This window comes from Lutjanus erythropterus, chromosome 6 (assembly GCF_056507025.1).
Source record: "Lutjanus erythropterus isolate fLutEry1 chromosome 6, fLutEry1.hap2, whole genome shotgun sequence".
NCBI classification, from domain to species: domain Eukaryota; kingdom Metazoa; phylum Chordata; class Actinopteri; order Lutjaniformes; family Lutjanidae; genus Lutjanus; species Lutjanus erythropterus.
Window position 1 is genome coordinate 13153520 of NC_139322.1, and position 288358 is coordinate 13441877.

The 288358-nt window shown below is 39.8% G+C and overlaps 8 protein-coding genes and 1 non-coding gene across 16 annotated transcripts; 5 read left to right on the forward strand and 4 right to left on the reverse strand.

Annotated features, from left to right (window-relative positions):
- Window positions 1–7531: 7531 nt before the first annotated feature.
- LOC146324987 (nuclear receptor coactivator 3-like) lies at window positions 7532–102066 on the reverse strand. The gene is made up of 23 exons (XM_084720686.1): window positions 101947–102066; window positions 49350–49437; window positions 40524–40631; window positions 38017–38177; window positions 36013–36113; window positions 34282–34456; window positions 29898–30080; window positions 27122–27208; window positions 26824–26964; window positions 25322–25469; window positions 23032–23561; window positions 20465–21582; window positions 19859–19991; window positions 19188–19346; window positions 18765–18995; window positions 17960–18065; window positions 17692–17863; window positions 14004–14330; window positions 13242–13340; window positions 10933–11185; window positions 10528–10705; window positions 10197–10401; window positions 7532–8410 (listed from the first exon to the last, which is right to left on the reverse strand). Exons 3-23 carry the CDS (start codon window positions 40610–40612, stop codon window positions 8399–8401), a joined length of 4608 nt encoding a protein of 1535 aa, XP_084576812.1. The 5' UTR covers window positions 40613–40631; window positions 49350–49437; window positions 101947–102066; the 3' UTR covers window positions 7532–8398.
- Window positions 102067–118934: 16868 nt separating this feature from the next.
- LOC146324988 (translocating chain-associated membrane protein 1-like 1) lies at window positions 118935–133247 on the reverse strand. Of its 4 annotated transcripts, none has more exons than XM_084720690.1 (12): window positions 132858–132955; window positions 131693–131729; window positions 130713–130773; window positions 130467–130585; window positions 128594–128710; window positions 128449–128507; window positions 127141–127225; window positions 126228–126298; window positions 124819–124923; window positions 124543–124686; window positions 124213–124373; window positions 118935–124091 (listed from the first exon to the last, which is right to left on the reverse strand). In XM_084720690.1, the coding sequence occupies exons 3-12, from the start codon at window positions 130750–130752 to the stop codon at window positions 124018–124020; spliced, it is 975 nt and encodes a 324-aa protein (XP_084576816.1). In that variant the 5' UTR covers window positions 130753–130773; window positions 131693–131729; window positions 132858–132955; the 3' UTR covers window positions 118935–124017. The 4 variants fall into 4 exon arrangements, with proteins under 4 accessions (XP_084576816.1, XP_084576815.1, XP_084576814.1 ...); XM_084720689.1 differs by having other exon boundaries at window positions 130467–130588; XM_084720688.1 differs by lacking the exon at window positions 131693–131729 and having other exon boundaries at window positions 132858–133247.
- A 3149-nt stretch (window positions 133248–136396) lies between these two features.
- trnak-cuu (transfer RNA lysine (anticodon CUU)) lies at window positions 136397–136469 on the forward strand. Its single transcript has one exon. It is a non-coding gene; the product is annotated as a tRNA-Lys (tRNA).
- Window positions 136470–138044: 1575 nt separating this feature from the next.
- On the forward strand, window positions 138045–160607 carry LOC146324990 (MYND-type zinc finger-containing chromatin reader ZMYND8-like). 5 transcript variants are annotated; one of them, XM_084720692.1, is made up of 21 exons: window positions 138045–138237; window positions 138331–138566; window positions 145510–145580; window positions 146181–146344; window positions 148240–148461; window positions 148940–149053; window positions 149205–149297; window positions 150462–150549; window positions 150635–150690; window positions 150790–150867; window positions 150972–151087; window positions 151622–152097; window positions 153657–153785; window positions 153896–154057; window positions 154441–154947; window positions 156204–156662; window positions 156775–156923; window positions 157569–157649; window positions 157727–157805; window positions 157975–158214; window positions 159389–160607. In XM_084720692.1, exons 2-21 carry the CDS (start codon window positions 138553–138555, stop codon window positions 159565–159567), a joined length of 3477 nt encoding a protein of 1158 aa, XP_084576818.1. In that variant the 5' UTR covers window positions 138045–138237; window positions 138331–138552; the 3' UTR covers window positions 159568–160607. The 5 variants fall into 5 exon arrangements, with proteins under 5 accessions (XP_084576818.1, XP_084576817.1, XP_084576820.1 ...); XM_084720691.1 differs by having other exon boundaries at window positions 138045–138233; XM_084720694.1 differs by having other exon boundaries at window positions 138045–138233; window positions 148318–148461.
- A 942-nt stretch (window positions 160608–161549) lies between these two features.
- On the forward strand, window positions 161550–196128 carry LOC146324991 (uncharacterized). The gene is made up of 17 exons (XM_084720697.1): window positions 161550–161666; window positions 162907–162981; window positions 163080–163145; window positions 163246–164416; window positions 164526–164772; window positions 165613–165888; window positions 167411–167597; window positions 184536–185160; window positions 185607–185766; window positions 185940–186056; window positions 186179–186280; window positions 186457–186649; window positions 186766–187378; window positions 187485–187638; window positions 187754–187843; window positions 187942–188137; window positions 188837–196128. The coding sequence occupies exons 3-17, from the start codon at window positions 163103–163105 to the stop codon at window positions 196117–196119; spliced, it is 11457 nt and encodes a 3818-aa protein (XP_084576823.1). The 5' UTR covers window positions 161550–161666; window positions 162907–162981; window positions 163080–163102; the 3' UTR covers window positions 196120–196128.
- Window positions 196129–198836: 2708 nt separating this feature from the next.
- Window positions 198837–206594, forward strand: LOC146324992 (uncharacterized). Its single transcript, XM_084719979.1, has 7 exons — window positions 198837–199022; window positions 199901–200492; window positions 201410–201554; window positions 201656–201815; window positions 201941–202130; window positions 204403–204544; window positions 206272–206594. The coding sequence occupies exons 2-7, from the start codon at window positions 199909–199911 to the stop codon at window positions 206392–206394; spliced, it is 1344 nt and encodes a 447-aa protein (XP_084576105.1). The 5' UTR covers window positions 198837–199022; window positions 199901–199908; the 3' UTR covers window positions 206395–206594.
- Window positions 206595–207046: 452 nt separating this feature from the next.
- col9a3 (collagen, type IX, alpha 3) lies at window positions 207047–230298 on the reverse strand. The gene is made up of 32 exons (XM_084720698.1): window positions 229995–230298; window positions 228960–229028; window positions 227483–227518; window positions 226361–226432; window positions 226120–226173; window positions 223425–223460; window positions 222954–222977; window positions 222706–222759; window positions 220891–220944; window positions 220650–220691; window positions 220499–220555; window positions 220316–220369; window positions 220104–220157; window positions 219847–219900; window positions 219690–219743; window positions 219508–219561; window positions 219374–219427; window positions 218642–218695; window positions 218480–218533; window positions 218170–218214; window positions 217375–217428; window positions 217175–217228; window positions 215954–216007; window positions 215795–215866; window positions 213746–213781; window positions 213433–213477; window positions 211470–211502; window positions 210687–210833; window positions 210511–210565; window positions 210239–210421; window positions 208937–209014; window positions 207047–208232 (listed from the first exon to the last, which is right to left on the reverse strand). Exons 1-32 carry the CDS (start codon window positions 230058–230060, stop codon window positions 208048–208050), a joined length of 2037 nt encoding a protein of 678 aa, XP_084576824.1. The 5' UTR covers window positions 230061–230298; the 3' UTR covers window positions 207047–208047.
- Window positions 230299–234727: 4429 nt separating this feature from the next.
- ogfr (opioid growth factor receptor) lies at window positions 234728–242679 on the reverse strand. Its single transcript, XM_084720699.1, has 7 exons — window positions 242359–242679; window positions 241719–241784; window positions 239965–240046; window positions 239795–239873; window positions 238646–238712; window positions 236206–236354; window positions 234728–236113 (listed from the first exon to the last, which is right to left on the reverse strand). Exons 1-7 carry the CDS (start codon window positions 242488–242490, stop codon window positions 235015–235017), a joined length of 1674 nt encoding a protein of 557 aa, XP_084576825.1. The 5' UTR covers window positions 242491–242679; the 3' UTR covers window positions 234728–235014.
- An 11554-nt stretch (window positions 242680–254233) lies between these two features.
- kcnk15 (potassium channel, subfamily K, member 15) lies at window positions 254234–256481 on the forward strand. The gene is made up of 2 exons (XM_084720700.1): window positions 254234–254815; window positions 255027–256481. Exons 1-2 carry the CDS (start codon window positions 254515–254517, stop codon window positions 256034–256036), a joined length of 1311 nt encoding a protein of 436 aa, XP_084576826.1. The 5' UTR covers window positions 254234–254514; the 3' UTR covers window positions 256037–256481.
- Window positions 256482–288358: the final 31877 nt, after the last annotated feature.

The window sequence follows — 288358 nt, forward strand, 5'->3', positions numbered from 1 at the left end:
AGAACTAAAACACACTGGTATCGTAGCTTCAGCAGCTAGCATCACACTTGTAAAATTATCTTTTAAATTGACAAAAATCACATGTGTAATTCATGATGAAATTCAAACAGGATACAACAAATATTGGTCTCTTGCTATTGACTAAATACATACTTTTTCCCACTTTTTTCACTGAATGGGGAGGGACTTCGCCTTTCTGCTGTAACAGATGTTGAGGACAACTGTAACACTGAAAAATTTAGTTATATTGATCCACTGTCTCTCAAAAGCACACCTCAAAGTAATCCCATTACTGCTGTAGTATCTAATAATGTTTCTTACTGAGTCAGCCTGCAGTAATCATGTAGATGTCAGGCATTGCATGCATTCAAAGCATTTTTTTTCTAGTGGTAACTAGATTTGAATTATTTTAAAATGAGTAAGATGTAATTTTACATAAGGCAAAACACTGTGTTGCCCTCGATTTTGCAGCCTTGATAAAATCTTTTGTGCTAGTAATACCTCTATTAGCTCATTTTTTTTGGTATTATTTTTTTAATGAATAACCTTGAGATAACATTGATGTAACTACTTTTGGCCGCAGGAGAAAAATACTGTACATCCAAATAGTAGTGATCATACTTCTAAATATTTTTTGTTGTTGTAGACATCTGCCAAGGTGAAGAAGGAGGATGTAAATGTGTTACTTCTGCCAAAAAACAGAGAAACGGTTGAATAATTTTATTCTTAATTAATTTTAAATTTATTTTAAATTTACTGCAGTGAAAAGGTGACATGAAATCACTGTAAAGACTGCCAAATATGATTCCTAAGGACTCATGAGAGTTTTTAAAATTATTTATTGGACACGGTTTTCTGGACCATAGCTGGATGGGGAGGTGGCTATAAACTGAAACCACTGATCAAAACAGCTGATAGAAAGTCAATAAATGAGAAACTGACACTGAGACTCAGTTTGAGGACAATTTCTGCCGGGATCACTGGTTAAAGTTAGACACCAGATGTCTCATTTTTAATTTATGATTTTATGAAAGCATTACCTTGTTTTTATTTTTAATATTTCAACTCCAACACTGCTGTTTATAGAACAGTAAATCCTCCATCAGGGATGTTTCCGCGAGTTGATCCTGGGTCTGGCAGGACACTTTTAATGTTATACAACAAAGTGTTTTGAAAGTTATCTATTTATAGAAAGAGTTTGATTTTTTTGTCCAGTGTGTAACCTTTAAATCTGTCTCATGTAACATGAAGTTTGATAGACAAATCTGTCAGTATTTAGCAACTTTGGTGCAACTGTAGGGGAACTATAGTTATAACATGATAACTCCAACCAGAAACAAGCTAGAGGGATGATATTTGCTCTGCACATGCTCAGTAAGATTTGTTCTCTTTCTGTGGACATTTTTTGTAGATGTTTTCAGCAAAAAATGATTTTGATGTATGAAAATTACCATTTAGATCTGTGGTGTTTTTCTTCTGCTTCTTCTACATGACTAAAAACTTAAACTTGAATCAATTTCATCTCTATCTTATTGGTTAACCATAAACAAAGGTGGATATTTCATGCCACGGTTTGTGGGGACAATAAAAATGTCCCAGCCTGCTGACGCAACGTTTCACAGTAACAGAAACAGAGGGTGTCTCCACAGGAATAGTAAGACCTATCAGTCTCTGGTGCACAGTGCAAGGGGAGACAGCGAGACAGAGAGATGTTGTGCGGCTGCCATTGGAGTGCTGACTGAGATTGCAGCATGGGAATAAATAACAAAATAATATATTTTTATATATCTCTGACTTTCCCTCTGATGGTCTAGATTTGTTGCTGGTTGCTTCATTCATATATTAAATATTTTGGCGGTAAAAAAAAAAAAAGACTTTTGAATGTGGGTAAGTAGGGGACCAAACCAAGGTGAGGTATAATGAGAGAGAGCATGTAGTCTTTCAAAACTTAAAGGGAAAGTTCACCCAGAAACGAAAATTCAGTCATTGTCTACTCACCCTCATGCCAGTTGAAGGTCGGTTTTGGTTTTTTAGTCCACAAAACACTGCTGGAGTTTCACAGGAAAACAGTGTCACAGTGAATTGTGACCAGGATTTCAAACGGAAAAAAAGCAATAAAAACACATAATGCCTCCATACTGCTTGTCCGGTGTAATCCAAGTCTCCTAAAGCAACAACATGCCAAGGTGGAAAAAAAAAAGTTTTTTTCACACCATGTCTTTAGCCTGAATCTTCACTGTAGATCCTTAGTTTGGAGCCACATTCTCGTGCACCCTGTCTGAACTGGTCGTGTGTGGTGTGTTGATGTACAAACGGCATGTCATGACTTTAGGAGGGCTAGAGGAAAAGCCGGAGGATCACCAAAGTCAGCAGTATGCCTCACCTGGGCACCATGAATGTCTGTACAAAAATTTCATGGCAATCCACCCAGTATTTGTTGTCCCTGGTGTGGCTAAAATGGTCACTATTTCCTTGTGTAATACTATGAATTCAACTACTGAGTTTGTACTAACCTTATTTATTATATCTTGCTTTTTTTTAACTGATGCTTACTGCTATTTCACTATCCCCTCTGCTGCTGTAACACTTAATATTTCCCTGCTGTGGGACTGTTAAAGGATTATCTTATCTTAAAAGAATAAAGACTAAATTACTTATTAAACAATGAAGCATATAAACACATAAAATAATCACTACATTAAGACAAAAGTGAAACAGAAAATTGCCTCTTGTCTTCTTGAGCTCTGGATGTGTCAGACCATTTTTCCACCTACAAGACTGCAGGTTGAAGGGTTGAGTGAGTCAGACTACAGTAACCTGGCAGCCAACCTTTAACTGACAGACAGTAATTTTATTACAAATGACACTCAAGCCTAAAAGGAAAAGTCATTTATGGCTTTGAATGGGCTGACAGGGTTCTGCAGGTACAGTAACAACAGCCTGGAGGTGTGAGATCCTTTCATGGCTGCATGGGGTGCAAAATCATTAGGAGAAGGGAAGAAAGTGGGATGATAAATGACAAAGGCTCTCACAGTGGCGGGGGTGTGGGGGAGTGGGGACTGGTTGCAGGAAACAAACAGCAGATAAAAGCAAGGCTGCAGACGGCAGCGTGGACCTCAATGTCACCCCCAACAGCCAGTCTGAGAGGAAGCTCTCATCTTTTTCACTTCACTTCTGAGGATTTGCCACACAGATGTCCTTCACACTCTGAAGTCCCTCCACATGTCGATGCCTCCCGTCCACACACACACACACACACACACACACACACACACACACACACACACACACACACACACACACACACACACACCTCCCACTTCATGTAGACTGGCAGACTACAGCACTTATCGCTCTTGTTTCTGCAGTAAAACACACTTTGACTGGATTGCAACAACAAAGATTAATTTGCTTTAATCAAAATAGAAATACTTTCTTTCTTATCCAAAATTAAATAAATATAAAAAAATATGAAGCTAACTAAAAGGTTAACAAAATGGAAGCTACATTGTTTGTTAACTGTCTAAAAAGTTAACAAAACATTAGCTAAAGTTTGCTAACTTGTTAAAAAGGTTAATGAAATGTTACAGTGTTTGCTGTCTAGCTAAAAAAGTTAACAAAACATCAGATACTTCGTAGAAAAGGTTGTCATGGGCAACTGGACTTGATAGAGTTCTTGAGTTTTCAAGAAGTCTATCAAGTCCAGTTGCCCATGACAACCTTGGCTATGAATACCACGACCTGGATGACTGTGAATCTTACTAGACATCAGCCACATTGTTGCTAGTTAACAAAATGTTGTATAGTTTGCTAATTAGATGAAAAAAAGTCAATATAATATTGGTTACATTGTGGGCCAACGAGCTAAAACATTAGTCAGCAGTTGACCTACTCATGATGAGTTGGTAGAGAAGATTTCATTTCACTTTTTTTAAGGAACTTCATTATTTTTGCTCAATCCATCTAAAAAAAAAACAGTCATCTTAAAATTTAAACCTGCTCAAGTTTAATGAAAATAAATACCTGTATACATACAAAAAAAAGGTGGTTTTAGGGGTTTGTTACTCTTAAATACTCTGTCAAATTTTAAATTGGAGTTTAAAGATTTGGTACAACAATTAAATTTAATCTACTTTTAAAGTAAAAAAAACTAAACTAAACTGAGGTTTAGGCCTTTCAGTAGTTTCAACAGCTTTCCTGCGATTCCTGCGCAAGTTAATTTCTCTACCATCATTCATTTTGCATAGTCACTTTTTTTAATATTTCATGCTTATTATATCTATTTTATGCTTATATATCTTTAGAAGTAAAAGTGTATATAGGGTATACACACTTCTTTTTTGTATTTTCATTTATCTCTCACTCTTTTCCATGTCTACTTTTGACTCTTGAGCTGCTGTAACATGAAATTTCCCAGGGGGAATCAATTAAATTTATCCTATCTTAACTTATCCCTCCATAGTTGACACTGTATTTGTTGCTGCAAGCTAACAGACTAAAGTGTGGCTGCAGGATTGTTGAGTCATGTACAAACTAAAATGTACAAAAAAAACCCCAACAGAGACATTGTAATGTTTAAATATAAATTTGTATTTACATCGATATTAACATCAAGAAACAAGGTAAGAAAAAATGCAATAGTATTTTACATCCTGTAATAATGACTGTATGTTTCCCAGATGTGTTTTCTCTTTTCTTCAGTGCCAACGATGCACCGAGAGGAATTTCTTTCCTTTAAAGCAAAACACAGACATCTTTTTTTTTGAATATTTGTAGATTAAACTTTCATATTCTTCATTGAGGACTGGGGTTAGAAAAAAAAACAACTCCAAGCTATTATTCTGAGACATAATGACATCAATCATGAAACCTCCTTTCCAGCTTTAAGAAAATCTCGACATTCTCTGGTGAAATAACCGTTTGCAGCACCACAATTCAACTGGCCATAAGTTCTACAGAGAGGAAGAAACAATCACAAACGAAAAAACTCAAACCACCTCAGCAGAACCAGACTCATGTCTACTCTATATGTCATACGGATGGGGATATAATATATGCAATTAAACATATTTAGTTCAATGTATATCATAGGTTATGTGCAACAGTAAAAGCACACATGAGTACTTGCACGATCTACGTCAGGAACTGTCTCTAAGCACTGCAGAATGACAAACAAAAATCTTTGGATTGAGCATGTGTTCAAAGGTAGATTTCTCAACAAAAGCTTCACAGGAAATACATGAAAATAAAGGCAAACTTAAATATAAAAAAAAAAAAAGTCACCTGTCAAAGATTGGCAGGTAATTAGGGATTCAAATTACTTCTTCTGTTGCTTCCATGAGGATTAAACATCTGTGAACAAACCTAAAGGACTCATGGACAATTATACAGCTGGGACTGATCTCCAAAGTCTCATATCAAAGCACAGAAATCTCAGGAGTGAAACTAAGAAGTCACACATGGAAGCATGAGGTTCAGTTCGGAAAATATCAACCCCACATACTGGTAAGACATCTGGGCCCCTAGAAGCCTAACACAATCATGTGTCAACTCTTTTTTTTAATAGGCATATTTTGTGTTTTCTTTTTTCTGTCCAAGGAAAAATAATTTATTAAAAAAAATTACACACTAGCACCTCTTTAGCTAAGACAGAAAATGTCCTCAGAGTGCTTTCTGAGAGAAAGAAAGTGGCAGTATGAAAGAAAATCTACACGTACCGCTTACAAAAAGGAGGCCCTTCCTTTCCAACTGATGGTTAAAGTATTGAAAATAAAAGCTGACCTATGACAGATTAAGAAAATTACACTTTTAAATATCAAGCCTTACAATCTGTGCAAAAACAGTATGTGACCTACAAAAGCATATATATATTTATATATAGTACATTTGAAGCGTATTTACAATTCATATTCACAGACAAAAGAAAGGAAAAAAGCTCCAAACAAGACATCATCGTCTAATACTGCAGTGCCGTCGCTTCGAGTAAATGATACTTCAGCTTTGTCCTCAGAGGAAAACCAGGAGGAAGGATTATTGCTAGAAATCTGCACGCCTACACTGAAATCTAACATTCTCATACAGTGTGAGCTCATATAGACATAATCTTATGATTGGCAATCAATTTCACGTCCGTACTCGTAGTAACACTGGAAATTGTTGTGAGGTAACCAAAATATCTGCAACATTTGGGTTTAAAAATTACCTCTGGAATGATAAAATGATCACGATGTGAATCTGTATAAATATAAGTGGAGTTTTGAACATTAATAGAATTCTTTGTTTTTAAAATGACTTAAAAACGGTTTATTTCTGTTGTTGTAATAAATCGGCTCACTGTAGATTAGAGCGTGGGATAAAATCTGTGCTTACTGCCTTTCTACTGGTTCTCACTTTAGAACAAAGATCATCAAGAGCCGCGTTTCCACCACAGGAACTTTCCACAGGGAACAGGAACCTTTAGAGGAACTCAGTGTGTTTCCACTGCAGGGACCAGACTTTAAATTAAGGTAAGTTCCAGGAATATTATTTTATTTTACTTTTATAGCTTTAAAAAGTACAGAACCTTCAGGGGCGTGGCTTGCAGCACTGAACATTTCTGATTGGTCGAGTATTGAAAACATTTTATTTCAGCCACTCTGTTGTTCAAGTTACAGAAGAAAGCATGTGACAGACGGACCAACAGCAAAGTCCAAGCCTTATTGAACACTTAAGCTAAGGGACAAAATCCAGCGGCAACTAACCCTTTGCGAAGCCCCTCTTTCGAACAGCAACTGTCCAATCATGGCCTAGCAACTGTAACTAGGCACTGCAGGCCTTTCAAGACTTGCACTGCTCACTTTTTGTAGTCTTTCACAGTACTGTGTGCAGCTATGACTGATTTAATGAGACACAAAAGACAGAAGTGCTAGTGAGCACAGCTGCTATTTTCTGATCATATTTCAACGTCACTAATTTTTGCTGGGATGTAAGCTAGCTTTAGTCTTCTAGCATTAATATTACATCATGTACACAGCTGTTAAGTACCTTTACATTTATGTTTTAAAATGTGTCAGATGGAAACAAAATCCACAGTCAGCAGCTAGAAACGAAAAGCTGCTTTTGTATTTTGTATTTTTCCGTGTTGTTTTTATCTGTGCCGTTTTATGTGCCGTTTCCTTTATTGCATTAGCTTTTTATTGTTCTTTTTCTGTGAAGCACTTTGCAACCTTGTTAAGAAAAGTGCTATAAAAATACAGTTTATTATTATTAGAGCGTTTCAAAAAATTACTGCCAATTTCAATGTTAAATCTGCCACTATCACTGTAAACAGCATATGTGCAGCGCGAGAACGGAAAGCATGACGGACGTAGCAACAAACTTTGGAGGGCTGCGTCAAGCGAAGGCTCGACTGGAAACAATGCTTTATATGTCGTCATCATTGTTGTATAATTTACCTTTTAGTTCCTCGAAAAGCAGTTCCTGGGAGTAAAAGTTCCAGGTGGAAACACGGCTAAAGTTACCCATTTCCAATCAACAGCCCCCCATCACTCAGAGAGGAAAAGTTGAAGAACACACACACATAAAAAATAAACAGTAAATGTCTGCTGCTATTCATTAATTCTTGGGTAAAGGCCTCTATATTGCCACAATCCTTTTGATGTTGGCCTTTCCTTAAAGTGCAATCAGCCAACAAGTAATTCAGTCGTACTTTAGCCCGGCGGCGTCCTTGAGGACGAAACAATGTGCTACTGCTTAATGACATTCATCTGAGTGTCACAATCTGATGGCTCGTCATCTAGAACCGTGTTTACTTTACGTACGCAGAGATCCTTCAGGAGCAGCAGAGAGGCGGCAGATAAAAAAATCCCACAGAGTTCAGAAACAAGAGAGGAATCCCAAATCTGAACACAGCTTCATGGTACATTCGACAGAAGAGACGCGTTCGTCCATGTTCAAGTCTGTGATCTGCTCAAGTGTGTGTCCAACTTCACGGTTTGGTCCAGCGAGGGGTGTGTGTTCACTGAGGCACACACACACACACACACACACACACACACACACCGCTCATAAGGAGAGGAATATTAAAACTACGAGAGGAATCACAGAGGTGTCTGTCTCAGGATTTATAATGAGTGTAAATGTGTCACAGTGTTTCTGATTCTCATGAACGCTGTGTGTTTTCAGGTGACAGTCCGTCTGTTTTCCCTCCAGGTAGCCAGACTGCCATCATACTGGCCACAAGTCCAAAGGAAGTTCACTCCCCCGTCTGGTAGGAGTGCAGCACTACACACACACACGTGCACGCATTCACACACACACATACGCACACACCGCCTGGTCGTCCAAGCACTCCAGTGCTGCAGCCGTGTCCTGTCTCTGAATGGAGATCACAGTGAGACAAATGCTTCTGTCACGATGCTCAGCAGTATTTCTACAGTGAGGGGAGGAGAGGAGAAGAGAAAAAAAAAACAGTGAGAAAGTTCTTCATCTGTCCTTAAAACAGCGCCAAGAGTCAGGACAGAGGAGGTTCATAATTTATCAAGTCTATCTTAAAACAATACTTACATGCCTGTATTTTAATTGTTGCTCTGTTTTTATTGTGGATTTTTATAAATCATATTGTAGACGTTGCTTTCTAATATGTTGAGATTTTGTACGGCTGTTATCTTGGCCAGGCCTCTCTTGTTAGAGATTTTTCATGTCAATGGTGGCTTCCTAGTAAAATTAAGGTAAAATTATATAAATAAATAAAATAAATCTTTTCTTAAAGCAATTTCAGTTCAAGTGATGAGGAATAAATCCTCAGTCCTCGTCTTGCGCAGAAATTAATTTTAAAGTTCAGCTGAAGTTAATAAGAAACTTAATCAGTCTTAGTTACAGAAATGTCTTCAGTCCCTCTGTTCCCTCTTTGTGTTTCTACAGACAGAAACTAAATGTAGCCTCAAATTTTAACAAGATTTCCAGAAAATCAGCAAAAGAAAATCAAGATTAGTGAGTGTTTCCATCCACTACTGTTAAAAGCTCAGTATGTACTATTTTGCGAGGATATGATTCTTGGCTGCAACTATTATTTTTATTGTCAATTAATCTGTTGATTATTTTCTTAATTAATAAATTAGTTGTTTTGTCTATAAAATGTCAAAAAATGGGGAAAAATGTTGGTCAGTGCCCAAGATGACATCCTTAAATGTCTTGTTTTGTCCACAACTGAAATATATTCAAAGTACTGTCGCAGAGGAGTAAAAAAACAGACAACATTAATATTCAAGAAGCTGGAATATTTTAGGATAAGTTGTTTATAGCTACAGAGGATGTGGGTCCTGTTCCACAGAGGCTGCCATGTTACACCACCATGTTTCCACAGTAGCCCAGAATGGACAAACCAAACACTGGTAGGGCTTTTCACATTTTTTTGCGATTCTTGCAGCCACCATAGGTTCTCCTACATACTTGGAAGGAGAGGGTGAGACAAGGTGTTTGCAATCTGCATGCTTTATGCAAATATGAGGAGTTGGTTCATTGAAATAAACAGCTGGTGGTGCTAATTCAGTCAGGCGCCATTAAAACAACGCAGAGGATGAGAGTGCAACGAAATGCCAGTCAAACCTCAAATGGTGGAAAACGATGTAAAGAAAAACATGACGTGAATATATGTTTGACTTGATCACTGATCTGATGTTTCTGTCTGCTGCTATTTTTAGTCTCTTCAGTGGAGTAGAAGCATCAGGGGGTATTTAAGTCACTTGTTTCATGTATATGTCATGATCTATTCACTGAATTTGTTGCTATTACACTTTGCTGCATTTTATTACTATCAGTACTCCAACTTTTCCTCCTCAACCAAACATAAAAACTTTTTTGCAATATCTTATTATAGTTATATAGTTTTTTATGTATTTGTTTTTATTTTTGGCATTTCCAGTCAGGATATTTATGTGCAAATTGGCAATGCACATAAAAACAGGTGGATGAAATTGCACTCAGTGTTTCCGTGCTGCAGCAGGAGGGTTGTAACACTGCTGAAAAATTGAACTGGAAGTCTGTAACTTTGGATGACAGACGCTCGATTTTTCAAGTTCTCATTTCTTTGTGCCTAAAAATAACTACAGGAGGCTGTAACTCTTTCATATGGGCATTTTAGTAGTGTTTTAAGACAAACTTAAAATAATGTGAACCTGTCCTTTAAGTATTTGGACTCTGTTGCCCTCTGCACCTACCTGATCAGGCCCCATAGGCATGCGTCCCATCACCATTGGGTTCATACCCATCTGCCCTCCCATCTGGCCCATGTGACCTCCTCCTCCGCTGGCTGGCATGCCCCCGTTCATCATCATGCCGCCATACTGGCCTGGATTCCCTTGCTGCCCAAACTGCTGCTGCCCCGGTGGTCCCTGCTGCCCGAACTGCTGCTGTGGGTATGAGCTGGTGAAGGAGAGACACAGGAATAAAGAAAGTTTTTAATTGTCTGGGTTCAAGAAAAGAAAAACTCAGGCCAAACTTTCTCCCTGATGGCATCTGATAGCACAGTGTTGTAGTTTGATTTCATACCTGTTGCGTCCCATCCCTCCCTGTGACCAGCCTTTCATATCTGCGCCCTGGTACATGGGACCGCCCTGTGGGTGCTGTTGCATCATGGGGTTTTGAGGTCCCAGGCGGCCAGGCATCATTGCGTTAGGAGGACTGCCACCGGACGGGCCGAATGAGGGGTCTCCCTGCTGGCCCATCCCTGTGGAGATAAATATTTGATGTAACTAGAAGAAAACTGAGACAAAAGAGCCTTGTCTCTGTTGTGTCTCTGTTGTCACCTAGTCAGCTTCCTGACAAATTTTGCTTTTTGAAATAAATCTGCCAATTTCCATTACATGTCAAATGTGACAGCAGATCCCTGCAGTGCACAAACTCACCACCAGGGAGCAGCAGTATTCTGCCGGGCATCTGGCTCAATAGACTCACCATAGTTCCCACCGTAGCCGAACTGCTGGGGGCCCGGCTGGCCCATGTTTGGCCCTCCCATAGGGTTGTCCATGCCGCCAGGGGCCGTGACATTTGGAGGGGGACTGAAGCCTCCCGCAGCTGCTGCGGCGGCAGCTGCTGCCTGCTGCTGCTGTTGCTGCTGCATCAGCATCATCATGCGCTGCCTCCTCATCTGCATGGTCACCATCTCCCTGCTGCGCTGAGCCATCATCTGAGCATTCAGAAAACCCGGCTGCACAAAGCAAACAGAATCACAGAGCTTAATATATTCGGAGCTTTAATAAAATATGCTATACAATTTGCCATATGTGATGTTTACTAGACACATTGATTTTCTAGAGGAAAACAACACACAACATTTTCAGAGGCCACCCCTAGAAAAATAGAAAAAACAAAACAAAATACCTTGGCTCACAGACACGGATATTAATACAGGAGGAGATTAAGGCATTGCATAATGTAGGACAAACAAATTTAGCAGCTTTCCATACTAGAAAAACCCTTAGTTGGGACTTCATCAGTTATTCAATTCAGAGATATATGCTAAAGGATCACTTTCTAGATTAATGGCTAAGATTTAATTCATTTTCTCCTCTATAATATTCCAAAACCTTTTTCAGCAAGACCAAAGGCATGTAATGTAATGTTTGAAATGGGTGTGTGATTAGTTCTCTTGGCCAAAAATCTGTAATGTTATCTGACTGCAATATAACAACAGTCAACATCATTATGGGCCCCTCGATCAAATTAAAGTCAACAGAGGAGATGTTGGCTGTCAGAATAATCTGATATAGAGATGAGTATGCAGAAAAGAGGTCAAGAAAACTTGGAGCTGAATTGGATTCTTTTACACATACTTAGGGCGTCAACATAAACTACAGCGTCACTGGCTTGAATCTGGCCAGGGATCTCTGTTGCTTGTTTTTCCCCTCTGTCTCACCCTCCAGCTTCTGTCTCTGTCTCTTGACCGTATACCATTAATTGAAAGCAAAGAAAATGCCCCAAAAATAGCATGTAACAAAAAATAAAATAAAAATTTCAACACTAATGTGGCAGTCATCGAAACTTTCCGATTTCTAGGATCTATAATCTCTGGGGAGCTGATGCACGACTGCAGAATAGACTCCTAAAAAGGCCCAGCAGGTGACGCACCCGCCACAGCTGGTTCTATAAGGCAATCAGTCTGTTCTTTGTTTGTCCATCAACAGGGAGGAGAAGACTGAATCGAACAATCAGGTTTGCTGAAAGGATCAGTACCACATTCTGATAAGTTATCTTTTCTAAAAGGTTTATAAGTTGTAAGTATTAGTGATGTTGTACAAATACTTTGGTGAAAAATTAGAGCAACATTTATTCCTGCCAACATTTAGGTTTCAAAATACAGAGGATTTTTTCAGTGGGGTGGTGGAGGGAGTGGTAGATATTTGGATTTTTTTGACAACAGCTAGTCGGTAGTGTGTGTACATTGTGTTTCATAGACAATCTGGCAACTTCAGTGATGCCACACAAATATAAAAAACCTATGGATCCATGTATTAGGATTATTCATAATAAAGTTAGAGGGCCATGCAATTTACACGAGTTTCCTGGGAGAGGTAATATAACAGGCCTTCAAATACATGAGAAACCCAGGAAAAACAGGAGTGTTGAACATGTTGATAAACTAATAAGAACCTCTGAGGAAAATCCCTTTGACTAGTGTTTATCCTTTTTATTTGGTAATAATGTTGGTAATCCACTAATAACTTGTGGATTTCAACATCAAGTCTGGTGTTAAACATGTTAAAAGATGGTAATGCAGGGAGTTTGGTTGAGGTTCTTCCATTAGACGGATTTAGGGTGCAGCTGAGGTAGTCGTCCATTAAAAAGAGTCGGCAGTTGGATCCCTGGCTGCTCCAGTTTGCATGTCGAAGTGTCCCTGGGCAAAATACTGAACCCCAAATTGCTCCCAGAGGCTATGCCATTGGTGTGTGAATGAGCATTAGAAACTCCTCCTGATGAGCTGGTTAGCACCCTGCATAGCAGTCTCAGTGTATGAATGTGTGCGTGAATAGGTGAATGCACGTGGTATAAAGCCAGTCAGAAGACCAGAAAGTGCTATAGCAATGCAGTCCATTTACTATCTGATGAATTAAAGGGCTAAAAAGACAAACACCCTGATGGAAAATAAACTACAAGTATGTGTGGACAACCTTGATTCTGATTATGACATTAACATCTCTGACATTAAATCTCACATTACAGATTCAGTATTTCAGTGATTCATCTCTAGGAGTGTTTGTCTGTACCTGTCCGCCCATGCCAGGCTGCATGCCGGGCCTCATGCCAGGGTTTCCTCCTGGGTTCTCCATCTTCATGCCCATGCCCTGCCGCGTCTGATTCATGAACTGAGAAAGGAAAAAGAACATTCAATATAAAGACGGAGGAGCAAATGTTATTCTGATCCATCCCGCTTCCAAACAATTTATTTAATTTAAGGACACATTTTACATATCTAGCAACAGAGATGCTGCGCTATTTTGGCAGTCAAAACATATGGAAAAATGTTTATTCAGCATTGTTAAAGTCGCCAGTAAATAACTGGCACACAGCTGCTTTCTTTAGCATATATCTATGACAGACAAGTTTTGTGGAGGGCACAGTCGACCTTAGCCAAGCCTGGATAGATCATTTTGTTGCTGACTCACAGCAGTTCATTGCTGAGCTTCTGTGCTGGTGCCCCTCTCTGCTTCTCCATTCTGGTGGTGAGCCAACTGCCATCTACTGTAGGTGACACACTGACTATCAATAAGTACCGAATTCAACCCCACTTCAAATAATCTAAACTACCCGTTCAACCTGTTAATTTCCAGCAACACTGCATCACTGACATGTTTTTTTTTTGCACTTTCTCTCTCATGTGAGAAGGTCTCTCACTGATTTTAATTCGTATATTGGCATTTGCAAGTTCACCTAAATTTGTAATTTTTCCTGTGGGAACACAGTCCATACTAACAGGGTTAGATAAAATTAGTTTTGCATGTAAATTAGTGAGCCTCCTGTGTTCATACCTGCTGTCCCTGCAGCCTCTGCTGCAGCTGGAGTCTCATGGGCTTGTTAGCCGTCATCATCCTCGGTCTCATCATGTTAGCACGCGGGTGTCCCATGCCGCCCATCCCACCCATACCGGGGAAGCTACCACCTTGACCCATCTGAGAGAGCATGGGCCCAAACCCTCCCTGCTGGGCTTGTCCCTGCATGGGGTTCCCTCCGTAGCCGGACTGCATGGGCATGGCAGGGGGTCCGGGGTAGCCCTGTCCATACAGAGGCTTCTGGTCCAGCACCATGGATGGGTCCTGCCCTGGAAAAGGCTCCATCTGCTGCTCAGCTCCCTGCGTCTGGAGAGGATAGGACAAGAGGACAAAAAGAGAAGTTTGTCAAACTTCTCCATCTAATTGATTCATTTCCAATTGGTTGGCTCAGTAATTGTCTTTTTCTAAGCAGCACAGACAGATCCCTCCGGGCTCATCTATCTCCCTTCAGTAAGGGAACAGTCTGAACATGGTGAGTCATGACTGAAATATCTAATGCAAAGATGAACCTAAGGGCCCTATCTTACGCCCGGCGCAAAGCCAATGCGCCGCCAGCGCAAGTGATTTTGCTATCTTACGCCAGCGCAAGTGCCATTTTTGCCATGTGGGTAAGATAGCAAACGCACTTGCGCTGGGTCTGTGCCGCTGTGGGCGGGAGGTCTAAGCATGAAGGCAAAACCAAGGCGTGGCCGGGCACGTTTGCTATCTTGTGCTCAGCGCATTGGAGTAAAACGCGTTTGTGCCTTAGGGTCGTGTCTTGTGCTGATCGAAAGCAAGCGGGAGGCGCAATGGATTTAATTTATTCAAGGCGTGTCCAAATCCACCTTTGCCGTCTTGTGCCAGGGGCAGGAGTGATATTTTGCTCTGCCCCGCCCTTTGCGCCACCAGCGCAAAGCAGGATACACCTATCAGATGTGCCCAAGTGCCTTCATTAATTCACAGGCGAGTTTAGGCCGAACATGCAATAAACCAATCAGAAAGTCAGCTCTCATCACCTTTTAAGAGGCAGGTGAGCCAGCAGCACAAGCGGAGGCAGCATGACGGAGGATTTACCAGGAAGAAACAAAGAGAAAAGATTTTCAAAGCAAGAAGACAGATCTGGTTCGAGAAGAGAATGTGCAAGAACACGCAATATATCACGCTGAAATAGTTTACAGTAACGCCTGCAAAAAACAATACAATAAATATGAACTGCAAATGTCATGCAGATATGTAACTGGTTATGTTTTACACTTAAGCACCTTGAAATTGTGTTGTATTTTATAATTAATTTTTAGCATCATCATCATTATTAACTCTGCTGGCTGAGGAGAGGGAGAGAGAGATGGTGCAGTAGAGAGGGGAGGCGAACAGATCCAGCCGCGAAGCTTCCCGGTTCCGCTGAGCCAGGTGAAGGAGCAGTTAAGCGGAGGTCTGTGGTCCTCCTTCTGCTCTCATCCTCCCTCCTCTGTCCCGCTGCGAAACAAGTTGTTCTGTTCTGAAGTTTGGAGTGCGCAAAATTACGCACAGATCTATCCAACCAGCTCTGTTAGAAGCACACATAACTTTTTTCTCTGTTTGGCTGGAGTCCTGTGGTCAAATATAGTGTCTTGTATATTTTGTATATTATAGATCATAATTGTTCAATCATTGTTTTTCTGGATCATAACAAACATGCAGACACAAACACTACAGCTGTTCCAGTTGTCATGCTGACTCATCCAATAAAGACGATCAGACAGGTGTGATCGCGGCCGTGCTCCCTTCGCAGGTCTATTTAGATTTATTAGGCTTTAAAATTATAATTATTTTCCTCTTTAGTGAGTTTATCTTTAATGACACATGCGCACACGGCTGTTTAACATTGATGAAAAGTGTTCTGTGATTGTGGAGACGTGTGTGCGCCTCAGCCAAGCGCGAGACACGCGAACGCTTTTAATTTCAATATTTTCATTTTATTGCTGATAAAAAAAATATGTTCGAATAACACTTAACTAATCCACACTCACGTGTGAGGAAGAGAATGACCATAAATGACTGTGTTTTGTGATTGTAAAGACGTGTGTGTGTTTCGGCCAAGCCTGCCGGGTGCTATCTTGTGCTGAAAGACCACAGACTTTGCGCTTCGACCAGGTTTTGGCTGGTCTAAAGCGCAAGCGCGTTTTACTCCAATGCGCTGAGCACAAGATAGCAAACGCGCCCGGCCACGCCTTGGTTTTGCCTTCATGTTTAGACCTCCCACCCACAGAGGCACAGACCCAGCGCAAACGCGTTTGCTATCTTACCCACATGGCAAAAATGGTACTTGCGCTGGCGTAAGATAGCAAAATCACTTGCGCTGGCGGCGCAATGGCTCCACAATCACCAAACACCTTAATTTACATGAGTCTTTATTCTCCACAGGAGTGTCGATTAGTGAAGTGTCCTTTGAACATATCTACCGGCAATAAAGTGTAAATATTGACGTTAATAGTGCAGGTATGTGTGTGTCTTGCCCTTGGCTGAGGTGCGCACACTCATCTCTACAATCACCAAACACCTTTCATTTATGTTTAAAAGTCGTGCACGCGCGTGTGTCTTTGAAGTTAATCTCACTAATAAGTACAACAGTACTATTATTATAATTATAAAGCCCAATAAATCTCAGCAGACCTGCAAACGGGATCACAGCTGATTGTCTTTATCAGATGAGTCAGCATGACAGGTGGAGCAGCTGTGTTTATGTCTGCGTGTTTGTTATGATCCAGAAAAACAATGTTTAAACAATTATGATCTATAACATATAAAATATACAGACACTATATTTGACCGCACAAGTCCGGCCCAACCTGAGAGAAAAAGTTATGTGTGCTTCTATCAGAGCTGGTTGGATACATCTGTGCGTAATTTTGCGCACTTCAAACTTAAGAAACCGGGAAGCTTCGTGGCTAGACTGGATCTGTTCGCCTCCCCCTCTCTACTGCACCATCTCTCTCCCCGATCCTCAGCCAGCAGAGTTAATGATGATCATGATGAAAATAATTAATGATAAAATACAACATACTTTCAACGTGCTTCAGGTTAAAATATAAGCAGTTACATATCTGCATGACATTTGCGGTTCATTTATTGTATTGTTTTTTGCAGGCGTTAATGTAAAATAAATTATTTACACGTGAAGCTGTTTTAGAGACGTCCTGCTGTCTCCATATATCGCGTTTTCACTCCTCGAACCAGGAAATCTGTCTCCTCACTTTAAAAATCTTTTCTCTTTGTTTCTTCCTGGTAAATCCGCCGTCATGCTGCCTCCGCTTGCGCTGCTGGCGCACCTCCCTCTCAAAGGTGATGAGAGCTGACTTTCTGATTGGTTTATTGCATGTTCGGCCTAAACTCGCCTGTGAATTAATGAGGGCACTTGGGCACACTGATAGGTGTATTCCGCTTTGCGCTGTAGGCGCAAAGGGCGGGGCAGGGCAAAATATCACTCCCGCCCCTGGCAAAGCTGGATTTGGACACGCCTTGAATAAATTAAATCCATTGCGCCTTGCGCTTTCCACTTGCGCTTTCGATCAGCGTAAGATAGGGCCCTAAGGCTCACTTATGAGTCATGATATGCAGACTGATCGTTTCTCCTTTTACTTCTCTTCTAGAATGATCTGGAGGAGCACAGGGATGCTGTTACTAGATCTTCTTGTTTCTGATGACCTACCTGGCTGACGAGGTCTGGGATGCCCAGGGCTCGGTCGATCTCCTCCAGAGCGATGCCGTCCGTGTTGTTCAGCAGAGAGTCCAGCTGGTCCAGGAGCGCTCGCTCATCGCTCTGACCCTCACTGGTGGTCGGAGGCACCAGGAGATCGTCTAAGGTGTTGCCAAACTGGCGTCTAAAAGACACAGACACACAATGAGGTTCATTATCCTCCTGAGCTCATTATACCTGATTAGGAATTAATAGAGATGATAAGGAAAGTTGCACTGACCTGTTACCATCCATGCCCATGATAGAGTCTGGCCAGGAGGGGGACTGGTTGGGCTGGCCCTGCTGGCTGAAGGGGCTCATACCCATACCCATGTCAGCAGAGCCTCCTAAACCCCAACGACAACACATTTAGACACATGAACTGCTTTTCTTGTTCTGTTGTTCTATTGCCTGATGCTGCCTATTAACTACCTGCTTGATGCTTGTGTGTTAGACCACGAGACATTTCTGTTGTGATTGTATATATGTGGAGGGTGTGTTGAACTGTGTGCTGCTGTCTTGTGATATTTCTTGTTTTTAGCCCCTACCTCTCTTCCTCAAGAGGCTTTGCCTTTTGCCAGGCTGCCATTGTAAATAAGAGTTCATTCGCACTGACTTGACTAGTTAAATAAAGGTTCAATAGAAATAAGGGCAGTCATAAGTTACCGGTTATACAGGTAGGATGTAACGGACAGGGACGTTGTGTTGACATTCAAATTCTAAATCAACATTCAACTGTTGCACAGTTCTTTTTTCCTTTTGCACACCTGTTCATTTATGTACAGTTGCAGATAAATACAATAATATTATGATATTAATTTGTCTTTATTTGTAAAATAGATCCCAGTGATGGCTACATAGGATTGTTTCCAAGTCATGTGATCCAAACATTTCTAACTCTATTCTTAACTTGTGAAGATTGATGTGATAGTTCCCAAAATTCATGCTTTCACAGCATTTCATCTGCTTTTTGGTACATATCTTCACATAGCTGTATTTGAGATAAGTTTTCCGACACCTGGCGACAGTATGACAGGCAGACTTACCCATTTCCATGAGCTGCTGCTGCAGCATAGACCTGGCGCCCGGTACGCTGTTGGAGCGGCTCACCATTGGTCCAGACATCATTCCCTTGCTGTTGTTGTACTCCATGCCTGGGCGCATCATGGAGGGGTGCCCTGCTGAGCCCACCGGGCTGGCACTGGAGCGGGCCATGCCCCAGTCCCCTGATCCCCCCATGGGAGACCTCTGGGGAACCATGCCCCTGTTCATTGGTCCTGGTAATACATAAACATGAGATGTGCATGTGTCAGTATCATAAAAGTGTCAGGAGAACCATCTTAAACCTGTGCCTTTAAAGGTTAAAGGGTATCTGACAACAGGATACAATACATAAAATAATAAAATACAGTCAAGAACCTAAATTGGGTAACTAATGTAAAATGTGCTGAAAAAACTTGAATACACACCCATGTTTCCTGGGTAGCCGTCTGGGCTGCCCATCAAGTTCTCCTGCTTGATGAGCATGGGGCGTCTACCTGCTCCTCCAGGCCCACCTGGAGGCTTCCCCTCCATGGACATCGCCCTCTGGAAGGGCCCCCGAGGCCCCGGACCTATTCCTGGACTCCCTGTACACAAATGATATAAACGCAGTCGTTATACACACCCTGTCTTCCTCAATAATGAGGAATGTACTTTCTGTGTTGCATTAGATTAGGTAACACAGGAGAAAATACTATCTTAGTACCTTCTGGCACTTGGAAAATATTGACATCTTATGAGAAATAATGCAGAAAGTATTCAGAGAGTGAGAAAATATGAATTCATACTTTTTCATAGTAATTATTGCTATTATTGCATTTGCACAGACATCTTTTAAATTTCTAAATTAAAAAAGTGTTAATCCTACAAAATCACAGCTAGAGATAAAATAGCAAGACCTGTATTTGTAGCATGTAGCATGACATTAAGACCAGAAATGAAGCTGTAGAAGTAAAACAAAACTCAAACTGACAGCTGATAATGATGCCAGATGTAGTTTCACTGGCATTTTATATCAATATCATCACATGTGATGTCATAACACCCACCATGCATGCAACTGTCACTTCTTATATGCTTTGGTCCTTGCACCACTCACCCTGCAGACTGTCATCAAGGCAACCCTGGGGTTTGGTTCCTGTGTCGCTAGCCCCTCCACCTCCAGCCTGATCCGGGTAAAAGTCAGAGCTTGAACCCCTCAAATCTCCGAGGATGGACTCCAGGTTGTGCAACTGAGCAATAAATATAAGTCAGATTAGTTATTACATAACTGTCCATGAAGATTCAAAGTCACCCAGATCATAAGTAAAAAGTCAAAGGTAAGCTAAAACAGATCATAAATTTTCCTGTAACTTGTCTAAATATATCCTTTGTGCCTAGCTTAAAGGGATAGTTCAGACATTTTGAAGTTGGTTTGTATGAGGTACTTATTCACAGTCAGTCTATAACCTATATTAGACAGTGATACAGAAGCTAAACAATGTGCTGCTGTTGACAGGGTCAGCAGAAAAAATTTATTTTAGCCCCTTTAAAAAGGCTGATCTAAAAATACATTTATTTATTAATGGTTATATGACAGATGAAGTATTTTAAATTAAAAATGTACAATCTGTTTATAAAGGCAATGCACTAACTATGGATAAATACCTCCATGTACCTCCTTTTATAATAATATTATAGTTGCAGTTATCCAATCATGTCTTACGTCATCAGGTGGCTCTGACTTGATTTTGCTCTCAGGATGTTCAGGTGCGGGGCCGGGCCCAGATCCAGGGCCGCCCCGCGCAGGACCGCCAGCGGCCCCCGGGGTGCCCTTCCCCTCCAGCTCTTCGAGTTTGGGCTTGACATCTGCAGGCTCTTTGGAATCATCCTTGTTGAGGAGGTAGTGGAGGAGGGCGTGGGTCTTCTCCTTCTTGGGGCTGTGCTGCTCCTGCTTGGGCTCTGTCATCCCAGACCCGGCCCCGGCGCCCGACCCTCCTGTCCCAGCCTCGCCGCCCTCCTGACTCCCCAGTGACACCTTTCCTGTTGCTTCAGCTGTGATCTTAGCGACTTCATCTGGGGTGTTGCCGTTTTGAAGCAGCTTGTGGAGGATCTTGTGCTTTTCTTGCAGCGAGCCGGTGTAGTGGGCTGATGATAGCGATGTTGACACGCCCCCTGGCCCCGTTGCCTGGCCTGGGTTGGCACTAGCTGAAGAAGAGGAGGAGACCCCAGTAGATGAGGGGCTAGTCATGCCTCCAGTGGGGTCCTTACTGTCTGAGCCTGCAGGAGTGCTGCTGCTGGTTGGTGGGGGTGGTACTGGGGGCCCAGTTGGCCCACTGCCTCCGATTCCCAGCTCCTCAGTCGGGGAAGTCAGCAACTGCAGCAGCTTCTTGTGCCCCTTGCTGTCTGGCACCCTCCGAGGGGCTTCAGAGCTTGCCACCCCTGCCTCGTTGCTCCCCTCTCCAGACTCTTTAGTTGCTGTAGCCGCCTGGCTGTCTGGTCGGTCTCCAGAACTCTCAGCCTGAGGATGCTGATGATGGTGGTGATGGTGCATGGGGTGGTGGTGGTCGCCGGGCCCGGGCCCTAAGCCCCCAGCAGGGCTTTTGGAGCCATCTTGGCCTGGTTTGGCCGGCTGACTGGGCTGAGAGGAGGAGGAAGAGGAGTGGACGCTGGGAGAGCTGTCTGGTTTAAGGGCTGGCGAGGGTGATGTTAGGGTGGAGGGGAGAGAGCTCCCGACTCCTTCACTGATTGCTTGTAGGGCGTTCAGGGAGCTGCTGGAGAAGGTGGTGGTGCTCCCTCCACCTCCTCCACCACTGACAATGCCACTCATGGGAGAGTGTATGCCTGAAGAGGAAAACATCAAACATAATCCAATTAAACCAAAAAAAATCAGTATTTTATAGTTTATAAATGAACAGATGCTAAATAAGTAATTGTTTTGCAAGTCACAAGAAAGTGTTAAGTCTCAAGTCCTAAACTTTGAGTTTCAAGTCATAGACAATTCATAATACGTTCTTCACCAAATGCAATGCCATTTTAATAACAGAACCTTGACTTACTGTGCAACTTCAAAAGTCGAATGAAGTTGGAAGTTGCTGTGTCTCTGTGTAATTTTCAATCAGCATGTTTTTCATAGTGCATTTTAATTTGGTATTTTCTTCCAACTTTGGCATATTTACAGGTACATTAATATGCACTGTCCCTGTCAAATAAAGTAATAAACTAAAAAAAAACTAAAAGATGAAAAAATCTGCCAGTCAAACATATTTTATACAGGCTGAAATATATGCATATTTGTTATGATTTAGTATTTAATTATTAAAAATGCTGGTGTAAAACACCTTGAAATTCATCATAGAGGTTCTTGGGGACCTGTTGTACAAGAATATGGTTGTGTTTGCTGATGAAAATCCAATAAGATTTAAACACAATTTTTAAACTCCTATGGAGAAATGAGTGGAATATTGTTATGATTTTAGCATCTAATTATTAAAAAATGCTTTCACAAGAAAGTAATGACAGATATAAGCCTATGTATTTTAACAAAGGAAAACAACCTTTGTGGCTATACAAGTACAGTTTGCCAGGTGCACCTGAATGCAACATGAACAGCAGAGGACAGAAGCAGCGTGCAAGTAAATGACAAGAAGACTATTTTGATGCCAGTGAGGCGGACAGCCTTCCCGGCTTTATTAGCCAAACAGAAAATCTGCCCACATTTGGACCTTGGCAGGTGTTAATTTCTAACACATTATTTGATTCAACAAATGAAGGGAAATTAATTGTGGCACACTTTTTAAAGATGTACCACACAACATGTTTTGAGTTGTAAAACTAAACTATATTACTGATAAAACAAATCAGTGTTGGTCTTAATATTCACATTTCTTGATAAATGTGCTTCTAGTAACTCTGTCAAAGCTCCTGCAGGCTCTGTGTGTTTTCAGCGCTTTTCAGCGTTTCCAGCAGCTGCGCATGGCAGATCAGTTCTGACCACTAGCTGTTTACTGCTGCACTGAGCGCTATCCCTTTCCGCATCACAAATTATGAAGCCACAAGGCCACGCCCCCTACATTGGTTGTCCCGAACACCCTCCTCAGCCCCTCTGACCACTTTTTAACATTTTTCAGAATAATGCAGTGGATGAAATTTGGTCAGACCTGCAGGTGCAATTATAGTTTAAAGTCCAAGCTGAGTTGCAAATCTTTTCTGATTTTGTCAAGTCTAAAGTCATCAAACTGTGACTTGAGTCGAAGTCATGTCCACACCTCTTTTGGACACTGATTGACTTACCTCCAGGTGAGAACTGGTTGGCGCCCATCTTCGGACTCCCTCGGTTGCGGGGTGACATCAGGAGTCCCTGCTGGGGTCCGCCCATCCTGGGACTTCCTGAAGGGCTGTTCATGCCACTGAGGCCGAACCCTCCGCTGCTCTGGAACGGGGGCTGCTGTGGGTGCTGCTGCATGCCTTGGCCCGGGTGACTCATGGGACCCATCTGATTCATCTGATTCATGTGCCCAACCTGACTCATCTGCCCCATCTGATTCATCTGCATCATGCGGTTGCCCATGCCTCCACCTCCACTTCCTCCTCCGCCGCCTCCTCCGTACATGGAGCCACCTCCCATTGGACCCATGTGACCCATGTGGCCTTGCTCGTTCATGCCGAAGCCCCTGTTCATGCCACCCATGCCCCCCATCCCCATCCCTCCACCGGTGTTCATGTTCATCTGGGCATTCGGGTTGGGGCCTCCCATGCCCTGTTGTCTCATAGTGTTTGGCATCATGCCTCCACCCTGAGCTGAGCGGTAACCATTTGGTTCCCTGTGTGGAAGGAAAACAAGGACAAAGTTGGAAACTAGAGGAGTAGATAAAGTAGAATGCAGTTCTCAGCCAGGCAGTAGATGGTGAAGCACCTACTGCAATGCCACCACAACTGCCAGATGCAAAGAGAAGAGATTTGCAAAGTTTTGACTAAAGTTTTTTGTGTAGTATATTATAGTGCAAGTTTTCTTATTTAGATATATAATAAGTTTTTAATAACTGAGTGCCGTGGGTTCACCTAACTGCATAAACATTATGAGGAAACAATAAATGGGACAAGAAGTCCAAACTTCTATTATTTACTTAGAATATTTCAAGTAACCAGGTGGCTTTACAACAATATATATAGAAATAGAAATCTACATTACTGAAGAAACTCACAAAAGCTGAAATTCTAAATAATTCACAGTTGAAGTTGCCTATTCAAAGGTCAGCGGCTGCATGACCCAGTGGAAATTATGGCTGTTACTGTTTTGGCATAGAGCTGATCAGATAATGCCCCGTCATCGAATTTCATTCCAACAAATAACAACTATCATCTTCAATTTCTCAAGTTTGTAACAAACCAAATTTCATGAAAATAGGTTCCAAATTAAGCGAGTCACAGTCGATTTTGTAATGATTTCTGCATCTCTCAGTTGTTTACTAGCAGATCTTGAACGCTCCACTGTGGTGACAGCACAGACGCGTACTATCGATATTCACCAGGGATTTACTCATCTCTCATCGTGCCTGACTTGAATGGATCTTAACATATCGAGAATGGAATTCTGCAGATGCACCATGTTTTCATTCATTAAATAGAACGCAAGAATGCATTAAACTCTGTTTGGAAGCTGCGCCTTGCCATTTAGCCTGGGGGATTGTTGCAGCACAGACATTTTCTCTTGTAACACTGAAGTCACCAGGTGTCGCTAACTGTACTGTTGCTCCCATTAGCCAGTTAGCTCAGTTAGCGGTCCTCTTAGACTAGGACACAGCCTCTGAGACTGATTGAGGTCAGTTTGATGACTGGGAATACGGTACCGGAGGTGATTTAACATTATAGCAGCTCCGACAAGGATTCTGACTCTGGGGACAATGAAGACACGGTGGGTTCATGCAGGGACAGGAGGCGTGAACCACTTCATGCCTCCTGTGATTCTGCTGTACTCTCTCTACTACCACAACAGGTAAGAGAGAAGATAAGTATTGATTTGGGGGTGAACTAAATAATCAAATTAATATCATAAACATGCAAAAACTAGTCAACCACTGGCTTGAACTGACGACTATTGGTTGACTAGTCTGGCGCAATCGTATGTAAGATTAGCTGCGGATAAGCTCCAGCCTCACTGGAAGCTAACACACACACACACACACACACACACACACACACACACACACACACACACACACACACACACACACACACACACACACACACACACACACACACACACACACACACACACACACTTCCACTTGGCAGAGATAAAAATGCAAAAGCCTTGAAAAGCGCTGTATCCTCAACATGAACCGCTCTCAGACTGTAGACTCTCAGTATAAATGCAACTAAAGTAGCAGTTCCTGTGTGGAGTCTTCTCACTGTTCACAGGACGTCAGAGTATAAAAGCTACTTCAGCTGCTACTTCAACTACTGAATGCCTTGGCTGCCTCGCATAGATATGCTGCAAGTGCTTTTTAGTCAATACCGCAAATGACACATCCTTCGCTGTGTTTGAATGGAGTGTGTTATGTGCGCATTCTCAGCTCCTGACCTCTGCAGCAGGTGAGTGGAGATGAAGCCTTGCGGCTCGTTGCTCATGGGGTGACGGTAGAGTTTGCTCTTGGTCTGGGCTGTGACTGGGGTGCCGTCGGACAGGGAGAAGCGGTACAAGGGTGTCTCGGCGTGACCCTGCAGGAAGGCTGCAAACACAGATAAAATGACAAATTAACAGCCCGAGACACTTATCTGATAACAGAGGTCATCAATCACTGCCTTTATGTGAAAGAAACTCTGTGATTAAAGCGAGGATCAATGTTGTAGCGCTCAAGATATTTGTATTCATGAGATCGATATTGATACACTAATGCATGAGAGGTGCGTATGTGTGTTTATATATTTAACAAAGCAGGTCTCATCAAAATTCTTCTGAATGGAGGCCTGACCAAGATAGGTAAGAACGACAAATTAAAAACAATTAATTTCAGTCAGACAATATACTGCTCTTTGTTATGTAACTGTAGTATTATAAGAGAGAATCCTGAACACACAACTGAGTAAACAGTTAATTCAATTCTGTGATGTCCTGATGACTTTGCTTCCAGCTTTTTCATTGTGGATTTAACATCACTAAAGTGAATGATTCGGATTATCTGAACTGGGGTTGTATCAGGTACTTATTGAAAGTTAAGTGTATTACCTATAGTAGATGCAGGATGCTGAGCAATGTACTGTTGTGGAAAGGGTCAGCAGCGAAACAGTCAATCAATTCAATATCAGCTTAAATGTACGCTATATTTAGAATATTTTCACTATTGTACCTTGCCCCCAGAGCTACTGCTGCCTTGATGGCTTAGTTTGTTGGTGTTACTGGGTAACTTTGGTGTTTTAAAAGGTTGGCTTCAATTCACCTGTTGCACATAGTAATGGATTGATGCAGTGGTAGAACAGCAACTCCTGTGTTCTGCAAGGTAAAATGACTGATTTTGCCAACAGAGTCTGGTTGAGAAAGAAAGAGCGATCTTTGGCTTATATAACCACGGTTTCCCATTGAAAAAGGCTGCTGGGTTGCAAAGTAAAATGGTGAAAACAGGATAAATATAGCATGCAAATGCACTTTTTACTCCACATAGATCATGAACCCTTGAATATAAAAACAACTGATTGAAATTGGTTGAGAAATGTAAAAGTTATACTGTTTTCATTTTTTTTTTTCATTTCCCTGTTTAAAGGTTTTTTTTTTCTTGTGTTGCACGCTGTACAAAGGGAAATTCTGATTTGTGGTATTGGACTTTTTAATTCAGACAGAATGCCCTCATGTCTACTTGTATGTGTTTACAGCCTGTCTTGACCTGACCAAAATGGCAACGACGTATGATCCAAAAGCCAGTGTGGAGTCTACATATATATGTCTGTGATTAATATGCTGACTATTGATAAGTACCTCATATAACCCCACTTCAAATAAGCTGAAACGTCCTTTTAACAAGATGAATTCACTAAGTTTGTAGTTCTTCACCTGCTGATTTCAGGTGTGTGTGTTTCTGTGTGACCCACCCTCATGGTAGTGGCGTTTGTGCGACCACGGCTGCCCGTCACTGTGCTGCAGGAACATCTGAATGCAACGCCTCAACAAATCCTCCCAGCCTGGACGCATCGACGCTCGTAGAGAGTTCTGGTCGATCTGGATCAGTTTACCTGCAGGGGAGGACAGAGGGAGGACGGGCGAAGGGAAGGAGAGAAGGAGACGTGACAGGGACGAGTCAGACCTGCTTCACGGATAAAGAACTGACATCATGGCCTGTTGGAGCTCCTGTGGTTGTTTGGTGAGCTTCTAACGGGTGCAAATCCTCACCTGAGAGCTCGTGCCGCGTGTTGAAGCTCTCCGTCCTCTCCATGGCGGTCACCCGACGGGCCACACAGATCATACATGACTGAAGGTCTACAGGGGAGAGTGCAGGGGTCATGATCATTGCATTTACGTCTGGCTCATAGCTTTAAAAAACTTTAACTGAAAAATGCTTCTCCTCTGGTTTGCACTCTTGAATTCAGGATTTTCAAGCAACAGTGTCAAGTGCGATGACGGTTCTATAATCAAAATGTTCACATCTTGAACATGTAGCAAACTGATTATTTTTGCACCTTTTTCCAGTAGCCTCCTCTAGTGTTTCTGTCAGTGTGTTTGCATTTCAAAACAATTTTTTTCCCCAGATTTTGTGTCTCCATGCATCCAAAATGTCACTCTTGCAGAAAGGAACACCGTGTGCATTTGAGACGCACATCGTTAAAAAACATGTTTCTGGTAGTAGACAGTGAAGAGAAAAATGGTGAGAAAATTCAAATGAGCCTCTAATTATGTGCTCAAGTCTCTCCAAGTGAGAAACAAAGAAGAAAATTGTTAAACTGCTAAGTGGTTGTTTTAAAATTAGATTTTTGAGTTTCCTAAATTGGATTTTCATTTTCTTTTAAAAATCCCCTCCAGACATGTTTTAAGACATATAAAACAGTCTGCTTTGAATAATAATTTCTGCCTGTTGGGGGTTAGTGAACTACATGTAAACAAAGAAGTAGTTTAACTAAACTAGCAGCTTAACCACATTTTGCAGTAACTTCCTGGTAGTTTTACATACTACATTCATATTCACATTGTGATTTAAGTAGTTATATTACTTTTTTCGTGTAATAACTACTAAACTACAAAATGTCCCACAAAAGGACATAGAGGATTTTTTAATTCTTGTTTTACTGTTGCTTCACTGTTGATGGATTGATGGACACACAGAAAGGAGAAACTATACAGTAAACAATAAACTAAACTGAGTGCCATTTTTGCTGGCATGTGACGTTTTTCCGATCTCAGTTCAACCACCTTGGACCACTTAGAAAGTTCCTCAGAGTGTTTGCAGCCTTCTCCATTACCAACATGTCAGGAAAAGACCTCAACCACTGAGCACTGTCCAATAAATCTACACATTTCCAATACAGTGCAGTGAGTCTGTCATACAACCGGTGATATAATTGCTTATAATGTTTAAACCAAGAGCCTGGAGACGTGTCGTTGAATAGGTACAGCAGGGGATTCCCGATGGCGGTACATTTCAGGAGTATCATTTTGTCCCATCTATCCATACATTGTCTGTAACCGCTTATCCCGATGGGTCGCGAGCGGGCTGGAGCCTATCCTCGCTGACACGGGGCGAGTGGTGACGTACACCCAGGACAAGTTGCCAATTTTTTTTAAAATCCCACAGTGCGTTAATTACTGGACAGGACCAGACCACAAGATACAAAGTTGCCCTAACTTGATGGCAGTGCCGTAGTCCAGCTTCTTCCAGAGAGAAGTAATTCATAGCTTACAAAGCTACAGGTTCAAAGTGGTTTGTCCACAAAAAAATCAATTACCTTGTTATAAATTCTTAAAACTAGTCCAGAATATATGGATGTGCAAATATTTTTAGTTTCAAAGCTTCACAGAAAAGTTCATTCTCAGAGTATGATCTCTGGAAGCTTTGAGTTTCATACTTGTGTACTTGTGTAAACTAAAACATGATTAAAAATAGTTTTAGTAGTCCTTCTCATGTGTCTACCTGTTTTTGTTTCAATGTTCATTTTCATGTTTATGAAAGAATAACAAAATTATATTCTTGTACATTTGAAGATATAAAACCAATGATATAAAGGCATACAGGTTGTATTTTGTGATGGAGACAGTATCAGAAATGAGCAAATTAAAAAGAGAGAGGAGAACTTTTCCAAACAAAGAGTAAATAATTAAATAAATAATATGGTCAAAGATAAAATAAATGTGTTTATACTTAATTAAGAATGGTTAATTAATTTGCTTTATTATTATATTTTAATTCTATTTTATAAAAGGACTGTCCCTGACCGCTGCATTGTTTTTTCTTTGCAATTGTACAAACATGATTCAAACACTCAGTTTTTTGCAAATGGTCATGGCTGGCTACATTTATTTTATTTTTCTTATTAAAGAAGGAAAGCAGAAGCACTTTATATTTAAAGGAAAAACTAATGTTATATGAACAAAAAAATGCTGTACACATCCGATTTATCATTTAATAAAGGACATTTTTCAAGTAACCATTTTTCTTTGTTTATTAATAGTGCAATAAATGTTATATCGTAGTCTTTTCATTTTGGTAATATCACACCTTGAGCTTGTCGTTACATTCCTTATATCTAACAATAGGAACATAACAGTGGTTTCCACCTTTATCTTCCAAAATCATCTTCTTCATATTCCTAAGCCTCTCCTGTCTATTTCCTTGTCCCCTACCCTCCTCTCACTCATTTACTGATTAAGTAAAATGAAACATTGTGTAAGTATAGGTTACAACTTGTGTTAAACTCAGATTTAAGGTGAGCGCAGAGAAACTTCAGCAGATGAGATGTGAAAACAGCCTTCTAGTGCCAAAATGTGCACATAAATCATTCTGCACAGTGAAGGTCAAACAGCCAAGTAAAATAACAGTGAAGCTAAACACATTTGTGGAGGGAGGGCTAAATATTGCAGACGATCACAGATGGATGTAATTTTTTTTTAGCATCCTAAACTAATGACCCCTTATCATGAACCAAAAGCGAGTAAATTTGTGACTCTGCCAGCGTACCTTCCCCTTCCTCGATCATGGCCTTGGGCTGGGTGAGAGCAAAACACTGCATGGTTTCATAGCGCGGCCCTCCTGGCCCCTCCTCCATGGGGCCGTGGGCGTGGCCGAATTTGACCAGCATCCGGCAAGTGAAGGTGTGACTCTTCTGTCGGGCCGCCTCGCTTCCCCACGATACTCCATTTACTGAAAGGAAAACAAAACAAAACAAAACAAAAAATTCACACCCCGGAGTAAAATGGAATGAGCACGAAACTCCTGGGACTGAGAGACAAACGCAGCTATGAATGGATTTCCTGTAATCAAATATCACAACAGCTCACACACCCTTTCCTGCCGCAGATCCACACACACAAACAAAACAAACAAACAAAACCGCACTGCAACATGTATTTTCCCTCTTAAATTGAGAAGCAGAAGCCTCTCCTGCTGTTCGGATCCCCGGCTAAATGGACCATGGGATTAATGTAGCCAAGGTGTCGATTTCCAATATCTCTCCCTCTCAGTGTGCTCTGCAGCGGGCAGAGGCCAGGGACACTCAGCCATCTATCCTCATTTAGGCCCTGACTCCTCATCACAGCGCGCACACACACACTCATTTAGACGGGGTCACCTTCACAGGGGAGAGAGGGAGGGAAGGGAGAGAAAAGGGGAGGCAAACTTCACAGAGACATCCAACTGTCCTCCAAGGTCTGTGTGAAGCCTTATCAGAGGCCTTGAGTTGAGTTGGCCGGAGGTTTTTGTCGGGCAGGTGCAGCAGGGAGGATGCAAGAGAGGACCCAGGAGACACGGCGGGGGGGGGGGGGGGGGGCAGGATGGGAGCGGTGGGGAGGGGCTAACTTCAACCAGAGGTGGAAAAGGTGCACACATTCTTTACTCAAGCACAAAAACAGATACTTGTGAGAAAATGTTACTTGCCATGTTACTTTTTTTTCTCTCTTTTAGGTCTTTTATGACGTTTTTCATCTTATTATGTCTTTTTTGTTGTATTACATTTTTATGTCTTGCTAGGTCTTTTAAATTGTGTTACGTTTTTTTGTTTTTCGTCTGTTATGACTTTTTTTCCTTTTTTGTTGTCATGTCTTATCTTGTTACGTCTTTTAGGTCTTATGACTTTTTTGTCTTGTTAAGTGTCTTACATCTTGTTATGTCTTTTATGTTGCTTTTTGTCTTGTTACAACTTTTTTGTCCTGTTACGTCTTTTTTTCATCTTATCGTGTCTTTTACGTCTTTTTACTACTTTTCTCTTGTTTTTCATCTTGTCATGTCTTTTTTTTTATCCCGTTACATCTTATGACTTGTTTGTCTTGTTAAGTCTCTTATGTCTTGTTACGTCATTTACGTTGCTTTTTATCTTGTTACAATTTTTATGTCTTGTTGTCTTTTATGTTTGTTTTTTGTCGTCACACCTTTTGTGTCTTGTTGCGATTTTTTTTGTCGTTACACTTTTTACACCATTTTTTGTCTTGCCACATGTTTTATGTTGTTTTTTTTTTCTTGTTATGTTCTGTTTGTCTGATTACGTCTTCTATATCTTACGTCTTTACGTCTTGTTATGTCTTTTATGTCGTTTTGGTTGTTAGGTCTTTTACGTTGTTTTCATCTTGTTACATCTGTCGTGCGTGAGATGCACTATGAACCAACAAATTTTATCTTCTCTTTGTGTTATTATCCCATCCAGTTAGGGTTATAATCAGTCTTGATGTTGCGAAGGTGGTTTGCAATTATACATAATAAAAATAACTGATAATTTTAAAGTAACAAGCCTTTTTTGAAAATGTAAGGCATAGAAAGTACAGATATTTTAATTTTAATGTTGTAAGTAAAATTAAAAAGTAAAGTTAAAAAGCACAGATACCTGAAAACTCTACTTAAGTACAGTAAAGAAGTATTCGTGCTTGGTAATTTCCCACCTCTGGATTTAACAAAGCCATGGGTTTCTCTCTCCTCGACAGAGAAAACCCAGCAGAGTCGTTGGGGCCAACATCTCCCCTCAGACACAATTAGCCAACAGCGAGGCGAAGACAGAGGGGTCAAAAAACACACGGGCTGACAACAAAAGCTCACTTCATGTTTTGTGCATCGAGTGTGCGTCTGTTTTCGTTAGTGCATGTGTGTCTTGGGTGCCTGTGTATTTAACTGTAGCTGGCGTGGTCAGCGGTCATCCCGCAGGAATGTGCAGCGAGAGCGTATTTCATTCATGGGTCCGAAAGATAATGAAGGGGCAGAGCAGCAGAGCGAGACACAATGAGGGGTGGGAGCGCAGGCGAGAAGCAGGTTGAGAAACAGACAACCACAATATTCATCTTAGTAGGCAGCCATATTAAGTATGAATGAGGCCGAGGAGGAGTGAGTTGAGAGAGGCACGAGGGACGCTCGCAGGAAAAGTAGATAAAGATGAGTTTTAAAGGATAAAAGAGTGAATGAGTAAAGGAGTGTGCAGAGGAGGAAAAGGGAAGAAGAGAAGTGAGAGAACGTGTCAATGACATGTCGGAGCCGCCGCTGCTTAGGAACATTACTGCGGAGTTAATCGAGTAGCAGGTTCAGTCGAGCACACATATCCATAATTAATCAGCTTTATAAATAGTGCTCTGTGCACATACTCGTGGGCTCACGCACACACACAGTCAGAGGCAGGCAGCACCGTAAAAAAAATGCAATCAAATTACTGACATATATGCATGTAAATATATACAATAAGACATACACATGCATGCAAACACGCAGTGAATTAAGTGGAGGGAAGTGTGGAGGTGCATTATTCAGCAGTAAGTAGTTTCCAGATGGCTGCCATGGGATCTGAATAGAGCTCAGGCCTGTTTTACACTGTCTGGACCACTGAGTGTGACTGACAGCTGCGCTACGCTCTGCCTGCTTAGCACCGAGTGGGTGGGTGCTCCTGTGCACATGTGTGTTTTGTCAGGTGTGTGTGTGTGTGTGTGTGTGTGTGTGTGTGTGTGTGAGCGTGTGTGCGTCTTTCCAAAAAGCTCTCATGCACATGAACAGGCTTCCCAGGAGCTCCTCATTATAACGAGAGGAAAAAGTTAAGAACGGAGGAGCATGAATAAATAACTGAGGGAGTTTACGTTGACGTGGCGAGTTGTTGTAACCTCTCAAAGTTTGTTTTAGACCTCCTCGGCTCTGAGGAAGGTGTCGGGCAGGGCGAGCAGCTTCCCTGTGAGTGTGCTTGTGTGTAATAGGGGCGGAGCGGTAAGTGAATTCATTCCATGTATTCAGGCGTTTGGCTACAGGATGTTCAGATCGGTGTGCAGCTTCCTCGGTTCAGCACCCACACTGTCAAAATTGTCTATTTTCATCTATTACCTGTTTTACCTGCAACGTTTTGGTGGTGCACCAGGCTGGTTAGTAGAGTCCAACCAATATTATCGGCCTGATTGGCCTATCACAGCTATACTGGTCTAGATTGGTATTGGACATATGTTGTCCGATATGCACCCAACATAAAAACTTTTTTTTTTTTAAACAGAACATTACACAGTTCTTATTTGCTACTTTAAAGGCAGTATTTCATGTATATCTGATCCTTTTTCTTCTCATCCTCTTAATTCAGGTTTAATATATACACATATATGTTGCTCCGTTTGTGTTTTTTATTTATTGTTATTTATAGTTATTAAAAATACCGGTGAATGTTTACTGTTTCAGTGTCCTGATGACAGTTTGGATGACAATGTTTATTGTTAAACTGTAAAATATCTTGCCTCCATTACACATCTCTTTGTCACACCACTTTTGAGGGATAATTGCAAAAAATGTGTGTTAACGTAAATTGGTATAACAGTGGTCAAACAGCCTCTAAGTGCAGATTCAGACCAAAAATATTACCAGTGCCATAGGAGTGGTTATCTCTCTTGATGTGTGAACATACTCAGCATACAAATACAGGAATTAAGCATCTGGTCAAAGTGCTTAAGCTCTGTTACGACCCGCCTTCACATTTTAGTCAGTCCTGTTGTGCTGCTCTGTATCGCCAAGGCTTATTCAATTACTTTTTAAAAAGGCCAGACTTTATCAAGGAGCCAGACACCAACTTTTTCTACATGTAAAACGATGCACCTATTTCCAAATGCTTACACTGCCAGAGTTAAAACGTTTTCTCTGATTAGGCTCTCTCCAGTTTGTAGAAATTATTTATTTATACTTTTTTTCAGATTTAGAAATGATCAAATGGCCAAACATAAGAAGGAGCATTACTGACGTTTGTTATTTATTTTTCATGTTTATTTCTTGACAATGTCAGTATTTAAGTCCCTTCACTGTTACATTAAGAATTATGGGCAATGAGCCATAACTGAATGCTGAAACCTTCAAAACTGTAAATTTTGTGTGCCGTTACACCCCTACTGTGTCGGTGTGTGTTTCTTACTGTTGGTCTTGGGCAGGTTCTTGTGGAACTCCTCTCTGTCGTCCTCATGGAGAATATTGTACACGCTGGTGTTGATGAGCTCCTCCTGCTTGTACTGCAGGTACTGCGTCACGTTGTCCGACACGAACACGATGCTGCCCTCCCGGTTCACCACAAACAGGAAGCCGTCCAGAGCCTGAGAGCACAGCGACAGGAAGTCACCACCAGCCAGTTGGCCAATCAAACCTTGGATAAATACTCAATTCAAAAACAAAAAATGCTGCACCTTAAACAAAAACCAACTCCATCACATTTTTGCATCAAGCCTTCAAGTTTTTGACTCTCTGACCAAGGCTCGATGCCAAAATGTGTCAGAATTTTTGTTTTAAGGTCCAACATGACCATGCCATGAGAATAAAGGTATTTTAATCGTTTTAAAGAGTGCCTTGGGTTTTTTTTGTGAGTTCTGAATATACATGTACCCCTTTCCAAAGAGCACCTCAAACAAACTCAGTTTGATTCCAAGAAGTGGTCTAGCCCAAACATTTCTTGGATAAGTATTCAAAATGTCACAAAAACACTCCAAGGCACCGTCTTTAAAACAATCAAAATGCTTTGTTTTGACACGGCATGGCCACGCTGGACCAACAAACCAACTGCGACACATTTAGGCATTAACCATTACAGTTTTTGACTCTGACAAAAATGCTGAAACGTGTTGGAATTTGCTTGTTTAAAGATCCAACATGGCCATACCATAACAATAAAGGCATTTTAATTGTTTTAAAAAGAGTAACCTCAAACAAACTCAATCTGAGTCGCGGAATTGCTCCTGCCCAAACATTTCTTGGATAAATATTCAAAAAGATGCTTGTTTTAAAACAATTAAAAAGCTTTTATTGTCATGCCAACATCAAGTTGGCCCTTAAAAAATTTATTATGTAATGCCAAAACATATCAGTTTGTTTTAACACCCTGCCAAAAAGCATCAGCATTGGTTTGTTTTAAGGTTTTTAATTAAGTCTTTTTAATTACTTAAAGGATATCTTTTGCGATTTTTGAGTTCACATGTAGCCCTATCCAGAGAGCACCTCAAAAAAACTCAATGTGAGTCCAGGAAACATTTCTTGGATAAAACATAACGAACAATTAAAATGCCTTTATTGTCATGGCATGGTCACGTTGGACCTTAAAACAACAAACTTTGCTGTGTTTTGGCATCAAACCTTCCAGTTTTTGACTCCCTGATGAAGGCTAAATGCCAAAACATGTTGTTTTAAGGTCCAGCATGACCAGTCCTTGACATTAAAGGCATTTTAATTGTTTTAAAGAGAGTGGCTTGGAGGGGGATTTTTTGTGATTTTTAAGTACTCTTGTATCCCCATCAAAAGAGCGCCTCAAAGAAACTCAATCAGAGTCCAGGAAGCAGTCCAATCCAAACATTTCTTGGATAAAAGGTGAAAAAAAACCCAGTTACAATAACTTTATTGTAGTGGCTTGGTTATGTCAGACCTTAAAATGAGCAAACTGAGGTGTTTCGACATCAAGCCTTTGAGTTTTTGACTCCCTAATGAAGGCTTAATGCAAAAATGCTTGTTTGTTATAAGGCCCAACATGACCATGCTGTGAAAATAAAGGCATTTAATCTTTTAAAGAGATTGCTTTTGGAGTTTTTTGTGAAGATGCATTCCTGCCTGAGCATTTCTTGGATAAATCGTGTCCAATTGACCGTGGGTGGGGAGCTGGACTCACCTGCAGCAGGAGCGGCCCCAGGTGGTCCTTGTCGATGACCCCCTGACCTGTTGAGGACACGTCAGACTTCTGGACGTCGTCGTCGTTGGATGAAGCTTTTCCTTTAAGAGAGAAAGGAGATGAAACATGTCAGAGAAAAAAAAAACACCCAGCAATTTCAAGCCCAGCTGCCTACAAAGAAGCAAAAAAAGAGCAAAGGAGAAACACAAGGTGAGAGCAACGATACCTGAAACTGGAGGAAACAGCCAGTGAGTCACTACTCTAACTGCACCAGCAGGGGGCACCGTTTCTCAATCTTCACTTTTTCTTTTTTTTTTTTTTTTGGATTTTTAAAACTACAGGTGAGGAGGGAGACGGACAGAGGCAGGTTTCTCTGAGGAGCCCGTCAGGAGGAGTAGAGGGCTGGGTGCATGTGGAGCAGGTAGCAGCCGTCCTCATGCTTTATATTCAGTGTCAGACTCTGAGGGACTGTCTGGTAGGCTGGGGCTGAGAGAGAGAGGGAAGAGAGCTAGAGAGGCTCTGGAAAGCTGTAATGGTGCAGGGGCAGGAGCTGAGGCACCTGAATTAATGGAGGCGGCTGAATCTGAGAGACAGGAAAAGAAAGACAGATAGACAGAGGGAAAGAAAGACAGGGAGAACGGGAGCTGAACCAGAGGGATGTGGATAGAGACGATGCTGACAGAAAGCTGCTGGCTGGCTGGCTGGTTTGGGTTGTTGTATTAATGCAGGGCTTGGTCTGAGAAAGAGGCGGGGGCTGCTCAGCTACAGGAATCATTCCATCTGATTAGCTCCCAAAGGGCACAGATACCCACACAAAGAAAAAAAAGAGCCATCGCTGCCTACAGCCGGCACTGTGAAGTTAGGTAGAGAAGGACTGGGAGAAAAGACGGAGCGGAAAGAGGAAAGGGAGGCTGCACTCCATCAGTTCAATATCTTAAGATGCTGGGAGCAAACCTGAAGATGCCGCAACTCATTGTGCTGCAATACAGATGAGAGAGAAGGGGTAAAAAAAAAAAAAAAAGCAGGGAAACAGAGGAAAAGGAGGAGGAAGATGCAGGAGCAGAGCATCGAGGAACAGGACTGACTGATGGAGAAAAGAGCAAAAATGAAGAGTGGCAGAAAGAGCAAATGAAAGTGAGAAGAGGAGAAGAGGAACAGGTAGAGAAGCGAGATACGAGTCTAAACGCCTGTGTCATTTCTGTCTTCACTTCCTGTAACTATGGCAACCTGTCAGCAGCCAGTCAGGGCCAGCTGTAGCCTCTTCCCCTTCCTGTCGAGGTGGCAGACGCCGACTGAGCCGAGCAGACACAAGAGCAAAAATTCACCACCGGCTCGCCCCCCTGATTGCAAAAAAAAAACCTAACCTTCAATGAAAAAAAAAATTAGGCTGACAAGGATCTAAATCTAAGAGTTAAAATCTGAATGAACGGTGCAGCTGCAAATCAAGAGTCTCAGCCTGCAGCTTTTTTAACTGTTCACAGTGGAAATGACCGCTGCATAATGGAAACAGAACTATGACAATAGCAGCTGTAACAGAACTAATAATTTGGCAGTTCAGCAGAATGGATGGGCATGTGATTACCTGCAAACGTCCAATTAAACAGCCCCTGGCGAGGCCAGCACACAGCTGTGCATGCCCATAACACACACACACAGACACACACACACAGACGAATGACAGGTTCACAAAGCATTGCCAGTGTTTCCTCCCAAACATAAACAGTTGAGGCTGTGAAATTTGTGGGAGATGAATGACTGATTCGTCCTTGCACCTGGGCTCTGAGGAGGCACGTGTGTGTGTGTGTGTGTGTGTGTGTGTGTGTGTGTGTGTGTGTGTGTGTGTCTGCTAACCCCCAGCTGTCTCTTCCCCTGCTCTCTCTCTCCTCGACACCTTTCCTCATGTTTCCTACACACAGTTTTCAACAGTCCATCTGACTCACGGTGCACCTGTCCGTCTCAGGCTCTCTGCAGCCTTCAGGGTTTTAGACGACCGTGTCCACTCACCCTGCTCTTTGATCTGGCGGATCTGGCGCACCGTCTCTTTGAGGATGGCACATTTGTCTGGTTTGACGTTGAAGCTGTCGATGTCGCTGAGGTTGGCGGAGATCAGCTCCGCTAGCTCCTCGATGTATTTGCTCTCCTGCTCCCGTCGCTTCCTCTCACACCTGCAGAAGGCAATGTGCAAAAATTAAAGCTAAGCTAAAGCTATGCCACTTTCCTCAAAGTGTCAGTACTGTTTATACATTTGAAAATGATGCAGAGTGGCTGAAAGGTGCACGGAAAGCAGTTTTTTTGAAAAAGCACAGCAACTTGAAAATATCTAGTAGAAAAGTCAGCGGTGGTTTTTTACAGTGTCTGGAGCACACAGACTGCATTTTTGAGAACTGCACCTTATAGTCATTTGCTGATAGTGGCAAATGGACATTGCTGAAACATGATCAATTGCATTTTTAAGTCTGAACACTAAGTATGAAGCTAACGCCAGTAGCTGGTTAGCATAAAGACTGAAAGCAAGGAGAAATTGTTGGTGTCATACCATTATTCCTATTATTCCTAGAATTCAGGTGTTTTCCCAAAAACAAAAGCCAATTACTCCTAATTTATACACTTAACTTATTAACTTTAAAATGCACCAACATATTGTGGGCAAAAAACTTAAGGTTGAGTCAAGGTGTGTATTTTCAGAACGACAGGCCTTCGGAGCAGCTGGCCTTTGCTCTCAGGATAATGGGGCTATCGGATAAATGGGCTTTTGGTCCAGTGGCACATTTTTCGGACTACTGGGGTTTAGGAGTAAAGGGCTGTTGGAACAATGGGCAGTTCCAAAATTGCTTGCGTGGTGAGGAGTTGTGTTTTTACAGGGGTTATATGCTGGACTATTTCTTGGAATTGACTTGCTAGATTCTCTGTAGGTTGCCTGGCAACCTCACAGTGACAACAAAAGTACAGGAAGTTATTGCACCAACCAGAAAATAGAATTTTTCAGATTCAGTTCTTCTTCGGATTAAAAAAAACAAGATATAACATTCTGTCAACCTTTTGACAGACTAGCCAGACTACCCAGTCTTTATGCTAAGCTAAGCTGACCAGTTGTTGGGCGAAATTTCACAGCTAGTGTACAGCCATGAGAGTGGCATCAATCTCTCAACATGACATGCTTAGTTTTGCTCAATTCCAGGATGTCTATGAGATCATGATTATATTATTGGATTCCATAGACACACAACAACTGAGCCAAGACAGCCTACTAAAAAAATAAAAAGGTCTGTCCTAAGGTATTATAAGTTTCTGAATCTGGGAAAGTGAGAAAAAACAGTAAAATACCCCCATACTGTACCTCTGATGTATCTGTTTAACTAAATCAAAAACACATTTAGGCCATTCTGTGTGATCACCTTTTGATAACTAATGTGATATTTATTTCACTTGCCTCTTTCACTTTCACTGGGCCTCCACTGAAACTGCTTGGAGCCCCCCTGGAGAGGCCTGCCTCCCACTTTATAAACCTCTGATCCAGATTGTTTTGGTGTGAGTTGCAGAGTTTTGGAGATATTGGCCGGAGAGATTTCTGTCTTCACTTGAATATAATGGAAGTAGATGGCACTCAGCTTGTGGTGCCAAAAACCAAACCATTTGAAAAACTCAACAGCAGCGTGTCTTTCCAGAAATCATCACCTGGTTACTGAAATGTGTGCATCTACTCCTGGACAAGAGGTGGCAATTAATGTTTACATCCTGTACTGTCACAAGCACAAGCCTCTCGTCCACTTATCCCCACAGAGCTGTGTCAACACTGGAGAAAGTCTGGCTTCACCCATTATCATTCTGATATCGGGAAATAAACACTCCGGCTTGTTTGTATTTCTTAAAACCAGTTGGAGTTGTCTTGGGCGGTGCAAAACCCAGGGTGCAGCAATGGTGTCCCTGCAAAATACAGATACTCAGATAGTGGAATGGGAGGAGAATTGCACTTGCCAAATGCCACTCGCCTTAATTCGTACATGTATGATCGGGCCTTAATGCACGCTTCCTTCTGCGTGGTGATATGATTTCTGGACGTAGTTTAGTAGGAGGTAAATGGTTCCAACATGAAACTGCTCACAACAAGGTTTGTAGATTATCTTACATAACCGGGTCATGATTTCTGGAAAGAGACATTTCTTTCAAGTTTTTTAATGTATTTTTTGGTGATTTGAGCACCACAAGCCGAGCGCCATCTATTTCAATTATATTCAAAAGAAGGCAGACATCTCTACGGCCAATATCTCCAACTTACAACACAAACTCAGAGACTTTTACCATGCTCAATAAAAAAAAATTAAGAAAATAAAGCCATTTTAAAAATAAAATTAATCTATTAAGTGCCTTTTCTATACGTATGTACACATCTAGGTTCTTACTCATCATGGCACACAAAGGAAGCACATGGCTCGGACTTGAGAAAGCACTGACCCAGTAGCCCACTTTCCCACATTTCCCCTCTCTTGTGCTCACAGATCAGCCACACTCACCCCAGACCAGGCGTGTCGCAAGTGGAGAGCTTGCGTTTCCGGTTTTCTGAGCTCAGAGGCTCCATGGAGTTCTCCCCCAAACCGCTCATCGTGTACACATATCAGCACCTGCGAGGAAGGAGCACACACACACACACACACACACACACGCACACACACAAACACAGGTGTAAATAAGGCTTTAATGGAGGCAGAGGAGGGATTATATAGTCCCTATTAGCCCTTTAGCTCTTATTATTTAGGTAATTGTGATGGGAAGAAGATGTGGGAATCGTCCTTTTGAACTCAGCAGAAATAACCAATAGAGAGGCAGGTTGTAAAGTGGATACAGTGCAGAAACAGTACACAGCAGCAGGGTAAAATATGCTTATATCATGCAAATCGTATTCTCCTGGCAGATCCTGACGAACATAAACATGTCTCGTCTGCCTCCTCCTCCTCCTCAGAAAAGGAGAGTAAGCATGTGAGGTTGTGTTTGTTTGTGTGTGTGTGTGGGCCTGTGCATGTATGAGTTCATCAGCTCATATGGTACATCCACACACACACACACTCTCTCTCTCTCACACACACACAGGATTAGCAGTGTCTCTGATGATAAGCCACGCTGCACAACTAACCCCGTTAGACAGCCGTCTGTCTCCCATAATGCATCACAATTTCGTCTCCAGGAAGTGAGCTGATAAAGGTTGTGGGGAAGGAAGAGAGGCAGATGGGACGAAAGGAGGCGAGGAGAAGAAAGAGGAGGAGGAGGAGGAGGAGGAAGAGAAGGGAATAGAGGGAAGGAACTGAAGAAATGAGGGAGGGAGGGAGAAGCCAGTGCTGTGAAATGGGCTCTGATTGGTCACTTTCTTTGCCACAGTGACAGCAGCTGACACTGGGGAAAGGTAGGAGGGAGGAGAGGATGGAGGAAGGGAGGAAAGTAAATGAAGAGGAGAGCACAAATATAGTGGGAGACAGAGAAAATGCAGAGGAAGAAAAAATACAGGGGGGGTGGAGGGGAATCAGAGCGAAAAGAGGCGGCGGCGGTAGGAGGGAGAGCGCGCCGAGAGAAAGAGAGATAAAGGCATGTCAAAGAAAGACAGGAGGGAAGGGGAACAGGTGAAGAGGGGAAGAAGAGGAGGAGATGTAACATTCAGACTGTCTGGTGTGTGTTTTGAATGCATGTGTGGCGCACAGAGTGGGCTGAAAGCCTCCAGTACCCCTCTTAACCTTCACAGCCAGAGCAGCTTTTTCATTCCATTGATTACATGGTTATCCTCTGACCAGAGCGCTGCCTCTCCTGCATAGCAAATCAGGCCAACGGCAGGGGAGAGACGCAGGCCTGTTATTTAATCACCATGCACCATCATCTCAGCCTCCTTCTTGTGGGATCAGAGCGGTCCGCGCAAACGTCTGATTGCGTTCGGTTTCTTGGATGGAGTATGTTCTAATCTTCAGTCGCGCGCTCTTGGCTCGCAACGAGATCATATCCGGCTGAAATGAGCGGCGAACACACCTTCTTATTGAGACAGAATCAATATGAGTAGCTGCTTTCATGCACGTCTTCAACACCAGGTGAAACACAAGTGTATTCCCTTGCAAGACAACAACGGGGAATACTCATAAATCGTCTTCTAAAAGCGAGAGTTGCTCTGAAGACGCGCCAATCCCTCTTGCTCAATCCCTCCCGCTTTGAGTTTCTTTCAAATTTCTCTTTTAATCTCTCCCTTGAGTACCTCCCATCTGACTGTCTGTCTGCCTGACTGTCTCGGTGCCTTTGTCTGCCTGCCTACCTGTGTCTCTACTTGCCTATCTATCTGCCTGTCTACCTGCTCATCGTTAGACAAAACCCCCGCTCCACTTGCCGCTGTCTGATGAAACCCACCACAAGGGAGATGAGGAGCGCAGGAGGCAAAAAGCAGAGAGGGGGGAGGCACAAAGTCGGAGGGTTCAGAACTCAGAGAGCCAAAGCAAAGTGTTTGAGCGAAACTCCGTCTTTGCTCCTCCGCCGATCGAGCCCGCCCGCCCGCCTGCCTGCCAGCCTATTGATGGAGTTCTCAAAGGGGGAGTTGCTCTAATTGCGGAGTGAATGAGGCGGCCCCAGAGAATGGTTGATTAGGAGGCTGCTGAATGCCCCAGGGAAATGGGTCACCTCCAGCCTGGCGCGGGCCGCCCGCTTTTCCAGTGCAGGGAGAAAGTCAATTACACGCCACAGGCAGTGGGGCCTGGTGGCAGAGAGACAGCGGGGCTGCGGTGGGTACAATACAGCAGCAGGGGGCAGTGGGAATGAGACGCGTAAAGAGGGAAACGGGAGAAGGTGATGGCAGTATGGAGGGCAGCAGAGATGGGCATGAAGATGGCAATTTAAGGGAGAAAGCGTGAGATGCAGTAAATGTGAGAGAGTGGAGGAAAAAGTAGGCAGTAGGAGTTAAACTCTCTGCACCTGGTTTATATACATGTTTGGATTAAACTTTTAGCAAACATGAGAAACTAAACGAGCCTTGCCTGAGGTGGTGAAGTTGGTGTATCATTGACGTAAAAAATGATGATCAAAACTGAAATTTATACAGACGAAAACAACACCCATGTGGGCAGAAGGACATTTTAACTGATGAAAATCCAGAAGTCTTTATTCCTGGTCTTTATACTAAAATAAATACAAGCAGCCCCAAGAATTTTGCTGCAATCCGAACAAACAAATTATAAACATTTATCAGCATTAAAGCAATAGAGGGGTTGTATGAGGCACTAGCAAATAATTAAACTTAACTTCGACAAATATCACACGAGCATTGTAGCTCCGTCCTGTGATGTCTGAATTAAGCCAGAGGGGACATTTAAAAAGGGATACTTCTGATTATTTGACGTGAGGTTGTATGAGAAATTTATTCATTGGATTGTAAACTTTGTGGTATGACACGTATTGCATTGCCAGATTCTTGCCAATGCACAGCTCTATAAACCATCTGGTTGAGGAGGACACAAAGACATTAACCAGAACCAGAGGCAACAGCGGGCAGCTGTTAATCAGAGTGGTTCATGTTCAACAGCTTCTTGTGACTCCGCCAGAGAAACAAACAAGTACAAGGCAAACAATTTGGCTCCCAGCTGACTGGACTGACATGGGAGTGTCCTCTGTTCTTCTGCTGACATGTACAGTACAGGTGAGTGCACCCATGCAGGTAAGTGGCTCTGAACTTTCACACTAAGTTTGACCTGCTTCTCAACCCTGATCTTGACCCGAGCGATTTCGCAGGGTCACCGCCGTCACGCTGACAGTTGACCCACATATTTTCCGGGTCATTAGAGGAGTGTGAAAAGAGGATCAGTCAGGTCACCGGTGCTGCGGCTTCACCTGGAGCGAAGCTGAACTCTTTAGGTCTGTTACAGGACAGCAACCTGCCGGTGACCCCGGAGCCGGAAGCCCAGTGGGACCACTGCTCAACAGGAACCACGGACTTTATGGTTTTATGACAAAACCAGAGGAAATGGTTCACCTCGTGAAGTAGAAAGCATGAAATCCAGTCCCACATGGTACAGGACTGTCCCACAGACATGAGAGCTAATTCAGATACATCACAGCTGCCGAAATACCTCTCAATCAACACTTTGTTTTAAAGTAGCTCAAACAGTAAAGGCCAGGTTTGTATGACATTTACAATACTAGATATTCAAGGCTCCCAGAGGATGAATCCGGATGCTTCTTGTTGACCCGCTGACCCTCCTGCTGGCCCCCACAATCAGACCACTACTTGTTAAAGGGATAGTCCTGATATTCTGAAGTGGGGTTGTATGAGATACTTCTCTCTCTCTCTCTCTTCTCAGTAGTCAGTGTATTACCTACAGTAGATGGGGGTCGACACGCCCCCAGTTTGAAGAAGCAGAGTGGAGAACTGGTGTAGGAAGTTGCACTGCTGTGGACAGGGTCAGCAGCAACACGTATAAGCTATATTTAGAATATTTTCACCACCTTACCTTGTCATCAGAGAGCCTTTTCTATTTCTCTGTCTCTCTTTCTGTCTCTCTCTCTCTCAAAAAACTCTTGCGAGATTTGTACTTGTTGTTTCTGTTAAATGATTAATCTCTCGCAATCTTCTAAGACATGACCACTTTTCTTCTGTCTATACTGTGCACCCCCTTTTGGCAGTTATAATTTTTTTAAAGTCCGAGATCTGCTATCAGTGATTGATTAATGCCACAGAGACAGAGACTCCTTTAATTATGGAACTATTTTTTAAGACTTTCTAAGTGCAGCTGGTTGTCGATGTCATTCAGTGCCATGTTGGTTTTGACTGATAACAGACAATGTCATTAATAACAAGCTGCTATAAAAGCAATTATGGGTGAAAAAACCCAAAACACACAACCCGCTGATGAGGAAAGTCAACAGATCATACACACACTGTACAGAGGGACAGAAACAGAGAGACCTTGATGTGCGTGCAAGAGAGAGGTGTAGGTGTGTGTGGATGTGTGTGCATTGATGTCACAGGATTGAGAAAACGCTCTTGTGACATTTGGCAAAATGTTAAGTTCATAATTAATTCATATTGGTTCATATGCTGTAGGTAAAACATTTGACTGGATATTATTAGTTTCCTCTATGCAGTTGCTGCTTGGATTATTATCGTGACTGTATGAGTGGTAAAACTGTCATCATGTTGCTTGTTTTGTGTAAAATGAGATGCGTGTGACATTTTGGCCTCTGGGGTTTATGTTTTGTTTCAGTTATTCTTTGGAATAATCACAACATGTTTTATTACAGCTAAAGAATATTAAGTTTGCGAAAGAGATTTTATTATTTCTAACAATAACCTTTTAAAAGTTTGTAGTGTCTGTGGATTATACTTTCAATATTAACTATTCATTTCATGGATATCAGATAACATTTCATTTGAACAATGAATTTGTTTTCAGCTTTTCGGAGGAGGGAGAAAGTTTTTACAGACAGCTGTGAGTTTATCTAACAAAACTTCATCTAAAAGTCACACAATTCCCAATTCTAGACCTCCTTTACAACCACTGAACTTTGCACTGAGTGGTATGTTTTCACTCTTCCCTCTGTCAAATTGTAGAAGAGGATGTTTTTTTGTTTACACAATAAAAATGTCTGCAATAAGATGAGCAGCTCTTCAATAACACACTGGTGAGTTAAACTCATGCACTCTAGGGGAGCAGATTTAAATGGATGAACAGCAGCAACTGAAAGCAAAAAAAAATTTGTTTTCAGCAGACAGAAGTGGAGAGACGACAGCCTTCCCACGACAGAGTGAGTCACAGCAGAGGAAAAAACAATGCAACAAACAAGAACGTGTCGGAAAGAGTTACAGGGGGGCAGACGAAGAGTGCATGGGAAAAATTAGCAAGAACAAACACAAAGTAGACCTCTCTTTAATCTGTGTTGTACATCGTCTGTACGCAGGCAGGTTTATTCCTGTCTTAGCGTAGTCATCAGACTGGATTCAGTCAATGTTACAGCTTCATTCAGGGCTGAACTGAAACTCTTACAGTTTGTTGTGTAAAAGAGAGCCTCAAGGTTAACACAGAAAATGTTGTAAATCTACTAAAAGGCCAGCTTTCTGTGTAAAACAATGATTAGGCGTCCACTCACACCGGAAACAAACCATTTGTTTTAACTTAAAACCGTTACTGTCAGGGCTGCCTTGAAATTTTAAGTTGACTGAATTTGAAAACACAACTTGGGGTGAGTTTATAAAGATCAAATAACTTGATATTAATTCAGTTCAAACAATTTGAAGAAATATGATTTCCTTTCACATTTGCCCTGATTGAAAATTCGGTTTAGACTTAAAATTGTATTAGAGACACACAGCAAATTTCCATCGTATGTGTTTTCCTCAAACTATAAAAAGGAAAGTCTCAGGAAAGTTCTCACTCTCACAGAATGCATGCTGGGAAGCCTGCTAATATGCTGACCATGTTTCTTTAGAAACTGAATTTACTGAGTTGATTAAACTCTGTACAGTACAGTCATTCAACTCATCATTTCAAGTCAAAAGCTTCAAGTTAGAAGAACTTATGTTTATAAGTTCTGAAGTGATCTGAAAATAAATGAGAATTTTTATGATTAATTGACTGGAATAAATAAAACATCAATATTTATGTTAAGTTAAAGAGAAAAGATGAGCTGATTTCATTAAATTTTTGTGTGATTTTTTTTATACAGTGCACTATATTTCAAACTCTGAGATGGAAGAAACGTGGAACCAAAGTTCCTATGCGTTTCTTTGACAAGCATCTCTGTTTCCATTCTGTCTGTTTTTTTGGTGAGAATAAGACCATGAGGACAGGACAGTGTGGGCAGGGTGCTGGCTGTTGTTTGGCGACAAATGGGAGGGGTAGATGGGAAAGCAGAGGGAGGGAGGTGACAGAGTTGGCAGGGCGGACCCCGCTCAGGCTGGGTGATGCAAATAGCCCCGCAGTCAAAGCTGCCTTCCTCGCCTACCTGCCTGCCAGCCGCTGTTTCATAATCTCTGTTGACGACAGGGCCCCAGTTTGGAGAAGCAGCAGGAGTAGCGGTGTAGGAAGCTAAACAATGTACTGCTGTGGCCAGGGTCAAGTAATTATTATCAGTATTTAAGTGTATGCTTTATTTAGAATATTTTCACCACTTTACCTTACTGTCAGACAGCTTTTCTGATGGGAACTAACTGTTGTATCAGTCAAATATATAATATAATATAAATACACTTATGTATTTTAAAGAGCTACTTAAGACTATGGACAACTTAAAAAAAAATGTGAAGTATCCCTTTAATGACACTCTACATTTCAGAGTTCACACTAGACTTTTTTTTTTCCAATATAGCCTTTCATATTCAAGAATTCTGGGTATACAGAACAACTGCCATAAATAGCCATTTAATAGCTAGTAGTAGTGCTCTGTTTGTTAAAGTATTGATCACCTATGATTTAATAATAGTGGCTCGTTTCAGCTCTACGATGGCAAGTTTACTCACATTAGTCTACGATAACTGATCAAACGATCAAAATGAATCATTTTATCATATAGAAACTGTATCGCAAAGGTCAGACCAGATGACGGCTCACTCTCTCTCTCTCTCTCTGTCCGTCTGTCTGTCTTGTGACTTTTGCACTGCCACTTTTGGCCGCGCCAATTCAAACTGTGCCGCACTGATTTGCATTTCCATTAAAGCTTTTATCGCGTCGAGCTGTGCAGAGTCACGCCCGAGACGGACCTACTCTGGAGTGGGGCCAAAGCGAACCCGATCAGCCTTCATGCGGGCTGCGGTGACGTCTTGCCGACTGCGGTCAACTATCTGTTGTGATACTCAGCTCACGTGTGTTCAGGAGAGCAGAGAAAAAGACGTCAAATAATTCACTTTGATTATTTTTAAATTTGCTATTTTTGCATGGATTTCCTCCGGGTGCTCTGGTTTTCCCGACAATCAAAAACATGTATGCTTGGTCAGTTCTGCAGTCAGTACCCCTGACCAATTTCTGGCTTAGAACTGGATTTGGTCCCCGGTGCTGCACAGTGGACACCCACTGCTCCTAAAAAATTTATACCTTCACTGTTGTGTCAATTTTTCCCTGTGGTAACAAAAACAGTATGGAATATCTATATTTTTCAAGCAACTGTATCGCAGTACAGTACAGTGTATGGACTTAGAGATAATAGCAACACATTCTACCTTGAACTGAAACGTTTCAGCTCTGGTAGAAGGTCCGCTCACTATGATACCAATGAGCCTCAGCTACCAATGCTGCAGAGAAGAAGCCACAAATCTGAGCTAAAGAAAACTCAAAATGATTCACAGTTTTCGAATGCATCCCAAATTAAACCAAATCCCAAAAGTAAAACTGATCTAACCTGCTGAATTTATCGTCAGGTTTCTACAAAGTGTAATAATCAGGTTCAGCCTGCCGATAAAGGTGCATGCAACTGAATTTTAAGTTCTGTGATTGGATATTTCTCTCCAAAATGCTCAAGACTCTCCATATGTTTGATGTACTTGTACCTTTGACTTTTTATAGGAAAAAGCAAGTTTTTTTTTTTTTTTTAAACACAGTTGCTTAACTTTTGTACTTATGATTCAAACAGGAGCATTTCATGCTCCTCCAAGTCTCAGAAGTGCTCCAGCTGCCAGTCACAGAACATTTATCTGTGGTTACTTTTTTACTTTAATTCTTTGAGGAAGTATTCAGTACCCTCCTGCCCCTGCTCATCTTCATCCTGTCTAGTTTTTCTTCCTGGAACTGGACTCTCCCTCCTCCTCCTCTCTTACTGACCTCCCTCTGCACACAATCACTCCCTGCTATCTGTGCAACAACGGCGGCGTGTCTGCAGAAACATGTGTGAGGCTGCACGTGAACGAAAGAGAGAGTGTGGTTTGGTTAAGTCTGGGTACATTTGTGTGCGTGTGTGTCTGTGGCTGTTGTCACCTGCAGACAGGGGTAAAAGATTAATGCTCTCTTTCAGCCTCTGTGGCAGGTAGAGCACAAAGAATAATTTGATTTCTCCTCCTGTCTCCCTGCTGTCTTCCCACTCTTCATTTTCTCATCTGCCTGAAAATCAGCCGCTCAACCCTCTTTGTTTCCCTCTTGTTACCGCCAACACCACCGCTCTTTCCTCCTAAACTATTCCAAAATCCAAAAGCTCAAACACAAAACACCTCCATAAAACATTTGCTTCAAAAAAAACAACAAAAAAAAAAACACACACACACACACACACTGTTCTCTGCGTTCAGGTCAGGAGGATGTTGCAAGAATGTGGCAACAACAAGAAACTGTCTCTGGCAAACCGCTCAACCTAAACCCAGCAGGCCGTTACCATGCCAACCATATGGGATGTTAGCCCACCTTGTGACGGCGCCCGAGATGATGGACGATCAGATCCCCCCTCCCCACACTCTGGGGGTGTGGTCCTATGTGGGCTGGTCAATGGAGTCTGGAGAAGAAAAAACACACAAAAAAGTTTAACAATCGTCCTCAGCAGTGCATGTTCTGTTCATTATGGTGATATTAATGAATAACAAGCGGCATTATTAATCAGCGGCCTGGAGACACATGCACAGGAAGCTGCATTAACGGCTTAATGAGCAGAAGGAACTGTGAGGGAGCCGTGCCTCGCTATGTGCTTTTGTCTTCATTACTGCTGCACGCGTACGGAGCAAACACACCACCACGACCGCGGCTCCTGTGTGCATTTGCATCAACACACACACACACACACACACACACACACACACACACACACACACACACACACACACACACACACACAGACTGCTCCCACAGCCAGACCAACTGCACACATGAATACACACACATGCACACACATATTCACGTGAAAAGGGATGTTGAGACACAAGTTTTACAGGAAGCCAAACGGTCGAAACCTGAAAGTGACGACAGCATGTGATCCACAATTCAGCCACTTACTCGAACTGTAACAGGTTAGGGCTGGAAGGTGTGGACAAAAATCAAATATTACCATATACATCTTGATATACACATTTTCCCAAGAACAGTGTGGTGCGGGGACCAGCGGGGGTCCTTGAGTGGGTTGAAGGAGGCCTCCAGCAACAGGAGGAATATTTGAATTTCATCTCATTTTTTTGGAAGTAGGTCATCTGTTGTAGTGTACATTTACTTTTTAACTATACTCTTTTTTATAATACTTGCATCCTCCATCTCAGCGTTATAGGTGTTTTTACACTATTATGTGTACCACTGTTGTATATATTGTTGTAAATATTTTTATACCTCTTTTTTTTTTAATTTCCATATTCTCTCTATGCTCATATACTTCTATTCTTGAATGGGAGCAACTGCAATGCAAACAATTTCCCCCCTTGGGATTAATAAAGTATTTCTGATTCTGACTCCAATTGCTGGTAGACCAGGCCCCGCCTCTTTTTTTGCCCATCCTAAGGCAACCCTCCCAATTTATCCAGGCTTGGGACTGGAGATTTGGGAATGTGCTAGCTTATGCAAATCGGGGTTCAGTGTCCAGTGTTCAGTGCTGGCCTGGACGAAAGACGACCAGTGTGAAAGAAAAGCTACAAGTGGTCTTACATCGCACCGTGAAAGAGGTTAAAAGATGGCTGTTCTCACGGTATTGCAACAAAAGATAACCTGGGACAAAACTCTGACAGTATCAGAAATTTAGGGCAACATCTCACAATGTGTTATGACCTACATCTACTAACAGCCAATAGGAATGCACAAATGTACTTTTATGTATGCTATATTGGTCATACAACTAACCTGATGGCATACCCAAGTTCATTAGATCAAAACCTTATAAGATTAGTAAAATCTCTCAGTCTGCAGGAGGCTTTAAGACAAAATCCTCTCAAGCTGATTTGTGATATGTGATCTAAAGTGCATCTCTTGTGACTGTCTTTGACATGACAAAGTTTGGAAAGGGCTGCTCTAAAATAACTGCACTAAATACTGTGAATTCTCAAATAGGGCAAATGTGACAAAAAGAAGACGATGCATTGCTGTCAATTAAACTACTTAACTAAACCAACAGACAGGGTTGGAAAAAATGAAATATCACAATATTTTTGACATAAGATCAATATTGCAACAATGTAGCAGGTATGACTTCTGATACTTTCACAAAACACAATGAGATTTTTGATAATCATCAGTAATGTGGAAAAATAACTAGGTGGGTAAAGTCAATAATAGAACAGCAGAAAATTACAGCACTTTACTGTAATGAATATCACAATATAACAATGTTCAAAATCCAAAATATCTTGTCTCATATCATGAGATTGATAGAATATTGATACACTGCCCAGCCCTATAACAGGCAAAATCAGAAAATCTTTTGCACTAAACGTGCACTCAAGATCCATACAGCCTGAAATAAACGTCAGGCCTTTATTGGCAAATATCTCCCATCATGCTTTGTGGACCCTGAGCAAGAGTACAAAAACAGACTATTAGGCTAAATCACCGCTCTAATCCCAAAAGCACATAATAGGCTAATTTGTGTCCATTTAGATCCAGATAAGAAACAATGTGTGTGTGTGTGTGTGTGTGTGTGTGTTTTGGCCACGCTGCTGAGTTGTTGTAGTAGCTCAAGTGTTCTGTCTGAACAATCATAAGAGAGTATCCCGTGGGGGTAAAGAGTGCGTAACCATGGAGAACGCTGGGCGTTTCCATGACACCCTGTCATCAGTGAAGCACGCCGCCAGGATGTCTCATGTTCATCTGTCACTGTGCCTCCGTGTGTGTGTGTGTGTGTGTGTGTGTGTGTGAGATAGAGAGATACAGACTGTAGGTTTACTTTCATTTTTATTAGGAGGATGTGTGAGAACGCTGTCGTGTCAGAGCACACGTTTCCAAGCAAATATCTGAGTTCAGGACACGCCTACATGAGCGTGTGTGTGTTAGTATGGCTGACCTCATGCCTGGCATGCCTATGTTGTGTATATTTACATGTGTGTGTATGTGTGTGTATGTGTGTGTGTTCACCGTCAGCGACCTGACCGCTGGCTGCACCCATGATTGGGAGCAGATGGGGGCTGTCTGTGTGTGTGTGTTGGGAGGAAGGAGGCAGAAGAGGAGGAGGAGGAAGAGGGGGGGGTCGGGTGCTCTAGTTTAGGTGATGTATGGACTCTCACACACCAACAAAGACCCTCCTTCAACCGATGTGTTTCCTATTAATTGAAAGGGGAGAAAAATAGAGCCCGAGAACTCCGACTGCTTAAGCGGGAAGAATTTATAGCTCAGCTGTGACAAAGTGCAGAGGTGGCAAAAGTACAAAAAAAAAAAAACTGGTAAAAGTAGAAGTACTGATTCAACGTCTTTACTCAAGTAAAAGTGAAAAAGTACAGGCTCTGAAAAGCACTTTAAGTCACTTTCTAAGGGATATATCTCCTGGCTGTTTCTGTGCAAAACTAATTGAACCTCACCTTTTCTCAATGTTCGAGCCTCCCTCTGTCTGTTTGTTCCATTTTTTTTCTTTTTGGGTCTTGTTCCATATATCTGTTGTTTTCATTTCTTTTCATTTGTATTTTACATAATTTTTGTCTTGTTACATGTTGTTCATTGTTTTCCTTGACAGGCCTTTTTAGGTCTTTCACAAAATGTTCATTTTTTTGTTTTAGTACATATTTTACATAGTTTTCTTTTTGTTACGTTGTTTTCATCTTGTTACATATTATACATTGTTTTCATTATTTTTGTCTTGTTACATATTATACATTGTTTTCATTATTTTTGTCTTGTTACATATTATACATTGTTTTCATTATTTTTGTCTTGTTACATATTATACATTGTTTTCCTCTTGTTATGTTGTTTTCGTCTTGTTACATCTTTTTCATCTTGTTATGTCTGTCATATGTGATATGCACCAAGGTTCATCTATGTGTTATTGTTCCATCTATTTAGGCAGAAATCGGTCTTGATGCTAAGAAGGTGGCACACAATGATTCAAAATAAAAATAATCAATAATTCCCCTCAAATGCATTATGAGTAACATGAGCCTGTTTTGAAAATGTAAGGAGTGGAAAGTACAGATGTGTTCAGATGAAGGGAGTAAAAGTAAAAAGTTGTCAGAAAAATAAATACTCAAGTACAGACACCTGAAAATTCTACTAAGGTAAAGTAACAGAGTATTTGTACTTAGTACTTCCCACCTCTGACAAAGAAAGAGAAAAAACGAGTCCACACTGTGCATGGGCAGGGACAGGAAAGCCTTCAGAGTGATCATTACCGCTCTTTGTGCTCACTCTGACACAGCCATGAAAACCAGAGTGAACAAAATGGTAGTTAACGGCATGTGGTGCTGCTCATACCGGCGTAAAGCCTTGAATATAAAAGCGGTGTGAATGAGCTCAAGATGCAGAGGTTGAGTCTATGGAGTAATGTTAAGCTCGCAGTCGCAGAGGCCTTTTTACAGTCCGCTCTCCTCCTCCTCCTCCTCCTCCTCCTCTGCGCACGTGTCTGTTTATCTTGCTGTTGCTCTTCAATTACTCCTCACCAGACAGCTAAACAAGCCCTCAACCTTTTACTGTATGAATGTTTGGGGTGCTTGTTGTGCTTCATGGCTGCACTTGAGCAACACAATAAATATCTTTACACAACGGCATCTTACTCTTGTTAAAGCAACACGGTTTAAAGGATGCAATAAAGATGCAGCCAGAGTTCACGTTTTACTGTGGATGTTCGTACAGAAGCCGTTGACTTCATGAACTCGAACGGCTCAGTGTGTCATAAACAGTTCAGGGGAGATGTCGTAAGTAAGAATCTTATCTCAGTGACAATTTGTGACAGTGCAACACTCTCAGAGAAGCTGATTAAACTCAGTGGTCAGTTTGTTGTGACTTTTGAGATTTCTTCCTCTTTCCATGTTATATTGTACATGACGATGAAGAATTTGGGCCTTTTTGTCCCAAAGTTTACTTGCAGTCGCAGAAAAAATGCGAAAAAAGGAAAAAAAGGAGTTTCAGTAGTTAAAGGCAGCATGTGCTTAAATGTATGTGTGTAAATGACGCCCACCTGCAGAGCAGCCCCTGCAGAACAGGTGGCAAAAATAAAACAAAATACAACAAAAACTGCCCAAGTTAGACACGTTGGGTAGGGAATCATGCAAAAGTGTGGGAACATTTTGAGCGTGTAAAGGACTCATGCCACCACACTTCAAATAATCTGAAATGCCCCATTAGTATGTTGGTGCATCGGCCAAAAACAAGCTCAAACATGCATTGCGGTGCTGGGAAAGCGTCAATATCATGATAATCCATGTCAGGCACAGGAAAAACAGCATTACACACAGACTGGAAGGGACTTGTGGAAATATTTGCTTAACAAATCCATAAGGTATGGTTTAAAATTGTCAGATTGTCTCATTCACTAGTTTTACAATTGAGCCCATGAACTGAATAAACAACAATTAAAGCAAAACCTGTATGCTCCAGTTTCCTTCTGGCCTCGTCCACCCATGGACGGTGTTCTAAACTGACCGGTCCTCCTTTGACGGCAGCGGTCCTCACGCTTGAAGCACAACATAAACCAGCAGTCCTGCACCTTCATTGAGCTGTATTATTGTGTTGTATTGTGAAGTGTTTCTGTCACTTGATCTGAATGCAGGCACGTGCCGAGTAAAAACAGATCATAAAGGAATGGACACTTTCTCAGCTTGTGTGTTGGTGATGAGTGTAAAGTTGCACACAGCCAAGAAACAGACCTGATAAGATAAAGATGGTAAAAACACACACACACACACACACACACACACACACACACACACACACACACACTCCCTCTTCTGTTATCTTTAGCTGAACCAGGAAGAAAACTGAGAACCACATGTGGAACAAAGTGTGTTTATGTCATTGTTAGTGAGAAAGACAACATTTTCCTGTTGGGTAACAAAGTCCATTTGCATCTGGACTCGTATGAGACAAATCAGTCAGACTGTGACATTTTATAAGCAGGAGATCTGAGGCAGTAAACTAGATCACATTCTTTCACAGCAAACTCACTGCAAATACAGTCGTTTCTGGCGGTCCACTGCAGATAAAAGACCTCGGATAGAAGTCTTCACAGCAGACATGTGGGCTCAAATCACAAATCAGCTTGGGTCAAAAAATGTGATGACTTTAGACTTGACAAAATCAAAAGAAAAACTTGCAACTCGCCTTGGACTTCAACACCAATGACTCCAAAATCTTCACTTGGACTTCTGACTTGAAAATAGTTGATACCTTGCCCACAAAAGCATGTCATGAATCAGTTAATTTCCCTTCAATTCCTGAGTGAACTAAAGTTAATGCTTTTCATTTCCAGCAAGTCAACACTTATTTCCCCAGACGCACTTTGTTTGAAACTATCTGACAGCATCGAATCAAGTTGGATTTTTGTGAGGAGTGCATTAAGTCCCGTTTAGGACTCCAAACTCAAAGTTTAGAACTTGGGACATGACTTGGAACTTGTAAGTCTCGACTTTGGACTGTAAACTCGGGACTTGCCTGTTTGGACTTGGGACTAGAAAATGAACCCGAGCCCACCATGCACAAATTAATCTTTGAAATAAAAAAAAGACCTGATTCAACAAACTGACACAAACATCCATCACCTGTGACACCCTGATAAGATCCAACATGGACCCTATCAGATTGAGGATAGGTTGAAAAAAAAAAAAAAAATCAGTCGACTCAGGAATTGAAGGGAAATTAACTGATTCTGCAATAACCTAACTTGCCAGACAGCTTGTTACACAGAACTGTCAATGTTGGCAGCTGTTTGGAAAAGGGCAGGCATTTTCAAAAAAGTTCCTGGCAGGTGACTGGGTGAATCATGAGTATATCATTATCTGTCATGGGCTAACTTCAACTAATCAGATCAACAAACCATATGTCTGCAGGGAGAAGATTGAAAACTTGTTTTCCAAAGCCTTCGATGAAGAAATAAGTAAGCAGTTCTGCTTAGGGTTGGACCATCAATCATGATGGCTTGGAGTCATCGAACACTGAGCCCTCAACTATCATAACACTGTGATTTATAAGCATTGAGGTGTGTCCCCTAAGAGTTGTCATAGAGTTGTTGTCTAAGTTATGTTTTTGACACGTGGGAGAGAAAATAATAAGAACCTGTTTCAGCTGTTTGTCACATTACATCACCGTGTCGTGTTTATTATTTTCTTATTAAATGAACTTAGTTATGGACATGTGGTGCTGAGAAGAAGACCCTTTTATCGTCCATTACGATATTTTACTCAATTAGATAGACATTACCCTGCCTTAGTTCTACTATAACTATCACTTCTTGTTGTTGCCAGACCTAAACCAAGTCTGCAGCTGACAGTACTTCCTCATATGATTATGATGGAGCCACACCGCTGTGGTTCATCCACAAGAGCTTTCCTCGCGAGGTAAAGGTCAGTTACACAAGATTTAAAAAAAACTGGAAAGCTGTTGTTTTGCAGTCACAAGGTAAAGAGTTGAAATGTGGCGTTTATGTTACAGAGTACTCTTAACAGGAATGTGTGTTTGGCTTGAATGCAGCACATAGCACCAAGGTTCCAAGGATCTTGAATGGAACCAGTGCTTATTTGGTAGGAAAGGGCCCAGAGAGAACCTGCGACGACCTTCAACTTGTGAGTCGTGGCCATGGCCAGAAAACACAAGTCCAAAGTTTCTCAAAATATTCAAACAAGAAAATCCCCCAACATTGAAAAAAGAAAAGGAAAAAAATGTGTGCAGCCTTTTATATGAGATTGTTGTTGACTAGTTGACCGACTGTATTGGAAGGTGGTAATCAAGGCTTTATCTGGCTCTGCTAAAGCCACCCTGCACACAAAACTGCAACCAAAACCAATTACGGCACTTCTTTTTGGTTGTAAACCCACCATTAGGCATGAATGCCTCGGGTTGGAGCTCAATAACATTTTATTGAATCTGAATCCGGCATAAAATCCTCTTATTAGATCCAAATCCTTCTGAATCCCTTATCAAATCTGATTAGGTTTAACTTGCAACATTTGCAATTAACTAAAGTTATAAATAACTAAAACTCTAAGTTTTACTTTAGATCTATAATCACCTTTTGTTGACTGAGAGGACAGAAACTGTGCAGTTTTTATTCACAGCCTAATTAATGTTCACAACCTGTGGCTGCAATCTGAGAATGAGATGAGCAGCAGGAGATATGAAATGTTGATTAAATGGATGTGAAACTTTTTCATGACTTATTTAATCCACATTTTGGAAGTCCTGGTTTAAGAATTATTAAACTGTTCAACTGATCAGCTTCAATTATTAATAATGAGCCAAAAACACAAAGTCCACTTGCAGTCATAGAGCAGCGTTTCCTGACAATAGCTTGGAGAGATCACATTAACCAAATGTTTCATTTTGGCCTTTTATCACTTCTGAAAAGAACTAAATAATTTGCTACAGCTGGTAAAATCCATCAACTGTGATCTTTAATTTGAACCAGTGAAGGTTAATGGACTGAAGTAGTGATGGATTGACATTAGTTGATCATATTAGTGTATATGTAAGCCAATACACAATTTGACTTTATTTAGAGGCACTACATAGAGAGCTCTGAAAAAATGATTTTTCAACTGTAAAACTACCAAATGTTCAGTGTGTATTTTGGCCACAATTCTAAAACTAAAACAACAACAGTCAATATGTAGTTATCAGACTTTTTAATCTCTCAAATATATTGATATCAGTATTAGCCTCAAAGAGTCCAGTACTGGTTGAGCTACACTGGTGGGCGATCCGGCCAGAAAAATACAATCATCCGTAATCTAACTTGCATCATTTTTTTCAACTTTGAAATGCCCTAGGCTATAGCCAGACTTAAAATAGCTTCTAATTTTCTCTATTCGCACCATTAAAACACAATATTCGTCACTGCTGGGCAGAAACCTTGGCTGCCCAAAACAATTACTTAATAATAATTACAATAGTCATAATAGTTAATAGCCATCTAGTTGATTACATCAGTCTATTGATTTGTTCACAAAGCGCAGATTTGCTAGTCACTGAGGTTATGTGAAGTTTAAAAGGAAACGTTTGAGGACATGAAATATCGTGACCCCCACGTTTCACCTGAAAAGATTGTCAACGCCTTCGAGATCAATCATGATCGCACACCCTAAGCCTACACTGAAAATGTTTTGTTCCTTGGTCTTTGCTGATAAAAATGTAAAGAGAAACGGTAAACTGTAGCTGTTGTCTGAGCAATAGTAAATATTGGTGTTTTGCCAAATGGGAACCGGATTCAAAATGAAGCCGGCTATCAAAAAAACAACCGTGCACGCGCTAAATTGAGCTTTATTTGAGTAAACTTAAACACACCCTTTAAAAAAACATTTGTGTCCAGCCAAAAGGATGTGTGCCTTTAAGAAACATCTTCAGGCGACTGATACTCAGATGAAACTCAGGCACATCCTCGTTGTTTCTTTGTGAGCTTTAATCTTTTCCCTCTATTCGCCCTCTTCGTCTTACTGCCTCTTTTTTTTATGGCAGGATTTTTCTCTCCATGTGTCTGTCTTCTGTAATGACTGAATAAGAGAAATTGTGACCGCCGGCCAGCATACACAACGGCACAGTGAAGAACGCATAAAAGTACATTGTGTGGAAGTGTGAGTGTGTGTACTCCGGGTAACTCCGCTTTAGTTTTGCTTTGCCCCGTCCCCTCCAACAAATCCAGCACTCACACTGGAGCAAAATAGGAGCCAAGCCACATCTTGGCACCTTGCCTCCCCTTAAACAAATCAGACCACAGAGGCTAATAAAAAACTCCACGTCCAAAGCTCGCCTCCACAGACGAGGGGGTACCAAAGAGGGGAGCCATTCTCAGCTACCCCGCTCCGTCGACAATGAACTCGTACACGACCAAGCTCCGCTTTTCAGCTCGGACAAAAAGTGCCAGTCTCTCCGCTGTCTCCATCCTCCCTACCCCCTTTTCTTGGCTGTTAAATGGTGCTTTGATGTGATATTGTTCTTAACTAGACTCGCTAAAAAAAACACACTCATTGAAAACAAATTGCTTCTTAGTTCAGTGACAAAGTGAGAGTGAACTTTCCATCTTTAGACCAATTACCGCTATCATAGCACACAGCCTGCTGCTTCAAACTTCACACTTCAGAGAGGGATAAGAGGGGGTGGAGGAGGATGAGGAAAAGCAGAGGGAAAGCGTCTGGCTCAGGGCAGAAATAGGCCAGGCAGGTCTAAAAACTAAAACTCATCCAGCCATCCAGGGTGTGTCTGCTGTAGGCTGCCATCAAACATGCATTTACATATTCAAAAGAGGAAACAGCCGTTTGCATGAGTCATCCTTTCCAAGAAGGTAGAGGAAAACCAAACTCACAGCACACTGAATGCACCACGCTATAGTGTTAAAGTCCACAACAATGAATGTGCAGACACACACTGACTAAACTCCCAGAGAAGGCAAAGTGTTAAAAAAGAAGCAGCCATAAAAAAAAAAGAAATGAAAGAAAAATTATTGCATCAGGTTTTTGTAATAATAGCTCAAGGCCACTTTAAAATGACTTTACGGTGCAACATCTGTTTTGAGTACAGGCTGACACTCAATGTAATAAAACTGGCAATTTTCTTCTCGAAGAATTCACGGAGTATCAAATACTGTAAGACCACGTTTGAAGATCAAAAAATGAGGGGATCACTGCACACACGCACCACGAGTCCTCAACACTGCTTTATTTCTGTTTATATTCTTATTTCACCTGATGAACACGGTCGTCTACAACTAAAAAGACAAATTTTGAGCCACCTGACTGGGGTTATCTATGGCCTTCTGAGCCCATAAAACTTGTCTATCCCTGTTATTTGGTCCAAAATGGCACAAATACACAGATAATATGGATACACAGTATACAGAGCCTAAAAACTGCAGTTCCTTGAATGGCTCCCCATATTGAAATGGCCAAAGTGACAGCAGAAATAAACATGTTTACAGCCTCATACAAACAACAGTTTTGGTCTTTATAGCTAAATTTTCCTATTCAGAAAAACTGTATAAGGGTGAACTGTTACATAACTCACCTGTTTAAATGATATAATGCATAATTAAGGGCGTGTCCACTTTGAATGGCAGGTGTGTACTGTCACAGACGGGCAACCGCCTCATTCAGTTCCCTCAGCTCCACTCATGCTCAACTCTTTGCCCTTTTTTGAGGCTGGGAGTTCGCCGAGTCAGACGCTACCAAGACGGTGACGGCCAGAACCACCACACCGTGAGCTTCAAATGGCTCTTCAGAAAACTACAGGTGACGTCATGGACGCTCCATCCACTAATTATTATTCAGTCTACGCAGTAGACAATCATCTCCTGTGTTCTGTGGTGTAAAATTACTCTTTTTTGCCAAAGGAGTTGGGGTTGCTTTGGAGAGAGCGATACAATGACTTATATAACTGCGGTTTCCCTTCTGGTAGTGAGGTAAAGTGGTGACAATGCTAATGACCTTTTATTAGGTGGCTAAAATACATTTTTCTGCTGACTCTGTCCACAGCAGTTCATTGCTTATTTTCCAACACTGGTGCTCCTGCTGCTTCTCCAAGCTTGGGGCGTGTCGACCACCATCTTCAGTAGGTAATACACTGACTATGGATAAGTACCTCACACAACCTCAATTTAAAAAGAAAAAAAAAACTGAACCATTGATTTAATGTATATAACGGGTTTTGCCTGATGTAAAGCATAGCAGTATTAAATTTAAAAATTCAGAAAATAATATTTTGTTATTAATATCATTGTCATGGACTGACTTTTCTACCATATCACCCAGCCCTGGTGTTCACTTAAAAATATGGAAAGCAATATCACAGCAGGGATTTAGGACTCATAGCTTGATCTGCATGGAAAATACATGTTTCTTATTGATTGACAGGTGTCAATTAAAATCATATATTTAATCCAGTGGTGAGAAATGACGTAAACATGAGCTTAATGGACTACAAACTTCTTTAAAAGCATCTCTTTTCTTCTTTGGTTAGTGGCCAGGTGCCATTAATTTTGAAATGTCCTGAAATAGAAATAATGGACTTGCTGGAAGAAATACCACTCTACTTCACATTGTGGTATTCTTCAGCTACACTTTCTCCATTATTTTCTTGTAGTGTGACATTAAGTTGGGTGTTGATGGGGTCATATACAGACGGATGACAAATTAAAGAAAACAACAACAAAGTGTTCAGAACAGCTCCGGTGTTCAAACCTGCATATGCATTTCTTATGTTGCTCAATTCATTAAGTCAGGTTTTTGCTTTAATTTGAACCCATTAGTACATGATATATGTAAATATATTTCTTATTTTTCTGTGTCAAAACACCATGAATCTGAAACGCATGCAATGTCTGTGCCTTTGAGTTTAACATCAACCAAGCTGCTCACAGTGTTAATGTTGACACTATGTTTGTGTGTTATTGTATTTTAAATGCAATTTTAACATTTTCTTAATGTCTTATATTTTACATATTTCTGGGCCCATGTAAAGTACTTTGAATCGCCTCGTGTCTGAATGGTGCTAAATAAACTTGCCTTGTTTCCTTCATGCAGAGGTGGGACCAAGTCATTGATTTGTAGGTCGGAAACAAGTCTCAAGTATCTGCACTCAAGTCCCAAGTCGAGACAGGCAAGTCCTGAATCAAGTCCCAAGTCCTAAACTTTGAGTTTTTAAACCTAAACAGGTCATAACTCACTGTTCACCAAATGTCTTGCCATTTTAATAAAAGTCTCAGCCCTCTGTTACAAGATGTTGTGTCCCTGTCTGTAATTTTTTACCCACTCATTTTGCACTTAATTTTTTCACGTCAAAGTTTTTGCACACAAACAAATTATCTTTGGTATTATTTTTTCCAGCTGGAGCTCAGTAATGTAACTTTAGTTCTTCATGGTTCACTCACACTGCGGCTTGATTGGATGCTGTCAGGTTGGTTAAAACAAAGTGGAACTGGGAATTATGCGTCCATTTGCTGGTAATGAATAGCATTAACATGAGTTAATTCAGGAAATGAAGTGAAATTAATTGATTCGTTGCAGTTTTTACATAACATACGTTTCAATCTTTGGGCTTGGGTGAAGGTATCAAGTATTTTCACATCAAAAGGCTCAAGTCCAACTGAAGTCACAAATCACCGGTGCTGTCATCCAAGTCTAGTTGCAAGTCTTTTTTTTTTTAATGTATCACGTTGAGCCTAATGTCATCAAATTTGTGACTCAAGTTTAACTGGAGTCCAAGTCATGCGACTCGTGTCCACACATCTGCCTTCATGAACTCCAGTAACATGAGCTGCTCAGTAAATGAGGGATGACAGAGATCATTAAAAAGCGTTGCTTAACTGTAATCTTGCATTTCAGTCCAGCCCTGACAAGCACAAATGTGCATGTTGTCAACAACAGCTCATGCTACTTTGTTTGAACCCGGCCACGTGCTAAACATGTGTGCAGAGCAGAGAGAGGGAGGCTACACGAAGGAACGGACGCATTCTTGTGTTGCAAGTGACGACAGTCGTGTTGCAGAGCCGACAAACAGGCCAGATAAGATAAGGACAGTAAACCTCACATGTCCTCTTCTGTCACCTTCAGCTGAACCCGGAAGTAAACTAGCACACGCACGTGGACTGATTCTGTGTGACTTAAGGTGTGTGTTGTGAAGAAATCAAGAACATGTGCGGCAGCGAGTGCAACATGGATCAAACTCACTGTCGAACATGCTTGCATAGTCAAGCAGAGAACTGGGTTAAATAAAACGCCTCATTGGAAGCCATCAATTATGCAGGAGCTGTGCATTATCATAACATAAAGGACCATTTCTGTGAGTTAATTAACAATGAAGCGAGAGGGAAGGCTGTCATATCCAAGAGCGATGAATGACTGCAGCTTTGGTAAATACTTAAAACATTCTTGTCATCACAAAGAGTAAATTACCTAGTTACAGGCCTCATGGGGCACAGAAAGAAATGCAGTGAGATTGCAGGAAAACAGTTGTCACCTGCTTTTAGTTACCGGTTGTGAAATGAATTAAAAATGAGAGGAAAATGAGACCTCTGTGATTTAACACAGGCACGATGAGGCTGAGGAAGAGGAGGAGGAGGGGGTTTTCTGAACTGTGCACGCCTAATTAGTATAACAGGTCAATCAATAAGACACGCCTCTTCATCTCTAACCCCGCCTCTGATGGTCAATTCTGCTGCCATGGCAACAAATGGGTCCAAAACAAATAAGTGAATTACTGAAAATGTAGTTACTGTGCAATTAAGCATTCTAATACAAAATGCATGAAACCAGGGAGCAATATGAGAAGAAGATGTTTTCCTCCTCATCCTCCTTAATCAAAATCTAAAAATTAAGGCCAGACATGGCAGGTAAAAACATCGCTTTTCATGCTATGGTAAATTTCAAAATATTGGTCCATTTTGCTTTTATAACTGACTTCTTTCAGACTAGGGGTGTTGTAATATACTGGTATTGACAATCACCATGATGATTAAAAAAAAAATGTTGATATTATGATAATAATGCACTTCCAGATCCAGATTATTATTGAAGTTATTGTAGGTTCTTAAATAATTTCAATTTATTTTATTTTTTACTTTCCCTTCCAAATTAATTTGCCAAAAAATGCATGAATTATTCCAGCCACAGTAACTGTAGTGAAAGTCTGATATTGTGACAGCCCTATTTCAGACTAGAGGGAAGAAACATCCAAAATAAATATTTAGGTGCGTTTCCTTTTTTTTAAACTACACTTTGTCAATTTGCAACTGTAGAACTAAATTTGTTAATTTTTGAGATAATTTACTTTTCTTCTTTAGATAAACTTGAATCTTTTAGAAACCAAAAACAAGTTGCAATTAAAAATATTAGACTAAATTATTAATCATTATCAAACTTTAACTTTGCAATATAATGTTTTTGTCTCTAAGTCAAATATTTTTTTTTTTCTAAGAATATAGTAAATTACCTCAAGAATACATTATAGTCCAGCAAAGGTTTTTTGTTTTTTCAAAATTTAATAGTTTATGTTTGATTAAAAACTCAAAATTAGTTGCCTTTAAGTTATAAGTTCTCTCACAGATGGATATACATATATACTGTATATCAAGGTAAAGGATATAATGGTATATGTTGCTTAAGATTTGATTGGACTGTGTTTTTAAAAGTTGTTTTTTTTCTTTCAAATAAAAATGTATGACATTGTACAATACATATCTTTAAAGGCTGATTTCTCAAAATGAGTTTTTTCGTTCTTTGAGCCAGAAATCTTCACTTCAGGAGCGCTTACAAACATCAGACTTTCCAGTTTTATTCCCCATCTGTATCCTAAAGGTTTGTAGAGAGGGGTCTCTTCTTATCTCATTCATAGCCTGATTTATATTTATTATTTATTTTATAATGGCTGGAGTGATAAAAAAAAAAGAGCTATCCAAACTTCCCTCTGTGAAAACCTTTGACTCCAAAATGTCAACAAAATGAAACAAGAGCCTTGTAATGAGCCAGAGGCACTTTTACTTTATTTTTACTTATATTTTACATTTTATTATTTGCATCAATTGAAACATGTCTGGAGGGGATCTTTAAAGAAAATGTTGCTTTCTTTAGGGCAACTTTATTTGCATGTATTTATTTAGAATTTCTTTGAATATTTATGTAAAGTACAGTGCACTTTCTGTATGAAAGGCGCTAATACCAATCCAAATATTTTATCTAATTATTATTGCTGCAGCAAATGATTTTGTTGAACACACTCGCACTGCAGTAAGTGTTGTGATGAAAAAAGCTGCCGTTGTGTGCCTGAGAATTTCAGCTTTAACACAAAGTCTTAACAGCATTAGTGGTGGGATTTTGCTGCACTGGGCTACTGAGGCTGCTGCTGGTGGAGAGATAGGCATCTCTGCTGCAATTAAATACTTCCTGTATGACTAAGACAGGACACAAACGGCCTTTGCCTTTTCATTCTGTGGGACTGACAGTCAACTACTGAACATTTAAATAATCAAAATATTTTGATGAACTAAAGTGGAAATATCTCATCATCTTGTTTTTTTTTGTTTTTTTTAAAAATACAAATACAAAAGTGTTAGACAGTTTTGATGTGCAGCTCAGCACACAGTCTAGTTCAGAGTCCTCGGGTGTTTGAGGCGTGTGTGTCTGGGTCAACAAGTTTGACCTGGCTTTGCAACCCTACTCCTGAGCTTATTTCAACCCGTCTACCCTGATCTGATATGAAAAGGTGAAAGTTACTTCCTAAAGCAACTATGGCAGTACTTCACAGTGACAGTTGATCTCAGCAAGTTGACTGGTGAATGTACTGCAGACTGTTATATTAACGTTTTGCAAGATGAGCAGATAGTGAAGATAATGAAAGACCATCATCAACATCCAGTGTAAAAACCTTTAAGATGACATCCTCAGAAAATATATTTGTTGAATAATTCTTTGGGTTTAGCGGGCATGTGCACTCAGTGGTGCATTCACTTAATTTTGAGGTACTTGAGTGTATTTTATCCCTGGTGTAAATTATTAGAGTGTATGTCTCCATCTTTTCATGTCCCTAACCTCTTTTTTAAGTTTGTGTCCTGTCTGGTTTAAATGGTTGTGCTGCGCGCTGATGTAATTTTTACAATGTTTCAGATGAATTCCTTAATTATTTTGTTAATAAACATTTCATGGCTAATATAGGTGTTGTTAACTGAAAAGACAGATAAGAGTGGTAACAAGTCAAAGAGACTATTTTGCATAGACATGTATGTGGGTGTGCCTTGAGATTTTGGCTTGCCCTTTGATGTGCCTGAGCACAAAAAGTTTGAAAACCACTGAATAAGACAATCAACCTATAAAGTAGTGAAAACTGGCTCCAAATCAACTATCTACAACAATAAAATTGTGTTTACACCCTAATTAATCAGTGATTTTAGTCCAATAAAAAAATATCCAATACACAATGCATGTATTCTTGATACTTTACATACACTTTGCTGATAATACTACTTTGATAGGATCTTTAATGTAGAAGTGTCTACATGATATTGCCATATTTACCCAAATAAAGGATCTCAGCAGTTCTTCCATCACTGTATAAATGAAAAAAAGGGTGACAAATGGGAATTAACTGGTGCCAAAAGTCAGGTGTGAACGGTCAAACATGTTCAGTATCCAGCATCAAACACAGGGATCGTGCGTCACAGTGGTGTCAGACTGAAAAGTCGATGTAAAGGTTGATAAATGAAACTTGGCAGAGTTGACAAACAATAAAAAAAGGAGGGTGGAGTCCGTGTGAAAGAACAGTATGTCAGTGTAAAGGTGTTTTTCTCACAAAATAATTGCATGCAGATAAAACTCAAGCTCTTCACTGCTCGAGCTGCCAGGAGAAAGACGGAAAGTGCACTTCTTTTTCTGATGTGTGTGTGTGATGATGAGTGTGCGTGAGTGAATAAGCTGTGAGACTTCCTTTAGTGGGAATGGGACATAATTGGTTCACAATAACCCATCAGTGTGGTCTTAGCGAGAGAACACCATCTTCTCCTCCACCGCTTACTTTCCTCCTCGCCTCCTTCCTCTCGCTCTCCTTCTCCGTGGTGACAGTGAGGGAGCAGATTCGCCACATAAACACCTCCCTCCCTCCCTTCCTCCCCCCTCCTCCCTCTATTTATTTGCTCAGAGTCCAAAAACTGCACAGCACAGGGAAAAAATGATGGAGGGGGGGAGCGGGAGGGGAGGGGAGAGGAGGGGTGGAGGAAGAAGAAGAGAGAAAAAGAGGAGAGGAGCGAGGGGAGGGAGGTAGACACACAAACATACACTGCAGATTCAGCTGCACACACGTGGATGGGGCACACACGCATGCGCGCACACACACAAACGCGCATGCACACACACTCCTGGTGGAGCATCTAAATCACATTAGCTGCCTGCCTGACATCCATCACTCCCACAGACAAAAGCACATGCCGGAGAGGCAGGGAAACTGCATGGCAACATGCATAACCACCCACAAACAAACACACACACACACACACGGTCACAGAGCAGCCGACACACCTTGAAACCAGATGACAGCGTGCAGGAGAAAGCAATCCCTCCTTACACACAATATTCCCCAATCAGAAATCAACTTGCATTCAGTTGCACGCACATCACTGTCAGCACACATCAACCGCTCGTACGTTCAGGGAGCCACTCATTCGTTTCTGCTGCTGCTGCTGCTGCTGCTGTGCGCTCAGAGAACTTGCATTAGCATCAGAGAAAACCAACAATTCCATGATATCACAATAAGGAGAAAAAAAACACACACACCATGGTCGCTTTAAATATTTAAAGCAGACGGAGCTAAGCAGGGGCAGAGCGACATCTTGAGAAATCTTTGTTTTTCTGTCTGTATCAATCTTCTTTCCCATTAGAGGGGGATGGGGCCCTTATCTCACTGTGTGTTTGTTTTTGTGTGTTTGTGTGTTGGGGGTACCTCTTATCTTGAAGATGTTGCGGGTGCATGTCAGCGGGGGGCTCCTTACCTAATGGGATGCATGGTGAGTGTGTGTGTGTGTGTGTGTGTGTGTGTGTGTTTATCTAATGGGCTGTCTATTGCATGACGTAATTGGCTGGAAAGACACAGGAAGAAAGAAAAAAAAAAAAGGAAGTTTTTTTGGGAGGCAGGATAAACTTGACATGTGCTCTATACATTATGAGACCATATGGTGCCCACTGTGCAGCAGAAGCAGGCAGAGCAGCACAGCGCAGCCCCTCATCCACTCACTCGTCTATCGAGCCGGTCTCTCAGCTCCCACTGTTCTCCCTCCCTCCCTCCTTCTCTGTCTGGTTAACTCAATAACATCCACAGCCTCCTCTCTTAACTCGCTGTTTTTTTTTGGTTTTTTTTGACTGGCTGGGGAAAAAAAAAGAAGAATCTCAGCCCTCTTTCTCCTCCTGCTTCCTCTCATCCTCGACGACCGGCTCTGGCTCTCGTCTCCTCCACACCTTTCCCCTGCCGCTAGATGCTGCGCACTCATCGTACAGCTTAATCCGACCCAAAAAGGATTACTTCAATTGCATTAAAATCTGAAAAACTGACGGCCCTCGCTATGTGCCATCTCTTTTATGACAGGCACTGAGATCATGTTTACACGTGCATATGTGCAGCGCAAGAGAGGGAGGATGATAAAATTACTTCTACATCCTGACTAGATTGTAGGGATGTCCTGATCAAGTTTTTATGGCCCTGATCTAAATAACAGCTGAAAACTACTAAATCTGACCTACTTGATCCAAATACTGAAGGTCCTGGTTCAAAAATGGTACGCTGATATGTTTCACGTATGAGTTAAAGTTTAAGAGGGAGAAAAGAACTCCTGAGATAGAAACTGCTACCTTAAGGGGACCCCAAAATCAAAAATATGTATTTTTACCTGTCTTACCTGTAGTGCTCTTTATCAATCTAGATTGTTTTGTTGTCAGTTACCAAGTCTCTGAGGAATCAGCCTTCCCTCAAATAACAACCCTGTCGTGAGCAGTTTCATGTAGGAACCAGTTTCTTTTTAGCAAACACCTGTCAACCGCTTCACTGTGCAGAAGGAAGCATGTATCTAGGCCCAGGTGATAAAATTAATGTTATCTATCTATTAGCAATAAATAGACATGTCATCAACAGTAACGCAAAAGAAGTTTGACACGCTGTTCCAAAGTTTCACTTGAAAACAACTGCACAGCAACATGAAAGTATGAAATAAATATGTGCATAAACAGCTTATCATATCACCAAGTGCTTACAGTGACTCATTACCAACCAATCAGGTAACAGGTGTGTTGTTTATTTGCCCTGTTGACACATAAGGTACAGCATGGAGTTACACGTGAGACAACAAACAAGCACGAGTGACACGTTACACTGACGAAATGAGCGCAGATAAAACAGGACAGGTCAGCTCGCCACTGTGGCTTTTTTTGTTGTTGTTTTTTTGACTCTTTTAGACCCGCCCAGCACCTGTGATTAAATACACATACAAAGCCACTCACTTGCGTTCTCAACTGGCAGAGTGTCGGTGCTCCTGCAGCTGTTGATGCGTTTCCATAGTGATGACAACCCTAGCTTGCGGCTATCAAAAGCTAATGCTCTTTGAACAAGTAGCAACGTCACTGACAACATCCTCCCAAACGCCCAACCTGGCCTTTGACGATGTATTGTCCACAATTTGGCATCCCCTACTGGCCATTTTTGCCTTTATGTCATCCATTTCGGCTGGAAGACATTTTTCATCACTGTCAGATCAAACAGTGATGTTCCATTGTTTGGCAGGATGTGGGTCAAAGGTTGTGTCGCAGCCTTTCACAATAAAATCCTGCAGACTGTATTGGTGAATATAAATGTTAAAAATACTGCACAATCGTTCTCATTTTGAGTGTATGTGTTGTATTATGGTTCTCACCTGCTTCCCACCTGCAATTATAATTTTTTTTACTCGTGCCAGCGTCCCAGAATTTATATAAACATATTTTTACCTGTTACACAATGTTTTTGTGGGTTACCCATCAAATGTTAGACTGACTATGAATACGCCACAGTTGATCCACATAAGCACTCACTCTCTCTCTCTCTCTCTCTCTCTCTCTTTCTGCTGAGACTGTGAATCTGCAGAAAACACCTTGAAAAAGGCGCCTCTCACTGCAAAAACTGCACTCTGTCTGACCAGGGCCATAAACTTTAGCGATGATTTGAACTTCAAATGCCTAAAAAAAATTGCGGCAAATATTTTATTTTCTCAGTTGGAGGAAAAAAGTGGTGGAGCATCGTTCCATGGCACTCTGGCAGTACTATGCCTGTGATGCCAAGTATATTTCTTTGTCCTGTCTTCATTCAGACACACTGGAGATGTGATCATATATAACAAAACAAAAGGTTAGATGATAATTTAACATGCCAGAATTAAATCCGCCAACGCTCCTTTCAGTACTGTGGACAGCACCACTCGGGCAGACGTGCCAATTAATGTCATTTCTGCAAGTCATTGTTTAACTCAGCTCTTTCAGGAGCGTGCAGCAAACTTCAGTATTGAATAGAAAACAATCACAAGTAATTAACTTCAACAAACTATACTGTTTAATTTCAGATATTTTATATCTATTCAGCAGTAGGTGCCACTGCACATTTTGGCCATTTATATTTTCATCTGCCAGACAACTACATGTGATACCCTGATGAGCACGAGCCTCTCGTCCATGAGAAGACGCGCTCTTCCTTCTGCATGATGATAGAGTTGTCAGACAGTGGAAAAAGAGTAGTTTCAACATGAACTTTCTCACAACAAGATCTGTGGATTATATTGAGTAATCGGGTCATGATTTCTGGAAACAGACATTGCTGTTGAGTTGTTCAAATGTATTTTTTTTTGTGCCATCCTGTTCCTTTATAGTCAGGAGAAAGCAGACATCTCTATCTGTTATCTCCAAAACTCTGCATCACACATCAAAACAATGTAGATGGATAAATAAAAAAACGGTTTAAGTTCCTTTAAGTTGACAAGTTTCAATTATAGATAAGGTATGAGTGAAAGTTTAACTGGGAGACTACGACTCCTGAATGTTTTGTACACTGAGCTTTATTGATATTGATAATTGGTGTCAATGCTCATCTAATCCATGCACTGTCGCTCACCAGAGCACTTTTACACACTATGTCACTCATATATGGAGCGAAATGCTGCACTGTAGAGCCGGCTGGGGTGAAGGCGAGCAGCGCTGCTACAACAGAAGGCTGAGATGGACAGATCTCAGCAGAGTTCCGTAAGAACGGATCTGACTTTTTCAGACACTGATCTATTGAAATTCACATAGATCGGCCCCCCAATACTTGTGAACAACAATTACAGTGGACAGTACTCCACAAACTGCTAATGGCCGAATGCAGCTGCGAGCCCGTGTGTCTACGTGCGCGCACGCGGGCATCAAAGCAGCGAGCGAGAGGGGCTGCTCTTTCAGTTGGCTCATGAAATCATTTAAAATCGGCCCACTCTGCGCACACACACATAAACACACTCCCCCCTCCAGTCGTTTGATGTGTAATGAGAGAAACCATTAGCAGTAAAAATGGGCTCTCCCCACCCTGCTGCTCAGCAGATCTTAGTCAGAGCCACAGTTACATGTCTATTTATACATTCACTCCTCTTTAGATTTTCTTCTTCTCCTCTAACGGGGAGCAGTTTGTGCAGCGCGCAGTCGACGAGGCTGCATTCCTCCTGCCCTTCTCTTCCTGTGTCTTCTTCTTCTGCTGCCTCTCTCTCTCTCTCTCTCTCTCTCTGTCTCTATTCCCATCCCCCCTCTCTGGTTGTCTCCTCCCTCTCTATACCCTTCCCCCAGCTCTTTCCTGCTCTGTGCCTCCCTCCCTCCTCCTCATCAGGCTATATGCAGCAAGGCACAAATTCATCGGGGGGGGGGGGGAAGAGAGACAGTGAAGAAGAGCTGGAGATAGAGAAACGGAGAGATGGTTTGGACTGAAAGTGAGCAAAAACAACAGCAAATGACAGACTTAACGGGTAATGAAAGGAGGAGGAAGAGAAAGAGAAAGTGAAAGATAGAAAGAAGGGGAAAAGGATGAGGGAAGGAGGGATGGGTCGGTGGGAGAGCAGTGAGGAGGAGGAGGAGGAGGGAGAAGCTCGCTCTCGCTACAGCGATGGGCGTTCCTCTCCCGGTTCCTGCGAGGTCAAAAGTTTACCGTGGTTTTAATTTCACCTTTCCGCAGCCAATCAGAACACGTCTCTGGCTGCTGGGGGAACTTTGACCCACTCGGAGAATCTGACTGTAAAGATCTAAAGCTCGCCTCTGCTTCTCTTGTTTTTCCCCACTTACTACTTGTTTTTTTTGTTTTTTTTTTTATTACCACCTTTCCCAGGCAGCAAACCCCCACATTCCTCCCCCTCCTTCTGCATATTTATTTGTCCTTGATCACAGAGGACAAAAAAAAAAACAAAAACCCAGTTGTAGTTGATCTGAGGGGACAGTGAAGAAAAATAAGAGGCTTTTTTGTTGCATTTCAGTACTTTTCCGAAACAGATGCCACCTAGGCGGCGTGTGGGTCGAAAAACCACAAGATCAACAGGATGAACAATGCACCGAGTCCACAGACCATGTTAACGTGATCAAAACAACACACACATAAATACTCACAGACCAACTGTGGAGACACACCCCGCATGCTGCCAGTGTGCTGCTGAATGGTGGGTGTATAAGCACCCCTGTGTGTGTGTGTGTGTGTGTGTGTGTGTGTGTGTGTGTGTGTGTTTCTGTGTTTGTGTGTGTGTGTGTGTGTGTGAGCGCTGGCATGTGAGCGTGGAGAGTGTGTGTGTCTATGAAGGGGGAGGAGGCTGCAGTTAGATCATAGCATCAGAGAGGGGAGGGGCGGCTCTGCAAATAGAGCGAGCAGAGTCGGCATGGCTGGCGACGGTAAGTAGAATGGCTTCAAGCCTCTTGTAAGGAGACGAGGCCATGTGTGTGTGTGAGAGAGAGAGCGCGTGAGTGTGTGTGGGTCTTTCTATAGCCTCTTCATCACTGTCTATGTGCGTATGTGCGTGTTTGATTAATTAACAGCCTCGGCCACTGAAGAAGCTCCCTGTTGTTCTATTCTCCCCACATCAACTGCACAATTGCCCCCACCCTCCTCCTCCTCCTCCTCCTCCTCCATCCACCTGACTGTGATAATAAGGCACATGCAGGCGCACGCACGCATGCACGCGCACACAGAGGAGCACACACATCCTCATGAGAGCAGCAGGCTGTGAATATCACAAGTGTGTGCAGATGAAGTGTGGACAGGGAGAGCGGACTCCGAGACGTGACGAGATGTATAGACACCCTCCACCTGTAGCTCACTTTCTCTTCACAGGCGCTGCGCCTCTCACTCTAGCTCTCCACCCAGAACATAAAATATGTCTGGTACAATCAAGATGGACTTAAAGGACAAGTCTGGTCATGTTTTCTATTTTTCTTACTGCCACAAACCCCATTAAAATAACTAAAATATTCTTCTGTGCCATAGAGTTGCTGTTCAGCAATTAGTGGATTTATGAAATAGCTGTCAACTGTTTAGATAATCAGTTAGTTTTAAAAGAAAAATGTCAAAATTCTCTGATTTCAGCTTCCAAATGTGGATATTTTCTGCCTTCTTTAGTCCTCTGTGACAGTAAATGAATATCTTTGAGTTGTGGACATCTGAGAATGTAACCTTGGGCTTTGAGAAAAAATAACGAACATTTGCTTTTAATAATTTTATGTAATTTTACGGACAAACAACTAATTGATTAGTCAAGAAAATGATCAACAGATTAATTGATAATAAATATAATCATTACTTGCAGCCCTAAAAACTATCAAAAACAGATCATTGAGCCACATTGTTGCACATGAATGACATGTTTCTTCATTCACACTAGTTTATTTTCAGTCCAGCCCACACACACCATCCTTCTGCTGTTAAAACTAAGTAAAGCAACAAATCCACAGATTAAAATAGCCCCAAACAAACACACTATTTACTCCTGATGGAGTAAAGTTTGCTAAAAACTACAGAGCCCAGCAGCTTTAGGACATTAGCCTTTGAAAAAAAATAACTTAAAACTTGTGACCCATTTTTAAAGATTTAAGTCTTCAAGAGAAAACAATAAATCAGCTTCTCTTGGTAATAAGTTGATTATATAATTTTCTCTGCATGAGAAGACAGGATTTGCTATTAATGATCACAAATACTGCAAATATTTCATACAGTCTGGTCCCGAACACCTCCATGGGCTTAAAAACTTCCTTTTCTCAACCCAATATTGATGTCAAGAAGAGATTTAAGGAAAAAAATAACAAGAATTTAAGGAAAGACAATGACGGGACTTTAAGAATCCAACTAAATGGGCCTCATGCAAGAACCACTTGTACGGACAGATTTGTTCTCAAGTGACTTGTAGGAACTTGTGGTGGTCACCATTTTTCTCATATTTTGAATTTTCTTTCAGATATGAACCCAACTTATGAGTTGTCCAAACCTGTCGCAGAGTCATGCTGTTATCCAAACTGAAGTTTTTCACTAATGACTGTATATTTCCTCAGTCTGAAGAAACTTTGAATTTGAAAAATAAATTACACTTCATAATTATGTTGACATTATCCTGCTTGACTGAATTTCAAATTATGGTCTAATTGTAAATTTACATATAAAGCCTATCATCATTAATTACCTGCTGTCAGGTGTATTAGCCGTATATCTTCACATGCAGGTTTATGACGTCTCTGTCCAGGCAAACATCCTCTCTTATTCTGTCCTCTGTCTCCGTGATGGAAACCTACCCTCGACCCTCTCCTCCTTGTAGTCATCTTTCGCCCCTTGCTGTGGCGAGGCGTTTTTTTTTTTTTTTCCCTTTAAAGTCATTTTCATATGGAGACATGTCCTCTTTATTTCACTGACAGTCCGACCCTCAGGTAACACGCCATTAACAGCACTCGCTTTCCCGTTTCTTCGCTTTAGCTGGTCTTTTAATTCCACTGCTGACGCTGTTAAAATGACAGATTTTCCTTTATGGATCTCTGAAAGCAGGACGTCGAACTCCAAACTCACAAAGGTCCTTTTTTTTTCTCTTTGATGCCATTTTCATGAATGAACATATGGAGCAGGAAGTGAAGCCTTATATGATATTATTGAGGCGTTAATTGTGCTAATTTACAAGTTTCATGCATGTGAACTCAAATACTCACAGGCGGATCATTTACACAGTTATCTGAAGTTACGAGTGTTTGTTGAATCTGATGTGACATGAGAAGAATATGAAAATGTTCTTGCATGAGGCCCAATGTTCTGACAGGGGCTTGAAAAAAATGGACTACAAAGTAGGGCCACATAGTGCTGTAAGTATTCAACCAATCATTTAGTTTATTGATGGATAAGTACTTCACAATTAATTTCATAATTAGCTGTTTAAATCATTTAACATGGAAATATGTCAAACCTTTGAAGGTTACAGCTTCTCAAATGTGAGGATTTGCTGATTCTAGTAGTGAAAATGCCCATTAGAGGACAAGGTGATGTCTTCATGCTGACTTAACACTGCAAGATTGCAGCCCTGATTTTTCAATTTGCGGGCACTTTTTAAGAGATCGCTGATAAACCCCCCAGATCAGAGGCAAATCAGCGTTAGATGGCCATGTGTGAACGGTTCAAAGACATGGTGCGAGAGCTCGCAGACATCAAGCAGGTTTAATATCTGGTCATGTCGTGGAACAGCAACAGCCAGTGAGAGCAGACACCGACTCAGGGAGGAGAGGAGTCGAGAAGGAGGGATGGAAGAGCGACAGAGCAGCAGCCAGAAAACAAATGAAAAAATGAGCAAAAAGTACTTTTAAAGCAGTGATAGTTACAAAGTATTTCAAACTAGCTCCACTGCGGGCAGATACAAGAGTAACACGCTGCACACTGATGCTTCAGTATTAATAATCTAATGTCACTTCTTGCATGTTTTCATGACAAAACATAGTTTGGAGACCAAAAACCCTTGTCAGGGATTCCTCCTGATGAAACATCTTATGAAGAGTGACCACCCCCCCCGTCGCTGATCAGTCATGTAGTGTGCAAATCACATCGACTTCAAGATTCACAGTGACAAAGCAGAAAGTTGTGCAGTGTGAACAGCACAGTGATCTGACGACTTTTAAAGTCATGTAGCGTGACCAAGGCACAAATAACTTAACAAATAACCTCTTGTTCAACCACACAAGAGCAAATCCTGATATCTGAAAACCCACAACAAGACGATGTCTGTCATTTTCCCCCTCATAAATGACTTAAATGGTTATCAGCATTGTTGTTGATCGAAAAAAAATCCATTAATTTCTGCGATGCTACAAAGACTTCCATTCTTTTTGTAAAGGTCAGTGTCCTTTACAAGAGAGAACTGTACACCAGGTAAAAGAGGAAATAGAAAAGACAGCACAGAAACATTTCTCTTATAACATTTAGAGATTTGACAAGCTCTTACCATGACGGTCAGGTATACAAGATACTTCTGGGACAAGAAAGGGCAACAGACTGAATTTTGGCGTTCTAGTACTTCTCGCAGGTTGTCATTAAAAGACATTTCACTCACAACAAAAGTGTCCAACAGAAATCAAACCTTTCAAACTATGTAATCATGATGCAAACTTTGCCAAAGAGTACTTGGATTTAAAAAAAACAAACAAAACAAAACCCAGCAATCGACAGCCAACCAACAACTCAGGAATCGTGTCTTCACTGAGATTCATCTTTTCACAAGCACCAGCCACTAAAACACCTTCTGAGTCTCAAAGTAAACAGATCACCTTACATCTCAGCGGTGATTCATCCATCTTTCTCTCATCGCTTCGTCCTCTCTTTTTCATTTGGCAATTTTCTGACCAGTTCTCAGGTCAGACAGAGGAGCAGTGATTTGTTTTATGGCCGCCGTGTCACATTCAGGTGGGCTGACGGTGACAGCGAAGGTGTGAGAAGATGCTGAAAGCAACTCAGGGTTTCTTACCTAGTTATTAACAGTCCAACACATAATGACTTTATTAACATGGACACAGTTTTCCACCATTACTCTGAATATGACAATGGTCGGAACTTGATATGGGTCATGTAAACAGGATAAGAAAAGGCCACATTTATGGTTGTAAAGAGAAACAAATACTTTCAAACAGTATGAAAGAATATCATGCAGTGAAGTTCAGTTTTCTATTAAGGAGTTAGTATCTTGTGGATTGAAAATGTACATTTAATACATTCCTCTTAGTAAAACCCTGCTGTTAAAACAGTTCTTTAGAAAAATATGGTCACTCATTAACTCTGTCTACACGTTTTATATGTTCAGCTCTCAGCACTAATATTTGAAATGTGCTGGTTATTTTGTATCGCTTGAATTTTAACTTTTGTTGGTCTTTTGGGTGTAGTTTTCATATAAGCCATTACAGGTTTATACCACAGCCCCACACTTACTTTTATATTTCCTTCATGTGTTATTTTTTTTTTTTTATGTGTGTGTGAAAAAAAAACTGAACTAAAATGTACTATTGAAACACTGGCCATTAAAAGAAGGTGGTTGAATGGATGAAAGATGGAGGCTGTGCTCATTATATTACTCAGTGTACAGCTGGACGTAAACAAGAATATTAGTTGACCATTCATTTTTATTAGCCATGTAATGAATATTGTGAGCATGTAAACATAGTCAGTGTGTGCATGTGCAAGTCTTTCCTGCTTTGTGAACTTCAGCTTAAGTTTGTCTCAAAACCACATTAGTTAAAATATTGATTTGTTAAAGATTTTAGGTGCTACTTCAACATGAAATACCTTTAGAGGAAAACAGATATATTTAATTAGGGCTGTAACTAACTCAGTGATAATCTGTCAATTATTTTCTCAATAAACATTAGTTTTCTGGTATATAAAATGTCAGAAATGTCAAAAGTCTCTCTCTGTTTCCCAAAGTCCAAGATTACATCCCCAAATATTCACTTTACTGTCCTGGAGGACTAAAGAAACCTGAAAATATTCACATTTAAGAAGCTAAAATCAGAAAATTGACACGTTTTCTTTAGAAAATTACTCAAATCGATTAAATGATTATAAGAATGGTGATAAATAGTTGACAGCTAATCAGTTAATCATTTCAGGTCTACATTTAGTCGATGCAAAGTCTCGCATTCTCACAAATATGGGAGTTGAACAATCTGTAAAACTTCCCAGCATAAGGGCGAGCGCTCTAACCCGACTAAGCTGCTGTAGTAAAATGGTCTGTAACACCTTGCCTGAGGGAAAGAGGCCCCAGTGTTACCCCAGGGTTTAAGGTTACACAGTAAATGGACTGTTTGAAAAACACTTGAAATTTAACAATGTCAACTGCATTGCCCATTCTTCTGCTGCTTGAAATCCCCCAACCCCCCTGTGGCACTAAAACCAAAAACCTTTTCTCTCCTCCCTGCCTTCTTTCTTTCTCGCCTTTGTGCAGGAGGAGAAAATGGAAACTGTGAAGCAGAGCAAAGCTTGTGGAAAAATCCGCACCACCGTGTCCCTAACCCTTAACCAGGACCTCAGTTTGTTTTGTTGGTAAATACAAACTCTAAAAGCGCTCAAAAACAAACACGCACTGCACAGTGTTTGTCGTAGCACCGTAATCACACAGCAACAAGTTGCCCCAGCCCCTCCCCTTCGCTCCTCCAGCTATATTTCTGTTCTTTTGTGCAGCTCAAGTGTGTCAGGACAAAGGTTAAATGCAGACCAGTCACAAATTAGTCCTGACCAGTCGGAGCTGAATATATGTGTGTGTTTTGGAGTAACGTGGTGTCAAAAGGACAAGTAAAGCAAGAGAATACATACAGCAGGCAGCAAAGCAAAGACTAAAATCCATCGGTGATGACAAACAAGAACTTGTCAGCATGTTGGCTTTGTGACCAGTCGCCTGGTTCACCAATCAAACCCTGTGAAGTGTGGACAGTCAAACTGTTCTCTGAGACCCGAGGTGAGCCTCATCCTGTCAAGACACCTCATACTGTCACAGAAACTGGCACGACTATAAACTCTAAACTATACAGGTAATACTTCCTGTAGTTTTTGGAAACAGCAAGAAGTCTCCAATCAGAACTCGGGACCACGGATTAAGATTCATGTTCATGTTTTCCGTTTTACACCGCGTTTCTCTGGTTTGTCATAATGAACTCAATTCTTGTTCACAATGTTTAAAACTGACAAAATGTGATAAAAAAATATTCTTTGTTTAATAAAAAAGTAAAAAAAAAAAGCTTTGATGCTTAAAACAAACTAGGACATACAAAGTTTATATATATTATATACTTTTCTATACTCGCCAATAAACTTTTTAAATTTAATACAATACACATAGTTTGTCACAATTTTTACAGATACAAATACATTTTTCAAAGAGTATGTAATTTTTCCAAATAATGACAACTAATGATGATTTTTAGAAGAAAAAAAGAGATTAGGAAAATCACATGGCACATGCCAACAAGCGTGAAAGTCTATTTTTGTTCATGGTCCTTATAACTTTCAGGTTTTGTTTTTAAATGTTACTAGTACTGAAAACATTTGGAAGTGTTGCAGCCACCCATGTTTTGTATTTATATACATACATTACATTTGTATTTATACTATATACTGTTGTCATTGATAGTTTTTAAAGGAATCAATACCTAATAAGCTTGTGAGAAGTTATGCTGCTGAATCAATCAGTCCATCCTAAAGGTAAAAGTATTTACGCACATTATGCAAGGCCACATTTCAAGACGGAGTCAAACCTGACATCATAGAAAGGAAAGAAAAATAATGAATAGTACAAACTGGGATAACGGTACACACTGTCAGGCGGTCTGTCCTCAAAGGAACTCATGATGATGCGCTCGTTTGTACACACAAAAAGATAAAAAAAATTAAAGAGAGCTTGAGAGAGAAGTTCAGATGCTGCTTCACACCTCCACACACCTGGCCAGTTACTGAGTGAAGTGGGTGTGTTTGTTGGATTGTCCGTTTTGGAAAGTTACATAAATTGCTGGACGCAGCTGAAAGCGATTCCGACATGAGAAAGGTGTGGACGTAAAGGTTTTCAGACACCGTGAGAGAATCCAACAAGCACTATGTTTGGAAGCACGCCGAATCCTTCGGCCCTCTTCGCTCACTAACCAGAACAGCTAATTCAACACTTCCTGCAGCTACTTCACAGTAAAAGCCAAATAAATTAAAGAGATGAGTCAGTATTGCATGTTGGACTGATGCAGACAAGAAGAAACTAACTCTTTAACTAAGTATGCTTGATAACTTGAGGGTCCAAACCAAGTTTCAAGTTTCTGTCATATTGTACTCATTTGTTCTGGTTAGTTTTGGTTTCACGTTGAAATTATACAAGGACACTAATGACATACCTACATCCTTTTGTCATCACTTACCTGATCTGGGTCTTTTTGATTGTAATTGATTGGTTTGTAGACGGGTGTGCATCTCATGTCGGCGTGACTTTTTTTGCCCATCTGACTCTTGATAAAGACATCGGATCAAATGTCAGTTAAACTTTTGGTCCCGTTTGTTTCGTTGCATTGTTGGTAGTTGTTCGTTCTGATGAGTCTGAAAGCCCAAACCATCCAAAGGAAATGTTTTCACACTAGAGACGAATTGAACCATGATTCAGTTTGATGAGGATTGAGAGCATCTCTTCCAGGTGGACCAGGGTTCGGCAATTTGGTCCAGACCCTGGTCCGGCGAAGGTCTACACCTGTAACTTTAATGTGGATCAAAAGTCTGAAAGTCCCAACCAAACAAGGCAGATGCAAAAGCACCAGGAGCAATTAAAAGCAATTAAAACCCCCTAAGGGCTTTCACTGGGAAGCAGCTGCAGCAAGAGCTGTTGTAGGTCTAACAAAAGTCAACACATACAGATAAAAAAAGTTCCTATATTATATCATGTTTTTGTATGAGCATCAGACATTGTTTTAAGGGTAGAATATGCAGCATTTGTCAGTTGCTGTTTGAAAAACGCACTGTTCATAGTTAGCCCTTCCTCCAAAGCTCAGTGAACAAAGCAGTGAATTCGAGAAATAAAACGTTATTTTCTGATCTTTTCATTTTTTGGTTATGTTCTAAATAAACACGTCTGCCCCTCCACACAATGCCGGATTTTGTGTGAATGCAACCTTCCTCCTGTTGCTGTGTCCTCAGTGTGCTTTGCCTGTGTGTATATCTCTCTCTACAGCTCTAACAGACAGAGAGCAGAGGAGAGAGAAGAGACAGTGGGTTGCTGAGTTTTTATAGAATCCTGATCTCATACTCTGTTATTGGCTTTCAAGCTCTACTGTTCATGTGCGCATTTTCATTTGTGCACCTGACGTTGGAGCCTTACAGTTGGAGAAATCAAACACTTTTGCTTGCAGATTTTAATGCTGTTTTGCCCTTCCTAACCAAAGAGCTGACTTCATGATCACTGGAAATGTTATTATTGAATTTTTCAAAAACTTAACCCTACAGACCAGATGACAGGAAGAAAAATGCAAAATAAAAACTGGCTGAACCAGTTCAGCGTTAAACAAATACGAGCACACATTCCTGGTAGATAACTTTGTAACATGAGCGGGGAAACTGTGCTATTTACCTCATGTTTGTGGAGGGAAGACGAAATTATCTGGGTCCAGATAACTTCCCGGAATTGTAAAATAATGTCTAGTCAGTGTCTGGCAGATGCAAACTCATGAATCTTTTACTTAAATCGTTCCTAGATCATATTTCATCTTCTCCCCGGTACCTGTTTTATATCACAGAGCTATTTTGAGTCTGAACGCCCACTAAGCACCTGAGCACACCTGGCCAGTCGCAGTGGGCACTGACTTCCAGACGGCGCACACCAGTCAGATCATGTGAAAGAGTTTGCCAACATTCGGCACAACACTTTGTTCTTTGCTGAACATCACTGACCAGAACTAAAGGTCGAACTGGAGGTGTCCTCCAGGTAAATTATTAATGACTTGTTTTCTTTTCCTCCCTGCACCTCTGCTCCGGGATCCTCTCCCCTTTCTCCCGCTTTGATTGTTGTTTTCTCACTCTGCCTCCCTCTCATCCCATCATCTCCACCTTCTCCTTCTCCCTTCCCTCCACTCACTCTGCCTTCTCCCTCCCTCCTCTTCTCTGTGCAAGTCTGGTGTGGAGATGGTGTTATTTTTAGCCGTGGTGAGATAGGCAGAGAGATCGTGCTGGGCTAACACGTACTCTCCACAAGGCCGTTACTGGAGGCCTGTCACCGACGTGTGAGAGAAAAACGGTTTGCAGTTAACACATGTGTCTCCGCCGTGTATGTGTGTGTTTACTGTAGTATCACATAAACATTACTAAGCTGCTTTCACTTGAATAGACAGAAAGAGCTACTGTGATAACAGGCATCCGGCCCAGTTAAAGGTACAATCCTTGATGCAAATGTAAACTACAAGAGCACAAGGAGAGTACAGACCTCCGCCAAGGCCAACTGGCCTTTCTCACACTATTAAAAAAAGGTGAAAAATAATTTGCGGATCTGTCCTGTGATTTGGATCCGCTCCAAAATTTAATTGGCTCTTCCTTGGCCCATGCTACCCTTAAACCAAGTTTCACAGAAATCTGGTCAGTGTTTTTTTTAATTCTACTGACAGACAAACGGCAGCGAAAACATAACCTCCTTAGTGGAGGCGATAAACGACAGCCCTAAAGCCAAAACTCAAAATGGGATTAGGACCTGGAAAACAGTAGAAAACAGGCCTAACTATTAAAAAAAAATCATGATGTCTTAACAATTCTTTGTGGCAGAAATTGAGATCCGTCGAGGTCAACATTTTGCCATTGTGAAGAAATCTTTTCAGTGTGACTGCAGTTGAAAACTCCCTCAACCTTCTGTTTTCATTTCTTACTTTAATTTTTAAAGACATCAGCCTTGTCTTTCATGTGTGCAATTTGCTTTTCTTTATAATCTTTGCGGCTGTCATAGAAATGTTTTATTGGCTAGTGTTGACACTTCAGTCTGAGGTCCTTGGATGAACTCAAACAAAGTAGAGAGTTAAGTTTCCATCACGGCCAGTGTCATTTAAATGGCTGCCATCTTCTCGTCAGCGTCTTTCATCAGGTCATCTTTCGTCTCATGGGATGGCTTTCAAAGTTCACATCGATTTTTATGCTGAAGGTTTAAGCTTGACGTGCATCAGTCACTGGTGAATTTAACCAGCCCTCTTTGATGATGTCACAAATGAATATACTGGGAATTTTCCAATAAAGTTACAGATTTGGATTTTCAGTGTTACTGAGCAACTAAAGGGGGACTGATCTGAAGGTGAGTGTAACCTTTGGCCTCATGGGGGGATGGAGGGAAGTGAAGAGAATTCAGTCTTAAATGAATAAAAAGGTTAGAATAATAAAATTAGATAAACAAAAATATATTTAGAAATTAAAACCAATCAAACAACAAAAGTTGTTACACTGGGGTTTAACACTTAAGATGCAAGAAAATAAATTAACAAGTGTGATATTTAAAAAAACATGTTGAATTGTAAGTTACATCTTCCTCCTTAAGTCTCCTATAGGAAGTATGAATATTAGGGCTGAGCAAAACACTTTGAAGCTCCTTATCTTCTACTGGAACCAAGTAATGGACATCCAAACCAGTATTTGAATACTGTGTTTTTGGATGCTTTTTTTATTTTAAAGAGAGCAGCTGCACAGAAAAAGAGGCAAAAGACAGATAAAGAGCTCCTCTATGGACTCGCTCAATGCTTGTTTGTCAAGTAGACTTTTTAGACTTCGGAGGGGGGAATGGAAGAGACAGTAGCTGATGTCTGCCCTCCTGTCCTCATCTCTCATTAGACTCAAGGTAAACATAAATTAATGGCCGCAAGTATGAGTACACTAATGCTAACTTGTGTCTGTGATGCTTCAAATAGTCACGGGTAATTCTATGTGGTCAAAATGGTATTCAGGACAGCCCTAATGAGTATACTATTATAAGCAGATGCTGCTAACATGTTAGTAGTTTAGAAAAACCCAAGTGAAGTAGCTGCCTTGCTCAGGTGCACTTTGGGTGATTTGCTGTGGCATGTCATTCAAGTTACAATGACACAGCATTTTGAGACAATTTCAGCTCCTGTCAAAACAGGATATTGGGATGGAACAGACAGGGATCAATAAAACCGATCTAATCCAACTGGAGATCAGTTACTGAGATCAAGGAAAGGCTTTACTGGATGGAAACAAACAGCACACTGCTCCTCCGGACGTTGGCCTAAAGGTAGGACTTGTTTGTCTTAACTAAATGTATGTTATGGCATGTAAAAGTTTTTAATTTTCCAATCATATCTGCTCTCTTGTACCTCCATTGTTATCAGTTCAAATGTCAAATCAAATTCAAATAAATTCAATTTTTCACTGTGGACATGAAGTCATAAAGCAAATAGTTGGAGAGGAAAAAGACAGCATTTTCCCCTGCACGCTACAGCCAAATATACCTGCAGTGTTGACAGTCTGTCAGTCAGACGTCCATTAGTCGGGCTTGATCAGCTCAATAAACATCAGCAGCAGCCTTCCAGATCTGCAGGCAAGCCGAAGCTGTTTACCTGATGGTTACCTGAGTGGGCAGCCGAGTCCAACGGGAGATGATATTTCATCCTGAGCATCGTGTCTAGCTGAGACACAGGAGCATGCACGTATGCACAGTGAGAAGCAGAAGGCGAGGAGAACCTGAGCACAAGCGAAGCCTTCTTTTTGGGTAAAGTCTGATTTTGCAGGACAATACCTAAAAATACACAAACAACAGCTATAAAAAGCCCCCAGAAGAGGAACACAAGGAGAACCGGAATCTTTGTCTCACATTGCATCAAATCAATATTTAAATTCTGGCCCCTTTTCCTCTAAAGAGAGCATGCAGATGTCAGTGCCTGTTTACTACGACTCGGATCTCACAGGACTAACGGATTCATTGTGAGGGAAGGAGGGAGGGAGGCAGTAAAAGAAAATAAGAGAGGAAAAGCTGATTCAACCAAAGACGCTCCCTCCCCTCGGCCTGAGCCGAGACCGATGCACGCAGGGCTTCTTTCCACTTCCCAGCTTGGCAGAAACAGATGGGTGAAGGTAGTAACTCTGCTCTAGTCCCCATCCACAGCAGAATGTGAAATTCAGCAGTTTGCCTAAAGCCTGAGCCTGCGTCTTCTCTGCATGTCATGTGCACGCTTTGCAAAATCTCCTGAGTCATGTGTTTCATCTCTTACACAACTGTTTCATGGGGTTAAAGACATTGATATCACCTACTAGGCCAAGATGGGATCGATCAATAAAGGGTTGGGGGGTTACACACTATTTACTGCAGCAAAGATAAATGCATATGAGCCTTCGCTAATTAAAAATGCAAAGAGAGGACTGGGAAGAAACCAGTACTGATCAGCAATCGTAGAGCCGCAGAGAGAATCTACATGTTGAGTTTCAGACGAAATGAGAAAAAGAGAATGAACAAATTATTACTGAACATTATCAAAACTAAATGGGTGTTGGTTGAGCAGGTCACTAAGACCAAATTTCTTGGTGTTAAATTGGATAATTTACTTTCTTGTTCTGATCAGATTGATTGATTGGGCCCTTTAACACTCACCTCGTTTGGTCCGACAAACAGCTGATCTTGGGGCGACCAAAAGAGGTGGCCTTGATCCTGATCACATTGAACCACGGTTCCACTCGTTTCTGGTGAGAAAACAGTTTTCTGGATGGTTTGGACCATCTAACCAATTACAGAACCTCTGGAAGGCTATCATCTGAACCAGAAAAAGGAAAAACAACGCAACAAAACATAATGAGCCATGGCTACACGTGTGTGTTTAATTGACATTTGGTGCCATTACTTTATAAATAGTCAGTTGGAGAAAACTCACACACTTTTCAGTTACTTTCCAACAGGATGAAAGAGAGAGGAACTGAATTTAACTGAACTCAGCATATCAACATCAGACACGCCTGTCAACAAACCAATCAATTCAAAGTAAACACAGAGAAGCAGCTCACATAGATGGTGACAACAGGATGTTGGTATGTCATGTACCATTCTTTAATGTGCAAAAACCAAAACTAACTGGAACAATCGGTTCAGACCTTGGTTTAGAGTTTCAGGTGCGAAAAGGCCCGTCGTCTCATTGATGGGAAAGGAAATGTTTTTTTTTTTTATGATAGCGTGACACTGTTTGGGTGGCTCACAAGATGGGTCGTCATTGGTATTTCTGTGCTAATGTGTGTGAGAAAGGCTACATAAATGGCTATCATCGCTAACTGGAGGCTAAATAAAAATCTCATCTTCTGTTGCTCATGCAAAACGCCATATGGAACAATACACCACGCCGTTTGTAAAAACATGCACACACTGTTTTTTGTCATACGTATGATAGAGGTGATCACTAGTTGTCTGGTGTTGTCACGTCCATGAACAACTCTGATCTATGATGATGATGTTCTCTATAGATGGGTTGTAGGCGGACGCAGACAAGCTGTCATTACTGTGGCGGCACCCCACTTGTATGTATTGACTTTCACTGTAATGTATGTAAATGATTTCATCTCTTAAAGCACATTTTCCCAGAAATCAGCCTAGGAGATCCTGTACAACCTGTTACATGAAATTATTAAAATGCAATTAACTAAAGGTTATAATCTACAAAAGTTAATGGACTACAACAAAATGTAGACCAATTTTAACAGATGGCTGGGCGTCTTTTCTGTTCTGTGCTGTAATCAGCTTATACAATAAAAAATGTTGAAAAAGAGACACTCAACCTAAAGTTCACTTGGATGGATGCTGGATCAAAAACATAACTTAAAAGAAACAGATCCACACACTGAGATGCTCCCTTCTCTTGGGGTAAAAAAATGAAAGTAGCTACAAGATTTTGCTCCATTACAATTTCCTAAATCTAAATAATTACTGTTATTGTTGAATCCTCATGTTTTTATGATAGGTTTCACCAACCTAAAACATTGGTATTTGATGTTGTGATGCATTCAAGAGCAGCTTGGACAAATCCAATTGATTCTATCTTTAAGACTGAGTGGCGCAGACCTCATGATGAGCCACTGACTACCTCCTTCTAGCTTGGTATTACATGTCCTGGCTAAAATTTGACTTTTGAAGCTCTTTGTGTTTCCGATTTTTATTAATTTCATCTCATTACAATGCAGGAAATCATGGATTATTCAAATCATAAGCTAGCAAGTAATTCCTGCTGGGTTTAGTTAGCTTCTTCACTCAGCATTTTCACATGCTCACCACGGATGAATAATTTCCACATTTACACAGAATACTTTTATCTGTTGGAGGTAGCCACTGTGAAATGTGACTGACCAAAACATCTCTACTTCCACTGTTCAGTTCCACTCCTCCACTGCTGTAATGGTGGCGGCGCTTGATAAGGCAACACAAAAATCAGTCTCCAGACCTTCTTCTTTCTGGAATATGCTCAACACCAACATCAGAAAGCTTCTTTTTCAAAAAGTCACTGACACAAAAATCGATTAAACTATCCTAGAAGTTACTTTTTGTTATTGTGGTCTTGCAACCTTTTAAATTGTACTTATTTTGTTTTTTGTTTGTAATGCCCATCTTACCTTTTCTTGTTTACAGTGTGTTTTTAAATTGCTGTCTATTTTTATTGTTGTGTTACTGTGCGGACACTGGGAAGACCAGTGACCACTGTGTAGAAGCTAATGGGGATCCAAATCAAGAATAAAGCCGTGACTAATGCTGTTGGTGCCTGTGCAAGGTGCTGTTGTATACAGTATGTTGCAACTGAGCTTGACAGGAGGTACGGATAAACAAGCCTCTGTGACATCACAGCACCAACAGTGCGACCTCGCAGGGGAGGCGGAGGGGCAGCCAATCAGACGACGCCTGCTTGGCCGGCCCGCTGCTCCACACCAAGGTGACGAGGTGGGGGTAGCGGACCTTGGAGTGCTCTCCCGCTATCCTGAGATGAGTGATGCTGCTGCTGCTGGTGACACTGGAGAGACGAGTTGGTGGATGGAGATGGAAGTGTGTGTATATATGTGAGTGTGTGAGTGTGTGAGTGTGTGCGTGTGTGTGTGTGTGTGTGTGTGTGGTGGGGGTAGAGTGATATAGGAGGTGTGGAAGCTGAGGGGAAGGCAGGACGGGAGTGAATTAAGTTGAGGAGGTGGTCACGTAACAGCCGGGTTCAGGCAGAGTTGAAGCCACTTGCTCGCTGTGCTGCAGCTGGTAACATTTACCTCAACTCCTACCCCATAAATGTTTGTACGTGTGTGTGTGTGCGCGCACGGGCACGTAAAGCACATAAACTAGGCCTGCATTTTTACAATGGAAAATAAGTAAAAAAACAGAACTCCCCTTCTTAGACACACACACACCCCTCTGAGGACCCCTTTAATAAGCATCTATTACCTTACAGCGAGGAGAAACGTGAAACTAACCCCCTCCTCCTCCCCCCTAAAACCCAGCTCTCCTCCGCTCGAGGCTCACAAAAAGGTGACAGATTGTGTTTTTCTAACTTTCTTTCAAACAATGATACACATACACACACGCCTGCCCTAAACCATCACGTCACTGATCACAAAAAGCGACACGATTCGTCACTGCTCTCCCAGAAAACAGTGACTCTGTGTTGGTTTGCAAAAATCCTGCTGAACTCTGTGTGCACCCTGCGGAAAGCAAAACGACAAAAAAAAAAAAAAAAAAAAAAAACAGGAGTAGAAGCAGAAAAGCGCCCTCCATATTAGGCACCACCACATGTTGTCTTTACAAGATCTTGTGGCACATTAAAGAAAAGGTAGGGAAGTTCTCATCTGTAACTCCTGCTCTCTTGAGTTGTCTTTTCCTGCCTCACCTTCATGTGTTTGCAGAGCATCAATGTCATGCATGCTAAAAGAGGTTTGTTAAGGCCCAAAAACAGTCGGCACTTTTTCCACCAAATTAACCCTGGTTCTTGAACTTTGGTGCCATTTAGTGAGCCCACGTTTTCAACAGTTTTGAGCAGAAACATTATAATCAAAGGTGTCGTCAGCAGAAGGAGTTGCACATTTCACTACAACCTGTAGAATATGACACGCCCACTTGCTGGTAACCAACTTTTTAGGTTCTGAACTGATTTATTTCTGGTTGATAACAGTTTAAAATCACCTGCTTGAACCGTAGCGGTGCTGAATCCATATCATATATAAGGGTTACTGTCAGTGCTCCCAGATTAAAGTTGACAATCGTGAAAGAAAATTGGTAAAAAATCTTTAGTCGTCTGTCAGGAACAGAGACAAATGGATGGTTTGTTTAGAGCTTTGGAAGCCAAAAACCAACCTGCTTTAAAATTCTCGGTGTCCAAAATGTGGAGCCAAATTCTAACAATGTCACTGCTGCTATGAGATGTGCATACAAAATCAACAAATCAGAAAGTGGGATTAAGTTTTGCTGAATAAGATGGCCAAAGCAACATTCTTATTGCCATTTATAAAATCCTGATGAATTGAAAACATGCCTTTCAAACCCTGCATTGAGATAGCTACGATTTGTGATTATCAACTTCTGGATGGTGTGTTCCTTCTGCTTTTGAGGCGAGTTTTTCCTCTCACGTCGCTGCCTGAAAATGACTAATTGAATCATTTGACTCTAGTTTTCAACATGTGAAAACATGTTCTCAATCCCAACATTGTGATGTGCTTCTCTGATTAATTACAGCAAAGTGAACACACAGTGTGATCGATCAATCATTGCCACTTCAGCTAAATTACATCTCGTCTCATGGTCAGTGTAGTTACAAGATGACGCCGTGTGTGGTCCGCGTTGTTTGATGTTCCACCTATGCTTTTTTTTCCTCTTCTGGTTAATGTCAGTATCGCTCTCAGCCATGTCTGCTACATCTACACATTAAAAACACTACATTATAAAAATTATACAGTGTGGGGTAAATATAGCATCAGTGCAATACTGGGTTAACTTGACCCAGTGCTGGTGTTATTTTTCTATTATGGTTGGGTTAATGTACCAAAACAATCCCTCTGTTGGGTGAGCTGCTACCCACTGGTGCTGGATAAAATCAGCCCAGTACTGCATTAGTGCTCTGCTGATCCACACAGAATTTTCACCAACTGGTTTTTGGTGTTTAGTCATGGTATAAGTGCATCAACATGTGCCAATACTGTTAATATCCCGCTAAGACAAATTATTCCGCTGACGGGTGCCCCTGTAGCTCAGTTGGTAGAGCATACGCCCCATGTACTGCGGCTATCAGCCCTCTACAGTGGGCAAGGGATTGATTCCAAGCTGTGGCACTTTGCTGTGTGTCATCCTCTCGCCTTCCTCCCTTTCCTGGCTTCACTTCAGCTGTCTCTATCAAATAAAGGCATGAAAAGCCCAAAAAGCCCAAAAATTCCGCTGACATACAAAAATGTGACGTAATTTTATGCCTGACAATACAACAACAATGACGCCATATAAAACATCGAACCATTTTTTGTGAAGCACTGCAGCACCAGTAAGATGGCGATTCAGGTTGTGCTGCTGTTGATCGTGATTTATTGCTTTAAAAGTTGGATTGCAGAATCAACACTGGAAAAACTCACAAGAGAAATGAACAAAAAACAAACTGGTTTGATTTTGATTTTTATAATGGCTAAAATAAAACTGTACAAGTCCTCGACCATTTAGAAATGTCCAGCGCTGCAAGCTCCACCCCAAGAGTTACTGTACTTTCGGAGAGTACAACCCCTCCAAGCAGGGATTTTTTTGGGGGATAAAATAATGTCCTGAAAACTTAACTTAACCTTCCTCTGAAGGTTCCTAGTCCCTGTGGAAAGTTCCTGAAGTGGAAATGTGGCTTTTGTGACTGCGAGCACACTGACAATATCAGCATCTAGCTAAAAACACCACTGTGTCTAAGTACGGCCTCACAGAGCTGGTAGTGAGTCTGTACTCTTAGTCCTGTTTCCTCTATTAACTTAACAGCGCTACGATTCACCAGGTATTTATCACATAATGACATACCTCAGAACTGATGTTTTCTGATTTTATTAGACCCAATTTTGCACAGTGTGACATGCAATGAACCTGCAAGATTGCTGCTATCACACAGCGTATTTGGGCCTTTATGGTAAGATTTGAGCTGCACAGAGTCCACTCAGTGCCGGCAAACATGCAGCAGAGCCCCCCGAGGGATGCTGCAGCCCTCTGAGGAGGCGAGAGGAGAGGAGAAGAGAGGAGAGGAGAGGAGAGGAGGTGGAAGAAGCCCCAGGTATCCTCACAGCAATGCACCATTAGAGAAAGGAAAACACAAAGCCGAGCTCTGCTGCTCGCTTCTTCTCCAGCCACTGTATCCCTCACTCTCCCACTGACCAGCTAAATATTTTATCAGCTGGCAAAAGAACCTACAAGCCCCAAGGCCAGAGGTTCTTTTTTGTTTGTTTCTTTATTGAGGAAAGTAAGTGTGTGTGTGTGTGTGTGTGTGTGTGTGTGTGTGTGTATATCGGAGAGGGGAGTGAAGGGTGGAGGGATGAGTTTGTTCACAGACCACAACGTCACTGAAGTGCGTTTGATTGGTCACTTTGAAGTAGTTTTTCTGTTTTTCTCTCCCTCTCTGTCTCTCTCTCTCTCTCTCTCTCTCTCTCTCCGTGTGCATCCTGTGTGCAGCACGCTGCTCAGTTCAGAACTGGATGAACGACCTTGAGCAGGCGCGCAGGGCTGTGTTGCCATGGCAACGAAGCCTCGCGCAACCAGTAACAGCTGGATGCAACAGCACTCCCTGAATTTTAGCGGGAGTCGCCACGTTAATAAAACGACTCTCCACGTCTCCTCCCCCCTCCTCACTCTCTGTGCCCCCCCCCCCCTTCATCTCTCACATTTACTCACACACATGGACCTGCGCTCACACAAAAGAAAGACATGTTGTACAGAGACAATATGTCTGATATTACCACGTAAACTTATTTGTGTTTTTATTTAGTCCTCGGAAGCAGCCAACTGCGAGAGAAACACGGCGGAGGAGACAAAGACTGAGGTGGACGAGACAAGAGGAGGGGAGAAAAAGACGGAAATCAAGAGTGAACCACAAGAAACAAAACAAAACACAGAACAGGGAGAAACGCACCGAGATGGGCACTTGACATTCCTCTCACAGAAGAAATAGCTCTCAGAAAAATAAAGCAGCAGAGGACATGAGCAGCACTGAGGCATTCTGGGGAAAGAAAGGAAACTGAAAAGAGGATACACAGTCGACGGCTGTTCAGCTCATCCCTCTCTGTCAGCTCTCCGTTTCTCATCGGCTCATCCCTCCAACTCTCATATTTAGTTCTATTAACACAGACATATTTACAAACTACTTTTCAGCTGCTTAACTTTACCCAGAATAAATGTTTTCTACTGAAGGGACAAAACAGCTGGATTTCCTGACACATCAAACAGCTGAAACAGCTAACACAACACTTAGATCAGTTTCCAGCCAATACAAGGACGTGACCTGCGTTTGCTGTTAGTCTGAACGGGTCAACGCATGTTCACTGACCTCCTTTCATGACTCACTCCAGATCTGTGTTCAACACAGGCCTGACTAAAGCAAGATTATATAAACATTCATAATTAGATTTACCTACACGACAGAAAAATGTCATTTTAGGATGTTTTTCGTCGTTAATTAATGTCACTTTTTCTTTTATTTTTATTAATCGTTTTCATCTATAAAATGCCAGAAAATGGTGAAAACAGTCCATCATTTGTCCAATATGATATCTGCCAATTGCAACTAACAGTGCAAAACCCAAAGGTATTTAATTTACAAAAATAAAAAAATAAAAAAAAGACAAAAGCAATAAACACTAAGATTTAAGAAGCTAAAACCAGAGAATGTTTTTGCCAGATAAATTGTTTTAAAGAATTACTTGATTGTCACAATAGTTCTTGATTCATTTCACACACATTCATGTATTTCCTTTCTCGAGTTGGTTCTAACAAGTTCTGTGTAATTACAGGGCTGTTTGCTGATTGGTTGATTGCTGTAGCTCTTGCAACTTCTTAAGACATTCAGTGAAAATTATCATATGAATTTAGGTCAGTAAGAGATTCATATCGTTAGCTATCCTATAGATTTGGCTTAGTGTCCAGGCTTAAGGTTTGAAACTGTTGGTCTTTGGTACAAAGGAATGAGGAATTACTTGGAAAATTAGTGAAGCCATTCAGTGGATACTGGGGTGTCTGAATGACAAGGGATCAAAGCGATAGTTCAGATTATTTAAAGTGGGGTTGTATGAGGTATTTATCCATCATCAGAGTATTACCTACAGTTGATGGTGGTTGGAGGTGCTGGTGCAGCAATGTACTGCTGTGGACAGGGACAGCAGCAAGATGTATTTCAGCTAAAAAAACAATCAATATAAGTTTAAGTATACTCCATTTTTATAATCTTTTCATTGCTTTACCTTGCCGTCAGACAGCCAAACAGTCATTAAATGAGCCAAATATACCTCTGTCTTTTGCTCAACTATACTTATTTGGAAAAAAAAGTAATTTTACCTTGCAGGACACAGGAGTTGCTGGTCTAAAACCTGCCTCAAAAAGTTAGGTTGTTTGTGTTCTTGTGCGACTTTGGTGAATCCAAACTACCCTTTTAAAAGACGTGATTCACACAATAAGCCAACAGATTGAGGCACCAGCAACTCGTGTCTTATGTGAGGTAAAAGTACTGATTTTGCCAGTGGAGTCTGGTCGGTTTGGTGAGATACATTGGCAGTGTCCTGCCAGAAATGGCTGCCTGAGGGTGATATAAAACAATGAAAATATTCTAAATATAGAGTACACTGAAGAAGCCACTTTTAGTGAAGCAAAATTTGAGATTTATGATAATTTAAGCTGTTATAAAAGTACAATGGTTAAGTGTTTCTACACATGCAGGCTCATGACATCATGTGTGAACAAACGATGACAGCCGCAAGCAACAGTCCAGTGTAAATAGTCGAAGGCGGGTTTCATGTGCATTTATCTTCCCGTATCACACACTTGGCGTGTGACAGAAGTGTGAGTCACAAATCTTACTTCCACATGTGGTCTTTCTTTTGAGAACTGCGATGTCACACTGCTCAAGAAAACCCAAACTGTATCTTCCATTTAACTAGAATTTGTTCTATAATTGAATTTTAGTGACATTTCTCTCATGAAATGTTTCACTTCATATTTCTGCCGATTTCTTCAAATTGCATAAACCAATAAAAATGCAAATCAGTGCAGAGAGACCGCTTATTTACGCTTTTAGTCAGTGTTCTCCATTCTTAATAAGTGTTTGGCTATCCACTTAAGTGTCATCTCTCTGCCAGTGTATCAGTGACAGATGAGAAATGAGTCAATCCCCCCAAGATTTTTAAAATGTTACTTCCTTTTGTAATTATCCTTTAGGACTCCGTTTTTCCTTTCACACATGAATTGTGACTTACGTTTCCCTGGCAGTTGGGATGAGTTGGTTTTGGGTGTGTTTTATTTTCATGGTGGAACTCTAACCCTAAACCCCCGAGGGAAAGTCATGTCGTTTATCCAGATATGTGCAAAAATGTCACATGAAAATAAACTTAAATCTGCTATAATCAATATTTTTATATTGACACTGGGGCAGCTATAGTGATGAGCCTGCAGTTCAGCTCTATGGAGCATTTGAGCATCTTTCAACTCATTGTTTTTATTTTACAACCTGCAACTGTTTTGATCCCCTCTACCGTTATCTGGAATTTGCTACCCGTACCCAATGGTACCTTTTTTCCACAATGTCACACATGATATTGTTATGTTGTTGTCTTTACCACTGCAGTACTGTACTACTGTACTACTGCACTACTGTAATATCATTTCATTAATGATATGCAGTTCACTAAAAGTGGTTTCAAACCAAGGTTTAGGACATGCTAATAAATTTCACAACGCTAAGCCAGCGTCAACCAAGTCAGAGGGAAAAAAAGCCCAGTTATCTCAAACTCATGCAGCAGGTTGGTTAATCACTTGAGCATGATGATGAAGTTGTTGATCCCTCACTTTAAGTTTTGTTGTCCATGAAGTGTTAGGTTAAACTTTTTAGGCGCTGGCTGCAGGCATGCTGACGTTAGCTGTACACTCTACAGCTTTTAGCCAGCTTTGCATTTCATATTACAAAAAGTTTAACCACACTTGTGACCTTTTGCAGCTGGCCAGTGCCCTGACTCACTGTGACTCACTGCGGGGGTAATGTAATGTTGCTCTCCCTCTGTCTCTCTGTACTCTGAGTTACTCTCTCACCCTGATGTGCTCCCAGGTACCAAAATGTGGCACTGATTGACTTAACGTGAACTGGAACTTGGTTTGTGCAAGGTTGGCAAGGCCGCTGGATTTGTGAGATCACAAGATCAGGTGAGAATCCACCTTACCAGGCTTCAGGTTATCTGTTTGTGTCCGCACCAAAAGTGGTGTGAGCCAATCAGCATCCTAGGAGGGACCACTGGCAGCTATGGGCATGCTTTTGGACAGATGGCAGCGAGAAGCGTCCATGGAAGCAAATCATTTCAAACAAGCAATGGCGGCTCATGAAGAGATTAGCTTAGATACAGTGATAGCATCAGTTACATCAGAACTGGAGAGTATTTCTTCATTGAAAGAAGAGCAAGGAATGACACTGATGGTTTTTCTCAATAGCAAAGATGTTTTTGCTCTTCTCCCAATCAGCTTCGGCAAGAGTTTGATCTGATCGGTTGAAGTTAGCCCGTGCTAGACATGACAGACAGATGGTTCATCCAATCACCTGCCTTTTCCAAACAGTTCCTAAGAACGACTTCCCAGATGGTTCTGTGCAACAAACCATCAGGTTAGCAACTGGTACTACCAACGGTATTTTGTCACTACTCTGAAAATTACAGAGTGTGGTACGCAACCCTACCTGCCCAAACAAAGTTGGCGACTAGCTGACACACATAGAGAAGCATTTAGTGGCTTAAGACCCAGGAGCTGGTGGAGATTGTGTGCTAACATGTTCATCACATCAACTTAATGAGATCACAAGCTTAAGTTTCAATGTTGGCAGTCAAAGTAAGGGATAATCAGCAAGTAAGTGTCTGTTAAGTGGTTTGATGGCACAACACAGAGGCAAAGAACCACCTCACGTGAAGTGACTTCAAATCATTTAACGCACACATAAACGTTGATTATCCCACAGTCATTTGCCAACAATATGAAATGAAAGCATTCACAGATTTTGGGGGGAAGTTCTGCACTCAAAACCACAAGGTATGAAGCAAGAGTTTATCGTTATCATGACAAAGAATAATTCTAGTGCCTTTTACAACTTAACTGCCTTGTTGCGGTTGATAACAAGTAATACTTCCTAACTATAAGTGATGCAAGCAAACAACTGTCCACATAGACCAGTGATGTCGCAGCAGCCCACTTCAGATTCCTTCTTCTTAAGATAAGTAAATTATGTTATTTGAGTTAATTATTCATAACTGACATAACAGTATCAGTATCAGCCTTGTTATATAGTTGGAGGACAGTTTACTTACACGTAACTCCCAAAAGTTCCCTTTTTTCCTTCCAACCACATACTTTTTGAGGATGTTCCTGTAAAAAGGCTGCTGTGGATCCTATAAAATTTGTTTCTTCTCAACCACATTAATTAGTCTCTCGTCCTCCTTGTCGACTGCTTTGATGAGGGTAAACGAACACATCAAAGATGTCACGCATTTTAACCAGATAAGATATTTTGGAGGTGTGTGAAACTGAAATGGAGCCAGGGCGAGCGATGTCGCTCTGCCTGTTCGTTGATGGATGGTGCAGCAGGTTAAGGTATCCTCGCTGAGGAAAACTGGAGCAATCAGCTGATCGCTCGTTGGCATCGTCTCCAGTTAGGAAGTGGTGTGAGCTTTGACAGCTGCGCTGTTTACTGTTGCAGTGGGTACAAGTTGATTAGCTGATGAATTTCGAATGGTGTTCAAACTTGAGCCGAACTACGTGTGGGTTGAACAGTTTTAACGCACACCAGCTGGCTAACCAGAAAAAGTACTCACCCAGATCATGGTACAATCATCAGGAACCATTCAGCATAGGAAAGTATGAAAAAAAGGCCGCTTTGTAAAAGAAGTCTGTTCACCTCAATGATGGCTGAAGCATTTTTGGTGATTTATTTATACTGTTTCGCTCAAGTGTCACAGCAACTTTTTGAAAATGATGATCTGTGATATTACAGGTGGTGTCAAGTCTGAGAATTTATATGTGGCACCAGAATTTCTTCCTGTATCATCTTGACTCATGAAAGCACGTCAGCTTCCTGCACAACCACTGGAGCATTGACACCAGCACACACAGCACAGTCATATCACTCACGCACGCACACCACTACTGACAATGAGATCAACACATAAAAGGAACAAACAAAGGAAGTTACATTTGTATTATTAGAAGTATAAATATTTTTTTCAGTTTATCTCGACGTGAAAAAGGGAGGGAGAGACAGAGAGACAGAGGGGGAAGCTATCTATAACAAAAAGAATCAACAAGTAATTAAGATAATCTTTAACACTTAAGGATAAATTTACATCTCTAATGCTGAATAAATAAAACTCAAAGCTTTCAAAAGACACCCTGTGAAGGACTTTTATTGATAGTTAAGTGGAAAGTGGCCTTATGAGCCTTGAAAGCAGCCAAGATGTTTTTTTAAACGGGATGTGGGTAGTATTTCTGGTTTCAAACTGTTAGCTGTACGATAAAATAGAGCTCATTTGGGTGTCAAAGCTAAAGCCAACACATAAATCCCCTGCCTATCTCCAATTCATTATCAGAGGAGCAGCAGCTAAACGTGTCTCTTGATAACTTTACAGGCGGGAATGTTGGTTCTGTGGTTTCTGGCTTAGGAGGACAGCCATAAATGGCAAATACTGGCATGACATATGCAAAATCATAGAAGTGACACAAATGACACATGACAATGCTGTTTTTGCGAGTTTGGGTTTCTCCGTTAAGCTTTTAGAGGACTGACAGGGTGGATATACTGAACCTTAATTCTTTAAAAATGTACTGAATGAAATGTGTCAATTAAAAATGTGGCATCAGAAGTTGATATTGAACGCATGGTCCGATGTGACAAGTCGCTTTAACAGTGATCGTCCAGTCAAATGCAACTAGGCAGCTGGTCTGCAAAGTTTAGTCAGTTCCTTTCCACATGGTCAACATTGTGGAAAACTCCCAAACGGTGTGTTTATCTGCTTTAATGCAAGCTGTAATTGTTAACACACAATAACCAAACATTTGTTCCAAGGCCAATGAACATATCATTAATTTTCTGCATTAGTGGAGGTCCTACATGTTCCAAGTTCACAATCCAACAAGCCGAGCAATGTAAGCTGAAAAATGTTTGCCAACCACTTGTTTTTACCTTTCTCTCATCAGTTAATTATCATCAGTTTTTTTTAGTAAGTGTGCCAGATAATATAAAGAGTCCCCTTATTTATAAATCCTCACTGAAAAGTTATGCCTGTGCATTTGGTTTTGACAGACAAAAAACAACAAAAAACCTGACTGCTTCCAGGAAGCAGTCCCAAAGGGGTTATTATAGAAAGACATAACAGTCTGAAAAGTTCTTATGATATACTACTTTTAGCATGACTTCATGTGTGTGGCTATGAAGTGAGAAGTTCCTTTTGTGGAATTTTTGAAAAGGATTTGTAGAGAATCACGCGTTTCTATTCCTCAAAGCAAGGTATTGGAAATAGTCTTGTTTTGATGTATATGTGATTGTTAAATGGTATTGAAAGTTATATACCATATTGTCAATGGCATCAAAAGATACTCAAGTCCGTGACATTTGCAAAACCTTGAAGGACCGCATCAAATCAGGCACGGGGGAATCCATGGCTGAACTGAGATGCCAGAGTAGAGGACGAGAGGACAAAAATGAGTGACAAAAAAAAAAGACCCTTCCTCCACCGAGTGAAATCAATGAGAGCTGCTGAAGATTAATTCCTGTTTAACACATCCTGACACATGGGAAAGGGGCCCCCAACAACAACAGGACAACAGTTCAGCCCACTACACTGCAACTGGGGGAGGCAGGGGACAGTGAGAGACATACCACAGAGAGGAGAGGGAGAACACAGCAAAGAATGTGGACCGTTTGAGTCAGAAAACTTCCCGATTCCAATAAAGAGGTGAAAAAACGGCCAGAAATGACCGAGCGGAGTCGAGGAGAGCAGGAACACAATCACCAAAAGACTAGGAAGGACGCAAAAGACAAAAATGTCAGGTAAAATTCCAGCAAGAGACTCCACCTGAGCCCCTCCCCTTGGCGGACACCCCCTCCTCCTCCATACACACACACACACACACACAGACAGAGCTTCCCATGCTCCCAGGCTGGTGTGTGAGGTCCTGCCTCCCTCCCACTAAGCCTCGTGAGCCCTGCCCCCAGCGCCTGACCCAGTCACCAGCATCCCCTGCTAACCTCTGTCCCCTTTTTCCCCATTCAGCAAACATCATGCATCACTGTCACCCTCCTCCTCCTCATCCACGCATTCATCCCGCCATCAGCTCGGCGAAGAAGAAGAAGAAGACCCCTAATGGGTGCCTAACGGGTCCGAGCAGCTTGCCCGCACCCCTCCCAGTCCATTTGGTTCCTTGTGAGCGGGTTGTAGGCGCGTGTGTGTCTGCACGTGTGCAGAGACTCGGGCCACAGAGTTGACTGTAAATCTGTCAGGAGAAGGGTGCCGAGGAACGAGGCGAGGGCTTCTCACCGCCACACCCCTCCACTTGGGCAGCAGACAGACAGTTCAGACATAGAGCTCAAACGATGGGTTGATTAAACGATCAACAGAAAATGAATCGCCAAGAAATCTGATAATCAACTACTGGTTAAACCCCTTAACAAGCAGCCCAGCGAGGCTTTCTGCTTTCAAACAATTCACCTCATTTTCACTGCAACATTTATTAAAAGGAATGCATTCACAACAGAACAGTAAAATAAACAGAATAGGCAAGAGAAACAGTATATTTAAACCATATTATTTCCTCTGTTAAGACTTTGGCTATTACTTTTTGAGAGTAAAAATTTCAGAAGAAAAAAGGTTCATTAACATACTCAAAAAGGGATTAAGAACATCTATGGATCTATCCATCCATGGGTGCAAGGAGCTGGTGTGAGAAATTAGCTTTGGCTAGAATACACAGAACATGTGGCACTGCCTCTGCAACTGTCAGTGTTTTTCTGTACTTGTCCCTTACAAATAACTGGTTATGAATGTTTACGTATATGTCATTTATCAATCAGAACCTCTTCTCCCATGTGAGTATTTGCTGCTCACATTAGGCTCCAGAAAATGGGCCATTTCTCAAAAATGGGCAAACTTTTTGACAATTACTCATAAAAACAACCAGCATATTAATCAATAATGAAAAAATCTGCAGTAGCAGCCCTGAGAGACTTTTTTTAAACTAATAATTTATTTTTGATTAAAATATTTTTTCATATTTCTTATATGAAAATTAATGACAGGGTAATCAATAATGACAGTAATCTTGAGTTTATAGTTGCAGCAACGAATTGATTAGTTGTCAACTAATAAATTAACTGCAAAAATTTTGAATTTGATTAATTTTTTAAGGAAAAAACTGTCAAATTTCTCTGATTCCAGCCTCTTAAATGTGATGATTGACAGATTAATCAACACTGAAAATATCTGGGGGACTAGCTTTTCCTTATTTCTTCTAGGGTTTACAGGATAGACAGTGTGACACAGTGTACAAATTATAAATTCCCTGAGGTAAATTGTGATTTGAGATATTGGGCTATACATATATATATATAAAAAAAATCACTTAATTTGACAGTCCTGACTCTTTGAATGTGAAATTTATTTTACTTGTGAGGTACATCAAGAAACTTCACAAATACACCTTTACAGGAGTATTTAGTTTCATTTAATTCACATTAAATGCACAATCTGTTAAATCAGATATTATAGATATACAGCTATAATTTAATCATCTGAATAATAGATCATATAAATTTCTCATTATTCTTAATGCATCTCTAGTATTTCTAAACAACTTTTGCAAATTTTAGAAATGAAAAAGTGACAGATTAATAAATATTGACAATAATCGTTAATTGCACCCTTTATCAGCCACAAAACGGAGCTGCAAACAGCTCTAAATTTAGACATCGACCTGAGTGTAATTAACTCATCCTGGCATCCCTCACCTGTCCACACTGACACACACACACACACACACACACACACACACACACACACACACACACACACACACACACCATCTGCATCACTCCCATTCAACCACTGTTTACACACACTGAGGAGAGCAGACTGCTATTATCCAGCACTAGCAGGTATTGTAGTAAGGCTCTGGTGTCACGCTCAAGGACATGGTGCTTTTCATGCGCGCACACACTTTATCCACGCTGGTTGTTTGAGGGATCAAACCGTGGACCTTCAGGGTTACAGGACAGTGTGCATGCACAGGGCCACGCTGCTGCCCCCTGCAGATATACAGTGAGACACATGACTGAGGATGAAGCCGATGACAGGAGAGGGTTATGAAGAAGGAAAAAACACGATCACTCCTTCACCTCACACATTTATAGTCAATGCATAGATCACTCAGTGAACTGACTCGCACATTGGAGACATACAGGAGAGTCGGTGCACTTTTTTTTTATCGCTCCGGGCAGCCTGCTGGGTGACTGACTGACAGACAGTCAGCATCGTCTGCCTGCCTGCCTGCCTGCCCCTTCCCGCATCGCATGTAACGAAACCAGTAAAATAAAACCAGTAAAATAACCCAGTGGCATCTTTAAAACACCGTGCACATAACACGCACACGAGCGCGCTGGCATGCACTTGATCAACAAACATTTCGCTGCAAATGCCCGCATGTTCGGACAGCGTCAGGCTCAGCTGTTGGACAGTTTCTCCACGTTACCGATTATCACGGACAGTCGGTGCAAAGCAAGAGAAAATAGTTACCCGTCATCTTATTTGCGTGTGTTTGTGCGAGTGCAAAGTGTGCATGCTCTCCTGAAAACTTCCCGATGTACTGTTATCTATTGGAAACACTTCTGTGATCCAGCAGCTTGTGCGTAAACTGTCTCTAAACAGCTCGCGTGATAAGTTTAACAAACCTGCTAAACGTTCATTCATTTCCCAGCAGCTAAATACGTGACAGCTAACATGCTCTTCATCACCGTCATGCACAGGTGAGTAAATCTTTGCTGTCACGGACTAAATGACCATGCACTGTGCCCTCTCCGCACCGTACCGATGCCAATATTGTGTGTGTGCACCGCTGCTGGGAGCCCAAGTCACTACATTTCTGTCCTCTATCGAAATTCAAACCAAATTCAAAGTCCGTTTAAATTATCCGACCGTTAGCAAACACGCAGCGCTAGCTTACCTTGTGGACGTATCTCTCTACCGGATCGATAATTTCTTCTTTACACCATTAACTCTCCGCCATCTTCAGCACTGTTTGTTTAAATGGGAAACACTCCCGAAGCCCAAGAAGCCAGTTCTGTAAGTTGAGGCAACGCGGGTGCTTCTGGGTAACGCAGTTCGTTCGAACGGAGCGCCGCTCTTCCTGCTCCGGCGTCCAACCCGGATGCGGACTACAAGGCAGACTCCACCACCGCAGGGGGGGAGGTTGAGGTGGAGGTGGAGGTGCGGGGGAGGGGGTGGGGGGGCAGGCACTGTCTGTCTAGCAGCCTACAGACGGATGTCAGATCGCGGAGAGATGCCACGGCGTGTATTTTCAGTTAAACTCAGGACCGACTGATTTGCTTGATGGAGCTCCGAGGCTCAGACAGACACTGTTTCCAGAGTTTCTAGCAAAAAGAAGGCGTTTGGCTCAGAGGGGGTGGCACTAAATAAGTAGACAGGCTAAACTTGAGAGCAAATCAGGACGCGAAGGTCTTATCACTGTCTGATAACCATGAGTTGGTCCATTTGGACAAATGAAAGTCTCGTTTATGTGCCAGTGGCGTCCTCTTTACTGTCATCTGGGATTAGCACTAACACTTTAAAGCAGATGTTGTTTTTTAAACCAAAGAATCCTTATACGAGAAATATCTAATATATTTACTGTATATACTGTAAATATAGGCAATTTCAGTTAATTTTTGACAAAAAAGTGATTCTCTAAAAAGTGATTGTATCACTCAGTTGTATACCTGCTTTTGTCTGGATCAAATAGTCATATCTTTAGAGCTGCAACAATTAATCGATTAGCAAATTAATCACAGACTGTTTTTTAAGGAAAAAGTACAAATTCTTTGATTCCAGCTTCTTAAATGTGAATATTCTCTGGTATCTTTACTCAAACAAGGCATCTGAGGATGTTATATTGGGCTCTGGGAAACAGTGATCAACATTTTTCAAAAAGTTCTGACATTTTATGGACCGAACAACTTAATTGATTAGTCAAGAAAATGATCAACAGATTGATCGATAATCAAAATTAATGTCAGAGGAAAGACTAAAAAAAGGTGTAAATGTGGTTCTCTCTGACCTCTCCTGATCTGCGGTTTATTGCTTTTTTTGGTCCTTTGCTCATTTCATTTGTATTTTTGAATCAAACTCTGCTCCCTCTGTCATGATTTCATTTGATTATTTCCCACTTGATCTCTGACAAGAGTGGACCGATCCACTTCAGAGGTTTGGGGGAAGTGGTGGTTGCCTGTTGTCAATTTGGGGAAATCAGATGGGCTGTTCCAGCATTAAGTGGGCTCAGTAAAGAGCACTGTCACATCCCCTGCACCTCTACTTCTCAATGTCTATGCTGGCTTCTCCCCCAAAAATGCTACAGCCAGCAAGTTCTCCTGTAAAATTCCCATTCCAGTCTGGAACATCTGTTTTTGTTTTCCTGTTTCACATTTATTAGAGTTAAAATGAATACTGAATATTTGCCAAATGATTTCATGTCTGTTTATGAGTTGTAGGATATCGTTGATAATCTTTTTGAAGGAGTAGATGTTTATAACAGTTAATCTGAGCAATATGTTAATAGAGTCTGGAAGGCAGTGAAACAGGCTGTGACTGAACTCAGACTCACTAATTTGAAGTGCATTTCACAGATAAACATATCAAGAGAAAGAGTTTCACTCTTAGAGCACACAAAAGCCAAATAAAATATAATTTGGCAAGCTTCATCACTGGCAGGATACTGCAGAATATGACATTTTGTCCACCCACCCTTTTCAGTTTAGCCATACTGAAGATGCTCATCATTTCCTTACTTTTGTTTTTGGTTTTCGTTTTCTTCATTTGTTGTGCAGCTGGTCATTAAAAAAAAAACAAAAAAAACCCTTTACATCTTTGTATTTATCGATCTGGCTTTGGCTTCACTTTTGCAGAGCTGTCATTTCATCCATACAGTCAATGGTTTTAGAACATTATTGTCAGGAGGTGTCACAGTGCAGAGTTTAGAAATCAGTTGGTGCTTTGATGACATTACCATGCAAAAATCATGCCACTGTGACAAAACCAGACTGACGACAATTTCAGCAAATGTCTGCTACACGATTTTCATGCTGCACAGAAATTAATGGAAACCTACAGCTGCATAGAAAGGTTTCTAAAGCTGCACAGCATGCTTCAAAAACGGTCAGAAAGAAAATCACACCTAAAAGGTACAAAACACTGGTATGAGCCTTTAAATTGAATCTATGGATCAAGGCAAATCATTTCTGTGATCATCTTTAAGTGTCCTATTTATAGCCTAATAACTTTTTGTCTGTTCCTTATGATATTTCAATATGGGCTGATTTTTCATGTTATCTATAGCAGTGGTTCTCAAACTTTATGGCTTGTGATTCTTCAATATTGAGCAAGTTAACCTGTGAACGCTGATCAAACAATATATAATTTTATGAGCTATGACCACTTAAAGGAAAGTGTTTTTTTTTTGTTCCTTCTCAGACTTTTGTTTGAATAGGTTTTATGGCCCTGAGGAGCACAAATACGCAACATTTCACAAGAAAAGACTTTTATGATGGAAATTTTATGATATTTGAATCATTCTTTCTTGACTTGTTAATCATATTATTTCATCTCATGGTGTGCCTGTACCACCTTTTGCATTTTATGGAAACAGAAGCAGATTGATTTATTATCAAAATAGTTCATTGTCTGTCTGTAACTAAGTGTTTCATCTCTAATTTATATCTATTTTAGGTTATTTGAATACTTTTGTAACTATTATACTGTAGATTATGCTGCTGTGAGAAATATGCAATGTATGAGTAATGATGCGGTGATACTTTTAGATCAATATTGCAACAATACTGTAGTAGGGATGACTATTGGTGCATTCACAAAATATTAATATTATCAATAATCATCAGCAATGTGGATATAATGTCAAAGTGAGTAAAGGAAAATAGTAGAACAGCTAGAAAAGTGTGGTAGGTTCAAAAAACTACATAATTTTATTGTAATGAAGCCTTTAAAACCAGGAAAAGACAACACTTATACCATATCACAATAAAACAATACCCAGAATCTAAACCTCCAGGGAGTGCTGGGAGGCCTCGGCAAAATACAATATCATTTATAATATATAACATGTATAAATCTTATTTGCTGTGCTCATCTTTCTAATTGCCTGCCAGTCAAAACATCATTGATCATGTCATAAGCTGTCAGTGATGACCTGGACTAACACCTGCCGTCTGCACAAAAGCTGCTCTGCTCCTGAAATCGAGTATTTCCTTACAAAAATGGACACGTTTTCGAAAAAGGAAAAGACGTGAGAAGCAGGCGAGCCCAGCTAACAAAAAGGCTGAGCTGCACAAAATCCAAAGAACACCCGGTTAAGTAAAACTCACAAGTATGATGCAGCATACATAAAGTATGAATTACTGATACACGTAAGAATGAGTGCAAGTGGACTTGTGGTTTTAATCTTACAAACACGAGGCCCCGGTCATTAGCTGATGCTATCTGGGGGGCCTTTGCATGGGAAAGTTTGGTAACCTCTGTCATATCGCAGTATCAATAACGTCAATATATTGCTCACCCCCAGTGATAATATAATATGTGCAGCATATGTGATATGGTAATATTTCATGTAATTTGTTATTAATCATGCAGATATGCAAGTACTCAAAATTCAGATTGGATAGATAAGATTAAACTTTTTTTTCATTGTACAGGAGCACAGGTAGAAAGCCAATGAAATGCAGCTGGCATCTAATCACCTATGCAAAAAAAGAGGGAAATATTATTTACAGATAGGTGCAGGTATAAACTACCACGCTATAACTATGTCGGCAGTATGTGTGTGTGTGTGTGTGTATGTGTACAGTATGTATGTATAATACATCAAATAAGTTGGAAGTTGGCAGAGTTGGCAAGGGAGTGTGTATAAACGGTTGTTTGTATAATATAGACAGAATATGTACAGACAAACATAATTAAGTGCAAAATGAGCAGTGCAAATGTTCAAAGTACTGAGTGTGTCACAGCTTCACATAAGAAATTTTTATGTCAAGGGTGAGAAAAGTTGACATATTTTGGTCTCAACTGATTCACTTTGTGACAGACGTCCTCAGACTCGGGCATTAAAAAATAACATTAACAGCATATCAATTTCTATGGAGCACTTGGGTGAATAAGATGACAGAAAAAGTCTTGAAAATTAATACTGTAGGTCACAATAAAGAAGCTGTTTCTTTGAATGTTGTGATGTTAGAGTATAATGTGTGGCAGTTTGTGTTACAGAGACAAGGAAAAGGGCTGTTTTCTATCAAAAGTCAGTTTTTTTCTTCCTCGTGAAACAGACAAATGCTAAAATGTCACTTCACATCCTGCAGCCTTTTAGCAGGAGCCAGCCTTCTGTGAACGGGGTTTGTTTCACTGGAGGGGCTGTGGCTCCTTCAGGCCACCTATCTCTTATAGATGAAGCCCATATGTGGGCTCCATATGCGAGCTGGCAGGGTCATCGAGGACCGGTGACGTTGGAGCCGGGTGGCCTATGAACTGGGACACGTCGGCACAGCACCCTGACGGCTGCCAAGATATACAAGGCAGGGACAGATAGCACTGAAATCCGTCACTATGGTGATGCCAGGCGGACGAGAGCACAGATAGATGGATAGATACACATACAAAAACACACAGACGCACACACGCCGAGTGAGTGAGGCTCCTGCAGTGTCAATGACAGTGGGAATGAAAGAAGATGAGAACAGGAAGGTGAGAGAGAAGTGAGACAAGATGATGAGATAGTGGAGTTTAGTTTAAGGCAGTTTAAGACGATGCAGAGACAAGATCACAGATAATGACAAATGGTGCCTATTGCCCAAAAAGAGGGGTAGCTGGGAAAACCTATAGGTGTTAAAGAAGCACAAAGTATGAAAAGCAAAAAGAGAAGAAGCAAGTGTGGAGTTGTCAGTGTGATGGAGGAGGAGAGGAAGTGTTAGAGCTCAAAGGAACATAGAGGGAGTGAAAATAAGGTACCAGTTTCACTCAAAAAGTAAGAGAGGGAGAGAAGATGGAGAAGGAGAACAACGTAAGACACTACAGAGAGTAGAAAATGTTGAAATAGGGTTGTGGAGAAGGTTTAAAGCAATTAGCCTCGTGGGTCAGGCATAATTCATCAGGCAAAACTATGAGAATGGCTAAGGAGAAGGAAATGTGATTAGAATATAACTCGGTGAGGGATGCAAAAATATGAATGTTCTTGGAAAGCAAAGCTGACATTACTAAAATCTTAGAAATTAATTTCCTAATAATTCTGAAAAAAAAAATAAGTCAAGCACATTTTAGTATAACCTGAAAACTTTTAAGATAAAACTTTACGAATTGCAAAGGATATTCTTGTGCCAGAGATTGCTCCAAAATTACAGTAACATAGAATAAAAACAGTAGAAAACAGTAGAGTATTGAATATAAAGTGAAATATAAAATATAAAGTGTAAAAGGAGTAAATGCAAAGCAACAGTACCTAATAGAATAGTAATAGAATGAAAGAAGCAAAAAATGTGATGAAATGTAATATTGCACATGATAATGAGTGCAACATTGCACCTGAAATTGAAAAGTAATATTGCTCATCATATTGAAAAATGTAATACAGCAATAAAACTGATAATAATAACAAATTTATCACTTTCATGCATTTGCAATGTGTATGCGTCATGTCACACTGTAACCCTGTAAAACACACATACACTCAGAGACAGTCATGCAGGGATAAGTCCGAGCCAAAGGATTTAGAGACATTTTAAGCCTCCTTTAAAAGAAATTAGAGCACATTTGAGGTCCAATGGCAGACTGAACTGCAAGTATAAAAGCTAAATGCAGGTAAAAGGCTGCAAAGAGAGAAGAGAGAGTGTAGATGATAGTATTGAGTATCATAGTCAGTTTAGATTATATTATTGTGCTGTAGGTGAATGTCAAGGTGAGATGTGCTTTTCTATACTGACTATTTATATCTTTTATGTATGAGTGTAAAATAAACTCACAATGACAGAGGAAAGATACTGTATGTTGGAAAACTGTAACAGTCAAATACTGTAATGCATGAACCCAAGATCACAAAAACATAAACACAGTATAATTACAATTTTACTTTATCTGCTTTCTATTATTAAAGACTCACTGAAAGCTGTATTGCATTTCCCTAAAGTTGAAAACATCAGCAGGGAAATTATTATGTCATTTAACTGAACGCTGAGGTGCTTTTTCAACACCCCCCCAAAAATTTGTTTTTGTTGACCTATAAACTTCTCACAGTAGTGCAGAGGACTATTTTCTGAAGCAAGTTTGACATAGCCGGGCTCGACAAAACCGAAAGCTCCAGTTAGATAGAACAGGTATCACGATCATGATTAACTCAGGTTTTCTTCATTAGGCAAAGTGTGCGTTCCCATAAAACGGGGTGTGCCGACTACTTCAGTCTAGAGGAACAGGTTATTATCATGAAGAGCAAAGAATCTAAAGAAAAAAACTATTGTGGCAAAAAGCAACACTGTTGCTGGCAGAAAATTGTCAACTGTGTAAATATGTAGGATAATATCGTTGAAATAATTTTAGTTTTTGGCCAAATCAAAATTAAATTAATTTTATTTATTTATTGATTGATAATTGTGATAAATGCCAGTACTTCTGATCAATTTTCTAACCTGTGTTCTATTAGCTGCAGTATCAGCCCTGTAAAATGGACCTGACAGCAAATCAGGATCCAGCATAAAAACATTATCCAAAGTGGTCTGTAGCTGCTTCATTCTTTTAGTGTATTCATTATATATGTGTGTAAAATCTTAAGTGTTTTAATATTAAAGTAAATGGGGAAAAAATCAGCATCATCACCTGAATGCCTGTATCTTCCTGCAGGAACACGATCCATCTGTTTGCACTGCGGTAACTGCACGGCCTCATTTGTTGACATTACTAATGTGTGGCTCAACAGGTTGATTGTATATAACATATTCCCTCAGCTGAGAAATGAATTTGTGAAATGGTGGTGCTTTTCAAAAACAATTAATCTGAAACTCTGAGCATAACCTCCTCAAAAGCAGGTTAGGTGTGTAGTATATGTTACCATGGTGATGTAACCAGGTTAAAAGACTTTGTGACATTGAAAACTCTGACTTTAGATTCAGCATATTTCGCTAACTCAAGTGAACACTACTGTCACCATAGAGACTATTTTATAACTGACACTGATATAAATACACTGATCACTGTTTTATCAATGTCTTCTTTTCTATTCATTAAAGGGCTATAACAGTGTTTTTGCATATTTTAGCCACTCAACTACAAAGCCCAAGTTGGCTTTCATTCCATATTAAATGAGAGGAAATAATGGCTGCCTGGAAGGTAGGAAAAAGACTTTCACAATTATAAAACATTACCATATGGTTTGGACAATAGTTGGCAGTAATGTAAAGTGTGTTTGTAATAATTGGGCTAAAAGAGGGCAAAACCACTGGCATGATCCTTAAATAGACATCAGTTACTCTTGGGACTGCCAGCGTAATTGTGGAGTTTCATTCTTAAAAAACTGAGACTCAGTTTTTACCACATGAACGACAAGGCTGTAATAGGATTATTATTGGAATTCAGAGTTGTTTCAGACCTTTGCTTGCAAATAATTTCATTTGAATATATACTTTGGAAATGTGAACAGCCTTTGAGAATAACTGCATGGGTTCTTTTAAGTGGCTGCATTCTGGAGTGAAACACTTTAATTCATTAGGCCTGTTCCTGATAGAGTGAAACAGTGGAGAATTGTTTTTGTACAGCCAGCTGGCTTCAGGTTGCAGCTCCACAATATTTAAAACCACATTATTATGGTACTTATTGTGCATCATTTGGAAAATTCCATAGTGTTGCCCGAGGCTAAAAGAAAACGGAAATGGCAGAAAATGAAATGTAATGTGAAGAAACACAACACACGCACACACCAAACACAGCCTCTCGTACTGTACGAGCACCTCAGTGTGGAGCACAGATACAATAAAACACACTTAGTGCTTAATATCAATCCATTAGATGGTTATGGAGTGGACAGACAATGATCGGGCTTCATTTACCAGCAGACAAACAGTTCATTGTTGAGACTATCCCTCAGTTAGAATTTAGGGGACTGCAGGGAGAGTTGTGGGAAGGTGAGAGGAACAGGGAAGCTGTTTAAGATTCCAAACAGGTAGAGACGAGGCTTCAGGAGGGTAGTGGAACAGCTACGAGCACACACACACACACACACGCACACGCACACACACGCACACATGCACACAGATGTGAGACATGGAGAGAGAAAAGAGGCAGCCCATATGTGGAAAATGCTGCATGCTCGTACGCAGAGCTGAAATGATTAGTCGATTATTCAGTTTGTTGATTCATCAAGTTGACTGACAGAGAATTTATCAGCGACTTCTTCTTGTAATTGATTAATTGTTCAAGTAATTATTCAAGCAAAAATATCAAAATACCAAAACAAGCTATCTGACGACATCAACTTGAGCATATTTCACTATTTTGTGACATTTTATTGGCCAAATGATTTATAGAGGAAATATTGGTAGATAAATCAATTATTTAATCATTTTTCTGTGCAGCCCTATTTGCATGTACCATGTATGTGAATGTATACACTATGAATAATGATTCTGGGGAGTTATAACTTCCCTTTTCGCTACTCACAAAAACAAATGTTATACACACAATCTGTGCATATATCTATACAGTAGATTGGTTGAATAAATAATAAGACATAAAAATAAAAATAAAACAAATTATTTTACATAGAAGACTGCTGAGGATGAAGTAAGCAGTCACACAGCCTGAGGGAAAAGGCCGCTCTTTAGTCTGGTGTTAGAGCAGCAGATACTTCTGTATCTCTTGTCAAACTGCGGCATTACATTTACATTTACAAAATATAATTTCCCCCCTTTAAACCAAAAAAAACTTAACAATATTCATACTTTCATACTAAGTTGTTTACATGGCTAATGAAAATGAATATTCCACTATATTCCCATTTACATATCATGTATATTATGGAAGTGTGGAACAGTGGGAACCGCTTGAGCCATTTTTTCTCCTTCCAACCAAAAAATGTGGGCTTTTCTTTTGCGCATGCATCGCCACCCCAGCTGGGCAAACTGTTGGCTGGTTGGTTTGTTTACAGCGAACAGAGCTGACCCTAAACAGACTGGAGGCTGTGTGTTGCAAACTGCAGTAAAACCCCCATTTGAGACTTATATTCTGAATGCACTGTATTCAGTCCAAAGAATGATTAATAACCTGATTAATAAAGGTGTATCCCACATGTCTTAATTGGAAAAGGCTATATTCAGGATAAAGCCTAATTTTATTTTCAGGATATCCAAATGGAATATGCTGTTTACTTGACCTGTATCAAACTCTGAATATTACATATATAATGTAGATATATAATTTATATTATATATATTCTGAATAGTAGTGGAAAATTAGTGTACATGTAAACATAGTTATTGATGCTGCTGGGTACATGGGTACCAATGATGTTCTGGTCAGTTTTAATCACCTGCTGCAGAGTCCCTCTCCCACAGCACAGGGCTTACATCAGGGTGATCTTTGAAAACATGGCAGCTTGTAACAATGGTTAGTCAAGCACCCAGTTGGCTGGTGACAGCACATCACACACACCTACATATATAGGAACCTGCCTGAAGACAGAGGTTTAGAGGTGACCTCGACTAATGTAGGCACAGTTTGAAGTCAGCTTATTAGCGCTCACATGGACACATAATGTATAACATTTCATTTAAAATGGAGAGAAACTGCACAGGAGTAATCGAGAAAAACAAGCAGGTCTGGTCATAAATAAAGGAAGAAAAATTAAACCTGAGGGAAATGCCATACATTTATGAATCCAGCACATGGCCCAGTCCCATTTACATTTCCCTCTGCCTCCAATCATCCTATGTAAAATCAATATATGAGTGAGCAGACAAAGAAAAAAAAACGGGGCAGATTTAGAATCACTGTTTGGAAATCCTCAGTTGATGAAAAAGTTGCTGTTTTGAAAAACAAACCCCACAAAGGTGGAGGAATAAGTGAGAGGGGAGGATGGAGCGTGGCGCTGTGTGTTTATCGCCACCGTGGAAGAGTGCACAAACCGAGTGTTACCGAGAGAGTTCAGGCGATGGAGGAACAGATGAGACTGTATAAACACACGTGACCCTGCCAGTGCTGTCAGCTGTCCCAGTTGCGGCGGAGCCGTGTGTGTGTGTGTGTGTGTGTGTGTGTGTGTGTGTGTGTGTGAGCATGCACATGTCTGTAGGTGTGTAAAGACTCATGTTCCATATGCACAGCTTGTTATGACACAGCTGCATGTTCACATTCACACAGAAAACATTCCACACAGTCTACAGAACATGCATAAATCATATTCATGCTCCCTCCACATTTTTGTTGATTTCCATGAACATGTGAACGCTTGAGGCAAAAGTGGCACGTGTTGACTCCATATCTGAGGTCTTCACTGGCTCACTCTGACACTGCAATATGCCACATGGTGTCATAGGCAGCAAAGACTGACCACAATAGTACAAAAGCTCTCATAAACATAATGCTTATATGTAGGGCAGTTTATTAATTGCAAAACTTGTGCAAGTGGGCTTAGACCAAATTCAAGCTGTAATCAATCTAGATTTGAGAGCACACAGGGACAGATTTGGAAGCGTGAAACAAGTGCTGAGTCCAAAATCCTGATTTTATGTTCACTCAGTTCAACATGTGCTCTCATAGTTTTCCCCAGCAATTTTGGCAAAGTCTAAGTTTTTATGAACTTGAGAAGAGACTTGATAAGAAATCAGTTTCTGGATAAGCTTTATAAAGACACATCTATATGCTGGCTCTAAAAACTCATATCTGTCTATTTCACTGTTGTGTCTGGAGACACTGATAAAGACGATGGACTGCACTGTGAGGTAACATTAGGCTACTGAGAGTGGAGCCACACCAGAAACTGATGTGACTGGGTCTTTAAAGGGACAGTTCACGACAGAATCAAAAATACATGTGCCAAAAATACACCTGTGGTGCTATTCATCCATCTAGATTTTTTTGGTGTGAGTTGCAGAGTTTTGGAGATAGATAAATCATGACCTGGTCACTCAAGACAATCCACATGACTTGTTGTGTGCAGACTCTATTTCTAGTAGAGAGAAAGTAGTTCTGGTAGGTTCTAAAATAATTCTGGTTGATTCTACTACAGAAAGAGAGGAGTTCTTCTCCAACTCCAAAATTCTGCAACTCACAACTAAAAAAATCTCGAAAGATAAATTTAGCACCATAGGCCAGGGGGATGTTTAGGGTGAACTGTCCCTTTAAGAAATGTATCTGAGCAAAGTTCATCTGCACATATTCACAGATGATGCTAGCAGCTTGGTGACATACTGACTGTTCACAGAGTTCACACGGTGAACTACCATAGATGGTGAGCTAATGGCTAACATCTCTGCATGACAGGAACATGCTAACGCTAGTCACCATGGATGTATTTAATGCGAGATACGGCGTCACATCTCAGCCTTGCTTCCAAATTTTCCCAGTGGCCACTTGCGGTATTGCAGCAAAACATTTACAGATGGCCCATAAAGCTTTTCCTGCATAAGCCACCATTATAAAAGAGACATCTGTAAAACTGTTGACAGGAAACAGTGAAGTGCAAAGACGGACAATGAAGACTCTTTCTATCATGAATTTTTGATCTATGAAGTTTTTATATTTGTGAAACTCTCTTTGAGCCCAGAAAAGTGATGATGTCATCACAATGCAAAGTCTGAATAATTATGTGGCCTATACGCTAGCGGTGCAGCTCTTACTGGACTGAATAATTGGTATCTTTGGGTCTGGTGTTTAAAGGTACAGTGTGAGAGATTTACAGGGATTTTTTTTTGGCAGAATATGACATATGTTTTCTTTAGTTTATAATCTCCTGAAAATGAGAATCGTTCTGTTTCAGCTACCTTAGAATGAGGTGTTTATAGGCGTCTAGGCGTCTACAGGTGGCTCTTCAAGCTAACGAGCTTGCTAAAACTGACAGTTTGATAGCTTGGTTAGCTTTGTTGCCGGCAGGAGAGTAAGTTCAAACAATTTATCAAAAAGATGTGTTTGTACAATGAACTCCAGTCTCATAACCTTCAAACCATTTCTCTTTTGTGTAGTAGGTTATACTTTGACGGAGGAAATTAAATAAAACTGGATGGTTTACAGCTAATTGGCCAATTTGGCTCTTCGCCCACTCAAAAGTCAGCACTGTCAGGACAGCTTGCAGTTGGTCAATTGAGTGAATTTACCTGTCAGAAGTTAAACTTAACTATCATAGTAAACACACTGCACTTTAGTGACAGTTCCATCAACGTGAATTTATTTCACTGTGAAGTTGCTGTTTTAAATGCTGGCGTGACTTGGCCACAACACTTAGACATCAGTTTCAAATCCATTGGATTTTAATTCCTTGGACTGGACACAAACTTCCAAAACTGAAAGTGTGCAACAGGATACGAAGGAAACGAAGCCCTACGTCTTCACTTGTAACAGCATTTCTTTTACAGATCAAAACATCTGTTGCACTCAACTCTGTCTCTGCTTAATATCAGAACTTGTTCTGTGCTTATAAATCTGTCCCTGTGCTTCCGCAAATCTTGACTTGAAGACTGATTTCCATTTAAATCTGCTTTATGCCCTTTCAATTGTTTTGCTATTAACGAATCTCCACACATAAGCAGTCATTTTTAGTCTTTTAAGTTTTTTGTCTCCAGCTGTTATTTTTTCCATTTGCCTTTCCCCCATCAAGAAGTTACATCAAGAAGTATTTTGCTTTTTACAAAGCTGCCACTAAATAAGAGTTTGCTCTAAATGCACTGTCTGATTAAATGACTGAAATGGAATGTCTGATTAAAACAGACAAATGTAAACATGCATAAAGTAAATGGTCAAAAGCTTGACACTGAATAAAGTGGCTGTGGGGAAATTTAATGACGGGTGATGCTGGACAAAAATATACAGACTAACATCACTTTTTCCAGTCATTTACACACGTAGAAATAAGGGTTCCAAAAGGGTTCTCTCTGAGGAGCTGAGGTTCTACCCAGGTTTGTCAAGGGTTCTTTGCAAGATTAACAATGGAATTAAGAACCCTTTTCATTCAAAGAACCTTTTTTTGGAAGAAACAGTTCTTGAAGGATTGTTGAAATCACTTTCATCAATGGTACCATTATAAAACATGAAAAACAAAAAGGTTCTTGATAGAACCCCCTTTGTGGGCTCTAGATAAAACCTTTGGAATATGTAAATGTTCTCAGTAGAACCCCCCTGGTGGGTTGTAGATAAAATCCTTGGAATATAAAAATATTCCAAGTAGAACTCTCTGAGTATTTTCTACTAAAAAAAAATCTTAGAATATTAAAAGATTCTAAATAGAACCCTCTCAGCATCTTCTAGACAGAACCCTTGAATTACAAAAAGGTTCTCAGCAGAACCCTCTGGGTAGGTTCTGGTCCGCACCATTAGAAGTTGAAACGGTTCTGGATAAAACACCCAGAGGGGGTTCTGGGTGAAATCATTACACCACAGAACAGCTCTCTGTAGAACCTCTCATTGGGTGTCCTGGGTGAAACTGTTGTCTCTTTATTTCACTTCTCGTCTCTTTACTTGTACCACTTAGGCTCTAATTTGAATTTGCCGGCTCTGATGGACACTGATAGGACGCTGCTCTCCTCTTCTCTTTCCTCCATTATTCTGCTCAGCTCTACTGTAAATCACAGCACTCTGCTCAACATTGCTCTCCGTCTGTTTCTCTTCCTCTCGCTTCCTTTACCATTTTGTCTTCGCTCCCGTCTGCTTTTCATTCCCATGCCTCTGATCTGTCCAGATGTTTCCACCCAGTCCACACTCTGCCCTTCACTGGTCTACACCTGCTCTATCGCTCACCTCTCAAACACTCCCCTCTCGTCTGCTCGCTCACAAATAGCTGTGAGGTCGTGAACGTCTCAGATCTCCATCATGCTTCATGGATCACTGCGAGTAAACCTGGCTGGGTGAGCAGCTGCTGCCCAATTTGCTCATTTGAGACAATCAATGAAAATAACACAGAGGGACTACAATACTTCTAAGAGATTACGTGTGCACGCACGCGCGCACACACACACACACACACACACACACACACACGTGCCCCAGTCCTGCTAATTGTGGGCTATTAGTCTGCAAGTCTGGGATTGCATGTCTTATTAAATACAGAATTTCAAATGAGCTTCGTTAAATAAGAAAGTACTCCCCTTTTAATGAAGCTAATTTATATGGAAATTACACATAATACTGACGATTCAGCGAGAGATTTATCCTCATTGGATGAAGGGGAGGAATTGACGAAAAAAAGAGCGGGATGGTGATTTTTTTTCCTTTTTTTTCTTTAGCAGATCCCTGTTGCTGGACTCTTTCTGCAAGTTTGCTTTTGAAGCAAAACCCTCAGCGGGTTCAGGTCATGTATGTTTGGGTTGAGGGATACAGCCATCAGTGTGTGTGTGTGTGTGTGTGTGTGTGTGTGTGTGTGTGTGTGTGTGTGTGATGGAGAGCGTGTGTGTGAACTCCTGTCCTTGTGCTGACCCTGCAGAGCTCCAGCCTGCCTCTGTGGTTCCCACTGATCCATCATGCTGTCTGATTGCCCAGAGAAAAGCCATTACTCTGAAACAACACAACACATTAGCAGTGAGCTGCAGGTGTCTCTTCTCGCCGTTGTGCTCGTTCCTCACCATCCATGTTCAGGGTTGGTAAGGTTACCTTAAGATGTAGTCTTAAGGTAAGTTATTAATTATCTGTTCAAATGTAGTCAGTAACCTAATACAGGTATTAAGTAAGGTCCCATCGTGGTCCACCAGACCGCCTCCCCATTGTTAACCACATAGACCAACTGCTAACGTTACCTACACAGACTAACCGCTAATGTGAACATCACATACCCACCGCTAACATTAGCAACACAGACCAACTGCTAATGTTATATATTAGGCTAAATAATATTCACAGTGTTTTCAATATTGATTATATTTCAATATTAACTTAATTACTCACCTCAGTAGCGGTTGGTCTGTGTAGCAAACAATAGTGGTGTAGCTAACGTTCGCGTTTGGTCTGTGGAGCTCACAACGGTGGTTAGTCTAATAGTGGTTGGTCTGCATAGCTAAGGTTAGCAGTTGGTCTGTGTAGCTAACTGTGACAAGTCAGGAAAGTTGCTGTTTGTTGCAATACTGTTTAAGTATCAGACTGTGAGGATATGTAATTTGAAAGACTACACAGCCAGAGGTCACATAAGTGACACTTTCCCTTTAATAGTTAACATTAGCTGCTGAAGTTGTGTGTTTTTCTTGCCAGAATGTAGCCACACGAGTTATAAGTCTGCTTGTTCTTTTGCTCCCTCATTGATAATAGGACCAAGAGCCACTGGATAAAACACCTACATAAGATAACATTACAAGGGACAGCGAGATTGATACTGATGACGTATATTTTTAGAGAGGAGACATAGTTCACTGAGCAGTTTCTCACAAAACTTCACTAAACTGACAAACCTACCACAAACTACAACTTTTTCATCTTATGTAATTTGTGACACAGAGTCGACACAGCTAATGTTAGCAGTCAATTAAAGCAGCCAACGTTAGCAGTGTAGCTAACATTAGTGGTGTAACTAACCTTAGCGCTTGGTCTGTGTGTTGTAATATTAAACAGTATTTAAGTAATGTAACTTGATTACTTTCAATTACTTTTGCATTACTTAAGTATCAAATATGGTAAAATTGTTTAGCCTAATATAATGTTAGTGTGTTGGTCTGGTCTGTGTAGCTAACGTTACCCATTCATCTTACTTCTAAATGTTTTTTAAAAAATCAGATGTTGAGTTCTTGGATGATGACAGTATTTTCACAAGCCGAAGTGTCACTGTGCTGTAATCCTGTTCCTCTTTTCTGATTTAAAGACAGAATAATGTTGAAATTTCCACCCAGTGACGCATTCCTTCACTAGACACCATAATAATGAGATGTAAGATCAGCTGGTATCACTGACACTACAGTGGACACTACAGTGAGATCCCCATTTTCATTAAATATAGCTGTAATCAGATTACATCTTTTTTTCTTTAACTGTCAGGGAATATATATATTTTTTAAAATTCTAATTACGTAATACTTTACTCCCAAAGCTTGTCCATGGATACAGATGTCATGTTTACAGTACCCTGCCAGTCAAATTGTACAGAGGCAGAGGTCTCCCATCTTGAAATAAACTCTCATATTTGAATAAACCCATTAGTTACTTCATTTTGTCGGTTGACTGCATACTAAAGTCTGTTTAAGAGTGTTGAGCTGCACACTGTGTGATAAGACAATGTCTCTGTCTTTCTCACTCTGACTGGTGATTTATTAATGCAGGTCTGTATGCAGCTATGCCCCTGCAGACTGCTTCTGTCCCTCAGGCAAAAAGCTCACTGTTGCCCCCTGGTGGTAATTAGCTGAGGAGGAGGATTTGGCCAATACTTCCTCATGTCTCTCTTGACACCATCCCCAAAGGGTTTTTTAAATGAAAAATGTTTAAAATCAAGTAGGTCTCCAAATATATCCTTTAGTTAAATATGTGGAAAGATGTAATGAGCAGGAGGTGAGAGAGGGAAGCCTTAAAAAACTGAGATCTGTGTGCATACTCCTGCTTTATGAATGACATTTTCACTGCTGGTTCACCTCAGAAGTGGATAATTATCTACAGCTCTCATAATTTACTGTGCACTTTGAAACTGCAATGTTTTTTTTTTTCCTGTACGGTTTCCATGGAGACAGTTTGACTACTCAACCTGCAGGCCAGGCAGTATATGCAAAAGATATGTTCAACAAGTTTTGTGTAATGAATAAAAGCTTTATTCAAACATGAAATAAAAAAATAGTGACAAAGAAAAATGATCACAAGAATTTGCATAAATATATACCATCAGAGCAGTTCAGAGACAACATATCTAAAAAGGAAATATATCGCAACATCTATAAACAAGCAGCAAAATAAAAACAAATCAAGGACAATGCAGAATGAATTAATAGAATACAATAAACGTGTCTCTGCTGTGCAGGTCTTTTTTATTCTTTTAAGTGATCTCATGGTCAAATGCATTAATGATTGTTGCCACCTAGAGGTTGCTCATACAGTTGAATCATTGCAGTCTCTTTTTTTTTTTTTTAGTTTTCTACAATTACAAAATGCACAGTTTTAAAATCGAGCAACTCCAATTTGTAAATCATCAAGAGTCAATGCAGAAACAGCCCAAGTGAGCAGTGTTATGGTGCTCTGACATGATGCATATTATGCAAAAAAGTGCATTCCTGTGGGATTATACAGGCTATTGTGTCTCAAAGCAAGAGGACCGTGAACTGCAGAGTGGCTCATGTTTCAGAGCCTAAACGTCTGTTGTACAGTATGACATCTGATGAGCAAGAAAAGCTTACAGATGGTTTCACTCTGCAAAATGTACACTCAACAATATAAATCCAACATTTTTGTTTTAGCTCCCATTTTTCATGAGGTGAAGTAAAAAATGTAAAGCCTCTATACACACAAAAGTTTTATTTCTCTCAAATTTTGTCCACAAATTTGTGGCAGTGAGCACTTCTCCTTTGTCCAAGATAATCCGTCTACCTGACAGTTGTGACATATAGTGATGCTGATTAAACAGCAGGATTATGACACAGGTGTGCTTGGGCAAAGTCATGACCAGCTCTGCTCTGCCTCTGATTGGTTAGTGCTCGCTGCCTTCGTTGGTTGGGTTGGTTAGATTTATGCTGTGTTCCTGACAACTCGTAAATCCAAAATTTCCAACCTCCTACAAGAAAAGGTAAAATGGAACACAAGTCAAAGTCATAAGATGTGAGATGGCAACTGTTATTTCATGCCTTGTTTTTACTCTCCAAGGGTTCAATTTAGTGCGCACTTGCCAAATAAACTGATCAATTTGTCAGGGTCTGCCACATTTTTTGTTTACTTTTAGTGTTGTGCACCTGGAAGGCTTTGAGGTCGGAAGCTGGAAATTTCAAGTGGGAAATTCCAGCCTCCAACATTGTCTGGAACCCAGCATTAGCTTTGAAGAGCGATTGGTTAAGCAGAGTTGGGCAGGTCATGACTTTGCCCTCCTGGGAAAAAAATATTTTGGTGTCTGTAGCCCTGTAGTATCTGAAGTCACTGTGTTGTGTTAAAACCACCGACTGCAAGAAAGCAGTGTTATTATCTATCTTCACTGTTCTGAATGCATTAAAAACTAAACTTTAAACTCAGATTTTATGGATATGGTGGTGTGTCCTTGATACTACGACTGTTTTCCTAAAATCTGATTAAAAACAATATATCACCTTGCTTACAGTATCGTAATATATTGATTCATAAACCCTGTATCGTGATATCATATCACCAGATTCTTGCCAATACACAGCACTACTGACTAGCATGGATTTGAACAAAGTTGTGAACAAAGCTTGAGAGTCTGTCTTACAAGTCATCGCTCTTTTACTTCAACTCTTGAAAAACGGGAGCAAAAAACAATATATAGATGTTCATATTTTTGTTGAAAGTGGTTTGTTGGCTCTACGTCTGGGCCTGTAATCAAGAGTACTGAGAAACACCTGCAGGACTGGAACAAATAAAACACTATACTGACCATTTGCTTCTCTGATCATATATTTAAACTGGTGTGATGATGACTAGTGTCAGTATGATGGTGTATTTCACTATCATAAAACATGTAGGTGTGAAGGCTGCAGTGTATACCTGCAGCGTAGTGTTTGTTAACTGAGCACTGTTATACACTTGAGTTCACTTTGCTCTAATAAGGCCATGAAGTTAAATAAACCATTAGGCTAAGTAATTTTGTACACTCATACCACAATGTATACCCACGCTAACAGTTCAGCAAGCTTCATTCTTATATAAAAAAAACAATTCATATCAATATGGATGCAAAACAAATATTCACACGTGTGTACTGAACAACAGTGAACAGTTTCCCCCTCTATAAAAATAGCTTAAAAATCTGACACATATTTTAGTACAGTGTAGGGTTAATCAGTTTTTTTTCTTTTACATCTGAGACAGTTTAATAACAGGCTGGTACATAAGTCCTCTGCTCCTCCTTCCCTCCTATGACACTGCCATACACAGACATCGGGCTTTAAAAGACCACCAAAGTCCCAATAAGGAGCGCTAAAGGGAGAAAAAAATGAATGGCATCTTCATCTCCTCCCTGCTCTGGACCAAAGACTCCAAACTCCAACTGTCTGCAGACAGGTAGTACAGCCAGTCTCGTCTGTACGGAGCTTCACATGCACAGTGGTTAGCAGTAGAGCGGGACTTCAGGTCCGTCAGAGGAAAGACTATGGCCAACAGTACAATACGTGCGCTCCGTAGCAATGTCAGGATCATTGAAAAGGTGAAGCAGGGAGGACGAAACATGCCACATTTGGCAAAAACAGAAATCACAGAATCTCTCTCACACAGGAAAAGGGCATCTGAGGGGCAGAGACGTTGAACACATAAGCATTTAGTAACCTATAGAACGTACACCTATCCACAACTCAGTGTTTTACACACAGAAGCGTGCCGGGCTCTGAGACGGGGCCCAACCGAAGTGAAATAAAAGACAGAGTGTGATCGTGAAATACAACAAACGGGGCAGGAGTCAATGAACAGATTGTCACATTTCATGCTCTGCACGCAGGCAATAACTTTTTTTACGAGACAAGCAATAAACATTGTTGTCATCACCATCATCATCATCATTCACGCCCAGTTAATTCACATACACGATAAAAGCGAAACAATACTGTACACGCAAGTTAAGTGCACAGGCATACAAATACATCCCCTTACAAACACGCCTCCCATTGCACCATGGGATGTAACTGATAGCGTTAAGTGGTGAGTAGCTTGTCCCCTGATACCCAAGAATAAAAAAAAGCGAACGAAGAAGGCAAACAGAACGCAACACAAGCACAACGAGTGATACAAACCACCGACATTATAAGGACACTTGAAGAAAGATTGTATTGTTTGGATTAACTAAACGCAGTTGCTATGTACCGCTGTGTTTGCTGGTTATAGCTTCTCAAAGCATATAAAATAATAACTATCTGTAGTATATGGCAAAAATAAATAACTCAAACCTCTTGCAGCAGTTGTAAAAAGGCCACTGAATGCTTGTGTGTTTGTGTATGTGTGTGAGTGTGTGTGAGAGAGAGATGCAAACTCAACAGCACAGGTAGAAACTAGCCATAAAGTCTTTAGCCTTAAACCATCATGCATTGACATTACCATATAAAAGACTGAATTGCAGCCTCAAACACAGTTTCTTGCTCAAGTTTCGAGTCATGCTGTTATAAAGTTTTTTAACTGTATGCATACAGTAAGTACAGCATCACAGGTTACAGCACAGCTTCCTCTTGGTAAGTCACCTAACCTGGACGAGCCCCAAAGACAGGGTGAAGCTGTTTACCAGGCTAGTGATAAAAGCAAACAAAAATACAAAAAGGTGCCTCAATCCTGTAATGTGTTGGATTTCAAAGGCAGAGGCTGTCAAATAATGGCAGTAAATGATCAAGGAGTTAAGTACAAGTTTCGTTTTTTTTTTTGCTGCAGCCATGCCAAATACCTAAATAGCACAAATAATCCTCCGGAGCAATTCATTTAGGATTGTTTCCTGACAACAGCAGAATATCGAAGTGCTGTCTTGCAGAGCAATAAAAGGCTATATTTTGGGACTTGAGCCAGTGGCCTGTTTAGCAAGTTGAACTGAATAAGGCCCAAACTTAAAATGACACCCTGTACACTTAACCTGTACATTAACACTTTATTTGAAGTTGCCCTGAAGTCAAAATTCGCTTTTTAAGGTACTGTGATGTTAACTGATTCCATGTCTAATTACTGAAGAGCAACTCAGTTTAAAGGTGCAATATGTAAGAACATAATTTTAAAACATTCAGAAATTAAGTGAAAATATCAACAGTCTTGACATTAAGTCAAAGACATCTACATATTCTCTTGCAAAAATCTGCTATTGGAATTAGCATGCAAACCAGCTAGCCCTGGCCAGTCCTGTCATGTAATACCACTTTGTACCTCAAGAGGCAATAGTCCAACAAAATAAGATCACACCGTCAAGAAAAGAAATATTCTCACTTCTATTTTCCTTATAAAAACAGAAAAATACAACAGACAGAAACAAAATAAAACTCATCAAAACCATCTTGGTTAGTCTTTATACTGTTCCAACAATCACCAGCTCCGGTTTGGTTGAATTGAATCCTTAATTCACTGAGTTAAATATGAAAATATTCTGGCTGTTTTTCCTTGCTGCTGATGCCGGACCTCACTTTCACACATCTCCCACTTAATGCAACTCCTGCTCCTGCCTGCCGTGTCTTTGTTGTCCCTGGAGTCAGAGTCTAAAGCTCCTGTGCTGGCAAAGTAAACACTAACCCTCCCCTGTTGCTCCAAGCTCCCAATCCAAACAAGCTAATGGCAGCTACAGTTAGCTGCATTCATCATGAAATGCTGCTCCCTATTTGTTTGCAGTATGAATTCTACAGATGGCCAATTCTTACATATTGCATCTTTAAAGTACCCAGCAAGTGATCGTAGTTTTACACAAAAGGACACTTTGAAGAGCTAAATCTATCCTGTTAAAGCATCAAAACCAGTACTCTCCTGCCAACATCCCATCTGCAGAGAACCCAAATTAATAATAAACATTTCTAGCAGACAGTAACACTGAACTTTTTCAAAGGAAGGAGTTTCAACCCCAAAGGGATAGTTATGTAAGGTTTCTTAGTGCGCTTTAACATTTGTTTTGGAGAGCAGTAGACAAAATTTGAAGTTGTGTAAAGACATAATGTCACATTGTCAGAACTCCCTCACTCAGTTTTTTCCCCCACTTCTTCCATCTCTATGAAGCTTTGGCTTTTCTTGCCCGTGGTGATGTTTTATCATCGGACTTCACAACCCCATTGGCAGCACCTCCTAATGAGACAAGTGAAAGCGATTTCAGATAAATATGTTCAACAATGAGCAATATCGCAAAAGAATCTGAAACATCTGTGTCTACCTGGGTGACTGAATACTGAAGTTCTTGAATACTCACCCCTTGTAGGCTCCCTTTTGTGAGGCTTGCTCTTTGGGCTGACCGCCTTCTTCTTTGAGGCCTGGTTCTGGCTGTGCTCCCTCCACTTTTTCAACTGGAAGTTGATGAATTTCCACATCATCCAGGCCTGTGTCAGGCAGATAGCTGCCAGACAAGTCATCCTGAGGGGTGGAGAGCACATATTTTAGAAACTACACCAGTTGAAGTTATTTAGCTTGAGAAGAAAAACAAAGCTTTGGCCAGTTTGTTGTTTAAAAGTTTAATGGTGTCTGTACATTAACAGGTACGACACATTAAAGGCTCTTCCTGTTAATTGCCATCTGGACTTGCCTTATGGTGAGCACATTGAAGTTGCCTTCTGCTAGGGAGAAGCCCTGGTTTTCTGTACGGGGCAGCCCAAAACCAAACGTCAGAACTGAGAGTGTGAGGGTGAGGAGGCGGGCGATGACAAACAGCAGCGCCCACAGAGTAAAACTGTAAAGGCAAAAAAACAAAAAACAAAAAACAGATTGCATCAGGTTGTTCAGATCAGGAAGGCAAAAGCACAAAGCATAAATACTAATTAGAAACATGACAACTTGTTTGTTAGATGAACCAAAGCTGTACCCCTTCTGCTTGTTCTCGTCACTGAAGTAGAAGAGGCGTGAAGCGTGGAACAGGAGCTCCACCAGGTAGTGAGGGACCAACAACACCAGGCCCAGTCGGTGGAGGCTAAGCATGATGGGACACAGAGAGAGGGACAGCAACACAGACTTAACTGAGGATGACTCAGGACATGAAGAAAGAAAAAGTCAACCACAGGAAAGCAGGAGGCGACACTGAACACAGTCAGCTACTTAAACTCACATTTTTCAAAATTCTAGACTTTTCCAGACTCAAATTTCCGGACTCCAGATTTTTCAAACCGTATCCGACATCTGAGTACAAATAGCTACATGTTTATTATGAAAATAAATTGTTTTGAAATCCAACTCTTAACATGTATGTTACACTGTGGTTATGTATGCTACTGTATTACCAAACAATGGCCAGAAGACTATAACTATGCACTATAGTTTATACAAATCGACTACTTCTAAACAGAGAGTAGGACAGTGTTGTATGATTTCTTTACACACCATTTACTTTTCTGATAACTATATTACAGCATAACTCACAAGTTATTTGTGATATTGTGTATATATACATTACAAAATATTTCTGCATTTTCTTTAGAACTAATTTGGTCATGGATGTCCAGAGTTGGTTAAGGCAGTTTTGCTGCCTGTAACATACAGCCGAATGGGAGTGTGGTCATGCACACTCACACACAGTGCCATGGCTTGAACATCATGCTCGCTCTGGCCTTGTCTCTCACAAAGTGGTAAACATTTGTCTGTGCTGGCTGCCTCTTCCACATACCATGAAAAAAAGCTTGTCTGATGAAACCATTTGTAAAAATTCTGCATTTCATATTTTTGAAACGAGAACAGGGGCAAAACAAATATTTTTTCATACTCTTTTCTTTTTACCCAGAGTTATTCAGACCTAGAAATTATTCAAATTAAATTCCATACTGAATAGGAACCCAGTGTTCTCATAGAACAGGTGAACCATTTGTTGCTCACATTGCATTTTGTTAGATCAATAATCTTAGAGCTAATGTGCAAAAGGAAGAGACTTCATTTAAAAACACAGGTAGGCCTCACAACTAAAAATACAGTATGAAATCTTCTAGTTTCAATTCCTCATATAGAGGGAAAGTCAGCTGACCTGCTTAAGAGTTTAGATGAGAACTGAAAACTGATCAACAGTCCATCATGCAAACAAGAAAACAAAAAAAAGTCGTTAAAAGCATAATGATGCAGCAACAGCAAAAACTAAAATTAAAACCACCTTATCAGGAACTGTTTTAAAGCACTCTCAGTCACTGTCAGGATAAATTAAATCTTTATGGGTGGTGTAGCTTGAATATGCCTCTTGAGAAGTTTTTATCCTGTGAGGATATGCTGAGGAAAATGAATCATTTCACTCACTTTAAGACATAGGCACCAGTGATGTGGACAACGTAAAGGCAAATGTAATACAGCTGGCGGGGGATGTCCTCCTGTAGAAATAATAAAAGAAAAAGAGTTAATTTTAGTAAAGGCAGCTCTACAATAGCAACGTCAAAGAAGAGTCTAGGTATTCTGTTGATCCCTTTACTGTACATTTAAACATTATTGAGGTAAGTCTTATAACATACTGTTATAACAGAGTCTGGACTCATTAAGTACCTTTTAGCTTTGACGCTACAATACATTTTCAATGCAAATTATGCCTTGACATCGTCTTGGCTCCAATTTACTTTAAAATAATGTATGCACACAATACATAAACTAAAAGGCTACACACACCTGCTTCATCCAACAAGCCTAAATGAAAATGCTTTTTCAGTGGAGTACAAAAAGGGGCAAGAATAAATGACAGCTTCTTCATGCCAATTCCACTGAGAAAAAAAGAAATCTTGTTACTTGTGTGTACATACTGCAACAGAGGTGTGACTGTTTAATGTATTCTTAGTCATTATGTGCACATCTGCACAGTTGTCAGCTGATTCCTCGTGGAGACACATGGGGATTAGCGGCGGTTAGAAAGATGTACAAACACTACTGTACTCATCATAGGTCCCAGGCTACAGAGTCGTTGCACATAAACGTTTGAATGAATTTGACTGTAGTCCGATTATGTATGATGAAACCATTGACGCACAAGTTCATCACCACTTCTCATATGATTGATCATGTAGCTGCAAAACCCAAATTAAAGTTGACAGATGCAAATTCACACCTGCACTACAACACCACTGATACATAAAGACATTCCTGCTCTGCTAACCTAATACAACACACAAAAGGTTTAAACATTTTTTCCAAGTACATTGACATTTTTTTTTAAAATGACCCTCACCTTTCGTACTTTTTGAAAGTACAGTTCAGGAAGTGCATGGAGCCAATAGGCAATTTGGCAAATGTAGAAGAACTTGACCTGAAAACTAGAGAGAGGACAGGTTGTGCAGAGGTAAGAGCCTGTTATATCATGTTAATATGCAACTGATCACATGTGCATGGTGCATTGTTCTGTAACTTCTATTTAAAATACAGTGACATGCACAAGTCAAACCACTAAGAAAATGGAAAGCGAACCAAATAAAATAAAATCAGAAACTCGACCTCTCAATGGTCTGTGACATTAAGCTTGGACGGTGATATTAAACTTTGATATAAGATAACACAGGGTTCCTACACATTTTCAATTTCAAAATTCCATACTTTTCCAGACTCAAATTTCCAGACTTCTCTGTAGATTTTTTGACCATATTTGACATCTGAGTAGAGCTAGATTATCTAAATAAATAGTTTTAAAACCCAACTGTCAACATGTATGTTACATTGTCTCCGACTACCTATGCTGAATGATTTAACACAACTTTGCATATCACTTTCTTTTCCCATTTTGAATCCTTAGGCAACCCAGATGAATATTTGGGATTTTCAAGACCGCCCTTGGAAAACCTGCATTAACACAGTGAGGACGTTCAGTCTGCACTCCTACACAGAGAGCTGGACAACATTCCACTGTCAAACATTTCTGCCCTAAGAGGCAATAAACCAACTGCTGTTACCTATACTTGTACTATTTTCCCTGAATATATTGAATAAATAATATCAGAATATTGCTTGTGGCATATGTTTCGTCTCATTTATAAATAAGAATAGAAAATGAGTTGAAAAAAGTTATTTGATTTGTATGATATCTCTGGAGCCTTGTTTATTCACTGTGTCTACAGAAATGACAATGAATACACGCATAAAGTTTGGTTTCCTTACACAGAAAAGATCTGGAGATCTGAAGTTTGTTTACTTTTCTGATAAGCACATCACTGCACAACTCATATATGTTTAGACAAGCTTAATATTTGGTTATTTGTGATGCTATGTAAAGATGAAATTCAAAGATAATGCTGTATTTTGTTTCAAATTAAGTTTGACGACATCAACATAAACCTTGTTCTCTCACACAGTGGTTGACATTTTGGCTGCACTAGCTGCTCCAAATGCCATGAAAACCATTCCACTTGTATGATCAATCTTTTTAGAAATTCTGAATTTTAGAATTTCTGGAATAATGTCTGGAAACATGAATATTTTTCCATACATATCCAGACCAGGAAAGTTCTAAAATCAAATTCTTCAAATCAATCAAATCTTTACTTACACCATGTGAGTGTGTGGGTAACCCTCCCATAAGAAAGTAGGATTTGTTGCAAAGTCCTCCTGTCAAGAGAAGAAGAGACATGTGAATAAGATAAGGCCTAATGCAGTCTGGGACAGAGTGTCTCTGTGACTCCTGACCCTCGTACCGCTGTGAGGATGCTGCAGCCCCAGATGAAGGAGAACAGGTAGAACGCCGCAAGCTGTCCAGACTCATTGAACTTGCTGTGTTTGGTTTTTGACAGGTGCAACCTCCTGTTCATTTTCTGAAATAAAAAAAATATATATATTACACAAAGTGAACACATTAATATCTATAGATACATAATGTTGATGTGGGGTACATTTAATTCCCTTCTTGTAAAAGTATGTATCAGTTTTTTGTATGTTACTCACACCACATTTTAAAACCAATACCCTATTTACAACTGGTATTAAAATGTGTAAAAATGGGCAAGTCTGAAAATCAACAGTGACCTTTGACCCCCCAGGCAGCACTGCATCAAAAACCCACCTAATCGTATAAAGGTTAATGCTACACAGGTTCGGGAACACTTTGGAAAACAGTTGTCTATAAACACAGCTCATCGCTGTATCTACAAATGCAAGTTAAGACACTACCATGCAAAGTGAAAACCATATATCAACAACATACAGAAAGGCTCATCTCAGGTGGACTGATGCGAATTGTTAAAGTGTGCTGTGGTGTTGTGAGTCCACATTTTCAGATCTCAGATTTCAGTTTTTGGAAATCATGAATGCCGTCATCTCTGGGCGAATGACTATAAAGACCATCCAGATTGTTACGAACACAAAATTTAAAATCCAGCATCTATGATGGTATGGGTGTGTGTTAGTGCCCATGGCATCATGGCTAAATGTCACATCTGTGAAGGCCCCACTGATGCCCCATTGTTTTGGAGAACTTGCCGTATTTTAACAAGACAATGCCAAGACACATTCTGCATGTGTTATAACAGAGTAGCGTCGTAGTAAAAGAGTTTAGATAGTAGACTGGCCTTCCTGCAGTCCAGACTTGTCTCCCATTGAAAGTGTGGGGCGCATTATCAAGCACAAAGAGACCCTGGACTGTTGGGCAACTTAAGCCATACATCATGCAAGTATGAGAAAGAATTTCCCTTTGAAAATTTCAACAATTAGTGTTCTCAGTTCCCAAATGCTTACTTGTAGATGAATTTCATTTTGAGGAACATGAGATTAAGCATATAACACTGCATAGCCTGTTTCTGCATTGTCACAACTGTCACAGCCTTAACATAACATTTAATCACTGTCAATAGAGTATCTGTTTTGCACTTTTTGCTTCTTGCAAATGTGATTGTAGTCCTTTGAACTATTCTGTCTTCAGTGTGTGTGGCTCAGGAAGTCCAGTGTGTCATCTGCTGATCACAATCACATGGTTGATAACTTGATCCTCCACTTCACATGTCAAAATGAGTGAGACACTTAACTCTATTGAATATGTTTTTACACGAGCAAGGACTGAGGATTTTATCTTTTAACAGCCAGTATGAACAGGAGAAATATTACAGCAAGCAAAGCTTGTTTCAATGTTCACATGGGCACCTGACTATTGTTTTAAGACAGACATGAAAAAGTGCAATCCTGTCCTTTCAGAGAGACAGATAATTTGTTTTTGTTGGATGTGGTCCACAAAAGGATCTTTATTTTTGGAATAAAAATATTAAAAAAATATTTTCTTCTATTAATAATAGCCCGCTGGGAGTAGACATCAAAGACATAAGATGTCGGGAGAAACATGAGCACACGCAGCTGGAAGGATTGGACACGATTACCTAAAAGAGGCTCTCCAAAACTTAGTCATGGACCAGAACAGAGCTGATGCATGAGGCATTATTTGGTACACACAGGTCTCTGTTTCCCTCATTACAAGTTCAAACACATAAGTAAAAAGATCAAAATAATAAGCCACTGTGTTACAACCAACCAACAATGTGAGCCAATATGATGGCTCCTGAGTTTGGATGTTGATATACTCACGTCGAGAATATATTCTTGTATCAAGGCATGAAGGATGACCGCAATGAGCAGGTAGAAAAACACAGTGGCCACATCTTTAGGGCCATACTGGTAAAGGTTCACTGGCTCACTCTTCTCATCTGCTAAAAAATACAGAAATACAAAATTAACCAATAACCAACAATAGTGAAATAGCAATTACGTGTCAGGCAATTATTCAGAAATCAGATACAGGAGCATTAACTAGAGTTAATTTTAAATACTCACCAAGAACTTGTGTTACGTTGTACTGGACTGTGATGAACATAATGGCAAACTTTGCTGTGACCTGGAACACAAAGAAAGAAACAGGATTAATGGACTTATTCTGAGTCCAATGATATATTTCATACAAAGGAATTCCAACTTTTGAGTTAATAAAATAAGCATAATAAATGGGTGTATAATTCTCTTGGATTGTCCAGTGTCAGTGAACCGTACACTAAGTCATTAGTGGTTGGCCAATATGGGTTTTTCAATGGCCAATGCAGGCGTGATATAAGGCAGATATCAAAATAAACAAAAATCATGTATAATTCCATTATTCTACACCCAATACAATCTGATATACATGGTTATCTTTGCCAGTAACACGTTGGTTAGATGGGATTTTTAATGACTAGATAAAACAGAAAATGTTACAGTATGTCAGAAGTGATGCCATTTAACTGCATTATTCTATACATTATAACATAACACACATTTAACGCTAGACAGTTTCAGATTAGATTTTCTTTTATTTAGGATGGGGGGAAATGTATTAACATTGATCATGAGCAGTGGAAGCCAGTGAATTTGTGAGCAGATGATAACAAGGATAGGGATGAGGAGAAGTAATTATGGATGGGGTGGATGCAGAGTCAGTGCCAGGAGTGGTGGGATTGTGATGTGAATGGCTTCAAAGAAAAAGATTTCATCCAAGATTTTGGGATGTCAAGGGCTACTTTCAACAACATCTGTCAGGGCCTCTCTGCAAGACATAAAAGTCACATGAATACCGATGCGACTGTTCACACACGTATTGCAAAATATTAAACCTGAATCTGATTCAGGACCACATAAGAAATAGGGGTGTAAGAAAACATTGATACACTTGAGCATCTCGCATTTATGTCTTGTGATACTGTAAAGATTCTCAAAAACACTGTATTGTGAGACATAAAGACTAAAGGTAGTGTTTCATTTTGTGTTGTGTTTAAACCACTGACCTCCAGATAGCAGTGTTGTTATCTATCTTCACTGTTCCTATTGCATAAAAAGTAAACTTTTTAAATTCACATTTTACACATATGGTAGTGTGTTATTCATACAATGACAGTTATCGTAAATTAGATATAAAAAATACCAATTTATCACAATATATTGAATGATAATCCCTGTATTGTCATGTGTATCACATCACTAGATTCTTGCTTATACATAGCCCTAATATGAAAGTGGTCAAAATGAAAGTTGAAAAGACCATGAAAGTGATGAAAAACAAATATGAGCAGAAAAAAATAAATAAAATCTGATTTCAGCCACCTTTGCCTGCAGTCTGAATGTAGCCAGAATGCTAGATTATCAGCCGACTAATCAGTCTATTCCTTACAGTCATGATACTTTTTTAACAGGTGTACATAAACAGATTATCTTAATGACTGCAACCATGATCAGTCGTTAAATGTCACACAGTCACAATTCAGTCATCATTTCATGCACATGATTAATAAGTGAGAAGGACTGCTGTGTCACTGCAACATCCTGAATCCACTGATTCTCATAACTAGGGTCTGGGGACCTCCAGGAGCTGCCTGGAGGGGGTCTCAGGGGTCTCCAGCAAATTCAGATTGTATTTCAAGTTGCTACAATGACTCCCATTGTGTCAGGATGAGTGTGTATCGTAGGCTCCACTCTCTCCTTGAGTACAGGCATTGATAACTCTGTAACCAAAGCTATCACCCATCACAGGTAGAAGCTAATTAAGACAACATTTTTTACAGTATTTTCAGACTGGTGGCTGGTTTGGGTGGGGAAGCTATCTTGTTTCATTCAAACGTGGTAAGATAACAGTCAGCAAAGAGCTGCTGCTCAAATGTGCAGCATGCAAACACTTTTAGCTTGACTATCTTGTTGCCAAAGGCCAGTTACAGGTACTGGTTTGCTATAGAGGCAGTGGATTAGCCGACTGGTAAAATGACCTGTTAGGTAGCAGTGCCAGTGGGCCTCCTCGCCATCTTCTTTGGCAACCAGTGAGACACATGAGAAGGGAAGGAGAGAGACACGCTCGCGCCCTGCCCCTGGAGTGCTGCTGCTGTCATGTCAGCTAACGGCCGTTGGCAGCAGCGGCTAACAGCACTCAGCTAAACGCCACAGCTCCACTCAACACTGTACCTCGAACATCAGGCCGAGCAGGATGATCATGGCCAAACACGACACCATGTCGGCGTGGTTCTGGATCACAAACTCGTGGCTCAGCACCGGCGGGCTCTTGTTCTTCTTGCGGAAACCCATGGCTCACCGACACGGCTCTCCCTCCTGAGTGTAGCCTGGTTGGAGCTAGCTTTCCCTGCCGTCGGCCTGCACGGCTCGGCTGATGGATGTTCGCTCTGCTCCGGGCTGTTCGCTCCACTGCGGTCCGTTAGCACCGTGAACCCGCTGCTCGTGTTGTTTAAAAACAGTCATGAAGATGCATCGCAGCAAACCAAACACTACAGCACAACACCCACTTTTTTCCTGCTGCCTGGTAAAGTCAGATAACGGGCCCTCCCACTTCAAAATCCCATTCATGAACCGCCCAGTGTCATTGACGTAGAAGGAGAATCCAGGCCCGTGCTGCCTTCACGTACACCATAGAAACGCCCCCTTTCCGAATTTGCTAGATGTAAAATTGTTTAAGTGGTGCAGAATTGTTTGTGGGTGTGTAATATTTCAGGCAACATCATCTAAAAAATATTAGAAATTAACAGCATGGCAAGGCAGGTAATTGTACCTGTAGCCCCACACCCCCAGGTACCCCATAAACCCCTGGTCATGGTGGGAAATACAGGGGGTTTCATGGTGAATGAACCATGAACTGTAGGGTGTTTGCGCATGACCTGTGAACAAGTGGTAACTTTTTCCAATAAATTCAGTTGAGTGGCATTTTTTGTTGGCATGTGACTTTTATTCTATTACATTTTGCGTTAAATTCTGATCACATTAACATTGTCAACTTGATCTGTTTTTTGTTTTTTTTTAAACAAAGTAGTTTGAACCATTTTTCCTAACTCGCTTATGTAACCAAACTATATTCCTGCCTTGGGTAGCTTTGCTGTAGTTCAACTTCTTCCATGTATAGGACCAGGACCAGTGTATAAGATTTAACAGCATCCGGTGGTAAACTTGCAGATTGCACACCTTATCTCACCCTTGACTTCTAAGTGTGTAGGAGAACTTTGAAAACTTGTACAAAATGTGAAAAACTGCATCTAGAGTGACTGCTTGGTTTGTTCATTCAGGGCTACTGTAGAAACATGGTGGTGCAAAATGGCAGCCCCTGTGGAAGAGCCCGAAGGTAGCACAGACACAATGAGTCTTATTTTCAGGTGATTATACACTACTGAAAGCACTATGAATATTATATTCCATTTCTGCCATATTCTGCTAACACTGGACCTTAAAAGGTGCTGTGTGCTATTTCAATCCAAGATACTTAAAAAAAAAAAAAAGTGAATATGTCCTCACATTTAATTCCTGCTTTTTTGCACGATCAGTAAGGGGCCCCAAGGCACTTTTTGACCATATTATTCCATTACTGATATACCTACTAGCAACTTTTCAGTTGTGCAATGGAGAGTGCCAATGAAAACATACTTTTGAATATTATATTCCATTTCTGCCGTATTATACAAAAATCCCTCAAGTCTTACACACTGGACCTCTGAGTAATTGCTAATTGGCTAGTCTTTCAAAGTTGTTTCCCCAACACTGCTCACGACTAAACTGCAATATTATCTGAGGCAGGACCGCTGTAACCTGCTACACAATTTTATGAATCTTTCCTTAAGAGGGCCCCTGAATTATTATTATGTCTTGTTTTAAAGCCTTTCTCGTTTAAACATTGTCTGTATTTCTTAATTCCTTGCTCCCTCACAATGTGCATTTTGGGGAACAAAACAAAACACAGTCTATTTGACACACTGACGACTGGTCATTGGTTCTAAATACAGGCTTTCCTGTTGTTGCCAGTTTTGCAGCCACCATAGTGCTCCCACAGGTTTGGACGGGGAGAGTGAGACAAGGTGTTTGCAGTCTTCAAGCTCAACACAAGAGGCCATTAAATCCTACATACTGGTCCTTTAAGATTAAAAGATACTTTTGTTCCAGAAATATCTTTTCAGAAAATAAAGATTGGTTATTGGATTTAAGGAGTTTTTGTTCATCACAATATTAGTCTATAATCACCATCAATCACTTCAAAATATTTTGTGCAGTGTGCCTGTTTATTTATTTTTTCTATATCTGATAGCTCTCACAGATAACAAGAAGTTAAAAAAAGGTTCTCCTCTAACACCCTTTTTATGCAAGTTTCTCCAAAGACTCAGTTAGATATCATTAACCTCAGGGGCCAGAAAGATAGAATTTGTTGTATAATTTAATGCAAACTACATTCAAAATATAAACGCCCTGGTATTAATATAACTATTGTGACTGTGACAGTAATGTTGAGTTTCTAAGACTGTCTAAAAGCTGTGCCTGGTGTGTCCATAAATACTGGCGAAGCCAGTGATTGCAGTGGTACTGTATTTGTAATCTTAGATATTTACTTATTTCTACTGTAGGCCTAAGTGGAATTCAAAGTAATGTATTTTTAGTTAGCATTAATACATTTTTAAACTGCTTTACACCTAAACTTTGTTATACTTTTCACTATATTACACTCTCCTGTAATATCTGATATGCAAGTAAGCCTTTCAATAAAAGACAGGCCTGTAACTCCACCTCTGCCTGTCACAACACTGAAATACTGCTAACACATTTAAGCATCAATGGGAATAATTCAGTCATAAAATATAATGCTGATAAAATTATAGATATATTTAGTTGATAACACTTTTGTTGTTTTATAGTTAAGTAAGAATTTGTATGCTGGACTTGAATTTTTAGGCTGATACAGTTCATTTACATGTGGTATTTCTACTGTTAGTCGAGTGAAGGATTTCAGCACTTGTGTGGACGGTATATTACACATAACACAAAACTGAATATTTATGTCCGAGTATCTCGTGAGTCTTCCGCATTTTTGTGCGTCCCTTAAAATCTTATTTCGAAGAAAAACGTGACCGGAAGTTGCATTTTTTTCTGCTTGGCAGTGCTCCCGTTTAAGTAAAAAAAAAACAAGTAATTACGGAGGACGTCAACAGTCAGGTAACTAACGTTTACATGACACATCATTGCTGTGACACTACGTAGCGAACGTCACCTGACGTTCTCAATGCCGTCACCTAATCAGCTTAATTTAAATTATTTATTTGAGGCTCTAGTTTAGGGACGGGGTTTATCCATCTAACGAAAGGACGCTTTTTGTAAAACACGGTAGCGAAAGCCAGTCGTTTTTAATGAGTTTGCAGTGGAGACTATGTAGGTTACGTTATCGATAGACTTTAGTGACCGTTTAACACGAAGGTTTAACAGATATCTTTTACCTGTTACTCATCAATTTGCATCCAAGCTCAGACCGGAGTTAAATATAACAGTTCCTGTTCTTTGACGCTAGAGGTCAGTATGAGACAGAATCGGGACAGCACGACCTAACTCTGCTTTTCTTACTTCAGTGTTACACACCAGAACAACGTGACACAGCGGTAGGTAATGATGGTAAGGGAATGTGGAGTGTAGTAGTAGATCCAGGGTGAAAGCAAAAACGATCTGCCGAACCATGTTAGTACGTCGCCCGGCTAGCTCAGTCGGTAGAGCATGAGACTCTTAATCTCAGGGTCGTGGGTTCGAGCCCCACGTTGGGCGGAGCTTTTTCCCTCTACGGATTAATTGTATATAAGGTTCCTCTGTACACACGCGAGAAATACAAACTGTTGATTATGTGACCATTAGTTTGCATTAGTGTTTTGTTCAGTCACAATGTATGGAAGGCATTCCCTATACGACTGCACGAGTGACGTTTTTAGGGTAGCCATATTAATATGAACGAGTAGGGTAAACATCAAGTGTTACCAATGATAATAATTGAAGTCCTGTCACATTTAGTGTAGCAGAGCCTTTCCAGGGAGCCAGCATGCCCAATAGCAGGACCCTGACTCTGTTTACCTGAAAGGAACTGAACTGAACTGAACCTTATTTAGTATAATTGGTTAAACCTGTAGCTGCTGTGAACAGTGTGCAGGGTTCTACATTAATGCTTTTTTCACTTCGCAAGTGGGTCAGAAATCTACTTGTGATGTCTTTAATGTATTGTTTTGTCAGTCCCACCCCCACAAATGCAGCATTTCTGGCCATTTCTGCATGAAAAATTACTTTAATGATTAATTGATTATTTCCACCACTTGTCATGGCATTTTAATTTCCTCGTGCAGGTAGGCAATCTCCTGCACAATGTGTGACAAAACAGGATTATAATGAAGTACTGTAACAACAACAACAATAGTAATAATGAACTTTATTTATATAGTACTTTTCAAAAACAGGTTTGCAAAGTGCTTCGCAGACATGACAGCAGAAAATACATTGTTCAGTTAAAAATTTAAATCAATTCAGTGCAAAAGACAATGAATAAAAATTTAAGAGACAATGAACAAAAATCTACAGAGAAGCCCAGGCCTCCAAATCTTGTCCTCCATGCCCTGGGAAATGTCACATCATCATGATTTTATTATTATTATTATTTTTTCAGTTAAAATTAAAATTGCGATGCTAAAATGATCATTCTCACTAAATGTGAATATGATTTATTTTACCATATCATGCAGACCTACTATATTTATACTACTACTATATATATATATATATATATATAAGATTCTATTTATGGCAGCTTTATCATATAGGATTTCATTACATTATGACTTCATGTTTTTCGTGGAGTATTCGACTGCTGCTGAATGTCAAAAGGACAACAAAAACTGGTGCTTTATCCAGCTGGGTTTAATTATTAATGACCTCTGTTGCAGCAGAGGAGAAACCTTACACACTCTTATACAAAGCTCCCCCAGTGTTTTTCAAATCACTTTTAAAACACAGTGTTCCTGCATATGGAAGGTGCATATTTAATTTGTATTTTTTATTACATACATTTCATTTGACTAAACATGGGCTTGTTAATATATTTTGTGTATCTGGTTAACACTCACCGAGGCACGATATATTAAGATTATTTCAGTAGTGACAGTAATGCGTGACATTAAAAGGCATCATATCCTCAAACCTATTGGTTGTCTTCCTTTTCTTTCACAACAAACAATAAAAATGTTTTGACTGTATAAAATATTTTATCATTTTAGCTGTCTGTTTCTTCCCTTTTCCTTTCTTCTTGCAGACTAAATTTCCGAAATAGGTGAGGAACTGCAACCTCTTTTCTCTGGAAACAGCCAAGAGGGAGGGAGGAGTTTAAACAAAGGCCCTCTCCACATAAAAAAAAATGGAGGCTTGTGCTGAGAAGCCATGGTGTCCTGCTCCTCTCAGTCTACATGCTGCCATTTCTACTTCTAAACCCTTCAAATGAGACAACAACCGCCAGATTCTACACTTGGAGACTTTAAAACACTGTTACACGGGGTTTGTATGTCAAAAATACTCAGATTAATCATGTTATTTTGTGGTTTTAGGCCTAGCTCTGTGCTTATTTTTCTTCCCCTGTCTCTGACACTCACAGTGCTGCCCCTGCCTGCACTGAACAAAGATAATTACTCAGGAAACATTTCGGCCAATCAGACGCGGCCTTGTATCCTGCCTGTGAGGAAGGCGACCAGTCAGGATCTGGCTAACATCACTGGGGCCTGATCGCCTTGCCTGAAGAGCGGAGCCTTCCCCGGCTGAGGGCTGAGAGTGTCCTCCATGTTTTATAAGTGTTGACATAACAGTGTGTCAGGCAGCCATGCATCCACAGAGGTAAGCTCTGTCTTTTTTATCTCAACTCTCTGATAACAACATGGCTTCCTTCTTGTCGTTGTGCTGACTGTTGGTTTCTCATGATAAACGTGCACACCTTAAAATCAGTTTAGTGTGCAGCAGCAGGAGGAGGAGGAGGAGGAGCTGGGGTGGATTGGAGGCCTCGGCAGGCCTCTCTGCAGCTCCACAGCGCCGAGGGTGGGGGGTTGGGTAACGACTCTCACCCTTGCTCTCTTCTCTGTGTCTCAGGGTCACATGGGTGCCCCAGACAACCAGGCTGCCATACAGGAGGCAGAGTGGACCATGGCAAATCCTTTTCCTTTTTTATAATGCAAAAGAGAGTTAGATTCAGAAATGGCACCCACATCTCCTTTCTGTTGTGGCAGTCCTGTGTTTGTAGCCTGGCAGAGAAAGAATGGGGGATGGGCAGTGGAGGAGGAGGTGGGGGGTATTATGTACCCCTTTGTAAGTGGATTGGCTCTGTGCTGTTTTCTTGTGTGTCATGCCAGGCCGGGGAATAGACATGGGGGGCAACAGATGTGCTTGTTAGGAGGACAAGGAGTGCAGGGCAGAACTGAGTACTGGTTTTCAGTTTAATATTCTGATATATGTATGTGTAAAATTATTCAGACACTGAAAACATTTGGAACGACTACAAGGACTTTTTAACTGGTTATTAAATGGTCTGAAGTTACTACTGATGTCTCTATATGACCTACATAAGCAAATGAGACGGGACATCAAAAACAGACGTTTTGGGCTTGTAAAGCATCCCGAGCACAGCAAACTAACGAAAAAATAAGGAAATACAGGCATTAGGCAGAGTCTCCGCAGATACGGTCACCACCACACACTGCCAGTGCGTCATAAGTGTTAAGGGATCGTGTTAATATGAGTTTATACATTACTTTTAGGAAAATGTTGCGTACTGTGCCTTTAACCGGGTCTTATTCTCCTGTGTCTACATTTTCCCAGGCAAAGTTACATTGAGTAACATGTTAGCCAGTTAAACAGAACTAGGAGGAAATTTGTATTCCGATTAACTGTGCTTTTGGCATTAAGTTTTGTGGTTATTACAGTGGAAACGCAACAGCTTTTGTCCAGTGGGGCCTCCAAAATCAACAAAACATGAAAGTTCCTTGTAACAGCTTTAAGAAAACTGCATGTTGGTCAGAGGATGGGCCCACATGAAACAAACCTTTTGTCGAGGGTCAATACTCTTCCAATTCTTCCAGTCTTATCTTCAGAAATAATGTGTTGAGACGCCTCTTTTTACAGCCAGGAGAGTTTGCAGCCCTCGGCTTTGTCAACTCTACAGCCCTATTGTGAAACTGCTTCCTCGACTCTGATCCTCAGACCGACAGTGGCCATTTTGTGTTTCAGAGAGCTCTTTCCCTCTAGTCAACTAGGACTGCAACTAATGATTATTTTCATTGTATAGTCTGTTGCTTATTTTCTTGATTGATCAGTTAGTTGTTGGGTCCATAAAATGTCAGAAAATAGTGAAAAATATCGATCAGTGTTTCCCAAAGGCCAGCTTGATGTCTTCAAATGTCTTGTTTTGTCCACGACCCAAAGACATTCATTTTACTGTTGTGGAGGAGTACAGAAACCAGAAAATATTCACATTTAAGAAGCTGAAATCAGATCATTTTGCTGATTAATTTAATAGTGGACAGCTGATCGATGAATTGATTAATCGTTGAAGCTCTAGAAAACAACATGTTAGAAATATGCATTTTTTCAAATAAGAAATCCACACAAAGACGAACTGTATGAGGAAGCTCTACTTCCCTGTCATACTTTTCAGAGCTTGGACTGTACATTGTGTTACATCATGGATCACCATTTTAGCAGTCTGAACTGCATGAGAGTAACAAAGAATGTCTTCTTTCTCTCGTGGCATGTTTCCTCTGCAGAAAATATTCATATCACAATCTGTATTTCCCCTTAGCCTATGACTGGCTCACTCTCTCTGTGCTGTAAAACCAAAACCAAAAGTTTACATCCGAATAGTAACAAGCTACTCTGGTGTGCATGAGTGAGCCTGTAATATAAATGCTACATTGAGAGTTAAAAATGTCAGCAATGCGTAACGTCATGGTGTTTGGACAAATCGTCTGGGCCTCTTTCTGAGGCAATGTAGCCCATAAACAGGACGGCAGAGGAACCGTTGAGTTATGCATCACAACCATGAATATAATCTCCCGTAAGGCCTTTTTCAAATCCCCTCTGATTTATACTGTCATAATGAAGAAGGGCAAGCTAAACTGGAGGAATATAAACCGTCTAATGCAGGGGGAAATCTCTGCATTGCAGCAAAAATGCTTTTTAAGAGGAAGAGGGGAGCCTGCACACTGTGTGATCCATGTGGCATAGCACAGCCGACCAATAATGTTCCACCCTGTTGGCCCTCCAGCCAATTGCAGCTGCAGTTGAGGTTAAAGATTGACAATCAGAGGGAGAGCAGCAGGGAGAGCAAGGGCCTTCTGGAAAATTCCACAGCCATCTTTGATTCACCCTTTTACAGCCTTATATAAAATCCAGGTCAAATCTTTTCTTTTATACAGGATATTCTGTGCATATGAGTAGTGTACTTTAACACTGTGGAGGAGTCGTGCTAAAGCAGGCGTATTTATGTTGTTAAAAACATTATTTTATGAAATGTTGACTAGGAACTTGTGTCTTCTGCTTTTTATTTTGTTTTTGTTGATTTTAGGAAAAGTAAAAGCTAATAGGATGCATTGTTTTCATTTGTCTGCATGTGAGGCTGAATGTATCTTGCCATTTCTCAAAACCTAATAATCTCTGTGGGGTTTTGTGTAGAATGGTGAGTAGGTTGTTTTTAGTGAATGGTATTAATCCCATCTATTAATTAAGGATTTTAAGAATACAATATAATGTTTGCATTGAATGACTTTCCTTGAGTGCTACATCAAAAGGCCAAAATTCAGAAATTTGTCTGTTTGATGTATAAAAGCTGCCCTTTTCTTTAAGTTATAGAGAAGGGCTTTTCCAGGATCTGACTGTGGCTTCAGTCTCTTTTGTCAAAATGCAATCTAATTATTGTATGACAGCAGTATTCACAGGGAAGGAGGGAAGCCAGGATCGAAGACATAAAAAAACAAAAAAGAGAGATGAGTGTTTCTCACTTTGCTGAATTTTCCCGTGTCTCCCTCTCTTGTGTTTCTCCTCTATCTCCTCTGTCATCGGCTGTTAAGATTTGTCTTGACACAGCCGTGTTTTTTTTTTTTTTTTAGCAAAATGTTGGATTGCTGTAATCTCCACAGATCTCTCTGGTCCTCCTGCATGGATGTGCCAGTGCCTGAGTCTGAGCCTCAGAGTGGGGGATGGGGGAGCGGGGGGAGGGGAGCAAGCTGTGGCCTCCATTTTCTGTGACGAGAGAAACCCTGCACGTCTCTCACAGGAGTGGAATCTAAAGGCATTGAGTCAGTGTTGTTTCCTTTTTGTCCATCAGGTACTGCTTGCAGGAGGGGAATACTGTTCAGTGTTTTCTTGAACCCACGTCTCCCTGGAATACATCCCACAATCTGCTGAGGATTTATTTGCCTGAACTCTCCTTGTGTGATGGATCATAGCTCCTGATCTAAGAAGGCCTTTTGGATCTTTTTACTGCTTGTCATCCTGTCTTCCTCATAGCCGCAGCAATGTCTTACCCTTGGTATTAGGTGTGTATGTACTATAGGGGTTGTGGCACTTGTGTTCAGCAGCTCTGGGCTCCCTGGTGATGGCGGATGTTCTCTCTTTTCAGGGCTGTGTTACACGTAGCAGAGCAACTTGGCTAACGTTGTCTTATTTTCATGTGGGCCTCGTTTGTTCTCTCAGTCCGGAACAGGAAGGCCCGGAGGGGTTGGGGTGTGTGTATGTGTGTGTGCATGAGATTATTGGCAGGCTGAAACAAGATACCCATGTGCCATATTTGTAAAAATAACTCTGCTCTACCCATGTTATGATGCATTCATTCTTCAAAGTTTCACTTTGATAAGCTGTCTGTGATTGCCAGTTTGAATGCTTGAAAGAACAAGGAGTATGTTGGCTGTACTGTTGGGTTGGTAACAGCACTTGCTGCTTTGTTTAGTAGAAATAACTTCTTTAATCATTGTTAAACCTTTGAATTGTGAAGCAAACGTCAATGTTGACTTGGTGTTTAAATAATTATAGGTTTTACGGCTGATTTGATCACATCCAATCTGTTTAAGAGTCGGGTTTGTCCTATCAGATACCTTAAACCCTTTAGGATATGTGTCTCCTCCCTATGCCTATCACCGAACTGACATTTGATCAACTTTGTGTGGAATGTCTCTTTAAGGGTGGAGGTGGGGACACGAAGAACATTCCTCTACTTTCAGAAGAGAGGAAAAAAACAGAAGCTTATCCCACAAATGTGGTTGACCTTTGAGTCGTAGCCCGTAAACCCATCATCCTAGCTGGAAACCAGAGCCGCAGCCAATGCTATGAACTGGTCAAGTGTGTGACCTGTCAGGGGTCCTTGCGAGGGTTTGTCTTCTCGGGGTTCGTGAATAAAGGCTACATCCTTGGAACGAGGCCCTCTGTGGCTCTGACAAAGGAGGAGCCAAACACTCAAAGACTTCCATTTATCGGCAGAGTCCCTTTATTCCCGTCAGGTTTTTTTTTTCCTCAGAGGAAATGAGATGAGAGCAGGACTGGAGACGTGAGAAATCAAGCTTTCCCCTTGTTATGCTAGATGTGTGTGTTCGAGATACTAGCTTTTAGATCGATTCATAGGAATTTATGAAAGTTGCAGCAAGTGACTGTGGAGGAAGATGGTTGATTGTTGAGTGTCATTCTCAGCTTGTCAAATTACTGAAACCTTGGATTGGTGGTTTAAAGATGGATGATTTTTTCAGTCTCATTGCCAGGTTGTCAACCACACGACTTACATATTGCTTAAAGGTTATTGTGGACCTTTTGCTCAGTGACATCAAAAATAAATTGCCTATCTCAGCTTTAATGTATGTTATTCATATTAGTTTGTAAACACAACAGTTGAGTAGGCACAAATTTTAAGTTCTGATTTAAAAAACACATTAAACACCTCTGTATCTTCACAATTGAGCCTTCTTGAGTCTCACCCCTTTTTGCTTTTTGCTCTAATAACAAGTGAGCAAGCTCACCGGTGGAACCTCAGTCAACGCAATCTAATTTTCTGTTTTCTGTATTTAGATAGGCTGTGTGCTAGGCAGGTCTATGTTGAAAAGAGATCTTTGTTTTGAAGATGGGAAAAAGCTAACAAGCTTAGTTGCTTATGTTAGCAAAATGCAAGCTAACAAGCCACTGAACAGTTGATGTAGATTAGGGTTTTGCTAACGTTAGCTATTGGATATAACTAGCTAGCTAATGATTGATGTAGATTAGCTAGCTAGTTTTTTTTTTAAAAAGTCTAGCTAACTTAAATGTAACTATATATGTCGTTTTGACAGGTCCCCCAGCAACATCTATTAACCATCTTTGATATCTGGTTTTCTTTTCAAGATTAGCCAAGCACAAAGCTTATCTAAGTGCAGGAAACAGGAAAGGAGAAAGTTGACCAGCGGGGCTTTTTTTTATTGTCACTTTTTTCCACGTTGAGTCAAACCGTGCCACGCTGATTTGCATTTTCACCCACCTCCAAGTGGGTTGTGGTGACATCTTGCACACTGAGGCCAACCTTTGATGAATCCCCCTCTAGCCCTCAAACAATCATGTGTTGTCAGACTGAACTCAAGTCTGCAAGAGAAAGAGGTTTTTAAAAGTGTCTGTGTGTTCAGCTCTCAGTACTTTTTATAGCTTCTAACTGAATCTCTGCGGTTTTAACTTTAGCATCTCTCGCATGTCGCTGTTTTTCCAGGTATCTGCTAACTGTTTCATGTACGTTGTCAGCCATGTAGGAATCATGAAGTTACTGCTGATGAAAACCCAATATATCCTAATTTAGCTGCTTCATAATAAAAACTTTTGAATAACAAAATAAAAATGGGCTTTTATTGTGAAGAAACACCTTCAAGTGAGTAGCATGGTTGTAATGGGGATGCAAATCTCTGCTGTGCTTGGCTGACGTGCTGAGTCAAACCAAGCCAGCACATGTATGTAAAAAGGGTCTGAGGTTTTAAAAGGGACGGAACTAAGGTTGGGTAAATTATATATATTTTAATTTATTCTAAATGAAAAATATGCGGTGCCAGATTTATACAGTGGGTACACATGAGTTTGGCCAATGGAGACATTTTAAATATACTTGTAGTGAAGACTGAGGCCACTGATATTTAGATACAGACCTTGTTTGAAGCTTATTAGATGAATCTCTTGCTATTGGTCTCTAAGAATGGGCCCAAAACCCTCAGAGGAACTGTTGTTACTGAAGGGGCTTGAGAGGTAGCATAAACATATACTGTTAATCACCATGAGACACTCTCCCTCCAGTAGTATGGACCGACTCCCTCTTTACTATTCACCATTTGTTAGAATAGAAGCGCAGCAAAGATCAGGACCTAGCGGGAGTACAATCCACAGCTGCGATCTCTCCTGAAGGACGGAGGTGCAGGGTAATGTCAGCTAAATGGCCTTATGTGGTGTTGTGAATATCAACTTGTGCTTTAGCGGAGAGGAGCGTTGCCATGGTGATTGTTACCATTCTCTCTCTTGTAACATAAAGACCATGTTCATACTGGTTTGTCACTGACAATATGGAAGGGATTTGAACTTGGTACCACAATGTCAGACAGAGATGTGCTGAAACCAAATGACAACAATAACAATGGAAAGCTGCTCAGTCCCTATTGACAGATCCTCTGGGACCCGGGTGCCTTAGGTGGTGTTCCACTTGTTTACTGTTATGCTGATGTGGTTTCTGAACACCCTTTCTGACTTTGTGTTTGCCTCTCTTTCTGTGTTTCTGTGTGTGCTCTTGTTCGGTGCTCTGCAGTCTGGCTGAGGAGGAGGTGAAGACAGAGTCTGATGTGGTAGAGGGGATGGATGCATCTGCACGATCCAAAGGTAAGTCTCTGAGGCCGAGCAGCTCGCATTAAGAGTCAAATGTCTTAGGCATCTTAGTTTCAGAGGATGTCGAGGGTATTTACTGTAAGTTTCAAGAGCAGTGTAATGCATTTTGTTGCCTCTTAGGACTGCAAAGATAATCCATTGTGCCTGGCTGCCTGCCTGTTTAGATTTTGTGTCAAGTATCAACACAGGGTCTCGTTAGGTTAAAGGGAGCCGTCTAGATATTTCTTACTATCAAGTGGTATTTTATTGTGAATAAGTGGCATCCTCAATAACTGCTTTTTAGATCTGTGTGATTGCTGTCAGTAAATGTTATCATCAAAATTCCAAATGCTGAATGCTGCATCTGAACACCAGTTTGCTCACTGAAACTAGCTTGCTTCAATTTCCTCTCCGATTCTCAATAAGCTCTCAGGATGTGGGAGGATGGGATCAATACATTACGGTTTATGTTTGTTTTCATCCTCTTGATTTATTCTAGGAATAGTTCCATTACTGCCACAGAATCTGTTTTTAATCTTCTTAAGTCTGTGTAACGTGTTGGACTTGAGTGCTGTGAACAATATAAGCCCGACCTGACTGTCTTTCTGTGTCCAGTCCCTGAACCACCAGGGTCAGCAGACAGACCAGCGGCACCACAGAAGAGAAAGGTGTCGAGTCCCACCCATTCCTCCAACGGACACTCTCCTTCGGACACCTCCCCCAGCCCGCTCAAGAAAAAGAAGAAGCCAGGGGCAGTCAACTCCAACAACAAAGACCAGGTAAGGGCCCCAGTGTACTCATTTCAAAATATGGGGTGTTCTCAAAGGCTGTGGAGTTCAGTGCTGTGGACAAATGCCAGTGTATTTGCTGTGACAGCTCTGTCCTTCTCCTGCAGAGAGTGGAGTTATCAAAAGAGATGGGCCCCTAAAATTATGAGTTTGAACTGCTTTGTCTTCCACCCAGCTGACAATTCATATTCCAAAGCAGTTCACCACATTGAAAAGGCATTAAACTGTCACTGCCACGTTTGTTGTCAGAAACTTTTGATTCTTCCACTTCTTCTGGAGTTCCCTTTGATTCTGAGCAGTCCCCTCTAGTAGATTTATCACATCCATGTCAACGTAAAGGATGCATGAAAGCATATGAGCAGTGACATTTACTTTAGTTGAAGCTGACATATCTATTTTTGGACATTAAGGGGACATAAATGAGCCTTTAGTCTTATTTTCTAATATAGACTACCTGAAATGTGATAATGCAGGTGTTGATCAGTTGAACAAGACTGAGCCTCATTGCCTGTGAGAGCACGCCAATTTTGATTGCAGTATACTGCCAGCTTAAATATGGATAAATATGTATGAATGTTACCTGCTGTGACAGTGGATATGTCTTGTTGTGATTGCTGTGTTGTGCATGGTCAACTCACAGTTATTTCATTAATTTTTAGACATTATGTATATTTGTATTCTTATCAATCCTCTATGGTAATTTATGTCCTGTTGTTTTGCTGGATGGAAGTGTTTTGCATTTTGGTGATATATGACTCTGATGCTCTGAAGTTTTTACCTGCTTGACACATTAATGTGGGACTGAGTAATTTCCTTTTGTCCTTTTGTCCTCTATTGAACATGCATGATATTAAAAGATAATTTTTGTAATAATCTGACAGGTGTTTGATATGAACATAATTAAAGGCTTGCTGATGATTTTAGAATAAGGTAGTTGTCCCTCTCTAAGTCTGCCCCTTTCTGCTATTTGCTCCAAGAACAGTTTTGCACTACTGCACAAATTCAGTGGGCTGTGTACTGTATCCAGGAAGTAAACCTGGAAACTAGAAAACTGTCTTTGTGTATGCACCAGTAATTCCTTGTGGACGCATTGTTGCATACTGTATCTAGTTCATTATAATACACCTATGATAGGGTCATAGGTTAAGTTATCTGCTGTTAGATAGCTAAAACTAACTAGTGAGTTAATGAGTCATGTAGATTAGGTAGCTAGTTAGCCAGCCTTTTGCTAACATTAGCTAACTTAAAATGTGAATAGATGTGGCTTTTATAGGCCCTCCAGCAGCCTTTTAACCATCTTCAAAATTCAAGATATAGGTTCCTAGCACATATCATATCTAAGTACAGGAAAGGAGAAAGCTGACCAAGGTACCAAGCTTGCACAACTGTTATTGGACCACAGAGCAAAAAGGGACGGGAGTTAGGAAATTTACCACTACTCGTGATAAATTTATTCCAAACACTGATTTGGTGTAAGCTCAGGTGGTACTAGCTAAAGATAACTGGATTGGACTGTGAAACACCGTCTCAAGCTGTGATAGCAGATGCATCAGTTTCTATTGATCCATTAATGTAGCATCAGTAAAGTTCAGGTCGGGTCATTACCAGAGAACAATATCATGCATTGTGTTTGCTCTCAGCTCACACCCTAAAACCTGTTGGTTTAGTCTTGTTTGACTCACAGTTGAAACAGTCACATGACTTGAGTAGATGTTCAGATAACTTATTTATCTGCTTGTTTTGTGTTAAGTTCATTGCTTTTACTCTATGCTGCTTACCCTGCTTACCCCACCTTACTGTTGCCTTGTTTCCGTTGCACTGCACCTTTTTGTGTTCCTGCGTGTTTTTTGAAACCTGCCCCCCTGTTTCTCTTGCCTGCATTTCAGTCAGAGCTAAGACATGGTCCCTTTTACTATATGAAGCAGCCAGCACTCACCACAGACCCTGTTGATGTTGTACCGCAGGACGGCAGGAATGACTTCTACTGCTGGCTGTGCCACCGCGAGGGCCAGGTGCTCTGCTGTGAGCTCTGCCCCAGGGTGTACCACGCCAAGTGCCTCAAACTACCAGCCGAGCCCGAGGGCGACTGGTTCTGTCCAGAGTGTGAGGTATCTCGCTGAAGACGTGTGTGTGTGTGTGGGTGTACACAAATAATTGTGGGACTCAAGGCACAATCTTTTGTCAACTAAGCTTGCTTAGTTGACAAAAGGGGGTGTCAGACTATGTGCCATGAACGGCCAGAGAGGAGTAATCAGTGAAATCACCTGCTTTATCTGTGGTTGAACGACAAACCTACAGACTCTTGGCCCTTCATGACACATGATGTGACACCCCTGCAAGCTAATTGCTCACACTACAAGTCTGAGAGATGTTAGATTAAAGCTTCAATATGTTTCTTTACCTTTAAGTAAATCTACTTAGCATTTCTTTCCATTGGCACAAATTTAATTATACATATGAACAAGCTTAATCAAAAAACAGGAGATACCGTTAACTTTACAAAATTTATCATGTTAATTTATTCTTTTTATTTTCATTCTGTTTAATAATGTAATTAATTATTAAACTTTTTTGTTCTTGTTGCAGAAAATAACAGTTGCTGAATGCATTGAAACCCAGAGCAAGGCAATGACAATGCTGACAATAGACCAGCTCTCCTACTTGCTCAAATTCGCACTCCAAAAGATTAAACAGCCTGGGGTAAGACTTGTAAAGACTTGTATGCTGTTTCACAAGGTGTCCTACAATCTAAAAGTGTTATATATCAAAACATAAAATTTAAGGAAATGAGACACCAAAATTTTGACTAATGCATCTTTTTTTTTTTCATATTTTGTCTAAAACTGAGCAGACTGAGCCTTTCCAGAAACCTGTGTCTTTGGAACAGCATCCTGATTATGCAGAGTACATTTTCCACCCCATGGACCTGTGTACTTTAGAGAAGGTAACATAATTTATTTGTTTGTTTATTTATTTATTTACTTATTATGATAAAAACAGAAGGCACAAAGAAATGTACAGACATACAAAGTAAAGTTAAAAATGCGAAATGAGCAGGAAAAGACAAGAAAAAACTTCAAAATCTTAAATCTAAAAACAAGTGGCCCTATGAGATTCTGATTTTCAGCTGTGAGGACACGTAAAGAATGGGAATTGCATATAAAACCACCCAGACGAGCTTAAACACACACGAGACTGCAGGAAATGATGGTGTAATGGTGATGGGTGTTATCAAGGTATACAACAGAGTACAACTTTATTGTCTGTCAGAGTGGAAAATTGTCTCTGCCTCACCAGAAAATAAAAGCAGGGCAAGAACATGTAACATATGAAACAGATTAACAAACAAGTAACACATCGAACAAATTTATTCAAAACGTATTTATTCAAGTACTGTTCTCAAGTTAAAATTCAAGGTACTTTGATTACTTGGAAGATGCACTGTCACAAAGCTGAAAACAGCAACATGACAAACATATAATGATCCTATAGAATAAGATGCATTACTGCAGATTAAATTACCCAACATTATATAAAGTAGATTAAATGAGCTCAACCTTTAACATCTACAGCAGTACCATGCACATTAATACAGCAGTAATATTAATCCTAAAACATCATATATAATAGTAAAACACTGACAGGGACCATTTTCTCCCTGAAAGCAGATCGTATGCAAACCAGAGGACCTGATGTTTACATTTTCCGAGGCAAAGCTACATTGAGTCTAATGCAAGCCAGTTAAAAAGAAGCAGGATGAGATTTTTCTTTAGATGATTTTATTTGTGCCATCAAATTTTGTGGTTTTGGCGGTGGAAACGCTGCCGCTTTTGTCCAGATGGGCCTCCAAAATCAAGACAATATCAAAGTTCCTTGTAGTATTTAGATAAAAGACCTGAATACTTCTTCTACTGCACTATGGCACACAAGTAAAAAATACAGATACAATAACTAAAAGAAAAAATAAAACTTTAAAACATAACATGCTCAATATACATACACTGTTACACATAGAGAGAAAGATTAATCTGTCTTAGTATTTATCATATTTAACAGATTATTTTCTTTTAAGTATCCTGTGATTAATTTTGTTGTCACTTTCTTATAGAATATCAAAAAGAAAATGTATGGCTGCACAGAAGCCTTTCTTGCTGATATGAAGTGGATCCTACACAACTGCATCATCTACAATGGAGGTAAGACACTTTGACACATCAGTAATCCCTCTACTCTTCTAATTTCCAGAAGAAAATATGAATTAAGCTTGTCTCTTAATTCCAGGTAATCACAAATTAACAGCCACAGCGAAAGTCATCGTCAAAATTTGTGAACATGAGGTAAAGAAGGTTTACCAACTCAAAGACAGCAATGATTCTGTGGATGTGCCAGATTTATATAACTAATTCCATCTTTTTTTATTCGATATGTATTTCTAGATGAATGAGATTGAGGTGTGTCCAGAGTGCTACCTGTCCTCATGCCAAAAAAGGGACAACTGGTTTTGTGAGCCATGTGTAGGTCTTTACACAATCTTGGATATCAGATTTAAGTGTGTATACACTTTGGTTTAGATGTTAGACCTGTGTTGCATTGAATTGTTTTGCTTTGTCCCTAATAGAGTCAACCACACCCCCTGGTCTGGGCTAAGCTAAAGGGTTTTCCCTTCTGGCCAGCAAAAGCGCTTCGGGAAAAGGACGGGCAGGTAGACGCACGCTTCTTTGGACAACATGACAGGTGAGAAGCATTGTACAGAAAATTGGTGCCACAGTTCTTTTTATACTAGATGGAAAAAAAAAAACACTATCACCCACTAACATCTGGCTCTTGTCTTCATTGGGGAAGGGTACGATCGGCATTTAGATGAGTGTGGATAAACATTTTATTTCCTATAAATTCTTCACAATAAAAGTCCATCCATAAAAGGAAATGTTGAGTTTTCATCAACAGTCCCTGAACAGGACTCCTATACAACTGAAACTGAACATGAAACAGTAAAATAAAGCAGATGCCTGTGATCCAGGAGAGAAACTAAACTTCAAACCACAGAGATTCAGTTAGAAGGTACAAATCTACTCAGAGCTCACCTGCACGCACAGTCAAGCCAGTCATCTATTTCACTGGGTTGAGCTGTATTTTAAAAAACCTGTATATACGCACTAATTTTGGGTTAAATACAATAGAAGTATTAGGACTGTTGAACCTAAAGATTAGTCTCCTGCTTATATTATTTTGCTAAATGCTTAATTGTTCTTTTCTGCTCTTATGTAGGGCCTGGGTCCCCATCAACAACTGCTACCTCATGTCCAAAGAGATCCCCTTCTCTGTGAAGAAAACAAAGAGCATTTTCAACAGTGCCATGCAAGAGATGGAAGTCTACGTGGAAAACATTCGCAAGAAATTTGGGGTCTTCAACTATGCACCCTTCCGCACTCCCTACACACCCAACAACCAGCTACAGATGCTACTGGATCCCTCCAACCCCAGTGCTGGGACAGTGAAGACAGAGAAACCGGATAAACTTCGCTTCAACTTCGATATAACGGCATCTCCTAAGATGGTCCTCAGCAAGAGTTCCACGCCCAGTGGCATGAGTCGGAGGGTCTCCATGACGGACATGCCTCGGTCTCCCATGAGCACTAACTCCTCAGTTCATACAGGGTCTGATGGGGAGCAGGACATGGAAAAGGCCAGCAGGAATCCTGCCTTCCACTACAGCACTGGAGAGGAATCAATGGACTGTACTGGTAAATAAATGTTGAAGTGGCTATAATCAATATTTTTATAACAACAGTGTATCAAATGATGACAATGTGAAAGAGGTTGCTCAGCTCACTGAAGGCAGTGAGAGTGAATCAAAACAGTACAGTTGCATTGCTAGTGAATGTAGTGGAGCGTTTAGCAGCTAAAGAGGCATTTATTTCCTTCAGGAGTTTTTTTGAGACCAAACCAGAAGGGTGCACTATGAAGCAAGTTCAACACAGCCAGGGTTTCTTTGAGTTAGCTGGCTTGACCTAAAATCCCAGTCAGAGGTAGTTTGCATTGCAATGATGGTTATCAACTTTCTTTGTTAAGCCAGGCTTTCTTCTTTCGACTCTGTGCACATTCAAATAACACATTTGACTCTTCTTCCTCACAAAAATTGCCGGTCATGTGTTGCCTACTTCAGTCTAGAGGAACAGGTTGTTATCATGGAGAGCAATAAGGAATATTTAAACAAAACATGACAGCAAAACAACACTGTTGCTACAAATAAGGCATGACAAAAATTCTGGCAGAAATCTACCAATAGACTCAATGCACTCTCTATGCCTCCCATTTATTTTTAAGTGCACTTAAAACTTGATTCAGCATATTTAAGCATGATACTCAAGAACTGCATTCAGGTCTGACACTGTGCCACGAAAATCGCTTTCACTTTTGGCCAAATGAAAATTAAACTCCATTTGTAGATTGAATATTCTCTAATAAATATCAGTAGTCTAGTCACTTTTGTCAGCAGTGTAAAATGGACTTGGCAAGCAACAAAATCTTGCATAAAAACAGAATTTTAAGTGTCTATAGTATAAAGTTCTTTTGGTGTATGGATGATATGCTGTGTTAAATTTAAAGTGTTAATATGACCTGAAGCCATGTGGGAAAAAAATCTGCACCAGTTAAATGCATGTAGGTTTCCATGGCAATGCGATGCATGAAATTTGCACTGCTGTAATTATATTACATGGCTTCATTCTATGTAATTATTAATAAACATCTTAGCAAGTTTGCATATATGACTATTCCCTCAGCTGAGAATCTAAAACACTCATTAAAAATATTGTCAGAAAAAAAAAAAGACTATAACTGGACCACATTAGGTATGCAACATAGGTTACCATGGTGATCTAACCAGGTTAAAGGAGAGCCACCTTTATGACATTAAAAGCTCTGGCTTAAGGCTCAACATTACTCACCCATTAATATTTGATCATTAAGCTTCGAAGTAATCCTCTCAAAGCTAAAACCTGAATGAATATTGGACTTACATTCACAAAAATGTCTAGAAACATGACTTAAAATGAATAATAGTTTTGCTTCATAACTGTCGGATGTGTAAATCAGCAGCTGTTTACCAACAAGTTCAGCATATCAACTTTAAAGGTTATGATAGGCCAAATGTTTCTGCTGCCCCCAAATAGCCCAAAAAAAAAGTTATTTCAGGTTCACACACACTCATGCATAACCATGAGTGGAGTGACGCCATTAAACATTTTGCCTCAACAAGCAAAAAGACATTGTTTTTGCCTGCATTTGCTTGTAATTACAGCGTCTCCTGTGTCAGGGAAGATGGGTCCTGCAGGCACTGTGACAGGCAGCCCGAAGCCCTTTAACCCTGGACTGGTGCCCAAGCAGGAAAGGACTGCAGGCACAGGTGGCATCCTCAATCTCAACCTGGGTCAGTACCAGTACGACAAAAATACTGTAACAAGGCCATATCATTAACAAATCCGCATCATTATCATGTTGAATTTGTATTAAAATCGAACATTGACTTGTTCTTTTCAGATCGGGTGAAGGCTGAGATGGATCTAAAGGAGCTGAGTGAGACAGTGCAACAACTACAGCAGCAAAATCAGCAACAACAGGGAGGATCAGCTGCCCTCACTACCCCAAAGAGACCCATCAGGAGCCTGGACAAGACCATCGAGAGCTGCAAGGCACAGCTCGGTACATGCACGTTTTCTTTTTGTTTTGGCATGTCCATTTTTGTACTGTAAATATCACGCCGTGCTGACTCTAGATATGTATAGCAATCCAAATGACAAAACTTCCTAGTAATGTTAAAAATATTTAATTTTTTGTGATGTAGTCAGTTTACAAGAAGAAGATAATTTTTATAGTCTAATATAGTAAATTACGAATGTCATCACTAAATGTTGTAATGGGATAGCAGTGTGACTGCTCCTGACTTAGGACTGGTGGAAATGGAAAATAATTTGTTAGGCTATTACCAAAGGAAAAAAACTTAATATCTTTATTCCACTCTGTCTGACAAAGCATTTTAACTCTTTTAGAAAAATGTAATCAAGAAGGTTTGTTTCTCCTTACAGGGATAGATGAGATCTCTGAAGATGTGTACAAAGGTGTGGATCACAGTGACTCCGAGGACTCTGAGAAATCTGACTCGAGTGAGAGCGAGTATCTCAGTGATGAGGAACACAAGCCAAAGAGCTCCGCCCAGGACGACAAAGACAAAGCAGAAAGAAAAAGGCCCAAAGTCAGCACTGACGGAGAGATTAAAGAAGGGGTTACAGGGACAGCGGATAAAGCCACCCCTGAACCTCTGCTCAAAGACAAGCAGGGCAGCAACGGCCCAGATCGGGACCTCCAAGACAAGCCCAGAACGCCCCAGTCTCAGCCCCTCATTGATAAGGCCAAAGCTCCAGAGGAGGGCAGAGCAGCTGCTGCCACATCAGCAGCCGAGCAAGACTCTGACTCTGAAAGAGAGCTGGTGATTGACCTCGGGGATGAACATGGAGGCCGTGACTCAAAGAGGGCGAGAAGAGAGGCCTCTGCTGCCAAAACTCCCAAAGAGTCTAATGTTGCCAAGTCGGAAGGTGAGGCTATCGATGTGTTGTTAACATTTTCTCCTGTCATTTTCAATATAACTTGTGTCTTGAAGACTGTTGGGATGTTATGATGTTAGATCACACAGTGAGGTGCAGGCCAGTGAGAGCTTCAAAGTCCATCAAAATTAAAACCTGTCACATTTCCACCACCCCATGTTTTATTCACCAAGTGTTCTCAGCTGTATTGTCCTTAGGATGGTGTCTGACTCTACAAAAATTGGCAAAAGAAATGTAAATTAAGTTTGCCATGACCTTAACATTCCTTTGCTGATGTGGCTTTTGGCTCTTATAAAATTGTTGGAGTCAAGATGGACAAGTATAAAATTAATGCCACAGAACCAACAATAGTTTTTTAGTTTCACACATTCTTCGACCTTGTCAAAACATTACCAATATGGCAATTTGGCTGCCCCCACTTCATCATACGCTGCAATCCATTGTACCTCTGTCATGGAAAAGTGTAACTGAACAGTATTTCAAGTCGGAATTCAAAGTCAAAACTCGGGTGAGATCCATCCATCTAGCCCAGGTTTGCTGACATAAACACACCTGACATTGCTGCAATAAAGCGGCGCTCACAGTTAACGGCAAGCATCATCGATTTTTACTGCATGTAGTGTTTCTGCTGTCAAATGTGCTCCAACAACTTCATTTCCATGAATGTAATTTGTGCTTCATTGAAGTCTCTGCGAGCATGTGGTACTAGCCTGCTCCTCCTCCCTGCCTCTTTTAAAGTTTGCTAATCTGTCATATCAGTTGCTGTAGATGCTTGTAAAATTAAAGAGACTTGCCATACAAACATCAGTTTGCTGCCAGCGTCCATATCTTCATGAGCAGATGCACTGAGATGCATTCAGATTGGAAGTCGGGAATACCGACTCAGAATTCTCAGCTTCTGACTTGCGATAGATTTGAGTGTGTTACGCTACTAGTGCCTAATTTAGTGTTGTGCCACTGGCCTCAAGCAAAGATTAGGGGTGAGCCACAGATATCTTATAAGCTCACTTCCTTTTGTACTTCGCAGTCTTCAGTTCCAGCTGAACCTGACTCAAGTGACATTATTGTAAAGGGGAACTTCACCAATTTTACACACAGGTTGTTGCTTGAGGACAAATGGTCTTAAGTAGACTGTAGAAAAATAGCTTCAGATCTAATTGCTCATTTAACCCTCTTGGTCTTGAAGTGCCACATTTAAAAACCTAGATTTCCTAATTTTAATTCAAGGTCGTTTTCTTTTCGCACAGGTAAAGTGCCTTCATCTTCTGCAGCAGCTGCACCATCAAGGGAAGCTGCCTCTAACTTGAAAGACTCTTTGCAGCCTGCCATCACAGCAGCCCTCAACCTCGTTTCCACTGCAGCGTCTGGTCAGGCCAGTGCCACCACAGCCACCAGTGTCCCCTCTCCTGCCTCCACCTCAGTCTCCACAACGTCCCCGGTTCCTGCTGCTGTGAAGAAACAGCGCCCTCTACTGCCTAAAGAGACGGCTCAGGCTGTGCAGCGGGCAGTAGTGTGGAATCCGACCAAATTCCAGACATCCTCTCAGAAGTGGCACATGCAGAAGGTGCAGAGGCAACAGCAGCATGGAGAGCAGTCAGCGGTGCAGACGCAGGCACAGAGTCAGACACGCAGCCCACAGCAGCTGCAGTCACAACAGCAGAACTCCTCTTCAAGTACCCGCTATCAGACCAGACAAGCAGCCAAGGGTATATACACCAGCAGAATCATTCCTCTGCACATTAACCTCAGCATAATAGAATTGGATGTGTATTAATGTGTGTATTAATTTCCCGTTTTTCATCTTTTTTTTCCCTGCAGTGCAACAAAAAGACCCGTCTCAGACTACATCCTCATCAGCAGCTGGCCAGGTCACATCTGGTAGCTCTTCATCTCTCATGTCAGGAGACTTGCAGATCCCCACAGTCTCAGCAGATGTGGCTGCAGATATAGCCAAGTACACAAACAAAGTAAGTTAGAACCCTCTGCTCTGGTATTAAATGTGGGAAATTAGCAAAAGACTGCATTAGGATCAATTAAATTCATATAAATTGAATTACTGCTTTGTTCACTAAATTCAGGGTTTCTGTGGGTCCTTAAATAGTTTTAGAAATTCCAAAGTCCAACAATTTTAGGTCTTAAAATGTGTCAAAAATGATTTTGACAGGTCTTAAAAATCAATTAGATGATGAAGTTAACACTACAATATAGTTATATATTAAGTTGCAATTCAGTCTTGCTTTTAAATGTGTTTTTTAAAAGTTTCTTGTGATCACACTGTAACAACTACAAAACAAAAATAAAACCTGACCGGGCACAATTTGCATTTGTGGTCACTGGTTCCATGTCAGAGTACACCCAGCAAGCTACATGCTCCGCCTTTAAGGGTGACAGATTTATTTAATTAACATTAATTAATTAATAAGATATGAATTAACATTTTAACATTTTTTTGCCAGCATGGATGTGAAATAGGTCTTACATTGTATTTATAATGGTCTTAAAAAGTCTTAAATTGAACTTATTGAAACCTGCAGAAACCCTGTTAATTTTTACAAGATGAAAGTTGTTAAAACTGTGGACTCATATCAGCTGTTTTTCTCAAAACTCTGCAGATTATGGACACAATAAAAGGGACAATGACTGAAATCTACAACGACCTTTCCAAAAGCACATCAGGAAACACAATTGCAGAGGTAAATTCTGGCTCATAGTTTGATTATCAATATATCATAATACTTTGCAAGTGTTAATCTTTGTAATTTTGCCCCAGATTCGACGGTTAAGGATAGAGATTGAGAAGCTCCAGTGGCTGCATCAACAAGAGCTGTCAGAGATGAAGCACAATCTTGGTGAGTTTCTTGCTTTCAGTAATGTGTCACCACACCTCCTGAGAGTTGATGCACTACTGAACCAGAACTGAACAAGTGGTTTCATGAATATTATATAAATTCAGATGTTAATTTTTCACACATGCTATGAGGTCGAAGTTATTTTTATTTTTGTCTCACTTAAATCTAGAACTGACGATGGCAGAGATGAGGCAGAGTCTGGAGCAGGAAAGAGAGCGGTTGGTGGCGGAGGTGAAGAAGCAAACGGAGTCGGAGAAGCAGCAGGCAGTGGACGAGACCAAAAAGAAACAGTGGTGCGCTAATTGCAGGAAAGAGGCCATCTTCTACTGCTGCTGGAATACAAGTTACTGTGATTACCCCTGCCAGCAGGCACACTGGCCAGAACACATGAAGTCCTGCACACAGTCAGGTAACACTCATAAAACACTCAGAAACGCACTCATGATGCATTGGTGTGTCCAATATAATGATTAAATTGCGGCTGCTTGCTTTGATAACTAACATCTGTTGTTGATTTATGTTGGGCGCTGTGATGCAAAAAGCTGTCACACAGCGGTTTGGCAACTGGATTAATGTAGTCTACCAAAGATACTCAGATAGGAGAAGCATGAAAATATTAAAGTATTTTGTAATCCAATCATTTATTATTTAAAGTTCATTTACAAGCAGGTTTGAAGACAGCCTAAGGCCATTTGTTTTTTTCTCAGAGCTGTGTTCAGTTGTGTTTTCTCAGCGTGAAAGCTTCCTCAGTGCAGTGTTTGTGTGACTGTTTCCTGTTGCAGGTGGAGCACCCAGTATTCACTCCTAAAATACTGTGACCTAAAACTAAAAATGTTTTTGACACGTAGCACTCATTGCAGTAAAACTGCATTAGTCAGACAATAATCTAACTAACTATGTACTGTAGAAAAATGTTTTTTCCAGTATGATGGATACTTCTTCTGACTTATACCAGATTTAAATTGAATTAGAAAGTTATTTAACTCTAGTGACAAGGTTCGGGAGTGACTTATTAGAAATCCACTCACGCTTAAGTCTGATATGAAACTCTTCAGATTTTTAATTTGTTATGTCTGGTTTTTAGCTGGATAAATGTTGCTGCTCTTGACTGCATGTAATTTTAACATTAAAGTGAAATGTTGAGGCAGCTCCTTCTCCATGGTTATTATGTTCATACTCCAGTTTCTTGCAATTAATGTCAAATGTACAATGAAATGACAGCATCCCAAACAGTCAGTAATAAATACAGTTAGCCTCATCATTTTGATTCATGGACACAACATTGCCTTCTACCCAACTGTTCAACTTTATTTGTCTCTGAAGGGCAATTGATTTTGCAGTAAGGGTTGATCAGGTTGATCTTACAATCATAGAATTCATAAAATGATAAAGAGCTGAATTTCGGGAGAATCAATTTTAAAATCAATGTCATTTGTGTGAATAGATCTCCAAAATAAATACACATGGAGATTAGAGTACAGTTCGTCAACATTAAGTGTGAGACGAAGTAAAAATTCTGCAGATGCACACAGGAAAATCTACAGTGTCCATATCCTCATGTTATATTTTGCTTATGCTTGCAGCCACAGCGTCGCAGCAAGAGCCAGAAGCAGAGCAAAACTCAGACCCTTCAGTCAAATCATCAGGCCACTCTCCAGCCACACAGACCCTGCCCTCAGCAGCAGGATCCATATCAGACAAAAGCAACTCTCCCACATATATGGACAAGAACAAGGACAGTGCTGGAGTTACTGTGACCTAACTGCTACACTACGGATACTCTCGCACATTCTGCAAGGCTGTGGGGCTCGTCACATCAAACTGAAAGCTTAAGGGCCTGCACCTCCATGACAAATCACTTTGATTTTTCCATTCCCTCATGTACATCTGCTCGGTGGACATTTTTTTTGGTTCATCTCTCACAGTTTCCACAAGTCTGTGTTCAGGTGGTTTCACCATGTGAAAGTAGTCTGTCTTGAGAAATAAAATGTGAGCCTGTATGTTTTCATACTGTAGTTTTATTATAGCTCTGTTACCACTTTGTTTCTGAGCAAGATTGTATCAAACCACAGAATATTTGCTACATTAACACTTTCAATGCTGCTCTTAAGTACTTCATGGCTGTTTTATTTTGTCGAGTGCTCTTCATGTTATGAGACAAAAACATTTAAACAGCCATCAACATTTGATAGTCATTTATCATGGTGCCATCAGAGGTATTTTGACATATGCAAGTTTCATCTTTATGTTTTAAACCATTTCTGCTTTATGTCAACTGGGGTATTTCAAGTAATGCAAGTTTAAACATGTTTTCAACCATGACCATTTCATGTCAGCCGTGGCATTTTTGGCTCATACCAGTTTTGTATTGTAGTCCCACATTGTACTATAGTCCTGCATAAAAAAATATCTGTGATTTATTAAAAAGAACTAAAAAATTTAAACTGTACAAAGTTTTTGTAAGAAAATACCTGAACAATATTTATAGTGTTATATGTTTTTATAGTATGTTTAATGAAATCACATTTCTATGTGTCTAAACAAAGTTATTTGAAAATAAATTACTTCACATGAATGTCAGCTCTGAGCAAAGTCTCTGTTAAACCGGTTATCCAAAGCTGATATAAATCATGGTCAGACTGTCTCTAAGAACTGGGTAGGCATAATTAGAAACTGCATTTTGGCTGGATATTATTTCCTGTGAGCATGTCTGTTTTGAGCTTGTGTCTCGTTCGTGTTTACACATTGTACATACAATAAATGGACTTGTGAAGAAAAAATAAAAGTGCTCTGATCAACTTAGTACAGTGAACCTTGATTGATTTTAAGTAACTAAGTACATTTACTCAAGTACTGTACTTAGGTACAATTTTGAGGTACTTGTACTTTTCTTGACTATTTCTATTTGATGCTACTTTATACATAGTCACTAGTTACTTTACAGATTCTGATGATTTTAGAAAGAAAATGTGAAAATGTGTGTGTATGATTTGTTTTAGATTAAACTACAGTATAGAGACTTTATTAGGGATCCTTAAACATGAGCTCTAACTTGATTTACTTGACAAAAATAGTAAAAATACTACTTACACATTAATGCATCAGAATTATTCATCCAATATGATTCATAATATTGTAAAACTTACAGGGAGCATTTTTACGTATCATGAGCAGCCTACTTTTACTGTGAATACTTAAAGTACTTGAAAAGTAGTCATTTGAAGAACATAAAAAATAGACTTATTTTTTTTTATCAAATAAAAAAATATGGTCTCATTTATATATTTATATTTATATATGTATGGCATTGTTCATTTATTTCATAGGCATAATTCTTTATGTATTTATATATTAATAACGACTAAAATTGTATTCCATACTTCTACCCCTGGTCAGACCTCATTCTGTGGTAATGACCACAAATCAAACGATATCTGATAACAGAGGAATGATCTCGCTGGATGAATAGATCATGTGGTTGTGTCTAGAAGGGATCTCTTGATTGGTTGCAAAACTCTCGCGAGATTTGTACGTGTTATTACTTAATTGTGCATGATGTAAAAACGAATTATGTTTTATAACGTGACAAAGCTGTAATAAGATCTGGTTCGATTTCGGGGCGGGGAGAGATTTTGGTTAAGATTAGTAAAAGATCATGGCTCGGATTAAAATTATTACTCTCGCGAGATCCTTCGCGTGGTTGGGGTTCCCTTCTACTACGACTACCGAAGTGCTTTCCGCCTCTGAATAATTCTCGCGAGATTACGTATCAGCAAGGCAGAGAAAATGGAAGGCTGTGCTAGCTAGCTAGCTAACTGAACGAATCCTTTAATAACTGGAAAATAATCATTTGTATGCAAGGTATGGTTTTAGTTTTCCTCACGGTGTTGGTAGTACATTTGATTCATATGTCGGTATTATTGGAGACAATTTGCTACGCAGCGAATTCCATTTCTAACCAGGTCATGTAGCGACTAACGGCTAGCTAAATTAGCTGCAGAGAACAATGTCGGTTGTTTGTAGAAAAGAGACTCCTCTACTCCCTTTACCGAATAACAGTTGAGTGTTTGCAGCGTTTCACAGCAACTGGCTTTCGTCCCTGCGCTTTTACACCCGAATGAAGTCTGATAGTGAAACTAAGGGCTGTTGTTTCGTTTCTAATTCGCTAAATTTGGTGTACAGGGACATTCAGGGCAGCACACCTACTTATCACTGCAGTTGATAAGTCTTTGCATAAATGAACCACCTACATTACGCTGATTTTGCAGTATGAGCACCAGAAATAACAGTGGCGGTCAGGTTAACTCTTTAAGCCTGAACACAGCAACAAACCAACGTGGGAAAATGCCGACACTGAGTAGATTTTGTATTTAACAATTGGTTTAAGTTAATATGTAATTGAACAATCTTGGTTAATGTCCATTGGATAGAAGGTTGACAACAGCACATTTAATGAAGTGCTCCCTAACATCCCTTAAGTTTTGCTACATCTAAATGCTGTGTTGATTATTTGCGGTCAGACTCAGACAACAGTAGTAAGGACATTTTAAAAGAGCAGTGATCTTTTAATTTGTACAATAACATATAATTATGTAAACAATCATGCTTTTATACACAATGAGCAATATCAAAGTCAGCAAAAGTTATTGATGTTATTGGCCTGTGGCTCTGAAATCAATCCTAATGTCATGAAGGTTTATTCAGTTTTGTTGAAACTGCTTGCAGTGCCGTTGAATTACTCGAAAAAGCTCTAAGTATTCAACAGTGGTTGAATCACCACCCCAATAGTTTAAATAAAAGTGGAACATTACAGCTTTTATGATAGATGGATATGATATAATGTGGGGCTGTTGTATTAGACTACATTAGTTTTATGTAGGTGGCCCTAATTAATTGACAGTAGGGCATTTGTGTGTGTATTAGAGCCGTAAATTCTTGAATGAACCTTTCAATATGGAATTAATGGCCACCACTGCCATCTCTTGCAGTAAACAACTTTTGTAGTTGAGTTAGACTGTTAATGTTTGTTTTAGTGTTGCTTATTTTTGGTTCATAATCTAATGTGTATGCTTTGGTATATTTACCTTTCTTATTTACCCAGGTGCAAAGAGAGACAAGTGGAATGGTGTGTCCTGAAAATTAGGCTTTGGCAACCACCTACTTATTGGTTGTAAAGGTACCCTTTTTTCTATTTAGCCCTCATCCAACTTGCCCAGTAGCCAATGTTCCTTTAAGCTTGTGACCTAACAGATTATATCTTACGTATTTTGACAGCCTTGTTACCTGTTGATGTCAGTATGGACCCAATGGAAAATGACAGCATCCCTGATGATAATTCAGGTAAAGCAGATCCCTTATTCTGTGAGTTCCTTGTTATAAAAGAAGAATATGACATTTTGGTTTTGGTTTGTTAATCTTGATTGTTTCTGTCTCTCTATAGAGGAACAGCAGAACCATCCAGAAGGGGCAGAGTCTAGCGCTAGGCCGTCCCTGTCTCAAGTGAAGAAGTCTTGGGGCTTCAGGCGGACAACCATTGCTCGACGGGAGTTCTTGGAAGAGGTCAGAGACCTGGCCCACAGTCCTCCACTTGTCCGCAGAGGCAGAACTCGTCGGAGCAACCAGACGCCCCACGCCACTGCAGAAACCCGTGCCACCCAGAGAGCTTCTCGTGGAACTAGGACTGTTATAGATGATCTGGAGTGGTCTGCCCCATCCTCGCCTGTATCAGAGGAGAGCAAGCCCACTTCAGAACCTTCTGCAGGAACAAGCATTGACCCCAGCTTATGGCAAGATTTTGGCTCTGCCTTCCACACTGCTTTCTCCCTGCTTGGCGGGGATGAGGGCTTGTCACTGGATATGTCGGACACACTGGCTGTCCCTGACATTTTGGAAGCCACCGATACCACTGAGGACCCTCCTCCTCCACAGGCTATAGATGAAACTGACATGCCTGATTATGTAGAATCTGTTGATGACATGGAAATATCTCAGCCTGTTGCTCCTGAGGATGTTACAGGAGAGGAAATCGATGATGTGGTGTTGATCTCTAGTCAAGAAGAGGACAGTGATGAAATGACTCTGCTGCAGATTAAGGAACAGCTGGCATCTAAAGGCAGGCAGGGAGACACAAGAGGTAGAGGGGGGAAAGGTGGAAGAGGAAAGGCCAGAGGAAGGGGGAGAGGCAGAGGAAGAGGTCGGGGAAGAGGTAGAGGAAGGGGCAGGGGGAGGGGCAGGGCAGCAGAGCTTCAGTCAAGCATTGTGGACGATGACAACAGCGATGATGATGTGGTGCTTGTTAATCCAACTGAACAGGAGCTACAAGAGGAGGAAAAGGGGAAAGATGCAGACAGCCCTGCTGAAATAGAGATATCACCTCCTCACTCTGATATAAGTCTGAGTCCTGCTCAGCAATCAAGCTCAGACTGCATCATCATAGACTCTGAATTAGACCAGATTACTGATGTAGCTCCTGGCCAGTATGATGATGCACCAGAGGCGCAGGAGGAGAAAAAGGACGATATGAATGTAAGAGAGTATTCAAGCATACCAGACACAGAGGGCTATGACACTAATGCTCTGTGCTGCATCTGTCAACAGAAACGCAATAAAAGGTACACACTCATTTCTGGTAACAAGATCTCTTGGGCTTTGGGTGTTTGTTCACCTCAACCATCTGTCAGTTTCACTTCCTGATAACTGTTGTCTGTTCACTGCTCCTAGGTTCATGATCTGCTGTGACAGTTGCCAGGAGTGGTTCCATGGCAACTGTGTTGGTATCAACGAGACTGAAGGGCATAAGATGGAGAAGAGAGGGCAGAAGTACATTTGCGCCGCTTGCACTGCAAAGAAGCAACTCCAACCTGCACCTCACCCTCAGCCAGAGCCTGAGCTTAGCTTTCTTGAATGCTTGACCCTAAGTCCTCCTGGTGAAAAAGAGGAGGGACATGTGCAGCAGCCAGTCCTCAAGGTTAGAATTACGTTTGGATTGCCAGTGATCACCACATGACTCTGACTTTAGTCACAACGAAATGTAAATAGCTTTTCGACTTGATTACAGCAGCAGTCATTCCTGTGTGACAGCAAATATGTTAGGGCTGTACTGAATAGTTCATAGCTGTGAAGCTTTGTTCATAATGTTCATTCAACTTTCAAATTCTAATCAACATTCAAATGCTGGCAGCTTTTCTTTTTGTGCGTGGCTATACATTGTATTTAAACCTGGTATTTCTGCAGTTTCAGATATATATTAGGTTACATTAATATTATATTAGATTCCAGTGGTGGCTGTTTAGGATGCTCTTGATCCATTTTCAATAACTCCAGAATGTTGTGAAATCCAAAAGTCAAAATTTATTTAAAAAAAACAGATGTAATCATCTCCAAAATTCCCAACACATTTTTATCTAATATAATATTCTTCAGTCCATTTATGTTGGCATTTAGCCTTTCAAAAACAGAGTTTTCACTGGGTTCACTTGCTGCTTGCAAAGGGAGCTGGGATCCTGTATTGATGGAATGGTCTATCAGCAATCTTACAAGCACCATAAAGTACATTTCTTTTGACAAAACTGGCCATTCATGGTCATTTAAGAAGTGGATTTTAACATTTTTAGGGTGATGCTATCATAAACTATGATGACAGATATTTGAAGCTTCATTTGAAGAACTGAGTAGAAGTTCTAAATGTTAAAAAATTACATTTGGTATAACCCTAAAACAATTGCTATGTCACCACAGTATTACATTTGTATCATTTCTCATGGACTGATTTGCATGATGAAAGTCTAAGATGAAACTCTGGTTTCAGGAGTCTGTAGTGGTGGTGGAGGAGAAAGAGGATGAAGAGGCCCCTGTGATGAAGCCAGAGCCTGAACCCGAGGCCAAGATGGAGACAGACAGCTCTCTTCCTCTATGCATTGGGCCTGGTTGCTCCAGACAAGCCCTGCCGGACTCTGTTTACTGTGGCCCTGAGTGCATCCTTCAGCATGCTGCCTTCACTATGCAGACTCTGTCTGTCCCTAAGGTGCCCAAGGCCAGAGGACGGCCACAAAGAAAAGCTGCTGCTGCTAGACCTGCTGCAAAAGTAAGTAATATCAACAAAAAGGCTGAGAAATTTGAGATAGACTTTTAATGGCAAAGTTTTGGTATTAATCAACCTGGACACTATTTTCCCATGTTTCTGTGTCTAGTGTGTAGGGACAACAATTTATGTCTACTAAAAGTGTTGGGCTGCAACTAACAATTATTTTCATTGTAAATTTGTTGATTATTTTTTCAGTTAATGAATTAGTTGTTTGATCTATAAAATGTCTTGTGAAAATGTCAATCGCTTTTGATGCAGCCCAAAGTGACGTCCTCAAAAGTCTTGTTTGCCCACAACATAAAGATATTCAATTTACTGTCATAGAGGAGTAAAGACACCAGAAAACATTCACATTTGAGAAATTGTGAATGAGACGAATTTTAAACTATATCAAAATAGTTGGTGATTTATTTAATAATTGATTAATAATCAATTAATCATTGCAGCTCTAATTTAATCCTTATGGGCACTGTCATAGTACATGCTCGTTTTGCCACTGTCAGGCTCATTGTTCTTCTAAGTGTCTGACAACATTATAAAAAGAATTGTTACAGAGAGAGACATTTTTTCCAAAGAGTAAGATCCTTTTTATTTACCCAGAAACAGTTGTTTTATTGCTCTCACCAAACCCATCAAACTTCAGTGACAGAAACAGTAATTTTATCAGTGTGCTGTCTTCTTTCAAACTGGACACTAACAAAATAAATCTCACTAAAACCGTGTTGGTTCATCTTCCCTTTGTTCTAACAATCACTAATTGTGGTTTGTTTGAAATAAGCCCTTAATTCATCATGTTAGATGTGAAAATATTGTCAGAGGAGTGAGACGGAGGGCTGTCATTGGAGAATCAATGGGAAAAACAGCATGAATAGCCCAAATATTTTTAGTCTACCTCAGTGAGTTAAGGGTTTATTTCAACCAAACAATCAGAGTTGGTGATTGTTGGAACAGTCAAAAGACAAACCAAAATGTTTTGCTTAGTTTTACTTTGTTTCTGTTGTGTATGAATGAAGCTGACAATGATAAAGTAACTGTTTCTGTAAATAGAATTTGGTGGGTTTGGAGATGACAATAAAACAGCTGTTTCTGGCTAAACAACACATATCTTACTCTTTAAATAAAGGTCTGTCTCTGTAGGGATCATTTCCATAATGTTGTCAGACACTTAGAATAACAACCTGAGCTAGTGGCAATACAAACACTTTTGGTGGACGTATTTTGGCAATGTGAAATATTCCCCATAAGGATTACACTACAGCCTCTTTTGCCAGCTGCTGGTTGCAGCGTTCTTTCTTAGTACTGGACTAAATTCAGAAATCATTGTCCCTATCAGTCAATTAGCAACAACATGGAAAAGTAGGTTCTAGGTTGAAAAATACAAAAGTTACACTTAAAAGTGCATAAGTAATATATTTTTCTACATTTGCACCAAGTGTCTGGTTTTAATGTAAAATAACAATCTGGCAATGTACAAATCTGCTGTATACTATGAAGTATCTTTATTTTTGACAAACATTTTCAGGGTCAGAGGTCGGCTAGGATGTCTAAGAGATTAGCAGGAAAAGCTGAGGGGGGAGGTGAAGAGGAGGAGGAGGAGAAGAAGGAAGATGGTGGAGGGCAGAAGGAGGCTGCATCTCCCTCAGCCTGCGACCCCAGTCTCACAGAAGCTCAGGCCACTTCCATACCAGCGTCTAACTTTTACACAGCGTGTATGTATCATTCGCTACTCCTACACATTCAGATCATACAGCAGTTTACACAACATGCACAAAATGCCTTTTTTGGCGTTTCGGATTTTCATTCCTCTTTGATTCATGGTACTTCGTAACAAAATCATACACAAGCACGCACACACTTTGAGGCATACACATTCAATTTCTTCCTGGGATGACTGATAAGTAGCAGGGGTCAGCAGTGGGTAAGTATTTTCATTTTTATAGAATTTGTTCGTTCTAAATGCCCAAATGTGCTGAAATGGTCTCAACAAGTCAGGAATCCAGTACTTGGCTAATCGCATATGTTTAAACCAGTCTCATACCTGGAAACGCCCAACTGCAACACACAACTGACTACATCACTACCCCACCTACGCAAATGTTTGTCGGGTGGTGAGTGCTTTACTACATTTGGTATCAGTGTGTTGAGAAACACTACTCCGATATTCCATTTGTCTGATTTTGCAGAGAACTCTTGGAAACTCAACAGATTCTCACTGAGGAAACTATAGCACATATGTTCTGCAAAACATGACAATCAGTCACTGACTGACAAACATGAGTTGGAAGAAGCTTTAGTTGGTAAAAAAGGAGGCTTAACACAAACGCCTCTGTTATTCGGCAGACATGCTTTGTACTGTGAAATAAGCTTCCCGACTTAGACAGTATTAAGAATATTTTACAGTCAAGGTTTAGGGTGTGTTTCTTACAATAACCCACAGTGCACATAAAGCATACCACATGTTTTCACATGTTCAGCTCAAAGCCAACAGGAAGAAGCCCACATATAAACACCACTGCTCATCATTTGAAATATTAAAGCACATCATTCTATTTCTTCATCATATTTTCTAAAATGTATTTTTAACAACTTTTAAAAATCAGAGACATAGAGGTTTGAAGTATTTAACTCAAATCCCAGATCTGTAAACATTTAAAGAGATGATGTCAAACTGCTGTTGAAAAATTCATTCATCATTTTAGATTATACTTTGGTTGAGGGTCTGTTTACATAATCCAACTGAATACTTAATTGTAATACTAAAGTATTTGGAGAGAAAAGATTTGTTCACTAGGATCTGCACACTCCATTTTCTTACACACACTGTGATCTGCACACTTTGGTTACAGACGACATACTAAATGCCTGATGGAGAGCTATATTTGTATTTATTACAATGGAGTGCACATATCCTTGTGAAGCTGTTCTTTTCTCTGTAATTAGGAAATTAATTGTTGGGGAAACAATTTTCTCATGATGAATCAAACAAGTTCTTAAACCTCAAATCGAGCACAGCCCAAATACAATTGTTGATTGACTTTGGCCTTAGTGTGTCTAAACAGTGTATAGAAAGTATGATTCCTGCCATACAGCTTCTGTAATAGACATTCATACCAGCTAGAGCACTCAGCATTTCTTTCACCAGATCAAACCTTTCACTACTCCTCAGTACTACTGAATTATTATTATTATTATTATTATTATTATTATTATTATTATTATTATTATTAATATTATTATTATTTTAAGTTTGCTAAATTATGTAGATGTGTCTGTTGGCAGAGCATATCAACTGTTCAAACCTTATGGTTTTCTTAGTGTTTTGTCTTTTCAAACAACAATGCTAGTGGTCAAGCACCAGCGGTGTCTTTCCTACTGACAGCACAATCATTAGTAGTCTTTCGCCTCTATCAGATAATGTATCTTTCTTTTTGGCAGTTGCATAAAACTTTTATTAAGTTCACTGAACTAATTACTGCACAAAATACACTTCATAACATACATACATAAAAACATTTTACAACTTTCCTTGTCCTTGTGTCATGCTCAGCAACTTTCCACGCATCTCAGGGAAAACTTTTACATCAAGTCTTGATGCTGCAACTCATAGTTCCTTATAGTGCCTTATCCTTCAAAACTCAACACACAGAGACACACTCTTTGACCAGTTGTTGCACAAACACACCAGTATTAGCTTACATAGGGTTCAGAATGAATAGGGACTGGACAGGACTGATACGGAGGAGAAGGAGGAGGACAAGCAGGTGACTTCATGCTGCTGCAGAGACGCAGACGGGACTGGAGGATTCATCAGTGCAGTTACTAGAATGATGTTACACATGGAGTTCATGGAACAGCGAATGGGAGATTTGTTGGCACATTTCCATGAAGATGATTTTGATGTTTCAGCAGGCCACCGACAGAAAAATGCTCCTTCCTTCTGAATCTCTGTGAAAAGACTTCACTCTACTGGAAATGAAGGAAGCTTACACTTCACCACACATGCATACAGACTATAGGGATGAAGAACAGGCATATCTTTAGTTACTTAATATAATAATGTTTCGATAACCCTACTTGGATCATATTAAGTCACAGACACTCATATTCACATATGCATCCACATTTCTCTATATGTTTATATGAACACAGACTGCAGCAAACAATATCTCTGCTCTCCAAAGCAATACATTTCTGTGGTTTCCTTTGAGCACTGATCCAGAGTCAGCTTTTTTTACTTCCTTTTCCCAACCTTTACAACTATTCTGGAGTTTAACAGCAAACTCACTTTACATTCACAAATACACCTGCTGAGCAAAAATTTATAATATGAAGCTATAGACAGCAGATAGTTCTGCTTTGTTTTTCTTTGTTATAGTTTGTTGATTATCAGCAGACACAGATGCCAGTAAGCAATGGGATAATATTTGTTCCTAGAACCAGAATTATCAGTATGATGTAACACAGATTTCTGAATTTCTAGTAAGTTTTAGGTTTAAAAGGCATTAACAGCAGTAGTCACATTTCTTAATCTCTCATTTTATGCCCGGGCCTCAGTGCCATCTCTACCTGTGCAAGACCATGACCTCACTAAGCTGCTTCAGCACTTATGTGTGGTTCCACACAGACAGTGTTGCTGTGCTTTTACTGTCAGCCCTATCTTTTTTTGTGAGTTTGCCTTTGATAAGTTACATCAATAATAGAAAGTCTTATTTCATTTCATGATAAATTGAATTTATATTTAGACAAAAGAAATAGTTAAGTATGTACTCAATTGCAAAAAATAAGGGCTTTTAATTTGAAACTGATTATATTGGTAGTGTTGACTGAAAAAAAAAATCCAAACGCTGTAAAATATGCAAGTGACCTGTAGATTTGTCTCACCTACCTGTTAAAAAACATTGGTAATGTATTGAATGGCACCGTAAAGAAAATCAAGAAGTTCAGCAATCCACATGGGCTGCTCAAGTGGGCAGTATGGCCCGGGCATTAATCTGTAAGTTTAAAACCTAAACATATGAAACAGCCGTGTTTACAAAACTCCTTGTATTGCGGAAGACTCTTAAAAGTAGGTAGAAGTCGAAGTTTACTGCCAAGAGCTAAATTATGAAGGCTCCCTGCCGCCGCATAAAAAAAGAAAACAAAAGTGTTTTAAATGCTGTATATCTCATACTTTGTGAAGTTGGTCCGTTATTCATAACTGAACCATATTCATTCTTGTCAAGTCACACAAAGGTCACACTGATTAACTTTAATTAGCTGACAGTTATGAATTATGCTCCTTGAACGTCAGTGAAAAAGCTTGCAGGGTACATTGCCCTTGAAATCTTTCTGCTGCTACACCAATACAGTGTAGGTGAATTAAATTTGTATGTGGTATTTGGCATTCAAAAAAACTTTTTTTCAATGTCCTGGTTATTGTAGATAATCCACAAACCTCACTTAAATTGTTTTCTTCGGAACTTCTTTCTAACAAATGATTTGTTCCAATGAAATCAATGATTTAGTGATGTGATTCACCATTTCTGTTTTGGGGTGGTGGCAGAAGTTTCAGAGATCAAAACATAGGCACATAAAAACAGCTTTGGGCTTTGGCTAGATATCAGTAGACAAAATCAGAATTTTCTTTTTCTTTCTTTCTTTCTTTTTTTTAAATGACATTTGGGTAAACTGACCCTTTAAACTCAGACACTTTTACAACTTTCATGAGTGAGAGGAAAAGTGTGCCCCCAGCCATTTCAGTCGGACTACAGTTTTGTTGATCAAAATATCAAGATGTTCATAATGATATATACTGACAACAAAAGGAAATTAAACAAATGAAAGCACATACTACTTTTAAAATAACCCCATGTATAACAGTCCAGTAGTCCCTCACCTGTTGCAGCCACCTCTGTTGTTGCCGCCTCTTCAGGCCGATGAGCCTCTGAATGTGCAGCTGTGAGGTGCTGCCACATTTTCTGAAGAAGGTCCTGGCTGAGCTTCGAAGTGTCAGCTGGCCTTTTCAGGCAGAGGTCACATCTCCAGCTGTGGGCCAGCTGTGGTGTTGCAGGGAATCTCACAGGTTCACAGTGGGGTTGAGGTCAGGAGATGATGATGCAGGCTGAGACAACATCTGCTAACCAGCAGTCCTCAGAGAAGGTGTGGCCTGATGAACAGAGGTGTTACCCTGATGAACGATGGTGTCACAGCACGTGATGATTTGCTGCACAGTTTCATCTTTGCATCACATGACATCATGGAACTCAGGAAACTTGAGTGTTGCCCTTATTAGAATTTACATTATGGTATTTTGAAGATGACATGACTGGACATTTCTCCTGCTAGACCTCAAAGTCCTCCCAGTAATCATTAGTGTGAATTAAAATGGCACCTTATTGCTGGTCAGAGCTTCAGATGTTTTCTGTCAAAAACAACCAATAGATACACTTTCCAAAAAAAGTTTCTGTTCCATCAGTGTATCTATAGTATGAAACAGTAATTCCACATCACGTCAGATAACACATTTCCTTAAATTTAAAATGACTTTTGTACCATGCCAAGACATAAACTGACACAATCTAAGAAAGAAGCTTCAGAATAAGAAGATGGTCTTTATGTGATAAACAGTCATGGGTTTTGATCAGCACATTGGTTTTTCATGGTTCATTACATAATCTACACTGCAGATAGCTTCAGTATTTGCTCAAACACTTTGTTGCAGGAAGTAAACAACTGAGTATAGTAAAGTTGTCATGATACCAGGATGTTAAACTTTGACACAGTACTAGTATACGCTGCCTTTTTCAATACCACGGCAAAAAAGGAAAGAAAGTCCTAGGCACACAAAATAGGATATTTTTTAATTTCATTAACAACCTGCACACGGCGCTAGTACAGAAAGTCAGTGAAGACTGTTTTTGCTGAGGGAAGCACACAAGTGAAAAATTAAAAACAGAACTGAACTGAGGTCTTGAATGTGCACATAGGTTTTTTTTTTTTCCTAGTCATGGTACTTTCAGTACTAATGCATGTATAATTAACAGCCTCATTTGTGTATTCAGGTGTTCCTGTATGTGTCAGAATACACCCTTAATCCTAAATCACACACTAAAGTGCTCAGTCTCTGAAATGACATAAACACATATCAGTCACTGGTTTGATTTTTGCTACACGTTCCAAGGAAATTTAACATACTCTCAAAAAATTCCTGATACAAGTGTCATTTTGGTGAAACACTTAGGAGTGATTTTTTCATTATTTTTTTTAGCGTGTTTCTAAATAATGCCACTTGCCTTTTATGAAAGCAAACAGAATTACCTCATTCCACTGGCAGGTACAAAATGTTAAGATAATCTGAAACCAAAACTGGAGGAAATAAAAGTACATTTTCATCTTAATGCTTTTAAGTAAATGCTTCATGTAGCATTGAGAAGTTGTGAAATAGTGAGGCAAAATTTAGTGACTTATGTAACTCACATTTGTTTGGAGTATAAATAGAGCAAGTGAGCATGTATGGAGACCATCAGTACCTGAAGGTGTCACACATACATACATTTGCAACATGTTTGTAATAAGAATTTGCAATTAAATTTATTTTTAAAATCAGAGACTATGAGAAAGACTGAAGACATACTACAGAAGACCCAGACCAAACACACAAAATCAGTGACACAATTAGCTATTGTCTTAGTGTTGTTATAGAGCAACTTCTTAAAGTGTCGCCTAGCTGTTTTTGGGCTTTGTTTTTGGCATTTTTGTGGCTTTATACCAGATAGTGGAAAGATAACAGAAAATGAGGTTGAGGGATGCAACAATGGTCCCTTTCTGTAGCTGGACCAGATATACTGTGCTTCATGGTGTGACCCTTGACCCCTAACTCACAGGGGCACTCTTTTGCTGAACATTTGTCATTGAGTACACACTGCACTTGTAAGACACAAGAAACAGTGGGAGATGCGGGCTCGGGGGCTTACAGTACATTTTTTCACTTCTGCCAACAAAATTTTCAAAACTTCCCTAACAGTTCTGTCATTTCAAAATGCTCTGCTCCATCTTACTCACTTCACAAGGAGAAAAGCAACACAATATATTTACATAGCTGATTACTGATTACAAGAATAAGGGTGCTTAAGAAAGACTTTGGTAGTTTTCTTTTTTTGCCATGTGTTTCCCAAATAAAATGGTATGAATCAGCAGACAACACTCAACCAAAGACTACTGACATTCAACTTATTTACTGCAGGACTGGAATAGATGCTTTTGTTAAGAACTACCTCTTTCTGCTTCATTGTCTTCCCCCTTTGTCTGTAGGTGAAATCTCATTGGTTGTTGCTGAAACATGAGTCTTGATCTGCATCATTCAGCAGAAGCACACAATGAAACCCAACTCATTTAAAGTCACTGCTAATGAGTTTGTTGCTAAAGTCACAAGTTTCAGTTTCACTGTCATGTCCGTTGAATTGATAATTTCCCAAACAACAGATTCCCTGATTATAGACACCCACAAGTAGCAGTTATGGTTTTCATATAAGCAGAACTCCCTTAGCGCATGCAGATTATTACACAAGTGTGATGGCAAGATGACGACTTGTATCCGGCAAAACTGTTAAGACTGAGAACAGCTCTCACTGGCCCCTTTTCCTTCATATAAGCTCTGCCTCTTGAACTGTTTCAGTTTAAGATCCTTAGATCCTTGGTACTATCTGGTGAACCAGCCTGCATTTCCACAAGTTTTGAGTGGAACCATTATAATCAAGAACGTCATCAACAGAAGGCACGTCACAATGCACAATAACCTGTAGAATATGACACACCCACTTTTGTTCCCAAGGAAAACCTGCTTGTTTATGGTCCCAGCTGGGAACCAACTTGTCAAGTTCTGAACCAGTTTGTTTTTGGTGGAAATGTTCAGAAAGGTTCAAAATTAGGTGCTTGAACTGGAACGGTGTAAGTTTCATGATGGTGGAACAGGGTCCACTGAGGGATGTTTATTTTCGTCAGACCAATCTCATAGAGCAGTGATTCCCTTCATTTCAGCATGTCATTCATTTCTGTGAAGAAAACCAAATGAAAGTGTTATTTTTAAAGTATAGATTATCCTAAAACCTAAACCTTAAAAACCCTCACAGGATTAGGGCACAGTAATGACCTGAACACAAACTATATTCACAGAGCCTTCACTGTCTGCTAAACAGCCTCGTCCTGCATGAGAAAGTTACACAATTGAGGAAATACAACAATGGTTAAAGCTGTATTTGGAAAAGGAGGTTGTGTTTCAACAGTGGCATTCTCAGTGGAGAGCTAAGTCCAAACTCCAGTGAGCATATCCAAGTAAATTGAGAAGGTAGCACATCTGAAGTCATAAGGTCCAGGAGGACAAAATGATAATGAGACGTTTCAGTGCCACCTTTTCAATTTTTTGGAATATGAACAATAGGCAAGCGTTAAAGAGAAGAAAACACTGAATTCAAAGAAAAATAGCCTGTTAACAGATACAGTACATTATATATAAAAGGTTCATACAAATATCACTCACCTTTGATGCAGTATTCACAAGAAATTAACAAGAAATAATCTGTTCAAAATGAATCCAAATCCCTTATTTTACACAAACGTCCTACAATTATTGCGTTCACTATTTGTGTTAATTCTAGTTGTTCAGTACTTTTATTGTTATGCATTGAATATAATATAATTCATAAAATATGTCACTTAGTCATGGATCGTCAGCTTACTAAATGATGATAAAAAAGGGGTCCCTTAAGGAAGAAGGTTAGGAATCACTACCAAACACACATCACCAGCTGAGCACAATGCTGGCTTTGTTCACACGTCTTCCAACTGACTAATATGCTCATTTGATGCTCTAATGGCTCGGTGAGAAATCCTGTCAGGGTCCACTGCGATAACATCTGCCCATACACAAGATGTGTCACAGATTTTATTCTTAAGTTATTTCTTTCTTACTGTAAATTACATTTCTTCCAAGACTGTACAGTTAAACTGTTCAGCCTGAGGGCAGTGTGACGACATGAGGCAATGTAACAGGCCTGGAAAAGGCGTGTGATTTCTGTTGATTTGTTTGGTCTTCACAGCCTGTCTTGGATATTAGTGCACATGTACTAGCATGTGTAGTGTTTGGTTGTAGAGAAGTGAGCTGAGTAAGAATTTGAGGTGCTGCTAAGAAATGCCTGAATCTCTTCTTTCGTTTTCTCCTGGATTTCCATGGTAGCTTTTTGTTGCCTCTTTTAAACCTCATTACTCCTGTTTCACCATCACATGCTCTTGAGGCTTGAATTTCCTTGGCAGGTTTCCAGTGGTATAATAATCTGAATACTTTGGCATTTAAGTGTAAAACACGAGCACCCTCTACTGGTCAAATGAATAATGTGCAACCAAACAGAAAACACTACTGACATGCCTGATATTTCCCAGTTTTTGAGGGCTCATGCCTCTTCTGTAGTTTTGATATTTGTCCCCTCTCCTAACACTGATGTAAGATAGTGCAGATTATTTAACAGGTGATAAGTTTCTGTAAGTTTTCTCCAGCATTCTCATTTTCAAAGTGCAAATCCCACACATAATTTAATGATAAAATGGCCGTGAGCGCAACATTGCACCAAGAATTTGACATGTTTTCTGAAGTACTGTGTGCTTATAGAGAGCAACCCACTCAGTGTCACCTTCCAATGATAAACTGCATGAATTCATATAGCACATAGTCTCTCTCTCAAAACCTCATGTGACTGTTTCTCAAAACATCAATCTAGTGTATACCAACTACTCAGCCTGACACGTAAGAGTTAGAGCTAGTTTAGTGTGATGGAGCTCTATTATCATTTACCCTTAACTGTCAAGGTAAAGTCCCTTGTAAACCTTGGGAAATGTTTTATTTTGGGACTCACAATCTCATAAAAAAAACTAATCATAGCTTCCTTTTTGAGTGTTTATGAAGTGTTGACCCTATTGTCTTTCATTGATGTTTGTCCTTCAGAGGGCCCTCTAGTGAATTTTTTATATTCTGCATGTAAACACAGTCACAGGAAGGGAAGAAGGATGGAGAAATGAACACAAATCAAAACTGAAGAATCTGTCTCATTTTATTAAAAGAGGAGATTCCCACGTATGTTCCCACAGATACGTTATTTAAAAGTTTACAGTGAATTTTTTTGGTGATGTGAAAATAAATAAATAAAGTTGTTAAAGGAAAAGTTTGACATTTTGAGAAAGGCGCTTGTTTGCCTTCTTGGTGGGAGTTAGTTGAGAAGACTGATATCATTCCCATGTTTGTCTGTTAAGTACCTTTTACATTGGACAAAACACCCAGTAACATCTGGCTTTGTCTGAAGTGGGAAAGGGTACAATCACTCACGGGTCAAATGACTCCACTGTAGTCACAGGTATTTATCAGCTCCAGCAGCCTGGTACTCGCACTTTTTTGGCAGAGGCAATGAAGGCTTGTGGCCTTGGTTGGTAACTGCTGTGACTTTTTTGCTTCTTTTTCATACACGTGTTGCATGACATGACTTGGTTTGACATCTGAGAGCACAAACAGCAGGAAAAACTAAACATCAAACCACAGAAATTTAGTGAGAAGCTATAAAAGTACTGAGAGCTGAAACAGAGACTTTTTAAACCCTCATCTCTCAGCTCTCCTGCACACACAGGAGCTCAGTCTCAGCTTTCCAGTGCATAAGGAAAAAAAAACAACAGCAAATCGGTCTACTGGCAATGGGAAAAGAGTCAGTCCCCTATTTTTAGCGTGTTTACTCGTGTTAAAAAAACTGCATATATGTGCTATTTTTGTGTAAAAACTGCATTAAATGCTAGGTCAATAGACAACAACCGACTAGCTTAGTACTCAGTACTTCAGGAAGTCACTGCTCGAGCAAGAAGTAGCTCTGTACCTAACGAGCTTCATGTTTACTGTATAAATGTGAGCGTTTTCTTTCCATCTAACTCTTGGCAAAAATTCTACTAAATGTCCAAGAAACATTGATTCAAAGTCAGTCCAACTTTTCTTGGATAACCATGTCCTGAATGACTGAGGATTTTCACAGACAGCAGAGAAGTGTATTTCCAAAAAGACTGTTGGTTTAAAAACAAGCAGCAGAGGTTGAAATCACATAGTGGTCTTATGTTGGCGTCTGTGGCACGTGATTTAGGTATTATGGATAAGAGCTTTGGTTCTGGAAGGAGGATGTTGCATTTTGTGAACACTGAACTATCTAATCTATAAGATATATTGTGTAGATCATTTTTAGATTGTATTTTTAGCTTGGATATTGGAGTACTTCTAAAGTGGGAGACATCACTCTGTAGGTTGTTCCACCACTTCTGTCCAGACTGATATCTCCACAACTATTGGATGGATCACTGCAAGATGTTGTACAGCCATTCGTGATTCTCAGATGAAGGATTCTACTGACTGTGCTGATCTTCTTTTCCTGTAGTGCAGCCTTAAGGTTGACATTTTTGTTTTTTAGTGAAATGTCTCAACTAATGGTTGGATTGCCATAAACTTTGGTTCACACATTCATGTTCCCCTCAAGATGACTTGTGATAATTTGGGGTATACCTCAACTTTTCATATAGTGTCATCATCAGGTCATTTTTTTTTTGTTCATGATCAAATACCTGCAAAGTGGACATTCCCATCAGCCTCAGCTGTACCTTGTGATTACGCCCACTAAACCCATCCCTCACAGAACAGCTAGCATTTCCCCATTGAAGGCAAAAGATGTTTATGCTTTACTTTGGATTAATCAGGTTTTGAATGACACAATTAAAGGCATGATTTTTGTCAGCACATTTAAAATCAATGACTCCTGAAGATTTGACCTAATTTGGGAAAGTAATAGAAATGACTGAGAACTAATGAAGATCAGTGCTGATCCAGCTCTGCTTCACATGCAAAACTTTCAGGGTTAAAACCATTTGGATTTAAATCTTCAGCTTCAGCACCTGTACTGATTAAAAATGCATAAAGACATTCTCAGCATAGTTCGCACACTGTAGCCAGTGTATTTTTAGGGGAATATCATATGGTATGTTCACACATGCAACTGATCACAACTGAGTTCAGTTCAATTCAGAATGATTTATTCACACATCAGAATATGAATAAACAATCCATAACTACAAACACAAAAATTAAGACTTGTGAAGAAGACACCCCAAATAAGCTACCTAAAGCTTTTGGGAGCCAGATACCAAAACCCAATTTAACCAATTTAAGCAAAGTTAAAGATATTTCTTTTATTTTCAAAAATGAAAAGATCTCCCTCTGCTTCCGTTTAACTGGCTAACATACTACTCACTGTAACTTTGGCGGGGAAAATGTAAACAAAGACTTGCGTCACTTGATTTCAAGATGAATTTGACCCAGTGGCAGCCATTAAGACTAACAATGTAGAACCAGCCAGCCTTCTCACAGATGGTCTTGTTTGCTTATGATACAGAGGCATCAGCATCAGTATCAATTAAAAGCTCTCTGTAGTATCTTAAACTGAACAAACCTGCAATGTTTTTAAAACCAAAGACAGAATTTAAGAAGGGGGAAATGAATTACAGACAGTGAAATATCACAACCAATACTACTTGCAGATAGTTTTGTAAGTTTTTGAAGTAAGAAGTTCTTTCATTATGATCTATATCCAAGGAAAACATTGTCTTTTTTGTATTCATATTTATCCATATTAACTAATTTTGTAGCTGGTAAAAGTTAAGCTGTTATAACTATTTAATCTGTCACTGATAATGCAAATTGTACATCATAATTTATCAGTTGATTATATTTTGTATTAATAATCTGACACTGCAAAGTAACTACAGCTGTCAAAATAAATGCAGTCGTGTAAAACATACAATATTTGACTCCAAAGTGTTACATAAAATGGAAATAATTAAGTAAAACACCACCATAAATTGTGGTATACAGTAGACTTCCCACCACTGAATTATAGTAATGCTGTTTTGCTCAATGCAGTTTTAAGACCTTAATGTTCTCACTGGATGTGTTCATCTTGTGGATCAAGAAAAAAACAGTAACGTGTATAGAAAATAAAGTTTTAATCCGGAGAGATTAATTCTAAGTGTATTAAGGTTAGTAAGAGAAGGTTTTGATTAGATCCATGGATGAGAAGTGTTGTCAATAATCATAGGTGTATAAGAAGATAGGAGATAGAACAGGACCCCCGCAGTCTTAGACGCTGATGGTGATGGAATAAAGCCAGCAGGCGGTTAATGGAAACTCTCAGTTGACTCTCTTGGAACATCCTGGAGGTGATGATGGTGATGGGGAGTGGTGGGTTGCACAGTAGTAGGTCTGAGATACAGAATGGCTACGATATTAAAAGGACAGTCAAAGGACTGATTGGCTCCGAGGAGGATGACTGTCTAGATGTGGTGATGTCAGAATTGGGAAATGCAGGGACTTTGACAAAATATTGGAGTGAGAAGATATGCAGAACTTCAACCACAGAGGAATAAAGGCTAAATGTAAAACAAAAGATCTTATTGAATTTTCACTGAAACTTCATCATGGATATCCTTAATAAAGAAATTACATGTCAGCTTTTCTGACTTGTTGGGGTGATCTAAATATTAATTAAAATGTGATTTTCTTGATTGTACAATTATGTACTGTGGTTTTACAGATATATTCTGAACAATTTTAAGTTCCAGTGTGTACGATTTGTGGGGATTTTTTGGCAGAATATGACAAATAGAATATAATATTCATTAGTATTTTTTTTTATTTTTTGAGTGTATAATCACCTGAAAGTGTGAATGATCACGTTTTTGTATGTTTACCTTAGAACGAGTTCTTTATATTTACAAAGGGTGCGGGTCCTCTTACAAAGAGTCCACCATGTTGCACTGCCATGTTTCTACAGTAGCCCAGAACAGACAACGCAAACTCTGCGTCAAGATAAGGCCTTTTGTATTTTGCACAAGTTTTGCGGCCGCTGTTGATTTTACTACGTTTCAAAGGCGAGAGTGAGACGAGGTGTTGCAATAGTTAGCTCACCGCTAGACGCCACTAAATCCTTCACACTAGTCCTTTAAAGAGGTGTGCTGAGATGTTCCTTCATTGACCAATGACATCGTCAAAAAGAGGGCATCATACCTCGAAACACACCTACCCACTGAGACAAGTGCTCTTTTTTCTCTCTCTTTCACAACCACACACACACACACACACACACACACACCACACAGGTAGCACAATCATACACGAATAAAGATCCTTCATTCTTTATCTCTTGCAGACAGTGACTCACAAACTATCCTTCTTTCTTTCCTTCATTCATTTGCTCATTATCCCTGCCAGGTGTGAGCCTAGAGGGAATCATGCAATTGCTTCTGTGTGTGTGTGTGTGTGTGTGTGTGTGTGTGTGTGTGTGAGAGAGAGAGAGAGAGAGAGAGAGAGAGAGATGAATGGACCTCAAGCTTGTTCGCAACCAATTTCGAATACTAGCTGTACACTACTGTACATTCATACCTGTATGCTGAAGGACGTTTGTGATTCAGTTTTTCTTTTTAAACCTTGAAAAGGTTTTTTTTATGCCTCAACACCACATGCATGATGTTTTCATGTTGTCTCTCTCTCTCTCTTTCTCTTTTTTTTTTTTTTTACCTTTATTTAACCAGGACGTTCCGTTTAGATTTTTTTTTTACAAGAGAGACCTGGCCAAGGTAGCAGCCAATCACAACACATCAAAATGCAACAAATACAACATATTAAACAAAATAATCCACAATAAATCAACAGCTGTTCAATCACAGTGACTTCTCTAGAAAAACAAGCATGTGTCTCCAGCACCACATTCTTTATGATGCCCTGAAATTCACCAATGGATATAGGTGTATCTAATTCTAAATCTTTTGTATACTGTTCCATTCCCATGGTGCATAGTAGGAAAATGCAGTTTTCCCTCGATCAGTTAAAACCTGCAGTACATTAAAAAGCAACCATTCTGGTGGACACTGTATCTCAAGAATGCACATACGGAATTCACACACACACACACACACACACACACACACACACACACACACACACACACACACACACACACAATATGTTCACTTGGACTCAAAGATGACCTGATTAGATTTTGATGTTGACGGTCAAAGTTGCAGTGAGCTCACTAAACACATTTTTCGCCGTCACTCAAGAATTATATATTACAGAATTACACACAAATGATGATAGTTTACATCCAAAAGGTCAACTTCAATGTGACATCTCAATGTTCAGCTCTCTACTAGTCCTCTGTGCTTCTCTGTAAAAAATAGTCTCGAATTGAAGCCAGCATGTTTCTCACTGGAAACATACAGCACATGTCAATGTAGTGATGACTTCCGTTTTGAAAAAAAAAAAAAAAAAAAAAAAAAAAAATACACTTAATACCTTTTCTGAAAAAGTTACAGGTCAATATGTGGTAAGTTCCATATTACATTCCTTCTTTACTGCATATATTATATGAGTGTGGACAGACATGAAGGTGAACTGTGACTTGACTGGTTGGTGGAGACATAAGGTTGTGAGGCAGTAATTATATTTTTCGACGGCTTTGATTTATACAACCAATGACAGATGACTTCTCATTCTTCTTAACCGGCTGCTACGGGCTGCAAACTTCTTCAGTTTGAAATCTTGTCTGAGCTACAGACTAGGTATAAGGGGGCCATGTTAATGTTAGTCGAACTTTACAAATCTTAAGTAAGTCAGAATTACAAGTAGTTGTTCTGAATCCCAAATCATGCCTTGTTTGTCCTGAAAATTAACCATTATAGTAACTAATAATATAAACAACATGAATCCATGAGAATATTCTGAATGAATCCCTTATGTAGGCTATAATTCCTGATTTAACATTAAAAATGTCCAGTTCGTTTTTGTAAAATATGTAAGGGTATTAATTGTGTGTTTTCACTTGTGTATTCACTGATTTGATAAATAACAGATTGTTGTTGTAATTGGACCTGTTTTAAACCAGATGATGGAAAGTGCAGCAACAACTGAGGAATTTGTGATACAGATATCTAAAATATGTGTTTGTAAACTCAACAGCTTAATCACAATCTTAGCTGCTGAAAAGCTATTTAAAAAGACTGTAACACACCTGTCACCTGTGCGTAATAATGCCAACTGACATGACACGCTCACCCATAACTCCCCTCCTGAATTTTGTCCATTCTCATCTGGGCGCCGTTGCAATGCTTGATTATGATGCATTATGCATTATGAAAACACTTGTTTTAAATTATCTTTGTAATTTTCTGATATTTTCCTTGGTGCTCTGAAAATAACAGGATAACTCCATGTCTCTGCTACTTACAAATAGTGGTATGTAGAAGCTAGCTGGTAGTTTTAAATAAGCTGTTGATGTAGGAAAGCTTGTTTTTACTATTTCAAGTACAGGAAGTTAATGATTCATCTTTTTGGCTTTGGTTTACCTCCTCACACCTACATATGTCTTGTTTTCTGAAGTTTTACACTTAACATTTTGGCACTGCCTCAGTATTCAGTATATGACCAAGCAGGAAAATGTTGTTACATCCTCCCAGTGAAGATGATGGAGATCCCCGGTGGAGATCAGGAGTAACTGTGTGTGTGCTTTCCCAAACCACACATTTATGTTGTTCTCATTGTTCCATACGGGGACGGTCTGTCAAATGCCTTTCCTCCCACCTTTAGTTTCCTTATGAGGATTCTTAGGGACTTCAAAAGACATCTAAAAGAAATAATGGTATTTACAATTGAGGAAGATTAAAAGATTTGTCTGATGTAAATGTTTTCTGTTAATGCAATATTGAATCATAGAATGTCTCAAAATATTCATATTTGTTATGTAAAAAACAGAATTCGAATATGTCATGATGTTCACACATTCAAACATCTTTAATCTAACTGACCAACCTTAATAAAGTGTTACAAGGACAGTAAACATTATGAAAATATCATAATAATATAATTATAATATATAATAATATAATGTGTAAACAAACTGAATAAAGGCTCTTGGGCACATTTACTCAATTTTATAAATTATACAGAGGTAGTCACTGTCTCATTTAGTAAAGAATAGGAAGACAAACCAGCATTAATATTTACGTTAAAAAGTCATGTTGTAACATTGCAAATCCATTACAAACGAACTACTGTTCTATAAATCAGAAAAAATATAAAAAAAATTTGACAAGACAAAGGACAGTTTCTATTCTGTTCAGGCACTGTGCCTTGTTGGCTCAATCTGTAATTTTCTCACTATATCAAGTTTAATCACATTTATATTTGAGGATGGAAAATCAGCATTTTTTTTTTATTCATTCATTTAACTGATCTTAATACAAGGGCAACATTACTCCACTGTTAACAAACATATCTGATATAAACAGACATTTAACAGCAATAGAATACATGAGCCACTTGTATTTAGTTGTCATCTAGTGTTATGTGTTAGTCCCTGTTGCTTTTGAGTGGGGAGAAGCAGATATTTGCATTCATTTGTGGATAGTGGATTTGATCAATAAGAAACTGTGATTACTCATTTATTTTTATTAACTTACCACTGATTCACATATCTTGTGATATGTCACAGGTAATGATTATATTTCCTCATATTCACAAAATGCCCTGGTGTTCTTTTTTCAAACAGCTAAAAAGGACAATAAACAGGTGGAGGCTGGTATTGAGGATGTAACTCCTTCAAAACAATCTCCCGAGGACACTGCTACAGATGCTGCTCCCTCTTCACAGCCTGCAGCTGAGCCAGCCCTGCCACAGAGGCACACTCAAGCAAAAACAAAGGAGCCAATCAACAGTGGTCTGTCTAAGCGGCAACCTGCGGAATCAAATCCCTGTGTACCACCCAACCCAGCAAAATCTAGTCTGTCACCACCCAAACAATCCTCATCCACCTCAGCTCCCAGACAACATGAAACGGGGGCCCTTATGGTCACTAACCCAGCAAAATCTAGCCCGTCTCGAGCCACGCAGTCCCCATCCACCTCAGGTCCTAGGCATCATGAAACAGGAGCCCTTATGGTCACTAAGACCACATACGTCATACCAAAGAAGCAGTCTGTACCCAAGCCTCCGTCCAGCCACGTGTCAGCCTCACCATCAAGCCAGAAGCCCTCTGCAGGCCCAACACTGCTAAATGAAACCAGAAATCTTCCGGTGCCTCCTGCACCCAGTGCTCCCTCCTCCAGACCCTCTCAGCCCAACAACCAGGTCAGACAGAGCATCCAGCGCTCCCTCACCAGCATTCTGTTCAAAAGGTGAGAACCGTCTAAAGCCTCAGTATGGGATTTCTTCTGATAATGCAAAGTATTGTCATGTACACAGTTTATACTCTTGATGCATCTGTTTTAGAAATTGAAAATGAGCCCTATGAAAAGTTAAAGTGAGGGGGGGTAAAATCATCGCTATTTATTTCAGTGCTAGGTATTTATTATTTCACTGTGTCTTCATTGACCAGATGTACCTCTAATCCAACTGCATTTATAGAGCATATTTAAAAACATTAAAAAATTTGGAAGTGGCATGATCCACATGTTATAAATAAACTATGTATCCCGTGTATCCTCCACATAAGCAAGGCTGTTTTCATCACATTATACTTTATATTTACATCATTGAATGAAAGTGTAAAAAATGTATCTCAATCTATTACATCAGTGATCCACAACAAATTTGTTGACTAATTCCCTTTTCATTTTTCAAGGGTTTGTGATTGTGAGGATTTGGAGATGTCTGAGAGTGAAGTTGCAAAGCTTGTCGCAAGCATTGAGATGGAGATGTTTGACATATTTCGCAACACAGACAGCAAATACATGAACAAGTACAGAACTATAATGTTCAACCTGAAGGACCCAAGAAACAAGGTTTGTTCAAAGTCGTTAAAACCCATTTCTGTTTTGTGATCCTTGTTATTACCATACATTTGAATACTGTACAACTCTCAGTATTGTCAAAATTTGTATAGTGAGGTTTGTAGGAGCACGTCATAGTTATTTGTTTTTAGCAAACTGACAGTCCAGTTGTGGTTTCTTTTTAGGGCTTGTTGTATCGGGTTGTACGTGGAGAGATCAGTCCCTTCAGATTGGTCAGGATGAGCCAAAAGGATATGCAGGCTATTAAGGCATCTGAGCCAAGTGCAAAAGAAACAACAGAGGTAAAGTGTAATAAATACTTAACACAACAACAAAGACAAAAACAGATATTATGCTTAAACTTGTTATCAGGCCTCATAAACAGTGTCAGGAGTAATTATTAATATTGTTTGAATGTATGCAGGTTAAGGATGCAGCTGCTAAAGCAACAAGTTTGCTGCAGAAGCCTGAGGCAGTGAAGGTCGACTTGCCCATCTTGAATCCTCCTAGACCTGACAGAAGAATGGTGTGTATTTGCCTCGCATGCATTCAGTTGGGGTCATTTAAAATTTTTTATGGTCATTATACTGACTGTCAGGCTCTGTATAAACATTTACAATGACCAGCCATGGGTGTTAAGATATCTTTGTGGGTTTAGTCTTATTGTTTTGTGTGTTTGTGTCCGTGTATTTTGCTTCCTAGGAACAGAAAATCAGTCTTTCTGCTCCTGCTCCTGCTCCTGCTCCTGCTCCCGCTCCTGCTCCTGCTCCCAAGACCAAGACGAGCCAGCCTAGCCTGAGCAGTGCTGTACCAGATATTCTTGCTTGTATGCTTAAGGATACAACATCAGAACACAAAGCTCACCTCTTTGACCTGAAATGCAAGATATGCACAGGTGAATTAAAAGAAAAGGTTTTGCAATAGCTGTGCAGTAACTGGTATATATTCTTATCCTATGACCAACTGTTGCTACTTTTAGTTTTTCAAAGTAGATCTTATTCCTTCCCATAGGACAAATACCAGCTGGGGACCAGGAGGAACCCGCAAAGAAAAAACCCAAAGTTTCCGAAACAAGAGATAAATATGAACCCTCCTGGAAAAAGTCTGCGGGAGATGACTCACCTCTGCGGGCACCGCCTGACTCACCTGACATGGATTCTCCAACATCATGCCTGGATCCTTCATCCCGCCTTATTATTGACTCTCCAGTACTCACTATAGTAGAATCCCCTGCTTCCCCCATAATGGATTCTCCAGCTTCCCCTACTTTAGAGTCTCCTGCTTCTCCTATAATGGAGTCCCCTGCCTCCCCAACTCCAGACACTCCTAAACCTGCCACCACAAAGAGAGCATATACACCAGTTGTGATTCCAGCAGTGTCCACAGTAACCATCACAAGACGTGACCCCCGCACTGCAGCAAGCAGGTTCTCTGCTTCATCTAGTGGCACCTCTGGTCCGAGTAAAACAACCCATAACCAATCAACCCCCTATGCTCCTCTTAAAGAGACTAGATTGGCCTCACCCTCAGCACCAGCCATCTCACTGCCACAGACGTTACCTAAATCTATCTTAATGAAACCGTCTTCCACTGCAGATGCCAGACTCTATGGCACATCCTCAAGGTATTGCATAAAATAGAACAGGATTATTTTATTCTGTTTTAGGTAGTACACATTTGAGCCAAATCAGTGTGGAAATATCATTGTGCTGTTATGGTTTGTGTCTCAGGACCGTGATATCTGAATCTCCTGCTGATGGTGAGACTGCTGAGTTCTTGGCTAAGCAAGACATAGTGTGGAAAGGCTTCCTAAACATGCTCACTGTAGCGAAGTTTGTCACCAAAGGATATCTGGTCTCAGGATCTGCAGAAAGCCTTAAAGCGGTATAGCACATGCACAATAATAACTTTTCAAACTTGACAAAGCTGCACCAAAATGATGTGTCATTGTTATTAGTTGAATTTACAAAAATATGAACAGTTTTTTTCTTGTGTGTAGGATCTACCTGATACAATACAAATTGGAGGACGAATCATGCCTCAAACCGTTTGGGACTATGTTGCAAAACTGAAGACCTCTGTTACAAAAGTAAGTGTAGATTTAATATTTATTTCTGTGTTTTGTACGATAATGTCGAACATCTATCAATATTTTACATCTTATTTTGTTTGTTTTTTGCTTATTAGGAGTTATGTGTGATCCGGTTTCACCCTGCAACAGAGGAGGAAGAGGTGGCCTATGTCTCCCTCTTCTCCTATTTCAGCAGCAGAGGTCGTTTTGGTGTCGTTGCCAGTTGCAGCCGATCTATCAAGGATTTATACCTTGTTCCGCTCAGTGCAAAGGAATCAATCCCATCCATACTACAACCCCTTGAAGGACCAGGTGTGATAATGCTTCACATTTCACTTAGTCTTATATAATGAATGTTTACATTATTGTGTTTTGGCGAGCACCTGTATTAATAACCCCAAGGCTCAACAGGTAGCAGTATCTTACTAAATCAATTACCATTCACCTATTTTAATAACTTTAATAACTATCTATTAAAAAATTAGTTGACAAATCGTATACCCATTAAAACGCCATCGCTCACTTCCATCTCTTTTAATAAAGTAACCCAGTTCTTTCTCTGAACTCTCAAAAATTGTTTAAAATAAATCTAAATATTTAATGTGCACTTTGTGCTTCCAAACAAGTTATTATATTAAAATTAAGATTATCATGTCATTAAAGAAAATCAATTAGCATATTGAGAATATACTCCAGCTGGCAAAGGTGTTTCATTTTAAAAATTTGTAAGTTTTGACTTTTATGGTTCAACTGTGCTTTTGATTTCATCTTACTTTAATTTTTGGTATCAGTTCTGCATCTAGAACATTAATCATAGGTGTTTTTGAGTTTTCTGTAATTATTGATAAGTCAATTAGTGGCCCTAGCCTTAATAAAAAGTCTTGCATAATTACCCATATATTTTATGAATCTAAATAATTACCTATTCTTTCTCACCAAATTGTCAGCCAAGCATTTGAAGATTTTTTTGAAGCTCTACTTATTGTTGTCTCACTTTTCTTTATTTCACAGGACTTGAAAAGAAACGGCCCAATCTTCTTTTGGGTCTGGTAATCATTCAGAAGGCAAAACGTCCAGGAGGCTTGCCACAGGACATTGAAGAGAAAAGACCCAAAGTTCATATGTCCAAAGATCCTATGTGGATCCCAAAACCTCCAGTCCTCTATGGTTCTGACAAATTGGAGATATTCCAACCATATGACCCAGAGACTCCTGTGAACACCACCCCTCCTGGTTCACCATCTTGCCCTGGATCACCATCAGAATCTTCCTCTTCTGGCTCAGTTACCATACCATCTCTTTTGACTTCCATTAGAGAAAACCATCCTGTTTCTACCTCAGCCACTATTGCTGCCACTCAGTCAACCTCTAATAGCATCTCTGACAAAAATCCCAACAAGACACCACTCCAGACTATCTTGAAGAGTTTGTTCGGCAATAAGCAAACTGACTGCATGGTTTCCACTGCCGGAAGTTCTGCCACAACAACAGTTAGTGCTAAAAAGCCTCCAGTATTTTCTCAAGTGTCTGGATCAATGGTGGACCCGATTGTCCAACAGTATGGACAGAAATCCAAAGTCAAAGAAATAGAAGAAGAGGAAAATGACTTTGACCGACCATATGATCCAGAAGAGGAGTATGATCCAGCAATGGGATATGGAATGGTTGCTCCACAGAGCATAGAAAAAAATAAGGCAGATGGCCCTGCAGTATCAGGCTTTGTAGATGATGATGTGGCCTATGATCCAGAGGACGAGACTATCTTTGAAGATATGCAAAGTGATGTTGTAACAAAGGCCCCTGCTCCAACTCAAATGTCAGATTCTCCATCATGCTCAGCCCCAGTTTCCACTCAGGCTGTAACACCAGCTCCCACATCCACTCCAGTAGAAACGTCTTCCCCAGTTGGAGTAACGCAGAATCTTCCTACAGGCACAGTGGTTGTGTCAGCTGCAACACTAACTGAACAGCAGCGGATGCTGGAGGAGCTTAATAAGCAGATTGAAGAGCAAAAGCGACAGTTGAAGGAGCAGGAAGAGGCACTACGTCAACAGAGAGAGGCTGTGGGTATGTTCATGGCTCACTTTTCTGTTTCTGATTCCCTGATGTCTCCCCCACAAAAATCACTACCTCTTAATCAACTTTCATCTATGCAAAGTGGCATAATACAAACAGAGACAAGGCCCTCAGAATCAACAGACAAGACCAACAATCCTACAGAGACTGTGGACAGTTTAAATGTGGATTCACAAACTGTTAAGCTAGTAGATGAAACTGTCACCCCTAATTTAAAAAACAATACAGATACTAACACAGAGCAAGATGAAACACAGGAAAATGTGAAGGAAAGTGACAAATACTCCTCTGCTGGAGAGATAGAAGATTCTGATGTAGCTTATGATCCTGAGGATGAATCTCTTTTCAATGAAATTCAAGAAGATGTATTTCAAGGAGGCAGCATAAAGAGTCGTGATTCATCTTTGTCCAGATCGGGGCGTAGTGCCTCCCGCAAAGGTTCTCCTCTGAATTCCTACCACAGCAGAAAACGAAGGCTGTCACCGAAGAGGCGAAGTCATCGTGAAAGGGACCGCCATAGAAGTCCTTCAAGAAAGTCACAGCGGCATTCTCCTTCACACTCTCAGAGACGTAGAGAAAGGGATAGACACAGAAGGACTGAAAGAGACAGGTCTAGACATAGAGCTAGGGACCATTCTGAACGGCAGGGTCGCCATCGTAAAGAGCACACTGCACACCGACATTCTCGTGGGCGTAGAAGATCCCCTTCATCTCCTAGTAAAAAAGATTCAATATCAGTTTCACCAAAACGGCACAGAGGATCTTCCCCTCACGTCCTTGAGAAACCATCTACATCAGTTACTATTAAAAATGACCCTGATGGACATCAGTTAAAATGTAATCTTGATGAGAACCCTGATAAAGACTTTCCTCTATGTTCAAATGAACTTCTTTACAATGTGAAACCTGAGATTTCAGAACCATCAGCATCCCAAGAGCTTCATAAAAAGCCAGTCAGTGACCATGATGACACAGGTAGAAATTCCTCTACACAGGTGGATGAACCTTCTCAACAGGAAATTTTGCTTATAAACAAACTTGACAGTACTGTTCCTCTAAGAGAAATTGATCCTCCCATTCGTGATTCTCCTCAGAGCCCTGATCCAGAGCCACAATTTGTGAAGCCTAGCAGTACAGAAAAGAGTGACTATGTTAAGATTGAGGAAATCAGAGATGATGAGACATATACCAGTGTCTCAGTGCCACATGTTAAAGTTGAAAACAATTGCCTGCCAATGGGTAGTCAAGCAACAGTGTCCAATATAGTGTGGCCTACTGTTGGAGGTCCAAACATCAGAGATAAAGGAATGATAGAGACAGACAAACACATAGAAGGGGAAGGTCAGATCTTAACGCATCCAAATCCAGCTACAGGCTCAGATATCCCAAGGTCAGGACCTGATATAGACCCTGTAACAGACTGTACAGAACCTGGTACAAGTGGTCCTGGTATTAGAAATCTAGGATCAGATATACATGATCTTGAACATACGGGACCACAGATATATTCAAGAGAAATGGGAATTAGATGTCCAGGGCCTGACAGGAGAGGTCCACTCATACAAGGCACAAGCCCCAGTACTTCAGTTACTGGACCACACATACAAGACCTACCTATAAGCAATCAAGGGAAATATGCGAGGGATGCAGGCACAGGGATGCAGGGTTCAGAGCCAAATATTAGAAAAGCAGGTGTTCAGCATACTGATAGAACTGGTACAGGGTCAGACGTGAGAGGTTCTGGGTTGAGGGGTCCAGTACAAGATATAGAAAGCTCAAGTTTTCAAGGTGTGAACCCAGAAGTAAAAGGTCCAAACCCACAAAAGGAAGGATTGGGCCCACAGAATGAGAGGAGAGATGAACTGGGACCTGAGATATGTGGCTCAGGGTCAAGGGAGCCTTTATCAGCTATGTATCATTCAAGTCGATCTTTTAGGGGTCTACCAATAGAAGGTAGGGCTCTGGGTATTATAGGAAGAGGTAGAGGCCAAAAAGATAGAGGTGAAAGTCCACATACTCAGTGTATGGGATCTTCCATGGGGGATGGAGGTGCAAGAGATCGAAGTCCTGATATAAGGAGTCCAGGTCTGTCATTTAGGGGCTCAGGTAGAGTTCAGAGGCACTTAAGACATGATGGCAGTCCAGTTTTAGAGGAAAAGGGCCCTCGGAAAAGTGGTTTTCAGCCACATGGAAGAGATGCAGACTTTAGCAGTGTGAGTCATGGTCGAGAAAGGAATCTAGATTTGAATGTTTCTGTTGTGTCAGAGGGTAAAGTAGATAGACTATCCCCAGCAATGGCAGAAGAAAGATGGGGCCCTCAAAGGGGGCAAGATGTACACATGAGAAGACCAGGGCCAAATCTAAATTATGAAAGTGGTGGGTCAAACATGCTCTGCATTGGACAAGAGAGTTGTGGGCCTAGAGAACATTTCAAGCAACCACAGCCAGATTTTAGGGCTGAAAGGAGTGAGCCTGGCCCTGACATGAGAGAATCAGAGACTATGCATAGATTAAGAAGGTCAGATGTGACAGAAAGAAGTTATATTCAGCCTGGTCAAGATTTAGGTAGCATGGGTGGCTCAGATACAAGGGGTGAAAGAAATGAGTCACATGCAAGGAGTTCAGGCAGAGACACTGGAGAAATGGGTTCAAATAGGAGGGATATAGATATGCAAGGAAGAAATGTACAAGGTCCATGGCTAGAGAAGAGAAATGAACAAATGGGACAAAAAGACAGAGCTCCAATGCCGAACATTACAAATCCAGATTGGAGTGGACCAGGCCTTGTGGGTCCTGATGTTAGGGTTCAGATGAGTCAGAATAAAGGCCTGGGTCCACATATGAAGGATCCAGACCAGGGTGGCCTAGGATCAGGCATAAAAGATGATTGGAGAGGTTCAGGTCCAGTCAGGGAGGGGCCATTTATACAAGATGACTGCAGACTCCATCAGCCTGATAGAAGAGGTCCAAACATGAAGGACCTGAGGCATGGCAGGAGAGGACCAGAGGGTCCAGATTTCATGACACCAGGACCTTTAAAGAAAGGACCTGATATTGAGGTCCCAATGCATGAGAGGAGAGGACCAGATGGTCCAGGTTTCATGGGACCAGGACCTGAAAGGAGGGGTTCTGATATTGATATCCCAGTGCATGACAGGAGAGGACTGGGAGGTCCAGATTTCAGGAGACCAGAGTCTGAAAGGAGAGGTCCAACTAATGACAATCTAGGACTCGGCATGAGAGGACCAGCAGGTCCAGGCTTTGAAAGGAGAGGTCTACCCCTAGATGGCCCTGGACCTAACAGGAGAGGACCAGCAGGTCCCGATTTCAGAGGACCATGGCCTGAAAGGAGAGGTCCTGATATGATTGGTCCCGGGCCTGACAGGAGAGGACCAGGAGATCAAGATGCCTGGGGATCAGGGCCTGAAAGGAGTGTTCCAGCTATGGAGGGTTCTGGGACTGATAAGCAAAGACTTGGAGATACAGATTTCAGTGAACCAGGGCCTGAAAGGAGAGGTTTCTTTGTGGAAGGTCCTGGGAATGCAAGGAGAGGACCTGGAGGTCCAGATTTCAGAGGACCCGGACCTGAAATGAGAGGTCCCACAATGGAGGGTCCTGGGACTGACATTAGAAGACCAGCAGGCTTAGATTTCAGTGGACCGGGTAATGAAAGCAGGGGCTTGTCTGTGGAGGGTTCTAGGCCTGACAGAAGAGGACCTGGAGGTCCAGATTTTAGAGGACCAGGGCCTGAGAGGAGAAGTTTATCTATGGAGCATCCTGGGCCTGACAGTAGAAGACCTGGAGGTCCTGATTTCAGAGGACCTGGTCCTGAGAGGAGAATTTTACCGATGGATCATCCTGGGCCTGACAGAGGACCCGGATGTCCAGATTTCAGAGGACCAGGACCTGAGAGGAGAGGTCCAGCTATGGGAGCTCCAGGACCTGACAGAAGAGCACCAGGAGGTCCAGATTTCAGTGGACCAAGGCCTGATAGAGGAGGTCCTGGTATGGAGGCTCCTGGACCTAACAGAAGAGGTACAGGAGGGGCTGATTTCAGTGGGCCAGGGCCTGATCGGAGAGGCCCTGCTCTGGGTGGCCCGGGGCCTGTCAGGAGAGAATCAGGAGTCCCAGAATTTAGTGGGCCAGGACATGAACGGAGAGGTCCCTCTATGCAGAGTCATGGATCTGACAGGAGAGGACCAGGAGATCAAAACAGTGGTGAACTGGGTCCTGACAGGAGAGGACCATATATGAGGGGTCCTGGGCCTGACTTCATGAGACCTGTGTCTGAACAACCTGGTCCAGGTATGGAAGGTCCAGGGCCTCACAGTAGAGGACAGGGAGGACCACACTTCTGGGGTTTGGGGCCAGAAAGTGAACCACCAAATATGGAAGGTCCAGGGCCGAACAGAAGAGGGCCAGGAGGTCCAAACATGAGAGGACCAGGGTTTCAGCATTCCAGTGCAAAAATGGATCCCCCAATGCCTGACAGGAGAGGTCCAGAAGGTCCAAATTTCAGAGGACCTGGGCCAGAAAGAAGACCTCCGGATATGGAGGGAAATGGCAATAGAAGGGGCTTTCCAGGAGGTCCACTGTTCAGAGGTCCTGAGCCAGGTAGAAGACTTCTAAATATGGAGGGTCCAGAGTCAGATAGGAGAAGCCCACACTTCAGAGGAGTTAGGCCTGAAAGATCTGTTATGGAGGGTCCAGGGCCTGACAGGAAAGGCCCAAGAGGTCCAGATTTTAGAGAACCAGGTTGTGAAAGTAGGTGGCCAGACACTGAGGTCCCAGAGCCTGACAGTCAAGAACCAGGAGGTTCAGGGTTCTTGGAACCTGGTCCTGGAAGGAGAGGTCCAGGTATGGAAGGCCTGGGACCTAATTGGAGAAGATCAGGTGGACCTGACTTTAGAGGCCCAGCCATCAGACAGAAAGGTCCAAATACAGAAGGTCTAAGACATAGAAGTGATGACTGGGGAGGGGCTGACTTTAGAGGGTCAGAAGAAAGCCCAGATACAGAGGAGCCAGGTCCTGATAGAACAGGTCAAAACTTGAGGGGTCCGGGGCCCATGAGGAGAAACATTAGAGGACCAGGGCCAGATATGAACAGTCTAAATCAGGGAGAGAGATGGAAAGCGCCAGACCCAGATATGGTATGCCAAGAGCCCAGTAGGGGTGCACCTGAAAATGAATGGAGAGAGCCTGATAGAGGTGGTGTTGGGCCAAACAGATGGGGGCCTGGTCCATTTTTTAGAGGGGAAAGAGAGCCAGACAACAGAGGACAAGGGCATGATAGAAGAGGTCCAGGCATGAGAGGACCAGGATCAGATATGAGAGGGGGTCCAGATATGGGCAGTGACTGGAGGCAGCCAAACTTCAGAGGTAACATGAGAGGGCCAAACATGGAAGGACCTGGGGCTCATAGGGGAGGTCCAGACTTGATGAATTCATGCCCAAACAGGAGAGGATTTGAGGCAGAAGGTATGGATAGAAGAGGTCCTGGAGGTCCGGGTTTAAGACGCCCAGGACCTGAAAACAGAAATTCAAACATTGAAGATCTAGGGACTGATGGGAGGTTTTCAGATTGTGGGGGGTTAGGATCCGAAAGGGAAGGTGTGGACATGGGAAACCCTGGAACAGAAAGACAAGGATTTGATGATTTTAGGAGGGAAAGAAGAGGTCCAGACATGGGAAGCTCAGATAGAAGACATGGGCCTGGGAGGTGGGATACAAATACTGAGTATCCAGAGTTAGACTCAGGAGGATCTGAGCCAACATCACTTAATTTCAATAGTCCTCATCAGGCTGCCAGATTCCAAGGCCCTAGTGATCCACACTCTGCACCACACAGTCGGCCCCTAGGCCCAGCTCATAACACTGGAGGAACCTTCTGCTCTGGTTTAGACAACCTACAAAATCAACAAGCAGTAAAACCCCTGAGACATAGAGGTGCCTTACTCCCTACTCCAACAGAGGGTCTAATACGCTTCCCAAATCGTATCATAAATCCTGACAGCTTCAGCCCAAAACAAAAACAAATAGGACACGTGATGGACAGGGACTGGAGTAGAGGTAGACCAGTGAGCCGAGAAAGAGAGTTGGTCAAAGGGCAGAGACAGGAGCAGGAGAAAAGTCCTGCTAGTAAAACAAGCACACATGGAGATTCAGGTACGAGGGGTGGAGAAGAAAAAAAGAAAGAGGGCAAGGAAGCTGATAACTGATAACCGGGGGGGGGGGGTAGAGACTAGAACCAGTCAAAGTATCAACAATGTTGGTAGTAAAAGCCATGTCAAGCCAAGTTGGACCCCTTTGTGAATGCCCCAGGACAGTAGGGCTGGTGAAGTACAAAAATGCTTAGAATCATTACACTGGGTGCAGATACCACACCGTAACGCACATTGAATGTATTTTTGTTGAGGAAAGTGGCTGTCAGTTTCTTCTCTGAATTTCAACTTGACCTACAGCAAAATCCATGTGAAAGAACAGACATTGTGGCTCATTATGGAAATTCTCAGATGTGTTTGAGTTCATTATGTTCTATTTGATCTTGTTGTGTTTAAAGTAGATATGTTTATTTTTGTTATTTGATTATAACTAAATAATCATTTTAAACATAACGGATAACCTGTAAATTCAGCTACTCCATGTGCAGTTGAATTCAGAAATAGTCAGAAATGTTTTGTACAGAAACTGTACAGTTTTTGTTTCTGTCTTTTTTTTTTTTTTTTTTTACATAGCCATAGTGTCAGTACAGTAAAGTAGCCTTTTGGCTTTTATGTTCTGCCGATTAAAAATAATTTGTTTAATTGTCCTTTTAGAATGTAAAAAGTCAATAAAATGAGACAAAACTTTTTTTAAATTCGTAGTTAGTCTGATTTTGTTTTTGATATTTTGATTCATTGATTGCTATGTGAGTAGTACCCAGGTCTGTAACTTTAAAAAAAAAACAAAAAAAGTGCCATAGTTAAGTGCAGCTTAGGAGTACAAATAAAAGGTCTCACAGGGGTTGATGACTCTTTTGTTGTTTTATTTTTAACAGAGACTGGTGCCTCTTCAGAAGTAATGTCCATAAAAGTCTTAACAGTACAGTGTAAGACTACTTTAATAAAGTCAAAACCTTTACTCAGGTAAGAGTCTAGTGGTGATGGAAAGAGTACTGAAAATCTGTACTCAGGTACAAGCACTGTTACATTGCTAAAATAATACTCAATTACAAGTAAAAGTACTGGTGTTAGAAATATATAAGTTCCTTATTTAACAAATGGCTCTAAAAGACAAAATCTCAGATAAAGTACAGTTATTGCCATAATTATTTATTAAATATCCATGAGTACATTTTTAAATGGTAAATTCATAACAGCAATTAATCAATGAATGATCAGTTATTAAAATTCTTACTCTAAATGTGTGCTTCTGCAGCATTTTGTTTTGTAGTTTTGTTTGTATGTCTTTGTTTTCATTGGCCTGTTTGTGATCAGATCCCCTGATAGGCCACTAAACTGCAGATAAAATGTTTGGACATTAATTCAAATTCTACTGAACTGTGATTTTGAAAGTAACTAAGTAGATCACATCTAGTAATGCATAGTTAAATACAAGTAAAAGTGCATCCTTGAAAATTCACTCATAAATGTACAAGTATTAAAAAAACTACTTAATTGCAGTAATTTGAGAGTTTGTTATTAGTTACTTCCACCCTTGGAGTCTAGTAAGCAAAATGTAATTAAAGTAAACATTATGCCGATGTAGGTGTGGTCATTATTTGTTAGGTAATCTATAACCATTCTTATTATTTATTATTTGCTTATCATATGCTGTGTATGTAAAATGTTGATCTACAAGTTAATCACAGCTGTTTACTAAATGTATTTGACCAAAAAGTACAATATTGGTCTATGAAATGTAGTGAAGCAGAAATATAAAGAAGCATAAAATATGAGTACTCTAGTACATTACAGGAATCTCAAAATTACAGTAATTGAGTAAAAGTACTTTCTTACAGTCCAATACTGAATATATCCATTAGATAAAGGTATTATAAGACACAAAAACAAGCATACAATCGATGCAATCAATACAAGACTGCATCTAGCCTGCAGCAATGATGTCTGGGATTCTCCAAAGTCACCTGCAAAGCTGATATCTTACCAAAGGGGGGCGACAACATTCAGTTAAATCTTAAGATCTTTATCCAGCATCACATGCATCCACCAAAGAGTTTATAGTGATCTAACTTTGGTACTTACTGTTGTCATTTACCTGATAATATGTATACTTTTACTCAAGTAAAATTTTGCTTGATGTTCACTTGTAATAGAGTATTTTTACATTGTGGTCTTGCTACTCAAGAAAATAATCTGAATACTTCTTCCACAACTGGATAAATGCAAATGGTTCCTTAACTGCTGTGAAATATTTGAACCACAAATTATGTCTAGTTATAGCAGATTACCACTGTCAGACAGCAGCCACAGACTTTATGTCTGCTCCATGAGGGCCCTCTAGAGCTCAGCACAGTAGTCTCTACACACCAAACAATGAACTGAGATAAAAAAAAAATAAAAAAAAAATAGTGTCATATGTCAACTGAGTCAAGTGCTGCACAATTATTCATATCCACTCTGATTTTTAATCCCCTTATCAATCATATGCGTTTATTTTAAGGAATATGAAATCAATCAATATGGTGTCATGAGGGATCAAGGAACTGTGTGTGTTACAACAAAGTATTTTGCAGAAGAGCACTTTGCAGGTTATTTTGCTGTCATAAAATAACACTCTGATAGTTTTCTAGTTTCTTATTCAGTGCAAATTTTGATGTTTTACTAAATATTGTGTACAAATATTGTGCAAAAATATATACATTTTTGATACGATCAAGAGTAGCTGAAATATATAGATTTTTTTTTTTTTTTTTTTCATTTTTAAAAATAAATATTTGTTGCATTTCGGATACTGTCACACTATTTTCTGTCAGTACAAAACGTAAGTTCATAAATTTAAACAGTCCGAGCGAGGCTTGAGCTGAGAGCGGCCGCAGAGTGAAACGACTTCCGGGAGTTGGACGCCAACGTCAGTTAACGTTACTACCCGCGCGGCCATCGGTCAACGAGCCGGCTTTAAAGTAAGTTGGAGACGGAAGAGGGGCTTATATAACTGCAGCTTATTTATGGTTCATCCCTTATAAATTTGGCGACGTGATACCTTTGAAAACATCAACGCGTTTATAATTGCTCACCATTTTAAGTTGGCCAGGTTTTACCCAGACTTAAACGTTAGTCAACATCTTCTCAAATTTACTGACATTAGCTAGTTAGCTAAGTTCCTCGCTCGCTAAGCTAACGTAAATTCGCGAGCTAAGTTAATTATGAACAATTCATAGTCCACAACTGATATATTGGAGCTGTAGATAAATTGTTTAATATCCACTTTATCGGTGTTAGTTTGTTCAGGCTAACATGATGATGACTAATTTATGCTATGCTACAGGTGTCATTGTAGTCACAACACTTGCGCTATTTCCAGGACAAATCACAGTTAATTAGATCGTTGAAGTCGGTTGACATGTAGTCTAACTGTAGCTATCTGACCTGTTCAGGTGAAATATAAGACAAATATTTGTGGGGAGATGCTCTACTGTATTGAAAAAACTAATATGTTTAATGATATGTTTGGAGCATTGGTGTTCTGTGAGAACTATATATCTCTAAAAAGTAAACTTTTACATTTTCCCCAGCAAAGTTACAGTGAGTAGTATGAAGAAGCATGAGGACATTTATATTTAGGTCAATGTTATTTTATATGTTATATTTTGTAGTTATTATAGTGGAAACGGTACCACTTTTGTGCATGGCTGCTACCAAAATCAACAGGGAATGAAAGTTCCTTGTAGTATCTTTGTTTAGAGTAAATGTATCTCAAAAGGACTTGAGTTAAAGTATTAAGTTACATTCCACCACTGAAGACAATTAATATTTCCCCTGCTCTCCATCCTTTCTCTAGAGTGAAGGATGGCCTCCTTTCCCTCAGCCTGTAAAACCATCCATGTATCACCTCTAGGTTCATTCAGAGAACACACCTGTGACTCTGTTGAGGTGACTTTCAGCCAGGGTGGATGTCTTACTCATGATCAGGGGCAGATGATGGGAACTGAGCTTGGTCTGATGGAGATGTCGGAGGTGGAATATACACACCTGCAGCACCTTTTCCAGGCACACATGGAGGCACAAGATGCATCTCCAGATGGGTCAGACGCCAGATCTCACGCTGCTACAGTGATGGTTAAAGACACCACTGGATGCATGGCGATGTCTCCTGTCACAACCACTCAAGCTGTTGACCTATCAACATCAACTGATGAACACAGTCTGGTGATGCCAGGAGAAAATACACCAGCTTCTTATGGAGAGGTCCCAGGGTTTGTGCTGGCTAGAGTCAGAAGAGAAGACAGTCCGACTGAACCATATGCCAACAGCATCACACCTTCACAACAGAGAGCCAGATCAGCTGCTAGAGTCTGCTTGGAGAAAAGATTTAACACCATGTCTGCTGACACCCCAAGACAGCCAGATATTCAGTCCACAGTTATCAGCAAGTAGGTTTCACTGATATACTGTACTGGTTACCACTTGACCTAGTAAATGGTTTATAATTAGGTTGTCAATTACTCTGTAAACACTTTACAAACCATTAGTAATCTGTTACAACGCATTAGATAAAAAGAACAACAGTGACCTGTTTTTGCCAGATAGTCACTGCACTGTTTAGCCTAAGATTCCATTGCTTACTTAGCTTACTTTGTTTTCTCAATTAGCAATAAATCTACCTGTTAGCTCCATCACATGTTTATTAATAAGTTACTGCTTCAAAATATATGTGGGGTTTACATTGTTTTACATTCTGACTGGATGAAGATCCAAGTGTGATTGAAACATTATCTATAACTTTTTGTGGAATGGAGCATGCAGGTGTTACCTTTTTTTTTTTAAACCATTTCTGATAGCCTTGCACTTATGTGATGTGCGTATAATTCCTCTCCCTCTACCCACATAAGTTAACCGCTGTCAGCATATCTTAATATTATTGTTAGACTGTGCGCATTAATAACATTCTTGAAAGTATGCCAACATTAGCTAGACAGACTAATTTTCATTTTAAATAGTCACAAAGTTTCATTTGGTACATCACATTACTAGGTTCATATGCTATAGCTTTGGCAATACTGTTTACCTTGACAATTTCAGCATGGACTGTTTTACACTTTACGATAAGGCTCCCTTTTTCTAGTTATAAATGTCAGTAACTTGCCAAATAGTGAGCCCACATCCATGTATGAAAACTGTGTTATAACCTATTTATAATTGTTTATTAATGATTTATAACCTAATTAATAACCTAATTTTAAATTTTATTAACGTATTGTAAAGTTGTAACTTGTATGGCTATTTATTAGTAGCTGCATAATGAAGTACTCATTTATGACTGTACAACATCTCTGTTGTTTTGCTTCAGTTTTTTGACAATACTTAAGCAGTCTGCAGTGGCTGAAGGGGCAGTCATACAACCTCAAATTCAGAAGTGGATGACGAATCCTCTTGAGGTTTCCAGCCCGTTTGTAGGGGGTGTATTTAACCCAGTCACCAACATGTGTGAACAGGTATGGTGAAAAGAAAAATCGAATTGCACTTTGTTACAGCTTTATAGGAGCCACAGGCAGAATTCATTGTTTAATTAGTTTTTTCCCTGTTTTAATCACAGGTGATCGGCCATATTCCTTACATGGTTGAACCCAGCCATCAGGGTTTAATCATCCCCAAGAGTTTTTCCTGTAATTTTTGCCCGGAGAGGGTTGTAACAAAAACTCATTATGCAAGTGGCAGCAACTCAACAGAGGAGCAGCAGTTGGTGACCAAAGAAAGTAATTATTAGTACTCTAAACATAATCTTATATCAGAAAGTGTAGAGTTTTGTCTGCTATACTACACTGCAATGTGTTGTAGTTTTTGTCTAACAGAGTCTCATTCACACTCATGTTTTTCATAGGTGATGTGGCGACACCTGCTGCTGTCTTGAAGAAGCAAGGTAGCCCCCACAGCTCTCAACCCATTAAGGCAGCTAAGGCGGCCCCCAACTCTGCTGGAGAGCCAGGCAGCAGCAGTAAGAGAAGAGTTCAAGCTCCCGTTACAGTCAGCCAGCGCAGGGAGAGGCACAACAGCAAGGAGAGGGAACGCAGGTGAGCAGCCATTACTAGTAGCTGAGAGTGTCTCTGCACACTATTCCCAACACAATAAACATGCAGTAGTAAAGTCTGTGTAGTAGTAAATTGAGATTTTGGACACCATTACTGTGATTACTGTAATTTACACATTTATCAAAGGCAAACACCTGCTTTGTGGGATTTTTTTTAACAGTTTGTGTACATGCTGTGGCCATTTTTGTTCAGTCATGGGAATTTTGTGGGCATTTCATTAGCACTGAAAGATTTAGTTTATTAAGTGATGAGTTTGTGAACAGAAAATGAATAGGGCTGAAGATTATTTTCATCATTGATTATTCTGTTTTGTCCATAAAATTAAGAAATTGGGGGAAAATGTTGAAATGTTTCTCAAAGCCCAAGATGATGTCCTCAAGTCTCTTTTTTGGTCCACAACCCATCTGATATTATTGTATTGTCATGAAGGACTAAAGAAACCAGAAGATATTCACATTTGAGAAGCTTAAGAGAATTTGGACATTTTGTCTTAAAACCATGACTGACTTAATTGCAGCTCTAAATTTGTTTATCATTTAAGTGAAGCAAAAGTGGCAAATATTTGTTATTTTTCTTGTGTCAGTAAAGTGTGGGTATAAGTGTGTTAATCAGACAAAAACAAGCTATTTGAAGACAACCATTTTATGACATTTTATAGACCAAATGATTCAACTGAGAAAATAACTGCCAGTTGCAGCCATTCATTAGATACTGCATGTCTCAGACACAGCATAAATCTTGTTTACTGACCTCTAAACTTTGAAACTTTTTGCTTAGGAAGGACCAAATTGATCACCCTTTATTTCCAAATCAAAACAAGTCCATCTTGGGTGTCCTGGTAGCATAATGCTTAAGGTGCAAACCACATAAATACAGCGTCCAGTTTGGTTCAACCTGAGGGATGTGTGTTGCATGTTATGTTCCTGTCTCTGTATTTATCCTTTACTTAACCGAAAGGGTCCTATTGAAATACAATATCTCTTCTGTCTGGCCTAGATCAGTAGCAAAAGATAAAATAAAAAGATTTCATATAAAAGTATAAGTGACAAACTAACAGATACAAAACATACATCACAAAAGATAACAAAAACGTACCAAAACACAAAAAACGGATACGATACATACAGAGATCAGGGGCTAAAAAGATCCATGGAAAATAATTACTCTTAAAAGCAATAACAGTGTCCTGTCAAAACTGATTTTTAAGTAATTTTGAACATATTAAGAGAAGATAAAGATTTTCTCCCCATGTTTCATGCCTCTTTATTCTATGACTAATTAAGGCAAAACATTAAAATAGAAGAGCTTCTCTGTTCTTCTTTAAACTGAATTTAACATCTTTTGGGTTGATGTGTAGTTGCCTGATATGCAGACATTGTTAAATTACTAGATGTTAACTAAAAATAATTTGAATAGGGGTAGACAGATTTAGAGCTGCAAAGAGTATGTGATTAATCATTTAGTTGATTGAAAGAAAATTAATCAGCTATTCTGATAATAAATTAATTATTTAAATATTTTTTGTCTTGCAAAGATGCCAGACATGTACTGGCTCTAGTTTATTCCATCTTGTGAAATACTCTTTGCATGGGTGAACAATTAAATATGCAGGTCAAATGATGACTTCACTTCCTTGTTTTTGACCAACAAGCTTGGACCGTGACACATATGTATCCTCCCATTCAACCCGTTAGTGTAACACAACACAGGTGTGTGAGCTTCAGCTGACAATGATCCTGATGAAGACCTTTGTTTGCTGCAACATGTTGGTCATTTTAAATACATGTTGCCATGTAAATGTAAGGTATTTTAGTTTTGCACAAACCCTAAGTTGTGCTTTGGATCGCTTTTGAAGGAGACTGACACTGTATTTCACCCACGCAATGAGCCCCTCACAAAATGGAATAAGCACAGCACACCTGAAGTATCCAAAGAGCACCTGTATGTGACCGCTGCAAAGACCCAGCAGTGTTTCCACTCCATTGTCTTCACATTTACTTGTTCCAGGTTCTCAAATTCATGTAAGAATTCACCACTTTTCTTGGTCTCACATAATAGTAAATTGAATATTTTGTGTTTTTTTTTTTCATAGACCAAACTATTAACTGATTAATCAAGAAACAAATCTGCAGATGGATTGATAATGATATCATTATGTCTTCTGTAGGCCACTGGGGCATAAGACTTTAGAATCTCAGAACAGGGTTGGAGATCAGTCAAGTTTGAGAAACTCTGATTGTTTGTTGTTGCTCAGGAAGAGGATTCGCTCGTGCTGTGATGAGCTGAACATGCTGGTGCCGTTCTGTGAGTCAGATTCAGACAAAGTCACCACCCTGCAGTGGACGACTGCCTACCTCAGATACATCCATAAAACGTATGGAGACACCTTCAAAGAGGTAAGTTCATGTTCTTTAATCTTGAAACATTTTGGCTTGATCATCCTGCAACCATTTTATTTGACTCTAGAAACCAGGAGCTGAAAGACAAAGAGCTTAATTATATCACCTCTTGCTGCCTGACTAACAAGCACTACAACTGACTTTATATGACTTCTGTTACTTAGGGAGTTAAATCAAATCAAATTCTTTCCACTTTTACAGTATAAAATCAAATCAACTTTACTATTTTACTGCAATGGATTATCTAATGTTGCAGTTTTTCAGTCTGGAAATTAATTGACTACACACAAATACATAGCAGCAAATTAAAACAAGCCCTCATCTATATAACTGGATTATGCTGATTGCGTGCAACACCAAAACCACCTGCCATTTCACACTTGCACCACAGCTCTGCACTTATCTAGACATTACTTGGAGACACTGCATGTGTGAATGCAAATGTCTGAATCAGTTGGACTGGAATGTTTTCACAGCACATCATCAATCAGGAGGCTGGTCATGTTGTAGGTAATGAATGTAAACAAGGCAACTGAACTTGTTGAAGATTATTTTTACTTATTAATTTTGGTTAACCAAATATAAGCTTGTAAGAATAATAAACTTGTTTCCCACCAATTGACTTTGTTAATAAATTAATTGAAGAGGGACTTGTTAAATGTTAATAATAGATGAGCATTTTGATCCAAAACATTGTATTAGTAGACTGTCAGACTTGAAATCCTAAAAATCTGTTCAGGTGTCCACAATGTAAAGCTCAGTTAAACATCTACCTTGGCAAATGCAATCATTGATGAGCTGTCCCATTAACACACTACCTGGATGTAGGCTTCCAAACTTTTGTAACGTTTCATTCCAAGACGAAGAAGCCACTTTATACAGGTCTTCATCACCTGCTGACCTTAGTTTCTCAAAATATTACACCATTTCCTCCTGTCTAGTCCCTCTCTGTGAGTTTTAGCAGCTTCCACTCATTTTCCGGAACTCGTCCATCATTTAGGCATCCTAAAGTCAACGTAAATTTAATAGTCAGCCTGTAATTAATTCTGTTGTTTACATCCCAGTACCTCCAACATGGCTGCCCATCCTGGTTACTGACCAAACAGTAACACAGGTGCAAACACTGTTGAGCAGGTCATTGAGTGAATTCTCAGTGAGCGTGTGTGTGTTGATGATGTTGCCTGGTTTTTAGTTGCTTGCTTGCATATTGCTTTTGTTTATTGCTTACATTAAATTCCCTTACAGTTTGAGGAAGTAAAAGTGTGTGTTATAAAATCTCTGCCACCATGGAGCTTCTCTTGTGCTGGACTGAGACTTGATTTGTGAAGTTTACAACCAGCCATGCTGTTGCTCTGTGTACAGTGATGCAGTTACAAAAAAGTTGGGCAGTTAACAAACTTAAAAAAAAAAATACTGACCCACATTGCTAGGTGTTGACTTAACTGGCACCCCAAGCATTCCCAGTCAGATCGTTACAAGTCGACTTTTGATTGATTGCTTGCTCTACCCAGGCGCTACACCTTGCCTAAAGCAAACATGAACTCACAAATGAGTATTTACAACACGACACGGACAATCTCCTGTACTACATTTGTCAAAAGGCAAATACAGACAATGTCCCGACTTGATTCTCAGGACATTGTCCAGAGTTCATATGTGAAAACAGCTACAGACTGGTACTATCTGTCATTAATGAAACAATTTACTATTCTCCCCCTTTACAGGAGTTCCAGAAGGCATTTACTGCTGAGAAAAGACTCTTTCCAAAACTCAGCCTTTCTTTGGGCCAGGACCTGGACCAGGAAATGGATGGGACGCTGACCATCCCTCAAGTGGTAGAGCAATAATCCCCTCTCACTATTTTGCCTAATATATCAGCCAGATATGTAAGTACATTTTAATTTAACCTTAAAAGTAGTTTGGGTTGTCCCATGAGGTCTGACTGTGGGTTAGCCCGATGTGTTTAATATTTTAAATGATAAACACCTTTGACAGGAGCTCTGCTTCTGACTGCATTACAATGATTTAGAAAGTGGAAGGTTTGCACTTACAGTGTGATTCTTAAACAAGGGGTTGGTTTTCTCCGGCTATGGCTGCATTAAGGCACCTCTGTATCAGGCTAGTTGAATAGCAATGTCATTTCTTGTACTGCTAATATAACCCCCCCCCCCCCGACAGCCAACATTTGTAAAAAGGGCTTTACATAGAGCCACAAACAGGTGGCAGTATTTCTCTTTGAAAAACGGCTGACATAGTGTTAGATTTCAGCTCTTCAGCTATAACACATGTAGAATATGCTTGATTATTTTATGCACTTGTTTTCTAAATTATTTATTTATTATATTGTTATATTACATTGTTTATTTTTGTTGTTCACATATACATGTTTAAGTGATTTCCATGGAGATGAGTGTTACTACTTTGTGAAGTAATGGGATTACTTGACTTTCATAGTGTTACTCTGATGTACAGACTGTTCATTTGATATGTAGAGAAGAGTAATGTTTTACTGAAAAGTGGCTTTATTTGTTCTTTCTTACAACATGTCGCTGTAGCATCTTACTGTACATACAACAGTCACCCACAAATAATAAATAGTATTTAAGGTCATGTATATTTAATAGTTACAGCACCGGTAGTACATAGTGGATGTGGTCATTGAAGATTTTTTAAAAAAGAAAAAAAAATTACTGTGATTCTATGGTTCTTAAATTGATTTTAAAATAACTGATTTGTGCATCCACAAGTTTTATTTTGCTTTTGATTCTCAAATCTAGAGAATCAACTTCACATGTAATTAAAAAAAAACAAAACAAAACAAAAAAAACAAGCTGTAAAAAAAGACTATAAAAAGTTTTAAAATTTTTGCATTAATCTACACCATTTCTGGGCACCTGGGTATTTGTATTTTTATTCCTTTTACAGTACATACAGCTCCTTGACAGAGACTTTCTGCCTCTGACGCCTATTTTCATATTTTACACTGAAAGCTCGCATGTTGAGGTAACACCTGTGATTTACATTAATTGGCCATGATACATGCACATTCACTTCAGGGACAGTCACTGTTGTTTAGAGTGTTGTCTGCCAGAAGGATGTTAACAAAGGTAATGGGGGCATGGAAACAACATGTACAAAGTTTTTATACACAAAGGAATCGTCATTCATTTTCCAGTTGTTTGTAAGTCAAGTCTTGTTTTGTGAGACTGTTTTATTTGGAGCAATGCAGGTTGTTCTCTTGGACTCTTCCGTGCCTGTCCACTTTATTTCTGGATGTCTTCTTGATGTTTTTGACTCTCAGTTGCTCTGGTGTTCATGTCAATCCTTGGATGTTCCTCTCCAAATATCACACCTGTTGATGTTACTCTTCCCAGCTTGTGATACATTATTAAAATAAAGAGGACATTTTTGTGATCACTCGCTTCTTTCATTCCTTCCTTTCCTCACTTATCACCCTTCCTCCCTGGGGTGGATGGCACCGGGTTGCAGGAAGTCATGTTTTAATGGTTTTTGGGGTTGGAGGATTTTCCAGCGGCTGCTGCTCCCTGGCAGGCTGATGTATCACAGATTCCAGGAGGTCCCTGGTGCCCAGTCCTACCTACCCTGCCTGACTCTCCAGGCTCACCTGGATCTCCTGGAGACCCATCACGTCCATCTTTGACAATTCCAGGTACTCCTGGAAGACCTGTGGACAGACCGCGTACAAAGGGTGAGCCAAAGACAAAGTACTGCTGTTCTTCTAAGATTAGAAAATATTTACAGTATGGTTAAATAATGAATCACAGTTCAATCAGTGTTTAGTGTATTACCTACAGTAGTCAGTCAGTTGAAGTGTGCACTGTGTTTAGAATATTTTCATTGCTTTACTTTGCTTCCTGTTGGATAAGTGTGTCTGATGGCAAACAGACTGCAGTAACAACAAAAACAGTAATTTTCTCTTGCAGAACAAGGTGTGACTTTGGTGTTTTAAAAAGTTTTGAATTCACCCAAGTCACACAATAACACAAACTAACTGATCATGGCAGCAATAGATGAGCAACTCCTGTGTTTTGAGGCTAAATTACTATTTATGCCAATGGAGTCTATTTGTTTTGAAGAGTGTGATATTTGGTTTCCCATTTAAAAAGGCTGTCTGACAGCAAGGATAAAAGGCGAAAATATATTGATTTTTATTTATTTTTTTGGTGGCTAATGTGTGTTTTTCTGCTGACCCTGTCCGCAGCAGGACATTGCTTTGCTTCCTACACCAGTAGTCCTTTTGCTTCTCCAAACTAGAGGGGTGTCGGCCGCCATCGAGTGTAGATACAACACTGATTATGGTTAACTACCTCATATAACACCTTGCTTGGATCAACTCAAGCTCTGATTACAGTGTACAGATCCACGTACCTTGGTATCCTTGGTCTCCAAGTGGCCCATCAATTGCTTTGCCAATGGATCCCTTATCACCTTGCTCACCAACATCACCTGTTGTGAAGACAGAAAATTTTAATTGATGGTGGAAAGTAACTTTTACTCGTTACTTTACTTGAGTATTTCCATTTTATGCAACTCAATTCCATTCCAGAGGGAGATATGGTACTTTTTATTCCACTGCATTTATTCGACAAAAATATTAATTAGTTACTCCAAGGATTAAGCTGTTACATTAAAAATAAACACGATAAGCTCACAAAATACAATGCACAGATTAAACCATTGGTTCTCAACCTTGTTAGAAAGTGACTCCTTACAAAAAGATGTGTGTAGTTGTCGTCCCTTGTTAGCAGAGAGGTTTCATTTTAATAACTGTTTAAGGCCCAAAAGCCCAAATCTAATAATGTAATATATAATAATATATCAGTCACAGGGGCAATTTGAATCTGCAAAACAGCTACTTTTACTTTTGATGCTATAAGTACATTTTGCTGATAAGTCTGTACTTTCACTTATGTAGGATTTTGAATACAAAAGTTTTACTTTTTGAGTATTTTACTCAGAGGATTTGCTTCCTTTTTCCACCACTGACTTTGCTAATTAGATCTCAAGAGGTGCTATCAGGTGCTTTTTGCGTTCCTATAAGTAGATCAAAAGCAGTGGTGGAAAGTAACTAAGTACATTTACTTAAGTACTGTACAGTATAAAAGTAATTAAAAAGTAAGTAATTCCATTTTACATTCCAGGGAGACTACTTTTTACTCAACTACATTTATTTTAGAACTTCAGTTACTAGTTACTTTGCAGATTCAGATAATGAATGCAAAACATATATCAACAAATAAATGGTGATGTATTATAATGGGTTAAGATAAATCTTGACTGGGAGAAATTCACCACCCACACAGCAGTATGTAAAGGGGTTACAATGAGCTCCATTGTTGTCTGCTGCAATACAAATGTGATGACGACATTAATGTATCAATAATTATCCTACAGTGTATTATTTTAAAAAGGGCTATTCTATATAATGAATACTTTTACTTAAGTAAAGTTTGATGCCAGTACTTTTGTAGATTTTGAAGATTTTGAATGCAGGACTTTTGATACTTTAAGCACATGTTGGTGATAATGCTCATGTACTTTTACTTAAGCAGGATTTTGCAAGACTTTTACTTGTAACAGTATTTCTACACTGTAGTATTGCTACTTTTAGAGGATATGAGTACTTCTTCCACCTATGATCTGTGTCAGTACTGACTGAATTTTTCATACCTCTGGGACCTGGGTCTCCGAGCTCTCCTGGCAGGCCTCTGTACCCTGGTGGTCCACGAGCACCTGGATGCCCAATAGAGCCAGCAACTCCTGTCTTTCCTGGAGACCCAGCAGGGCCAGGGCGACCCACCATTCCAGGAGCGAGGGGTCTTCGGAGGTTAGCGGCCAGCTGTGCAATCTGATCTGTGCGCGATAGAAAACAGCAGAAGGTCAGTTCGCAATTTAATTAACACTGGAGTGAATTGCAGATAAAGATTATTCAAATTTCTTACCATCGATCATGGCTCCACACAGCTCTCTGATGTGCTGCTCACTTGCCAGTTTACCCTGAAAGACATTTTCAGATGTAAGCTCATTCAGGCAGCTCATTAGACAGCATCAGCATTTAATATTCTTCCATCAATCAACATTTTTACAGTTTTACAGATTAAAAAAATGGAACACTCACAGGTACTCCTGACTTTCCTGCAATTCCAGGCCGACCCTGCTCCCCCTGGAAGCCCATTTGTCCTTGTTTTCCTGGGGGCCCTCTTGCCCCAAGCTCTCCTTGTGGGCCTGTCACACCCTTTGGCCCTAGTTCACCCCGCTTTCCTGGCTATAATCAACAAGAATCATCCGTTAAATCTCTCATTATATTCTGCAACAATGAAGAAAATCAATTTCTTCCAAACAGGAGCTAAAAAGATCCATAAGCCTCTGATTTGATCGTTGACTAAACACCAACCAAGGAGCAAACTGGGTCTGTTGAGACAATGCGGGGGTGTATTCATATGGCGTCTTGTTGCTTGATAATTACTCCAACAAGCACAGCAAACAGTAAATGAGACTGCAAGAGCGAGACTCATCAGTACTGTGTCTCTAATTACATAAATTGTGCTGCAGCTTAATGTGGCTCATCTCTCCCTTGTGGCGATAGCAGCGAACAGGCCAATAAAGCGAAAGCAGCAATACCTATCTCTAATTAATCCTATTAAACCTGGAATGTGAAGCAGAATCATGTGCAGGGAGTCTGACAAGTGGGCAACAGCTCAGAGCCACGCACCAGTTTTTAATGTTTAGTGAGGGAGTTTGGAACAAACTTGGGCTGCTAATTACACCCACACACAGCATCTGATCTAACTATGGTCTGTGCTAATAAATGGACATCTAACTGTCTGTAGAAAATGGATTCATGTAGAGAGGTATGAGGACACACAAGTAACAAAATCTAGATGAAAACGATGTAGCTCACCTGTCCTTTTTGTCCAACTGGGCCGAATGGACCCTGAAAATAAGGAAATATGTTTAGTTAAACATGAGGGAAAACTAAGACTTGACATTACAGAATGTTACACAGCACACAATCAGTGAATTGCTCAAACTTTACCTGTACAGCACCTTTCATACAGGTTTGAGCAATTCCAAGAAATGATAAGTGATGTAATCAAATAGGTTACAAAACATAAAAAATAAGATTGACAACATAACACAATAAATAAGAAGAGTGCACTCAGTATAGAGTGCAGATCTCTGGCAGGTGTGTCTGGGGGCATGTGGGTGGGGAACAGAATGTAGGGCCTCCGTTCATTACCATGACAGCTGGTCAGTGGTGCATGAAGACAACTTTTGCGTATGATCTTCCGCATGTGCTTCAGTGTTGTGTGACCCATAGAGCAGAAGCAGTAGAGACTTTCTTCAGCTGAGTATCTAACATCCGGTTTAGCCCTCTGCTAAACTGAATAGGGATAAAATTATGTAATCATGCAGCTCTTCTAGACTTTCCAAATGTTAGCGGACTGAATGGATCTAATTCTGACGGTGGGACGAGTCATTTCACAGGGGTTGTGGCGTTCAAAAAGTTTATCCACTGCTTTACAGACAAACAAATTAGCCTCAAAGCACAGCATTCTTCCTAGGGACTTGGTCCAGCATGTACGCATGAGAGGTGTGGATGAAAGGGGAGACAGTATGCAGGTTACAATATCCTGAAAATGTCAACTAAAGATTCTGCTAAGACTAACAGGACTGGCATGTACGTTGTCTTTTGATACAAGATTACAAACCCGAGCAGTGTTGATCACTTATGGCCCGTACCAACCGGTTAAGAGGAGTGAGGAGTCAACAGTCAATAGTATGAAACAGAGCAGTCAGTGAAGTAGGTTTTTCAAAAATTGTAAATCACTGCAACCACAAGAGTTCCTTCAGCATACAGTCGTAAATGTGCACAGGAGGTATTAGGTTGATGGGTTTAGTAGTAGTAATTATGATTATCTACACTGATATTGCAATGTTAGAGGGAATGACACTTTTATATCATTTTCATTAAAAAAGATTTCAAAATTATTATGTGGTAATTTTTTCAGGGATCTGCACCAAACAAAGATGTTTTCTTGAGTCTGTTGAATATGATGTGTAGGCCAGGACAGCATGACAGCATTTCATTTGAAATGGTATTTTAACACACATTCAGCCTTAGCAAATATTGCACCTCCTCTGATTTGAAAATTGCAGAGGACAATATTGAAATTTTGATAATTTTATTTTGTATTTTTTTAGGGCTTTTTATGCCTTTAATTGATAGGACAGCTGAAGATGTGACAGAAAATGGGGAGAGAGAGTGGAGGAATAGCACGCAGCAAAGCAGGAGTCAAACCCACGGTCACTGCAGAGGACTTACAGCCTCTGTACATGGGCTGCACGCTCTACCAACTGAGCTATCCATAGTTACATAGTCAGGGATTGCTTGATTACATTTTTGATTACATCTTTAAAATATGTCAATTTTCAAAACTGGGAATCTTTACAGGACAACTTTTGCTCTATTAACACATGAAAAACACATCTGACATAATGGGGTTTAGATGAGGAAAAAAAAAACCTTTGCAAAAATGCACATTATTTGCAGTGTTTTGAGATGTTTAAAGATAAAAAAATATATATTGGTGGCTAACTCGTGCCAGAGGACCTGAGTGGCTAAATAGGCTGGTGCAACATAAAGAAATCCATTTTAAAATCTATACAAAGTCTGTCAGGAATCCAATGTTAAGACTTTAAAATAGGTGTAATATGCTCTCCTCCTAGTCAGCGGACAGGCAGCAGAGTTCTGAATCAATTGTGTAACTAATTACTGCTAACAAAGTAATGAGTCTCTAGAGTCGATAATACTGCAAGTGTTTGGATTCTGACTGAACAGGGAAAATGAAGAAAATACTCACAGGCTCTCCGTTCTCTCCTGGTAAACCATCACTTCCTGCCACACCCTGGAAAGATGAAACCAAACTTCAATTATTTGATTAAATCCCACAAGTCCTGTTCTGGTTTTTTGTTATGTTTTATATGGTTTCTCTTCATTTGATGGCACCTGACTCAGAAAAGCTCTTGGGCTAATAAAACAGTTTAGCCATAAGAAAACCATAAATATATTCCCTTCTCTGTTACAAACTATCTATTACAGACAAACAGTTGGATAAAGACTATCACAGGGCATTCAGTCGAGGTCATTTTTAAGCTTGACTTAGAGATATTTACCATGTCTCCTTTAGCTCCAGAAGCTCCAACTGGACCCTATAGGGTTGAAAAGGGAGAGAGAATAAATGAGCACCATGCAGAGACATTTTGTGGACGGCCGGCTGTGGCACAGGGAAAGGGGGGATGAGGGGAAGTGAGGTGGGCTGGTTGAGGGGAACCCGGAGCGGTATAAAGACCGGCTTTGTTCTGTCCTCAGATTCTGAACAGGAGGCCTTTTTGTGTTAGAGATCTCTCCTGGCTGCAGTCTGAGTTTATACCACTAAGGCTGAGGTGAAGGGATGACCTGCTTATTGACATACAGTACAGGACCCTCCCATGCTGCTCTGTGTGTGTTTGTATAGAAATATGATGGTGTGCAGAAAGACATTTCATAAAGTTTTAGGGTTGAATTTGAAGGAGTGGCCCTTTTTGGAGTTTTTAGTTTAACTTTTACCTATTTTTGTTGTTTATATACTGTGCTTAGTCACTCATCAGCACCTAATTTGATAATAGAATTTAAATTTTCAGTTAATTTAAGCCTATTAAGCCTATTTGTTTTTTACTTTAGAAACAAGTCCTGCTTTTCCTTTGAGGCCAACAAGAGACGTGTTGCTGCCACCTTCATGTCTGCGCTGGACTATACACAGTGGATACTGTCCACCAGTGAGCAGTGACATTTATTTAACAGTACCAAAGTCTGTACTGAACTGGGAAAACGGTGAAAAAGTACGCTGCTCCCACAGCTTGAAATCACTTGCAAAGTAACATAAATCTTCAGTTGCTGGTCTCATTGGATGTGTTTAAAGTGATTATAAATGACTTGGAAGCAGGTACATCTGGCTGCAGATGTTTTGAATGTTTTAATATCTCATAGTTTGTTCTTTGTTTTCATTTTATATTGTTCTATTGTTTGTCTTATGTCTGCACCCATGTCTGTGCTGTCTATCTTTGCCTGGACACTCATGAAGAGGAGACTTTTATTCTTGACTAGTCTGTTACTCCTGATTAAATTAAGGATAAAAAAGGTAAAACTTAGGAAAAATTGCCAAAATTCTCTGGTTCAAGCATCTACAAATCTAGATTATTTCTTGTTTTCTTCATTTACTATAAGAGTAAACTGGGTTTTGGTAATCTGATTGGCCAAAAACATTACAATGGGCTATTTAACGTTTCATCGACCAAAGTATTAATCGATTAATCGAAAAAATATTTGTTAGATTAATCAACAATGCTCAAGAGAATCAGTAAGTAGTTCCCACAAACTAGTCTGGTTTAATGCGAGTCAGAAAAGTACAACTGACCTATTTGACATCCATTTAATTTATTTTTCCCACTCCCCATTTATCCTTTCTGGTAACACGTTGTTAATAAATGGTTATTATAAAGTGTACTTAATTTATCAATACTCACTAAACATAATTTATTTATTAAGATATTTTATGAATTTGTGTAACATCAAACAAACAAAAAATATATTTTGTCTTGTCTTTAGCCAATCAAATCAATCAATCTAAGAGGGAACTACATCAAAATCTCACTGTATATTCTGATTACATTAGTAAACTATTTTATTGTTGCGAACCTAAAACATCTGAAACAATGTCAGTTGTAGCATTATTGTAAACAATTATTTCATTTGTAAGTATGAATTTACCATTTATTAATGTTACTTGTCATAAGTTTTTTCTACATCCATTATGTCATTTTTATATTTCTAATTAATCTTGTCTTAATACATTTTCATGTTGTCTGTATTTGAACTGAATTTGCAATATATTCATACTAATTTGCAATGCTCCTTTTTTCCTCATTTGTGTATGGTAAGTCACCATGTCTGATTTTTTGTTTATTTATTTATAACTTATTTTGTTTATTTTCTTTATATCTGCTCCAGAAATACCTTTTCCTATTGCTGCATGTTTTTTTTATTTCTGAAAACCCCAATAGAAAGAGTCAAGAATATATTTTTAATATCATGAGAAAATTGCAGCCTTATATTGTATCAGGGTTCACACAGGATGATGTTGAGCTCGGGGACACATTTAATATTGTCACACACGTCAAACTCACCCTTTCACCAAATTCTCCACGGATTCCTGTTGGACCTGGAAGGCCTGGATCCCCCAAGGCTCCTTTTACCCCCTGCAGTACACAACACACACAAACACACCAGTGAGCCAACTGATAATTCGAAAAACTGATAGTGGCTAGTGATGTCATGCAGCTGACCTGGAAGCCTTTGACTCCCTGAGGCCCGGGGTTGCCTGCTGGTCCGATGCCTCCCTGCGGGAAACAGACATTGTCATGTGATCCTACTGGGAAAGGCACGCAGCGGCAAAACAAACAGGATATTAATGATGTTCTTTCTTGCTAACATTTCAGAGAAGAAGAACTAAAAACAAATTGGCATGAGAGTTGTGTAAGGTGTGATTCATTATGCAGTGCAGTGGGCAAGTGAAGTCTGTTAATTCTGATGCTGTTTTATCCTTTCTTCATTGCCGCAGGGCCTGATGTGAAAAACAAAGAGTTCTCTGTTTATGAATTCCTCTTTTATGAAAACCTGCTCTCATCACTGGCCCTTTATTACTAACAAACTCCACCTTAACAAGCCACTGTATCAGCGACAACACTCGGAGTACTTCTGTAGCAGAATATCATTAACTTCAAAGGGCAGTAGTTTATTATCCTGCTAGTCCAATTTTATCTCAGTGTGAGCAAATGCTGCTGTATGCTGCAATGCATTGTGGTCCTTTGAGATGGGTACACTTCAGTATTTTATTTTTTTTGTCATTATGCATTCAAACATCCACACTTCTTAGTAGGAGAGTATACTTTCAAGTTTTGGGAACTAAATGAGTCTGAGTTCTGTAGATTGGTTGGATGACCATCTGTGCAGCAGACAGTCTGATCATTTGGCCTGTAAAGTTTTTTTTTTTTTTTTTTTTAGCTTTTATAGCTGCACAAAGTTTAGAAATCTGACAGCAGATACATGTACACATTGTCTTAGTTTATAGTATAAATCAGGCCCATTCTCAATTAGCAGTTTGTGAGTTAATTCCAGCCCTAATTGCGGCACTTTGATCCTTTATAAATATGGGAAAAAAATCATAAATGCATAATTTCTTAAAATGAGAGAGAGACTAATTAGCCAATTCACTGGTTAAGTTATAACTCAGGCTGTTTAGACAAAGGAAATTTATTCAAACTGAGTGAAAAAAGATGTTAAATGCAACATTTTGTTTAGGTTACAAAGGTGTGTTGTTTTTTCATGTATTTTTGTGCATAATGTTTCTTTTCCAAATATGAAAACAAATAAAGTGCAAAAAATAAAAAGGTGTATTGTTTTATATATGTAAATTCTTAACCGTACAGCTTTTTATTTTTTTCATATCTGGCCTTTCTAAAACATAACTGAATAGACCTGGCTCAGGGTGTAAAGCATGAACTTACTGCCACTCCTCTGGGTCCTGCGATCCCCCTCTCTCCTGGGATGCCAATGTCACCCTGTGGGAGGAGACGAGAGACGGTGTCGACAAGTCAGGAAAGTTTAGAGTCCAGATGCTACATTGTTCCATGTGGGGTTAAGTGACATGTCAGAAAGGCTGTGACCCTGAATACCCCCCCGAAAAAAAAGCCCATCAGATACATACAGGAATACCTGGCTCTCCAGAGGGTCCAGTCTCCCCGGACTTCCCTGGATCACCCTGGTAGATGAGAAGAGAAAAGATAAAAGTTTACCTCCATTGTCCTGGTCTTAGCTTTTCATTTGTTTTCTGATTTTGAGAGGTGTTATAGAAATACAGCAGAATAGACAACAAAAGAGGGGAAAAAACATTCGCAGTGACCCTAAGAAGAATTAGTTGCAAATAATTTATCACATAACTTACAAGATGATGACACCATTAGCCATTCAGTTTAATTTTCCAATCAGACTGACGACAGATTGCCAGATTTTCTGCAAGCATCCGTCTGTTTGACACATTTCCTAATTCCTTCAGCCACATATCAAACATTAAGGACATCTCAGATTTCCAGAGGTGCGACAGTGGTTTTCTGACCAGCAGTGTGGATAGAGAGAGATGGTCTAGACTTCATACCTATCCTTCACTCTACCTGGCTCATCCACTCCAAAAAGTGCAGTTAGAACAACTGTCCCAAAAACATGGTGTCCTTGGACTTTGTAGGAATTGGTAAGACAGAAATCCTCAATCTTTTGAACATTTTTGAGGAGTGAGGTATCTTAGAATATCTTTTACAATCAAATAGGAGAGAAGTGCCATCTATGCACTACTCTAAATTAAAGCATGCTTACCAACTATTGAACCTCTGTCGATATTTTCAACACAGGTTTTGCACATTTCATCTAAAAATCAGCTCCCAAGTCTTGGGATTCTGCCCCTAATCTTAACTTTGAGATTTGAGATTTATTTTGTTGTAATACTCACAACTTCTCCTTTAGATCCCTTTGCACCAGCCTTTCCTTGCAGACCCTGAAACAGAAAATATAGAACAATGACTTCACTGAGTTTTTCACAAGCACCCCATGTGATCCTCTGACCAGTTTTTAGGCAAAGAACATGTGTAAGACTTTTCACAAAGTTTTCCTTTTGACTTTGACGAAATGAATGGTGCAGAGAGTCGGTGTTACAGTCAAACTGCTTATTAGACTGGACAATCAAGGCAATTATGTATTTAACTAACATCATTCATTATCAATTAGACACAACATACTCGAGTCTACTTTAAAATACTCACAGGAAGGCCGTTTGGTCCTTTCTCTCCGACTACCCCATGGCGTCCGGCATCACCCTATCGACACAGACAACACTGTGACATCAGCTTCAGTCACACCATCGACTATTAACTTCATCTAATAATTTAAATCCAGAACTTGCAGAAAGAAAAGGACCAACTTACCTTCTCGCCATCTAATCCTGGTGTACCATCTTTTCCATCTCTGCCAGGAATACCCTGTAAAAGACATCACATATGATCCTCATGGTTCTGAGAGAAGATACCAGCACTACTCCTCATCTGTGACACTGATATGTTTTATGATTGCAGTGCTTAGTCAATTAATCAGTTAGCTGCACACTATTAAGTACCAACTTTTTTATGAATTAATCATTTTGAGTAGTTTTTTAAGGGAAAATGTTCAGATTCTCTGATTTCAGCTTCTCAATGGTGAATACTGACTGGATTTTTAAGACAATAAACTGAATGTCTTTGAGTTGTGGACAAAAAAGACATACTAGGACATCATTTTAGTTCCTTTACAAAATAGTGATCAACATTTTTTTTTTTTACAATTTTCTGATGTTTATGAACCAAGAACTGATCAATTAATCAAGAAAATGATTGTTAGTTGCAGCCCTACTGTATTTGCTGCTCAATCCTTTTTCACCTTTGTTACTTATATTTGTGTTTTGTTGTTAATTGTCTTTTATACTTAATAACTTATATCATATTTCATTCCTGTCAATTCTGTCTTTGTAAACGTATGAGTCTGAATCTTTAACATCACAGGATTTCAGGGTGACACAACTGCCATTTTGTTGTGTTTGCACAATGACAAAGTTTTTGCATCTTGAATTTTTGAGGTGATGTACAATATATTAAAAATGTCAGATTTTTCAGATATGCACTTACAGGCTCTCCTTTGGGTCCTGCTCCCCCAGGACCTCCTTTAGGACCAATTTTACCCTGTTGAAAGACACATTAGAATCTCATTTATACATCTTATATATAAAACTAATAGACACAATTCAAAGTCATTTACTTACAATCTCTCCTTTGGGTCCTTTGAATCCCTGTGGTCCTTTTTCTCCAGCATCACCCTGGAGACATCAGATGAAACACACACAGCTATTCATTGATGGGACCAGCCGTCTACTCTGACTGTGAAAACTACTATATCAAACGCTGTTTTTCAAGGTAAGTGTGTTACAAACAAGGAGAGACTCACTGTCTTTCCAATGATGCCGGCGATGCCAGGTTTGCCTCTGAAACCTGGCAGGCCCTAGAGACAAACAGAGGAGGCAAACTGTTAAGTACACAAATTTAAATGTTTGCATCGTGAGCGATAAGAAGGTGAGAGTGATCATGTTCTAAAAGACACTTACTCTGTCTCCTACAGATCCCATTGGGCCTTGCAAACCTCTGAGACCACGTGGGCCCTGAAACAGAGCAGAGAACATCAGAAGGCACTTCAAAACATCAAAAAACACTCAGGATATTTAATAATTCCTCAAAACATTGCCTGGATATGCTGTACGAAAGATACAAGTAACAGACAAAAAAAATATATGTCGATAAATAGAAAAGCAACAGAAAAACAGGAAAAATAACTGAAGTTCTGGACAATCTTCATGTAACTCACCTGCAGACCCACAGTACCAGGAATACCTGGTGGGCCAGGTGGACCGGCGTCACCCTAGAGACAGAACAGGACACTTAGGACAGCAACAAAAACACCAAACCATAGAGAGACTAGTAGCTGTACTCAATAAAACCAATATTTTACACAGAGTAGTTAAATTCTATTCTCATATACCCTGCGGCTAAAATATGTATATCACATTATAAACTCACCTTCTCTCCATTTTTTCCAGCCTCTCCCTTGTCTCCTTTGTGTCCCGTGTGACCCTACAAGAGCAAAAATACACAGAAATGAATAGGGACATGAAAGTTAAGGGTGAAATAAGTTGTGTCCACTTCCACAGACACCTTGAGCAGTAAAAAAAAAAAAAGACCTGTGCTAGAAACTATATTTACCTTGAATCCTGGCATCCCAGGAGCACCGGCGGGACCAGGGGGGCAGATTGCAGGACACTGCGGACGACAGAGACAAAAAGCTCAAGACTCTACGCTCACTGTGAGCTGTCATTACTCTGCTGCTCTCACAGGTGCATGACTGAAACCTTACCAGAAGTTCACCGCTAAGATCATGAAGAGTACCAGGAAGACCCTGACAGGAGGAGAAATGACAACACAGCACATTATGATATGTTTTATTAATGTTAATACGCTCCTGGTTCAATGCATTTCTTTCCTCACAGGTGGCAAGTTGCATCTGATCCACTGGGTGGCAGTGGAAAAATACTGTATTATGACTGAATTGTGCCAGCAGGACCAGTTACCAAGAATATACTGAGAACTGTACTTACTGGTGGTCCATCGGGGCCAGGAGGTCCGGGAAGTCCTGGAAGACCCTCAGCACCCTGAAGAACAGATAAAAAGCATCAAAATTAGATGCCTCTTTGGGGTCTATTTAAAATACGTGACTGTTTTCCTGATTGTATAAAACATAGAGCTGATCTGCAACATCTCAGCAAAATGCACATGCATGTTTGGTGTCATTTGGTGGGAGGGGCTTAGCGGAATTGTACGAGGCAGCGGAGAGAGAGGCGGAAGGTTTTGCATTGCCCTCTACAGCTTTAAAGCTCCACTCCACTCAAAAAATGTGATTTTCTTATTGTCATTTCACCTGGATATTTGATCTTCACTGTGCCGAGTTTGACACTTGACAGCTGTTTTCAAATGAATCTGTTGGAGAGCGAAAGTTTCTCTGTGCTCACATTAAATCTGAGTTTAACATGCACACACACCAGGAGGATTTAGTTTGTTTGTCTATTTAGGAAGCCAGTGGCTTCACTGCATCATCAACATGCATCTTACAAGTTGCACGTGTGATATGTGATACTGGAAACCTCCAACACACATACAAACTGAAAAAGGACTTTTCAGTGAAGTAGGAGACATTTTAAACCTTTGAATCAAATTATATTTACAGATTTGGAGTTCCTCAGTGAGTGAGAAGTAATAAATAAAATTCTACAATTTTCTTACAACTGAACTTTTTGTCTTAGAGGGGGGATGATTAATGATTGAAAGGACTTACTGTTGTATGAGTTTATTGTTTTTCAGGAAAAATGTACTTACTATGCTTTTAATGACTGAAATTACAATTCATTTGCACCCTTTCTGCATCTCTGTGGACTATATGGTAACCCTGACATTATCATGACAGCAATCTATATTGACACAAACTGTATTTTCTAACAGTAACCTTAAAGGAAAATTCAGCTCTTTTCATGTGGGTGTCCAGTCAGTGTTGATGGTAAATGTAGTCAGCTGAAGCGATAAATCCCTCCATGTGTGCTATATTGATGAGATAGGTGAGCTCTCATGCTGCAAAATCTGTAGTTCAAATAATCTGTAGCATTCAGCCATAGTGATGTCACTGGATGCAGGAAGAACTGCAGAGCACCTGTGCATTCAAATACCCATACAACCATACTGTTTTGTAACCTAACACTATTTTTGGCCAACAAAGTAGTAGCTATAGTCTAGGGTGGTGATACACAGCAACATGGGTGTCAAAGGCTCACAAGCAATGCATCCTGGTACATGTAGCACTGACACTGACTGGACATCAACCTCAAAAATGCCAAATTTTCACTGTAAGATGAATTCTAACCCACACAATCAAATATCTTCACTCTGCTGCTTACAATACTTCAGGGTCTTCTGTAACAGAGCAGGCTTTTAGTTACACGTAAGCTGAGTATGAAAAATAGATAATCCAAATAAAGTGTGACCCAGTAGAAACACTAGGCCAGTCCACATACTGAAGTGTTCTTCCTCTCCAGTGGTTATTCTTATCCTCCTGCTCCTCCTACATCATATAGGAATTTAGGGCAATGTTGCACTGGTTGATTTCAGCAGAGCTGTGAGTAATAAAAACCTGCTGAATCTCAGTCTGGATCAGCTTTACTTCTATTTTGCTGCCATTCTCTGTTCACCTAATAAACTAACTGGATGATAAGTTTTGATGACTGTTTTCTCTGACTAACAGGGTATTGAATCACAGATAGAATAAATAACAAGAATGATTTGATTATCTCATTGTGGATCAGAGGATGCAACAGCTCCTTGAGGATGTCCGGAAGTGTAATCAGGGAGATCAGACAGATACTCACAGCTGGACCCTGGGGTCCGACTCCGCCTGGCAACCCGTTGGTTCCAGGTAGTCCCTGGAAACAAAAGACACAGGGTGTGTGCAAGACATCAAGGTACATTTGTAGATGTAGCACACAATCAGGACCTCAACTCTGTGTAACATGCACAAGCATACTCTCCCAAGATGCAACACAATATATATAAATTAAACAAATACATCACAATCTGCTCATGAGAATGATATAAAAAGACAAATTTGTGTACTCACTGCAGCTCCTGGTCTCCCTCTGCCCTACGGAAGACACAGGAAGAAAATTAAGTCACAAACACAGAGGGCATAATTAGATTTACTCACAACATCAATATCCACCATGTGATGAATCACTGCATTAAATCAGCTTTGAAAGTTTGTCCCAAGGTGTTGAACAGAGGTGAGTATGCACTTTGCAGTCCAGTTAGATCAGAGCAAACAATAATCTGAGTATTCCTGTTATGATATGTGACACTGCTGCCCTAAACAGTGTTAACTGTGGGCTACCTAAGTTTGATTAGAGCTGAGTTGAAGCCCTGACTTTACAGAAGCAGAACTTGATTCTGTACAGTTTTAAGTTATCTGATGTGGTCTGAGCAGGAGTTGGTGTAGGGATAAGATCTCTTAGGCTAATGTATGGTCAATGTAACAATGGACAAATGACTGCTATGTACGTGTGTGGTGTTTCTCAGGTGTGGGGGTACTTACAGGAGATCCAGGTGGCCCAGAAGGTCCAGGGTCACCCTTTAAGGAGAAAGATAAAATACCACAATCAACCGCTGGGACATCATCGTAAACAGCGCAAAAGAAATATTGAGACCTACATATGAGACCTTTGAACATAACGGTTTTCCATGTGTGGACACAATACAGTAGGACTTTTGATTTTTCTTCTTCTCATAGTTGACTGAACTTTGGAGTTTAATAAATGCACAATAATGGGCAGCTCTGTCCTTTTCATTTTGCAGAGAGTACACAGAGCACACATTGTTTACTGCCAACAGTTCAAACTATGACAACAGGTTCAGATTTGAACCTGGTTTGTGTCACACGGTTTATGCCAATTAATGGGGGCTGCCATTCAACAGTAAAGGTGGTAGCTATAAGGTTTTTGACACAGCTGGCCCTTCCTAAGTCCCACTCCTTTTTTTTTTTTGTGCTCCAAAAACAGTTGAGCAAACTTGGGTTAACTTTCACCTTTTCCTGTAAAAATGACAGGGTCACAACTTAAATTAGCTAATGTTAGCAAAACACTAGTTAACTCGCAAAATTAAGGTTAACAAAACACAAACTATGTAGCTAATTTGGTAAAGATTGATGTAGAATAGCTAGCTGGTTACACAGATTTGCTAGCATGAACTTATTTGGTTTTCTATTCAACATAAATGAGCCAAGCACAGAAACAGGGAAGAAGGAAGTTGACCGAGGGGTCCCAAAGTTGCTCAACTGTCACTGGTGCGCAGAGCGAAAAGGGGCGGGACTTAAGAGGGGTCAGTTCAATTGCAAGTCGCATTCCAGCTAGAAACACTAGGGGACATGGAGCCACCTCAGCCCAACCAGTTAAGAAAGATTCCTGCCAATTAAAAGGGAGTTTTTCCTCACTACTGTTGCTGAGTGCTTGCTCATGGTGGGAACTGTCGGTTCTCTGTAAATAATAATATAAACAGTTTGGTCAAGACTTGCTCTAGAGTGTAGTCTAGACCTTTTCTTGAGGGTTGCTGCTGTAGGTGACTTAATTTTACATTCTATACACACCTTAAAATAAGTTCAAACTTGTCTAACTGTAAGGCATCAATGTCGGAAGCAGACTTGTATCAATGACATTCAAATCTCTTTCTTTCAGAAGAGCTAAAAAGACAGGTGTTGTCATTGTTTCCTCTCAGTCTCTCCCACTCATGATTAAAAAGGTACCAACCAACCACAGTATTAAAAAAAAGTAAATATATAGTAATTTGAACTTAATGAAGGCCATGATGAAGTGGAAGATTACAAATCTTGTAATCAAGTAAACAAGTTATTAAATAAAATAGGAGGTGGGAGGAGAAGATGTCTGGATCTTTAGCAATCATTGTGATCAATTAAAACAAAAGTCTCCTTTTTTCTCAAAATGTCTGATTACATATGTACTTTGGTTATCTGTAAAATATTACAACAATTCATACACTTGGTATTATTAGCTGTGGATGATACAATACTTTTTTTTTTTTTACATACTTCTTCTATGTATGTCTTAATCTTTCATTCACAACTTCAGTTTGTTTAAATGTTTCCACTATTATTTTTGTCAGTTAATAAATTACTTCTACAACTTGTCCCACGATTAAATGATCAAATTGCGGTTTCCTGTTGTGCCCATTCTTTCCTGACAAACATCTCATGATCATTTGTCCTCCTCCCTCCTCTCTTAACTCTTTGTTTACCTCCCTCGCAGCTGTATTTGTGTTGTCTGAGGAGGCAAGAGACTCCAAATAAACAGGCAGCCATGTTCACAGCATTCCTCAGTCTGCAAACTAGACAACTGGGTATACTGGCACACAAATCCTAAAGCAGATGTGAGGAAGCTGATAATCACATTTCAATATAATACTACACAGATGGGCTTAAAATTAGAGAGAAATCTTTGAGCATTGCCGTTAGTTGATCCTAGCTGGTTAAGTGAGCTAATATCTGTCATACACTAACAGTTTGATCCTGTTTGTCTTTGCACAACTCTTTAGCACCATGAAACAGCCATGACAGTGTAGTAATCTGCGTAATTAAGAACACTGGTTGATGCACGCGTCCTCATTAGGTTGGTTAATTAGTTGATTTGCCAGGGGTGGGGGTGAGGGAGGGGTGTTATCTGTCTTGACGGTGAATTTGCAGCCTTATAATCTTAATTTTTTTCATATCTTGTATGAAAAAGGTTAAAAATGTGGGAAATAAAGTCTTCCTGTTTAATCATAGGGTGTAGCAGTGCAGGTGCCACATGTGCTGTGATTTTCTTGTATCTCTCAGAGGATGATACCTGTTTTCCCTCAGCATCAGGCCAACAGATCATCATCCCCGGCCTACAGTCTCACAGATTGGTGGGAAACAGTGTGCATTCCGAGCCGGATTAGAGAAGCAGCGGCAATAAATCCGATTCTGATCCCTCATTAAAAATATTCCCACCAAGAGGCTGAGCCGGCTTGACAAATCCAGGGTGACAGAGGAAACACACGGCCTTGTCCCGGTTAGACCCTCTTAAAGATCCTCACACAACATCAGCAAATCAACATGCAGTGTTTTTGCATACTGACTTCAACTGGGTGATTAATGGGGGCAGTCTGGAGCGGAGAAGGTCATAAAATTCAATTGGGTGCATCTTTAAGCGTGTCCTCCTCAGCGTCCCAGAAAGATCAAAAGACCAAGACACACTTACTACTTCCCCTGGGGGTCCATCCTTCCCAGCAGGACCATCAGGACCCGTCAAACCCTGAAGAGAAGGTACATCATTCAGTTGGACATCACTGCCTCGTGCTCTGCTGTTTATTTAAACACTGTTAATAATCAGTCTTTTCAGTTTCATAGCAGAAACTATACTCTGCTGAGGCATCGAACCCTGACAATCTTGACATTTCTTGTTGATATGAACTGTTTGCATGTGTTAATTGGACACTTACATCCACTCCTGGAAGTCCTGGCAGACCTGGTTTTCCTGGTGCCCCTGGTATTCCTGCCTTCCCTTTGGGACCCTACACAGCCAGTGCATAAGAAATCAATTATCTCGCCAACTGAGCAATTAATTTCAACTTCTTTTGTCTAAACAGCATGAAATGTTGCCAAAACACAACCACACAAAACAAAGAAACAAAACAAACACCCCTTTTCCCTTATTCAAAGTCCTCTGAGACAATTTTGAGATTTGGGGATATGTAAGGAACTTTTATTAGAGGGGGAAAGGGGTCAGAAAAGGGGGAGGGTGTTGTTATTTTACTTTTGGCTGAAGGTAGAGTAGTCTGGCTTTTTTTTTTGGAGAGTGGAGGAAGGTTTTTTATTTTTTCCCTTGTCCTAGGTTTAATAGTGACAATCAAAGAGATAACTTTCACTGGCACCCTGGTTTCTTAAGATGTACTTTGCAACGTGAACAGGACAACTGTTCTGTCTCTGTATCAGGGTTTTATTAATGTGTACATTAGTGGTGCACATAAGAAGTTCAATTAAGATTTCAGGGCTTTAAATTGAGGCACACGATTAATTCCACAGACTGGGGTACCTGCAGACACCAGAGGTAGACTTTTTGTCATATCTCACAGATGCTTTATTCCATCATTCCAATTTTTCATGACTTTACTGCTCAATGTGTCCCCAATGACTTCATATTAATGTTTTATGTTTCTGTTTTAAATAGAACATTTTAAAAATAACAATATACTGGGGGCCTGGTCTGTCAGACACGGGTGCAGCACACACAGATCTCCTGATGACCCTCATATATTTTCATTTTAAACAAAATGCAAATTAACAAAGGATTTCCCTAAAATAATTAAAATCTTTTTTTCATACAACATCAATTACATAACTAATAATGTTTTGAGAAGAAATAAGTTATCATTCTGCTATGATGGTTGTCTCTTACAGTAGTTTATTCTTAGGGTCCTACTCTTTTAACATTTTGTGGGAGGGGTGATGCAGTTCTTCTTCTGAGTCAACAGAAGGGTTAAAAAGAAGCAATGTCACTGTTTTTTTAACAAACTAGATGCCATTCCCTAAATAAAACTGCCTTGACTTATTGAAATACTTACTGCTTTCCCTGACAGCCCAGCAGGTCCAGGTTTACCCTGTTAATGAAAAAGAAAAAATAAGTAATACACCCAGATAAAAACATGCATGTTATTAATTTGTGTTAACTGGTTGCACACTGACACACTGGCCCAAATACTCCCAGTGACTAGAGTGTTGTCAGACTCCTTGATTCAAATTCTTCTTTATTTTACTGTGAATACCAACAACGTGAATATTAAAGCGACAGAAGTGGTGAATCTTTGGTCTGCCTCAGTATATACGACATGATGTTAAGCCTCTGCAGTGACTGGGGAAGAACAAAAACTCCTAAACTGTGCAGATGCCGACTGGTCACATGATGAAAGCTTCAGTTTGGTTTGTACAGGGGGGGCTGAAGGTGCAGGGAGGAGGTGTGAGGTGAAACTCTAGATGGTCTCACAGGGTTGGGGAATGTATGAATGGGCCCTCTGTATCCTACACTTCACTTGCTTTTTTTTTTTTTTTTTTTTACGTTTTGGAGTTCCAAAAATAATCCCAACTAAAAAATACTCTGACATTTCCTGACATGAATATACAACCAAAAAAAAAAAAAAAAAAAAAAAAAATCAAAGCCAGAAGTATAAAGGAAGTAAAATTTTAAAAGGGTTTTGGAAGTATGTCACCATGTTACCAGTGTTTTCTTTTTTACTTGGCTTCCCTTTAATCCAATTTCCTCTTCTAAATTGTGCAAATATAGTCTCATCACATCACATTTTCATAATAACATCATATTCCACAAACTAGTAAAACTGTAATGAGTCTGGGGGCTTAAATTTCAATAAATTGTTCTGGCCTTGTCCACATTTATTGACAAGATACATGATGATGATGGAAATTCATACTTATTAGATTGACTCATATTATACTATACGAGTTAACTGGAGGGGACGTACAAGCCATTCACAGTATGAATACAATCTAAGCTTTGAAAGATTGAATTTGAAAGGATAATTAATCAGACAGTTTTTCATTACAGAACTCCATTTAGTAGGCAGACGATCAAACCCTGCCTACCTGACATCCATGATTATGATTTCATACATGTAGGAGGGGCTTTGGGAGGAGTCAGTGTGATAAAAATGAACATGTAGGGACATTTCAGCCAGATTTATGCACAAAGAAATACTTTCTACCCAAGGTTACTGAATGGGACTTTGATTTTGAAATACAGCATGAACAAGACGTGAAGCCACTGAGCCGTCCACCGAACAAACTACCAGTACTATTAGTAAAAGAAATAAAATTATTCTAATTTTTGGTGATGTTGATCTCAAATTTGAGACTTAAATGGTGAGGAAAATAAATAAATTACTATTACTTATTACAATTAAGAAAAAAACATTCAAATGAGGTGCTAATATATTTTTCTTAAATCTAAAGTGGACAAAAGTTAGAAGGCACATCAGTTTTAAGTATAAAAAAACCCGTCTTGTCAAGAGTGGAGTCTGATCAACTCACATCTGTGCCATCCCGTCCTGGCGGCCCTGGGGGTCCTGGTGGCCCTGGAGCTCCTCTGGGGCCCGGCCTCTGCAACATAATATGAATCACAGTCAGACATTTCTCCAAGTAACACTCTGCATCCACTGGTCCTTCAGGACCAGAGGTGCCATATATATGTGTAGAATGTGATTTGATAAGGATGGAATAAAAAAAATAAAATGAATACAAATATATATTATGGCATCAATGGTACGATAAGAAAACTTGCCAATTGGACTCTTGACAATATCAATAAAATTAAATAGTTCGACCTAATTCTAAAGATGTGACTTGACATAAATTAGACAAGAAATAAACTGAATTGAACTGCAGCTCCACCAAACCGTGATGCGTTAAAGCGCATTAAATCTTGGCGCACAAGAGGAAGGCTAAATTAGATTTCTGTGAAAACAAAAACAAAGCTTTAGTTCAAAGTTCGTCTAAACTAAATAAACTTATTTCACCGAGGACTTTTCGAATGAGCTCCTGAGTTCAGCTCAGTCAGGGAGCCTGAGTGGACAGAGGTGGCATTGTGCGCTGCGGCACTGATCTCCAATCCGCGCATTCCACAGGTTCAGGGAAAACATAACCCCGACTTCATCAAGGAGTGCGAAAAGCGCAACCACCTGCACCCAATCAGGCAGACATTGTTGAGTAAAGGTAGGCCTGCAGAGCCAGAGAGGCGAAACACCACCCATATTCAGTCCATGCAAACTCTCCGAGAGGGATAACACAAAAAACAAAAACAAAAAAAAAACATTTGAATGTAAATATATCCAGAGAAAGCGTCAGGTTTTATGGTGGAGATCCTGCAGGTCAGGCCTCAAGTCATGTCATCATCATCACAACCATCATCAACACAGGAGTAGACTTTAACATCAATAGCTGCACCGGCTGGAGACATTAACTTATTGAAATAAGTTAAGAATTTACATTAAACGCTCAAACATCACCATAAAGACATGTTACAGGCGGCTGAATGAAAGCAGAGCTGCGGCTCTGAGTAACTCTTACCTGGGCTGAGGATGATGTCAAAAGCTGGCACAGTAAGAGCACCCACAGAGCAGAGAACACCGCCATGGTTCCCCGCTCGCCCTCACAAACCCGACTTTATGCGGAAAAGGTCAAATCCCCGGTTCCCGGTCCTGTGTCAGTCCCCCCCAGCGTCCGCACGGAGCCTTCCTTCAGCTCACGGCGCACAGCAGCTCCTGAATGGCTTTCTCTTTGGTCCCAGATAAACCCGAGCCTCCAGCCGAAGGGGCTGAACTCAATCTGGCTGCACAGCGCACAGGGGTGAGGGGGCTGAGGAGGAGTGAGGGAGGCAGCATGCAGAGGAGAAACATTTCGGACACCAAGAAAGTGGGCTGAGCTAAAAATGTTAAAAATGTGCAGGGGGTTCGTGCCTTGACCAATAAGAGGCTCGACTAAAACATCAATCCCCCTCCATGTCTGCAAGGTACAAATAACTGTTAGTGGTACTGTGTAGAACCAGGCCTGCAGTCACTTAAAGGGACAGTTCACCCACAAATCAAAGATATACTATTCCTCTACCTGTAGTGCGATTTATCCATCTAAATATCTTTGGTGCCAGTTGAAGCCTTGGTTGAAGAAATTTATCCTTTCTTCCATGAGTAGATGCACACCTCTTTCTGTGCAGTGGTTGCCAGGTGTTGTTTTTGGTAGAAAGGACATAGTTCCTACACGAAACTGCTCACACCAAGGCCATGATTTCCAGAAAGAGGCACTGCTGCTGAGTGCCATCTAGTTCCATTATAGCTGAGAAAGGGCAATACCTCTAAAACTCTGCAACTCTCACCAAAACTATCTGGATGGATAAACAGCATTACAGTTAAGAGGACAATATGTATTTTTGATTTGGGGGTGAATTGTCCCTTTAAATGGTACCACAGCAATTAGGAGGGTATCAGACTCCACCAAAGTTTGGGGACTCTTAAGAGACACATTCAAAAGGGATGGTCAAAACTGAAGCAATGCAATGAAGGAATTTAAAGGGCCAGTGCATGCAATTTAGTGGCATCTAGCAATAAGGCTGCAGACTGCAAACACCTGACGTCACCCTCCTCTTCCAGTCATGCAGCCCGGCCATTCCAGAGAGTGGGTCGGGACCCACAGGTGGGACACAGTAGATTTAAGCAGGTCGCCAAATGAATAAAAGACAATGGAAGAAATTCTGCAATTTTAAGTTTTGAATTTGCAGCATACATTTCACGAAACATTTAAAATGTGCATATTCTTTTACCAATGAGAAGGAAAAACAAGCCTGTTAATTCCGCCTTGTCCCATTTAGGAAGTAGGCTGAAATTTCCAATATTGATTTCCTGATGAGAGTCAATAAAATCAATAAGATGGCCTGTTAACTTAGCCTAAATGCTTTATATTAAAAAGTATTTAAAATGTGTATATTTTTAATTGTGTCAAAATAGTATAAGAGGATGAAGAAATTGCAGTAAAAAGTAATCTGGAATGTTCAGTTGTGCAAAAACTAACTCTTCCCAAGATTTACCGATGAGGTCTGCTGTCTGCTTTTTTAAAAAAAAAAGTTTTGGAAACACTAGCAGTGGCCCTGTAACTCAAACCATGAAAGTCTGTAACTAGAGCCAGTGACTGGTTTGTCCACTCTGAGCTACTGTGAAAACATGGTGGCCATCTGTTGATATAAGTGGCTCATTCTAACAATTCTTAATTTCAGGTGATTATACATTGATGAAAACATAGTTATGAATATAATATTCAATTTCTGCCATATTCTGCCAATAAATCCCCCAAAATCTTACACTTCTTGACTTCACATCTTGGACAGCTACTATAAGGTATTTGAGTGTATTTTTTGGTGAAAATGGAAGTTACCACTAAATTGACATGTATGACTCCAGTGATCAATTTCCAGTGTGAAGCATGCTGTCAAGAGACTTTTTTTTTGGACTGAAAACAGAAATACAAAAACATGATGCCTCTGGCAGCGGCCGTCTCCAGCACTGCAGGAATATTTTTTTTAAAAATCCCAGAAAAGACTCAAAAAGCATAAATCCACACCTTTTGGAGGATAAGCAATCTGAGCACTACTCTTAATCAAAACTTAAAATAAGCCAACAAAAACTGTTAAAAGCTTTATTTATAATGTTCCAAACAGGGGATGGGTAGATCTATGGATAGAGGCTGGCATGGACAATGCAATAACAAACAGCAAGCTCAAACTCCAACAGTATATTTATCTTTTTTTTTTTTCCCCCGCTATCCTCACTCACACCCTTGACTGCACACTGCTCCTGAGGCCTGAACAAATGTTGCATCAATATCTCTAACATCTTATTTTTTTTCTACCTTCTGTTGTGAGTCATGTCACTTCACTGAGGTTCAGTTTGCTGGAGAAAAAGACATATTTATGACTATATGCTGCTGCACTGGGAAAATCAAAGAAGAGTCTCAGGAATAGGAGCGAAAGCTGACATCTACCACAGTGTTATCCTGAGATAAGCCATTTAATAAACCATGACAGGACTCAGACTTTGGCTAAACACAGATTAATTTCATAAAAGCATCAAAAAATAGTATAACTTTATTCTGCTTTGTCAACAGCCAGATATTTAGTTGGGAAAAAAAGTCATATATAAATTCAGCACTTTTGTAAAGTTATTACCATTTCATTATGTAAATACCATAATTTTAACAATTAATAGTGAAAATTAAGTGCAAATATAAAAAGATGCATCAATATAATCACCCTGGCTTGTAAGTTTCTACACCCATGTCAAATTAACGTAAATCGAAGCCACAGCTTTATCAGTTCCGCCAAGACGACATACATACTGTACAATCAACCAGTCTTATCACATTTTTTGGCAAGGCTTTCAGTTGCTCAAAAGTCTACTTCCCACATCTGCATGACAACATACAGACTGTGCAACACTATTGAAATATAACTTAAGTGACATTCAGTCTTAAATCCATTTGAACAGCAGGGTCCAGCAGAAACACAAACCAGTAGAGAACTCACACAAAAACAGCCCAAAAAGAAGAAAAAAAAAAAAGCTCTTCCAATTAATTTTTCTTCAGTGCAAAAAAATGTTAAATTGTGAAAGTATTAAGGTGTTAAAAAAATGAAACCATCAGTTCATCGATATACATTAATAATAGTGCTTTACTGTATTTATCCTATTGAGATATTAAATATCAGTAGATGACAGTCATTACTACCCAGAAAGAAAAGTCTGGTAATATTCTATATTTTTCTTTTTGTCAGCAAATCCCATGAAAAACCCAAACCCAAAAATTCATTCTTCCCACTTGCAAGTATTGCCTGTATATCCAAAGCCTGACATATAGTAGCTTATTCCTCTGGATCATATTCTTCCATTGTTGTCCAAAAACTGTTAAAACAGAAATGAGCCACACTGTAGTACTGGCTGAAATGTTCCTTCATTACAGTAAACACAAGCTGAAAATAGACTAACAAAAACACTGATTATATTTGCCAAAAACTAGTTACCTGCTGTAAAATGATTCTGATTCAAGTCTTCAATAAGAACCGAGGGGCTTGGAGCTGAGAGCCACAGACAGAGCAGGGAAGTCTGAAAGTACTGAGAGATGGACTAATGCACTGTTGGTTTTGGGGAAGCTTTTGACAGCAAACTATGACCTGCAAGGCAAAGGTCACATGATTGACAGGTTAACTGGAGCTGGGATACTGCGAGTAAGCTAAAAATGCTAGCACGTTTTCTGACGGATAAGTGCGATTAGCTGTACGAGCTGCTACAACACTAAGGCCACAGACTGTTTTGCAATTTACGTTGAAAAAAAAAAAAAAATCACAATTGATACATTTCAATACAAATTTAAAACTACATTTGATGTAGCTTTACAACAATAGCAGAGAGCTGTGCACTATTCATTATCTTTCTCCAGTCAGACATTTTGATCAGAGCTGGTTCAAGTACTTCACTGGGCAACAGACCCACACATTTGGGATTTTAAATGTGGTTTTCAGTATCTCATTATAAATTTGGTTGGCAATAAAAGCACAGGGACAGTTGACTTATGCTTCTTCACTAACTGGAACTCTTCACTACGAATAGACAAGCTAGCAAGTCTAGTGAAAATTAGCCTACTGTCACCAAGGCTAGCTGCAGCAGTCGGTATTACTGGTATTTAGCTTTTAAAAAATAAAACCCATTTAATTCCTTTTGGCATAGCAGTGCCCACATTCATCACATAAAAAAGCCAATTTGCAAAATACTAAGCATGTTATCAACATTTAGTCGGGCAACACACACTACAACTATTACTCAACATGTCTACTGCACAGCTGTAGCAGGAGTCAGATTTCAAATAGAAAAATGTCAAAAGCCTGATATGAGATTTAACAGACCAAAATCTGCTGCGAGGGCAATTATACAGAGACCCAGCATTGCTTAACGGTTAACAATAATTCTTGGGGTCAGTTTGGGTCACATTTGATAGCGCTGGGACCTCGAAACTTAAAAATGAACCAACCGTCTAAGCATTCATTTTGTTTAAAGTAAACGGAAGATCCAGTGTTAAGGGTCAAAGCATCTCTCATATGTTTTCTTGGAAACTGTCCAGTGTAATCGGTAACACCGGTGTTGCCAAAATCCTATTAAGCACTGTGAATATTCCCTGACTGTGGCATCCCCACTGACACTTTTGGCTGTCTCTGGCGGTCATGTGACCCTCGCCTTACAGGGCACAGCAGTCCTTCAAGTCTCCAGTTGGTTTAGGCCTTTTCATGGGATTTGTTTTAATAACAAAAATATAAAACATCACCAGCCTTGTATTTTAATATTGTTTGATGGCCATGTAGAAATGGAGTCGCATCCAGTCCCACATTTGGTGAGTCAATGAATTCATACAGTCCTTCAAAGTGAAAAGAATCAATATCTAAACATCAAATATAGTAGAAATAAGGCCCAGAAAGTCTTTTTAAGTCATACTCTGTCCCTATATTACATTTCATTTACGCTCAAATTAATGTATTTTTTCCAATCATTCAGTTTATTCAAGAACTCCCCACATTTTGGTCTGAGCTTGAGGGGTTTGATTCCATATCAACATCCTCAGACTCCTTCCCATTTGTCTGTTCCTCCACACGTGTGTTGGTATTCGTCAGTGACCCGTTTGTCGCCGACACATTTCCCTGCAACGTTTCTTCCTCTTCCTTTTTATCTGGCACTTGATTAAAATCAGTCCTTGGGATTTTCTCCTCCCTTTCTGAAGAAGGAGAGGGTGAATGTTTTGAAGTCTTGAGGGGGGTTTGTGTCGAAGGGCTCATTTGACCAGTGGCTTTATTAGCTCCAGCTTTTTCCTCCGTCTGTCCACTCGCGATGCCCCCAGCAGACCCGTTGCTTGGCAGCACCTTATCGTCTCTCTTCTTCTTCGGTGGTTTTTGAGCATCCATGTCCCCATCTGCTATGCTGCTGTCTGGTTCCTGGATGGTGTCCGCTGAGTTGTTGGTTAATTTGGGCTCACTGTTCGCACAGGTCTCGGTGTTTGCTGTCACAGTGTCAGGACTGAGTGACTGCTCCATTTCATCATCATCTGCTGTGGAGTCATTTCCATTCCCCACAACTTCATTACTAGACTCAGCCTCTGCATTTCCATTTCCGACAGCCTCAGCTTCTGAATTTGGCTCAGGGGAGGCCTCAGACTGTTTGTTTTTGTCTTTACTTGCCGTTTTATCCGTTCCTTTCTGAGCTTTTGTAGATTTATCCACTCCATCCTCTTTCTGTTGCACAACTGCTTCTCCATCTTTGCTTTTACTCCGTGAGAAAACTTCATCTTTTCCATCTCCATTCCCAACACCTTCAGATCTCTTCTCTGCCTTCCTGAACTGCTTCTGAATCTTTCTGGGACACCACACAAACTTATCTTTTGGCTCAAAGTGAAGGTAGGCAAAGCGCACAAGCTCCTGACGTTTCTCCTTGTCCAGGACAGCAAACAGGAAGTAGTCGAGCACGCTGCGTTTAACACTGCTGAGGGTCTTCTTGACTAGAGTCTCTTCAAGAAAGAAGCGCACAAGTGGGGCTTGGTAGTGCTCAAAACCCAGCTCTCCCAGGCTCTTCAGGATGCGAGTGATGCGCAAGTTGTTGTGCATATTCCTGTAAGGGAGAGGAGACAGTTGAAGCTGAAATCACAAGCAAAAAAGAACTTATCTCAACTGTTGTGTCCACGATAATATTTAAATACTCACCGCTCCAGGTTTCCAAATCGATCCTTCCAATTTTCTGCACGTTTTACTTCACCCGTCTCTTTGTTGACCAAACGGATGCCATAGAAACCCAACATGAGTTCATAGGACTCAACTAGTCTCTTTTTGGCGTCTTCATTCTTCTTGAAGGCCTGGTCAACATAGTGGAAAGTAAAAGTGTTCAAAACAAAAATGTATTTCAACAGCTTTTATCATCACTCATAACAGCAGTATGGGTCAAAACTGATAGATATATGATATTAAGGTTATCTGATATTGCATTTTTTGTTTGCATTTCTAGCTGGCCAGTTATTGGTAATGTTATAAGTTAAAACGTTTATGTGCCCATCTGTGATATCAAATATGAGATGGATTCTTTTTTTTTTCCCACGCTAATTACCCAATTCTGACAGCCAATACCAATAAGATAACTAATAATTACACATTTCTGTATTCTAAAAAGAAGTTGATGTAGTTTACGCAGACCAGAGGGAACGAAAGGCTCAGATGATGGGTGACTTAGTATTTCACAGCTCTTACCAAACCAAATCTAACTGATATCACTTTAACAACAAAAACAAGAACAGCTCTGACTCTTAAAATGTTCATTGATTATTTTCAGTTAAGTAATCAAAAAATTAAATAGGCCATTTTTCCTCAGAATTCAAATTAAATGCTTTGACAATCTGTTAAATCAGATAGTAGTATAGCAGCTAATATACACAAAGACCACAATAGACCAGGATATCTGGATAAGCCAATAGACAGATAATTTATTGTGCATGCCAAGAGTAAAGTTATTAAATGGTAGTGTTTGCTTGATAATCAATGTGCTTTCTCATGTCTTGCAATGCATGTAATAACTGTTGGAACACCTTGTAAAGGGTTGACTTTGATTCTGAATAACATTTTTTAGTGCCAGTTTTATAAAAAATATGTTTAATAAAAAGAAATTTAGATTACACAATAGAATACATTTACACACTTCAAAGGAAGTAGCTGTTAAAAGACCTGGGAACAGTTGAAGAAACAGTTTATACTCTTGCACATTTTACTCAACCTGATAACTGGACTGAATTGACTGACTAAATATCTGCACAGTTGGATTACATACATATAAATATAAATAACTGTCAGAGGGAACATTATTATCAAAGAGTATGGCAGAAACACACCATTCTAACATCTAGTCTGCTGTGAAGAGGAAGGAGGAGGGAATGACTGTGTGGGTGACGTTTGTGGTACTGGGAAATGGTGGCAGAGTGAGACCTCTTACTTTCTCTGTGCTAAAGAGCAGCTAGTGTGGATCTGTCAACCGTCCACCATGTCAGCTTCAAGTGTATTCCTCTCCTTTTACCTGTCAGTCTGTAAGCAAGACCACACTTGACATCAGCTCACAGTGGCGAGGACAGGATATGCCAGAGCTTCGATCCCAGTTGATGATGTGGTGAAAGGACTCACTGACAAGCTAACAGGTTAGCTGCACTGGCTAGCCAACAAGTGGCAAGAGGTTTACTTATGCAGATAAGTAGCCGGCAATTTAAAAAAAAAAAGAAAGATCCCCCTCTCTGGGCATAATGTAGTGTGTTTCCTGCATGCCTCTATGACATGTAGTAATAAAGTAGAAAAAAGTAGAAGTAGAGCTGTCAGGCTTTCCATATCTTTTTACATGTTGAAGCAGTATGCAGGAGGCTCTGAGAAGAGCAATTCTCAGCGCTTTGCGAGTATGGATGGTGGTGTCTTTATTGTAGTCTCTCAAATATGTGAAACACAAGAGCACATGTGGTGTATGGATTAAACTTTGTCTTTATCTGCTCTAAACTGTGAATGTTAGCATTTCCAGCTAAGCTTACTAGCTGCAGCAACTTTACCTCCAGACCTTTCAGTTGACAAGTTGAGTTAACAAAAGTACCAACTACACTTATGACATCTGCTTGTGAATCATTATTTTAGCCAACAATATCCACAGTCATCACCTAGAAATGAGAACCTCCTTTTGCTTACTTCTCTAACAGACATGTTTCAACAATTAATCCCACTTCTGATGTTACATCTGCCACTATTATCACTGTAAACTGCATAAATCCAGTGCAAGAATGGAAAGTTTGGCGTGTGTAGCTACAGTAACTAAGGAGGGTGATGCTTAGCGAAGGGTCAATTAGCAGCATTATTAGATCTGTGCACAAACATGCTGCATCCTTATTTGCTCACTGACTAGATTTACCCCTTAGGTATCAAAACTGTCTATGCTATAAAAGTATCAAAGTCCAGTACCCAGCCCTAATGAACAGTTGGTTAGACTGGTGGGGTCAACAATTAATATTGAGCCTAAAATAAATTTGTTGTGCCAGAAATTGCAAGTCACCAACGACAAGCAAATTCTACACAATTAACTTTTTGGTCGAGTGTTCAGTTAAAGATTTGTTTCCTGTGATTCACTTACCTCAATTTCCTTCTTGGTGAGTTCTGAAGCCATGTAATTAACCCCCGGCTCTCGCAGTGGAAACAGCCTTACAATGGCAGAGGATTCAGAAGAGAAACAACACAAAACCAATTAGCATCTAATGAAACTGTACTCTAATTCGATGAAGATGAAGTCAATGGTCCCTGCAACAGTTTGTAATACCAACAAAATATATACTCTTGGTGGGTCATCCCATAAAATTACCACATAGAACTCTGGAGCCCTATGATGTTACAAAATACATGCTTCTAATAAACAGTTTTGAATCTGCAAACAAAGCTCAACACTGTCAACTAGACATAGTTCTGGTTATCACTGGAATGTAATGTGCACTTTATCACTGTTTCTCTTTTGTCAAATCTGAGATGATGGCTGAGACGAGAAAGCTGTGATTATGTAGATGGAAGGCAAAAAGCTTTTTTTTTTTTGGAGGTTAATTTCTACATTTGAAAAATACAATGTGGGGGGCTCATGATTAAATCAAACCAATAGCTGATGTGTGAAAATGGATTTTTACTCTGATCTTTTCACTGGAACAAAGAAAGAAAAAGGCCAAGGTTTCATAATAATCTGTAAACATAATGTAATGTGGTGCAAGTGGTCTGAGAGAGGACTAGACTTCTGCTCCTCCTCTCAGATCCATTTTCACACTTGAGAAAATCTAGCTCCTGACGGGCGACTTTAGCCAATCAGCGAAAGATAGTTAATTGCTGAGTCTTGTTCCCAAACCATCAGTAAGTCATAATCAGGGAATGAGATTGAACAATTATATTTCTCCCAAATCACTCGCTTCACCTTTAAACAATGACTGTGTGGTATTCTTTACTGTTTTCCTTTATTAGGAGTGCTTTAAAAACAGGTACTAAGCTATTGTCTTTTTACTTGCAGTTGCTTCTTTAATGGTATTTGTTCACTGCTGAAAAAGCCCGTCTGAAAGCAGCAGACATGAGCATTACAGCAAATTTTATAACACACATTTTCCTAATCTAGAGCAGCAAACCTTGCATTACTCTTTTTTTATCAGCACCACACTTCTTACTTAAGAACATGTAACTTGCAAGGTCACCAGAATAAGATGACACTTGGCCACAGTCAAAACAATGACCACAAGCCGTAAACAATACATACCACTGAATGTACGAGTGAACTCTCTCCAGTCTTTTGTAGTCATTTTTCCATTCCTTGAGAAATGAGTCAATGTAGACATCTGTGCCAAACGATAAAGACAGCATCATGTCACCATACACAGACTTTCCCAAACACTGAAAATATCTTGTGAGAATGTCTAAATATATTACCATCAGGAGCGGAGGGATATTTATTGAGATAAAACTGCAAATTATTCATTTTGTCCTCTGAGCACTCGTCATCTGTAAGATTCTGTTAAGAAAAAAAAAGGAGAACAAAACGGTACAATTTTATCTTAATCAGGTGTGATGGACATAGGGCTGCACAAGTAATCAAATAATAATCCTGACATGATTTTGGCTCCCCACAATTAAATGTACAGCTGTAAAGATTGCTTGATTATTAATCAACTATTAAATTAATTGACAACTATTTTTTTATGAAAAACAGTCCAAAGTCTCTTGTTTCAGCTTCTCAAATGTGAATATTTTCTGGTTTCCTTAATCCTCTATGACAATTAACAGAATATATTTGGGTCCTGAACAAAAAAAGACATTTGAGTACGTCATCTTAAGCTTTGGGAAACAGTGATCAACACTTTTACCATTTTCTGACATTTTATGGACCAAACAACAGACCTATTAATTGAGAAAACGATTGAAAGATCAATGAAAACAATTTTTAAACGCAGTCCCAATTAAATGCACATAACTAACCACAATATTGATGCTTAAAACGTGTCCTCACCAAAACCCTGCCCTCGTCCAGCATCAGCTCACACTTCCATAACACCGCTTCCTGACTCGAAGAAATGCATTGTACTACTGCATGTTCTCTTTCCTCCCCCTCACCTTCTCTCCCTCCCTCTCCCTCTCCCTGGTTCCAGCAGATGGCTCTCACCTTAATAAAGAGCCTGGATCTGCTTGACGTTTCTGCCCGTTAAAAGGAAGTTATTCATCACTACAGTCGCCTCAGTGCTTGCTCTTGGTGGGAACAGTTGGGTTCATAAAGAGCATGGGATAGTCCGGCTCTTAATGAAAAGTATCATGAGATAAATGTATGATTTGGCGATATACAAATAAACTTTAATTGAAATTAATTAGCAAGCAATTGAACAATTCTAATGAAGATGTCCTAACCTGCTCTGTGTCAGTCAACATGCTAAGCAACTTGTTGCTTGTTAAAAAAAAAATGCTCACACTGGGTCTATTTGTGCAAAATTTCACTCAGTTGCTTGACCTCCAATCTTTTTCTTTAGCCCAACTTGATGCGGATGTCCTTGAGGTTTGTATTTCCCCTTATCAAAGCAGTCAACATAAACAATAAGAGACTAAGAAATGAGGCTGAGAAGCAGGACCTTTTACATGATCCACAGTAGCCTTTTAATTAGAATATTTTCAAAGAGGACAAGAGGGTGAGGAAAAAGGTTGGGAGTTACAAGTACAAAAACTGCCCTTGAATTATATAGAAACAAGGCTGACTTAAGATCATTGTGTTAATGTTTTGCACTCCATCTGCTCGAGTTTGCTCCCTCGCTGTGTAACAGTGATATTGTACAGCGCATCATTGTATGATTGTAGCACAATGTGAAAGTGACAGCAGTGTTCTGGTGATTTAATTTTTGGGGTAAAAGGTTTTTGTATAAGTACATTTTTATTTTGCTACTAGGAGATGCACTGTGAACAAGGACCAGTTTTGATTCACAGATCTGTACATGAGCAGGAATGCAGCTCAACACTGATGTGAAAGCAGTCCTGTTTATTTGAATAAGAATGTTTTGTCCCTAAAAATCAATAAATAATCTTGATAAATAATTGTGATCCCAATATTGACCAAAATGACTGTGATGACCATTTTGGCCATCACTGTGCAGCCCAAGATGGACAGCTTGTGTTTGTTGTAAGATCACTAAGCTGCTACTTACAGGATATCCTCTTCTGTAGTTCTGCATGTCCTTTGCTGCCCTCATGTTTCTGGGCGTGTGATGCCACTGCAAATAAAAGTGAAAGTGAAATTAACCTGCTTCACACGTTTTACCGTTATATAAGATAGGGTTTGCCGTGAGCGCATCCTAATTGAAAGCAACTATGACAAGTCGTGCAATCATTCCTAATGATACCTCATTCTGTAATGTTTCTAATGACAGTAGAAATCTGGCATAACGTTATAACGTTACAAGTTAACAAGGCCAAGCTAATCCATTTCCCACATCCGCTACATGACTTAAGAGTTTGATTTCCATTCACTTTCATTATAAATTACACACAGTGCACAATAAACACTCTTAAGCAACCCAATATCAGCATTTACACGTAATGCCAGCGCTCTAAAGTAAGCTAATGTCCGCGGCTAACAGTTAGCTAGGCTAGTTAGCTAGTTAGCGAGCCTGCAGCACAGAGGCATAAAGCTAACTATCATTAGCTTTCCAGTCATGGCAATAATAGCAAACGCCTGGCCGGATGCAAAAGCAGTGAGTTACAAGTCAACATATTAAACGCCATGACATGGTTTACTTTAAGTTCTGGCTTGGCTGGGTGATAACAAAGCGCATACATTGAACTTACTAAAGTCCAGCCGCCAGATTTGTTTTTGTCTTGACATGACCGACGGGTTTGGCTCTCTCCGGCCGGGTCGTCTCCGTCACTCTCGGTGTCCCAGGTTGAGTCGTACTCACACACACAGTCGTCCTCCATCATTAAAAAAAACGTTATATGACTGCCTAAAGCTAAATAAACGTGTAACCTGGTTTAGCACTGTAAACGAGCACGAATCAAGTTACACTTGCATGTTCAGGTTACACGGGGACGGCCCTGACCATCCGTCTTTCCAGTCTACCATCGTCAGACAGCGGCACCGTTGGCGGCTGCAGTACTAATGATGCCTTCAAGTACTCCCCCTAAAGTAGTAATTATCGCACTTTACATAATTTGACGCATATTTGCGTTCACCGTGAGCCTTTAAATAGATAGATATTCAAGAGAATTCACATTTAAAGTGAAAAAACCTACTCCAGTGATGTTGAGATGCTGCCTCATTATCACGTGGCTACAGTTTAAAATAAAGACGAAAATAAAGATATACATGAAATTGCTGATAGAGTTCATTATCATTTGACCTCAGGAAGCCAGTTATTCCTATTTGGCCTAAACGCCCTCTCCGAGCTAAAACAATCATAGGAGTTTTACACCACTGTAGTTTTATTTGACACTTCATGGATGTTTTTTTAAAAGTACTTCCTGAACAAGGACTCGATTTTCCGACAAATATGGAAGGCAGCACACTCCCTGTATTGGTTGATGGTGCAAACCAGCTGATATGAGTCAGGGTGCTTATATTAGGTACAGAAAAACTTTCACTTGACCGTTATATAACAATAAAAAAAGAAAAACAGTAAGCCTATGATGGATTTATTTATATATAAAAAATCAGTATAACGCAACAAGATAATTTTATTAACAAATACAATGTAAAGTATAGTATGTATTTATTATGACGCAACATAATTAAACATACCAAACATCAGACCAGACTCTGAACAGCTGTATATATGCCAATATCAATATGAAAAATATATTTGTAGATATGTTTCTTTATGTTAACAAAAAAATAAAATAATTGTAGGACAGATAGCCCAACAAATGGGCCATGGCCTGAAGATTTTGATGGAGATCCAGATAGGAGATATAACATTAAGTCTAAAAATTCATGGGAGGGGACAAAAAACAAAACAAAAAACAAAACAAAACAAAAACAAAACAGAAATCCAGCAACTCTTCTGCTTAATGATCACATTTACATATCTGTGGGGCTGTTTTTGGTATAACAACTCAGATTAAAGTGAAAACACTGCAGAACACCTGTGCATTAAGAGGCCATTTTTAATGGTTTGACTTACCATTAAGGATAAAATCAGCTGCTGCATATAAAGCTTTTGCTAACTATGATAATATTTTGTTTTGTATATGGGCAATGATGAACAATATCAAAATATTGACAAAGCAAAGATAGCAAAGATACCAAACAGCAAAATAATCACCAAGTAATGAAGTGGGATTATACAATGATCCAAAATACCAAACAGTGTTTGCTGCTTCCCCATAGGAGACAGGTCATTATTTTTTAAAAAAAATCTCTGGATGATAATGAATAAAAGTTGTTATCAGTTCTGCAACTGACAGTTATTTTAAATATGAATTGACAAAGTTTTGTGCATAAAATGTGAGAAAAATGCCCTTCATAATTTCCGACTTCAAGGTGATGCCTTCAGAATTCTTATTTTCTCTGAGTTAGATATTTTACTCACATAGGATAAAGTAAGGCATATTTAACAAAATATATTTGGTATTTTTGCTTGAAAAAATACTTCAAAAATTAAGCGATTATTTAAAATAGTGCTTGATAAACCTTTTGTGGATCTGATAATCAGTAGAAACAATATGAAGAATTATTTGAATTTGGTGATTCTTTCCAAACGATGGAGAACTTTTAGGAGTTCTCAGCTGTTACTTTGTTTTCCCTGATTATAAACAATTTAAATAAAACAAGACAAATAATATACCTTAAGCAGAATATATAAATCCAATATTAATATTTTTAAGAGAGAGAAAAAATACTAATATTATAAACAGATCATACTCAGTACTCCACGCATGAATATGAAACAAAGTGAACAGTGTGACACAAGAATGTCTGCATATTCACAAAGCAGCAGCTCAACTATCCTATCTGACCTTATATCATTAACATACGATCATCAGTTCTGTGTTAGAACCTTTAGATACACTGCAGTCAGTCACACACAAACGCACAGTCCAAGTTCCAGTAATCCAGTCTGAGTTCTCCTTAGAAGTCTCTTATACATGTGTAATATCTTTAGTGCATCATAATTTGGACCCAGTTTTCATGCTATAAGGACCAGCAGCACAAAGGAGTCAAAGGTGTGAACATATAATTGGACTGTGATGTCCATTTTTTCCGTAATTGGACAGATGCATTTATATATGGTGGGAGTATTTCATTATTAGAAGGTATAAATAGAATTGTGTATTATCACAGGGGATTCAATGTTGAATGGCCGCTGGTGTGGGTTTCTATTTTTGGTTTTAGTTACTGTGGAAACCAGAGGGCTCTGCAGGCATCCAGTATTTGCTGTTGCTATTTAGTGCCTCTGCTTTAGAAAATGGATTCCCTATTGCCTTACCCTCAGCGAGTTTAATACAGTTGGAAAGATCTGTTAATATACACGCAGAGATGATAATAATTATGTAAGCCTGGTCTTCCTGTGTTTGAATGGGGATTTGACAGGAAATCAGGAAGTTTACACCTCTGCCTCCTATTGTGAGCTGAGCTTCCTGCTTCCTATAGTTTATACCTGCAGGACCCTGGTGGGTGCAGGAAATCTGGGGGAACTTTGTTTGTGTTGCTCCAGTTTTTTTTTTAATATTCAATGCTAGGTTTTTGTGTAAAGTGTTTCATAAGTTCACAGGGTGTGAATATTTATTAAGAACTACTCTCTTCATATGAAGTTGTTTGTGTAGAGCAACCTGTTTTAATTTAGTAATGTGTAAATCTCTACTTACATTATAGGCTAAGTTTGAACTTATCAACAGCCTCTTATCTGACTGGCTGCCAAGCTACAGTACTCTGATCTAAATTCATCCGTCTCTGTGTCTCTCTGGCTTATACTTTGTTGGCTGTTAAGTGATCACAGCTAACTTAAAGCAAATAGGAGGTTGGCAAAGCTTGTAGGAGCTTGGAGTCTTTTTATGACGTTGGTGTGGTTTGTTTACAGCAATTAATGTCTCAAATGAACATAGCAGCGGTAGAATAAATACTCAGTTGTTTTTACTTCAGTAAAAATAGCTGTACCACAATGAAAAAAATGCTCTGTTATGAGTGAAAGTCCTGCATTCAAAGTCTAACAGCAAATTGTACTAAAAGTATAAAAAGTACTCACTATGCAAAATGGCTGCATTCAAAATTTTACATTTATTATGTATTAGTTTTTATTCTAAACACGGTGAATTTGAAACTGTGTATAACAATGCATATTTCATAAGCAGGTAATATGTTGACATAAAAAAGTAACTAGTGACTAAAAAGATGCTTAAAAGTAAATGTATAAACAACTAAATGTACTGCGGTAAAAAGAGTAATATTTGTCCCTGAACTGTAATGGAGGTGAAATGTAAAGTTGTAATGTTTTATAGAATATCACAATAAAAATGTCTCTGTACCACCTCAGTGATATTGGTGATATTACATGGTTAATTATTTTATTTTATAAAAGGACTCCTACTGACTGCTACATTATTTTTGTTTTGCAATTTTGCATACATAATTCAAACATTCATTCAACATTTTTTGCACATACTCATGACTGATTACTTTTATTTTATTTTACCAAAGAAGGAAAGCAGAAGCAATTTCAGTTAAAAGGAAAAAATAATTTTATATTTTTTTTAAGTTGTCATTTTCTTTGTTTCTTTTTAATATCTAAACAAATATCATAAAGATGACTTTTTTTTAACAGTGGCATTATCATACCGTAAATTTTTGGTTTTACATTCCAAGTAAAGTAGCATAAAAAGAAATACTCAAGTAAGGTACAATATTTGTACTTAAGAATAGTACTTGAGTAAATGTATTTGATTACATTCCACCACTGGAATGTATGTGGATGTAGGCCTGTGTATTTTAAGTAGGTAGCAGTTACCCACACTGTGGTTAGCAGTGACTGGTGAGTCTTATATGTGGTAACAGTGAGTCACATAAAAAGATAATGTGCCAGCTGCTATGACTGATTGCCATTTTTGCTGTTTTTCCTCAAATAAACTGTTTCAAAGTTGTGAAAACTGTGTGTAAGCACACACACATTTGTGATAAGATTTCCCTGAAATGTAATATTTAATTTGTTTCTATTATTTAAAATATTCTCTTTATATTTATCTCTCATATTTTATATTTAAATGTAGATATCACACCTTCTATTCTACACATTTTCACTGACCAGGACATGGACAGTTTTTACAGAAGTGCATTAACTGCTTACTTATATCCTAACTATGAATATTATAATCTGGTAAATGTGTTTACAATTTCAACAGTAAATATGGCTGAATGATGTGCTGCATTTGTGTATTCAAAATGATTCTGTGATTTGCAGCAGCAGCCGAGATAATGTGACAAAGTGAAGCCACCAGGGGTCATTTAAGGCTTCTTGCATCCTTCAAATGAAGCAGTTTGCACGCTGAATTATTGGACCGTATGAGAAGCTGTGAGTCATATTCTAACTCCTGAGTTATGTGGAGGTTGCTGTCATTTGTGCTTCATGCTGTTCTAACAATTCATTCATCATAAAGGAAGCAAAGATTTAGAATATATTTTGAGCAACATTTAGTCTTTGGTGACTAACTTTAGAGACAAAAAAACCTTTCCAGGGGTTTTATCACGATTCATAATATCTCAAATCTCATCAGACTGCAAGGTGTGCTACATTTCCATATGATTTTATATACAGAGAAAAAGGGGATTCAATAGGATGTAATTCTCTTCTGTGAAGTGATCACATGAACTGCTAGGAAAGTATTTGCTGACAAGGCAAACAGATGAAAGAAAACAAGCCTCCTTTCTGTTCACTGAATTGCACGAAAAGAAAGTATAACAAAAATAATTAGATCGAATGTTATTTCATAGAGGAAATCAAGAAATACAAAGGGGAACACAACATTTTTCCTCAGAGGTTTTCACAGAGAGTGACTGACTTAACATGATGGTAGACGATATCGTTCAAGGTGATGAACTCTCACAGACTCAGATTATTACCACGTGTCACAAATATATCTCGTCTCCCTCGTATACAGTACAAACAGACCTCTGGGTGTTATACCGCAGCACCAAATATAACTCAGCCAGTCTGTCAGTGACTGATCTGGCTTGTCTAATATTGTGTTGTCTTACCTGGTGTGCTCTCTGTAGATGAAGGCAACAATTTTTCTACTCTGGCAGGTAAAACATTTTTAGTCTCTTACCTTGCTTAGTATAGTGCAAGCATTTTTAAAGAGATTACTACTTTTGCAAGCAGTACTTGTTTAAATTTGGGCATTGTTAAGTGTTGAGTGTTACATCTATGATCTAATTATGTTTCTGTGTTGTTGTTTTTGCCCTGCTGTTGCAACATTGCATGCTAAAACACATAAATATACTAAAACTGTGATTCTGTGCATTCTGTATCTGTTTTTTGTATATCACAAACCATTAAAGACTGCTATCTATATGTCACGAAAGGCAGAACCCAAATACAGAAGGCTTACATTATTAAATCACCTAGGGGGAAATCTGATTTTTTCACTCTATTGTTAATTTTTACACATGTGTAGGCCTGAATACACACATGCACATGCCATTATTGGGAGAGGTGGTAGAGTGATGATGATGATGGACTTGGACCACTGGACAGGCCACTCTCTGGTTCCCAAGCCAAGTCCTTATGGACTGAGCTACTGCTATCCCGACACAGAACAGGCACATTAGTGAAAAGGAAAGTCTTTCATTTGGAAGTAGGAGGTCTTTTTTGATTCATTAGATAAAAAAACAAACAAACAAAAAATCATTGATCATTTTTCATGTAAGGCGTAATGAGCACTAAGAAAAGGAAACAAATTGGTGAGATTAGGTTTTCTCTCTCAGTTGTTAATTTTTACACATGCGTAGGCCTGAATACACACATGCAGTTATTGGGAGAGGTGGCAGAGTGACGGGGCTGATTGGAATCAGGGCAGCCAAAGATTCCTTCTGCCGTCCCCTGACGGAGAACAGGCACATTAGTGAAAAGAAAAGTCATTCAGTTTGAAGTTTGGCTATGTGGGTGAGATGGTGGCTGGCAGGAGTTATGGCTGAGGTTAATCCAGGAAAGAGAACTGGCTGGTGGGCTTGGCAAACTGGCGAGGGGCGCTGGCAGACAGGTGATGCTGAAGACGCGGAGAACAGGTGTAAGCATCACAGGCTGGCAGGCAGACAAACTAGTAAGCAGGTAAACGGAGTAGCAAACTAGACTTAAACTGAGCAAAGGTATGACAATCTAGGGAACTGGCCATTGGTGCAGAGTATTTGTAGTGAGGCGGTGATGGCCTGTAGCAGACAGGTGTGATGGATTGCAAACACCTCACTCATAAAAGAGTGAAAATAACAAAAACATACTCACACACAGCAGGCAGAAGATAGAGGAAGGGCTGTGACACTAAAAAAGATTTAAAGTTAATTTTTGACCTTGGCAACAATCGTACCACAAGGTCCATATACAAAGTACGAGGTTGATTTACAGTATTTATCATTATTATTATTATCATTATTATTATTAGTTGAATAAATAATCATCTCACAGCCTGAGGAAAGATGCTGTGCTGTAGTCTGGTGATATGACAGCAGATACTCCTGTATCTCTTGGCAGATGGCAGCAGAGTGAACAGACTGTGGCTGGAAGTCTGTCCTTTGTCTTTTACTAACCTTCAGGCTCTGCACAGGCACCTCGCCGATATTGATTTACTATGATACAATATTTTCTTCAGTTCATTCCTTCAATTCTGCATGTTTACATTTTCATTTTTTTCAAACCACTTTTTTGTCCATGTTGGCTTTAAAGTTGGGACCTTTTTAACTTTCAGTAGCTGTTCTGGAGCTATATTAATTTTACAAAAGAAAAAGAATAATGTTAGAGGGTATTAAACTGATTTGGTTGCTATTCCAAAAGTGTGTAATCCTTTTTCTCTTCTTTCATGCTTTGGTTTGAGAATGGCAGTGGCACAATTTCTCTTCTTAAAAATTGTATATAAAGGCATAGCATACTACTGTATCATGGCATCAAAGCCTTCTTATCCCTGCTATCCACCAGCTTCAAACTTTTTTATTGCTTCTCTTTCCAGTCATTCTGCTCCTTTTCGAGTCGTACGTAATACAATTCAGACAGGAACTCTGGTTCAGTCAGATCTTTCATTCAACATTTTGTAAATTTAGAAAAATTTATCTTCATTTTAGTATTAGTACTCTTCAGTGTTCTCTGCTTACATACTAATAATTTATGTGTTTAAATTGTATATTTAAAGGAATGTCATGATAACAATGATAAATTCAGAGTTTTGTTCATCATCAGAAGAAACTGGATAATTCAAACAATGATTTATGTCTTAAATCTTTAAAAGCCTAAGTCAAAGGAAGTAGATCATTATATCGAGATCATTAAATACCTTGCAGTTACATTCACAACTGTCCATATCTTTGTGTCTTCAGACATTCATCTTCTTGTCACTGACTGCTCTGACAGCAGGTCTGTCTACACTCAGATCCTCTCTCTGAATCGAGCTGCTTCATCTCACATTCCTGTATTGTCCCTGTCTGTTAATTTTTCCTCTCCCTGTCAAAGCCCAGCTTCTGTTCCCTGCTAAAGACCCCCGCTTCATTCTAAAACTTTGGCTTTAACAGAGGAGCTTAATTTTCGTAAGCCTTCCTCCAGGATTTTTTTTTTTTTTGCCAGATTTGCATTTTTTTTTCTCCTTCAGAATTGGCAGATGGGTTTTATTTAGGAGAGAAATGCGCCTCCAGGCACAAGGTCCTCTTTTCTCTGCATGACGCCATGTGCATCTCTGAAACGGTTTTGTACCATCTGCATATTCTCAGCATCAAAACAGAAACTGAGGAGGTCTTTTTGATTTCATGAGTTAAAAAAATGGACAAATGCTTGTTGTGGACAGTGTTTAACATGACAAAAGAGGAGTAAAATAAAAAATGACTAATAGGATTATTTTTCATGTGGGGCGTGATGAGCAGGTGTAAAAACATATTTTTGGTAAGAGCTAAAAAACTCTTCTATATTAGTATAGTATTACTGTCCTGCCATAGTCCTGCCCCACATTTAAAGGACCAGTATGCAAGATTTATTGGGATTTAGTGATTGGGATTAGAAGTATGTTTTCATTAGTGTATTATCATTTGAAACTAAAAATGATTATTATTATCATTATTATTATTTTTATTACCTTAGACTGAGCCAGTATTTTTGCTGCCTAAAATGCCTGATTTCACAGCAGCTTGTATTATTATAATTGTGAAGAATGTTGTGATCGTTTTAGGTAGTTTACACAATTAAATTACACGTTATATGTTTATATCTTATGTATTTTTGTACATTAAATTAAAGATCAAAGGCAATTTGCTCCATTCAGAATAAAATCACACTCAGTGTTCTAAATAACCTCACCAAAAAGGTTCAGGTGGATTTTCCACAATGAAGCAAATTCTTTTTGGAATTCAAGATCAGTAAAAATAGCATGCACAAAATTAAAAAATATAAAAGTGCACAGAGTATTGATAAATGTTCTTTTCAATACCCGTGACAAATTTGAAAAACAAACTTACATATGTGAGACGTACATCAATGAGGTTTGTGTGGGGGAATGCTATGACCGGTGAAACCCGCAGGAAGCCACAATTGGTCAAATTTGTGTAAAAGCTGCAGTGATTGGACAAAATTATATGGCCATGCAGAATTCATGGAGATTCATGGAAACAACAACAGCAAAAGAAGAAACAGAAAGAAAAAGAAAAACGGAAGGGGGAGATATAAGAGTCAGGCTGGATACCACACACCCTTATGTACATAATTGATGTTTATATAGTTATAAAATTACTCATGCATATAAATATTCATGCACAGTTATGAATACATTACAGGGAGTGGTCAGTTAGAATCATTTTGATAATATAGTTATAATTTATCATCATCTAAAATCCACTTTTTCTTTTTTTTTTTTTTTTTCCATATTCCTTACTTTAGTCACTTTCTCCAAAATGCATTTTCCCATTTTTTGTTTGCTTTTCCCCCAATCCTTTTGTTATTTGCTTCAATGCTGTGATTCTGAAGATTTTGAATAAATGATTTTCATCTCAGCCAGAATTTAATATTATAAATTTAAAAAAGCTACAGGCATTACAAGTGAGAAAGTGGACAATGGATGGCATTTCCATAATCCACTTCATTTGTTTTCGCTGTTGCATGTAAATGACATATTAATATGTGTGCGTGATAATGAATTGTGAGTGAGCAGAGAACAGAGAGAGCAAAACTAAATCAATGAAGCATCTCTCTCAGTCTAAATACTTATCTTTAAACCCAGGCCCCGATGGGGATTGATGGGCCTCCTCGCGTTGTTCCAGGTCCTTGGGCTTTGAAAAGGATGTGAATACAAGCTGTGTGGATTGATGGCTGGCTGTTAGGGCTTCAGGTTCCTCTCTTATCAGCTGAGATGTAATTGATTTATGGAGAGCTGGTTTGAATCACAACAGGGATGTAAGTGTGCTGATTTAGCCACTTAACACAGAACCAGGGCCACCGAGGGCAGGTTGCTCTGTTTGAGAGGAACAAAAGAACACACGGTAATCCACCTGCAATACACTGCTGGTGCGTCTAATACCTACTGAGACACGAGGAGGATGCTTCTCTTTGTTTTCATCTGATAAAACTGTGTGAGGTTTATTTTCTTTGTCCCCACATTAAAATCCAGTCTAAATATTGATACTCGATATTGTGATGCAGTGACAACACAATTCACTGAACGAGGGGGCCTGGATCATTATGCTTAACATATTAGCTTCAACCTCACTGACAGTCTGTGCTTCTGGTTTAAGTTACCATGGCAACCAGCATCACCTACAGTAGGTTTCCAGAAGGATCTAGTGTAGCAATGTCGTTTGTTTAGCCACTGTACATGCGTGCATCTGATCTCTAATGTGCAGGGGTGCAAACAGAGACACAGAAATACAGAGACACGAAGGTATAAATGAAATAAAATCAACATGTTTTCAAAATGACTAACATTACAGTCATGATCCAAGGAAACAGAACAGTAAATGTGCATTTATTTTGTTGCAATTAAAGTAATTTTAAAAAATCCCTTCCAAAAACCCTTGGCTTTCCTTTAATTTCAACCTATTAACATGTGCATGTGTCTATACGTGTGTGTGTGAAATAGGTGATTTGAGGGGGGAGAGGGAGGATGAGGGAGGATGCCAGCCCCTCCCTTGTTAACCTGCCACCCTCTCCATCCCCTAGCAGAGAGCATGCAGCAGTGATAAATGTTTAGCTGAATTCTCAATGATTCTCATCAATTCACTGATCATTTATTTTACTGAGGTTTGTGCAAGTTAGAATCGATGTCCCTGACCATGGCTCTGAAAAATCAGTAGGCTAATTGGGCCATCTATTGATAAATCCATGTCGCTGTCTGTGGTGCTGAAGTAGCAGACAGATTTGTAATTGCAATGCAGTGTTTCAGTCCTGCACCTCTGTTAGTTCCGTCTTGGATCAATAATATTCTCTTAACTTTATAGCTTATGTAGCAGATCACCCAAAAATAACTGGTCTTTTCATCTCTAGGATGCTCCAATTAAAAAGTAACAAATTGCCTACTTTATTTAAAATGGACTATTAAAGGATTGAGTGGCATCTAGTGGTGAGCTTGCAGATTGCAAACACCTTGTCTTACTCTCCTCTTTCAAGAAGAATCTACGGTGCCAGAAGACTTGCACAAAATGCGAAAGACCCTCTTTAAAGCAGGTGTTTAGTTTGTCCATGCTGAGCTACTGTAGAAGACGGTGGTACAACATGGTGGCCTCTGTGGAAGAGGACCTACGCTTTCTGTAGATAGAACCAGCTCATTTTAAGGCGATGAAAACAAAATAATTTTTATTTTCAGGTGATTATACATGAATGAAAACTTTTGCATTTGTTCCCCATTCACTTAAAAAGTCTTGATTTTCACTTGATTATTGCTTTTTCCCCCAGTATTATTACTGATTATGTTTTTTTTTATGTTGAAGCTGTAAAAGAATTGCAATTTGTGTAAGATGACATCATTGCAAAATCTATCAGTTGTTTTATCTTTGTTTTATTTATTTGATTCTACTTGATTTTATTTTATTTATTTCTTTGTCTGTGAATGGTGCTCTACAAATAAACTTTACTTGCTTTGCCTTTTATAAATTGGTGTTTTGGTGTTTTGCTACTTGTGCAAATAAGCACCGACTAACAAAGACATTTTATTTAGCTTATAGCATATTACCTGGAGTTAGTTACTTTAGCTCCTAGCACCTGATAACTTACAGACTTCAAGGTGGATTTGTAATGCTGTGTGTTACGGCCTAAACCCTGGGTTCCTGTGTTTCTCAGCCTCTGAACGTCTTCAGTTTACGTGCGCAGTTTAAGGCCAGTTCAGAGTGAGATCCCTCTGGTCGCTGTCCGTGGTGCTGAACCCCCCCCCTCCTTCAGGCAGATTGGTATCTGCCGGGTCGAGTCAGGACCTCACTTGTTGCGCACAGCTGTGATCAGACTGAAGATTGGCGGAGGAGCTTACTATGTGTCTTAAACATATATTACATTACACACAGCTTTTTATTGGTGACTGGTTTGCGCATGCGAAGAGGCGAGCTGAGGCCACTCGCTTAAACAGATGACCGTGAGGAGAGCATCGATCGCTCTCACTGCGCGCAGCAGGATGATATGCGCGTTTTCACATTAACAAGAAACCTGAACCTGGTAACAAAGATCTCCAGGTTTGATTTTTCCTCCACGCCTCTCCCGCAAGGCTATACTCGTTTCACGCAACAGGCTGCAACACCAATGTGGAGTCTCTACCACCTGTAACTGTGCGCCTATCTGCTCCCGACTTTTCATGCCGACACCATCGAGGATGAAGAAGCAAAACGTGCGGACCCTGTCGCTCATTCTCTGCATGTTCTCCTACCTGCTGGTCGGCGCCGCGGTCTTTGACGCGCTGGAGTCCGAGTCGGAGAGCTCCCGCAGGCGCATCCTGGAGCAGAAGCGCAGCGAGATGAAGAAGAAGTACCGCTTCTCCGAGGACGACTACCGCGAAATCGAGCGAGTGGTGCTGCAAGCCGAGCCCCATCGCGCCGGGAGACAGTGGAAATTCGCTGGCTCTTTTTACTTTGCCATAACAGTCATCACCACCATTGGTAAGTTAAATTAACGCTTTTATCTGTGGAGATGAGGGTTAATGTCTTACTGTGTTGCTATAGTATTCACGGGGGGCGTTTTTCTACGCGAATGCAAAATTTGAGGCTTTTAATTACAGATTAAATAAATAAAAAGTCAGTGGTCTCTGTTTTGCCACTCAGGCTTTGCTCCAGTATGCGTCACCTCTCATTTCCATCCCTCTGCATTCAGGTTATGGACATGCAGCACCAGGCACAGATGCAGGAAAGGTCTTCTGCATGTTCTACGCTGTGCTGGGCATCCCTCTCACTCTGGTCATGTTCCAGAGCCTGGGAGAGAGGATGAACACTTTCGTCCGATATCTACTGCACAAGATGAAGCAGTGCCTGGGTTGCCGTCGCACCGAGGTGTCCATGGAGAACATGGTCCTGGTGGGCTTCCTCTCCTGTATTGGAACCCTGTGTGTTGGGGCAGCAGCCTTCTCCCACTTTGAGGGATGGAGCTTCTTCCACGCTTACTACTACTGCTTCATCACCCTCACCACTATTGGCTTCGGGGACTTTGTGGCCCTACAGAAGAAGGAGGACCTCCAGGAGAAGACGCCCTACGTAGCGTTCAGCTTCATGTACATCCTGGTGGGGCTGACTGTCATTGGAGCCTTCCTGAACTTGGTGGTTCTGCGCTTCCTCACCATGAACACTGAGGATGAGAGGAGGGATGCTCAGGAGAGGGCGTCACTGAAGAGGGACAGAGGCCTCCTGGATGGGGCTCTGGGGCTACATGTTGTGGGGGAACAGAGCAGAGACAACCACAGAGAGAGGAACAGGAGCAATGTGGTGCACAGCCGGAGCCACAGCACGCTCTTCCTCCCGATGGAGGAAGGAACGAGCCGCACCAACCTCATTGCTTCCCCAGCAGAGGAGCAGGAGAGACAGAGGAGCCCCTGCAGACACAGGCTGCACCTTCAGATCAAGTCAGGCAGACGCAGGCCGGAGTCAAGCCTCAGCTCCCTCTGCTCCTGTGTGTGCTACCGTTTGGGGATTTGTGATAGTCCTCTCATGTCCCACAGTGAACACCACAGCTGCCATATCAACTCTGTGTACTACAACTCAGTCTCCTACAGGATCCAGGGCTGCTCGCCAGGGTCCAGGGACAACACTGGACTCTCGTCTCCAGGAAGCACACTCTCACCTGGGCACAGCTTTCGGGAATTCCCTCGGTCAAGGAGAAAGTCGGTGTGAAGGGCGTTACAGTGAGGGAATGTTTGTGCAGTGTGAACAGTATTTTCACTGACACTGTATTTTGTGTTACACCTCTTTTTGCATGTTAGAAGACACAGATTCTGTTAAAACAGGATACTCAACTTGCTTTGTGCAGGGCCGCTTTTGGCAGGAGGCCAGAGGCCAATTAATAAAGATTAATAATATTTATCAGATAAAATCAGGGGTGGATTTAGTCATTTTGGTGCCCAAGGCAAACACAGACATGGTGCTCTCCTCCCTTTTTCAAGTCTAGGGATGAAACGATAATCGGTTTCACAATCAATCATTCTAAAATTCCAGACGATTAGTATTATCATTTCAAATATTAATAATTGTGATAACCATGTTTGATTACCATGCTTTTAAAGACTCAGTTTCCCAGACGCAGGTGTAGCATCAACGTGGGTTTGTTTTGCATCAGTGGAAACACATAGCAAAGAATATGATGTCATATATCAAATTACTGAGAGGTTTTTAATATAAAATTTGGTGAATTGGCAGCAGGGTGAACATGCTGTGGCTGGAGTTGGTATTGTCTTCTAGTATCCTCCTGTTTCCTCAATTTTTCAGCACTGCTGGGGTGGCTTTGCTTCATTTTACAGTATTCTGTACTCAACACTGAGCCGTTTCTTTAGAAGAGTTGGCCACTGCCTTCCTGAATCATTTTCACAGATGTGCAAGATCACAGAATCGATGATGTTAGTGAGGAGGACCTGAGACACAAATTAAGTATTTTGCTGTCATTTTAGCACATAAGTTAAAGACATGATTATTTAGTGAAAAGCAAAACAAACAAACAAACAAAAACAAAAAAAAAACAAAACCCTTTCTTAACCTTAATGAATAAATATTAGAGTATAAAGCCCTTAACTCATCTTCCTTTAAAATTCTTTCTTTTAAAGATCAAATGCTTAATTTATTAAAGGCGAAATCTGTAATTTGTTTACTGTAATAAATCATAAAATGACCATAATAAGTTAGAGGTAATCAGAGATTAAGGAAATATGGCAAATTTGAAATACTGGCTTCTCTGACAACAACTCTACAGCTGCAGTGTCCTCCTTTGAAATTTCTTTTCTGGCCCATAACTTCCATCATTGTTTGTCGATTTCACATTAATTAGAATTCAAATTAATGCTGAATATTCACTAAGGAGTTATTGTCTGTTTATGACTCATGGGGAATCATTAATAATCTTTTAGAAGTTGTAGGAAATAGTAAGGCAGACAGTCACCAAACAACAACTCCAGAGTTTGTGTTTTTGGAGCAGTGGACCTTTGTTTTAAGGATAACAGGCTTAGCTTTAGTTGTCACTTGTTATTGTCAAATTACAATGTTGTGCTTGTCTTGCACTCCTGCAGTGTTCCTGCAGACAGCCTGAGGTTCCTTGAATCTGGGGAGGACCACAGATCGTACAGAAAGTAGGATTTCAACCTATTTAACATGCAGTCTGTGGCTCCAATTCACTATTTGGATCGCAGCACTCATGTTTGAACGCACAATTATTACTTAAATTAACTTGGCACAAAGATTGACACAAGCCCTATATGACAGATAAATTAGAAATTTTACTACATTTTTATAAAGATTATTTTTGGAGGCATTTGCCTTTGACAGTGGCAGCTGAAGATATGACAGGAAAGAGGGTATGACATGTAGCAAATGGGCCGCAGGTGGGAGTCGAGCTGGCGGCTGCTGCAGAGGACTGACAGCCCCAAGACACGGGACGCCATATTTTACTACATTTAATAACTGCAGCTGCATTTAACTCTGAATACTTTGGTTACATTTGAAAGAGTTTATACAACATTTAACATAGCTGGAACATGCTCCATCATGCACTCGCTCAAATGTTGGAATGATTTATAAACATAAACTTCTTCTACCAGAGGCAGAGTGAATAGCATATTAAAGTAGTGTGTATAGGCTGATATTCAACTTCCCAAGCAACAACCAAAGGAACAACAACAAAAGAAAAATTCCCAGAATCCCAAAATTCATTGTGAATTAGAAAATGGTCGGCCGGTGACCCAGCACCCTAGCATGGGCCAGATTCGGCCCCTGGCCCATAAGTTGAGTATCACTGTGTTAAACGAATAAGTCGTCTGTTGTGGCTCTTGAGAATAATTTGATTTGTTAAGTGAGGATGAGATTTCTTATCCTCTTTTACATGACATTATTTATGTTAGTGATTCTGCTGTTTTTCCCGCATGTAAGCCAAAGTGCAGTGCATGCTACAGAGAATGTATAGCACACAATGTGAATGCATGAGTGCTATGTAAAAATGTAAAACAGTTGGGCTTTTAATCTACAGTTTTAACAAAAGTATTTTGAATATAGTGCTTCTTAATGACTGTATAACTGTTCAGTGAAGGTATGTGAATGATCCTCAGTGGATTCTGCTCCTGCTTCAGACAAAACGCAAACTTTTTCATGCCATAGCTACAAGATGTCATACTTTTATATATTTAAAAAAGCCTTAAAGAACTTTGACCAAGCACATGAGATATGTGGCTTCTTAGCTCAGTGACTTTAATAAATCCTTTTATTACTTATCATTGGGGGGGTCAGAATAACTTTTTTGTGCATTGTTCAGCACTAATGCACTCTAATATGAAGAGATTATGATTGTTACACGAATTTAATGGATGTAGCACACAATAGATACTGTATGTAGCAGGTTACTACTAGACTTCCCACAGTCCTGGAGAAGTTGTCACTTTCCAGCCGGGGAGGTGTTGTTTCCTTGTAGACTTGATTTGTAGTCAGATTCGATGTGAGTCCTTTACAGTATTTTATTAAACCAAAGGAAAGGACCTTTAAATGTGTGAGTGTTTTTATTTTATTCAAACTTTACAACTCACATTTGTGAGAGGTTGTGAAGATTTTGTGATCATTTGTCTTCCTTTGTTCTGTTTTTATCTCCAGGAAACCCTTCAGATTTGGTAGAAAAATGGGACTGATATAGTGGTGCAGAGGAAAAGAGTGGAAAAATTAGGTTAATAAAAAGGAATTATAGTCACTAACTGATTTACAGTAGATGATAAATCCACTGAGTATTGATTTGGTGATTAGCATGTGAAATGACTTAAAATTGGCTCAGCCTGGTTGAAGACTGATATATAACTGTTGCTTCAGATCCACTTCACACTGACTTCATTGTCATTAAGGCGCTGGTGAAAGAATAGTTATGTGTAACCACATTTCGACCATATTTAGCTCACTGTAGAGAAAGCAAATGCCCGTAGACTGACCATGGAGCGCTGCCTCACAAATACACTACTTCACATGTCCTCTTTGGATCCAAGAACATATCACAAAACCAAAAAAGAAGAAAGGCTTAACACCAGATGTGTTTTAACCCACAGTCTTCTTCAGAACATGTAAAAACAAATGGCAGCTTCCTGCCAAACAGAGTAGATAACTGTCACAGGTGCAGTCAGTAAAGTTGGTGTGCAGACAAAACTAGACAAAAGTAGGCAAACTGTAACAAAATATCACTAAATCCACCATACATAGTAAGCAAATTCAGATGTTCACAAGAATCCAAAGAGAAAAAAAACAAATGCATAGAGAAATGCCAACAGTAGATGATTCCTCATTATTTCCCACTCTTAACTGAGAAGTTTGACACTTTTAGAGCAAACCAGTACTTATTGTAACTGTGGCGGGGTGTAACTGAGTACATTTACTCAAGTATTGTACTTAAGTAAACACTTTAGATACTTGTACTTTACCTGAGTATTTCCATTTCATGGTATTAAAAAAAAAAAATCTACCTCACAATAATTCAGGCAATTGTAATTGTAATTCAATAACATAATACACAGCTTAGCTTTTGATACGTTCAGTACATTTTGCTTTTAGCACATGTACACACATTCGAGGGACACTTTCATTGCACGACCTCGACTACAAGGGAGAATTTTCATATTTACTTCAGCATTGCTACTTAAGTAAAGGAGCAGATTTGCAATAGCGTTGCAAATTGTAATCACTTTCAGTCACCGATCATTGGTAACATTAACAATCAATCAGTTGATTAAACATGAATTTAAAAAAAATATCTAAACTTTGCTTATCAATACCAAATGTGTTTTATTTCCCTCAATCAAAGCTTTATTTCCACAGGAACATATTGCATATTCTCTGACACCCTATGTAACGTATAAAGACATAGAGGCCTACATAACTGAATATCAGATAACATGTGGATGATAATCTGTTATATTTCAGATCTTTATGTGATATTAGGTTGATAAAATAACATAACAACCAATTAATCGATTACTGATTATAATTCTTGTCCTGGATCATTGGAAATTCCCTTCCCTCAGGGAGTCCTGGGCTCTGGAGCCTTTATTGTATTACCTCTCCTAACTCAAGTATTCCTGTCTGTTTGAGCTATGGAGTAAATAATAAAATGGCCATAAACAACGAGAAGAAAATACCTCCATTCTCGAGTGCAGCACCCAATATTTCAAGCCATTAAACAGCACAACTTCTTTACTGTCAGGAGATAAAATCCCATCATGTGTCATAACGTCTGCTCATGGCCTCCGTTTGCTATTTTTAAAACCTGTTTTCGGTTTGGAATGAGGAAGAGAAATCATGAAGTCTTTACATAAGTGTCCCCAAGCATACATTTCCAGCCATCTGCTGATCTGCTGGAATAGTCGGCTACTTTACATATAAATGTAAAACTGATTGGGCAATAGAATCTGAAATGGTGATTTGTTATGAAATGCCATCTGCTCTGGCTGCTCGGGGGGAGAAACGGGGACGTTTGCTCTCTTCCTTACGTTGTCACATCATCATATGCTCTGATTCTGAACCGTTTGTTCTGTGTGCAACAAGTCAGGTAATGCAAAGTGTCCAGTGTTCAAATATTCAGGATTTTCTTCTCTCTATGTGATCTCATTACTGGGAAAAAGGAGCAAAATTAAGGCACAATAACTTTGACAAGGGGGCCCTCTACAGGTTGTAACGCTGTTTGGAGGGAAGTCATCAAGATTAATGTAAAACATTTAGCCACTAGAGGGCAGTATAGCCTCATGATTTACTTTAATTCAGACAGACAGTATTATGGCAACATGCACACAAAGAAGTCAAAAATAATATCACTCATAGTTCATTGTTATTTTATTATTTGAACAGGAATTATGTTTTGCTTAGAACCATCTGTGAACAAGTTGAGCTGTAGTAATTAATGTCAAATAAACTGCAGGCCTTGTTGTGCAGGGGCCTCTTGATCTTATCAGGGTTTTAACTGAGTAATTATTTAGTGTCTCACACAGAATAATTCATTGAATTGAAATTATATATGCGTCTATGTTGATTGTCTTGTGAGGAAGATGAGCTGCTCCAACACCCAGTGGAGGAGAGTGTCTATTTACAGTCACCCGAGTCCTGTTCTTAAGTACACATTTGTGGTACGAAACTTAATTGAGCATTTTTATTTTATGCTTCGAGGAAAAGGCTGTAGAGCGTTTATCTGGCAGCTTTAGTTAGATACTTCACACATTCACATTAACAATACAAAATAAAATTAACAAATAAATTATATCAGTGAGACTTTACTGGTCCTCTGGGGGAAAATCATGAGCTAGTAAAGTATATATGTAAATGTATATAAAATACAATATATAATAAAATAATTATAATAAGTAGTTATGATCCAATAATATAATACATATTATGAAATGGACCATTCTGCATAATGAATAAAGTATATTTTGATGTGTATATTTGTACTTTTACTTGTAACAGTTTCTACTTCTGCATTGTGGTAGTAAAAGATCGGAGTACTTCACCAAACTGAGATGATATTTCATTATTTGGATGCTGTCTTCTTCTGGCTCTCTCCAGAGTCCAGATATTTTCCATCTTCATCAAGCACTCTGTCCTAAGAAAGTCACACTCTCACCAGTGTAAAATTTGCTCCTCTGTCGTTGCAAAAACCTGTTTCTTTGCGTTCTTTGTGTCCTCTGACGGTCTAACAGATTGTTGCCATAGCAACAAAGCTCTCACATCAAGCTTAGCTGGGAGGTGGCTAACTTTCCTATCTCAAATTAAGTCAGTCTCAGTATGTATGCAACAGAGAGGCTTAATCAGTATTCAACAACCTCTTTCCACACATCCTCGATTTGGAAAAGGAAAAACTCCTGAAAAAAAAAAAAAAAAAAAAACAGAAAGAAGGATCTCTCCTCTGAGATGGACAAACATGTCATGTGTACAGAATAGAAAACAGCAAAATTACAGTATGGAAACTCAGGATGACAATTTAATAGGACAGACTACAGGGAAACTCAAACACACCATTCACACAGAGGGAGAGAGAGAGACAGACAAAGGAGAGAGAGACAAGAAGACAATAAGGGGTTCTCACATCATTTCAAAGAGATAGAAATTAATCTCACTGTCCAAAGTGATGGCTGAAGAATGCAGAAAGATGGCGTGGGTGATCACAAAATCAGTCTCTGATGCAGAGACGTTTATTGTTTTAACAAGTTTTCACACAGACTGGAATTCAGGTGAGTCAAACTGAATGAAAACAAATCTGTTTATTAAAACAAGAATCTTCTTCTAATATAGGATTAGAAGGATTTTTCCCTGTATGTTTGTTTATGTTTTTTTTTGCAAACGTGGAAACTAATGAAACGGAAAAAATCTGCGGCTGTACTCACAGAGCTTCCTAGTACAAAGAGTTGCTCCCAGTGACGAAATTCTGCGAAAATTCTTTGAATTGTGATGTTTTCTAAGAACTTCCCCTCAAAGCTAAGAGTAGATCCTGGTAAAGATAAAAGTAATTCACAAAATATCCAAGCCCTGAAAGGGGCTTCTGAGGTGAAAAACTTTTAGGAGTAGGGTTCAGGACTTTTAACAGGCTCAAGAGATTCTTCAGCAGAGGAGAAAATGTCAGAAAGATGAAGAGATAGTGAGTTAATGAAACGCTACAGATTGGATCATGCAGAGATAATGTTTGTTATCAATCTTATTAGTTGTGCTCACATTATGATAATAATAAACATTATTTGTCTATCACTTTTCTGTCTTATAAGTGTTCTAAAAGAAGAAAATTAAATCCGACAAGGCTGATAAATCTATCACGTAATGCTATAACTCCAGAAATGAAAGTGGTTGTGATTGTGATGTAGTTCATTTAATTTCCACTGGATGTCCACAAACCGCTGGCTCACACAATGGCATTCAGAGACATGAAGGACGTCCCCGTTAATATCAAATATGTTAAGCACCAAAATTACCAGCATGGTAAATAAGCATAAACAAATAAATATAACAATTATCAGTGTGTGAAAAAGCCACTACACAAGCAGGCTGTGTTTTCTAAAATTTTGTAGTGTACATTTGAAGTTTGGTTATTCAACAGAGATGTTCGTAAATATATTCAAATTACACTACTTCTTAATAGACACTAAATTATATGGTTTTTACTAACCAGTCTATGCCCATTATCACTAAGAGTGCATTTTCTTTTTTTTTCTTTTTTGGATCAACCAGTCATCCTGAAAAGCATGATTCACATGCATCAACAGAGCCAACCACACCTCCTCAAGATAATAAAAATGTCTGTCCTTTTTAAGGCTATGGTAGCAGCTCTCTGCAGTGTGAATACCAGAATGTTTAGGAATATGGGCCTTGACCCTGTTAAAAACAGTGGTCGACTAGATCTGTTCCCAATACCGGTCCTTAAACCAAACAGAATAACAAATGTTTACCGTGTTAACTTTAATTTCTTTCAGGAGACGATCACTCCGTGCATAAACACATTTAACAACAGCAGAGAAGAAGAGAGTGCAACATAAAGACTGTTTATATGCCCAGAATCTCATCTAACCTTTAGACAGATCAGATTCTTTGGTATTGATCCTAGTGACACTATTAAAAATACTCAAAACAAGCATTACTGTCCGTAGTATCAATATCTTAAATATCAATCTGACCAGCAGTAGACAAATTCTCTGAGAAACAGTATTTGAGTCTGAGATGTCGTCTCATTGGCCCACAGTGGCCAATAGGGAGCCACATCCTCTTAACTGTAACTGTTTCAAAGAGCAAGTTGAAGGAAATTACAGACGTAACTAAATGTTTTGAATGATTTCTCTAAGTGCACTGCTGTACATGACTGCATGCTTACATTACCCACAGAGCCTTTGCTCATTGACTGGCCTTGTTGCCATAATTCCATTAGATAATCAATATCTGTCAAATGAACATTTGTAGCTATCATTTCTAATACAAATTAGGCTTCATCGTTGGTACTGAATACATCGATTCATATAGTAATTTTCCGGGAACTGGTTATCCAACGAAAAGCCTGAGTGGTACAAAGAAAGTACTGGCACACAACCAGGACACAATTAGTTTACATTGATGGATTACAGCAGCAGAGAGACCCAAACTTTTATAACACAGTTGCTAAAACAACTACAAATTTCACAGCGTGGTGTGCTGTGGACAACTAGGACTTCACATGTTAATCATTTGTCCTTCGATTTGGTTGGCTCGGGTTGAAAAGGACAAGTTTCAATGAAATCCAATCCTGCTGCTCATTAAATTTTGTACTTTTTATTTATAGCTTTTTCCTTTGTAACCAGAAAGGTAGAATTCATTCTGGATGAAGTGGACTGAAACAGAGAGAGGTGATCTTTCTTTCCTAAAACGTTAGTGTAACACAAACCCGAGAAAATTCCCCACGGTGACAGAAGAATCCCTTCATCTTCTGATCCGCCCAAACAATTTTAGGTTTTGTGAGGGGTTTCTGTGCCCAAGGACATGGATCAAAGTAAGGTGCTACAGTACATCTCCGGCTAAAATGAATGATCTTGAAAGGGATAATCAAATAGAGACTCATCAAAATGGAAACCGGTACTCGTAGCCTTTGGAGAGATAATTATTCTCTTGCACATTAATTTTGAAATTTAAAAATGTAGCCTGCTGTAAAGTAAAATTAGGCCTCCTGTTGTTCATCTCGTATTATGACTTTTCCTGTAAAAGTGAATAAATACTTTACATTTACTGTGTCTGTGTTTAGTTTTCCCCATATATACAGGATATGGGTTTGTCTCCAACTATGGGCAACTTTAAGTTTCAGCAGTGAAAATGAGGATTTATGCTGAAATTTCCCAAAAGATTCTTGATAAATACATACTGGGTTAACAAACATTTTGACAAAAAATGTAAATGTTGCTTTACAAGATGCTAAAGATCTGTTTTTACTTTACTGATTATTTATATGATTGCTTGATGCGCCTGTCCCACATTTTTGTGTCTTTACACAAATGTGACGTTGAACAAAATCCATAGTAAACTTTTGTTTTTCAAATCCAAACAAATCTACCTTTATCCTTTGGAAACACAAGCTAGCCAATGAGCACATGGTTGACAGGTTGGGCCAGGTGACACTTACAACCAAGAAAAAACACAGGCAAAGATCAAGTTTTTTTTTCTGTGTATTTAATGCATATTCTTACCAAACGGCTTATTAGAATAGATTAAAATGCACAGCTGTACAATGAAATTTAGTGTGTCCCTGAATAACAAAAACAAACACATCCAGTGATCAGCACCCACATATGTGCTGCATATATCACTGCACAATAAATAAGGATTAAAAAAACCCTAGAATATTAGGTGTGAAATTAATTAGAGATAAATACTCTATCTATAATTGGACTCAGTCTTAGTGGCACTCGGGTAAAAACTTTTCAGAAGTCTGTAAGTGCTGGTTTTCATAGACCTGTATCACCTTCCAGAGGGCAGCAGACTGAAAAGGTGGTTGCCTGGGTGAGATGAGTCCCTGATGATGTTTGTGGCCCTATGTAGACATCAGGTTCTGTATATGACTGAGTACTTTGAACAAAATTTTGAAAATAACTTAATATTAGTGTTGAATTCATCGACATTAGAAGCCAGGAGTCAAGGCGAACAGCAGCCTTTTACCTGCAAAAACGTCATTACATTACATTATTGCAACAGACCTTGTATTGCAGTAGAGACAATTTCAAGTCAAATGAATGGTTACTTCAGTATTTCTCAACCTACAGCCTAATTTCGATGTTTTTGTGTCTAAGTGACAGATGGGAAAAATAATTTTGAAAATTGTTCAGGTGTTGGGTGAGACTGCTTGCATGCAGTAGTTTACTGTTTCCCTTTGTGTCCACAACAACACAAGATTTCACTACTGCTTTATTTTAGTTATCAACATTACAAACATTATTTTAACACGTCAGCAGAGGGTCAAGTTAGAATTACAATACCTGTCATAAACAGCAGCTTTTTTTTTTTAGTGTGTATGACCACAACTCACACCTAAGGTTACTGTCTACATTTTCCATTGAGCAAAAAAATTATGCTGATGCTCAAAATCTAAATTAATAGATGCTGACTTTTACTTGTTTTGTTGAGTCAAAAATGCCTGCAGTTGAAGAAACACCCTTACACACGTATGTAGCATGTGTCTTGAGATGAAGCTCGCAGTTTCGCCTGAAGACATGTTCTGTGACACAGATAATTGGTCAATTTCTAAGTGTCTGTTCCATTTAGTAACTGACTGACTGCAAGAAAGCATGCATCAAAAGCTGTAAAACCAGATCTTTATTGCGATCGCTCAGCAAACTGCCGTCTGATCTCTTTATTGTGAGATGTGACAGTGATGATCATGAACGTGTGCTGCATACAGCCCAGGGCCCTTTGTTTATTCATCAAACTCAAAAAAATAAAAAGTGAAAGATAGATGTAAAAATCCTTCATTCATACTACTATTCACAAACGTAAGAATAAAAGCTGTTTATCAATTTTTTTTACAGCTTGAAAAGAGGTGTCTTAAGTTGGTTAAGAGTAGATCTTGAATTACTGCAAAACAGAAACAGAGCTGAACAACCTCAGAAACATATTTTGATCTACTGTACAAAATATCAGTCATGATGATGAAAACCTGGTGATGGGCTGAAGAAAAATGTAGAGTAGGGTGGATTTAAATTTGACAGAATGTTACACCACGGTTTTCCTCTTCTTTTGCATTCATCAGGGATGCAAACAAACCCGACGTTCATTTTGTAGGCAATAACTTTCATTGTATCTTCATTGTTTTCACTTGTCACTGTGGTACTATATTGCCTTTATTATGTATTATCTCTGGTGTACCAGCAGAAGAATGTATTTCCTTCTGTGCACATTCATGACTGTACGCCGAAGGACCTCTGTGATTCAAAATTCTTGAAAAACATTGAAAAACTCAGCACTGACGAGAACTGTGGCCAGATGCGTTATGTTTCCAGGTCATCCCATTCTTCGATATCTCAAGAACACATTGAAGGAATTTCTTCATACTTGGTATAAGTGACCACTTGGACTGTCAGGTGGTAATTCTATCTGTTGACTGCTCTGTTTTATACGACAGCTGACTTCTCGCTCTTTTTAACCGACTTTTAGTGATGAACAACCGCTTCGGTTTGAAATAAACTTCGGCTTAGGACAGCATATGTGGAGGTCATGTTAATGTTGGCAGAACTTTGCAAATCTCAGCTGGTTGCATCTGGCATTGTGGTGACATTGCAGTAGGTGTTTCACCATCTGTTGCCTGGTGGGGATCTGCACTCTCACTGCTATAAGATACTGCACACACACCACTGAGACTCCACAGAGCTCTTGAGCAATAATTTGTGTTGAAGATATAAAACTGAGATAGTGTGCTTTCCCACACTGTATATGGGAATGTAGTTTGGTCAGAAACAGATATTAGAAAGTCCAAACTTCTGTTTACAGGGGGACTGGTCCCAAACACCAAACATATCCAAGTTTACATTTTCTGTTATTGTGTTTATGATAACAGTCTGTTGAATTATTTTAAGATGCTGTAAGAAAACAAAGGCCCCAAGCTAAAAGAATGGGATATTGCAATGTTGGAAATAGCATCTTATAAATGTATGCTTAGTAGAACAAGTGATGATCAAGAGGAAGGGGCGTCTCACTGGGACTGGTTCTGGGCTTACGTTATTTTAATATGATGTAATGTAATGAAGGTCTAAATAAATATCAGTCTCCTCTGTGATTTTGTGATCCTGTGGTGCTCAAGATATACGTATGACATGTTCTTGCTGTTTTTCCTTATTCTGGATTTTATTCATGTATGTTTTTTTCTGGATTTATGTAATTTATGTCTCCCTCCATAATATAAAAAATGTGCCATGTGCTTCTGTATCCTGGAAACAATAATATATGTATGCCATGTACCATGCCTTTCAAAAACCAATAAAAACTTATGAGTCCACAATGTCTATTTTTTTTTCTTAGTTAATTCATGTTCGCTAGTAATGATATGGGGGATTTCACACAAATAAAATCTGGATAAATTGTGGAGCCGAAAGGCGTCGACTGCTCCAGCGGCCAGCAGGTCAGACTGTGGTTGTACGGTGGAGCTTCCAGGCGCAGACTGACTGTGTTCACGTGGTGAGGAAGTTCCTGCAAAAGAGAGCTGACTTTCCTGAATGAAAGATGGTGAAAAAGACAATCACACTGACGTATTGTACTGTAAATCCTTGCATCCGATCACTTGAAAGTTTGTTTCTTTTTTTTCTTTTAAATTTTTCTGTAAGTGAGGGTTGCATGATTTACGTGTCCTATACTTCACTGTCATGACTAGCAATGACAAAAGAGTGGGCGACATGATGTGACTCGGCGAATAACCTTTTTACTCCTAAATTGTCTCTTTAGATTGTTATTCTTAGAAGTCTGATGAATACAGGCATAGGTCTCAGTCAAATGCTCTTCCTCTTAAATCATCTTAAGATTCATGGAAGTAAATGAATCAGAGTAACTAAGAATGAGGATTGACGGAAGAAGCATAAGTCATGCAGCCTTCGTAGTTGCCGCTTGGAGGCAGTGACAGACTAGACGGCTGATACAAAGTGCCTCCTCTGTTTGCCCAGCTGTAGCTTTGTTTGCCACCATTACCCCAAACTCCCCACCTCCCCGTCCTCTTTACTACTGCCACTGCTAATCTGACTACGAGATGGAGGTACAGCGATGATGAATAACAATCAGGATCATTCTGAGCACGAACCAAAGAAGAGGCCAATATCAATATGAGATTTTTATATGCCGAGTCTTTCATCGTTCATTCAGCTCAAATGTTGACAGAGCACGCTGTAGCACGGCTCAAACAACACAATAATTAAACACTTACTTCAAACTGATATGTGAGCAAATAAATTGGACATCGACACACACACACACACACACACACACACACACACACACACACACACACACACAAACACACAGAAAAGGACAAAATAATCACATCCATTCTGTTGAATTCTCTGCAGGAAAGTCATTAATGGTTTTAAATGAGGACGAGCTGCCACTGATACAACTGATCTGTGTGTGAAATGGAATTAGGTGGCTGAGGATGACAAGTGGAATCTTTTATAGCCAATCCTCATTGCTCATTGTGCCAGTGTAAATGATGCTTTTTTGTCTACTGTTCGCTGGTTAACAAATGACACTGACAGCTCATATTTTCTGCCTCCCATTGACATCTAACCAATTTAACTGATATAATCATCTCCATAATCACTGGTACACACCGGTGTCTGACAGGGGGAGCCACAGGTGAAGAAGAAAGTAACTAAGTAGATTTCCTCGAGTACTCCAATACTTCATTTGAGTAGTTTCATTTTATGCTACTTTATACTTCAACTCCACCACATTTCAGAGGGAAATGTAATTTTTATCCCATGCCATTTATTTGTAAACTAAACTAGCGAGTTATTCTGAAGATTAAGATTTAAACACTTTTTTATGGTCAGCTAGTCAAAAGGCAAGCCAAAATCTTAAGGCACACCTGTTTTCATATCTGTGCAAAATAGCCTTTATAACATGTGTTATCTCTCTGTAACTGTTTATTTTTATTTAATAATGCCAAATAAAATTTGACAAGGAAATTTGTAGTGGCTGCAAGACTCGTGCAAAACATGAAAGTCACTATCTCGAGCCAGTGTTTGATTTGTCCGTTCTGGGCTACTGTAGAAACATGGCACTGCAACATGATGATCTCCTTCTGTGGACATAGAGTAAGTGACTCACTCTAAGGTAACAAAAACACAACAATTCTTATTTCCAGGTGATTATACAATAATGAAAACATATGAATAATATATTCAATTTCTGCTACATTCTGCCACAAAACCCCTGTAAATCTTACACACTGGTCTTTTAAGTAAGATTTAACGTGCAGTCCTCGCAGTGTAATTTCGCATTGTGTAATTTAGGGATACACCCCAAATACATTGCTCATCATTATTTGGAAAAAATCAGCTCCATGATAACCTCGGCATCTGCCTTAATCAGTCACTGATTAAATTCACCAAGATTATTCCCTTCAACTGAAGGATATTTTTATACTTGCGCATCTTTACTGTACATCTTTCTATTTCCAATACAAAGAAGAATCTTTTGATTTATAAAACATATCTTTTAGACAGTTGCATTGCCATTGAATATTAAGTTAGAAAATAAAACACTTTCCCAACGTAACGTGACTTTTGGTATTTACTTCTGGTCAAATAAAGACACAGAGACAAATAATTCTGTTAGTTGAAGACATAGCTACACAGATACTGATACTTTTACTCATATAAACCATCAGAATACTTCTTCATACTGTGAATATTTGCTGGACATCTGCTGGATCCCTGTAGGCCACATGTGCACCACCCCCCTCTTCACACACATATATCACCAGAACTTCCAACAATCGATCAGAGCTGCTGAGCTCCCCATCCCAGTGCCTCATGTTGGTCTCTGAGCAATTAGCCTGCTTGCATCCCAGTGAGTACACAGCAGATTTGTGGGTAATCTCACTCCCTTTTCACTTTCTCCCTTTCTTTTATCGATTCTTTTATCTCCCATTAAACATGTTCCTTCTCTTTTTCCGCAGAGTTTGACTGTCTGACACATATAACTGGAGGTGTGACAGGTTTTACAGCTCTTACACTAATTCCCTTTATTTGCCTGTAAAGGGCTATTGTTGGGAAGTCAGTAATGGATGTGTGTGTCTCAGCCTGTCAAATCTCTGTCTGTGTGCGCGTGTGTAGGTATGTATGTGGTGTGTGTGTGCAGTTTGTGTAGGTGTGTGTCACAAAGACCTGTCTTTTACAGCGCTGTTGTAAAAAATAGACATTCATCGCCCCAGAGAGAGAAGCCATTTCTGTTTCACAGGCAAAAAGGTTTCTGGACTCTTTAGAGATTACAGCTTTATGTCAGCCTGTATATATATAGTGTGTGTGTCTGCGACAGTGTGATCTTTTTCATATGGTGTCCGTCTGAATGTGGGCAAAACATATTTATTCAGTACAGGATACACTCTGAGTAACTGCAGTGAAATCCAATCCAACACAACAGTCCTATAAATACCTGATGTGAAAGTTTATAATGTTCACAAGATGTCAGAGAGCTGCTGATTCAGCTTGTGTTTGAAGTTCCTGGTGTTGTACTGGATTACATCATTTTGTGTTTCCTAATGTTTTTGCTCCTACACATACAAAAATGGGGTGGACAAAACAAAGTAGAAACAGAAAAACAGCTTACAACAATCTAACGTAGCTCAAGGCAAGAAGACCACAAACTACAACCTTAAAATTAAGAAGTGAATTAACACTAACACTGGCACAGCGTTAATAACAAATGAGAATTACACATATCACAAAAAATAGTATTTATTGAGACTGTCCTCCCCAGAAAAACAACACTATCAGTCACTTCAGCAAATGCTCCAATTCAACAATTCTTCACTGGAATAATGAGCAAAGGGAGAAAGTCAAGTGGCTTTTCTGTTTCCTACCAACAGTTAGTGTTGGTTTTCTTTTAACTAGGATCATGATGATGATCGTTCCTTTACCTTAATCACGTGGTTTTTATTGTAGCCATTGACAAAACAGTAATTTTAACACAAACCACAGTGTTTCTCCAACCTCGATGAATGGTAGAGTATGCAGGATGTGTTGGTTGCTGTTTGCACCATTCAAAGTCAGCTTGACAGTGAGATAAGTGAGGGAACGGCATTAGCTAGAACAAAGCTGTGAATTGGAGAAATAAAGTGTTATTTTCAGACTGTTTCACTGCGGTTCTGGTCTAAAACAGTCAAAGCAGTCCTCAGTCTGCTCTGCCTGTGTGTGTGTGTGTCTGAGTCCCAATCTCACAACCTAGATGCTGTGTTTTGGGCTGGAGGGCTACACACCACTGCTATACAAGCTCAGAAAAGACCTGAACACAGACAAATATGAGAAAATAAGAAAATACAGGCAGAGGGCAGGGTCTCTGCAAACACTAACTAAAACCGATTTATTTTCCAACAGTGATTTCTAAAAGTTGTGGAAGGTGCATACGGTTAAAGTTGTCCCGCTGACATGGGACAGGATGACCAGAAATGATGATCACAAAACGCTTCTGCTGTTCTAGAGGACAGTTACAAGGGATGTATTTGTTTTATTTCAGGTGAAACAATTAGTCATTCAATTGATTAGTCTTTTCTATATTCTATCCAATTATAAATTAAATATTTTTTATGTTTTGGAATGTTGGTCAGGCAAAACAAGACATTCATAAATTTAATTTTAAATTTTGGAAAGTGTGACATTTCCCACTGACCTGTTATAGACCAAATTATTAATCTATTTATTGGGGAAAAAACAACAGAATAAAATGGTTCATTCTGAAAATTATTTTAAGGATGAGTTCAGTGAGTGCAAGTCATGATACTCAAAAGCCAATTTTGGAGATTATACTTGTACTTTAATGAATGGTTTTTCCGAGTCTGTAATTTTACTTGGCTTTCAATTCGAATTAATATCCCCAACTTTCATCTGCTTTTTTTTGTAGTTAATAATGCTGTCTGGTTGCAAACAGGACAAATGAAGACAAAATAAGGCTGCAGCAGGCACAGGTCTGGAGAGGTGACAACTGCCCAGAACAGTGCAGGAGTTGGATGTAATTTAGACGATTTGGAGAAACAGAAAAACCCGTTTGATTGCATGCAGTGCTTTAAACATAAATGGTTAAAAAGTAAGTGCTTTGTACCTACACTAATATATATTTTTAACACCAGTAGTTTTACTTGTAGTTGAGTAATATTTCAGTAAAATAACAACACTTCTCCTTGAGCACAGATTTGTAGTACTCTTTCCAAGACATAATACTGTATGAATACAAAAACAAGGTGTGTGTGTGTGTGTGTGTGTGTGTGTGTGTGTGTGTGTGTGTGTGTGTGTGTGTGTGTGTGTGTGTGTGTGTGTGTGTGCTGTGAAACTCCAGAGAGAGAAAAGTATCTGTTTAGTAAAACCCTCGAGTTTGTGGTTAAATGCCCATTCTTTGAATTATATAAATAAGGCTCAGCCTCTACCCAGCGGGGATCTTTAGTCACAATATAACTTAATGAAATGGAAAGAACTGAAGATGGACTGCATTTAGTTTAAAAACTTAGCACAAAGTAATCAGTGCGTCTTGTTTTATTTTTTTCATCTCGCAGCCAAAAGACTAATGACACAGTTGCCATCCAGCAGTTGAGTAAACACGACGGAGGCTCCCTGCTGGCTGCTGCATGCGGTGACCTGGGAATGAAGGAGCACAGTCGTGCTGACTCGGTGAATCTGAACACCACAGAGGCTGGCTTGTCACAGTGCCAACCATTCGATTTGTTTAGAGACACAATATGGCCATCTTGGCTGTGTGCTGGAAAAGACGCCAGGGGAGCCAGTACTTGCCAGCCAACTTTCTCTTGTCGCTCCTTCTCTCTTATTTTTCACTGTGAGACCACACTCTGCAGGGAGCATTTGAAGAAGGAAATACGCTTTCATGGAAGATTCAAAGCCCTGATCAAACATGCAGTGTTCTCTGAAATAATTCAACATTTTGACACTTTCATTGTCTTCTGCTTGATTTATGGCCTCATAATATATTCATGTTCCTGTTTTTTCTTTTCTTTGTACACTTTTCTAAAATATGTTTGTTTTTACACACATTATTTTACTCTCTGATGCAAAACATTTTAATGAATAAGCTGCTAACAAATAAACCTGTTTGAATTTTTTCTGCTATGACAAATAAAAGCCATTATAGTTTTTACATAATGACTGCATTAATCGCTCTGATCATGAGCTTGATCTGTCATCCTTCTCTTCACTGCAACAATAGAACTTAATAGCAACTGTCAGAAGAATACAGCATTCATATTAAGGTAGAAGCAATATTTCAGCTTGGATTTTCCATATTGTGAGAGTTTGACACACAGAATACAGAACAGATAAAATATGCCAGTTATATGATTAGGCCAGTTGTTCTTTTCCTTTTCCTTTTGTGTCATGCCTCCGTTCAGAAACAGAAAAAAGTTCACACCCCATTCCATTTTTTTAAATCAATCATTAACAGTAATTGGGAAAGCAACTAATAAAAAAGAATTCAAGTTTAATTTGAGTAAAATAAAGGTCAGCATGATTTCATCAGGAAACCCTTGTTTATTTATTTTCACTACATTAATCATATTTATTGAGCTTGGTTTCACTCCACATTTTTCCCATGGCCGTCCATGCAGCCCCTGCAGTGGCTCTACGCCCTCCTATTGGGTGCTGCCGCCCAGTTTGAGAACAGTAATGATTCAGGAGCAGACTGGGTATACCGTTTACCTGCCTTAAAGTATATAGCTGATGTTATTCTATAGTTTTGCTATCATCAAGAAACCCCATGAAAAGACCAGTCGCAAGAATGTGTCCGTCTCTTAAAGCTTTCTGACTTTCCTACCTGCCTGCAGCACTTCCATTTCCAGTTGTTCTAACAGAACATATAAAAAAGGCTAAGAAGTTTCCTAAAACGGCTTTGCAATGTGGTTTTTAGTAAACGTTACTCAAACAGGAGTAAAATGTGAATTTGTTTGGGACTATTTTCAGTCATAGATTAATACACATTTGGTGGGTCAGCAGGGGTGTAGCACAGAATTCTGGACCCTGTACAAAGACATTCTCTATGGGCTCCTCCCTACATTAACAACTATTCATTTTAGTATCTTTTAGGCCCTCGTCACATGGAGACCTGTCTATTCGTACATAATATTTATACATACCCTTTCCCCCCAGTCATATGCCCCTGGGTTTTATTAAGTATTCATGGTAGCTAGAGGACGTACAGCCCATTTTACACTAGAAAAATCTCACAAATATCCACTTACATCTGGTATTTGGGTTTAGAGGAAAAGGGCGCAATCTGCATTCATTCCCGTGTCAGTGGATTCTGCAGTAGTCAGGTCCAGCTTCAATGGACAGTGATGGAAACATGACACCTAAGTTTTTTTTCCTTTTATTCTGACGTGACGCTATGAATGCTTGCCAAAAAAAAAAAAAAAAAAAAAAAAAAAAAAATCAGAAAGGCAAACTAGTCTACTGGCAATGAGAATTTAATAAAAAACTTAGATAAAAGGAACATGTCATCCTGTACAACCCTTTGGCTTTAATGTACTTCACATGCTTTCTAGTTATGCACACAGTGGCACATTGTATCTAAACGTCTAGTTGTTATTTGAATGTGTGCTGTTTTACCCCTCCTCTTCATTGGTGTTCCAGGATTTTTACACTTATCATAAAACATATGTTGCCAGTTACCCTCAGTATTCAGCTATGCCTCGCTGTCAACAGCTTTCATTGGGACTATTTTTGAACAAGTGGTTCAAGTGAAGCCTGTCCGCAGAGACGTCTGGAGATTATCCAGAGCAACCGGGACATTGCTTCTGGAAAGACACATCGCTGCTGAGTTTTTCAAATGTCATTTTGCGATGCTTTGAGCACCGCAAACCAAATTTCAACCACCTCCACATATTGGAGTGGTGACAGAAGTCTCAGCACAGGATATTTGGAAACCACCTTGCTGGCAAGATACAGTAAAGGATAAGTGAGTAAAGTACTGCATGTTTCTTTTTGTGATAAAGGTAAACTGACCCTTAAAGCCTTTACTGTGGTTCTCACAAAAGTAATTATTTTCAAATCTTTATGATTGTGCCCTTATAATGGCAGTCTAGACAGAAAAAACTACTCAACTTGAATACTGCTGTGCAATAGACATAATGAGAAGTGATTCGAGGTCATTATGAAGTGCTGCCCAAGGATTTCTTGACCCTATTTTTAGCCCTCACTTTATCAAATATGACAAAAGAGTGAATGGATGCATTGAAGTTGGAAGCAAAGCCTTTGTGTCCATCTACATGATGGGAAAGTTTAATACCAACATCAGCTGGATGAAATATCGTCTCAGTCACCTGCTCCAAGCAATGAATTATATAAATGAAGCATTTGTGTGTTCAAATTGTGATCAGTGAAAGGTAGTCCTTTCATGTATCTGTTACTATGCATGCAATGGTGGAAAGAGACTAAGTTCATTTACTCAGGTACTTGAGTACAGTTTTGAAGTACTTGTACTTTACTGAAGTATTTCTACTTCTGCTCCTTATTCTTCTACTCCACTACATTTCAGAAGGAAATATTATTCTTTTTACTACATTTATGTATTATGTATTACTCACTACTTTTCAGATTAAGATTTGCATGCAAAACGTTGGCTGAGTTTATAAAATATAATATATTGTTGCATATTAAACAAATCTTTTTAGTTTGTGAGCCCGTACAAAAGAAGAGCATCTTTATGTCTTTATGTCACATTTCCCAAATCCATTAGTTGTTAACAGTTTCAACAAAGTGTGATTTTCTCTTTCTGCAGAAAGAGATTAAACTTTCCAAGTAAAGCAAAGTTTTTCTCTCAGCTTAATCATCTCACAGCCCCTGTGATTTATCTTGTGACTCCTTGAAAGGGCCAGACCCCTATAGCTTGGATACCACTGGACTAATCTGGCTAACTGTATATAAAGTTGTTAAAAGAAGCTTTACTCTACCTCAGCAACATAAAAAACACAGCATATACATTGATACTTCAGTACTAACAATCTAACATTCAATAATTCATGAGTTTAGGCTGCTATCTTTCTGCAGAACAAGTACTTTTCCCCTGTCTTAAAGGATCAGTGTGCATGATTTAGTGGCTTAGAGATGCAACAATCAACTGAATACTGCTCGCCTCACCCTCCCCTTCCAACCATGTGAAAGAAACCTGAGTGGCTGTGAAAGGCATCAGAGCCGGTGCTCAGTTTGTCTGCTCAGGGCTGTTGCAGCTTTCAAACCTTTGGTGGTTTTGGGCCTGTTTTTATTGGCGGGGGGACTGGGGCCAGGTGTTTTGTCACAGGGGCACAGTAGAAATAGTACACAAAGAAATAGTGCACCAAAAAATAAATGAATAAATAAATAAAACTAAAAATTCCAAGATTGGTATTTGTTTCAGTAACTTACAGGTTAAGTTTTGTCTGTCAGGGACAGTATTGTTTCAATACCTTGCTGCCAGTACCATATCATTGCAAGAAAGCGATGATTTAGTTATTACTGTAGAATTCTGGAAGGGGGGGGCACAGGGAAGTCCAAACACACTGATCCCTATTGCCCCCCTCCATGAACCTCCCCTGTTCCACACTAATGTTAAATTGGAAGATGTCTGTAATAGCCGTTCACGGATGCCATAAAATAAAACATTTTGGTTAGTCAGTATTCACTGTTTGATGATCCACAGTAGTTTGGGTGGTCGGGTGGTCCGGTGTTTGTTGAACGGTGTATTGAGAGTTGCTGGGAGGCTGTAAAATTCTTTGGCTGACTGTTGCATCATAAACAAAATCAAAACCCCAAACAGGCATTCCTCCCAAATAAACAGACCTTCTGCAGAAATCAGTAGGGAATAAACTAATTCATCAAACAAAAATAACCAAAAAGTGCAGCGTTTGAAGCCTGTATCCCTGTGGCATGTTTCACATTCTTTAATTAAAGCACACCTGCCTTCATTTAGAGGTTCCTGTGGCTGCAAGGTCAGGTGATGCTGTGCTCTTGGTTTAGTACAAAAAAATCACCATGACACGCTGCCAAACTACTTACATACAACTATTTACATTGCTAGAGACGACTCTAATAGGGCTTCTGGCGATGCAACATAGTGTACTCAATACATTTAGACTTTAAGTAGTACTTTTTCTTGTAACTTGAGTTACTTGAGTATAACAGAGTGCTCTCAGTCCTCTGTGTCTTGAGTATTTCTTACACTGTTGCAGAACTCTTGTTTTTCATAACCAGATTCTACAGTATCTTTTTCTATTAAACAGATACACCTTTTAGAGAAAATGTGTGCTTTCCTTCCCAAAAAGAAAAGAAAAAAAAATTCACTAGCAGCCAGAGATAGTTTGAGTCCATGTGTTTACTGGCAAAACATAAAAAGATAAAAATACAATATGTTGCGAAAACATCAAGCACCAATCTCAGAAAAGCAGGGGAGTTTTTTTGTTTGAATTCTCTGTTGACGCTGAGTAAAAATTTATTGATCGGCTGTTTTGTATTTTTGTAAAAACGCCGTAAGAGTTCAAAATGTTGTGGAACATTTGCATGGATGTTACCTAATCAACTGGTGATTGTTCAGCTCGGAAGCGTTTTTGTCATTTCAGTCCTTTCTTTCATGTTCCTGCCACCTCGTCAAAAATTTCATCTGATGAAACCTAAAGCAAGTGCTGTGGCTTTCCACTTGGGAGGCAGACTGTTTTGGGATTTGGAGGGATGAAAAAAGAAAAGTGGAGAAAGAAACAATAAATCCAAAATGCGGAAGAAGTGGGAAGAGTGAGCTTTCTGTTTACTAGAAGTGTGTTCTGCTGGAATAATTGCCAGGAAGAAAGATGCGAAAAGGTGTGTCAAGTGTGGCCTAATTAGCAACAGCAGAGAGTTTAACTGCCGCAGACTCAAGTCTCTCAAGTGAGTCGCAATCGAAGGGATTGCAGAACTTGAACAACCTGTATGAATCAGTGCAGGCAAACATGCAGTTTCTCCATTTATTCTGTAGTTTAAAAGGAGAAACCTAGAATATATTTACTTTTTTTTATCTCAACCAGGTGAAAGCCAGGAGGGGATCATGTAATTGCTTGTGTGTGTGCATGTGTGTGAGTGAGTGTGTGCGTTATCATCATACCTAGCTTGTCCACAACTAGCCTTGAATACTGCTGGACAAATCAGCCTAATTTCTTTTGGTGCACATTCATGACTGTATGTTGAAGGACCTCTGTGATTCAGATTTTTTGAAAAGACTTTTTAAAAATGATTTTTATGCCTTCATGTTTGGATAGCCCGAGGCATTATGTGTTCAGGCCATCACAATCTTGTGAATGCGATATCTCAAGAACACCTTGAGGAAATTTCTTCAGACTTGACACACATGTTCATTTGAAGGATTAACTAATTAGATTTTGGTGGTCAAAGGTCAAAGGTCACAGTGATCTAACGAAACAAATTTATGGCCATGACTCAAGATTTTATATGCTAATTAGGACAAAATTACACACAAATATCTAATAAAATTAAATGATGAGGCATTTTGTATCCAAAAGGTCAAAGGTCAACTTCATGTCATGTGACATCATGACATTCAGCTGTCCATCAGTCCTCTGTACTCCTCTGTTTTATATGACTTCTCTCTCTTTTTAACTGGCTGCATGTGATGCTTTAGTTAAAAGTCTTATTTCAGCTCGGGACAATGTATGTGCGTTGGGGGGTTCATAGTAATGTTGGCAGAACTTTACAAATCTCTCTGTTGTGGTGGCCATGCAGTAGGTGCTTCACCATCTTTTGCCTGGTTCTGAGCTCTGCTGAGTGCAGTCTGGAGTTTATTATAAAATGACCATTATGAGCCATCAGAGATTAAGGAAACTATTCTGGGCCTTTTTTTGTTTGCCATTTTCACGTTAATTAGAGTTTAAATTAATGCAGATTAATGCAATTCAGCAAAAGAGTGTTTGAATCGAAAGAAATCATCAATAATCACCAAGAGGAAGTAAATGTTATGACTATTAAATTCAGCAATATGTTAACGAGTGTATATTTTCAGAGCAAAAATGGGCTTAGCTTTACAACAACAGACAACTGACAGTTATAAACAGCTTACAGTGTGGGACTCATCGCTACTTGTAATTGTCAAATTATACTGTTGCGCTTGCCGTGTGCTCCTGCAGTGTTCCTGCAGCCTGCCTGAGCTTCTTCACATCTGGGGAGGAGGAGGAGGGGGTAAACAACTTGTATCATAATAAACAGGATTTCAACCTATTTAATGTACAGTATATGACTCCAACTGGCTATTTGGACTACAATACTCATTTTTGGACGTGCTACTCCTTTAACATATCAAATATTAACAGAGATCATAATATTATTATGGATCCCAGTTAGATAAATGGCAAGTCAAGTTAATGGGACACAGTTGATCAATACAGCGTCTCCTTTAGTTACACTGATGCCAAAGCTTCCTCGCTCCCCCTTTTTTTCCCCCTCTGTTTTATTTCATCATAATCTGCTTTAATTTATTTGTTTGCACTCTTCTCTTGCTCATCTTTAATAGTATCATTAAAATGTCATACTCGCTCTCATGTTGTCTTGGCAGCGAGGTTGAAACTTTTCCCCTGTAATGGGCTTGCTATTGAACATTCACCGGTAATTGAACAGTAATGAACTGTTCTGTGACCTGTGGTGTGTGAGTAATTGATTCTGAAAGTGGTGTTTGTAGGCACAATGTGTGTCTACATGTGTGAGCAGGCACTGTGTAAAAGGCAGCTGTTGATACGGCTCTGCAGATTGTCATTGCCCCTGTGGCCTATAGATGGTGATGCTGCACTTCCTGTTGTTGAGCGGACGCACCATGATCTCATTTTGCTCGGGCTTTGGGAGATCATCCCTCCCAAAACAAAGAGACAAGTGTGGTCAAAAGCTGCACGTGTCCAGATACTATGGATTAAGGTTTGTTTTGTTGTGTTTGAGGATTATTGTGTGTCTTTGGTATCATTATTTAGTTGTGGTGGTTGCCTTCAGGCTGCCCCTCAATCTGTTGTCACTGCTCTCATACAGTATTTCTAACTCTTTCCTCAGGTAGTGGTAGAATTAATTTCTTCCTGTTTATTTTGACCAATTCATTGGACGGTAAGTGGGCAGGGCAGGCTTGTCTCGCTTTGGACACCTCAACGTGTTGAAGCAGTGTTCATGGGGCTGTAGTGAAAAAAATATTTTGCAGTTTGGGTGGTGGTGTCTTTTTAAAAAAAATGGTCTTCTCAAAATGAAAACCAAGAGCAAAGGTGTAAGGAATGAATTAAACAGTGGCTTTGTCTGCTCTCAGCTACAAACATTAGCATGCCAGACTAACAGGCTTGCTACCTACTGTACTGTAGTAACTAGTGTTAATTCAAAGTCATAGAGAGTCCAGTAATGAATTGCACTGGAATTGCAGGTTATGTTAGAAAAATACTTGTTTAGGACCATCCACTACATGGGAATCAAGGTATTGGTATACCATACTTTAAATGTCCAGATGTATGACTTAGATAGATAGATATATGCTCAACTTTCTCTTTTATTGTGCTGATTTAGAGGCTTGGTTTGTCAAGTTTACAGCCTGCCATGCTGTTGCATTGGTCTGTGTACAGTGACGCAGCTAAAAAAAGAACTGAAACTTGTTTACGAACTACTTGTTTCAACTTCTCTCATCAGTTCACCACCACATGCTGTCACAAGGATTTGTTTAATAAGTACGCCAGGCAATATGAAAATACATTTATGATTCCCTTTATTCAGAAATCTTCATCGAAATGTTTTAGCAAGCTTCCATCTGTTTTATCCTGTTACTGTAATGCATGCTGACTAAAAAGGAAAAAGAGTCGACTGCTCAACTCAAAGAATCTCAGTCAACTGAGGGGTCTCTGACTGATGATTCTAATCTTTGACTTTCAGAGGGCAGCCCTACCAAACACCAGCTCTGGATAGCGCCGTTTGCATTTTTCATGGGTTTCACAGCCACTATAGTCGCTCATATACATTTGGAAGGGAAGGGTGAGGTGAGGAATAGTCAGTTGGTTGAAATTGTCAAAAAACGAAAAATATCATTTCTGTCCTGGTCTTCATTTGGTTTTAGCCAGCCAAACCTGGGTTAAATTTCATTATATTTTGCCAAAAATCCTTGTTATCCCTCATTCTCAAATCCTCTTCTCATGTAAAAATTATACTGTTTAGGAAAATAGCAACAATAAAAATTTATTCTTACGACATGTTTCTTGTCCAAGTATGTTGTTAAACTTCCAAACTATCCAAGGGTTTCAAATTTGAGCGGTTCCATGGTCCAATTTCTCACATTGATTCTCACAAAGATCCATTATTATTTAACTGCCTTTCATATTACTGGAGCAGTATTTTACATTTTCTGCTAAAACTGCCTCAGACTGAGTTGTGATATAAAAGCTGAGCTTCCCGCAGAACAAACAGACCATGTTGTCTGCATCCTCCAAAGAGTTGTCCTTATAATTCAGTCATTATCTTCTCTGCTTCTTAATTTCTGTTCATAGTAGACTTGCACAAAGTCACATTTTCTTTCTCTGTTTTCTCAGCATTCATGAGCACTCACCTTGTAACTTCTGATTGATCTGTACAGTGTAACATTAAATTTGCATGCTCTGGCCTAGAAGAAAGGCTTATTAAAACGTAGGTTATTAAAAATAACACTGTTTGCCTAGCTTAAAAAGTAACTAAACCCCTAAATCACTGTTGGGGCATTCAGTGGTGTTATGGATCAAATTGATCAAATCAGGTCTCGACATTTTAGGGTAATATTTGAATATTTTTGTAGTATTTGAATTCTACACTTGTGCATTGCAACTGCCTTCTACATGTTGAAACCTGGCTGTTGGAACTGAATTTTGCTATAGGCTGACTGGAGGCAGGTGTAAATGGTGGCAGATTTCGTCACCAACCGACCTCCCCAACGTTTGTAAAAAGAACAAAAACAAAAACAAAGTAAAACCCATCATCTCAGATACTGCCCTCTAGTCGCCTGCCTCCTGAGCCCCTGCTGTTTGGTGGCAATCTGAACTTACTACTTTCAATTGTGGTGTTCTTGACGGTTGCAGAAGGTCCACCGCACTGTATTCTTTGCTTTGATGAATGATCCCATGATAAACAGTACTACGGCACTGCAGTGAAGTTAGTTTTAAGTTCGATATTTGACAGACCAACACCACATATTATAAATGGACAGGATCACATTTCCCAAAAAGTGAAGCCAAAGCATCTCTGTTGCCCCCTGGTGGTTGGCTGCAGTATAAGTTATAAGTCCTGCCTCACAGTGTTAATAGATACTGAATATCCCAATAGAAAATTAAAAAAAGGTTTTGTGCCAACTTGACATTTGAGCTCTGCTTGCAATTAGCATGGTTGATCAGTACTAAATACTTTTCAGGTATTGTTTGAAATAACCTGTCCAGACATGTTTGAGCCAACAGAGCCAGAGAACAGAGACAGGGTGGTATTTTTTATTCTTCTGTGTTGGGTTGTAGCGACTGAAGTGAGCTGAACTGAACTGCTGGGCTGTTTTGGACTGGGAAAGTTGTTTAAGGTAACTGACCATTTGGGAGGATGAGGGGAGGTGTTGTTTGTGTGACCGTTTTTGGGTTTATATAGTGTGGGGGGACCATGGCTCTTGCATGTCACTGAGTTGTATTTCAGGTTCGCCCAAAAAATCCTGACCACAGAAATTGTGAGCAACAGTCCACCGGTCTAACTCCAGAATTCAGTGCTACATAGTTAATTTAAACATGTTTTCAACAACTGTGTTCTGACACGTACGATGTTTTGAAACTCCCCTTTTCCTTTTCAGAGACTTTAAGAGCCTTCACATTTGCTTAGTGAATGCCGCCTCCCAAACACAGTCCACTTCCTTTGTCCTTTTAAAAACTTCATTCCTCTGTCTGTTTGTCCGTCTGAATGTGCGGTGCAGACTAGCCACTGCATTAACCTCCCAGTCACCTCCCAGGCTCATCTCTTTCATTGGCCCTTCACTGTAATGGCCGTAGTGAGGTTTTGCCTTGAGCACAGATGGCAAACAACATGAAACTATGGGGACCATCCAGGCTTATGGCCAACTACTGCTCTTTGTGTGTGCAGGTAAACCGTTTGGAGAGTGATGTGGACTGACAACAGGCCAGACACAATGAACACAAATAATCTCTTGATGGCTGGATCATTGAATAAAGATGTTTGTTTTTGTCTTGCCTCTTGTGGAAAACAAGCTATTGTTTTAGAAAGTTAAAAAACACAAAGACCTAATCGTCCAGAGAGCTTGTGATTTCAGTTGAAGCGGACCGTAGTGTTTTATCCCGCAATTTGTATTGTGGTCAGAAATGTGAAAAGGGGCTGAAATGGATTTGATTGCTTGTGTTTTAAGAAGTGATGAAATGGTTCAAAGCACATTCTGATGAGCTGAAGTCATTGTGACTGCCAGTTTGCCTTCATTTGACTGTCTCGTTGGGAACACTGGGACATGTAGTGTCTGTTGGGATTGCTCCATGATTGCAGTTCCATCAAGGGTCAGTGAAACCATGAATACCTGCCATTCACAGTCCGAGGTGAGCTGCAAATCTAGCGGAAGTTAAAGTATTGAGTGACAGATGAGTGTGAAAATGAGTGTCAGGTTTGGTAATCTGTCAAAAACTGTTGTGCCCTTCACAGGGGCTGTATATATGTATGTTGTATGACTCACAGAAAGATAAAATTAAACAGTGAGAATCTGAAGTGAAGTGAAAGTTGTTCGAGTAGAAAATCTGTTGTGCTTTCTGTATAAAAAGTACAGAGTAGCCAACCTCTCTAGCACTTAATGAATGCTTGACTGAGTGGAGCAATTACAGGGGATAGCTCCATTAAGCCATTTGCATTTGCTCAAAGTTAGATTGCCTTTAATTTGCTCTATTTCGAAAGCTTGAGAAAAATAAAGGCATATATTAGTGAAATAAGCCAGCTGCATGCAGATGTACAGATAATGTTAAAATCTCTGTGGTGTCATATTGTCTGTACTGTACAGTATGGTAAACAACAGGCTGGTAATGGTTGACTGAGTCCTATACAGAGCACTTTATTATACTGTTGGGAACTACTAAAGCGTACTTATACATAGAGCTGAGAATGCTATTCATTGGGAATACTTTCTGCTCACAAAATAGCCATAAGGGAAAGTGTTGACAGCAAAGTTTGTGGATGAAAAGATGTTGAGTTTCACAAACTGAAGACTTTTTTATGCTTCGAGTACCAAAAACAAAATTCTGCTCACCTCTATCATATTGGGGTCATTGCAGAAGTTTCAGCATCTGAAAACCTCAGTACATAAAAGTAAAACTATCTGCATGACCAGAGTGAGAAAATGTGTCTTTGTGATTTGGGTGAACTAGGGGTGAAAACAAATACGGATACATTATCTGGATAAACACAGATAATGTGCCCTGAATAAAAGAATCTGATTTTTTTTGCTGTAATTTGGTGCAGTGCAAACAGAAATTTGCTTCACATTTATTTCTGTTTGGAACACGGTAAGACACATTTGCTTTTGGTCGCAAATTAATTTGCCTCTTTTGCAAGGTTCTCCAAGGGCTAGCCAGTTTAGGAGGTGGGGGTGACATTTCATTCATGAAATATCAACTCACACAAGCCATCAATCTTACTCACAGATAATGGGAAAACCATGGAGTGAAAGTTTAGTCATGTTTCCACTGCATGTCATTGCTTGGCTCTACTTAACTTGACTCAGTTTTGATGCCAGGTTCTTCTTCTTGTACAGTTCTTCTCAACTCTATTTTATTTTCCACTGCAGATATAGTACAAGGGTTGTTCTAATACCAACATCAGTATCAGAAAATGCCTCCGATACTGCATAAAATACTGCATCAGGTACCAGTGAGTATGTAAGTCTAACCATGCAATGTATTGGCCCCAAATCAGGATTGGAAAGCACCTTTTGAGGCGTCTTTCTTTTGGATTGGACTGAACTGTTTAGGGGTCGTGGGGCAAACAAAACAGACTCTTTACTGAAGGGACTGAGATCTGTTTTTATAAGGCACTGGTATTGGATCGGTATCAGCCAGTACACAAAGCTCAGTTTAAAACCGTATTGCAACATCTCGTGAAAGTACCCCTCGAACGTAGGCAGGATTTTTAGCTGATCATCATAGTGATATTTTATGAAACTGCCATGACATCATGATGAAGTTGACACAAATACACAAACACAGGAACAATGAAGAGTACGGCCTTTCATATTTTTCACGGCCACCATAGGTTCTCCAGCACACTTGGAAAGGTAGGGTAAGTTGAGGTCTTGTCCTTAAAATAAGGTAAACTGGATCATTTCTATAACTTCCAGTATAAGACATGCCTATTTCCAGTACAACCTGAATATAGATATTTTTGTGACTTTAACAGATACAGACAAAGATAGCTGCTTTGTGTTACATCCCCGGGATGAACCTAAGACTTTGGGACAAAGCAATAGAGACAAAAAAGTTTATTTCCTTTTTTAAAAAAAAAAAATATTTCAGCAAAGCTGGTCTTTGAAAATGGCGCAGAGAAATATGATGAAAAAAATGTGGCTTGACACTGCTGTACTACCTGCAGACATTCTGTTTTACTGCTAGCTGTTATCTTCAAGTAGTTTTCATATCCAGTTATTATCTTTCTGCTTCATTCAAACTTTGTGTCAAGGAAACTCAAGTTTGAGGTGCAAATACCTGCAGAACATACAATGTAATGAGACGACAGAAGGTGATCTGACACTAGATTGTGATTTAATTAGTCTGTGTAGGAAGTGTCAAGTGCTACCACCTTTCTGTGGCAGACAGTGGATCAGTGAAGGTGTTGTGATTAAAGTATAGAAATGCTGACAATATAACAGTGCGACTTAGAAAAGATAGCTGATTCCAGCACACACAGTCCTTCAGGATGTGCCTATTTCACACACAGAAACCTCCAGCTATGCTGTTTATGCCACCATGCATAACCTCGCTCAGATGATCCCATCAAGAATGACTACAAAGTACTGTCACATAAAAAAGCACAGGAGAAAATGGACTGCTAAATGATTTGAGGTGGGTTAAAAAAAAGTGCAAAGGCAGCATGTTCACAACTCTCGTGTAGGTGTAATATCATTTACCGTGAAGTTGCACTGACTATTGTTATGCTTCATCTTATAACATAAGACATTATAGTCATTATACTGTCATAATCATGTAATGACATCTATTATGAACATGAAGCAGTCTTTATGAATGCTTATGTCATTAAGTGTCATCTGTACAGTTATGCGATCTTTAATACAAAGTTTACATTGATTTAGATGTCTTTGTTCTGACAGCTTAATCAAGCCAATAATGTCTTTGTTATGACAAACTGACATTTACCAAGAAAAAACTGTCTTTGTTATGACAACTTGACATAAATCAAGCCAAAAATGTCTTTATTATGACAACCTATCATGATCAAACTTAAAGAAACTGTTTATCTTTATGTTTTGACATTACATTGTACTTTCATATGTGGTTGGTTTTAAAAATGGCTGTCGTCAGTCATGTCATCTGTCATGATTATTTCCCTTGGCTTTAAGTGAAGTGAGACTTGTCATGAATGCATGATGCAATTAAGCGTTATTACACTGTCAAAAGCTTTTGGAACTGTGTCATGAATAATTTCCTAAATTTCAAGTGCAGTGATGGTGGCCTCTCAAAAAAGTGTTGGAGGAGAACTTGTTTTGGTGGAAGAATGGAGGTAAACTCTGGCATTAAAACAGGTAAATTCCTGCAAAAAGGTAACAGCTGCCAGATCGTTTACATTCATATGTTAACTTGCCATTTTCAACATGTAGGTTGCTGGCTTGGAGGTTGTTGTTCAGGAAGCGACAGGGACATTGATGATAACATGCAGATCAGGGAAGGAGGAGAAAGTTGACTAAAATTACTGTGCAATTACAGGTTAATACCCACAGTCTAAATCTGTTATGTCAGCCGGCTAATTAGCTGACTCAGCCTCTGTACAGTGCCAGGAACCAAACGCAGCAAGAAAACCACCTCAGTACTGTATACCCTGGCCGCCGTTGGTCTCCGAGGCTGTGTTTGGTCTCAGGTTCTTTAATTTTTGATAATGTCAAGCTGTCATGACAAAAACATTGACAGGTTATATTATCTTGGGTAATATGAAGTTGTGATAAGTAAGCAGCAAGTAGTGTAGCTAACCGTCTGTCTGTCTATTTCAAACAATGTCAACTTTGTATTAAAAATGACATAATTGACCACATAACACTTAATGACAACAGCCATAAACA

Excerpts from the sequence above, each read along its gene's own strand:
- kcnk15 (XM_084720700.1), top strand. The coding sequence starts at position 254,515 with ATGCCGACACCATCGAGGATGAAGAAGCAAAACGTGCGGACCCTGTCG. Across the intron at positions 254,816-255,026 it reads AACAGTCATCACCACCATTG|GTTATGGACATGCAGCACCA; the intron begins GTAAGTTAAATT and ends CTCTGCATTCAG.
- col9a3 (XM_084720698.1), bottom strand. The coding sequence starts at position 230,060 with ATGGCGGTGTTCTCTGCTCTGTGGGTGCTCTTACTGTGCCAGCTTTTG. Across the intron at positions 218,534-218,641 it reads CAGGATTAGATGGCGAGAAG|GGTGATGCCGGACGCCATGG; the intron begins GTAAGTTGGTCC and ends CTGTGTCGATAG. Across the intron at positions 210,566-210,686 it reads CAGGAAAGTCAGGAGTACCT|GGTAAACTGGCAAGTGAGCA; the intron begins GTGAGTGTTCCA and ends AATGTCTTTCAG.
- LOC146324992 (XM_084719979.1), top strand. The coding sequence starts at position 199,909 with ATGGCCTCCTTTCCCTCAGCCTGTAAAACCATCCATGTATCACCTCTA. Across the intron at positions 201,816-201,940 it reads GCAGTTGGTGACCAAAGAAA|GTGATGTGGCGACACCTGCT; the intron begins GTAATTATTAGT and ends TGTTTTTCATAG. Across the intron at positions 204,545-206,271 it reads ATGGAGACACCTTCAAAGAG|GAGTTCCAGAAGGCATTTAC; the intron begins GTAAGTTCATGT and ends CCCCCTTTACAG.
- LOC146324991 (XM_084720697.1), top strand. The coding sequence starts at position 163,103 with ATGGACCCAATGGAAAATGACAGCATCCCTGATGATAATTCAG. Across the intron at positions 164,773-165,612 it reads TGCAGCAGCCAGTCCTCAAG|GAGTCTGTAGTGGTGGTGGA; the intron begins GTTAGAATTACG and ends CTCTGGTTTCAG. Across the intron at positions 165,889-167,410 it reads CTGCTAGACCTGCTGCAAAA|GGTCAGAGGTCGGCTAGGAT; the intron begins GTAAGTAATATC and ends AAACATTTTCAG.
- LOC146324988 (XM_084720687.1), bottom strand. The coding sequence starts at position 132,977 with ATGGGTTTCCGCAAGAAGAACAAGAGCCCGCCGGTGCTGAGCCACGAG. Across the intron at positions 130,589-130,712 it reads CAACGTAACACAAGTTCTTG|CAGATGAGAAGAGTGAGCCA; the intron begins GTGAGTATTTAA and ends TGTATTTTTTAG. Across the intron at positions 124,374-124,542 it reads TTCAATGTGCTCACCATAAG|GATGACTTGTCTGGCAGCTA; the intron begins GCAAGTCCAGAT and ends TCCACCCCTCAG.
- ogfr (XM_084720699.1), bottom strand. The coding sequence starts at position 242,490 with ATGATGGAGGACGACTGTGTGTGTGAGTACGACTCAACCTGGGACACC. Across the intron at positions 240,047-241,718 it reads ACTACAGAAGAGGATATCCT|AATCTTACAGATGACGAGTG; the intron begins GTAAGTAGCAGC and ends TTTTCTTAACAG. Across the intron at positions 239,874-239,964 it reads ATATCCCTCCGCTCCTGATG|ATGTCTACATTGACTCATTT; the intron begins GTAATATATTTA and ends CGTTTGGCACAG.
- LOC146324990 (XM_084720692.1), top strand. Across the intron at positions 149,054-149,204 it reads AAAAGATTAAACAGCCTGGG|ACTGAGCCTTTCCAGAAACC; the intron begins GTAAGACTTGTA and ends AAAACTGAGCAG. Across the intron at positions 156,663-156,774 it reads GACCAGACAAGCAGCCAAGG|TGCAACAAAAAGACCCGTCT; the intron begins GTATATACACCA and ends TTTTCCCTGCAG.
- LOC146324987 (XM_084720686.1), bottom strand. The coding sequence starts at position 40,612 with ATGAGCGGTTTGGGGGAGAACTCCATGGAGCCTCTGAGCTCAGAAAAC. Across the intron at positions 19,992-20,464 it reads AGTCAGAGCCACCTGATGAC|TTGCACAACCTGGAGTCCAT; the intron begins GTAAGACATGAT and ends TTTATTGCTCAG. Across the intron at positions 14,331-17,691 it reads TCCCAGACCTCGTCAGCCAG|ACGCAGGGAGCTGAGCAGCA; the intron begins GTAGGTCATCAG and ends TATCCTCTCCAG.